Below are 243,028 nucleotides of genomic sequence, written 5' to 3' on the forward strand. Positions count from 1 at the left end.
CTTTAATGAAACGCGATTATGACGTATGGCAAAACTACTGCAATTTTTGTTTTCTTTTTTGCCTTTCCTCCGTTCGTTGGCATTTTGGATCATATCAATTTTATAAACTCTTAGATCTCCTGTATTTAAGATTCTAATTATAATTGGTCTGTATATGTAAAGTATAAACGAAAAACCGAATTCGACGACCATATAGAATAAAATAATTTGAAGGTAGATGTTTTCCAAGCACTTCAGCGTTAGTGAACCGTACAATGTGCCCAAGAAAAGACAGGTACCCAAACAAATTAACATAAAACGCGATTACCCGAATTTTTGGGCTGCAAACTCTAGTGATTATGACATTATACCTAACATAGATCAAAGAGGATAGGATTGATATACATATACCTACATTTATACATTTTTTTTTCTTTTCTCTTCATTCATACAATAATTAAGTGGGCCGAAAATTGGATTTGAAAAAAATAGCAGTGCCTCTAAATTAGTATAAAATTTTATGAAATTTCATAATATTCTTTATAGAAAAATGTATTAATGAAGGATATGAACCCCGTCAAAGGTACTAATTTTAATTATATCAAGAACCAACCAGAGAAACTCATAGTACCTATTTAGATAGGTTGCTCCTCCAGAAGGACAAGCTGGTTCATCCAATGCAAAGAAAAACAAAATCCAACAAACTAGCGAAAAAGCCCTGCTTTCACTAACTAATCAAACTTTGTCAAAAAAAAAGTAAAAGGTTCAGTTGACAAACATGTATTATTATCAATGCTTTTCCAATGGCGAAAGATCAGTCAATCATTTTTGGCCGAAGAACTAAAAAATATTCGGAATGAAACTCCTTCACAGTCGGCCACAGTAGTTTTATACATGAATCAATTTAATCATTTCTGCCCTCCGAATCGAGATTTAATCATGTTCAAAATTGGATCCTTTTTCTTTCTTTCTAGAACAAATAATACACGTTACACAATGAATCGACAAATTTTTCTTTACACAATAATACTTTGCTTTATGAAGATAGAAGGTATATGTTTTACATTTTAATTCTTATGTATCCGTTTATAAATAAGCTGTACAGAATGTACAAGTAATACTCTTCTCCGATTTTTATTCAATTCTACCTGTAACATAGGCAATATTAATGTTAATGATATTTCGTTTTCCTTCGCTTTGGGGTTTATGTGCAAGATGGCGTATACGTTACGTTAGGACTGATAAGGAGGATTGAAAAAAAAAGATAATAATAAAACTAATTTCCTCATTAGAAATACAACTAGATGTAAATTTACTCCATTCCGTTTCTTCTTTTTCATTTTCATTTTTTTTTTTTTGCAGCTCAAAAATTCTTACGCCTTAATATTGCTAACGATTACAATATAGGTATATCATTATTTTATACATCCTAATAACATGATTCATTTTCCTTCACTTATATTTCTCTTTCTCTCAAATATAAAGTTAGCATCGCATTCTCACTGTGTATACGAATTATAACCAGAAGAATCGAAATATCAATCTATCTTCAATGTAACACCTTCCAAACGCAGGTCTATAAATTAATGCAATTAAAAAACCAGTATAACGGTTTGCAAATATCGTTCTATGAGTCTTGTAGCGTCCTTGAAATTATTCATGTGGTTGCCACTTTTGCATAACAGTCCATAATGTTATTTCCAACTGACTCCACGATTTCTGTAACCGAATCAGCATTATACACTCCATGCGAATAGATTCGCCCTAATTATCGTTAACATTCAACTATCATTGAATAAAATAAATTATTACCGTAAACCACATATCGTGATAAAACAATCCTTTGTTCTTAGTTTAGCAAAGTATCATCTAGTTCCTTATAATAAGAAAAAAAAAACATTCTATGCACGGATAGGAAATTGAGGCTTTCAAAAACCAATACTCAAGAATTGTCAGTTTAGCAGTTGAGTACCTATTTACCTACATTGAACTGTCGCAACAAGTTATTGCAAGAATGAATTCCAGAGTCGACTGCCAAAAATTTTCATATGCCCATAAATCTGTATTTCCAATTGATTAATGATTGTTATTTCTTAGTTATTGTTGCTGCAGTCTCTACCAACTATTCTCTCCATGCATCGAACAATATACGTACTATTGGATTAAAAAAATTAACCTTGCTAATCACATAATAAAACTCTGAATCGTCGAACCAATCGTTTCGAATCTTTCATCATGGAGTGCCAAGAAAAGTCTTAAAAAAGTGTCCTTATGCGTGAAAAAACATCAATGCATTTCCAACTCTTCTGCAAAGTTTTTGTGATAGTTAACATAGAGGACCATATAGGAATAGCTTTTACATTCAAAGTTTAGTAGATGGGCCGTAAACCAAACCAAGTCAACATCAAGAGTATACCGAATTCCTTGGTCTGACCGAAAAAGACCTTTATATTATGGGCATATCACTGTCAAAAATCAATCTTTTCGGTAAGGATTTAAGAACCTGTGATTATTTGACCAGTGATTGAAGTCTGAATACATTTGACTGTGAAATCGACATCATAGGGATTATGTATTAAAAACCAACAAAATTTTGTGTATGGTCAACGTCAAGTTTGAGAGTTTAACATATTAGGTTTAAGTAGCTTAAACTCAGTTTCCTCATTTCTGAAAGCAAACTGAATTTAATGCCAAAATCTTTCATTCACTATTTTCTTGAGTGTATCGAGATTTAGAGAACAATCTGTACGTATGACTAATTTATTTCAAGTGTGTATAAATTTTTGTAAAATACACTGCGGGTTGATGTATAATCCTGTCTAATTAAGTTCGTAAATATTTTTATGATAAATTGTGCAACCAAGTCGTATTAACTTAAAACTCATCAGTTTTTTTTTTTGTAAATTCTGTCTGCATCTTACTGGTAATTTTCTTATTTACTGGGTAGTAGAGTCTGAAATGCTTTGCCGCCAAGTTGCGTGGAAAGGAATCTTCAAAATTTTGACACGTGTTTTTGGTAATGCAGTCAGAAGCAACTTTTGTAATTGCGGAAGAGGCAAGATATCCACCTGCGGATTCGTTAAATTTGGCTGCTGTTTATCATCACCTGTAATTAAAATTATCAATAGTCGATTGATGATCATTTGGAATTCAATTATAAGATATAAAACTTTAGTTTGAAATAACATATAAGAAAGTTAAATGATAACACTGCACTATAAATTTATATAGAATATATAAGACGATGCAACGAAAAAATTTTTGTGTAATAAAAGACTCATTATTTCAAAATATCTCAAATACAAATTTTCCTCTGCATTTTGTGTAATTTTCATATTAGCAACAACTTTTTCATACATCTTTGTACCAAAGAAACAATAGTACAATGTAAAAAAAAAAACAGTTGAGATTACCTTTTAGTGCGTCACTATTTTCATCTTCGATATCTTCAATTAGCTTCAAACATGGAACAGGCTTCAAAACAGGTATGGAATCTCCTGTAACTTGTTTACTCATCTGATTACACTGATCAACGAAAAGTTCGGTCACTCTCAATAGTTCAAGTGTCACTCCCCACACAAAGTGTGTCAAATTATTTGAGAGCTCAGTAACTCCTCCAAGGACCATGTTGTTTGACGTTGCAGATTGGGATATATACGTTGGTATGATCAGTAATCTTTTGATGTTTTTACAATTCGCTAAATACTTGTCAAATCCATTTTTCACATCAAAATTAACCAATTCTAATTGATTCAGAATTTCAAGCTTTGAGACACCCTCAAGAATGTCAAAAGTACAACAGGAACCTTGTCCTTTTTCTAATCTGAGACGTTCCAATTTCTTTAGCTTTTGAAGAACTACTGTACCAAATTTATCTGGGAAATCTGAGCATTCGCCAAGCTCCAATGTTTCCAGATTCGTCAACGACTCTATAACATCAATTTTCTTTTTGCCAAGTTCTTTGACAGACGTCAAGCTCTGTAAATGGTCAAAAAATGGTCATCCATAATTTAACAACACAGAAGTACGTTACAAACTAAAATAATGTGAATTTCATAGTTCTAGACATTTTCCCCTTGTACAATCAAATATTTCTTCTGCTAGTAATTGGTTTGTGAAAATAGTGAAACAAAAAGCTGAAGATATGTTCAGGACAATATTATGGTATGCGCTTCTCTATCCTAGACACAAGAATGTCTATTCTAAAAAACTTTTCAAGTAACGTAAAATGTGAAATCACTAACTGGTGACTTACCAGATGTGTCAGTTGCGTCAGTTCTTTGAGTGGTGTAAGATCTCCGCTCAAGGACATTCCACTTATCGCTTTCAACTTGAGTTCTAAGCAATGTTTCAGGTTTCCAACCGACCCCAAATTAAGAGAGTCACATTTTATCGTCATAGCACTCAGTACTTCAAGTTGCGGACAGGTCTTGATTACATCTTCAACAACGGATACTGGACACCGGCATAACTCGAGCCTAACTAGGCTTGTGACACGTGGAATGACGTTTACAAATTTTCTCCAAATATCGTCAGACTCTCCTGCCACCAGCATTTTTCTCAGATCCAAATGTTGAGTTCCATGTCTTTTCAGCGATTCTGCTAGACCATCCCAATCGGTCACCTGACTGTTTTTCATACGAACTGTTTTCCATAATGCAGGATGTGCAGCTAGATCTCGCCACATTTTACACACCCGAGCTGCCCTAAGAAGCTCCTGTACTTTAAGATATTGGAATACTCGAGACAAGGCATGATAACCAGCGCAAACAGATACCATGAAGTGCTGCCTTTGTTCACTTTCGACCTGCAGCTGCCTTTTCCTGAAATTTAAAAGAACAATGTTGCTTCTTTAGATTTATCTCTGTGGAAACCTGACATCTCATTAAAGATGGTCTCTTTGATGTCCTCGGGTAATCTACAGGAAAACGTGACAACATCATACCATTTCAAATGCAGTATTTAAAAACTTATTGATAAGCCATAGATACTGAACTAGATATAAGTAACCATTCCGAATTGACACTTTATATTCAAGTATTGATTGGTGCGATGTGGAATAAAACCATATTGGTAATAAAAACAGAAAACAGTTTCTTTACATATTAAATACCCAATTCACGAATAATATCAGGATACCTAAGACGTGACCACTATACTGTACATTACTTACAAAAACGAAAATAGTCGATATCAATTCATAATCAAATAGAAGCATAATCACAACTTGTGCAGCTTCATAACATGAGAAAGTACAAACGGACCTAAACACAAATTTTACATACTGGCACCCAGACGAAATTAAGATAATATGTAAAGCAAAGATATTATATACAAATTAGTAATGCTTGATTTGGTCACAAAATGAATTCAATAATGCCGAGTATTAATAATAAAAGATATCGAAATGGCAGACAAGGAAAAAAAAAATCAAAGACAAAAATATTGGCACAAAGTTAGGAAAACAACGTGTTTGGATAGGATCTTTAGGAATATTTTGTGGGAGAACGCACTAAGTGTTTTTGTGTTTCGGCTCGCACATGTCTTTATATCTGTAAATATAAAAAGTAAAAATGAATTAGATTTTTTTCACTGAAGCACCATACAGGGTTCATTATGATATCTCCATAATTGTAGCATCAACGTAATGTTTAATTTAGACATGGTTCTGAAAAGAATAAGATTTCCTGCAAAGGTGGTTTTTTTTTTCTTTTGCCATAAATACCACTTGTAAATATTTTACCTTGATACTACAATTACCATTTAAAGAATTTTCAACGATTTATCATTTTTTTTTATGTTTGAACAGAAATTGGCCACGTTTCGAAGCTAAGGCAGTGTGCTTCGATCATAAATCAAAATCAAATTCATTTTTAATGTTGCTTCTTGTTCTTTTATCTTTATTGTCTTTTTTATATTTCCAAATATAATAAACGTCAGTATATATTGCATTTACAATCCATAATAAATGATGAAATGAAAATGGCATTACACTTGAAAAATATTCGTTTCTGGTTATCAGGGTAGTCTGAAAACACTGGAAACTCATCGGTTCAACGATAAGAAACAAAAATTTTACCAGTTATTTGTTAATTTAATCGAGACCAGATACTCATCAAAAGCTTAACAGCTTAACGGTAGAATGAAAACAATCATGCGAACGCCAAGGAAAGATTTTTAAACTTTGTTTAATACAATTACATATGGATTTTCAAAGTAAATTTAGAGGAATAACTGCAAAAAAAAAAAAAAAAATGATCTCAAATAATTATAATTCCATGAGGCAATATCGTGAGTTTGTCAGAAGTAATTACAACTACCTCTGGGTACCATTAATCTATTTAATGAAATTTTAACTGTAAAATATAGATATACTTTGGTGTTCAAGTACAGTAAGAAAATCATATATATACGTCTATATATATATATATATTTTTTTTTTATATATATATATACAATATAGCGTTAAATGTGTGTATATATATATATATATATATATATATATATATATATATATATATATATATATATATATACACAATATACACACATATATATATATATATATATATATATGTGTGTGTGTGTGTGTGAATGAATTAATCATTGAAATTTAAATTCAGTGTTATTAATTATACGATGAACATAGCAATACGATCTTGTAAATACAATATGTACAAAGCAACTGCCAAAACCTCAGAAGGGAATAAAACCTGACCCAATAAATAACTGAACTCAAAAAAAAAATTATATAATTTTTTATTTTTTTTGTAAACAAAAACAAATATTTTCAGAATCACACTTACTTGTTGTGTGTCCTCGAGAATTCCGGCCCTTTCGAATTAACATGGCTTTGTGAACTTTTCAACTCTTTGTCCCCAAGTTCCAAATTTTCGGAATTATCTGATTTAGACGTTTGCGTTACAAGTGTAGTTTTCAAATTTCTGTGATTTTCTACATCGACGACCATTGTCATTTCTTTATGTGTAGACATTAGATTCGACGGGTTCAATTCTACCGAATCAGTTCTTAGGGTTGAATTTTTCGAAACATCGTTTGACAAATTATCGTTAATATTCTTTAACTGTGACTGACTATCGTCTCTGTTTACCAAGTCGATTTCGGTACAAGATTCATTGGAGGTAGAGGTCGTTACGTCCGAAACATTTCGTGCAAAGTATCCTATGTCGAAATTAGATTTGTCTTGTTCAGTTTTCATAAGTTTTGTTGTCAAACCTCTGGTAAGAGTCGAGCAAGAAAATGAGTTCTCTGTTGAGTTAGAAACTTCGGTGGGCAAACTCTCTTTAAGTATGGGTGGCTTATCACCAATCTTGTCTTGTTTAGCTGTAACGGCAGGTTGCACAGCCATAGAGTTATTTTTGGGCACAACAATGTACTTTTTACCAGCCATTAACGCAATATTTTGCGCTGGTTTTGGTAACATACCATCGCAACTATGTAAAAGTTCATTCCTTGAATGTGTAAACCAGCTACCTTCATTCTTTTCGACAATGGGTGACTTCTTATTCATTATAGATCTCGAACTTTTCAAAGTATTTCTGATTTGCATATCTGGATTTTCAGATTTTGGTATTCGTTGCAATTTTGGAGGTGTCGAATTCAACGGATGTTTCGATTTAGAATTTTGGGCTCCTAGCATACTTATTGGTATCAATGGTGGCGGAGTCAACGGTTGACTTATTTGCTGACGCTGCTGATACGAATCTTCATTTTCCTGCTGGCAATTCTGAAAATAAAAGGCAAGGTTTCCTAAGCTTATACGAAAATTACATCCTACTAATATATAGGGAGTCTACTAAATTGGAAGAAATCTTCAAACATCACCAGTAGGTATCAATTTTCAAATTACGGCTACAAAATGATATAAATAAATTTTATAAAAGTAAATTAAGAATAAGAAGAATGAGAAGAAAAACAATCAAATCAAATTTGGTAAACGGATATGAGCTAAGTCTTGTAAAATAAGCAAACGCACCTTGCACACATATTCGTTGCCGCCAGTAAATTCAACTCCATCCACACATTCGGGATGATAAAGACAGAGGCAGACGCGACACTGAAGACTGGGAATTAACCCCATACTCGAAGAACAACGTATACTGCAGGGCTCCTGGACTTTGGCCCTGTAAGATGTGCGCCGGTAGGAGGATATGGATGGAGGAGAAAGAGATAATAAAAAAAAAGGTTGACAGGACAAATAGTGTAATAGGAATTTGGAAGCGTTGAGGAAGGCAGGTTTTTCAATTGTGAATTCAAGGTAATCGAACAGGTTACATATATCTATCTGACCTTTCAACAATTATAAACTGTTTCTATGTTCTAACAAGACAAATATCTATATAAAACAAAATAAAAAATGTATTAAAACCTGAGATTAAGTTAAGTTAAATTAATATCACACGTATATGTAAATAAAAGTGAGCTTTGGCATGTTTGTTTAGTAATAGGGCATAGTAATTGCTATAATACAGCCTCTGTGAAAGCAAATTTTTTTTGTACTACTTGATCTTGAATTTTTAGGAACATTTTTCGAAGCAGATGATCTAGTTCCGTATTATTGTACTAATTTGTGAATCAATTATAAAAATCGAAACAATAAATCCTTTTTAAATAAGACTTGAAGCAATAAGATGTTTAAAATTTAAACATATTGTATAATTCTACTCCAAAAAATGTTCTTCAACATCTATATCAAGCAAATCATAAAGGTTGCTAAAATCATAAAGAAAAAAATTCAATCAAACGAGAAATAATCTAACAATTGATGTACATCACCGAATGTTAATAAGTTTCATGCAACAAAGATATATTTTTTACAATAAAACAATTGTGCAGTGTAAAATAAAATAGTCAACATCAGCAAGGCAGTAGCACAAGAAGATGACAAAAGTTATATGAACAACTAACATGCGTGTAAGATATTTAACGCAGTCATGTGTGAAATATTAATGAATTAGTGTTCACAGAAGCCCAATGAATATATCATCCTGGAAATGATGAGGTAGTGCATGATACAGCAATGCGAATAACACGTCCAAAAAAACCAAGACTTGTAATAGATAGATTGTAGTTCATAATTTTGGAACAAAAATTCATGCAACAGCGCACTCGGATTCACTTATTTTTCATTGAAATGTACGTCTGTAAAATTAACTTTAAAAGAAATCTGCATCTTGGACTTTTGAATTGTAACTTGTATGTTCATATTATGGACATCAGATATGTGAAATGATAATGATATTCAACTTTACTAAGCAAAAATTTCAATACCTGTACAACAGTATAGTTCAAGAACAAAAAATCATTTTGGACAGAGGCATCGACCTGTGCAAAAGTAACTCTAACATCGACTAAATATATAATGAAAGAAAATATTCCATTCGTGAGAAAAGAGTTCTGTGAGATTTAGAAATACATTTAGGATTGAAACTGAATATTACAACACATCATCATCAAAAAATTTTACTAAAACTTTGAGCCGTTATTTTTTTCCAACCTACGTTTTTACAAACAGCGTAAGTTGTGATTCTCGATCCCTAGTCTCTGGCAGACTGAAATTTAGAAAATTATTTATAGAACCTTCAGATTGTGAGAAACGAAGTAGATTAATTTGAAAAATTGTTCCTGCAAATAACAGAAAACTTCAACAAATGTCGACAAAAATTAGTAGCTACATATTTGAACTAAATATCTGCAAAGTGGGACTTTACAAAGACTTTTGTTTGTCATTTTTCACGTATATATCTCTTTTTTGTTGATCCATTTTTTCCCAAAAATTTATATCTAATCATACAAAAGAATTGATACATTTTATTCTCCTTAATTTGAATGTGAATTAACGTTATTTGAACTAGGATAATTCTTTGAAATTTAAAAGGTAATTAGTCCCTGTGAAATATTATCAATGTTTGCAGAAACTTCCGATGGTTCCAAAAAATACTGATAGCACTACCCCCATAGATAATTAGTTTTATGATACAGCATAAAGCGTAAGCTACCGTGGTTAAAAGATGTAATGGCTTATTTATACCAAACGCTACGGCATTAGTGTCAAATTAATTAGCTCTCAAAATCGTTTTTGCAATGTTTTAAACGTATTTGATTGTATATCACAAAATTAGTTACCCCACCTAAACATAGTTCTGCTAGTCATGAAAACTAGCAAGCGGTTAAAGTACCAAAGGTAAAGGTAACATGAAGTGTTTAAGAATGAAAGTGAAATTTACTTACTTCAAGGCCCTTTTAGTTTTTACTGGTGGTGTCTTCTCGGGTGCAGGTTGCGTACGCCTCGCAGGTGGAGAACTCCACTGTGGTGGAAGCATTTCACTTTCTTCAACCGGAGGTTTTACCTCAGCTATAAAAAAAATGAACACAAAAATATTTGATATTCATTACTCACATCATTCTCAACTCTAAATATCGCAGTTAAGAATGTCATGAACAAAAACAGTAACACAAACTTACATAGGTTTGATTAAAGTAAACAGACTTTTATACCATTATATTCTAGAAAACAAAAAATCATTGGCACATATTCAGTCTACACCTGATGTAAGAAATAAAGGATAAAGAGTAGGCATATTATACAAACTAAATATTTTTTTTTCCACTTCAGCAACAATTAAGGAAAAATTTATGTAAGAAGTTTGTACTAAAACAAACTAGTACCTTTTGGGGTTGCCTTCTTTGTTGGCAATTTAACTTTAAGTGAACTTGCTGCTACTTTTGTAGATTTGCCAGCTGCTTTTGATGGAGTCTCTTCAATAACTTTTTTTGCCGGTGCTGCTTTCTTGCCTGGACCTTTTCTTGCAGGGGAAGGTGTCGCTGGACCAGAATCCTGACAAATAAAAATGATAAAACGCAAATAAGAAGTCTGCAGCGGTAAAAAAAAAAAAAGCGAATCTTCCCATAACATTAAGTGAAATAATAATAATGACGTACTTTCTTATGGAGCTATTCACTGTGTGCGGTGTTTGATATGAAATAGAAATTTCCTGTTTCTGAGACACAAATCTTTCGAACAATTTCAATCAAATAAAAGTGATCAAATCGCAGTTTAAAAATTAACTGTAGAAGAAACTTCAAATTTAAAGATTATTTTAAATCATCGTAATTAAACAAACATTTCAGTGTGTATACTATGTATACTATGTACACAGTGTATACTATGGGACAGTGACCGTAAAAAATAAGCTCTAAATACCCTCAAGTTTTCCGATTTTCTGGAGTAAATACTGTAGGGCGATATATTCATATTCACATCTAATGTTGAAATCAATCTTCAATGCTACATAGATTAGTAACAGTTAAATGAAAAGATTTCTCTTTAAACCGGTCATAGATGACCTGAACAATGCTAACAACTATACATAAGAAGTATAAGGTTTTGTTGCAAGTGTATTAATCAAAATTTTTGTTGCAAGTGTATAGATCAAAATTTTTGTGACGAATGTAATTTTTGACCTGTGTCGATTTAGTATTAAAGCCCACTTCACTGGAAATGTAGCTTCAAAATGGTTGAGCATTCTGTAACCATAACAATATGATTTGCATTTATCACATCATAAGTACGCAATAATATGTTATTTTTCGTTAACTTGTGAAATCATTCCAACATATCAGCTAATTTTCCTTGTTGGGTGAAAGTCTAATGTTCATGAAAAACCTATGTGCATTTTTCGGAAGGGTATTTAGCATTTGAAAGTATGTGTTGCTATGCATATGAAAAGGAATGATTCGATCATTGAATACACAAGTAGTATACAATGCAATTTCGATAACAAGTAAGTGGAAAACTTACAACCTTTATGTCACATTTGTAATTCACCACTGTTTGTTTAAGTTGTCGATTGTATACGTTCAGTCAATATTTCGATTGATGTAAGAACATTATGAGACGCTGAAAAAGATTTTGATCAGCTGCATAATGATCAACCAGGGATTAGAATTGTAAGTATAAAATATTAGACTGTGTTATATTCTGACTATAAAATTTTTATTGGTTAACGTTGTAATACATACAACTATTTATTTACATTTCGTCTTAATACTCGTATTATCTGTTATATTCATAACACGTATAATTATTTCTGTACCATCGTTTGTAATTCTAATTCAGCTTGCTTTACTCTGGCCTCCGCAAATCGCAGTTCCAAGGTATGAATTTCTTCCAAATGCTTCTTTTTCATATTATTCAATTCTTCTTCATACTTTTTCCTGATTTCACCCACTTCTGTTTCGTAACTACAACGAAGTTTTGCTAGTTCTTTATCATGTACAATTAACCGCTTCACTCGTTTGACTTTCAAGCTCGCTTCTTGAATAGCGGCATCAGTCTGCGTTGTGAGTTGCTGTGACCCACAAATTAAACTTGAAAGATTGGTTCCTGGTTGAATCATGTAGTTCACTGCAATATTTGAGCATAATACATGAAGATGATCTTTTCAGCTACAAGATATGCAACGGAGTGAGTAAACAAATAAAAAAAACATTTCTCTAGTAAAGCTAAAAATAATCACTACGTACTGTGTGATAAGGCAAACTGTGTTGAGGTTGATGGAGTGCTCTCTTCCATGACGTCACTGACGTCAGATTGCTGCTCTTCATTTTCTTGTGCCACGTCTAAAATGAATTACACATGAATTTGACAAACATGAATAGCCGCATTGTCAGATAATAGTGCTTGAATAAATTCCATGTAAATATTAAATTGCAAAACCGCAAGTAGTGATGGTTAAATACTCAAACTGGTGAAAATTACTGTTTCAAACTCCACCTCTAAACTATCTTTAAATTTAATAAGTTTCTGAGTGTAAAGACAGTATCGCAACTGTCTACAGGAACGAAAATTTCAATGTGAAATAAATGAGGCACTGTTTGTCGAATAAAAATTTTCAATCGATAATACTTACTACCTAATTGAGCCTCTGACATATGTGAAGCGCACAAACGAATTGCATCGAAATTCCCATTTAGCTCCATTTCTGACTCTTCAAGCCCTCCTTGCGAAGTTATTAGTGTTTGATATTCTATAGTAGGCGGATCTTGCTCTGCTCGTTTTTTACTGGACCGCAGTCTTTTCAACTGATTTAAGTTTCCCTACAATAAAACACGTATTTTAGGCAATTTACCAAAACATATTAATTTTCAATAGTAAATATTAGTTTATAAAGTATCAATTAAATACATATGAAGAAATTTCAATAACCAACACCACATATTAATACTTTGTCCATCGATTAACAGATTTATTGGTACCACAACTTTAGGCTAAGTATGTTGTGTTACAATTTGATACCAACAATTGGGTAAAAACAATTATATAGGAAAAATGAATTACTCACTTACCTCTTGAGTAATTTGTCGGCGGCTGTCATACTCAGCTGCAACTTTGGTACGGGTGCTATTTCTAGTCTTTACCGTCAACTTGTCACTTTTCATGGTTTCAATTATTTGTATCGTTTAGATGTAAGATATTTTGTTTTAGTTCATATTTTAACTAACCTCAAGAAGTTTTTTCAACGCTCAACATTTTCTCAAGTGTTTCTATTTCAATTTTAAAACAAATGTACATAATACATAAAACTTTGCTGTGCATATACCGATGCCGTGATTTCAATATGAATTTAACCAAGGACAAAGAACAACCCTGAAATGTCCGAAAGTCATACAAATATAGAAAGCACGAATCGAGCATTTTAATGAGCTGACCCAACGTGAAAATGATGGAAGTACACGAAAAATAAATTCTTATTAAAACAGTCTTCAAGAAAAGAAGACTACCGGCAGTAAGAACTTCGTGATAGATTGTCTTAAAATAAGACGACGAAACATCCGTTTGTTCGAATAAGATAGTCTTCATGTAGAACATTGTTGTGAGTTGAGATCTGGTTATGAATACCACCCTAAATATGTCCAATAAATAGTTATCGTATACTCACTTTAACTCGTTTAGCATCTCTAATTATTTCTTTTTCTGGATCATCAATGCCGATTGGCTCTTTGAAGAATGTGAAGTTATCGATAGTGAGCTCCTTTGTGTTGACTGCAAAAAGTAATTATAAGAGAAATATTTATAAAGAAATAAACCTCTTAGGGTGTAAGGTAGAACTCAATTAAGCCAGGCTGACGAATTCTACAATTTAGTCCGCTAATCATTATCAATATAATGATCTCAAAACTTACGAAACTCAGCGACTTCTCTGAAGCTTCTGACTTTTTTGCCTTTGGGTGTGTAATAGTAAACGTCTGCCATCCTTTTCAAATTATTCTCCGTTCCCGCTCTAAAAACGAGTTCCCGTTTCCACCCATACTTGAAAGGTTCCTTGTAAGCGGGATTTGATAAGTCAACGGCAATCTTTTGTTTAATTGCACTACCTGGACTCGCGCCACGAGATACTCTACTGGCTTTTGACTTCTGGGATATTGCAGACGGACTGCTGTTTGTAGAGGAGGAGTTCACAGACTTTGCCGATGATTCCTCTGTTTTTTGTGGTTCAATCTCAGATTCTAAACTATGTGGACCACCAATTGAATCAGTTTCTGACTTTTCCTCTACCTCTTTTTTAATTCTTTGTTCGTGGCTTTGTTCAATGCCATCGTCAATTAGCATATTGTTATCTTCCGAATCGGTATCGTTATCTTTTTCTGCCAAACTTTTTGTTTCATTACTTTTTTCAGATAACTTAGAGGAATTTTTTGATATAGAACGTTTCGGACGTTTACTTCTTGGCACATCTGCTGATTCAGCTTCGGCTGAAATTTGGACAAACATTTAATAGGTATATTAAATGTTGAATAAGACTAAATAAAAATATATAATTAAAAGACTTTTAATGCACTGCTATATGTTAAAAAACTAACTCCGCTTCAGTTAATATATACCAGTACAGCAGCAATCGTAAAAAAATAAATACACGATTCGTAAAATGCAGCATCCTAGTAAATTTATAAGAGCTGCCTTAAACAATTGCTCCTTATCAAAATGTTGTCAGCGTGGTAATTTAAAATCACTGGATGTGGAGAAATAGAGATTCTTTTGCTGTTTTTCTCCAACTAACTTGCATTTATATTCAGTATTTAATTATACAATAGCATTATGCATCATGCGTATGTAAATGCAACGGACTGTCAGATGAGATAGGATCACAGAAGAGACATAGAATAGTTATTGATTATTTTAGCAATAGTGTTCTGAAGCATTCGGAACAAATACCAGTGAAACAATTGCTTGATTGAAACAGGATTTGATTTCCACGGTCAAAATTGTATGAATAAATAAACTATCAAGTTTGAAAATCAATTTTATTCTTCTGATTTTTGGTAGAGCAAAGAAATTTATATAATCATTAATAAAATTGTACTTAGAATTAGAAAAGTGATATGATACGATAAACATTTGAAAAAAATTTGAAATATATCCTAATATCGTACTGTCGGGGATCTTTTTCAATAATAATGAAATTGTGCTATTATCTTATCACAGATCATAAAAAAGAATTTGTTGTAAACTGGGGTCTTAATATACTCTAGTGGAAAACAATTTTCAAGAACCAGAAAAATTACGAACATTCATGCACAAACAATGAGCGAACAATCCATGCTAAAAGCAATTTCAATACCAAAAATGGGAGGATGGATGGTAGATGGAACAATTTCAAAAATAAGCTGTTATTAAAAAAAATGCATGGTTCAATTTACCATTGTAGAAAATATTGCACGCAATACAACTTTTTACCTACGATAAAAATCAATTTCAGATTAAAAAAGATAAATCGATATCCCAGACATAACACTTTGGCATGGGGAAAGTAAAATGTAAAATTATTTCCGAACAGATGAAACTGTGAATAAATTCTACCTAAGTCAGAAATATTTTGCACAATATAAAACTAATTATGGATAACTGTTACACTAGTCCGAGTAACTGAGTTTCAGATTTTTTTACTATATCGTGTATCATTATATAGTAAAGAGAATCTTCTTCCAAGTAGAAAGTTTTCAGGAAGGCTTTAGCGTTTACGTCACAAATAAACTAAACTCGGAATTAAGCGATGATTCACAGCGCGCTACCTAATCACAGTAAGAAAAATTCTGTACTTGAATTTGTAGTATTACGTGCGAAATTCCCACTCATCGCATGGTTTTGAAAAAAATAGCGACGACTCAAGGTATATTTGAAATACAAAATCAACCTTATAACCTCCTCGCTTACATTTCTAAATATATAAAGAAAAATGTCGCTGAAAAGCTTTGCCGAGCAACTCATGCAATATTGATCATAACACTCACCGATAAGCTTCTTGAGCACATGACTACCAGGTTCCTCGTTCCCAGCACCTTGAACGTCGAACCCATTGAACTCAGTTGACTCTTCGGAGCTGACATTTTCTCTCTCAGAAAGTTTTCTCTTTCTACCTCTCGTCTTTGGCTTGGAACCACTCTCGATGATGCTGGTGGAGTTGGCCTTGGATTTGCGCATTTTTCTCTTACCGAGGGTGCCCTTCTTGGGCGTTATTTTCAGGTCTCCATTGACCTCGGCGTCTTCTTCCTTACTGATATCAATCGCGTCCCCGAGTTCCGTCGACTCGTTCGCCTTTGAGTTTGCAACTTTTTCGAGGTTAGGCACTACCTCGGCGTTCCCGCCATTTACGTCCGCCGCATCCATATTTCTCACTCGTGCCCGAAAACTTCAGCAGAGGCAAAAAAAGAGGTCCGAAGAATAAATAAATATTTACGATAGAAATATTGGAGGTGTATTTAATTGCTTTATTTCGTTCAAAGCTACGTCTTATTATTACACCCTGACGTTTGTTAAACGCGTTATGTCCACTCTTCTATTATGGTACACTCCGCATTCATTTGTCCGCTAATTCACTGCCACGCTATTTACACAGCTCTGCCGATATACACTCTCCGAGAGCAGTAAATATAACCGAAAAACATCACGCCATAAACACTTGTCACTGTTTTTTAATCACGCTTGACTCGCTAACCGAACTTTCGCATAACTTTTGCACAAACCTCGCGGCTAAAATCGGTAACGAGCAAAACTTTTAGCTCTTTCCAACCTATATGATGTGATCTGTGAACCGAGCTGCTCTGTTCAGCGTCTGTAAAATGTTAAGCCGGAAGTCCCCGTACAGCAAGCCACCACTGCCACACAGGCGTCCACAATAGTTTTGAATTTCCACAGGTTTCTGCCTTATAATCATCGAGACAAGCCACCGGTGTAGAAGACGTAATATGTACGTGCTTTTACTAATTGCATCGCATTAGAATAAAACAATAACTAAACTTAAATACTAAACGAATGGCGAAGCGATGATTTTAAACTCCGCCCACTGACTGCAGTGCAACGTAGTAGAGAAGATTAAAATTATACGGAACAAGACCCTTCGATGAGATGATCGTTCAATATGTTTTAGGGTTTATTAATTAAGGGAAGAGACTTGACGATGACAAAGAAAGTTTATACTCAGGAAGCGCATGAGCGACTGTATAACTTGAATAAATACACGTTGATCTTGTCATGTTTACAGATTGTGACTCTACTCCCATCTACAGTTTTTTTCCTCTCGATTGTCAATTGATAATTACTACGAGATTCATTATGAAATGTCTGCGCATTCTCAAATCGCATTTCCTCTGATATTTCTGTGACGTTAAAATTTAGAAATAAATATTTACAGATATTGTGCGTAAAAATACTCGCAAAAGAAAATCTTAATCAAAGGTAAATGATTAACGTTGTGGCGCGACAGTCGCGCATAGCTTGTACATGCATGGACGTACGAACCAGCGTCCCTGTAGTTCCTTCCATTAATGGATCGTCATTGGTCGAACGATCGTTCCTAGCCAATAACATTCCGTCTTTTCATGGGAATAAGAGACTTGAAAATTAATTTGCTTTGATTTCAGGGTATGTATGCACACACACGCTTACACGCATGTTAGGCAACACATTCTGATCGGCCGTCAAATCATTTGTTACATACATAACAACAATCTCCGAAGATGATCAAAAATTTGCTACCGCTTGCAACTGTTTCGTAAAGATGGTCGCACCGATATAATAGAATCGCGTGGCTACTCGGCACGCATTTGATACAATAATAACAACACATTCGTACATACAAACAAAATTACAATACGCAAGGTGCGTGCGATCAGCAGCTATGAGCTACCTATATACGCCGTGTGCTGCGTATCTGTGTTGCACGATTTTGAGCTCAATTATTTTTTACCTCATGAATAACTAGGTGACAGGAACCCTTCTGTCCACACTCGTCAGAACTATATTTATATATGTAATTGGTGAATAATAATAATAAAATTAGTAACGAAACTAAATAAACATGTGCAATATACAAAGAATGCGGTTCATATGTGATACGACTTACATCTTGGGGGGGGATGGTTCCGATAATTGGTACTCAATCTCGAGTTACGTTTCTTCGAACTCTGTTCGCGAACGAGTTATAATTTGCTCGTCCATCGAGTTCTGAAATTTGGAAGTGTGGATGATTCCACAATTGATTTCCGATTCCGTGATCGAAAATCTGGTTCACGTTCTGAAGCCATGGTTGTGGTATGGCTTGAGCTGCGAATCGATAACATATAGAATCAATTTTATGATTCGTTCGTCTCTGGATTCGGTATCGCATAATTGCGGATGAAGACGCTATTCTTGACACAGCTTGAGTGTAGCTGTTAGTTCTCCCTAGCTTTGCTGCTATGTTACGGAGTGGTTCAGGTTCTGAATCGTCTGGTGAACGTGATATAAAGGATACTTGGGCTAAGGATCCTGTAGTTGAAGTTGGGAAGGTTGCGATCACTTTACATTTTGAATTTTCAATATGATCTTACACAGATTTTAGTAAATCCTGGAAAATTGGGATATTTGCGATGTTCCTTGGAAACACATCGTTAGCTGTAATCCCACCTGCTTCTAAGGTCACACGCTGATCTTCTGACAGCCTCTCTTTTCTACGCCAACCTAAAAGGTTTTCTGTAGGCAATTGAGCGGCCTCTAGATTAGGACGAAGAGCTTCTGGAAGATCCCAGTCAATAGGGCTAACAGGCATAAGATCTGCCTGCATCTTCAGAACGGAAATGATTGGCGCGGGTATCGTTTCATATAATATATGAGTATTGGCATCAATGATACCATAGCTTCCGACCATTCCGTTAACCCGGTGATCAGTCAGTGTGGCTTGGAGTTGCAAATGGAATTCTCGTCCAGATGCATACCTAATATCTCCTATCCCTTGCAGATACATTTAGATATCTATCGGTAATGGAAAGTCAAAATTTAGGGCCTGAGATAACTGTAGATGTTCAAGAGTGAGATGACCTCTTGAGCTTGAGATATCAAACAGTCTTTTCCAAAGTGCCATTGTGCAATGATATTGATAGGCACTAAAAGGAACATACTTCCTCGTAGATCTATCGAAAGCCCTCTGGGCACCATATGATGTTTGGATGACTTGAGTGTACCTGCTAAAGTCCAGTTGGACTGTGCACTCTCGAGCTACCTCAACGAAACCGTTGATTCCCTCGATAGTGAGCAAATCATTAATGAGTGAATCATTCTTCTCCATTGATGCGACTGAACTTTTGGCTTTGGGAGCCAAATCCAGCACGATATCCCTGGACTTGAAATCCTTCTTGGGATTAGTGCGAATTGTCTTAACCTTGGGGGTTTCTTCGACAGGGTGGGTCCCGGTTGGGTTAGTGTCGGCTGGGAGCGATGCTCCCCCACGACCCCGTCCGTTTCCTCTGTCTCAGAAAGTTTCGCGGAAGGTTCGACTCTGTTGCGGTTTGTGTTCTGATATGTTAATGGTGTTTTGTTTCGTCTACTAGATTATTCACGCAAAATCACTAGAATTTTGGTTAGTATATACGTACATATCTACGTTTGAAGTTTGCACGTCTTTCTATCGTGATACGAGTTTTCAATGAGTCGTAGCTGCATGTAACATTCAAATTAAATTTTTAAACCTTACACAATACTTGTTTTAATCTCTAAATTGTTATTACAAATGAATATTTTTGTTATTGTTACATCGTATCCAGGCGAATAGGCATATTTTTCTCTATTTTGTTCCTTCCCGTTACTGACCTGATATAATCTATGAGATTTTACATGTCGTGTATCGAATGATCGAAGCAAAGTAACATTTTATAAACCACCTCACTTGTGACGATTTTTCATGATACGGTTATGTGAGTTTTTCACTTACTCCAAACGTTTGCTGTACTTGTAAGCTTTTGTTCAAATTTTATTCTGTGCAATTTACATATTCATTTTCCACTTAGATTTATGAGACTGTCTAATAACTCATTTTAAACTTTCAATATTATTTTGTTATAACTAAATGTTGAAATTGTAAACACAGCTTTATATAACTGGAATGAATTTATAAATTTCTTGTACCATTTAATTACAAAGCTGTGGAAAAATATTCAATTTTTGTTCGCACAGTTAACAGGGTGGCCACCCGTCTGGAAAACCGGGACAACCGGGAAATGTCAGGGAATTCCGTGAGCGGAATTGAGTGGCCACCCTGGTTAAAAAATTGAGAACAAGTTTCACTAGGCGAATATGATGTGCAAAACATTTTGTGAACTTCTTTCGAAAGTATCAAGAAAATAGCTATAAAACCTGAACCATATCAAATTAATTTCAATTTAAAAAGTTATCAAAACTTTATAAAGTTATACACAAATACAGTCATTGTAACTTTGTAACAATAACGTAACAACTGAAATTAGTGGCAATTTTTTTCTTCAATCACTCAATCTATGGATTTCATGTTTCAATCTTTTGCATGACTGCAAAGAAACGTCTAGGTTGGTTTTGCATACATGAAACTATCTTTAGCTACACGAACTTCTCAGCTTCTTGATATTCATGAACGTTCTGCTGTGACATAATTGGGAAATTTTTGAATTTACACAAACATGCAGTTGGAAAGAAAACAATTAATGTAACATTTGAGTTTACCAAGAGTGAAAAAAAATACTTTATATTTAGGAGTCCGTTTACAATCTAAAATTGGATAATGACCTGTTAAATTGTAAGAAAAAGTGGGTGTAACGGGATTAGAACTGTTAATATATGAACGTCTGCATAATCATATCATTAGTTTAGCCAATGCAGTTTAGCTTGTACAAGGACTAATAGGTTCGGTATTGACATATCACGATATACCAAATGCAATGTTTTTTTAAAAAAAATCAAAACTATACTTTTGCACATCCTACCAATGTCACTGCAGTTCACCCTTGTATTTATTGTCAGTTTTGATATTCAGAGCAGTCGTGAGAAAGGCTCTCTACCAATGAAGCCGTGCCTGAAGCTTTTTTTAAACATAAGAATTCACTATAAATACAAGGCTGTTCAATTTTACAAAATAAGGCCTTCCAGATTGCTTAGTCAATGTATCATTTGAAAGAAAACATTGGAGTGATGGAATTAGACAGCTTAAGATACCTTATTTACAATGTAGCTTTTATTCGACGTTGTAATAATTGATAAACGACTAAAAAAATGTTTAAAAATCCTGTATTGCTTATCACAAACACAAGATTTGTGGGGTGAAGAGTAGAGAAAATTTGAATTAATTCAGTTGTTTCCAATTGTGTTCACGAATCATTAAATTTCAAGGAAAAAGCGTATTCTTCAAATGGAGCGTGCCCTAAAAACAGCGTCTGTGGATTTAAGAGTTATAATGGAGGCTCTTGTTCACGACTTGACCCTTGCGTTAGAAGAAAGTAGCAACAGCGCCAATGTGAGGCGTAGATGGGGTATCAGGAGAAGAGCAAGGTCAACAGGGAATATTCGTGAGTATAAGTGGCAGAGGAATAGATTATATACTAAACCAAATGATTTTTATTTACGAACAGAGTTTAGTGGCAATTGCATACTATAATAATAATAATACCGATACTGAATAATGTTTTATGATTAATTTTTTAGCTTCTCTGAGTGCAAATAAGCATTCAGATGATAGTTCGTCCTCTATATGCGATGTACGCATCCCAAAAAGTGCGACAGTCTCAAAATATCAGTCGGACAGCGATGACAATAACCAGACAAAAAGATTCGCTCGCTTTTCAAACTTGAAAAATATCAATAACATCGAAAGTGATTCAGTAAATGAAAATTTTGCACCTGGAGCTAACACTAGACGGAAAAGAAAATTCAAGCGAATGGCTATCGACTCTGATTCTAATCCATCAACTTCACAGACTGTCACGATGATCCCGAGTTTGTCAGGCAAAAAGAAAAAGGGATTTCGGAACGATTGCAGACTTAGACATGAAACATGGTGAGTAGACAGTTTCGCAATCTTATTCACTTCAGTTTGTTCACTTAAGATAAAAATGTTTCAAATCAGTGGAGCAGACAATTACATATCATGTTGATTTTAGGTGTGGCAAAAGGAAGAGGTCATGTCGCGAGCGTTCAATTGACTGTGAAATGCGATCTCCCAAACCAAACCGTAATTCAAAAATAAAAAACCGTGGTAAGATGCAAGCTGAGGATGTGATGGACTGCTCACGCATTTCTAACTCTAGTATTTCGTCGAGTGATTCTGAAACTGGAATAATTACCAACGATGAAGACCGCGAAGGTGAGTTTATATTTTAAATATAACATGTGTTTATTTAAGTTATATAGATACTGTATTCCATTAAGATACTTTGAAATACTGCTGTGCCGATCTACCACTTCATGAAACTATAGTCGATAACGTAATATTGAACGTCATAAAAAGAAAATGCTCTGTTTTTTTTTTTCATTTTTTTATGATTAAAACGTGAGATATCCAATTCTGATGTTTCGATGGAGATAATAATTTCTTTATACAAGAAATGGAATTTTCTATGGTACATTTATATACTATATATCATATACTATACGTTTCACAACTTATTTAGTTTTCTTCAAATTGGCGTGTTACAGAAAAGTTTAAGCAGTACGATTTCTGAGATATTCAACATTACGTAAACATAGTCCTTCACCCTTTCGAAAAATCTGTACAGTGACAAATTTTACTACGCGCCGATTTGAAGAAAACTAAATAAATACTCAAACTCTATCATAGAAAGTTCCGTTCTTTGTATAGAAAAATTATTATCAACTAAACGTCAGAATTGGATTTCTTACGTGTTAATCAAATCAAATGGCATCTACAAAATCTCGATGTGGTACAGCTTGAAAAAATTGCTCTGCATTTTCCATTCACAAAGTTCAATATTTTGTTATGAACTATAGTATCATGAAGTGGGAGATGAAAAAAAAAAACAAAGTTATTTCTGAAGGCATTCTATTAAACACGCATATTTTTTTTAAGTGATGTGTTCATTACAATTACGAAATTTTGGCTTTCAGGCGATGATGAGCAATCCGATTGGATTGGAGATTCAGGATGGTGGGACGACGGGGACAGCACAAATGAAGAAAAGGTCAGTTCAGATCCGGCTTTGCAAGTAATACTACACGGTAGCTTTGAGCATTTAACCGATGAGGCGAAAAAAAATTATCGTCAAAGAATGCAATGGATTCGAGATGGACTCAGTGGCAGAGAAATTCGAGCTGGGCGACGCCGTGTGGATAATAAGCCTGGTTATTCTATAATAACTTCGGCAAACGAAAAAGTTTCAAGGTTTCTACAGGACCCTAGCCAAAGTGAACTAAAGCTGCATCCAATGCGACAGCCTGAGCGTGAAAAACTACGAAGGCTTGCCAATTTGTACAGCTTAAGTTTGAAGGGTGATTTGAGTTGTCCGATTTTATACAAAACTCGCCATACGACCCAAGCCATTTGCGTCGATCAAGTTTCTCTGAATAGAATATCCGATTACAAAAGGCTACGAAAGACTCCGCCAAATTCGCCAAATCCTGATTCGGAAATGCAGGAGAATGAGCTACCTATTTCAAGTGTGAATTTTGGTACACAAATTACAAACCAAATACAGGGTATTGGCTCTGTCGAGAGCCTGACACAAACTGTAAACTTTGGCTGGGATATACCAAGTACAGACCTGCAAATAAAACCAAAGTTTCATAGCTTTGGTCACTCCAAATCTAGCTAAATGTTATAGAGATTTTATTACGAATCTACACATATGTTCTTGCATAATGACAATTCTCTGAAAACGCCGATTTTTACAGTCATAAACCAGTTTATGTAAGTATAATTCAAACTTAAATCAAGCTCCATCGCATCTTGATAGCATGGTTGAATATAATCAAAGGCAAAAATCAAAGACATTGCGAAAAGAAATGTAGCCGATTTTATTTTTCCGTCCCCTTCTTGTGAATTCATTAAATTTCGCTATTATTTGCTGACGTTCTGTGCAGTTTTTTCCGGAATTTCGTAATTTTTCTCATTCTATCAGAAAATTCCGTTCGCTTCACCGGTATTTAGTTGTATAAAAAGAGAAACTTACAATCCTGTCTTGTGTTTGAATTATACTTTAAAACATTTGTAAGAGTGCCTGTAAAGAACAGTTACATAATGAAATATTATTTACAAGCATTTGATATACTAAGGTTTACCAGGACAACAGTTACATGTCTCATGAACTATACTTCTGTACATTTTTGTGCCTAAACCAGATCTTGATGAAACATGCCCAAGAATTCCTCGAAGATGTATATCAGTTTTTTTGGAGGTGTAAGTAGATCTCCGGTCATTTATTTTTGGAATATCACTTGAAATAATGATCATAATAATTTATAACTATAGTGTTAAGTTGTTACCTACAGTACAGTCTGGAATACTGTATATGTTAATTATTATCATCTTCTATTAGGGTTTTTGAAAACTCGTTCATGAAAGATGGGCCAATGGTGGAAGTTATGTTTAAAAACATAATATAACAATAAATACACTACTACTTCTATAAAATTCATGCGTTAGTTTATTCATATAGTAAGACGTTTTTGATATAACTAATAGCATATAACATAGAACGAGGAGCACTTGTTGATAAAATTCTAAATGACCAAAAATAAATGTAGTATTATTAGCGTAATTGACCTAATTTTTTAGCTGCTGCCATTGCATTTTCATTAGCTATCATCTGAAATTCTTGAAAGCGTTGGGAGACCCTCTGATTCATCTTCATATATTTCTCCATACAATTCAGCGCACATTTCTCCTCTTTGGTTCTCACTTCTCGTGTTGTAAAATCGGTTATACAGTCAATGAAGCAGATTTCCGATAGCTTATTGTATGATGTCAAGAAGTCTCTAAACTGAAAAGTTATAAAATTATTCCAATAATAAATATGTTTTATTAAATATTTTACTATGTCAAATTTAAACGATTAATTATATCGTTACACTTCGAATTTTTACCAGACTGTAGGACAAGACGAAAGTACGTTTAAATTACTTTTGCTGAAAGTTGTAATAGATCAACATTCGTAATTTTACTTCAACCGTACAAGATATTGGTAACTCTATTATACATAATCTAAATTGGCCTTCATATGAACAAGTGTTACATAGAATGACAACTTTCTTGAACTCAATTTGGGAATACGTTCGAATATTTGGGTTACGTTAGAGTTGTTAAGGAATTATTAGTCCTTTAAAACAAGCTAGTGAATTCAAAACTTAGCAACGTGGACAAACGATAACCTAAAAATATTATGACTGCAGATGATGTCTACCGTAATAGCAAATCAAAGCGTAATATAACAGATATAAGACTTGACATGGAATTCGGTTCCCATAGAGGATTTTCTTATATTTTTGATATTCAAATTTGAGATCCTTGAGAAGTTCAGAATTGAAGTGGTCCTCACTCAGTCGCATGTATTTTGACACATAAAACGAATACTTGCCGACTTGATTTGCTCCGCATCAACTTCAGTCGGCATTTCCATTTTTAGTATTCAAGTTTTGATTGACTAGAATGTTAAGTAAGGATTCGCAAATCCAACAAGATATTTCATTAGTAGTACGTCCCAATAAAACTGTGGCAATGTAACTATACACGTGGAAGTTGCGAATTTTACTGGTCAATAAGAAACTCCGAATTTATCTAATCAATCTTTGGATTTAGAATATTTCTACAGCTGATGTAAAGAGTTGGCAAATACAAATTATGTGTAAAATCGGTATTCTTGCACGTTAGGATCAGAGATGGTTCAATTTACTGCGTTTCCATGTCTGAAGTTAGTTAAAAGTACTGCCCTCCAAACGTTTATTCGTATGGTATGAATCGTGGTTTGGACTGCCCCCACCCCTTATAGCATAAAAATAAATCGACTTCAGTTAGGCACTAGTTCCGGGAGTTTGTCCAATCCCGGCGGACTTAACTTACGGCAGCTCCTCAGTAACTGTAAATTGCATTGAAATTCAATGTCCCGAATAGAAAACCTCTTGTTGGTAGTTTTCGGTTGTTTATCATAGCAGACTATTCGAGAATTTCAGAATTCCATGACATTTCCAGGTGTTCCAGAATTCCCTGACGAGTGGTCACACTGGCTAAGTATATGGAGCGCACGGTAACATTAGTTATTGTTGTTCTTGTTGTCTTTCCTATGAATAGTACCGTTTACTGACTTGAGTTGCGCGACGCAGAATATAGAGATCAGGTGATACAACTTCAGTCAACGTATCAGTGGTTATACCGGTTATACCATAGAAATTAGTGATGATGCTACCTCCACGGTTATAAGCCTTATGTAGAGTGGTGCAGCCAGTGTACCCATGCTATAGATCGTAAAACATTTACAGCAGCGAACATAACACGGTGGTAAAAATTGGAACTATTCTAGACGACACTTTTTGGAGTTCAGCTTACGCCACAAATGCATTAGAGTTCGGTCTCCTTCCCTCCAGTCTTCCTGGACGGGGCTATCAAATTAAACATGGCGCCTGCTAGGTTATTGTCGTGAGTGATAATTTATTTTCTGGTGTTAATGTGAAAATTTCACAGGTTTTCCGGGCCGATGCGGAACGCGGCGCGTACGGGAAGGCGTCCCGGCCTCGTTCGCCCCGGTTTAAACGTAACTCTGTTATCAGAACGCCAATAAAACATATAAATTGACTTGCATAAACAGTGGGTTGTGGGTATACACACCCTGACGCGAGATCCCTCGAGTATATCCTCAGCTTTATGGGTTTCTCCTATATTTGTGACGTAGTTAGTAGTTTCTTATTGACTGTTGTTCACCCTCGCAAACAAATACTCTGGCTGATTGGTGATAATTGTATATTAAAACCCGAAAATGTCGAGGTTTTGTACAGTGTTTTCTTCAGTGGGATAAGAGCCACCTTCGGCTGCTTGAAGATCACTTTGGTAAATATATGGATTTTGTTTCTCTGCCACTTTATTTCACAGTCTAATCTATAAACTTTCATATCTGTCACGTGATGACATTAACGGATGATAAGTTTTTTTTTTCGTTTATTTTATTTATTTTTTAATGCATCTCAAATATGGCAGTGAATGAACCTCGACATTAAAACAAGTCAATTAGTATGCACATCATCACACTAACCTGTATCATGCATTATTTTACAGTAATCTAATTAATTAGATTTTATGCGAAATTTTATTCACCAATTTCGACATATTTATTAACCTGAGAAATATACAGTCAATTATCAATTCAATTATATCCATACTAGTAGTTAAAGAATATTTCATTTCATCTTTGACTATGTTTACAGAAAATCAATAAAAAAAAAAAATCAATAATACTGAATTTCCACTTCCAAACATCTTCGAACTCTAATCAAATTTATAAATAGGCCTGATTTGGCCTTCATTATCAATAGATTTAACAGGTTATTGCGTCAATATGCCTGCTGTTATTTTTTTTTTTGTTAATTTCTATTGAATAAATTATAAAAGTATTGGCTCCATTTCTATATTCGAAAAATATTAACTAAGTAATATGAAATAAGACTTTTGACTTGAATTATATTCATTTTGGTTAGATGCCGTAAAGAAATGAAACCCACATCCAATTTTTGAATACTATGATTTGTAGCAAAAACCATATGTACCCGATATCTATCTCTCTTGAGGTTTGTGAACATGGTTGTAATGTTTTTTGTTTTTTTCTATTCTCAAGTTTTAGCTCTTTTAAGTAAATCTGATTGCATTTTGCAAAACTAGATATGTTAACGCTCTCTGCTGCTCATCAGCTCTTTTCTAAATTTTAATTCAACATTGCATACTCCTACATTCCTTAAAAGCAAGGAAATGCACCATTCATAATTCATACTTACATGAACCTGCTTTTAAATATGAATCTTTGGTTTTGATAATTTTTCAACATTGTTAATTAACTAGTGATAAACTAGTTAGAGAAATGACACATCAGCTGCAGATATTGTTCAGTGGCTGAAATTTTTCTTTCCTTGTAAGCTGCTTACAGCCTAAAGATTGTACTCGTGAGCTATCATTAATTCTTAAATAGCTTAAAAATTTCGTTTAAAAAATTATTCTTGTCTATTAGCAAATAATGAAATGTAAAAATGGAAACCAGCTGTATCAACAACAGCTGAAAAATATGTAGAGATCAATTTTGTTAAAAAGGATAACAGCGGAAAGGCTTGGGCCTTATGCCGCCTGCCGGGCTATCGGCACGAGGTTTGTCTACTTTGATGGACCACGGACATCCGGACGCTCGTCATCAGAGCGAGCGATTTTTACATTATCCGGAGAATGGCTCCACACGCTATCAGACTCAAAGCAATACCAATTCACCGAGATATCAGCCGAGCAACAGAGGCACCCACCATTGGACGAGGTAATCAGATACGCTACGGTTGCATAAATGGGAGTGAAATAAGCTTAATAACCATTTTTTGAAACTATAAAAAGATTACGTTGATAAAGTAAAAATTGAAAATCCTTGTTCTTTCACAAATATCTGAACCTAAGCTTATGTTTTTTTCACTTAGCTACTTTATTTTTACCTTGTTGCACCATCGATTTGTGTTGGTATTAAACGACACAGTTTCCATTATTACATGAAAATGATAATGATAGTTATTATCAATATAAAATTTGTTGAGTAAGAAAAAAATTGTTATGGACTAGCCACGGATATTCAGAGGCACGTGCTTCGAACAATAACATGTCGGACAGCAGCGTTTCTGACACACATAGTGGTGGCACGGCTAAAACCGTATCCCAACAAACCAGCCCATCTCATGGAACGTATTCCTCGTCACAATCGCAAAATGACAATAGCTCCATTATTTTCACCGCTCTATTTGATTACGTTGCTCAGGGTGAAGATGAGCTAACGCTTCAAAGAGGTGAAACTGTTGAGGTAATTCAATTAGATATCAATATTTCTTTTCAAATGTGTGTGCATATATATATTCTTGCCTAACATAAAATATCAAGAAACTCTTAAGTATATACTTGTTGTATCAATATATTTATTTTACATTATTAAAAAGTAAGTTCCAAGTTTAAGTAAAACATCAGATGTATTATTTGTATTCTACTAGGTTCTGTCGAAAGATTCAAAAATTTCCGGCGATGAAGGATGGTGGACGGGTAAAATTCATGGAAAGGTGGGAATATTTCCTGCCAATTTTGTTGCTAAAGCTGATAGTATCGACAAGGTCTCTTCAGTTATTGACAAAGTTCAACCAGTAGAAATCGATTTTGATGAATTACAATTAGAGGAGGTCATCGGTGTTGGAGGTTTTGGAAAAGTCTATAGGTGAGTGTGGGGCAACTTCATCTAATATATGATTTGTAACGAGGAACTTATTTCACTGTTGAATAATTTCTTTAGCAAATCTTATTATCAGATCCAGGAATTGTACCTGGATCTATAACTGTTTGATTGGTTTCTTACTACCATGATTATGCTAGATTGCCTGGTAATTTGAACATCTTATTGGCTATCAAGTTGACAAGTGCCTAATCCTATGAAGGAATCACATGAACTTATTGTGCTTATTTTGAATAATTGTTAATCAAAGAATTTCCTACCAAGAGAATTTGGTTGAAGAGATACATTACTTTTATTGAATGTATTAGTATTCCAGGTAGTAGTAGTATAATACATCATCAGTTTTCCTTGAAATCTCGCAAAATTCGTGCACATAGCTAATGATAAATCGAAGTCCGAAGTTACGCTCTAATGGAAAACTTACACCAGATCACGTTTGTAATATAAAAATCAATTTATAAGAACTTGAGGGTCTACTAATGAATTGTTGTTGCAGTTAAAAAGTACGTATTTAAGATCTCTTGCAAAGAAATGGGTGATAAATAAAATTTTTATCTAATTATCTGAATTAACGAGTACCGTAGCACATAGTGCAGCTAACAGAGCAGACCGATAATGTTCACGAGCAGTTTCTTTTCTTCTTTCCAAGCCTAAAGTTGATGAACCCCTGTAATGGATTAGTTAATATTCAGTGAAGTGGTAAATTTGATATTAACACCGTTACATTTAAAGAAAAAAAACGTACGCAGTACCTTATAAAATGTATTGTATTACAAAATACTATCCGAGACAGATTAGAATTAACTTCATGTAATCCTCCAGTTCTTAGATCGTTTTCAAAATTTCCTAATTTTTTTTTTTTTTTTTTTTTATTTATTTTTTCATTTTTTACTGCCAGTTCCCGCCATACCCATTAGAGAATGTCCCCAGAGATCTACCATAGACCTGTGCGGGGCAAGGGAAGAGATGGATTAGTGACCATCATTACGCGGCCTATCATTATTATCATTATTCATAATTCAAGTGGTTAATTGGTGCAATTGATTTTACTTAGTAATTAAGATTTCCTGATGAGATTTTAATCCATTTGCTGCAACATAAATGATTAATTTCCTTTTAATTCCCACAGGGGCTATTGGCAAAAGCATGAAGTAGCTGTTAAAGCAGCTCGCCAAGACCCCGACGAAGAGCCTAGCGTAACGTTAGAAAATGTACGACAGGAGGCAAAGTTATTTTGGCTTCTAAAGCATGAAAATATAGTCTCGATCGAAGGAGTTTGCTTAAAAATGCCAAACATGTGTTTGGTGATGGAATATGCAAGGGGCGGCAGTCTCAATAGGGTTCTTAGTGGTAGAAAAATTCGACCTGATGTTTTGGTAGATTGGGCTATACAAATTGCTCGTGGAATGGATTACCTCCATAACAAAGCTCCAATCAGCTTAATTCACAGAGACTTAAAAAGTTCAAATGGTAATAAGTGTTCATTTAGAATTTAATGCTCTTTGTGAATTATTAAAAGTTGCCAAATAATTTTATTTTCTACTCTTAATGTAGTACTGTTGAGCGAGCCGATAGAAAATGATGATCTCCAGTACAAAACACTGAAGATTACTGACTTTGGCTTGGCACGAGAAGTCTATAAGACTACACGCATGTCAGCAGCTGGTACTTATGCCTGGATGGCACCAGAAGTTATCAGAAAGAGCATTTTCAGCAAAGCGAGCGATGTGTGGAGGTGAGTACTTCTACAGCTTAATGTTCCGGGTCGAAATATGAAAGTCGTAACAATCGTAGCAGGAGGAAAAAACTATAAATTGATTCTTACAACAGTGAGTTGAAATGACGCTACCATTGTAATTGTGTTCATAGCTATGGTGTTTTGTTGTGGGAGCTTCTTACTGGAGAAACACCCTACAAAGGCATTGATGCTTTAGCAATTGCTTATGGCGTTGCTATTAATAAGTTGACCTTACCTATTGCTTCAACATGTCCACAACCTTGGCGATTTCTTATGGAAGGTAAGTAACAATTTTATTGCGGTGCAATTTTATGTGAATAAAGAAAACGTGACAGAGAGTCAATAAGAATATATGAATCTGAACTTGCAGCATGCTGGGCGGCAGATAGCCACGGAAGGCCTGGCTTTGCAGATATTTTAGAAGCTCTAGATGAGGTGCGCAGTGCTTTCGCAGAAACACCACACGAGTCTTTTCACACAATGCAAGAGAACTGGCGTGTTGAAATAGAAGAGGTGCTTCATGGCCTGCGCATGAAGGAAAAGGTAACATTTACCTATTTTTTTTTTTAATAGAAAAGTGCTAGCCATTCATAAGTCAATTAATTATATATGCAGAAAAGGGCATAGATCTAATTCGGTAATTGAGATAAGTTCCATTTTTCAATAACCATTGACAAATGTCATATTTATTATTGAGAAAATGTTCATTACGAACAGAGAGAGATAAAAATACTAATACCAGTTATGCATGTCATATCACGAGAAGTTTCTTTTACTATTTTTCGCAGCCGCTACATGTAATTAATTTATGCGATTTTCGTTAAATGCTACATGAAGGCATGTCGGTCTTTAGAGGAGGTAAGAGTAACAAATCTATCAAATAATACAACATGTAAACAATGTTTTATACACATTCTTTAAACATATTTTCACTTCTTTGAGTGAATATTTTGATTTTTTGTCTTTCTTGAAATATATCTAAAATCTTTCTTGAAAAAAAAAAAAAAACTAATAGATTGTGCATCAAGGAGGCAAAGTAGGTGTATTCCATGCCAAGTGTAACTTTACAGTATGAGCTGTGAACGACTCCAGTGCGAACCAATGACGAATATTACAAATACACGAGGCGACAAAGACTTTGCCTCCATGGTGCACACGTTGCTTCAGGTAACAAAAGTATGGTTTACAATTTTTTTTAAATTTGTTTTCTTACGGAGTACAAAAATAGACCACTGTTTGGTGCTAGGATGTAACGGTGTAGTTTTTTGTACTCTGATGTCTTCTTTTTTATACTGTTGCGGAAACACCTACTTGACGTAGGAAACGTAGGCAAAAAAAGACATACAAAATCATTTTACTATTTTCAGGAATTGCGCTGTAGAGAAGAAGAGTTAACAAAAGCACAAGTGCAACAAAAACAGCATGAGGAGAATTTACGACAAAGAGAACAGGAATTGGCAGCTCGTGAGATAGACTTACTGGAACGTGAATTGACTGTTATGATCATACAGCAACAAAATACACCCACGCCAAACAAAAGGCTTGGTAAATTTAAGAAATCAAGACTAAAGTTGTATAAGAAGGAACCTGGTAGTAACATCAGTTTCCCTTCTGGTGAGCACTTTTCTTTATCACAACATCGAGATTACTCTTATCATTTAAAAGTGAAGTTGAATTTCATTATCACTAATCACTCTAAAATTTAATTTTATGTGACGCGTTATATGAAGGCAATAATCCATTGAAACTAGTCTAACTAACAAAATTTCCGATATCTTTGAATTGAGTATTATTTATTTTTTTTTTTCATGTTTTAAACTGTAAATGGGAAATAATAGATAGAATTTACCAGCTTCAAGTAAGCACTTATATGTAAATAATACAAGCTTCTGTTTACTAGACTTTCGACATACAATCACCGTTCAGCACACGGCTTTAGATCGAGGTAAAAACCGCAACCCTTCAAGACCTAACAGTCCACCTGGATCACCAAGTATTCCGAGACTTAGAGCGATTGCCTGTAAGTTGATATAAAATCTAAGCAGATAGAGAAAGAGTGCTTAATCCTAGCAAGAATAAGAAATGAAATTGGAAAGGTCGAATGTCTTTGATAATTATAAAGTCCACCAACTCGTAATGTTTTATTGCCTTAGTCACATTCATTTCTTTCAAGTGTCCCATGTGTATTTCTTGTTTGCAATCTATAGCAGCAAAAAAATCAGTCTTTTTTGTCCGTCTGCTGATTTGAAATTTTTCAATTTATATAATACCAGATAATACCAGAGATGAAATAATACTCAACGTTAGTTATAATTCTATCAAATTGTAACTGACATAATTTAATTAGCGAATTAATAAGTGAGTAAGAATTTCGATAGTATATAATTGAATTTTCACTGGATCAGGAGCCCTTTAATTCTCGAATGAATTTTTCCACAACATAACTGTATAGTGTACCTTATTCTGCGTAAAATAAATAAAGTGACAAAAACTATATTAAACGGAAATGTATTTGAGTTAGTCAAACTTTAAATAATTTATTTAAATTTCTGTGAGGACAGATTAATATGCATTTTTACATTTTCCATTTCAATTCACTGCTGAGTGTAAATTACTATTCAAATGAAACATTTTTGTGTGAGTCATGAAATGGGATTTTTGATGTTCGGCCATTTTTTCACGATTAAGTTACTATTCAAATAATTTGATATTTTGGACGTCCCTTCCCATTTATCAAATAAGGTAGGATGACTTGTTGAACATTACATTATGTAAATTTTATTATTCTCACATTCTGTTCAACATATTAATTTTTTTGTTTTGGTGTTTGGCACTCTTTACTCTATTATAGTCATAGCATGGTTCAAAATACGCGATTTATGTGAATATATGAATCACCTTAAGTATTATTATCATTGAGGAGCAATTATTATTTTTTTTTTTTTTTTTGAAATTACTGAGCAGAATAGAGAACAGATTGAAGTGTTCTGATGCGTCATTCAAAATATTATTCAATTTTAGCGTATTTTGAAATCTAAATCTTTATAAGTTCAATATCGTATGTTTTGTTTTAATGCAAAACAATATTCTAATCATATATTTTTTTTACGGTATTCTAATATGGTGAAGAAAATGCTACATCCAATTGTGCAATGCCTATAATGTGATGAAATCCTTATTGGTCGATAATGTCTCAGAGTCAAAAAACTATAAAATTCTTTGTTGAATCGACTTATATGAAAGTAATTATTTTAAGTTAAATTACCTTCTATCACCTTTTTTTGGCATTAAAAATTAGCGTATATATTTGTTTGCAAAATATTGCATGACTCTTTGTTCGCTTTCTTGAAATATCCTTTTGTATTGCAATTTAGTCATTTCTTTCATTGCGCATCAAGTTACTTTACGTATTAATTTGAAATATGATTTTAATCAAATTTCGAAAGTGTGAAAATCTAAAATATATTAATGTACATTTGTGCAGTGAGTAGTTAGTACAGTAGCCAGTAGTCCTTTGTGTTTTTTGTTCCTCCTATGTAGTACCAGCAGACGGTATCAAAGGCAAAACTTGGGGCCCGTCTACATTGCACCAGCGTGAGCGTGGAGCGATAATAACGCAGCCCCCAAATCCTGCTTCACCTGATAACAAACGATGGTCTCGGTCTGCACCTGATCTTGAAAAAACTCCACTTCGTACCGCTCTGTTGGCAAGTACGCAGCTGTCGCCTCTTCTTCAAGAAATAGGTAACGACACATCCCGAAAATTGTACTCGTCAGCCAATAATCTGATCGATACACAGTCAGGGAATAGTGCAAGCGGTAATCCAGAAAGTTCAGACGAATTTGTAACAAAACTTGATCATTCTAATGAGGATTCAAATTTTTCTCCAGACATTCACGGAAATACTAAAGTATCTTTTAACTTTTGCAATAATGAAAACGACTGTAATTGTGATGAACAGACTGACAATTCTATAAACTTAGTACATATATCTAAACTTAATCAAAGAACCCAATTTGCTGAAGAATATCCACCATTCTCAAATGCACATTGTAATGTTTTTAATAAGAATTCTGATGATAAATGTAAAAGGTCTAAAAATCCACAACATTCAACAATTGACTCTAGTTACTCGGTACACTCTTCAAAGTTTGTGCACAGTGTAGCTTCATCACTAGTAGGGACTGCTAAAAGGGTGAAAAACAAAAAACGAGATAGAAGTAAGTCAAAAGAAAAGCGTCGTGATAGCTCAGAATCTCGATTACCTTCGCTAGCTGATTTTTTCAAGTCCCCTTCAGGATCCAGAAAGAGCTCACTCAATTCACCTCTATCTTCTGAGAGGAAAGCGTCGGTTGCAATTAAAGTTAGCGATTTAGATGGTTTCGAATCAAGTCCTGAAAATTCAATCGGAAAACCACTTAAGCATAAGTCAAGAAGTTCCAAGAGTCCTTTGAGAGTTCTTAGTAAAATTAAAGCTTGGGGCAGTCGTGATGCATTGGATGATCAGTCTCCTGCAAAAGTTGAATACAATGTACTAGAAAACGCCATCCACATTCCCGGTTTTGATTATTCAGATCAGGAACGAGATCAATATTTACCCAAATTTTTAGCCGCAAATTCACGCGAAGGTATCGATTTTGAAAATCTTGAATCCGATTTGTGTAATCTGGATTCAGAACACTCCAACGATAGTTCAAAATCCAAAAATTCTGTCCAGTTTCTTGAAGAATTCGAACGCAATGAACCAAGATCCTCAATAGACAGTTCAAAAAGCAAAAGTAGTTTAACCTCTAAATATAGCGGTCAATATTCCGATCGTGATGTTGACAATGATTCATTAAAAAGGGATTCAGAATCAAAAAGTAACGAGTTTTTACTAAATTTCGGTGAGAACTCTACAAATATGATTTCAAAAAAAACTATGATTCTTCAAGAGTTTGGCCAGCAAGCTTCAGATTCCAATTATTGCCTAAATGAAAGTTCTGCCGGTTCGTATAAAATTATGAGTATTTCGAGACGCAGTTCTGACAGCACAAGCTCCATTAATTCAGTGACGTCCAATACTTTGGCGACGCAAAAGTTCTTCCGAAAACACAAATAATACTATATAAATCATAGTCTATGGAATAGGTTTCTTTATATTGTATGAAAATTAAGAATATGAAAGATTATTCGATGAAATTGTTTTTTTTTTCTTCTATTTATAAATATATAACATTACCTAACTTAAATTAAGAACCCACGAAATACACTATACAATACACACTCTAAGTTATAATCAATTTAAATGGTGTGGGTAATATGAGAAACAATGTTATTTTTTAATATTAAATTGCGTACTCAGCACGATCGATATCGTGTATGAGATTCATTCCGAAATTTAGATGTCGAAGGTATGGAAACATTAATGCGATATCGAAAAATTTCCCAATCAGAAACAGTAATCATAATATGGCAAAGCTTCAAAAAACTTGTCTGAATTTAAACTGATTTACACTCTTTCTGAATGTACAATATACAATATTAAAACGTAGAGAGAAATTTTTTAACTTTTCAAGTCTTTTTGTACAGATTAAAATGCATTTCTCTGCGAAAACGACGATCATCAAGGATCTAAAGTGATCTAGTGGTCTATAAACACTTCGTAGAAAAAAAGTTATTTCTTATAGTTTACTGTCATATGATAGCAACTATTAATATTTATCCACAGCATTTTCTTAATTGATATCAGTATAATATCTTGAGACAGATTTTGCAATATTACTTAGCATTTAGTTCAAATATGCTGGCTGTTACAGCTACATACTATCAATGCTCAGAGGGTTCATGTGATCATACATTTTAATAGTGTTGAAAGTAACAAATATTTTTACAGTATGTAATGGAATACTGGGGGCTCAGGTTTGAATGATCAATCAATCCGTTTATGATTACTTGGGTCCGTAGACTTACGTGATACATATAGTTATGTATCAGATTTATTAAACAATTATTTAATAATGAAAATAATGTTCCATGCAACAAACTTCTGGGGATCGAAATATTCTATACCGAAACTAATACTAGTTTCATAAATTATAGCAATACAGCAAAAACATTCCTATATTACACCCATCATTTGTATAAGTTAAAAAGTATATTCAAAAAATTGGACATCAATTCTTCATACACAGCATTTAGTTCAATACTGAAGATATATAAACAAAGCATAAATAGAAAGCTTAGTTTCAAAAAACTATGAATGTGTCATTTGTTTTAGTAAGGCAGTCTATTTGTAAATATATCTTGTTTTATCTGAACCGAATATGATTTATCTTCATTTTAAGACTTATATTTTAATCAAGTATTCATACGAGTTGATAGATTAATACTCTCAAATAAATTATACACGTAGATGTATATGGTGTTCTTCTTTCCAGCGGTAGTGCATGCCTGTAATGATCACTCTGTTTGTAGTTTACACTCGAATTCTCGCGTTCAATTATGGAATTGAAAACAATCTATTTAAAAAATCAACAATTACAAGATTGAAGTGTATACTTATATTGTTAAGTAGTGAGTTGCTAATTTTATTTATGTATCACAATTGTTAGTAGTCTTTAGTCTATTGTAGTTTATTTTATTCAAATTAGATCTTGAAGTATAATTATGAGTTATTGATTAGTTTGTAATTTTGTATAATTTTTTTTTCCTTTTTTTTCTTCTGACTTTTTATGCACTGACGTAAAAGCCTTGGTGTGGGACCATATTAAAGTTTAAGATTATTTTAAGTATTCTTAGACTGGCTAGACCGAACGCTCGTTAAAATCACATCACAGCATATTTATCTTAAAAAAACAACAGAATTTCTTTGGGTCCAATCACGTTTTAGCTTTTGCAAGTTTATGTTCATTGTTCAGATAAAACTGTGTCTTCATATAATTTGGCAACTGGTCTTGTACTTTCAGATATGTAAAGGTACACAATTCCATAAACAGAAATCAGAAAATACTAAACAAAATTTCAATGATGAACTAAATTTAATAATCACTGTAAAACGAAGGATATATATATCTACAGTTTGTTGCTCTGGGACGATGTCTTACAGTATTTCTATGCATAATTTTTTTAAACTTGACAACATATTTAGCCCGTAATATACGGAATAGTTGTTTAGTATTTTAGTTTTTAGTAACCAATATTTGATGCATTCTCAAGTACATTCTCTATGTGCTTTCACAGATTATCACGTACGTTTTGATCACATTCTTGAAGATATAAAATGATGCAGTTATCAAACTAATTATGGAAACAAACCCCTTAATCTGTAAAGCTGCCTGAAAATCTGAAATGCAATATTTACTCCTTAGCTTTGGAAATAGTTTCGTCTTTCATGACTGTTTTCTTATTTACAGGCAATAATTAGATTTTATTTTACAATGTCACACTTCTAATCGCACCTCGCATTGAAGTTATAAAGTCAACATTTCGTCTTCTATTTCTCTCAGCCTATATATATAATTTTTTAAAATTATTCAAAACTTTTTTCTTTTTCATAAATTATTAAGCATTTAATGTTCTGTGAGTATGTTCTTACTGTTAATTTGTTCTCTGCACATAAATTTTACTTTCCTTATAATGTGCCTGTTTTATTGCTAATTTCCGATTCACAAGTCTAGTAAAGTATCAGGTACTGCAAAAGCACTTCGATATTCTGATATGCATTGTGTGAACTTTTACGCGAATGTAATAGACGAATTGGGATGATCAATTGTTTTTAACTGGCGTTCAATATTGGGTTCAATTAAAGGTTCTGAATAAAGGAAAAACGAATCCTTTCTGGTGTTGGCTTTTCTCAATTACAGTAATTTAGAGTACATAACACTCTTAACAAATGTATCTAACAGATCGCTGTAATTTGGATGTGTAATTATTTAGTTTGAGATTTCACATTCGATATTTGAATATCTGCGCCTGAGAACTGTAATTAATATTTCAATTTATATGATTTCTTCAAATGAACAGTTAGTTTTGCTTATTTCTTTTATCGCTATTCGACGTACTTTACTTCGGATCAATTTTTTTTTATCAAACTATGTCAATGAAACAATATTTAAAATTTCAGATTAGCAACTTTCGTTGTCATTTCAAATATCGGTAATATAATTCCAGATAATTTACAATCCAAGAACTGCTATTGCCAAGAAAATCAAAACTTGTTACAAAATAAATGTTCAGAATAAACATGATAATGGCTCTCAGGTGCAGGATTAACACACATTTGTACTTTCCCACAGAAGCGTTCACATCTTTTCCTATCGCAAATTTGTCCTAGATGAAACAGGTATTCGTATTGGCACATCATATTTCCATTTGACATGCACTGTATGAACTGTCGAACACTTCGCACACAATACAATAGGCACTTACATGCAAAAGACACATCTGTATTTACCTATTAAATTTTTTCAATAAAATCTTTTCAGTTGTACAGATTTTGTTTAGTTTTCATTAATTTTTTTTTTTTTTACGCTCAGTATACCGCAAACTCATGAGTTTTGCTGTTCAAATGAATAGTCATTTGCCAATTATGTTATAAAACTACGAAGATGTTGCTCTTGTAACTTGATCTATATCAATTATAATCTTATTTTGATTCTCAGTATCGTATCTACTAGAAATGCGTAACATCATATGCAATGATTTAAATGTGATACTTCTGATAATCCTTATCACGGATTACAGTATGTTTCAAAATTTGTATACCATTCTAGATTCCTAATCCTTGACTTGTTATTGCAAGTAAGGATATTGTTTACTGAAGATACTTCACAGCAATATAACAATGAAATTGTAGCTTGATACATATATATTCCATTAGGTAGGTCAGCCATAATGCTGTTACTCTATGAAACACAAATACAGCAAAACTCGAGTGTTAAGAAGAGGCACAAAGATAACTCCGCATAACTGAGCGTAAAGAAAAAATACATCCTGCATGTACCCCATGGGATCCTAACTTTTAACTTCACTTGGTTTTGGTCCTATCCCTCCTTGAACATCCCGTTATTTACCCAACTCGCAGCCTATTTAATAAAACACATTTAAACAAAATATTGTTAGAAATATTTTAAATTGGTCAGAGTATTGATGTTGTATTTGTTTGCATAAATCCATTGTAATTTTGGCTGTGCAATTACACTAAGTATAGTAATTTATGTGAACAAAGATTCAGTCATTGTATTTCCAAAATTTTTGGCAAAAACTGAACATGACTGATCGAAATTTGTACTTCCAGAAATCGCAGACATACTTTGAAGAGTGAAATTAGTAAAGCAATATATCGTATACTTATCCTGGATTACTATGAATTTTTTATCTCATTCATAAAAACTGAGGCATTATTATTATACACAGTTGTAAGCGCTACGATCAATACAGTTTGTAATTCAAGTTATAATCAGTCATGTAGATTCAAAACCCACGCTGCTTTGAGTAGATTAAGTGCCGTCACAAGGTGTTTTCCATTCAGAATCAAAATGACCCAGGCTCAATTGTGTGACCAATAAAAAATTCTGTGTTATCTTCCTACAATGATCTCATATTGGCTGCGCAAGTGAGCCTCATCATTTTGATCTAAGAAGGAAAGTGAGTCTGGCATTTGGTTTGTATAGCATGTTTTGACATTCTAATGTTGTATTGCTCGCTTGGAAACTCACCACGTTACTAGCTTTGTATTGTAATTCAATTACCGCCTCATATAGTTGATTGTATTCAACTACTAGTTGATGAAACGAAGGATTGTATGTTGCAGATAGCAAAATTGTTTCACCTACCAATCATTACCTGTAGTCTGTATAGCTGTAATTATTTACAAAATCCAATGACTAATGAATGACTCATCGATACATGTATTCAACCATAATATAGATTTTCAGCACATTACTATTTTTTTACCCGCTCAGTACTTGCACAACCATCAGCTTTACAATTCAATATCCAAACTATGTAATGCTTTAATCTGCGCATAGTCAACTTGTGCTTCTGTTCTAAATATGTCTCAATCTACACCATGTAATTGATCTATACACATGCATATATAAATGTATATATTCTTGTACTCGAAAAGTCTTTCATGTTGAACTTTAATAAGTTATAAAACTAATTGTAGGCTTCTGTAATAAATATTCTTTAAATGATCCATAATAAGGCATCAGTAGCTACTTGAGAAAATTGGAAAATCTAAATTTTATTTTGAATTTTACTAGTAATAACAGTAATAGTAGCAAAAATCATATTAATAATGATAATAATGAAGCCGTTATAATTGCATATATCCTGAGGCCCATTATAATCTGTAAATTCAAGTGGAGTGGACTTAATTATTCGAGTATGAGAAAACAGGTGTAGATTTATTCATTGGAACATGAAGTAAAAATTGTTATGTAACAGAATTAATATCAATCAACATCAATTGAGAAAAATATGCTGGAGCCAAATATGTGTGCAAGAAATTACTAATCAACAAGAATTTATTTTTTATAAGATTTGTCAAACCTACCAATACGGTCGTTTTATACCTTACTACAAATCCACTAGTGTTTACAGTTATAACAGATGTATCACAAGTATCTTCAAGCTAACTTCTTTACGATTTACTAAAATTTATTGAGCTTTAACGAAAAATTTGGCTGATCTGCTTCGTTAAATGATGGACAGACTGAACTTTGGTGTTTCCTTACATGCCAAGAATTTGATACTTGATTGAAATACCAAGCATTAAATAAATAATATATATATACATAACAAATATGTATATGTATATATTTATTATTGATGGTAGCCTAAATTGGTACATCTCAATTGCTGAATGTATTTTTTTCACTATGTGTATACTGAATTAATTATTTTTGAATGCTGTCTTTCAATACAGTACTGACGCAGGAACTTTCTTGTTCCATATCCCAAAGTATTTAATTTTTTCTGCCTGGTACTAGAGACAAATAGTAGAAAGTGTTAATATGTTGTTATTAACATACTTGGTTACATTGTTCAAAATACCCATAGTTACAAAATATTATCTAGGTTATATTAATTTTATTTTCCATACCAATAGAAAATTTACATGATAATACTAACATTGAGTGTTAGTCTGTTCGAATTTTCATTAAAAGCTGCTAAGTAGCAAAATATGAGTGGCATGATTTATCGTTAGAAGGTATGATTATTATTTGATATTGATTGAAAAATTTCTTTCTACTGACGAGACCCACGTTATTCTTTTAATTCTCTCTAAAACTGCGTCTAAAACTAACGTAGCGTGCTTTTTGAGTTTGTTTTTGAATTTCTGTCGCTAAGATATCAAATAATAAAGTGTTCAATGACTACTATTAATGTATACATATTTATAAAGAAAAGTGGATGCAAAAACACACATCGTTTTTTATCGTGTATGAAGATGATGTTTTTAATATGCTTATCACAAGACAAAATGTGTGCTTCCCACTTACGTATACTTCGGTTGCCTGATTGTAACTATTACTCAAATGAGAGAGTCGAAGTTAAGACATTAAGAAACATGATATTCAAGTATATTTGAGTAAATCATCTCTGTAAATCGATAAATGAGTCCCGATAGTGTGTAACTGTTAAGGCAGCTTATGGACAGCAGTATTTTTAATACAAATAATTTTCCCCTGTCAGTCTCAATATTCTGAGGCATCACCACAAGCATTAATATTTTTTGCAACCAGTCTGAAGTATAATTTACAAAAAAATTGTATATTTTTATGGCGATATTGAATAGAATCGGATAATGATTTATCAAAAATTCACGACATTTTCTCCAGCTGCCAATCATTGGATAATTCAGCAAGCAAACTTTATTCCGCATTGTTCATTGAATGAAAAATACACCGTACTTATAATAAATGGTCCATAGTCCCTCAGACTACAAGTATATACACTATAAGAATAGATATACTACAAGAATATGGGGCATTCCATGACATCTGGATCAAAATTCTAAATCAATATCTCATATTAGTTTTATAATTTTTTGTATGAAAGTACATCACGAAAAACGAAATCCCGATTATTTCAGAATTTTTCGACCCAGTGTATCTCAAGTATAATTAAAAAACTTGAAACAAAAACCCGTACATTTAAAAATCTGAAAAATTTCAGAAAAATCTTATAAAATGTAACAAAATTTTGGACGCCCATTAGAAGGTGGAAATTTCATAACTTCAAAAGATAAGTAAGAAAAATCTTCTAATAGGTGTTAAAAATTTTGATATATTTCATAAGATTTTGTTGAATTTTTTCAGGTTTTAGAAAGTAGGAATTTTTGTTTCAAGTTTTTAAATTATACTTGAGATACACTGGGTCGAAAAATTCTGGAAAAAATTGGGCTGCGTTTTTTGTCATGTACTTTTATACCAAAAATTATAAAGGTAATCTGAGATATTAACGTAGAATCTTAATCGAGATGTCATGGAATGCCCCATTTACGCTATACTATACAGATCATACAACAAGAAGGTATAATATTGGCATTAATCAATGTCATATACCAAATTTAATGCAATGTTTATGATTACATGCTAAGAAACCAATTTTTTTTATAGACTACTCAGCATTGTCGCCAGAACTTCCGACTGATTGGATGACCTCGGATTATCCTATCAAACCTGGCCTTACTGGGCCCTACATTATGCCAATGCCAGTTCCCATGCCCACGCTGTACAATGGGGAAGTCAAGAAACCCAAACTGAGCATAATCGAACTGGTTCTGTACAACATCGCTGCCATGTTAGCTGGTGTGGCAACGGGATATGACGTTCGAATGTCAAATGTGTCACCAATTCATCCAAGGTTGCAGCCAAAGCCAAGTAACTGCGAAGATGACCAATCCAGATGGTGGTTTCAAGCTGAGACTGGTTCCAACAGGAATTCTGCTTACTTAGGTCCAGATTATGAATTCAGCTCATCCAGTGGCTATCCCCATAATACATACCATGGACCGGCAAGACACTACAGGTTCGTACTGTACAGTTTTATGTATGTACATCAGATAGCCGATATGGATATTTAAGTCAATCTTGAAAGGCCGTGTTTACGCGATGCATACTAAATTATTCATAAATATGAGAACACTTTCATGATAACTAATGCGTTACTATAATAAATTAATGTTGTATGAATATTCAAGTACAATCAACACATGCACAATTGAATTTTAGGCCGTTTCTAAGTAACATGGGAGGTATACCACCTGGTCTCCCATCAAATGTAATGCCAGACAAACCATTACGGTTTACGGACTCACCCCAACACTATGTAACATCGGCCAACTCTAATGCGCCAACACCTAGTCCACGTAGAAAAAGCTCTAGTACAAACAACGACGATACTTACTCACCTGATATTGGAAGGATCGATAGGATTGATAGAATCGATCGAATTGACCGTGTGCCAACAATATTCATGGGGAACATTGCGGCAATACCGGATTATGGACCACCTGTCTATGCAGTCGTTCCAACAGAATACTATAGACCTCCCGAATCTACATATTTTGTGCCCTCAGATTATCAGTGAGTATCCAATTCAATGAACCAAGAAATGATTAAAGACTAGTTTACCTCACTTGACGGGAGTTCATCGATGTCTTGTGTGTATATTTGGTATGGTTATATTTTGTATAATAATTTTTGCGCTTTTGTCCATCATATGCACAGTTCAACAAATGCACTATTAATCTTTGTATGCTTTTTTAGTCTAAAGGTATTACTATTTGAGATAATAGTCATTTTATGCAAAATCATCATGGAGACTATGGCAACAAAACTATGGGACTTTAGCATACGCTATCTAGTCACCAACAGGTACGGCTGTTCGCAGTACTGGTTGATTGCTCATGCTAAAGTCCTACAAATATTTACTGTCGCTTCCTGTCTATATATACAATACAAACGTTTTATCTTTGTGTTTCCGCTATTACACAGTTCTTTCGGTTATGAAAATCAAAAGGTATTATGTAGTAGATTCTATGTTCAATACATATTTAACGTCTTCTAGTGACAGAATGCTGGAATGTCCAGAATTCCCACACGCCTATGATAATCCGAGCAGCATAAATAGTCCTGCACGTCCTATGCCAAGACTTCCACCTTATACTCATCACCGGACTTCGTCCAACGTTTCAAATGCAAGTACGTCTAGCCAAAGTAATGTTAATCCAACGTTTCGACTTGAAGATGAAGCTGATTACTCAATGTATTCACCAAGCCATTATTATCAACGATCGTCTAACGCTATATCCAGTGTTTCTAGTTATAATTCGAATATTTTAAATCATGACTACAATTCTCTGTATTTGACACGACAAAATTCACATGAATCAAACCCGAATTCAAGTGAGAGACCAAGTAACTTGGAGGTTGTCACGAGGCTTCGATCGAGTCTGAAAAGATCGAACTACTCTTATAACTCGCCGAATAAGAATCCAAGTAAAAATAATTCAGGCTCTGGTACGCCAACTAATCCTACGCCACCAGACTCTCTAACTTCTGAAGATTCAAGTTATGTTTCAGCAAAAGATAGCCAAATTTCAATTAGTAGAGTCAGATTCTCACCAGTTACATTTGAGAGAGATAACACTACTCGAGATCATCGAGAAACGCTCTTAGATATACCAGTTCATGGGCAAACCCAAGATATCACGGTACCATTGCAAGCCAATCGAAGGCTTAGTAGAAGCCGAAAACCAAGCATTTCAGAATTAGAAAGAGAATTTTTATCATAGCATTGGCTTATTTAAAGCTAAACATGAAAATATCAAAGAGAACACAGTTGTGGATTGTTTGAAATTGGTGACCTGAGGATCGTTTATTAAATTGAAAAGGCGCAAGTAAAATACAATCATGCGGCTTAGTCATACTTCGATCTCTTGGTCTTCAATTTAAGTTTAATTTGATATATTTGTGGACCAGTAACTTGTATATCAACTATAAGGAAAACAACGGGTCGAACTAGAATGTTAATAAGAAACAATGATGCTCGTATAAATTACAGTTTGATATTTTCAAATTATGGAGTCGTGATATGACCAAAAATACATCGTATAACCATTAAAGTAATTATGAACTGGAACCTGCATTAAACACTGCCCTTTGTAAGCAAATATTCATGAAAATCTTTGTTATACAGTGTCTTTCTATCATAAAGAATTCATTCCAAATATGTGCAAGGCAATACTTGCTTGGTGTTCAATATTGAGGTTGATCAATACTGAGAAGCGCAACATTCCATTGCATGATTAGAATTAAAGGTCATGTTATAGTTCTACCTTTACTGATCAACTCATTTCATTAAAATTTTTCGTTTATTCAATTGAAAAATGAATAGTGCATTTGCATTTTGATAGCAAAATTTGGGAAAGTCATTTATATTTTGATAACTCTCTGTCAGTCTTGTTAATTCATTGATTGTATAAGCAAAAAAGTAACAATGAGGTGACTTGATCAGTGAAGCTAGAGCTGTTTCATGGCCCATGTCAGTATTTCTTTGGCAGTTAGTACGAAGATTAGACAATAGTAAGCTCAAATTTTTTTTTATATGTAATGAACTTGGTGAGAACTAAAGTCATTTATCAAATAATTTTGATTCAATATTGTAAAAATATTTATGCAAACAGTGATAGAAATGTCACAGTTTTATCAGGGTCAATGTGATTTTGTTCTTTCATCTTTAGACTGCTTTATTCCGTGTTTCCCACAATTGTTTATTACTGTACCTTGTGGTCTTACTGTCACAAATATCCCTGTTTTTGGAAGCTAAGGACCAGAAGAGCACGACCCTCAAAAAGCATTGGATACTGCCATAATGAGGGCGTATCTCCGATTGTAACATGTATATCCCATAAGTCAAGGCCTCATTCATAAAGGGATAAGCCACAAATGTTTCAACCTTACTACTACTGGAAGGATGGATCACTAAAATTTAAAGAAGAAGATAAAATGTTAGTGTTTTACGTCCCTCTCGCAGTGAGGTGTCTTCTAAGATTGTAAAAGATTCAACTGCAATACTGCCACAGAGCGTATTCTCTTTTTTTAATTCTCTTAAGATGCGTGCTTCTGATAGTATCAAAGCAAAAATGAGGTGGCTCATGCCTTTCTTGCTGGAACTTGTATTATGAAATTTACGAGTTGGTAAGAGATACGCTTTTCTGGTCCTTAGCCCTTGATATATTTCTTATTCGACAGCATTCACAATTTTGAAATATTTTGTCTGCTGTGTCTTTTTAGTATGTTCAACCGTATGGATAAACTGCACATTTTATTTTTCGTGTACGGATGTTTTAATAGTATACATATTGTTCTAAAATGCGCAAATTCGGGCCTGTATACTCATATGCAAATTGTGAGTTATTATTTTACTGGTGTGGTTGAAATACTCTTGAGTTGTAATTGGAATGAAGAATTCGACCAATTCCGCTATAAAATGTTATTTTGGTTACGAATAGCATATCATTCCTTTTGAAATTCCAATGAAACCCTGCATTTATTCCTATTATGCATTCTTAGATAACTCTGCATTGACTATTCCAGTATTTTTTACAGATCAATATTAACAACGGGAATGATAGATACTTATAACAACAAATAGTCACTTTTACACCGTGTCGTTTTTTCTATCTTTCAAAGCGGATAGTTTCATAATTTTATTATGTGTGTACACATTTGTTCACGCACGTGCCTCCGTGTATGCAAATATATCTAGATATATGTACTTGATAGATGTATATGCTTTGTGATGGTCTGCCATAAATATGTGCATATATTGTCGTTACATATAATTATTTATCGACATAGCATAATGTGAAAAATTCAGTGATTGGTATGGCTTGGTTTCTGTATAAATAACTTTTTCACCGTTATATGTACAAATATGTGTACAGTATAGTAATATTGCCAAAACAAGTGGTGTGATGAAAAAAATAAGAACTCTTTGCCATCTTTCCCGTGACACACATTGTATATTATCAACATAATAATGTTCATGTTAGGAGTATATACAGTACATTGTTTCAGTTGTACAGCCTGTTTGTACAGTAACATAATTCAAAATAGGCTAAATTTATTAATTGTTAATATCACAAACTATCTAAAGCAGTAAAACTTTGATTAGCATTAAATTATATTTTGGCACATCTTTCCAATGACCCTGGTTCAAGAAGGTCTAAACCTTTTATAGATTATGAACGTGAAAGGTTTAGAATTACTGGTATTATAGAACTCACTATAATTAATGTAATTACAGTGTTACTTTAAAAACAGGCTAAATATTGTATATTCTTATCACAGTTCGTATTTTTTACGGGATTTTTTTGAAATTCGTAATAATATAAAGTATATCTAATTTTATCAATGTACCAATCATGTTTTTTTTTAATTAGCACTTCATGTAACGCATGCTGTAAATAATTAATAGTATGGAAGTTGTATATATACATATTATAATATACTAAATATAGTTGGAAATAAATTTAACATCTGTACGTACCTACTACAAGCGAAGGAAGTACGGCGAGTTGAAAGAGAAATCCTCAGTAATTAGTTAATACATACTTTCTAAAAATAATTTAATATTCGATCAATCATTATTGTTGATTTAAATGTACAGAACTGCAATCAAAAGCCGTCTTCATTTCTGGCAATATTTTGCGTTGCATTTTATTGAAATCAAAATCTATTTTATTTTATGTTTCATTTATGTTTAGTGCTGAAAACGCGTGGAATATTAAATTGTATGATTTTGTTATAAATTTTGTAATGAAACTATATTATTTAATCGTGGTTATATTTCAACGACTTGAAGTTTGATAGAAGGTGAACATCAGTATTGTTATAGGATACGCCGCAATGTACATAGCTTCTAAAATTACGATAACAAAATCAGTTCCATAGTCTTCGAGAAGGGTGCACCATCACAGGTTACTGAATTAGATTACTCTGAGCGTTTTGTAAGAAAACATGGTTTTTTCATATTTTCACAGTAGACATTATTGTAAATGAATCAACTCATTTCAAATGTATGCAAGAAATGTATGAAGAAATAATTCTAACTAAGTACTGATAAATTTGTTACTTTATTTCTTGATTATACCAATTTATCTGAAGGTATATATTTTAATGTTACATAACAAAATTTTATTACGGAAACGTTTCATTGGAACAAATTAAAAGTTTCTCAGTAATACATATTGTGTAAAAATTGTTGCTTCAGCATAAATATTTCCTAACATGTTACAAGCCATGTTACTTACAGTGATACTGGTTGATTAATTTTCTTATGTGAATTAGCTTCACAATCAGTAATGGATTACAAATTAACAGAGTAACACATTTTTGATTAGTAAAATATGATACAACAGTAAACATACGAGTGTATATCAGAATGATCTGGATGTTTTTAGAATTATTCAACATCAATGTGGGTACATTTGTTCTTTTGTTGTTACACTGATGTCAAAGGTAAAAAATATAATGAAACACCACTTCTTGAAGATCGGCTTGTCTGTAATGCATAAAAAATTTGCGGTGCTAGAAATGGCGTACTTAATTATTATAAGTATTTAAAAAAAATTCAACATGCTTCCAAGAAACACTTGAATTATAGAAAAAATATTAGATCATTAATCGCTAATAATAATAATAATTAAAATGACACAATAATTATTATTATCATAGTAATAATTTGATCACAAATAATACTCGGCAGCTATAAACGTATTGATTGTGTAATGGCGCTTGTTCGCCGACAGTGCTAGTCTAAGCTATATTTATTTTTTATATTACAAACTTGTTTAGTATATAAGTAATTAATTCAATTGCGCATTTAATTCAATTCCATTGTAATAGCTTAGGTGTTAAGTATTCTAGAAATGTATGGTCGTAGAGTGCTGAGTAGTAGTGCTGTAGTGGTAAGAATCTGTGCATATCCACTTGCAGCATATGTTGGTATATATTATACCAATTAGATTATTGATTCATAAAATTTAGATTGATTATAAATATAAATAAATCCACAGTTGTTAAAGATTTCAGTAAATCATTGCGAAATAGCTACGACAAATGAATTATACCAAGTTCTAGTAGTAGCATTTCCACAGGGAACCAAGCATCATGTATCGTGTGATACTTTATTGTAATATTCAGCACTCTTGACTCTGCTGTACTTATACTCTACTATGTAGATATTTTTAGGATTAACTTATTTTCGAACTACATTCCTTTTGCTATTGTAAACGTTGCAATATTGAAATGGAAGAATACATGCTGACTGCTGAGTGTCTGCAAAATTTCATAAGGCTCCCTCTTGTTTGCTCCTATGTACGTACGTGTGGATAAGTTATGTAAACATACTTTATATAAAATAGGAATCAAAAATATTACACTTATTAGAGTTTGGAAGAAATTGTGCAAACAAATGTGAGGTATACAGTTTTTCAGACATTCTGCTCAGTCTTTGAATATTACAGCAATTCGATGATGATGTTAGCGCATTGTGTATCGGAGGTAATCTTCACAATGTCTGATAGCTAGTGATTGGCAGATGAAAAAATGCAATATTCATATATCTTATACATATAATACAACAGATGGCAATCAGTAATATACCTATTAAATTTTTTTCCCTGCACCATTAAAGATAATCCACAAAGAAAAGAAAATTGAAAGTTACTGGTCTTGCAGTATCGATACACTAGTGATAATCATTTTTCTGAATTACTTGAAAAGTTCTAACATTTTAGCTGAGTCACTTTGAATAAAGTTGTTTGAAGTGTATCAGAGAACGACAAAACTAAGGTAAAATGTTGAGGGAAATGAGGATTTCTCTACAAAAAAATTAAAAATCTTTCCAACGAATTTTCGGTTAAAAATGTTCACCAGGATACTAAAGCAAATTCTAATTCTCTGAAAAAAGTGAAGATGTAGCTCCACAGTTACGATAAATAATAAAAAATTACATTCATATGTAAACTGTACAGAAGCTTACTTAATAGGGCTATTGCTATAGGGACGTAGCTATTCTTACAGTTGTGGTAATTTTATTAGAACTCATTGCTATAATATATTGCAATTCGGCAATCCACCTTCCTGTTATAGTTGTAGCTATCTCACAATGATATCCAGCTAAATGACTGTAATGACAACTATCTTACCGTATTTCCATCAGTACCTTTCATCCTCTATCACTCAATAGGTATTTCGATTGTCCTGAAAGTGAAATCCCAATTCGAGGTATTGTGAATGAATAAAAGTCATACCTTAATAGTACAACTGGTGCCTCCATGATTTCTTATAAACTACTTCACAGAGAAACTAAATATATAAAGCTTCGTAATTGAAACCATACCTATACTGGCAGTAACAGTTAATTTGAAAAATCAATCCTATCAACTTTTACTGTAGAATTTCAATTTTTTATTAATATCAAGGAGTGTCATTAACCAATTTTCTCCATATTGCTGGCATCACTGATAGTCCATGCTTATTTTCTAAAATTCAAAAAAATGTAAAAATATAATCAAGTTAATGTTATTTTCTGTAGACAGGTATATTTTAAAAACACATCATTTTGAACTAAGTAATGTCTTTTATTTTTCTCAAATGACAGATCATACATCCCATTACAAAATGCATGCATATGCAGCGCTTGTATGTTAAATATCCACCGATGTAATTTCAGCTCGAATGTATGAAATGTATAAATATGATATGGTTATTGTTAAAATAACGGAGCATATCTTAACTGATTAACATCAAGAACTTTGAATCACTCATATCCTCAACCTTTTACAATAGACAAACGTAAGTAATAAAATCATTTTATAGTTAAGAGAAGTATTCCTAAAGATTAAAAGTTATTTGAACATGTTTTTTTATTTACTGGTAGAATACATATTACTGAAATGCACTTTTAGTATAAAAAAATGTAGAAATTACATCTATTATCTGTTGAAATTGGAAATGATTCAACAAGCGCCTTATTATGAATTATGTAAAAATTGGCTCACAATTTAAACCATCAGAGATCATTTGCTCTTGATGTGTTCATTCTAGGTATATTATAGTAAAGTAAAAAAAAAATTAAAATATACAATATCAACCTTCATAGTTCATTCAAATTCGTACTAAACGAACCTCATGCGGACTTTGAACTTATACAAAACTTGGAGTTATCAGAAAATCTTCGTTGATCGAGTTTCAAAATTTGAGGCTACCGAAATTATGAGATTATACAATATATTGTATGAGAAATTGATATACCATACATCGCAATTTCATAATAATGAGAGTGCATTGAAGTGAAATCGACTTGCATGCTATATTCCTCAGTACATACTAATACTGTGATCCAAGACATTGAGTCGCGAGATATCGGTCAAATAGTCTTCTTCAATTTAAATGCATTTCACAGAATTTGTAATTCTACGTTTTTTCCGATTTAATACCATCACAGACCGAAGAACATAAGCTCAACTCTTTTATTTGCACTAAAAATGTATTTTTCCAAGTATTGTATGTATGTATGTACATTGTATTATAAATATCTAATTATAAAGAATTTTAAGTAGCAACTTGAATCTATTATAATTATTATACTAATAATAATACATGGCCATATCCTGTAGGTAACATGCATTATTAATAAACAATTTGAAATCATTTACAGAGATTGATGTTAATTGCACAGACGCCGCAAACACGATATTCCTATGTTTTGTAAAATAATCAGTATGTAGATTTCGAAATATGTAATCAGTTTGGAAATACCGCGAAGTAGATAAGAACGTCCGTTTCATACTTCTACGTTCATCAACACATCCAGAAATGTCAAGATCAGGAATGTGTTCTAAAACTCGGTAGAACCTCTACGGAGAGCCTGGTAAACGTAACTTCATAATGCAGCAAAGTAGTGTGTATTCTAAAGGGAGAAGCGGTTATGTATCAATGTATGTAAAGCGTTTACTTGAAGGTACATACGTAATAAACAAGTACCAACACCGTGTCAGCCATTCGGTAGTTTCTTTACCAGTGGAAGCCGTTTAGCATGCAATCGCATAAGCACACAAAACCCCATTAGGGTATTCGTCTTTGAGAGCATCCAGTCAACGGTGTATACGTGCCACTGAAATATCTACGCGCTTGCCAGACTCTACCCTGGCATACTCATAGGGTCTACCTGGGCCAAGGATTTGAGTGGCTCATCTTACTAAATTAGCGTATTTCACGACAGTCATCGATAGTCCAAAATGGCGATGAGTCAGTTAGACGTAAGATTAGACTGTACTATAAAATAAACTTGTGGTAGGCGTAAGAGCGGGAGTAAAAATGTCATTTACCACGTTACTGCAGTTCTGATTTTAGTGAATGTGAAAAATGCTAAGTGACACGTAGTTTATAAGGAAATGAGAAAATGGTGAAAAGGAATTGTTATTACTGGGATGGGTTCACAAACGTTAGAAATCCTTCGACAGGGAGTCTGGGCGAGCCTGACAGGCGGTTGGTTCTATGACCCACATCTTGACGTATTTTCCAATACCTTCCACCTTTATATTTGGTTACTGCTTCTCTGCTTACCATTTACCATATATTTAGTAAGTTGGTGCAGTTATTTATCAATCAATTATCATAACAAAACATCTCGGAGAATCCGAACCTCCATCTACAACCCATATCAAAACAATAATATCAGATTATGCGTCAGCATGGAACTCAATCGTTTGAATCTATAGTAATTAGTTTACCATAAATATTTATGTGAACATTCGAAGATTGCAGATAGTAGTCGACGAGATGTTGAAACTATTTGATATCATAAGTAAACAAGCTTGTTTAATCAGTAAGGTTATGTTAGGTTAAACTATTCTAAGTGTCTAATCGCACTACACAGTGAACCTCCACGGGACACTCCAGACACGCCAAATGTTTGGTTGCTTCGAATTTTTGGCAAAAAATTGGAATGTCAGAACGGTTATTCAAGGCTAAAGTTGAGTGACACAGGTTAGGTTGAGTTTAGCCTTTGTTACACCTTTGCTAGAGTTTTGCTAAATAATCGTATTCTATCACTACCGAAAGCATAACACACACAAGAGGTATGAACTAATTGTAAGCTTCCGGTGTCTGTCACCCTCAGAGATTGTTTTTTTGAAAAATTCTATGCACATAAAAATTAGCGTGTATCGAAAACATGTGTGGACACTTCAATTTTTTCTGGAAAATTCTTTACTCACGAACATTTGGCATATTTATAATGTCCCATATAAGTTCATTCTATAATGAGAATAGACACGGTGAAACTATTACAGCTTTCTACTACTATGCCGCCTTTTACATTTATCATGAATCTTCAGAATGTCAATGAAAGTAGAAAAGTTAAACAACCAATAATTAAAAAATCAATTTTCCAAACTGGCATCATTATTTCCGTGCAAGCAAAATTCAACATCAAAGAATAAACTAGCCTGGCAAAATGAATCTCAGTTCTTACATTTTGGTTTCATTATATTCCTTTCCAACTTTTGGCAATTTAAAAGAACGAGTTATTTTTACTTCTTGATATAAATCACTATGCCATGACCCATGTGATACTTAATAAATTTTTCTAGAGTCAATCTCCAATTTTTAAAATATATGAGGTATCGACCTAATAAATTACCACTTATCCATATCGAATTTCACATGGGGAAAATACGTATGCTTGCATTCTGTTACATACAGTTGAAACATGTTACGACATTTGTTTGGTTTTGTTTGTAGCTCAATTCATTTATTGAACAACTTTAAAGTAACAAATAATTGTGAATCTTATTTTCTAACACTATAATTTTCATGCAATCGCAACAGTTTGCCACGGCTAGTATAATTAAGTTTTAGTAGATTATTTACATTGTTCACATTATTATAGTGCATTATAAGTTTATGCAAATGTCTGGCAATTTTTCAGTATTTTCCACCAACGTTATATGTATGGCTGGCATATTCTTCATCTATAGTGGCTTTGTTTGGTACAATAAAATGTGTAAATCATGCACTACACTGTGTCTACGATACCACCGAATGCTTAGAAGAGCCAGGTCAAAGTGTGAGTCAAGTGAAGGCAGAGAGTGAAAAAAAACGAGTGCCAAGAAATAAACGTCGTGAAACACCTCAGGATCAAGTTGATTTGGGTATAGAGCTTCAGGTTTTGAATGGTAAAGACACACTACAATTGTGTGAATTTGGGTTGGTCTACTAACTTGGCAATCACTGAATTAACACTGAAAACTTACTTCAACAGGTAAAACTGATACCCCACCAGTCGAATGCTCGTCACGAAATTCTTACATTGAGCCAAATGCTCAAAATGCAGATGCTGATAGCATAACATCTGAATATAATCGAGATAAACCGAGTTCTACTATAGATCTGAAAGTTGAGATACATAGAAAGAATAGCTCAGAAAGCTCTGAAGAGGCTCAGCAGCTCGGTAAGGCCACTGTTACAAGTATCAATGTGCACAAGGCGGAACTATTTTCTACTCAAGATCATGATCGGCTCAGAAAAAGGTTCAATGGTAAGTGAATTAATAAAAATTTGATAATCGTGGCGAGTTGAAGCATGAGATGAATAACTTATTCACGTTTTTGTATAAATAACGCAAAACAACTGGTGTGTCAATTACTTGTAATTTAGGCCATTCCTATACTTACAGATTGTCGACTGATGCGACAGAAGTGTGTTGTAATTGCAGAAGAAGATCAAACAGGATCCCGAATGCTTTCACGCTATTCTTCTAAAGACTCGCGCAGTCGTCACTCAAAGCAAGGAAGTTTGGGTAAAACTGGTTCTGAAAGCCAAATCAAGCAAACTAGTTCTCTTGAATTAGAGCAGCATGGGGATGACTTTCCCTATTGGAAATCAAATCAGAGCGTCCGGCGATTAGATTCCAATTCCATTCCATTGGAAACACACTTAAATGCTGATCATCCTCAGAGTTTAGAAATTATTTCTAAAAAAGAAGACAATGAAAAAAATGAGATTCCATCTCATCCGCAGTCGCTGGAGGTATATATGTGGTTATTTCAGAAGAGTTGAAGCTTCATATATATATTTGGATGTTTACTTATCAATGCAATTTTAAATCCTAAGTGGCATTTATAATTTAAAATTGGGTACTACTCTTCATCATCTCTTGAATGGTAGAATACTCTGAAATACTCTCTCATCAGTATGTAAATTTTTCTTAATGCACTCAGGTTATTCCTAAAAAGCCACATCAGCCTCTTATGCATCCACAAAGTTTGGAAGTTATTGGTGCAACCAGTAAAAATGCAAGTTCCAATGACGACAACAACCTTCCACTTCACCCACAGAGCCTTGAAACTATAAATACAAAAAAGGTTTGCATGTTACTCTTATTACATGTAAAAGCAAACGAGTATTATAATTCAGTCTGAAAATATGATTCTGCTATTACTTGTTAATGGAGCTAACCTGTTTTGAATGCTCATACATGCTGTTTAAAATAATGGCGAATTAGTAATCTTGAATCTTGTACAATCACTGAGAGGTATTTTTTATCGAATCACCTATTCGTGTATGGATTGTGAATGATATCCAAAAGCAATTTAAAGTTTGATATACACTGATAATCCTTGTAAAATTAAATCATGTGGAATTTTGGAAAGGTTTTACCACAAAACACGTTGAAAAGGAACCAACTGCAGCTGTTACCATACCTCAGTTATGGTTCAGAAATAGTCTACCCAATCGCGGAGCAAAGCGATGAACAATTCCCTATGGAAAGTTCAGGAGGTTTTAGCCGACGAGATTCATACAGTCCCCTACTTGTACGACAAATGAATGAAAATGGGGCCGGAGGAGTTAATAGGGATAGAAGTCTCAGCACCAGTGGATTTGAAGAACGATTCACAAGGTTCAAACGATTTGAATTCATATCCGTATTGTATTTCACGTCCTCTTTTTCGGTGTACAATAAAAATCGCAGTTTTCTTCTACAGACTCTTAATATTATTTAGTTTTCAAGAAAATCTGACTAGTAAAAAATTTACTTCGTCTTAATTGAACGAAATCTTTAATGTTTGTAACTCTTATTTAACGTTTCCAAATAGGTTCAATGGAGATACAGTAATTGATAACGACTCTGCGAACTCACGAGATGCTCTGCTGGACGATACTAAGACTAACGATAAACGTAGATTTAGTAACACCAGTCAGAGTAGCCATGAATTATCTGACGGTGAAAGACACAAAGAGAAACAGCAAGGAAAGTGCAAAAATGTTGAGGACCCCTTGTACTCTGCTAGTTCTGGTTTTGATTGGCTTTTCGAACATACCGACTCTGAAGTAGAACCATCACAGAGTCAAAGTGGTAAGTCTTTTTGGTAAATTCTACTCAGGTAAGATCTCTAAAACTGACAAGCTGAACTACCAAAAAATTAGAATCGGCCTCTCACTGCAGTTCATTGAACACTGTTCTGCTTTAATTACGCAAATTTGAGGTTTATTTTTAAACTTGGATGTGCCAATGTCATGACTTCTGAAAGTCGCAAAACGCATGTGCGGTTTATACTTAATGATTTGGAAACACATTAACTTCAATATTCAGAATGCAACTTTGAATTACAACTAAACAAAGGATAGTAATATTTGTGTCAACTATCTATGGTGTATATTAAAAAATTATAATGTTCTCGTCCGAAACTATAAAAACATCATTAGTACACGTCGTCAAGTCCTTTTATAATACTTTTAGTATTATATCACTTTTTCTAATATACGCTGCCAGCGTTTTGGATGTTTACTCGATCCGATGATACGGACACTTCAGAGAGCCTACAGACGGCTAGCACTGATTGTAAGTTTTAATTCGCGTTTCCGCAGTAGTACTTAGTAATTTTCATCCACTTTACATATGTAGTAGTATCTAGAGTATTATTTAGAAATAAGCCTTGAACAATACAGTTGCTCCAATGCGCCTACTTATTATGTAGTAGTAGCTGTGTTCTTTTCATTCAAATATTACTAATTAACCAAGATCTTTACACTTGTTTCGTACTGTAAAATAGCTGAAAATCTGTATCGCTCAAACAACCTGAAGTGAAACGAACACATCTAATATAGTACACACCTAAACAGTGGTGGTGCAAGTTTTACCTGAAGTACAAAATATCCGTTGCACATGTGATTCCTTTATTTCAAATTATGCTGGTAATTTCGATTGATAGTAGATTTTCAAACAAATGTCAATCTCGTAAAGTTCATTGCTTTTGGATGAATGTTTTCGTAGTGTTTTGCATAAGCATTTAATCAGTATAATATAGTAGAAATAATATCAGTGTGAAATAAGCATATGATGCCAAACCTTATTGTACCTGTATATTTGGAAACTGTTACGAATTGTACACACTTTTAGTTATATGAATCGGTATACTTACTGCTGCACCCATTTGAATTTAAGTTTTGAATCTAAAGTTTTAATTTTTAAGAATCTAGAATGAATTTACTAGATATTGGAAATGATAAATCTTTTCGGTTTCAAATTGAAATTGTGAGGATTTCTCTACTACAAAATACTTATTACAGATCTTCATGGAAAAGAGTTGGACTCCGGATCGTCTAGCACAACAACATTGAGTATCGAAAATGAGGTGAAAAAAAAATTACTATCCCAGGTTGAAGTGGACTGTAAGCGTCATCAAGGAGCCATTCCAAAACAATGTCGTGCAAAGATACCTGTGGAATCTAATGTCGAGCATTTACCAGATACAGCGCCTACTCTTATTAAACCTAAACGAACTCTAGAAGTTCGTAGGGAAAGGGAAAGAAAGTTTGAACAAACTAGTGGTTCGAATAACGAACTGAGTACTCTATTACCTACTCCAGCCCCACCATTACTGGCGGCTCTGCTTAGTACCGGTAGGGACTTACCTGGCCAATCTGGTACACTCTCGGATTTGAGATTGACTCGAAATACAGAATCCCGGAATTCGCGATCTAAACACAAACGCCTAAAACGATCAAACAGAACGCATAGAGGCCCCAGAAGTAACTTACGTGAAGACAATTCAGTGCCCTTAACTGCCTTGGCCAGTGTGATTTCAAATAATAATTGTCACTTGGCCACGAGCCACAATGACACCACCGAAGGTGCTGTGCATTGTTTTCGTGACGAGAATGGCCGCTGGTTAACGTATACGTTTGACGAAAAAGGAACGGGGATAGCAAATACTTCTCAAATTGCATCAAGTGGGAATGGCAAATTATTAAATACTTTATTACGTCAACAAGTGTATCAAAGCTTACATTGTGACGAAACTTGGGATCTAACTAATTCGTTAGCCAAGAGTTACAGCACCTTATCCCTAAACTCAGCCGCGCTCACAGTGATAATTGATACCCCACCAGTGTTATCAAGTCCTGTGACAAACCAAACAAAGACACAGAATGTAGTGCCCTCTAATTTAGTTTCGTCAAGTGCAGCAGGATCCAGTCAATATGTACTGGATAGTTCTGAAAGAGATCCATTTCGGCATGTACCATTGGAAGACCGAAATCGAAGACTAAATCTGCGTAACAATTTGAATCTATTTCCTGCTGAAAATGGAACTTCCATACCAGGTTTATCACTACTACCTGCGCATCAAGAAGCCGAAACAAATACGAGTTTATCATGGAATCGTTTTATTGATGGCTTGGATATACCCAATGATGCTAAAGCCAAACAATCAAAACATTATTATAAGTGGAAAATCGGAAAGCTACCTCATATCAAAGTCCATTTTGATCGTTTGGCTTTATTAGCTTTGTTGGACAGAAATTTAACAATATTCGAAACTGTGGTGTCTACAATTTTGGCAGTAGCTGTTGCTAGTTTAGGAATTTTACTTTTGCAACGCGAATATTATCGTGACATTTTTGCATTTATATTTTGTATTGTTATAGCCAGTTGTCAGTATTCGTTATTAAAATCAGTTCAACCCGACGCTGCCTCGCCAACACATGGATTTAATCGTATTGTTGCATTTTCAAGGCCTGTATATTTCATCATTTGTACAGGATTAGTTCTAATACTCAACGAATCTCTTGACAATTTTCAAAGTTCCGATTTTCGTGTTTATGGAATACTCGTTTCTGATCGGGCAGTTGTTGTACAAATAAGAAACGTCTTGCTTATTTTCCTTTTGTGCTTTCCCATTGTATTTTCATTGGGACTTTTTCCACAAATAAACACATTCCTAATGTATCTTTGCGAGCATGCTGATATCCATATTTTCGGCGGGAATGCAACGACTGGCCTCATTTCTTCTGTTTATTGCCTTTGTCGCAGTGTACTGACAGTTCTTATCCTATATGGTTTCGCTTATGGTGCTTTAACTGAGTCTAAATCATCTCAGCACATTTTGTTTTCCATATTTATTGGTTTACTTGTAGCTGCTTCGTATCACTTGAGCAGATCTTCTTCAGATCCTAGTGTAGTTTGGGATATAGTTAAGCGAAATTTATGGCCTCCGGAATTATATCTGGAAGAAAGAGAAGTGAAGATTATAGAAAATACATCTCACAAAGATGATCTAACTTCTAAATACAGAGACGTTAAAATTCGATCTCTGGGAACAAAAAAAGACGTTAAAATAAAAGTTAGCGAACAAATTTCAGATTCAGAACTGATCGATCCTCTACCTGAAAAACTACGTTCGACTGTAAATATCAGACTCAAGAACGATTTAATAGTATGTACTGTATTAGGAATTCTATCATTTGCAATTCATTGCTCAACAGTGTTCACCGCATTGCAACCAGAATTAAATCCGGTTCTATGGAGAATCGCAAGTTGTTTGGGATTCTTGCTTCACTATATTATGCCACAACTCAGGAAACAGTTGCCATGGCTGTGCTTAGCAAAACCTGTATTGAGGAGTCACGAACATACTCAGTTTGAAGTGAAAGAACCTGCTAAAATAATGTGGTTTGAAAAGGCTTCCGTCTGTCTTTGTTTTGTCGAGAGAAATATTTTATATCCAGTTCTATTTTTAGGTGCTTTGACAGAATGTTCCCCAGATATTGTCAAAAAATTTGGAGAAGGTATAGGTTCTCTTATTGTCGTTATTTGCGGGATGAAAGCACTGCGTTCAGCATATTCCGATCCTTCCACACGCTATCTTATCCTCGTCTTTACTGTTTTACTTTTTAAATTTGATTTTCGAGATATTGGAGAAACATTTTTAGTCGACTATTTCGTAATGGGAATTGTATTCTCCAAAGTCTATGAGCTTTTGTTAAAAATACGATTTGTTGTCACTTATATAGCACCATGGCAGATAACGTGGGGCAGCGCATTTCATGCATTTGCACAGCCTTTTTCTGTCCCACATTCTGCAATGTTATTTTTACAAGCTGGAATATCTGCCATTTTAAGTACTCCATTGAATCCTCTGCTGGGTAGTGCTATATTCATTTCTTCCTATGTACGACCGGTGAAATTCTGGGAACGAGACTACAAAACGAGAAGAGTTGATCATTCAAACACTAGAATGTCGTCCCACTTGGAGCGCAATTTGGGTGCCGATGACAATAACTTGAATTCCATATTCTACGAACAACTTACAAGATCGCTCCAGCACAGTCTATACGGAGATTTGGCACTTGGACGTTGGGGTGGAGTTACTCAAGGCGACTGTTTTTTACTTGCATCTGACTACCTGAACTGTTTAGTTCACATTGTGCAATTAGGAAATGGCTTAGTCACATTTCAATTGAGAGGGCTTGAGTTCCGAGGAACCTATTGTCAACAGAGAGAGGTAAACATTCATTTTTTTTCCCTCATATTTGCTTTATAAAACATATTATCTTCAACTGACCAGGTTCATTTCACTATTGCATTTATGCATATTGGTTATTGATAGGTTGAGGCCATATCAGAGGGCATTGAGGCCAATAACAACTGTTGCTGCTGTGAGATGGGCCATTTTTCCAATGTGTTGAGCGTAAACGCCGCGTTTAGTCAGCGCTGGCTTGCTTGGGAAGTAGCTAGTAGCAAGTATGTCCTGGAGGGTTATTCAATCTCTGATAATTCTGCAGTCTCTATGCTACAAGTATTTGACTTCCGGAAAGTTCTCGTCACGTATTACGTCAAGAGTATTATTTTCTACGCAATTAAATCTAGTAAGCTAATGCAGTGGCTTGAAAATCCTGATATCATTGAGGCGTTGAAACCGACATTGGAAAAGAACTTTGTAGACCTTGATCCTGTTTTCAACATGAACATTGACGAAGATTTCGATTTTCGTGCAAGCGGCATCACCAGAAGTAGTTTTTGCAATGTTTTTTTGGACTGGATACAATTCTGCACTGCGAAACGTGACAAGGTATGGCTGCAACTCGCACTTTAAATCCTATGTCAAGCATAATAGTACTCAATGCCAAAGATCTGTGTCAATATAGTGTAACTCATATCTGTGTTATTTCGTTTTCTAGTTATTGGAGAGATCGAGAGATTCATGTCTAGTATCGCTGTGTTTTGCATTAAGTCTCTTAGGGCGCCGTGCATTAGGTGCAGCATCTCACAACACTGTGTCTAGTGTTGAATTTTTCCTGTACGGATTACATGCTCTATTCAAAGGTAAATACTGAGTTCTTGTTAAAATAGTAAAATTGAAAGTAATGATAGGAATAAAATAATCACATTAGTATGACGACGTCACATAGATTAACATAATACAAAATAAAACTCCTGTCTCCAAATGTAAAAGCAGGCTGTTCTTTCTTTCCGAAAATGCCTGTTTTCAATAAATTACACTTGAATTATTGTCGCATTTATCTGCAAATATTATACTTCAAAGAGTTCACGTAGAAATATTTGCTTGATGGTCACTTGTGTTGTAGGAGATTTTCGTATAACGTCAGCACGTGACGAATGGGTACTTAGAGATGTAGAGCTGTTGCGTGGAGTAGTAGCAAAAGGAGTTAGAATGGCTCTAAAGTTACATCAAGATCACTTTATGAGCTCTGAAGAGTACGAGGAGACAGCAGCCTTGTATGATGCAATTGAGGGTCACGATCGAGGACTTGTGATTAGCCACGAAGCAGATCCACTGTGGAGAAATGCAGTACTGGGTGGAGCACCAAGTCTTCTCGCTCTTAGGTACATTACAATTGTTTAGGCATAATTCATGATCAATTATAGTTCTAATGAAGTTAAAACAACATTTACAGGCATGTGCTAGATGACGGAATAGATGAATATAAAGTGATAATGCTGAATAAACGTTATCTCAGTTTTCGAGTAATCAAAATGAATCGTGAATGTGTCCGTGGACTTTGGGCTGGTCAACAGCAGGAACTTGTATACTTGCGCAATCGAAATCCTGAACGTGGTTCGATACAAAATGCCAAGCAAGCTTTACGTAACATAATTAATAGTTCTTGCGATCAGCCAATTGGTTATCCAATTTATGTGTCACCACTGATGACTAGTTATGCTGAAACAAATGAGCAACTGTGTTCGATAATAGGAGGGCCGTTGAGTCTAGGCTCGATTAAAAACAACGTACTCAAATTGTGGCGAAGGTACGACATTCAAAGTTATAATACAACAAACAATTTTAATCATTAACTCTACATTGCTCTAGGGTGAGACGGCGATGCGGGCAGGGTTGTTCGTCCGGCGGTACTGGTTCACAGGATGATGGTGGATTTGGTACTGAAGGAGTTCACGCTATGACCACATATAATATACATTCCGGTAAGTGTTTCAAACATACACTGTGTTCATGAAGTCTTCAATATAATAAGCCTGATTCACATTCGATTAACAATTTAATCGATCAATTAATTTTCTTTCCGGTATGATTATTAGGTTACAATCAATCTGGTCACAATACATCGGGTTCACAATCCATGGATTCAAGTTGTCAAATTGGAGGCTCCGCAGGGCGAGGTTCACTTGGTCGAGCAAATACAGGCTCTCTCGGAGGCAACCGTGGTTCCTTGGCATCAGTTGGAAAGCCCACAAGTGCAACATTGGCTAGTTTGGCCGGATTGCTGAGCAGTGGAGATATAAAAGCTGAATCTAAAAGCGAAACTAGTTTCACAAATAAACAAGAAAAAGACGAAGTCTTCCAAAGGGTTCGAGTATGTATTATTAAATTAGTTACATGACGTAAAACTAATGGTCGTCCATAATGTAGATTAAAAGGAATTCCAAGAACTTAGAATAAAATTCTTACGAAACAGCTAAAAAGTCATATACACCCAAACAGTTATTTGCACGTGTCTTAATTCTAAAGAGTTTATTTACAAACCTAGAAATCAGTATTGTTGAAATCCCTTAATTTCTGGTTGATTTTTTTTAAATTCAATATAGAATTTACAAATTGAGATATCTGTGTTGCAAAGTTCAAAGAAATTGGTGTATTTTTTGATTTATTAAACAGATAGGTAGACGAACAATATACAACATTTTTACGTGTCCTAATCCAGTCTTTTTACCATCCTGAAATGTTGCAAAATTCCTCTTTGGATACCACGTATCGATCGATAATAACCACACGCTGAAATGTATATAGATCGTGGATCCAAACCAAGTGTATGATGCAATAAATTTGGGAAGAAGGATTGATGTTACATGGCCAGATGAACGAATGAGACAGCAAGGCGGTCGTTCTGGATGGCAGCACTGGGTTCCTGAGAAAGGCATGGAAGGTTGTATAGTACATCGTTGGTCACCAAATCACCGTGACCCCAATAGACGATCACACGTTGATAAAGTTATATTACTTGTCAAAATTGATGAGAAATATGTCCCTGTGGCAGAACAGGGTGTACAAGACTTGGGTGCCGAAGTGTAACTAGAATTTTTAAGGTTTTCGGTAACTCTTGATAACCTACAAGGAATTATTGTAAAGTTTCCTATAACAATAATCTATAAACTTGTCACATTCATTGCCATTGCCTAATAAGTTTTGCAAGACTTGTGTGCAAATGATTAGCTATGTTACTTAGAGTAAGATTTATTGAACTAGAGCAAGTTTGAGAGATTAAATAGAGTTGATATATTTCTTGTTTAATATTATTCAGTCATTCAAAAACTCCGTCTTAGCTCTGATTTTGTAATCAAAATTATATCATTTCATATTTCTTTAATTATCGTTGTCGTTTCATTGCCCATGAGTGCATTTTTCCTGTAAAACTGTAATTGTATAATTTATATTCAATCGTTTTCGTAAGACAGTCTTACGTTTTTAGCTTCGCGGAGTTGCTATTCATTACATTGCACTATCGATTGAATACTTTCATGAATAATTTCGTTAGTATCCATACGTAAGTACTTCTTTACAACATTTACTTGAAGATCAATATAAAATTCTTAAGTTATCAATGATTTAAAGTAGTTGCATTTTGACTTTTGTTTAATTATTATGAATGATGTTAACTTTACTGTTTGAATTTTTGGAATGAACAACCCATCACTTGCTTTGATTTGTCAAAAAATAAAACGTTTTAAATAGATGGAATTCCAAATAATCGAGTAATTAGAAACTTTCAATTTTAGGCAAACATTTTCAAACCAATATTAAATGAATAATAAATTTTTTTAATTTAACATTTTACATTGTATGATATGAATGATGCCTCTTAAATTCAGAACTTATCCAATATCGCAGATGTAATTTGAAACTGAAAAATGAAATATTTTATTCAATTATTAATCTTTTAAAGAAACTAAATAGTTTGTAAAATACCAATTCTTTTCGCACTTTTATCAAAGCATATTTCTTTTATATTTCTCTTCACCACATTAAAAACAACACAGTGTCCCACTTTGATATACTGTCACATATTTTTTCTTTCGATTTTTAACATCTTTAAAAGTTGATGAAATAACGTTCGTAGAAAGTCTATCACTAGGCAATAATTGACAACTTTCATTTTCAAATAATTACTACTTTGAAATTAGAGCTTGTGATCTGTGAATAAACCGAAGTAAATTAATATAGTATAAAATAAGAAAATTTGTTACGTTTTCTAGTTTTGTTGTTTGATTTGGTATTTGAGCCCTTTCATTTCAGTGTTGTTCTATATGAATACTGCTCATATAAATCATAAAAGTGTAAAACGTATACCAAATTATTGTACCATATTTATAATATAGTTAGTTATTCTAATTAACTTTCTCGTATATGAGAGAAATGGGTATTGCTTGTAGTCGGAATAAAAGCTAGATACAATGTTAGGTTTAATTTTAAATTTTTATTAAATTATTATCACTATTATTATTTTGAATTGACTTTTATATAAGAGCAATGATGACTTATTCTTTTCAAACTTATATGTCAGACTAATCGCGGGCAACAGACTATTGGTTTTATTCTGTACAACAAGCGATTAAATCCATTTCAAAATTATGCATCAAATCTGTCATGTTTTTCTACATTTTGTTACCTTTTTGTTTAAGTGATAAATAATAATTGGAAGATAATTAATGTAAATAGCTAAAATTGTGTGATTGTCTCTTTTTGTGGACATATTTTTATTAAAAGTTTACAAAATATTCAAAAGAGATGTGATGTATAATATAATGCAAATACTTTGTGTTTCAGTAGAACCTTCTCCAAATTGTTAATAAATTGTTTACGCTGATATGAAATCGACGCATTGAATTATTCTCATCTAATGCACACTCGTAGTACATTTTAATAACGCTCGAACGAAAAATCTAATTCCCAAGAGAACGAGAAAGGTAAATAGAGTAAGTTTTTGGACAGAACAAAACGTAATTGATATTTAACACACATTTATATTTATTAATCATTCAGTTTTTACAAAAATTTATTTGAAGTTATGTTCTGAAAATAGGAACATACGTATACATATATAATGTATATATATGTATAAGATTTATGTGCAAATGATTACATTCTAGATAGTCAAGTCCAAATGTAAAATCGCCAGCATATATGAAGCTTTTGGAAAGCTAATTCAAATTATCAGTTTAATTCAACTAGTTTTACAAACCACATTATTCCATCTATTTCAGAAAATTGCATGCTAATTGAAAATTCATTAGAAAGAAGAGTTTGTATTAAGTACATCCATATCCTAATCTATGAAAAGCAGAGTACAAATACAGAGTACAAGTTATTACTGCAGGACTCAAGATTTAAAAGTCGATTTTAAGATGAATAACCAATTCCTCAACTCTTTCAGCATTCCTAATTTGCGGTGGAATGTAATTCTCGCAGATGGTATAAATTTAAAACTTGCAAAAAAAATGCTGTGCAAAGGACACGTTCACATATTAGGTCAAGTTTATCGCACCATAAAAATAATATATTTACGAAGTACTAGATAAAGGTAATAAAAGAAAGAATTGGTCATTAATTACTCTTATTAGGTGGGGCAATCTCAGCGCCAGTCTTCAGTTTTTGAATTAAATTTTCTATAGAATCTGCCTCCATGAGGCCAATAAATTTATGCACAACTAAGCCATTTGATACGGCAATTACTGCAGGTACAGCTTTTACTTCAAAAGTATGAACTAGCTCAGGGTTTGACTCTACGTCTACGACAGCTAGATTTAAATCCTCCATTGGTCCTACTAGCTGTTCTAGTTTTGGAGTTAAAATTTTACATGGGTCGCACCACTCTGCGTGGAAATTAACTATCACAGGGACCGTACTGTTCATTACCTTTTCTATAAACTCTCTGTTGTCCTTAATCTCAAATTTCTTATTGCTACGGCTCAATAAGGAGATCCCACGCATCGACAGCTGCATAGTGTGTTTCAAACAACGCAACATTTTGTCTCTGCTTTATATCTAATTAAATACAATAGTATAACTGTACGTATATATTACTTTAAATTATCTGCATTTATATAACTTATGTGAAAAATTGTTTGAAATAATATTTCAATATAATTATTTATACAGATATATTTAATTATGTAACTAGTATTGAGATTAGTTATATTTCGAATAGGTAATATATATTATCTCAACAATGAAGAAGCACGTAAGAATTTTATGTGTAAGGATATGGTTTCTGAAGAACTCAATCAAGAACCATTGCAAGTTAAAAATATTTAATTCGTAGCTTTCTTATCCGGGAAAACTGTACTTTCTTAAATAACCCAGCTCTTTATTCGTACAGCTTTTACTGGTGTGATGACTTCAAATTTGACGTAAGCGAAGAATGCCACCAAAGATGAACCAGCCAATAAAACTAGGAGTAACGTGCGCCAAATGAATAACTGATCATATGACTGTAAATTGAAAAATATTTTGTTACCTTTTTTTAATATGATACCATGTGTTTTTATTTCTCAGCACAAAAGAAAGGCAATGTATGTAGAGTAAAGTATCCAATAGGTAACGAAACTTGATACAAAACATCGATTGTAACAAATGAAAAAGAATTACCTTTGCTATCGCCTCGTTACTGACGTCAGAGTTTTCTGAAGCTCTTGGAATACTGAGTAGTGCAATCGTAATTAGTCCCGTAACACTTAGTGCTGTCAGACCAAATTTTTTTTGAGTCCGCAAGGATATCAGACAAATCAAGCCTGCTGTTAACCAGAGAGTGAGTATAATAAATGTGCCAAACCCAACTCCCAAAATCAGAGTTGTCATTCCCTGAAAATTTATTCAATTAAAATGCTTTGCAGAATAGTTATGTATGGTTGTTTCTTATTGTGTGCTCTTTAAAATAGAATTTCTTTAAAATGATTCGCAAATTACTAGCAAACTTATAGAAATTTATCGCTTTTTACTTTATAATCGATAATCACTCCGTGCGTAATTCTCATATATGTCTGTCTGTATCTACTATTCCCAAGTCGATCGTTGTATAATCTGTCGGAATTTTACTAATGCACACGTATTTTACTTACCTATTGATAACGTTGTTGCATTATTTCGTAATTTTTCCGAAAATGAAATACAATACACACTTACTTTTTTATATATGACACAAATAATTTACGAAGAAAATGTAATATTTTACAACCGCATGTTTTAAAATATTCAATCATTTATCACTACGAAAACTAACCTATCCATCTTTTGCCTGAAATATTTTATCGGATTTTTTCCTTTGCTCTGCTGGTTGGAATTGCCGGCAGATGGCTGCTTTCTCGACATTCAACGTTTTCGTTCAATGGACTCAATAAAACGCTTGTAAAATGGTAAATATCACATATTCATGAACTGCAAGGTACATTTTCAGTTGTGCAAAACCAAAAAACTGTTCATACGTATTATTGTCACGCCATCATTTGCTAATTACATGAAAGTCTGTAACGCAACCGGCAACTTTTACGGAAACAGTGAGGTTAGATTTCGTCAGACAAACTTTTCTGATTCCTAAAAGTTTAACCGTAGGTCCTATTTGTCGATATTGGAATTGACCACGCCATCCGGATAGTCTCAAAGAACATATTATGGTCCACCTTGCACCCAAATTTATCTAATTCATCCGTTATCAAATAGCGGGCGTTTAATTCCACTGCTGAAGTTTGACAATAAACACGTTTTGCAGGTATCTTTTTCATTCTCCATGTTAAAAATTTGGCAACCCGTTTTTTACCTCAACTTATTGATTCCAGAACTGTATCGCTGGTAAATCAAATTTTATTGGAATTGTTCGTGCCGCACGATTCCCCTACAGATATTCAAATGGCTATAGAGATATATCTCAGATATGGAGCGTCAATCAAATGCTGCGTCAAATCGAGGAGAGTAGTTCAACAAGTATACACGTAAGTTAAATCACGCAACAAAGCAGAACTGATAGACTATTGATTAGTTTTACCATATGTTCTCATACAGTTAATGCGTGCTGTTGAATATGCCAAACTACTTTTAAATGGAATAATGCAATAAAATTTAATATCTATAATTTTATAGAAGTATCAGTTTTTCACATTATTAGAGATAGCCGATATGCTTTGCCTTAAAAACCTTATTTTGATCTACGTTAGCACATACATTCTCTAATTTTAACTGCTAGTCTCCTGTAATATTTTTCATTTTGATTAATACCAATGTGTTTATTGTTGAATGATTTTATACCAATTTAGTTTGAACAAAATATAATAATTGTTACATTTTACAGCTTATTTCACAGTGAATATTAATAGTTTTGATTTCAGATGCGATTGTATTCAAGTCCAGCACGCCGACCAAATTTCTTTTCACAATTTGTTGAGAATATTAGACAAGAAATGCAAAAAAATAAGGAGATGAAAGAATCACTGAAAAAATTTCGTGAAGAAGCTGAGAAGCTTGAGCAATCGGATGCCTTAAAATCTGCTAGACAAAAATTTCAGACCGTTGAATCTGAAGCTAATAAAAGTTCGGAAGTAATCAAGGAAAGGTTGGATCATCTCAAAGAAAAGGTGATAATTTGAAAGAGGTTCAGTTAATTCTTTAGAATTTTCATTTTTCCTAGCAATATAAATCATATGTGGATATTTCTGAAGATTAATGTGTACGTATTTTGCAGTTACCACTTGATTTAAGGGTAGACTTCTATGAAGTTGTTAACATTCTTTGATTTTATTTTTATTTCCATACCAAGGTTTCGTACCAATTTATTTTATTCTAATCAGTAATTCCTTGCATCCTAATTTTTGGATTATGGTATGAAATATGATAGTATAGAAGCCGTCATTGAAGAAGTTTTCTGAAACATTCCTTGTGTGTACACTTTTATCCCAAAAGTTGAGATTTTTTTGGGGATGATGCACAACCACGATCAAAACATATAATGAATCTTTGACGGTATTTTCACAGGTGTGGAAAATCAAAGATAAAATAAAAAAATTGGCAAACTCGACAAAGTCTTCCCTTAAAAATTTACTATTAGTCATTTCAAATATCGTACTTGCTCAGTTAAAATAATTCGTTCAGTGCTTTATTTTTCCAGGTTCAAGGTGTCTTGGAGGAGGCCAGTAAATCGGAAATAGGTAAAAAGGCCGGTCAACTCGGTGAGGAAATAACCAAGTCAGCTAAAGATGCAGCTGAAACTATTTCTGAAAAAAGTCAAGCTATAGGAAAGACTGGGGCCTTTCAAACGATATCACAAACTGCTGAGGCTGTCCGGAAAGAGTTTGATCAGCAAGGAATACAAGGTTTTTAAATACATAAAGTTTATTGTCATAATTTTTTATGCCTTATTTACAGAAGTTTGTTACTATATTTTCAACAGCTCGCGTTTACGTTCCTCCAAAAAAATTACGAAAACGGAAAGAAGTACCCGATATAGTGGACGAAAAGCAAGTGGAAGCAAATGAGGAAGCTACTGGAGTCGAACTTCACAAAGATTCCAAATTTTATCAATCATGGCAAAATTTTAAGGTACAGTTCACGTATTTGTTTCTAAAGTAACAGTACAGTTTCGTACAATATGGTATGACATATTGAGTAGTTTCTTACTAAGTTCACCTATTGACGGAATCTACGATGATTTTAGAAGCCATGTAGAATTTCATTATCTAAGCCTAATTTATCTTCATAACTGTCTGGTGTAGATTAATCAATACAGTCATTAAAGTATTTAGGTATGTAATTTAAAATACAATTTTTTTGAGAAATTTCAGAAGGTACCACATCCTTACAACATTCAAACAAAAATTGATTTAATCAATTTTGTTTCTCCCGCTTTTTCAGGACAACAATCCATATGTTAATAAAGTCTGGGACTGGAAAATGAAATATGAAGAATCCGATAATCCTATGATACGAGCTTCTAGGCTACTCACAGACAAAGTGACGGATATAATGGGAGGTCTATTTCAAAAAACGGAACTTTCAGAAACACTAACTGCAATTTGTAAATTAGATCCAAATTTTGACAAGGTATGGGTCTTTTTATTTTTCTCTTTTATTTAATTTCAAGCAATGGTTATATCCTTTGAGTATGTGGGATGCATTTATTTACTTGCAATCTAGAAATCTAGAATCTAATATTTATTGTATAATATTCCTTTAGCTTTATCCACTCATTGTTAACTTGGAATCGTCCTAAGTTTGCGACTTTAAAACGAGGTCAATTAACGTTTGTATTCCCAGAAAATCACTGAGATGGTTTCCAATGAGCATTATTCTGTATGTCTATGCAATATAAATTTCATATCCAAGAACTAATCTCCATTCAACACATAGTGGTCAAGAACTAAGTTAATGAATAAAAGTAACACTTACGGTAACTGATATTGACTGTGCTTCAATTAGGTCAAGTTTCTGAGAGATTGTGAAACAGATATAATTCCTAACATTCTTGAAGCGATGGTGAGAGGTGATTTGGATACGTTAAAGGACTGGTGTCACGAAGCACCATACAATCTTATATCACAGCCCTTAACACAGGCAAAAAAATTAGGATACTATTTAGACAGTAAAATTTTGGGTAGGTTACATACATACATATTGAATTAAATGCACAGATACAATTTTGTATAATACAATTTTATATAATTGCAGATATCGACAACGTAGATCTTGTGATGGGGAAAGTTATGGAGCAAGGTCCCGTACTAATAATAACTTTCCAATCACAGCAAATTATGTGTGTAAGGAACGCGAAAAATGAAGTAATTGAAGGTGATCCAGAAAAAGTGATGCGAGTGAATTACGTTTGGGTCTTATGTCGAGATCCTACTGAATTGAATCCAAGAGCAGCATGGCGACTCTTGGATCTGAGTGCCAATAGTGCGGAACAATTTTTGTAGTTTAGATTCTATTGAAGAAAATTCGTCAGGATTCCTTGGAAATTTCGTTATCAAGTAGACAATGATTTCATAGTTCACATTGCACTGGATCGACTTTATCGAAAAATGAAACAAAAAAATTAATACCGTAAGCTCCAATTTTATGGTACATTTTGCGAGATTTGGTCCTCTGTTACTTGCTAACAGTCTGCGACTATTCATTTTTATTTGAATCCAGAGCAACCTCATATCCTGTAATTATTCTATATCAAAGCCAGAATTTGTTGCGAATTTGACAAATTTCACTCTGTATGGATATGTTACATGATATCTCATTTTCATTTTATTCGTGAAACCCTGTTTCTGTAGTTTAAAATACAATTGAGCGTACTACATTTTATTATCACAGGCACATTCTCGTCTCAAAACCACGGTTATATCTCTGTAAATAATTGACTTGTTCGTTTAGAGAGTGTTATCTCCTGACAAGTCTTGTAAAATACAAATATAAAGAAATATCGTGTCATATTTATTAATTAATTACTTTGGTGTTGTACTTGTTACTGTAATGTAGGCCTACGATATTCAACTTATAGAGATTACAAATTACCTATCGAAAATCGGAATTCCGAATATTACTTTAAACAGATCTAGTACTTAATAAATGAGACCACCTGATTACACCCTTTTGGAACGTGTACTAAATTCTTCAATGTTAAATTTTGAACCTCTTTTACACATGTTATAAAAATAAAGCCGCAAACATAAATTCATACTTTATTACGTTCCTTTACGAATAATTTTGAGTCTTATGACTGAAAGATTTGAAGAGAGTTTTCTATTTCAAGTGCTGTGGTCATAATGCACCTGCAAGAAAGTGTATCCATTCAATCTCTTCCTGTATCACCCTACCAGTAATCTAGTGATATTGCGGGCACACATGCGGGCCGTGACGTCATTCTCTCGCGAGTATGGCGCCATTTTGACGACAATGCGTTGAACTAAAATCGTGACTCTGGACATGGAGAGCACGTCTTATCACGCAACTTACATGATCAATGCCGTAGTGATCATCAAGATTTGCGTTTGACATTTCCAGTAATTTTCTTGCCATATAAAGACGGGAATAGCTAATTAATCATGGTAAATATAAACAAATAGTAATCCCTCAATGTTTTCATATCGAATAATTATTCAAATGTGTTAAATTTCCTTCTATTTTTACATTCGCATGAATATCAATACGGATTCTTGCTGTGGCTGTCTGCTTCTGCTATTTTCAGCTTCTTCCAGGGAATACGTTATTAAGATTTAATATGCATTTTTTCAGGGTAATGAAAGTTCGCTGCCAATGGAGTTATGCTCGAACTGTACGTATATATTTGAATGCTATTCATGGATTGACTAAATAAATCTATTATATACCAATTCACGATTTATTCAGCAAACATGTCAACACTATATCTGTTACTTTACCTCATAAATTACTATTCTATTCTATTCATTCCAAATTCTTGTGTCCTACACTAATTTACTACCGGTTTACTTTAAAAAAAGTTAACATCATTGTATACTGTAAAATAATTTGACATGGTTAATAACTGGTATGTTTAATAATAGAGTAGGGTTTTTATTTCCTCAACTTTGATTATCAGTTACTAATCTTGCAATCCACCTCATTGATACATCTTACAAAGTATGTACGGAGAACTTTTATTCATGCAAAATAATACTCACCAAACAAAACCAGCAATAATTTATATTTTAATAATTTTTTTTTGTAAATTATTGATTAATAAAACGACTTCTATGTATTGGAATAAAACATTTTTAATATTCTAGTGGATTAGTTACATTTATTTTACATTTTTGTTTTTTTGGTTTTTTCTTTTTAACCACATTTATTTCTCAAATCTGAATAACAGTTGATGCCGATGAACTAAGGAGGCTTGGTAAACGTTTTCGGAAATTGGATCTTGACAATAGCGGTGCATTGAGCATAGATGAATTTATGACGCTACCAGAACTGCAACAAAATCCTTTGGTCCAACGTGTAATTGAAATATTTGATGCCGATGGTAATGGCGAAGTAGATTTCAAGGAATTCATACAAGGCGTCTCGCAGTTTAGCGTCAAGGTATGTAAAGTTTATTATTATAACCCACAGATAGGTTCAATCGATCAATTTTATTACGATACCTCCAAGCACATGTACATGAAGTGTAAACATTTATTTCTTTACTATATGGATATTAGTCAACACAAGTGTTCACATACAATGCATATCTTTTTTATTTTAGGGTGACAAAGAGAGTAAATTAAGATTCGCATTTCGAATCTATGACATGGACAATGATGGGTACATAAGCAACGGTGAGTTGTTCCAAGTTTTAAAGATGATGGTTGGAAATAATTTGAAGGATACACAGCTCCAGCAAATTGTAGATAAGACAATTTTGTTCGCCGACAAAGATGAAGATGGAAAAATCAGCTTCGAGGAGTTTTGTTCGGTATGAATAACATTTTTCTTTTTGATATTGTACAAATATCAAAAATTTATTCAATCTATGCATAAAGGACCAAGTGATGAGAAACATTTAACAATAATGAAAACTGTGTCTTCTAATATAATTAGCAAGTACAAATTAATTGTTTACAAATGTAAATCTGACACAGATACTTTTTTCGGGTTCTTCGTAAACAAATTGACATTTTATGCAATTAAAGATTGCCATCATATAATAAATCACGTATTGTGCATCTGGTACTCATAACCCCGATTGAACCCCATATCTGGTTTTTTGTATGCAACCTACACTTACTTTTTGTTTCTTTCAAAAAATTACCCACTATGGGGCCGTCCATTAATCACGTGAGGCTTGAAAGGGGGGGGGGTTGACAAAAATCACGAAATGTCACAAGGGGGGGGGTATAATAAGATATCACGTGTATTTATTTTTTCATTATTACCTTTACCTTATATACCTTATATACCTTTCTATCTAGACATTTTTATCATGGTCCTTAACACTTTACCGACCGCTAGCGTTTCAACAGTATACGCACGTCCGACCGGCCGCTCAAGCCTATTAATAGGCTACCGGTCGTTAATGTGTTAATATCAGAATAAGATAAGATTATATTTTATATTTGTACTTAGGATAATATTCTAAGATATTCTGAAAAATTTTAGATTTTTTTTAGATACTAAAAATACACGTGATGTTGGGTGGGGGGGGGGGGGGTAGTCTTAAACCTCACCACGTATCACCAAGGGGGAGGGGGAGTTGAAAAATGCTTAAAAAAAGATCACGTGATTAATGGACGGCCCCTATCTTGGAATGATTTATAATGCAAATATCGCTCACCAAGTCACATCACCCTATAAAAGCTGATACTTGACTCCCTAAATGAACTCTAGACTATCGCCTTAAATGATGCCATTCATTCTCGCTTATACAATTATTAAAAGAAAATGCCTCTGCTAATTAAAACGTTTTTCAGGTTGTTGGTAATACGGACATTCACAAGAAGATGGTTGTCGATGTCTAATGAATCAAAAATTCATATAAATAAGAAAAAGGAAGAGCATATTTAAAGCGTAAGAAATTTCATCTTTATTTGAAGAAAGAATGAAAAGAATAAGATAAATAATAAATTCGTCATAAATTATATAGGTGAACAGAAGACCATGCGGGTCCATCTTGCAACACTGCGCGATCTTGTAGCTCATCGACACAGTGTATAAGAGAATTATTTACGAGTCACATGACTATAAGAGTCTACTAATAGATTATTTATCTCTTACCTCTATTTAAATTGACAAGCTTTATTGAGGCAGGATCTCTTATTGCTATGCTCGTTCTGCGCAACTCATAAGTCGAATTAACTGAAAAATTTATTTGAATCACGTTAATATTATCGATCTTATCTATTTCTTTTCAACGTTTATATAAATGAATAAGCTGGATTTCCACGAAACTCATCAAACTATTCACATATTGAATTAAACCCCATTATTTTTTGCATATGAAAACGTTTTTACTGCGTTTAAAGTGTTGTTTTATAAATTAGCTAAGACAAAATTAGATTAATGGGTAGTTATTGTAGTTTTTGTGTCTGAATGAATCTGAAAAAGAGATAACAAATATTTACAAGTTGTCAGTCAACGCTTACATTGGATGTCTACCAATATCATATTGACGATAAAGGCATATTTGACAGCTTCATTTCTGAAAGTTGTACTAAATTTGTATAAGCATATGAGTCAATCCAGATCGAATCACACACCTTTTAGACATTCATATTTTGACCTAAATATTTTTTTTATATATTCTGTGAATTTAAAAATTAACACACACATTTTTGTGAAAAAATTTGTGTATCATACTTGAATTTTTGTGGTCAACAAATTTTTCTTATGTTCTGAGTACGCACTCTCACTTACATGATTATATTTCGAAATGTAAAAGAATTCATTAACTCTCTAAAATATCAAATACCACTTCCAAATTTTTTCAACAAATCTAAGTGCTTCATTTTTTATCCACAGAATACATGAGAGAAAATTCAGCCAGTTGAAATTTTCAATGTCAATTTTACCTCAATGTGTTCGATTTAACCTCGATTAACTCATGCAATTTTATAATAATTCGTTCTGGTGTATAGAAAAGTTCATATTATTTCAGTTGTGTTATCAGGAATTATTCTTATTGTAATACTTGCTACAGACGTTATATTAAATCTTTAAGAGTTTTATTTATTAATTATCTTTTAGTCAAGTGCCATTCATCTTAATATTATAATTGTATAGCTGGCGTTGGACTTGACATAAGCCGGCTGAAACAGTAATCCAAACCACTATAAATCTTTAATTTGTTACCATTTCTCCCTTGTTAACGTATGTTACTGCAGGGGTTACGATTTCTTTATATTACAGAAATTGATATGCGTAAAACTATTTTTAACAATATCACAATACCACTTAATTCAAATTACACTTTTCGCTGTTACATAAATAAAGATTATAAAAACGTTAAAAAAATCGAATTTTCGGCTTGCTGAAGACAAGTTATCAGTGTTAGTTACTTATAGAAAATCAATTTAAGATTCTCACTAGCCATTTAAGTGTTCGAATTCACCGAATTCTTCTCAGAAATAAATATAACTCTGTTACATATTTGAATTACGTTGATTAAATATCGTTCATTGTCAAAAATTCTAACGTTTTTAGAAAGATAATTAATTCACTATGAAACGTGCAATAATACTATATCTTATTGTTTCTTACCCTCAGCACGCACACAATATAAAACGAATATCGCCTGTTTGGTATGCAATGCTACGTAATAGTTTATCAATTTTCTTCTTACCCTCCATGAGAAAATAGGTAAATATGTATAGTTCTCGCTAGAAATCAGAAATAACGAATGCCAAAAATAAGCTAAATTAACATCACTTGAAATTTGTAGGTTGAAATTAAGCCAAGTCGTACTTAAATCGTTCAAGATATTTTAGCAAGTAATTGATGATTGTCTTTTTTACGAATAATGAACTCAGTGCAAGAAAAAAAAATAATTAAAAACATCAATTGTAGCAAATTCATAATTTCTTCAGCATCAAAAATGATCATGCCATTTTTATATTGTAATATAAATAATCTGGCTTATCTAAAATTAAGATGACATGCCCCTTTCAATGTCCACCAATATTCAAAAATCTTCGTCATTCATTAATTAATCAGAAATTCTATGCCTAGGAGTATCTGTTTTTTTGTAAATGCTAAGCAGTCATACAATATGATTCTGTTTAATAATTACAAGTTTATCTCTTATTACCCTCACAGATAAAAACAACCATCAACTTTGGTGTAAATTCGTACTCTCAACGTTTTTCTTATGGAAATTTAACATTATCTATGAGTTGCGAGTACAAATTTACACCCAAGTTGACCATCTTTTTCAGCACCATCGTAAAATTCTAGTCTCTTGAATACCTAATAACACTGAATATCTCGCTAGGCGTAGAATCATCCAATATACATATAATTACATCATATTTTAAGTTCTCTCTCTCTCTCTCTTTTTTTTTGAACCCTTTAAGTCCTTGTCTTATCAATGAAATTCACTCTGTCTCTCTCTCTCTCTCTCATACAAACACACATACACACGCGCGCGCGCATATGTAATATATATATACATATATATGAAGTAATATATTATAAAGTAAATGTTATTCTGGCTATTTAACTATTTCCGTATCAAGTAATCATGTCAGATCATGTCTATCGATATCTCACTGAATAAATTATAATTAATGCATGTAAAAGAATCTCTCACAAATAGTACCAATCAAGTACTGTATATTAGTATCTGAAGTTTTTATCTCATTATGTCTTCACTAAAACATTTCTACACTGTGATTGAATCATTAATTTAACTCCACGTTTTAATATAATGAAATTGTTCAAAAATAAAAATCAATCTCATATTGTACATCATATGTGAGTTTTATATTTCAACTAAATCACTTGCTTCGATAACTGAATTAATTGTTCAGTTACAATGGGTAAGGTGATGCAATTGATGAATAATGCAATAAATGAAGAACCGTTACTTCTGAATTACGTATTTTTAATAAAATAAATGTCTCAACTAGATACTGAAATGTCCAGTGATACCTTCATAAGGACTGCTATTATCCTAATTGCAAGATATCTATTATATATATATATATTATTTCATATCCACATACATTTATGTATAATTTCGGAAAATAATACATGGCAAAGGAAACAATAAAAAAGACAAACGTGGAATGGTCGACAAATATAAGTTGTTTTTTATTTTCTATTTTGACATTTTTTATAAGAAATACTTGGAACGGCTTGCTATACCAAATTTTAGTTTTTGCTCGAATTTTATGTCAGAATATTGTATCCAAAATGACTACGACCTGCAGCTGCCGTGATGCTCAAATTGTCGAAGGAATATTTGGTGAAATTTACCCAGGTGAATTAACAATTAGTAATTTAAGGTTACAAATATGCATGATCAACACACTTGAAATGGTCAATTAAAAGATTTTCTTTAACAAACTTGAAATTTAACTACTGATTTCACCAGCATCAATATTATTCAAGTATTACTCAAAAGTGTATTTAACAAGATTAAGATGCGTAGTTCTTTATTTACAAGGTTATTGAAGGTACGTTAAGCTCAAAGCATAAAAGTATGTTAATTAATCACGTGGATGATATTATTATAAAATATTGAATAATTCTTCCAGATTTGTTAGATCATTACAGAAATATATTTCTAAATCTTTAGGGTCCTTTCAGTCGGCGTCAGGAGATGCTGAATATGGTTCAATAAGTAAAGATGTTGGGAGTTTAGCGCCAGTGAAAATCAAGTCGTACACATTGACCAATAATAATCGCATGCAAGTTGTCCTTATTACTTGGGGAGCTACAATTGTGTCGCTAACGTGTCCAGACAAGTTTGGATCATCAGCAGACGTAGTGATGGGCTTTGATGATTTGGACAGTAAAATCAGAAGAATAAAATATTTTCCGAACATAATGATCATTAACTATAAATATTCTTCTTATATGTTTTTTGTAACGTAATTTTCCTCATAATTTAGGCTACATGGATCCTAATTTGAATCTATTTTTTGGATCTGTGCTTGGTAGATGTGCCAATCGCATAAAAGATGGCATGTTTTCCATCAAGGACAGAGATTTTCAGTTATCAAAGAATGATAACAATGTGCACCATTTGCATGGAGGTGTAAGTTAATCATTGAAAATTTTCGTACAATGACTTTGTAATTGACAAGCCCTGCTAGATCATCAAGAATCGCATCATTTTTAGTGCATACATCAAACTAATTCTCTATATAATAAATTTAACATACGTACCTTTGCCTAGCTAAACGGATTTGGTCGACAAGTATGGGATGGACATATCGATGGTTGTACTGTTGTAATGACGTACCTCAGCAAAGATGGGGAGGAAGGATATCCAGGGGATGTGCTCGCAACTGTACGGTTCAAGCTGACACCTGACAATAGATTGGAAATTAGTATGCGGGCTATCACGTCCAAGTCTACAATCGTCAATATGTCACACGGATCCTACTTCAACTTGGCTGGACACGTAAGTATCATTGAGGTTTCATGATGTCTGCAAATTATTCTTCCACTTCATTCAATATCAGGCTGCTGGTGTCAAGGAGTTGAACAAGCACAGAATATCCTTAAATTGCGATCGATGGACTTTTGCTGATTATACAGACCCAGTCCCAACAGGTGCTATACGTGGAGTAGGTGGGACTGTGATGGACCTCAGGATCCCTCAAATTTTAGGAGACTGTCTGAGCAAGGTAAAATCTTCAACGTAACAAGGATTTTGTAAAATTAATTGCTCGATGAATGTAATACATCTGATTAGACTATAATTAGTTCAATTACCAAACCATTATATACGCATTCCTTTGCAGAGTAAAATAATCGAATTATTTATAAATTCTGCTTAAATTTGGGTTGTCACATGTTAGGTATAGACCATGTCTACCATAAACATGAATTTCACCTCCTATACTTTTGCATTAGTATAATCAGAATTTCACAAATTTTCTATGTACAAATTGCATAAATCATTTGACAAATATTATTTGTTACTTCGTGCACAGGTACCACCCGGAGATGGTTACGATCATAACTTTTGTGTATTACGAAGCTGGCAACCTGGAACTTTATTTGTTGCACGGGCTCTCCACCCACCATCTGGGAGGTAACAGCATCTCTAAACGTCGCATAAGAGTAAACATCTAGGGAATTCATTAAGAAAATACCATAACTAAGTGTAACAATAATTATCGACATCATTGTATAACTGTATTTAGAATACTAGAAGTATACTCTGATCAACCTGGGGTACAGTTTTATACGGGAGGCCGCCTGCCACCTCAGACGCCATCCGATATCCAATTATCGTACGATATTTGCCCACAAAAACAGGTAAGTGATAAACAAATAATGAAACAAAACTTTCACCAAAAGAACAAAAATACTTAATTAGGAACAGATTGAGAAATCTGTGGAAGCAGAGCAACTAGAGGATTGTTACGACGAAATTATTGGAGAGGGAGATGAAGATGGGGATGAAGAGACATTTAAAGATTATGAATCCCAACCACCTCCAATACTTGAGTTTATTCCTGGAAAAAAACATGCTGAGTATAGAAAGCATGGAGCATTTTGCATACAGCCACAAAACTATCCCAACGCTATAAACCATGTAATTATTAATCCATAGGCCTGAATGTTTTAACTTCACGACACTTATTTAAAGAAAAAAAAAATGTTTGTCGTGGTTATTTCAGTCATACCACTTTGCACTACGTGAAACTCAAAAAAAAACATAGTTTTCGAGACATAGTAGGATTGTATTGGAAGTTTTCATTCTAGTACAGCTATCGGATCATTCTAATTGTAACATTCCAAACATTTTTTTTGCAGAAACACTTTCCATGTTCAATTCTTCGTCCAGGCCAAGTATACTATCATGATTTAATTTACAAATTTGGAGTTCAACTAGGAAACTACATGTAGATAGAAGCAGGTAATGTATACAACAAATAAGTTTAAAGTTAAATAAAAATGGTTAATATTTACCAGCAGATATCTCGATATCTGGAGAATGAAACGTTTATTCTAATATGTACAAACTCGGCGTGTCAATGATATAATAGCTCTCTATAACAAGAAATTAATCCTATACAATTGTCAACATTATATGTACCTGAATTAATGAATACTATTTTTTAGAATTACTAGTGTGAATGTTATATAACTATACATATGTACAAGTTCGCTCTAATCCACTATCACGAAAGATACTTCAGCAATGAATATTATATATAATAGTAACGGTTTTTTCCAATAGGCAGAAACAGATTCAAGAATGAATTGAATTATGCATTATTACAACATTCAACTCAAATTTGTATATATCTGAAACTACTCGAAATTTTATTGCATTCCTCACAAACATTCTAATCGTTTTTCTACATATCTAATCAGGGCGGGACATATTTTGTTATGGTAGTCCGATAATTATACTCTAATGCCAATGTATTAAATATATTCAAAAGTAATTGAACATTATGTGGGTTAAAAGGTTTATCTCATCAAGTTCTATAATTTACTTTTCACAGTCTATCAATGAAGTTTTTTATTCATCCAAGTATGTTATATATGATACAATATAAATATGAAATAACTTCATTCGATTGAATATCATATTTCTACGGAACTTTCACAGTAACAATCATTTGCTTGACAAAATGTGCAAATACCAATAAATCACTATTTTTTCAGAAAATCACAACTACCCGTACATGGAGTTTTTTCTGGGTAAAGATAGTGGCATAATATACATATTTTCCAGTGGCTCATGAATATACCTGACCACGCAGATCCGAATTACAATTTTAAATACTGTCATCTTACGTTAAAAAGTAAACATCAATAAGTACAATATACAATATTCTGAATTCATATTTTAAAACAGAAAAAAGGCTGATGGAAATATCTGGGCAAAATATTAGGTATTAAGATTTGAAATAGTTTAAAACATTTTAATCGTTTATTTTTAGCCAGTGAGGATTGGTAATTTGTTTTTTGCACCATTATAGTCAATTGATGTAATTTTCAAGTTGTAAGGGAGTAAATAGAGACTTATTAAAATCCGCACAGCTCTGTGATCGATTATTCAATTTAATGTAATGCAGCAATTTGAAAGAATTACCCTATAAATAACTTATTCGTGTTTACGCCATGTGAACTTAGCTCTGTGAGTAATACCTTCAACATGCTGTATTTGAGGCAACGGATGTGTATAGGTGCACGCAGGATTCGTGCAATACGGATGATATTTGCATTGTCGCGGTGGATGAGTGTAGACGCATCCTAATTTTGTACAAGACAATCCAAACTTGCATTTTGGATGCTTGTACAAACATTTATCGCCAAATTTGCAAGCAGGAAATGCACTGCAAAGTGAATAACATATTACAGCGTAATCCTTATTTCACAAAGGAAGCATCGAAGTATTCGTTAAATATAAATAACAATCTTGCCAAGAATTTATATTTAAAAAAAAAGGTTGGACAAAAATTATAAGTATATCTACCTGCATAGAATAGTTGGATGGTAATATATGCATTTGATCCCCAAAGTGCAATTTGGCCAATACCGACACTTTTCTTTAGATTTGTCGATTGTATTTGATTTCGAAGGGTCAGCAGCTACGTGTTTGTTCAGAGCTGAAATTCAAGTATTATCAATAATTGTTTATTGTTCTTAAAAGTCGAAACTGTGCTTTCAGCCACTGCACTCAATACCTGATAATAACTATGGAATCTGTGACCCTTATTTTATCTACAAGCTAATCACATAATGATAATCGATGTACAAATGAATGAAAAGGTTTTTAGTAATCAATAATCTGAGTATCAAACTAAATACAAATTGCTGACAACTGCACTCGTTTTATCATAAATATACGTACACTTGACAGGTACTTGTAGAGCACTACTGGATTTTGCATCAAGAGGACTAGAAGATCTCGATCTTGTGTACACAATAGGACTCAACTTTCTTTTTTTCCTTGATAAACTCTCTTCAAGTTCAGCATTATTATCGTTATGATTTTCACCGATTTTTTCAGTTTGTGTCTTGTCTTTATCACTATAAACAGATTCCACGTATGTTGATTGAAGACCATTTGCAGCTGTTTTGCTTTCTGTATATTCTTCGGGACTCTCATTGGTAAGTATAAAATCATCGTCTTCATCAAGCTTAAAAAGAATGAGAAGAGAATGAGAGAATAGGGTTTCAGTTGTTTTGATTGCCTAATAGTTACTCAACTACATTCAATTAATTGATTACTTGTAATTAGACGTATTTCATTAATTCATAGGCGTTTCTGTTCCACTTCCGATGGAACCAATTACCTCCATCTCCAGACGTTCATCCTCATCTGAAGCACCCTTTTCTTTTGACACATTGTTGTTGTACCCATTTAACGTGACCAAGAATTTTTGAGAATCATTGCTTCTTTGGAACAAAGACATGACTACGCCCATGTGTTCATCCGTCACTGGCTGTGGCACATCTAATTATGTATGGTAAAGTGAACATGTTATATTATCCATGTAACTTTAGTAATATTTCATTATAGTTGATTTCCTAATTCTGGAGAAAAATGTATAGTTGATTGTTTGATTAATTTACTTACAAGGTTCTGGGTTGTCGATATCAGATTCACCGGTAGTTAATTCAACTTGAATTTTTTCCATGACAAGTCTTTTGCTAGAGTTCAAGCGCACAGACAAATTTTGGCCCTCTCGCATTCCACTTGCTATCGGACGTTTTGCTGCCGTTATTTTCTCCTGTTAAGACATAATTATTTTTTGTAACTTTATTTATCGGAACCTCAAAGCACACTATAGTGTTAATGTCATTAGGTTTGATAAGCATGAAATTGTCAAAATTTGCATCATAAATTCTGATTGAAATAATTAGACATACAATGAAAAACTTGAAGAGTTTTACAGATTTTATTGCTACATGCGATCTAAAGATTAGGAAGAGATGGAGTTTTTTTCGTTGGAGTGTCGTTAGACTTTATAATGTGTCACGTTGTTTCAAAACATAAAATATGGGCAGTGCAATGTTATTTACCTATAAGATTCTGTGTGAACGTTGCGTTGATCTTTCGAGATAAATACATATTTTATGATAGTAACTAGTCAGTGTTTATTCGAATTACCATATTAACTCTTACAAGGACTATGATAAGTGAGAAAAACAACAACTTTGGCTTACATTATTTATTTTTAAGTTACAATTATTAGTTTTATAAGTGATTAAATAATTTAGATCCGTTCCATACAAATAGATTTGGAATTCGTTTAACTTCTACCAGTTTATCTAATTCTACAAAGTACATAACAAAATCGTAAAATTTATAAATAATGATAACACATAAAATGAGTGCAATTTTTTCATTGAGATTACAACTCATTAAATATGCGGAGTGCTTGTAAAAATAATGTCAGATTATTTAAAATTTCCTTGGGTCATTTAAATCACTGATGATCGCTCAGTCAACAATCTATTTTCTATTATTAATACTTACCATTAAAACTGGTTCGGGATTCTTTCGTGTAACAACTGACTGGTTGGCCTCCGCAACAGCTCTTAGTAACAAAGATTGCGTTGCCCGCCTTTGAAGCGGTGGTAGTGGCTTCAATGGTCTGGGTGTGACAATCACTTTACTTGCAATTTTACCATCCTCTATATCTCTTTCATCATCATCGTCATCACTCTTAAGTTCTTTACCAGCTGTTCCAACTGTTTGACCATCTTTCATTATTTTAGGTCGTTTTCTATCACTGTTTTCAATCGCAGTCCTCTTGACGGCTATTATTCTTGATTTTATTGGCCCAACAGGGGCCACTGATTCAGTATCATCATCTGTATCATCATCAGTGCGTAAATTCAGGCAATCCTCATCCTCGCTGCTCGGCAATACTTTGTTTGATAGATTGAAGCGTCTTTTCACATCAGGTAACTTGAAAATACTTCTCACTGGACCAAGACGGTTTTTTACACTCAGATTTGAGTTTGAAACTAATCTCTCCTTTTCTCCAAACTTGGCATTTCTCTGTTCATCTAATAAATCTTTTCTCCTGTTCAATGAACTCTCTCGAATCTTGATGCTGTTTCCAGATCCTAGTCTATCTTTGATTGAATTTGACAACTTGTCGACATTCTTTACTCCCCGATTTAAACAAGATTTATCCTTCAATTCTAAACTCTTGCTCGACCTATCATCCCTGACATTTCCCAGACGGCTTTTGATATCAACAATTTTATCAGAATCATGATTTCTGGATTCAAAGTCATGGTTTTTACCAATATTTCTTCGAAGGTAATCTTCACTTCTGGTATTTCTACCACTGGAAAAGTCACTTCTTCTGCTTCCTTCAAATTCGTGCCTATCAGCACCTCTCACAGGTTGCCTATACCGACTCTCAAAGCTTGGTCTATTCTTATGATTTTCAAATTTATTTTTCGACATTGGAAATTCAAGTCGATTTTTCACAGTAACTACCGAAGTTATTCTTGGCTTATTCACACTAGACTTCACTTTCTTTCGACTATCATCATCGGACGCTTTGTCATTTTCATCTTTTTCTAAAGGTTTTGCAGCTACACTACTGGTCAGTTCAAGTTTGTTAGTTACACTGTCAACAGAATTTTTTCTAAAATTTTTTGACGATATTTCAGATATTTTGACATCGATTTGCGCCTCAATCGAGGACTTTGAGACATGCTCTACCGGAGTGAATGGTTTAAAAAGTTGAATACTTTTATCATGATTCACTCTTGTTGTTCCTTTTATTAAAGTAGGCGAATCACCGTCTTTTTGTTCATGAGAAGAATCGATAATTTGTACGTTTAATGAGCTTCCCAATTTACTTTCTGAAGCAATTTTTTTGAGTGAGTTTGGCGAATCTTGTGTGACGTCTGAGTGCAAGGTTTGATCAATGACACTAGGTTTCATAGATTTCTCAACTTTTTTTTGCAACTTTGTCACTTTAGATATTTTATCTATGGTGTCCGTAGTTTGATCTTCCAAAAATGATGTGGGGCATGATTTCTTCTTTTTTCGCTCTTCTTCCTGCTTGACGATTACAGTTGGTACCAAATCTCGTGAGGATTTTTTTTTTGCAACTGTTACTTTTTGCAGCTTTTTCAATACTTGATCATGAAGCCAGTCTACAAACGGTAAGGTATTTTCTTCCAAGAATAGACATAGGTCCTCGTACATCTGTTGGCGGGTCTTCTTGTTCACGACCATAACTAAGATATAATCAGGTAGTTCCTCATCATATCGTACCCCAAGTTCCAGAAGCTTGGCACGAATAGCGCTCTAAACATCGGTAATTGTCTTATTAATTTATGAACGTAAATGTGAAATATTTTCATACAATATAATACATTACAATATAAAACAATACAATACAATACAATATAATACGAGTTTTTAAACGAAAGAACGTAAGTTATAGGGCTGTAATACACATATTTGAAAGTGTAGAAATTTTTTGAGGGATAATCATAGTGTGTTTATCAATAATAAATCATTTTTTAGACAGTATTAATTGTCTTCAATATTGAATGTTTACTATTGTAATATAGTATAGTATTGTAATGATAAACAAATTACATATAGTCGTGTATATTTGGTTCACAATTTTAGGTAAGAAAGGTAATTTCACTTACTCTCAATTGATTCGTGACTTCGATTCCGCGTATGTCCATACTTGAATACTTTCGTCCGATAGCCGGCACAGAGATTGTATAAAATCAGCAATTACTGTTTCAACATTTGTTCCAGACAAATGATACATAAAATAACATCGTCTCTGACATATTGGTTGGGTTAAACCATGGGTTTAACACATTACATAGACCGATTTTTCGGTAGACGATATCTGACCCTGACGTCATGCAGCCAATCACGTAAGAGCTAGAGCATATGCTACTGGAGGTAGCCTCGCGTCTACAGAAAGGGTGGCGGAGGAGTGAGATGGAGCAATTATGCCGTGCAACCTGGTCGGCCGATACGTTTCCTCTCAGCCAATCAAATGCAGAGTGAGAGAGACGGAGAATCCAGCGTAAGGACAACCACTCGGCCAAACCTAATCGATGCATCGATTGTCTTGTAATTGTTTAAAAGAGTGTATGTGAAAATAAGGTTCGATAATTTCCGTATGTAATCTTAATAGTGAAAAAGTTTTATGATAATCTATATTAAATCAAAATATCTTTCAAAGTTAGATAAAAATATTAATTTATTTTTCATTAATTACATTAAGTAATAATTCAAACGTTAGACACATAAATCGATATTGCTTTTTTATATGACATTCGAAAATGACTTGTCAGTGAATCCAAGAATTCCATCATATCTGTGAGTGCTGAAGTCCCTGGTACCTGGTCTACACGCCAGGCTTAACTCTGTCGTCTAAACAACAAGCTTACTTTGTTGCGTCTACACGCTGTACTTAAATATCGATGATATCGGAATAATCGACTCCGAGAAGGAAAGGGTTTAATTATTATCGAAAACCTTCCTTTTCTTTCAGCCGTCGTTCATTATTGTAGATTTAAAAATTGATTTAAAGTGATACATAGAAGCATAACACCGCACCATGCATCCATTTCTTATACATCATGAGTGATCGAATAAAAGCTAAATGAAATAAAGTTATAATACGATTACATTTATATGAAATCATGTATTTGAACTGAATGGCAATTTTTTTTATCACTTACCTTTCTATGAATCAAAATTTACACAATGTTTTTATCACCTTCTTACCTTGGTAAATAATTATGATCGACCAATACTATTGATATCTATCGATATTACCAAGCACATCGGGGGCTTAATCGGGCTCTGAAATGAGTTTAACCTCCGCGCGGCTGAACCATGAGTGCGCAGGTCTACACGATAACTTCAGCTTGCACTTGTCTGAACTTACCGAGTTAAGGTAGAAAAATGTGTCGACTGCTAGGTGTTGCATACCGTTGAAAGTTTCACGCCGAATGTAATTCGAATTGAATACAATTTGCATCAGATTGAAACTTATAATTGCCTGGCAATGATTTACAATTCTCACATTTTTTTCCCGTAACGTAAAGTCGGTGAAAAACAAACCGCTTCAGAAATTTTTAGGTTATCAGTGACTAGCACGATACTGAGCTACTGCCGAAGAAGAAAGCAAATATCATAGACAAAAATGATTCTATTGAACAAGATAATTTGCAATCGAAACGTACTGAGAAAATCCAACTATCTGTATCTGAATTGGTATCGAAAATGTTGCTTTCACAGCCATCTACAAACAAAGTTATTACAGAAGAAAAAATGCATTCTCACAATATTTAAACGAGAAACTGCAAATGCTCTTGGAACAGGTACTGTCAGATCTCAAATGAAAACAGCGACGAAGAAAAATTTAAGAAAGTCCGAATTAAAGAGGCTCTTGAATTTGGCCGAACCAGAGAAATTCAGACTTTTGGGAGCAATCGGTTTACTAATTGTGTCATCGACGGTAACAATGGCTGTACCGTTTTGCTTAGGAAAAATAATTGACTTGATGTATGCAGCTGATAAAAAGAAAATGAAAGAGAATTTGAACAAACTCAGCTTGACTTTATTGGGTGTATTTCTAATTGGAGGAGTTTGTAACTTTGGGAGAGTTTATCTGATGTCCACTACTGGGCACAGGATAACCCAATCTCTGAGGAAAAAGGTTTTCACAGCAATAGTTAGTCAAGAAACAGCTATGTTCGACAAACGAAGCACTGGCGAACTTGTTGGGCGATTGAGCGGTAATTTGACTTTCATAATTAGTGAAGATTACTTACACAGATTCGTTTCGAGGCACATCACAGATTTATATCTGAGCTCTGCGAAAGTACTCTGATTTTGAATTCCAAAATACAATAAAATAACAGTCGAGATAATTCGTATCATCTTTTTTCGATGTGACTTTTGCATTTCCATATTTGTTACTCCTTTTGACAAACTTACATATTGTTAGGCGATGCGCAGCTCGTTAGCTCAGCAGTTACAACGAACATCTCAGATGGGCTTCGATCGAGTATAATGACCATTGCTGGCGTATCCATGATGGTCTACATGTCTCCAGAATTGGCGCTAGTTGGTTTATCGACAGTTCCCCCAGTCGTTGGTTTGGCTATAATGTATGGACGATTTGTAAAGAAGATATCAAGACAGGTGCAGGACAGCCTGGCTAGTTTAAACGTGATCGCTGAAGAGAGAATTAGTAACATACGGACAGTCAAAGCGTTTGCTCAGGAGGTGAATGAGATTAAAAAATACAGTATCAAATTGGATGATCTGTTGAAGTTGTGCTACAAAGAAAGTTTTTATAAAGGTGTATTTTTCGGAATGACCGGTCTCTCTGGTAACGCCATAATACTTTCAGTCTTGTACTATGGTGGAGGAATGGTATCCGATTCATCATTAACCGTTGGCAATCTGAGTGCATTTTTGCTTTACGCAGCCTACATTGGTTTGTCTTTGGGAGGCTTATCAAACTTTTATTCTGAGCTGAATAAAGCCCTCGGAGCAAGCACCAGATTGTTTGAATTGATCGAGCGTGAGCCAAAAATTTCAATTCATGGCGGAAGAGTGTTGCCTCAAAAACTAAGTGGCAATGTTATCTTCGACAATGTCACTTTTTCTTATCCTACAAGATTGGAATCCCAAATATTGAGTGATTTAACCCTGGAAGTCGAAAAATGTTCCATAACTGCCATTGTTGGGCCGTCAGGTTCTGGAAAATCAACAATAGCTGCTTTACTACTGCGATTGTATGATCCAAATAGGGGTAAAATACTTTTGGATGGAGAGGATCTAAAAGAACTAGATCCAACCTGGGTGAAATCTCAAATTGGATACGTGTCTCAAGAGCCAACGTTATTCAGTTCCAGTATACGAGAAAATATTACATACGGGGCTGCAAATTCGACTGAAACAGAAGTTATGGATGCTGCGAGCCAGGCAAATATACTGGAATTCACACAAGGAATGAAAGATGGATTAGATACCATTGTTGGTGAACGAGGAGTGACGTTGAGTGGCGGACAACGTCAAAGGATTGCGATTGCACGAGCGCTAATCAAGGTATATACCTATGCTTGTAGATTACATACCTTTCATGTTAACTTTGTTGTCATCGAAATCTTAATTATTCGTAAAAATGTCACATGCATAAGGGTCTAAGTATATTATTTTTCACTTTTAGAAGAAACAGCATTCACTAACTTCATTTACTTTTTTTTAACTCTGCTGATCAATGACTAGGTCGTATATCGTACAAAAAGAACCTAAAAATATAAACCATAAAATAATTATCATTTACAGAACCCAAAAATTTTGATTCTGGATGAAGCCACTAGCGCATTGGACGCTCAAAATGAACGCTTGGTTCAGGAAGCATTAGAACGTGCTACACAGGGTAGAACAGTCTTGACAATAGCTCATCGATTGAGTACCATAAAAAATTCTGACAAAATAGCAGTCCTTGACCATGGCCGAGTTGTTGAGATAGGCAATTACGATCACCTAATGACTATTGAGAATGGATTATTCAGAAACTTAGTGAAGCATCAAACATTCACTTAAGATGATGAAGGAACAAAATTTTCATGCCGCTGAATTTCATGAAATCTAACTGTAAAATTCAATCTGTAGGTAATATCTATTGACATGGCTTTAGAAAAATTAATTTAGTTATATTTATACAAGTTTGTTAATTAGTCGGTGATGTAAATTTTATTAGCTTGTTTGAATTATATTATGAATTGTAATAAGAAAAAAAAATGTAAATAATCCGAAAAGCACACAATTCGCACCTGTGTATTCATGAGGCAAAAAAAATGTGCAATATACTATATTTTATTTAATACTGTTTTGTCAGCAATTACTTTCTTACTACTTTACCATTTTCCATGATTGTGTCGCAGGCATTTTGACAACCATGCAATTGACTCCACATTGATCAGATGAAATTGTCCTACTATGATTGTGTTCCCGTTTTATGAAGCCCCACAAAGGCACCTTACGAAGTAGGTGGTTACATTACCAAGAGAACATTGACAATATTATAAACAAGTTCCTTGTTCTTCTATTTAGAGCATTGCGCGTACATAAAAATGTACATTTCAATTCTCTTTATGTAAATTATATTTGCAGTTTTCTCGTATTAGGTTTTCTTAATTATAATGAGAATAAGAAATACATTTGGACTCGCTACATACACAACTTGAAAATAAAACTGCTGCAAAACTATTCGAAAAGAACTTCAGTGTGCACTATTTAAAACAAAAGTCACATAATCTTCTACTTTACTTGTATAATATTTGCGTTCGATGTGTTTAGCTATATTTATGACCTTTTCTTTGAATAAGTTTAGTTGATTGTCCTAATCATTACAACATTCCACAAATGATACTTTGGACTTGTGTGTCTGTATTGAAGTGCCAAAGATCTTAGACTTGTGATACCCATACGGAGAGATTTTTAATATTTTATATGATTCTTTGACCCTACATATGCCTATAGATGTAAAGGAAATTTTCTTCAGTGAAGTCCAAACTAGCAGTCTGTCAATGAATATTCAACTCGTCTTAATATCGTTCTAATTACAGTCCTAAGACATTTTCTGAATTGTAATTGTGTTTCATTCTATAATTCAATACTTTACGGGAGTGCATTTATCGCATCGATTATTATTAAACAAGATAAATTCACTATATACCAATAAAGTTAACACTGATTTTTTTTTTTAATTTATAACAAATCGGAATTTTTTATTTATTTTGAATTACTGAACAAATAATTATGTGTAATAATTAGAACCAAACTTATATCACTATTTTTCACAATAACTCTTCACGTATCTGATTGCACGCATAAATTTTACATTACAACTTAATTTTGAAATGTCTCTATTACGTGTGACGCCTTACCGGAATCTAAGTACATTAAATCACATAATTAAGAACATTTTTACAACCCATAATGTTCCAAAAAATAAGAATTATGGGACAGCGTCTAGTGTTGTGAAGAGTACTTATGAGGATATAAGTATACCGAATCAAAGTGTCACTAGTTTAGTCTTATCGCAAAAAGATCACCGTGCAGAGTCACCAGCAGTGGTATGAGTTTATTATTAATAATATCTTACTACTAACTTCAACACAATTTTACAAAATTAATGCAATTTTCACAGCACGGTGGCTAATGTGCTTTACTGTCCAAGTCCTATTTTCTGATATGATTCAACTTCAATACAATTTAGGATTTTCAAACTGGTGCAAAATAGAACCAGTTGAAGTTCGTAGACATATTTGTCCATAAACAGCTTGCAAACGGTTTAAATAGCTAATTAGCTGGCCCAATTTAGCATTCAACAGAGATAAGTGATACGCTAGAGATAAGGTTCATGAATGTCAAAGTTCACAACGTGATACATACAATAATATAAATCCTTCAATCTTTTCTTAATACATATCCATTTTCAACACAGCGTGTTATGTCAAATCGAAGGAAAAGATTGCAACATCGACTTAATAGGTTTATTACTATTATTTGTTGAATAGACATGTGGAGTCTCAGGACGATCGTATACATTTGGTATGACAAGAATGCTAATAGAACGAGGAGCAGCAGCACTCATAGGACAAGTCGGTTTAAAACCCGGTGACCGAATTGGTTTGATCCTACCTAATATCCCAGAATATGTAATTGCCATTCATTCAGCAATGTCAGCTGGATTAACAGTAACGTTTGCGAATCCATTGTACACGGAAGAAGAAATTACACGACAATTTCAAAGTGTAGGAGTGAAATCTATTGTAACGATACCGCTTCTCCTTGAGACTGCTTTGCAGATATCAAAAAAATTGCCAAATTATACGCAAACTATAAATATTGGCGGAGAGCCTGATCCTGGTAAAAAGTATGTGCATTATAGTGATGTGGTACTGTCATCTCTGAATCGATCCTGTTATACCACCCACTTTGATTACAAATTGCAGTGTTCTGAGCATGCAGGCTCTCTTAATGGATAACGATGAAGTTGATCTTCCAAAAGTAAACCCATCGGACATAGCTGTCCTGCCATACAGCTCTGGCACAACTGGACCACCGAAAGGGGTGATGCTGACACATCAGAACCTTGTGGCAAACATTGTGCAATGCAGTCACCATGATTTCAATGACTTGCCAGCATTTGAAGGACCGCAGAAAACCGTTTTCACAGTCTTACCATTCTTCCATATTTATGGTTTCAATACTATCATGAACATATCACTGTACAGAGGGGAGCATCTTATAACTATACCTCGATTTACTCCTGAAGATTACTTAAGCTGTCTGATCAAGTATAAGCCAGACACACTGTTCGTTGTTCCGTCGTTGTTGCTGTTCTTGGCATCTCATCCAGAAATTACAGCGGATCATTTGTCAAGTGTGAAAAGAGTACTATCTGGTGCTGCGCCCGCAACGAAAAATTTGATAGACAAGTTTACTGAAAAATTGAATCGCGATGACTGTGTGATCAATCAAGGTTGATACAACTGAAGTGTTTATAACTACCAAACATATTCGTGCATGCATATGTGTTAAATATTCACATACGATAATTATTTATGATGTTTCATATATCTGTCGTAGGATACGGGATGACAGAAACCAGTCCCGTCACTATGCTCACACCATTTCGGATAGAGCAGAGCAAAGCTGGTAGTTGCGGTCGCCTGTTACCATCAACATCCGCAAGGCTTGTAGATCAAACTAATGGTCAAGATATCACAGTACCTTACAAGTCAGGCGAACTCCTAATTAAGGGTCCGCAACTTATGAAAGGATACTTCAATAATCCTAAAGCAACAGACGAAACTATCGACGAAGAGGGATGGCTACACACAGGAGATGTTGCTTACTATGATGATGCTGAATATTTTTTTATTGTTGACAGAACTAAAGAGCTCATCAAGGTGAAGGGAAACCAGGTAAGAACTAAAAAATTCAGTAAAATAGTTTTTAGTAATTATTGTGACTCAAAGATCAAATTGAATATTCTTTTGAAATATTGTGCCAACGATTTAAAAGAAGCTTTGAAATACACTGAAGTAGTTTTTAAAAAGTAATAATCTTTTACCCATGAAAATAAAAAATTAGGCATAAACACTCCAAATTGATATTCTATTCAGAAAGGTGAGTTCATACAGGGATATCTTTTGTCAGGAGTCGCTGAATCCCGAGATTTTATTTATTATAAAAATAGATTATTCTTGCAAGGTGGTTGAATTAAACCGGAGAATGATTTTCTCACAATAATCTTTATGTATTTTATAAAATAATGTACACGCTATATTAAGTTATTCATGTGACATAACCATTTGTTACGATTACATAAGTTAAGAAATGATTTACTCTCAGACAATCCATTTTGATAGCCTTGCGTCTACAGTTAAAAAGTTACTTTAAATACTAGCTTATAAATATGCTAAACGACCTTATGCTTTCAAAAATTGGACTCATTTTTTTCACTGATTAATTATCAATGCAGTTCACAATATCATTCTTACGATATTGCTCACTAGCATTAGAATACATGATATACAAACCTTAGCTTTGATATCAAAGATTATAAAATTGACGAACACCTTAGAACCTTTGAAGTAAGTATTTATATTTCAAGGTTTTTCCTGCTACCCAAAAGATTTTTAATTTTCGAAAAAAAGCTTCTTACCACATTTTCTGTAAAAAGCTGAGATCTTAAAGGTCATTCTGAGTAAATTCCAAGGAATAAGCATTTTTCAGTATGTAAACGAGTCAGAAGAAGGAGCAAAGGAATGCATTATTCCCCCAGGAGTTTCCCAAATGTATTAAGTTTGATCAAATACAATGTGTTTTAAAGGCTCCCTTCTCCCAGTTGTTTAGAATCAAAATGATATTTCCACGTGAACATTCCTTAAATAGTGAAAGATTTTGATTCATATTGTTCAATCATTTGTGTGTTTATGAGTTTTTCGTGACGAGGCAATATTTAGTTTTATAAAAAATTACTAATTAAAAAAAAACGTCCTGCTTTCTAGTAAATTAAATTGTGATATTTTTTCTCAACAAAATCAGAGTAATCCTATAGAATAATACAAATGTTTTACTCTACTTTTCATTAACTTTTATCCAAATCACTGACTTCTTGCTCCATTGGCTCATCTTGCTGAACAGTCTGGTTGCCTTCGGCAATGTCGACTTCCATCGACTCAACTGGTGCAACACCTTGAACTAAAGCTGAATTAGTGACGACTGATGAGGGCTTCTCTATTAAGAATGCTTGACCTGATTGAGCATCTGTAGCGTCTGGATTCGCCTTTAAAGCATCTTCTGTTTTGAAAGTATCGATCAATTCTTTCTCTTTTTCACCTGGTGACGAAGCTGTATTCACTGCAGTGTTGTGTTCTTCATTAGTAACGTCGACTATCAGTTGTTTAGTTTCTAAGTCTGGAACAGATACTTCCTCTTTGGGCTCTTCTACTATTGGCAATGGATCAGGAACAATAGATTTTGTGATTTTTGTATCATTCTCGTCGCTAGTTTCTTTAATTGTGGTCAATGTTTGCGGCTGTAGTACACAGTCAGATATTTTTTCCTTTTCTGCTAGGCATTCTGTACTCTCCTCAAATTCATCGGTTCGTTTACTGCCTTCTGTAGTAGGTAGGGTTTCTTCCATAATTTGTTCAGTTTCCTTGGCCAATACGTTTAATTCCTTAGAATCCGTTGTAATTTCCGTTTCTTTGGATATTGTGATATTCTGTGTAACATTTTCTCTAGTTTCAACGGTACAGGGGATTATAGGTTCTGGTGTTACTGGTGGTAACGTAACTTCAGCTTCTTTCTCGCTCAGACTTATTTTGGCACAACTAACGCTGTCTTTTTCAATATTTATATCTAGTAAAGCACTTTCAGTTTCGCTTTTAAGCTGCACATTGTTATCATTATCTGACGTAACACATTCTTTTACTCGCATCTGATCATCGCCACTGATATTCCTTTGAATCATATCATTACTTTCTTTGATTTTCTCTGTGGTTTTATCGATTGTTTCAGCATTAGTTGCTTCATCGATATTTTCAGTCATTTCAATTGAATCGGCAGTGATTACTGTTGCTGGTATAGCTGGCTCCCCGTTTTCTCCAGAAGATACAATTTCTGGAGTGACTTTAGCAACATCTGTATTATCTTCCGCAGGTTTTTGAGTTAGCTCTATCAATGGTTCTAGATCATTTCTTATGGATTCAGCTTGGACGATAGTTTTTTCAACTGATTTAGCTTCTTCAGAATAAAATTTCTGCGGTTTGATGCCGTGAGAGATGAAGTCGCTGGACTGGAATGTAGTCTGCAGTGTTTTAGTTGACTCAAACGCCTCGTTTTCATTATTCTCCATATCGAGGCTAGGCTGAGAGTTGGTATCTTCGTTCATAATTGCTTCCGGTACATCTCCAACTATATTAGAAGGTTCGGGGACCATATTGGATAAATTTTGGATCCCTGATGTGGAATTGAGGTCTTGCGGTTGAATCTGTGATGTCAAATTTGCAATGTTAGCAATTTCGGATGTCGATGGGGTGAAAGTTGAAGGTAGATCCTGGCCTTTTGCAGTTATCTCAGAATCGCATAGCTCAGAATCGGCTCCGTACGGTGTGAAGGCTTCGACAGAAACTGGGCTACTTTTTACAATAGTTAATTCAGTCGCGGGTATAATGTTTGTTGGAAGGTGATGTATATTGACTATCGTCGAATGCGTTTCTACTGTTTGAACGGTGACTGTGGTCGCCAAGGTACAAGCCCGTGCCCACAGGTCCATATCGTAAGGTGACCTACTTCCGTTGTCCTCCGTAGACCCATTTACCATACCATCGCCATTCTCGCTTCGTCTGGCCGCTGGCCCTGGTTCTCTTGTCGATACAACTAATATGTTCTTTTCAATAGCTCGCATGAATTTATCTACCCTGTTGTACTCTTTGCGTGGGGCAGTTAGGAGCTCACAAATTCTTTGCACTGTAAAGGGAGCATTGGAGAATGATTCAAGTCGATCGAGGAGAGCACTTTTCATCATATCGTAGTTGAACTGCTCAACGTTTGGACAGGGTGCCAGTTCTAAGGTCGGGCAACTCTCATAGAACTCAGTCATTACTCGTAGGAGCTTTTCTCGGAAGAGAGCTTTTATCAGAGGCCACTGATAGACAGGGTCTCCTGTTTTCGCTACCCAAGACAGATACTCTTCAAGTTCCTTTGGAATGTCAGCAGGTCGTAGCTTTTGAAATTCATCTAGTGCTTGCAGCACCTCCTCCGGGTTCTCCATGTCCCTTTTACGCCGGATTTCGAGTCTGAGACACTCGAAATTCAGTTAGTTTTTTTTTTTTTCCTTGGATATTTTCCAACGTGAGGACAATATTCACCGAAAAATATCACCAACAACGAAAAACGCAAACACCGGGGACCAAACACAGAGACAGAATATCCAGGGCAGCCAACTCCTCGGTGTGAAATGATGAAAATTGCATTGTCGCCACTTTCACCTTCGTACTTATGAAATCACCGGCTGGATTGTTTTTTCTTTCAGATTCACGTCGGATATTGAATAACTTTAATATTTAAAGAACTTACATACGTATTCATTGAGGTACTGCTTCATCGTTAAAATCAATCTTACCGTAACCTCTGACTTTGATTTCGCAACTGGATTTCTACGCATGCGTCGTGTTACGTGACACGAAACAGCGAACCATTTAAAATTCAAATAGGTCACCAAATAATATAACACTCAAAATTTTATGTAATCTCCTTGAAAGGATATGTCACCTGTGTGAATAATACAAAAATATTTTCTGAAAATTATCAATATAATTACAACAATTGCGAAATTCTTCAATTTTTATTCCAACAATCACTCATCTTCACACTTTTCAGGGAATATACTTCCTGACACTTTTCTTTGCCTCTTACATCGAGTAGCTCATTAAATGTATCAAGTGTGGTTTTTATTGCTTATTTTCTTTTTAATTCTACATTTGAGACCGTGATTCAAACTATGTTAATCAGAAATTTTCATTTAGTTTTGCCGTGATTTCATCTAAAACTAATCTCATTTTATTTTGTCTTTTAAGGTGTCGCCGACGGAACTAGAGTCTATAATCTTAGAAATGCCTGGAGTAGTAGATGTAGCAGTCATTGGTATTCCAGACACACTTGCGGGAGAATTACCCAGAGCTTTTGTGGTAAAACAGCCAAATGCGGACTTGACCGAAGAATCTATCTCTAACTACCTAAAGCCTAAGGTTAAGAATAGAGCATATTGTTGCATCATAGGATCTCGCTATATTTCTCATTTTTGTATGCGATCACAAAGTAACAGCTGCAGCCTTGTGTTATTTGATCGTTCATGTAAAACAGTCATGTTGAAGAAATTATATCAATTTTCTCTTTTCAATTGAAAAAATTATCAGATGGTATTAATTTCCTATTCAAGATCGTTTCACGATGTCGAAAAAAATCGGGTGTTACACATTTGAGAAACATAATATAATCTGTTGAATATAAATTGATACCAATAATTTACAACAATTTTATTATTTCTCAGGTTGTTGCTTACAAGAACTTAGCAGGTGGTGTGATATTCATAAATGCGATACCGCGAAACGCAGCTGGCAAGATCATGCGTCAGGAATTGAAAGTATTTGGTAAATAAGAAATTACGTTTAAGTGAATTTTAGTATGGTTTAATAAATAAATACAAGCATCAAAGATCTGTGAAGCAAATAATATTGCGTTCGCAGATCTACATCTTCTGTTATAGGAATCAGTTGTGTCAATTTCGTTATAGTTACTCTAAAATTTTATTAACAATATGAAATTTAAAAAAAATAAGTAAAGCATAATATAAGTATATACTTTTTTATAACATTAATTGAAATTATTTTCTACAAGTGTGTTAACGACCTTCTTTTGATCGCAATAACTATTTTCTTTAAAAAAACTTAACAATAATTCGAATTTCTGCATCGCTATGTAATTATAGGTATAGGTATGTATAGCTAATATATGTATACACATGTTACACATGGGGTAAAATAAATCATATTTATTGTTGCATATTATTATCAATGAATTGTTGTATATTAGTTTTGTGAAAATCGAGTGAATTTATATTTTACGTATCTACGAAAACTATTATTTGATCCTCACTTAATATAAATTAAATGATTACGTGAAAACCGAATTAGCTTACTTATACCAGCCAGTCAAATTGCTTCTATATAAGTATAGTTTCATATCCAAGATAACCCATGTCACATTTGTCATCATGTTTATAACAACACACCCCGCAGTCGAAATTGCGTGTCGTTGTGAACGGGTCTCTCGGTTCAGTTCGCTGCGGCAAAACGTATTTTTGACGTTGTTTTGGGACGGTAAATCATGCAAGTTCTGCATTACAGCATGTATACAAAATCTGTATACGTCCTGCGATCAGCTGGTACATGCATCGTGCTCGTAGGGTATGGATGATCGTTTTTTTTGCACAGTATTGTAGGTTATGTATACACCGACATGCAACGTCGTTATCAACGTATTTTTACACAGGGGATGTTGGTTTTGCTACCAGCTACGTCAAACTTCGCAAATCCTCAGCTCGGTTGTGCCCACCAAAGTCTTGGACCTTGAGCATACACAGGCTGAATATATTTACGTAGATGATCCTCGTCTCCAAGGTAGGTTGTGAACCGATATACCTATTTGCTATTTTGCGGTGAAATTTCGTAAGTTAAGTCACGTGGATCTCTCTTTTTTATTTATTTTCTTTGGATGCATCATTGTCAGTAATTTTGGTATGATCTATGGAATACAGATGTGCTTTTGCATCGGAGCAACAACGATCTCAATTCAACAATTGTACAAGAAAAGCCTGGTATTACTGATACTGTGATAACATGGTGGAAATCCCTAAATAGAAGTTTGGCATACAGATTTCTTCGCATTGCTCAAAATGGTTCATTAATGGACCGACAGAAAGCTGTATATAGCTTGAGTTATCTTAAACATTTAAAAGGTATCATGTTATTCAATTTTTCTATTTTACTGAATGCTCTTACGACAGTCAATTTAATTATAAAACTAGTTCTTCTGTGAGATAATCTTTGAAATTATTCATGAAATTGGGTCAATTTCATTATTAGATTGGGACTATTGGCAAATTGCACAGATGTTAGATGCAAGAACTGCGGTTGCACTTGCACGAATGCCAAATGTAGATCTTCGATTTTTTCTGAGACCACCTTTCTGGCGCATGCAACATGCTCCATATGTATGTATGCACATGATGTATGTATGGTTTTCTTTTTTATACCACTGCATGATTCAAACCACATGTAGAAGCTCTGTTTAAAATATCCACTTACAGAAATCTTGTCAGAGATTACATTCGCTATTGCGATACACACATGGAGTATTTTGTAAAAATGGGGAAATATATTCAATTTCTGAAATTCAAACTAACAACCTTGAACTCATTTTAGGAAATAATCGAGAATCTAAGACTATTATTATCTGAACTGGATAAAGTATGTGCTAATTGTCACCCTTGCCTATCACAATTTCTTGAGAAAAATTTTGGAAATACACAGCGTGTGAGTATAACATGTGAGACTTAGTTTTAATGGATTGTCATTATGGCTGATACATATGTTTAAAATTTCGTAGGGTCGATTATTGTTCGATCACGATCTAACAGCTGGTGGTCTACCTGGACCACCAAATTTAAAATGGGATCACGTACTGCTTGAATCCTGTGTCCAAACTTTGCATCATCATTCTTCACTCGGTGAACACAGTAAAGGTAATAATTTCGAAGACATACAAAATAGATATTTTGTTATTATATTATTATGACTTCTTTGCATATCATATGAAGTGAATTTCTTGTAAGTAGTGGCAGTAGTATTCTTTTTATCGGTCCCCAGTTTAGGCATTATAATTTGCCTCAATTCTACACCCTATGCCCATTATTTTACAAAAGTATTCTTTATTCTGCAGATATTGCCAATGCAGGTGGTCTGAAAGTATTGATGGAAGTTCAAAAATACTGTGAAAATGATGTAAACATATCTATTATGCTGGCTAAAATATTCTCAAACCTTAGTCTCTACAACGAATACTTGAGAGACATTTATTCATTGGGTAAATTCGTTTCACCATAAGTCACGCACACTTTGTACCTGATTTTCTGTTATTATTCACTGATCGAGATTCCATAATTAAATTCTCAACCACTCGAAAATAAATTGATGTATAATGAATTTAATATCAAAAATTGGTCTAATCTGTTAGGATGGATTGGCATATTAGCTAGATGGGCCCAGCATACAGATATAAGATTATCCGCACCTGCCGGACGAGCATTAGCAAATCTTGATGCTGATGAAAATGTGAACCAAAAATATCCACGGCGAATTTATCTTCTTCACCCCTTGCATAGAACTCGTTCATCTACTAAGTTAGATGTGGTTTTCATTCACGGCCTCTTAGGAGGGGTGTTTGTGACATGGAGACAGCGAGATTCTGACTCATTAACTTCAGGTCAACCCGGTAAGGCGTGTTGTGAAATTTGGAACAGGATATAAAACAAATCACCGAAATGTGATGCTGTCTCACGATTTTATTTACCCATTTTTGTTATAGAATCTTCATCATTACCTTCTAGATTAGAGTCAATGGTCAGCATGAGTGGTGAACAACCTCAAGAATTCCTGAGGGATTTAGCTCACGATTTGGAAATCAGCGAATGGAAACGCGTTGGGCACGATTTTGAGGTTATATTAGACGATTTTCCAAAAAATACAAAACGTCAAGCGCATGGTCCATTCACATGCAAAGGGTAGGTATAACAAACATTAGTCTAGGATGATGCATATTTTATTCATTTTAGGGCTGTAAAGATATCAAATAACGCATCTAAAGTAAGATGAATATGACATTGTAACATGTAATTTTATATATGGTTCGTCTAAAATTTCAGGGATGATGTTTGTATGGCCCAAGAGGAACAGGATCGAATACACCGGACACAGTGTTGGCCCTGTGATTGGTTACCAAGCGATGTACCTTCTCTTCGTGTGCTAGGTGTGAATTATAATACCAATTTGTCAATGTGGCTGCCGCTCTGTCCAATTGAAGGAATTAAGTGAGTTGATTGAACTAACACAGAACTAAACACTGTGTAAGAAATTATCTACATAGTATGTGTCTGCGGAAATCTATTATTAAGTTTGAAAATATCAAAAATCGACCTAATTTAGGGCCACGCTTAATGAACGAAGCAATGAACTTACAACAAAGCTGGCAACGGCAGGAGTTGGAAGGCGGCCAGTTATATGGGTTTGCCACTCTATGGGTGGACTGCTTGTTAAAAAAATATTGGTTCAAGGTATGTTTATCCTTTATAAATCTTATTGCAAGTAAAGAGTAGTATACTAAGGGTAGAGTATAATACAAATATATTCCGGTAACTATTGTCGTGCATAATATAAGGCAAATAGATGAATCTTGAGAATTTACTTCTATTTATAAACGTTCTTGTCTTTTTGTCAAAAATCTATTTGTCTTCTTACTATTCTTAATGCTATTAGTATTTTTTTTTTTTAATTTTTCTGCAGAATGGAAAAATAATGACCGAAACCATATATGCAAAAACACACGTGGTATTATATTCTATAGTACACCACATCGAGGTTCCCATGTTGCGGCACTGAAACAAACCACTCAAATGTTTGTGTGGCCATCAGTTGAAGTTCAAGAACTTCGAGAAGGTAACAGATGTGTATAAAAGAAAATTTCAAAGATTTAAATTAATAAAAAATAAATTTGAAATTAAACTAAGCATCTTGTAAGTGACAAAATAAAAATGTGATCAATAATACTATTAACAATACAACATACCTATAGACACTTACTGTATAATTTTATAATTCATGTTTTGCAGGATCAAAGCAACTTCTCGAATTGCACAACGATTTTTTAAAAATGCTGGATGAATATCCAATTGATATTATCAGCTTCAGCGAAACTAAATCCACGCTCGTCACACCGTTGAAGTTTCCGCTGCAATTTGTCAATCCCACTTCATCAGGTATAGATATGAAATTGGCATAACGTCATCAAGTAGAGTAATTATGTATTTGTTATCAATTAAATTGATAGCAATCCGCTATCATTGTAACATCATATGAAAATAAAATAAAAATGTATTTTTTATTTTCTTTCAGATCCTGGTGTTGGTGAATTTTATGAAATACCTCAAGATCACTTGTCCATATGCAAACCAGCCAACAGGTGAGTGAGTTTCGGGAATTATATTTAAAAGTGAAAGTATTCAAGATAGGGTGAGGAAAAATTTAGATGCAGCATAAGAAAAATTATAATATAAATAATTTGCACGTAAAACTTGTTCCTGAAATGAATACAATAACACAGTCTTCAAAATTTGCGTAGGAAAATGATCTTTTCCCTTGAATTTTTTAAATCAATTGTGGTGTAGAAGTATCGAAGTTTTGATATTAGGTTTCCTTAATTTTCATCATCAACAAAATATCGCTGTTTGCAATTGCACAGCTGTCTGCTTCTAGAGCTAAAACTTATCCGTTAAGATCGGTTTTAATTATTATGATGGAAATGACATGGCATTGCCACAGTAGTAAAAATAATATATGTTTGCTATCAAGTAAAGCCCTTCATTACGAGTATTTTGAACAGAAATTCGATGGTTATGCAAGAAAGAAGCATGGATAATAAGAGGTTTTGAATTTTTTATGAATTCTATATTTCGGTTTTCTCTCGAAATAACTGCATCATAGAATTTTTATTGTTTCCTTGGATAAAAACTGTAATCTTTCAATACACGGATTTTGAAAATGTCCTAGAAATTTTCCTGTTAAAAATTGTTTTTGCTACGATTTTTTATCCCTACAAAACCTAAAATGATTGCCATATATGTATTTTTGAAATAGTTAAATATAAGTATATTTTTTATTTTACAGACGGTCATTCCTATATCAGAAAGTCGTCAATGTCATAAAACGTCATTTACAACCTTCAAAAACGATTAACAACATTGAAAATTTATACACTTGAAAAGTATAGATCCTGTGATATAGTGTTGAATCTCAAGGGTGGGAAGTATTTAAATTTAGCTATCATAAATTTGTTTGGGTTTAATTTTTCTGATAACAGAAGCGTTCAAGACTGGATTGGCAGTGGTTTGAAATTGTCTTATTCACATTGACAATGATTGTGATCCTCGGATAATTAGGTACATAAGAAGCATGTATATATCTAGCCGGTACTATTTGAAACTATTTACATTTATTTATTTTAATCTATTAGATTTTCTATCACTATAGTTTGAATTGTGCGTTTTCATCTGTACAGATTTTTGAGTAACACCTATTTTTCTAATCACAATCAGTGATATATGTAGTTCTGGGATATTTAAAAAATATATGACCAAGTGTGACGAGTTTGCAGAAGTCGAGTTGCATAGGACGAAAACAAATTTTTTATGTTTCTTCATGTTATGTCAGTGAAGGGGGTTTACTCCTGAGCAGTAGGAATAAACTGGTTCGGTTTCGCCTTTACGTACAAAGACACCTGGAAGTTAGGAACAAGGTTGACTAACCTTGGGTTTGTTTGGAATATCAATTATATGTTTATTGCAAAGAAGTTGAGATAATGGTAGGACCGAAGTGTGCTGTGCGAAAGGTATATAAGAAGTCTAGATGTGACGTTAAGAGTTAGAATAGGAGTATCCCTAGAGACAAAGCGTATGGGTGCAGGAAAAGTGTGAGAATACAGAAGGAAGAGAATGGAATCAGCTGAGTAAAGGCGACAGTAAGTAGTGTGAGGCTGGATAGAGATAAGAGGACATAACAGAAACTATGGTATTAATATAAGAAATTCATACAAAATAATATATTGTACAAACCAAAATGACAATGACATGTTTTTTAAAACACCAATGAACAACGGTCGTCATAATTGTAATTCATTTTCAAAAAGATACAGTTTCGAAAACAGTTAAAGAAATATGTTTATCACATATCATTCATAACAGTAATGTCATGTCTCACATTTTTGACTTGTAATTTGTTACTTCAATATTGTGATGGTAATTCCCATTTTGTAACTCATTACTCCTTTGTTGTTAACAATTCTTTAAATACAAATGGGTGTGACCTCATCCATTTGTGGGATCGTTTTATTCAACTACTCCTGGAATTCTGAGTGATTGTATCAACGTGACGTAAAAACTGTCTGCAGGAAATTCAATGATTGATTGAACGTCAAGTTTTCATTGCTTGTAATTAGGTGAGTTACAGCTTACACAGAAGTATAATCTTTTTTACAGTAAATATAATCATACTTACAATCTTGAGATTTCGGAGGCGAAGCACCCGCTCCATCAATGTGTCACTCACACGACAATGGATCAAATACCGTGATAAATCTAATCCGTTACTGCCAGTGATTTATATCGTAATTTATAACAATAAGATATCTTATAAAAGGTGTTCTTGCCAAGTTTGTATGACATTCAACATCAGCATGCAGGCTGTTGCGTGTCTTCTTATTTTTGCGACGTCTATCATCGCGATTCAAGGTTTGTCCTATCGATATTCAAATCGAAAGGTTTCTAAAATAACCAGATATTTTCATAATAAAATTAAATGGAAAAATGAGTAAGTTGCTATAATAATTTCAATTAGTTAAGAGAATACCAAATGTTGATTAATGTCGATTCGCTATGTGACAACTGATATAAGAGTGGGTGCCAACAGAGTGATTACAATCTACTTTTTTTATTCCAAAGTGAAAAATCTCCACTTACAATCCACCATGTAATATTTTTCTCCCTATTCGCTAGTTTTCACTCACCATTATATTGAAAGTCCTCTATATTTGAATTACATTCTTTTCTCCTAGATATGTATTAGATAAGAGAACAATTTCGAAATTTTCAGGTGAGTTGAAAAATTAACGACGGAGCCAGGAATCGAACCTGGTATCTAGAGATGCTTTACCGGAGACTAACTCCACTAGACCACCTAGCCGCCCTGACTACAGTGTCGTTAATTTCTCTCATCACCTGTATTTCGAAGATTGTTGTTTTCGTGTGCCATTGAATATGTTTACATATTAGAGATTTGAGATTTGTCGTGAGGAGACACAATGATGTGTATTGTTATGTCAGTACTAATTACAAGTTATTAAGTTTGCTCTCATTCTATTATTACAGCGCAGTGCTCAGTTTCCATAAATGGAGACTTACCTGCCCCACAGCCCCTGGTCTTAAATGTGGGTGAAGGAGCAGGATTTCGACATCCAGTAGACACTTCTGGAACACTCAGTTTTGCTGCTGGAGAGAATGTCCGGTTGGTGTGCACTGGGACAAATAACAAATTTGTAAATCTCGATAGCACTGAAAGCGATGTACTGGCAACCTGCGTTAGCGGAAGCAAATTCACTGTTGATGGTGTATCGATAGAATTCAGTGACTTGGCATGCAGCTTCCTACCATGGCACTGGCAGCGCAAAAGTGGGAACACGTGTCTTGGCTCATACACCGATGTTGAAATAGGATTCGACCTGGGCACTGAATGGATAACAACTATAAATGCATGTCACGACGAAACGCGACTTGAAACGCTCTACACAACTTTTAAATTAGTTAAAGAAATTGGTGGTTTCCAGACAGGATTTCCAAGGCCTAGTTGGGTCCAGGGTATTTTTTACCCTGGTTATACATTGGCCACTCAATATAATCGAGCTACTCAAATCGCAACGATGGGAACGCTTTTAGGATCTGCCGATCTTGGCACTCAATACATTCACGCAACTAATGACTACTTCTTGGCACGTGGACATACGACCGCGAAAGCAGACTTTGTCTATGGCTCTCAGCACCGCGCTACATTCTATTATGTAAACCAGTCGCCTCAATGGCAAACTTTCAATGGTGGTAATTGGAATTCACTTGAAAATGACGTACGTAATTACGCCAGTAACACTTACCAAGATTTGACAGTTTATACTGGGGTTTATGGCATTGCTCAGTTACCGAACGTTGATGGAGTCTTGACTGATCTTTATCTCTATGCTGATGAGGCTGGAAATCGTGCTATTCCTGTTCCAAAGTTCTTTTGGAAAATCCTTTACAATGAAACAACACAACTTGGCACAGCATTCATTGGCGTCAATAACCCATATCTGACTACAGTCACCAGTGATTATTATATCTGTTCTGACATAAGTTCACAGATTCAATGGCTTACATGGTCAGCTAATTCGGTGCCTCTTGGTATATCTTATGCTTGCACAGTCGATAGTCTCAGAAATGTTGTTGAAACTATTCCCTCATTTACAGTCAAAGGCATTCTTTCTTAAGTACTTCAGTCTTTATTACCAATCAATCGCAAGTGTCGTTGGTCCGAAAAGTGTAATACAAGACAATTTTTCTTACCATTTGTGCTGGAAAGATTTTGTGATATCATAAAAAGATGAATTTTGATCTACTTTATTTCTCCATGATACAGTACTTTTTCGGTATAAGCGGGCTCGCCATCAGCGAATTGACCCTCTGTTCAGCATAAGCGCTTCCCTGACTAAGTTCAATTTATTGGATGTAAACAACTTTGTCGCAGATGCTTCATTATGAGCGAACAAGGGATTGTATGAAATTACATACTTCGTCTTAAACGTGTTGCAACAAACATCCCGATTTCAGTACGAAATTTGCAATTCATTTATAATGAAACCAGGCAAAATTTCTCGGAGTTTTATCATCTTGACTGCCCCAACGTTTGCTTATAGTAGGAAAAAAGTATTTTGAAATGAAAAATGGAATCGTATTCTCCTGCTATGATTAGTGCTATTTGTGTCAGTAAATTATCTGCGCTTCATCAGTTGGCTGACAGGTTAAATTAATGGATATTTTGGAAAGTTAAATCGAATGCTGTTCAGCTTAGCAATTATCAATAATTGTTTGGAGAACCAAGAACAAATCATTATGCGATAATACAGCTAATGAAAAGACCTTTGATATTTGTAACTTTAATCTGATTAAATTTCTAGACACTCACAAAAAATGTTTATCACATATTTTAAATACCCTAGCTATGGAGAACTTACGTAGGATTATTCGCAGTATTTGGTACTCGCAAAATTTTTTGAATTGTTCTAGTTGAATTTGTCATCGTTAATCGAGTTGAATCTTAAGTAAATAAACAAAAAATTGAGAATTCAACAGAAGTGCACTCAATGCGGACTGGTAGTTTCCTCCTTCCTGTCGACTGAATCTAGATTTTCCCTGATCAGGCCTAATGAAGAAGCACGGTACAATTCACAGTAATCCAATTACTGTCAACATTAGGTTATACTGAAATTCTGAAAGAGAGTTAGTGCATGATATATGAAAGTGTTTTTACAAACTTACTTACTGGATTAAATCCATAACCAATATCGATATTTCCAGGATTTTAAAATTTACCTTGTTCTATACAGTCACAGATAGATATAAAAAAAATACAAGCTCCAAGGCGTGATAATGTGGTTTAACGTATATGCAAGATTTGAAAAGTTTGTAATTTTGGTCGTACAAATATACTATGGTTCAATATTAGCAAATTGTACAAAACATTGTGTGATAAAACAAAACACAAGACGGTTTTCGGCAAAATACGACCTCCGACGTTTGGAAGCTATGGTAGAAATAAGCACAGTTTCAAACGTTGAAGAATCTTCTACTGTGATGTTTTGTAAAATATATGTGTTATGTATATATGTATAAAAAACTAGATTAAGCAATTTAGTTACATCAGTTTGTTTTTACAGATTTTTATTGGAGCCATACATTACTCTTAGCTTTACTTGGTGCTGTTTATTTGGTGAGCTTAGTTTTGGCTCATAAGGTAGTCAGAAGGGTGAGCTTCTCGTTCAGCTGTAGTTGAGTTTTGATTAACTGGGAAAGAGCAACAACCATGAGGAGGTCCTTGACATTGCTGTTAAACATTTGGTCGAACTGATCAGCTGACATTTTAGGTACCGAATGTACCATATCTAACAGGGCTCGCCCAACCTGTAATTTTATGTTATTTTATTGAATTGTTTATTTTCAATACTTGATTGTACAGTACTTGCGAACATGTACAAAGGTCATCCAAATTTCTTGTTATAGAAAGTGAAATATTGCCCAGTACATTTTGAATTATTTTCATTCCTACTGCTATCTACGTCAATTTATTACCTGATTATCAGCAATTTGTTTGCCTGCCAAAACATCATCTACGTAATTGAGGACTTGGTCTACCAAAGTCAGTAGTTTAGTGCTAGCTTCTGCTATTTGTGCGAGGTCTAACATTGGTTCTACTCCCCCCTGCTTTGAAAGTGCTTGACCCGGAGGTAAAGTTTGTGTTTTAGCGCATAGTTGTAGCCCTACGATCTCAGGTTCATAAGAAGTGACCTGTTGAAAGTAAAAGTACAAGTTATTACCACTCCAAATAGAGCAACTGCCAGTAGCTGTACCTGAAAAAGGTGAGATAAGAATTTTTTCGACACCTACTTGGCAGGTTAAATTTTTGAAGCCTATGGGGTATACGTAAAGTGTCCCAATTTTGAACAGTGTGGTGAAACAATTTTTGCGCAAATACTAGGGATTTCTTGGGCACACGTGTACTTTCGACCAACACAATCGTTGCTCAATGCACTGTCTTGCATTAAGCGTATGTTCTATAATCACAATTTGATATGCTATGAGTGGCTCATTTGGTGCTTCTTAAATCGAACTTCCTTTACAGGTATTGGAAAAATTTGCTTAATCATATTATTACAGTGCTCGCCTTGGCTCATGCTGCATTTGCACTAGTATTCCTGCAACTGCAGCACTCGCCTCTGTGGTTCGGGGTGCAAACTTCACAATTACTCACTTCTAACACAATATAGTATTATAGACTCCGCGAGATGAATAATGAAAATTAGTTTTTTCACAGAAACATAGTACAAGTAAAAATTCATAAAACCTTGACCTATTATTGCTAAATTATTAGTTGCATAAATTTTTTTTTTACCTGAACTCTGACAGGTGTAAACATACAACCCTGCTTGCCATTTGGCACACCCAATTGGACGCATACGTATGCCTTGATACCCATTCTAGTAGTGTTGGCCATTGTTGTGTCCAGAGTTAAATGAACTGGGTTGTTACACTCTCTGGCATAATACTCATGGATGACAGATGAGTGATTGGTAACCTGGATCACAAGGAAAAAAATAATTGATGAATAAACATATGTTGCTAAAATCAAGAGCATACTTTTCAAGTCTGATTAAATTAGCCAACACATTCACTGTTTGGATATTATTATCATCTTGTAAATATATTTGAGATGGGAAGCAAGGTACCACAACTCTTGACATCTGTACCTCTTTTCCAGTAGCCCACCAACCCACTATGCTTTCTTGGGCATTTACTCGGTGATTTAAGTCGTACAGATCCATTGCGTAGTTCAGCTCGGCTTCGACCTGATCTGCATATTCCTTGTGAGGTACGCAGAAGCAATTTGTTACTTCAACAATGCCCTTCTCCACCGTCCCTATGAAAAATCATGATAAATACGTTCTGTCGAGACAATACCTGAACTTACATGACAATTTGAGTACTAATTGCAAGGAAAAAGTATAGAAATTTTCAGGGAATTCAATTCTTTTTAGATTTCGCTGAAATTTCACATTTGCAGTAGACGTGACGTTAATAAATTATAATGTTTAAAAGGATTGATAATATGGAAACATGTGACATGTAGAAGGTGACGTCCGACGTTCATTCGTCTATCCGCTATCACAATTTCTGAGAAACCGTACGAGTAGTCGAAAGTTTATTCTGTGTTTCTTAGTTACCAAGCAGGGTCCCGATGACACGGTGAGTATCCGCATTACGTCGCTCGTAGGCATCGACTATTTGAAATAAAACAACTGGGTGCACCTTGACAATGAGGTTAAGCGCCATTTTTGGTGCGTCAAAGTTGGTCAAAAGAGACGTTGGCTATAATTACAATAACGCTGTTAGATCGTAAACCTAAACACTGAATCCTGCTACCTCTAGTCAATTACAGTTGTGAACTGTTGTGTCTCACTTTTCTCGTTCTCATTTACGTCCGGTGATTAATGTTGTTTTGCCCGCAAAATAGCTGCCCTCATTTGAAACAATACTGAAGTTGTGATGTGAAAATTGCCAAAAAAATGTTTCATCAGCATGGTCAATATTTCTGTATATTGTAAAATAAGTTTTGTTGATCATTACAGATGAAAAAACTGGATTTGGTTTTCATTTCATCAGGGTATCGTTGGTACTGCCTCTCGAGGAATCAACATGAACTCATCGTACAAGATGAAAAAAATGATGACCAATTCCTATCTAGTCTCTTCAATCGTTCATGGCCTGTTCCTTTACCGCCGGTTCAATCACATCTTGGCGCGAGTAGGATCTAACTCCGAGCACCGGGAAACCGTTGATCAACTGTGCATGCTTTTCTTTTATTTTCGGTGATATATTATTGAAGTAGTGAAAACGATTGTTGATTCATTAAATTTATTGCAACGTTTATTGTAGGTCAAAATAGCCAATATGTTTTGGGGTAAGTACCAACAAGTGCCATGTGTTACCCCTGATCTGAGCAGATCTGAGTTGCCGGTTATTTCAAGAATGGCGTCGCCATGTGATCTCCAATAAAGATTATCACAGCGTGCGGGCTAAGAGCTCCATACGCGAGGATGAAATTCCTCGTCTAACGTCATTCCGAATTAAAAAATGACCAATAAATATAACCACCTAAAAGTATGTTAATGTTTGTTTCAGGCTTAATTATAGAGCCGAATAAACGGTACACGCAAACCGTAGAACGGTCGTTTCACGTGTCCATGGCGAGCTTGGACACAAATACTGGAGGTAGAAATCTTCTATTTTTCGTTTTGATACCGAATCCAATATGAATTTTTCAAATTATTATAATCATGCGGTTCTTATTCAAGGCTCGTATACTGGGGTTGTTCAAGTAATGCTTCATTACGAGAATCGGACTTTTCTTTTATGCACACTGAACAAAGGAGCTGCGCTGCAGGTTCCGTTGGATCTCAATTTCCAAGAAGGAACCGAAATAGCCTTTAGTTCCAATGGTAGCGGTCTTGTACATTTGACAGGATATCTAGTACCAGAAGAAGATGACCTAGATGATGAACTAGAAGAAGAAGAAGAAGAGGAGGACATTCCACAGCTCATTGGTAAACCAAGTAAACGCAAGGCCACAGATTCCATTAAACAATCTCAGAATCATTTGAAACGTCTGAAGGAGGAGGGAGAACAACAGTCTTCTGACGAAGGTGATGACGATGATGAACTAGATGAAGAAGATGATGGGAGTGATTCAGATGAACTGCAAAGTGCGCTACTGGACGCGGAAGAGGAGGAGGATGAAGATGATGATGATGATGATGATGACGACGAGGGGGATGAAGAGGAGGAAGAGGAGGAAGTAGTCAAACCCTCATCAACCACAAAGAAACAAAAACAACAAAAGCAGCAGCAGCAACAACAACAACCAGCACAAAAACAACAGAATAAAAAGCAAGAAAAGCAGAAATTACTGAACGGCAAAGATGTCAAACAAGATCAGAAACAGCAAGCTAAACAACAAAAGAAAAACAAACTTGAACAGCAAGTCCAAGCTTCAAAGCAGGAACAAAAAAAAAGAGTAATTGAAGGTGGTGTACAAATAGAGGATTTAACACTTGGGTCTGGCCCTCCGGCAAAGGCTGGAAAATTTGTTTCAGTTTATTATGTAGGACGGTTTAAAAATGGGAAAAAATTTGATTCATGCAGTCAGGGAGATGGATTCAAGTTCCGTCTAGGGAAAAATGAAGTCATTCAAGGATGGGATATCGGTATTGTAGGAATGAAGACTGGCGGGAAAAGACGCATTACAATCCCACCAGCTTTGGCGTAAGTAACAATTTGGGATTTTTCTGTTCATTGAAACTTGAATGACTTATATTTTACAATATGTGTTAGTTCTTGCATTATTCGTGATTTATCTGAACTAAATTGTTCCTGAAATCTTTGAAGACCTTTTAGTGAGCAAATCTCTTACGTCTTACGAGCACAATATTTACGACTGATGACTATTTCCATAACATTAAAACTGATGAGCAATCAAATTATTTATCTTGTTCTAGATATGGAGCAAAAGGTTCCCCACCAGCTATTCCACCCAACAGTGTACTTGTGTTTGAAGTTGACCTTAGGAATGTCCACTAGAACTTAGGTATACTCAAGAAAAATGTGGATAAACATTTCAAAAACAATTACTCTTACTATCTCCATGGTGTACCTCATACATTTCCGACATGTCTGGTGATACTTCGTAAACTTTTCAGATATAAAACTTGCATGTATGTTTTATTTTTAATACAATAGTTTTTATTAAATAACTACCATTGTTACACTCGTATTCTGAATCTATTCAAACACGAACGTGATGACAGATTTGATAATATTCAAAACAGTGTAACTTATGACATTACCAATGTAGTTTTCCAAAAATGTGTGAAATCGTATAGCAAATACGTAGATTGATCGATTTTTATTGGCAGTTTTAGGTAGCATAATCGGGTCAAACTTACAATTGGGTTATACTTTTTGTTTTAGTTTATAATATCAACTGGTTCGTAAGAATCAGTGTTTGTTACATGCGTATAGAACAAACGACGCATTCATCACAAGTTACAAGCCCAAACTTTTTCTCGTATACATATATTGAAACCTTGGATCAACGTGATGCAACCATATATGAGTAATGTTATTGTAGAGCCGATAGGATTAACTTACTAATTATCCAACTAGCGAACTACAATTATTGATTTTTATGAGAAAATTGGAATCTAACGTTTATAAATAAACTAAATTATATTAAGGAAGGTCAAGATGTTATTTACAGTGTGATTCCTGAAAAGTTGAGACTTGATTAAACATGAAATAAGTTACATTTTAGTTAACAACTTTATTTTCCGTCAGTTTTGTGCCAACACTATAGCCGGATTAGATACAAACTTGAAATTTTGAAGTATTCTATTAACATTAAGAAGAGTTCAAATTAGGTATAATAAACTACATCTGCTGCATTCGAATAGTCTTAGCTGTAAAACCTGATGTTTAGTATAATCAACACGTCTTACAAGCTGATCCAAAAATTGAATCAGTTTGATCCGCGACTCATTTAATCTAAATATACACACCTAAAATGATTGCTAGAAATTTCCTATTGTATAGTAACAAATATTAGTACCCTTTAAAGTAAAGTGGATTCTTACAAACAATGGTGCAGAAATTGTATCAGCAGCAATAATAAATGAAAATTACCACCCTAATTTACATTTGGCTACGGGGTACGAGACTGAATCAAAATCACTTGTTAAAAAGAAACTGTAGAAGAGTTACAGTATGGAAATGGAAATAATTTCATTTGCTTGGTGAAATCTATTTTCCCAATCAAAATAATACATCACATAAAACCTATCAATCGACTTTTGTTGACTTTTGACTTCTTGACCACGAAAGTGTACATCCCCCATCATTGCACTCTTTGACTAGCTGAGGTAGTCCTTCCGATTGTTTTTCATCTTCATTCTTTATCTTATGTCGAAAGTTCCAAAACTTTATTAGTAATGGTTGTACTAAGTAGCGCCACAGGAGTAGGACTACTGGTGCTATCACACATGGAATGCACACCATTTTTAATGTGTGACTTAAACTGTTCGATGAAAGGTTTGATCAATCGAAATCTGTAATAGCAATCAACACAACTTTCTAAATTGATTAAAAAGCTTAGCCTATACTTACGATAGAACAAGGGAGACCAGAAATATTGACGAATTGACTTTAACGGACAGGTTCAGAGCATTGTATTTGATTAGGGGAATGTAGAACAAATTTAGAGGTTAGAATTTGGAATCAGTATCCAGTGTACAGATGAATTTATTTTGTCAAGTTGAAGAGTATTAATGGCCTTGAGAATTTTACTATCTAGAACATGTTGTTATTTCTTGGTATATATTAATAAGCTTGCGATGTGAATCGTTGAGGCATTTTGTAATTATCAATTTGAACATACCATGTGAAAAAAAAATTCTGTTGGATAGTCTGGCATGTGAAGGAAACAGGACACAATAAATGTGGTTAAAACCTGTCAAAATCAAAACTATCCGAGTCCCACGACGGTTATTCAGTCACTTGACTAAACAAACGTCATTTATCGAGCCAGTCACCTACCGCTGAAATAGGTGCGAGGGGGCTGCTCGCGTCAAAAGGATCGGATCACGTTCGTAAGGTATCTGTTCTAAGGGTCGCTAATCACTAGTGTACAAGTTTTTTTTTCGAAAGACTGTTACAGTCATGGTGAAAGCATGGTGGAAGGATTACACTTGTCTACACTATTTATACTAGGAGCTTTTCATCTACGAAATCAGTGGACACAGTGCGGCATAGTCGAAGAGGATTAGATAGAGAAAACGGTGCCATAAGGCCGCAACGTATTTTTGCATACACGGCGTTCCCTACTCATTTCTGCAGCGCCTGTCTCAAGTGGGAGCGTAAACAACAGCCCTCCTCACCCAACTAGACAGATGAATTGGAGGAGTGTGGGTTGAAGAATGAAACCAACGATGAAGCCAAAATATTTGGTTATCGTAAAATTAATTTTTATTCCAAACAGGTAAAAAATATTTCTATGGCATTCGACACATCGTTATCCAATCATAAGATATACTTATCATTCGATAGTCAATACTTAATGTAAAATTAAATTTGTATTGTGAATTAATTAGTAAATCGTTTCATTTTTGAATTGTGCTCAGACTTTCTTAATGCTACAAAAACGCGGTCTGATGATTCGACTCGGCCAATGGCGTCTTATTCTTAAAAACGTTTTTAAAAAAGTTGTCACTTATGTGCAGCATAGTTCAATCGATGTACATACAAGTTGAATTAATATTTATCAAAACTGCTGTTACATTTTGAACATGTATACAAGAATCTATAACAAGTTTGAATTGGCGTTTCCAATGCTGCAGAATTTAAAAAACTGTTTTCTTGCGCATGTACTAATTTGTTGGTCTCTGCATACTGTTTCATATTGATAAATAACTGTAATCCTCAAAGGAAGTATCGGATTGAATCATCAAAATTTGCTAGCACTTTTCACAGGTATGTTGCAAAAGATACCTTTCACAGAGAAACCCATCAATATAATAAATGGAATTATTTTCAGTAAATTGTTCAATGTGAGATTCTACGTATTCATGTGATTCATGAGCAATTGGTACTTCAATAATAATAGAAGAAAGAAGTTTAGTCGATCACATAATTTATCCATATCCGAAAGAAACTATCCTGTCGAGTCATTTTCCAAGCATTTACAGTTGAGTCCACAATTTTATTCATTCAGACAAAACTTTCGAGGAAACATGTTAGTGTATACTGCAAACATCGACTTTGACAATAATTGAGCAGCAAACTTTAGTCTCATTTTTGAATAATAATCTGATAATGTTTGTGTGAAATTTTTGGATTGATTCAAGTTGGTTTGCCCACTGCTTCGTATATTTCTTTAGCCAACTTCAATGAACCATTCCCCCTTTGTACTGTAATAGGTATTCTTTCTAATTGTGTCTCATTTACTTAAAAAGGTGCAGTGGATCAAATATGATGCAGACGTTGTGACCATTCGATGTAAATAAATGATTAATCTGCGACTATTTACTTTTTTTTTTAAATCTACAATATTTAAGACCTTGATAAAAAAATTATGGCTTTCACTATCAGTGCTATTAACTTCAGGACTGCATCCAACATATCAGAGGTTTTGTTAGAAATACCTTTAGTACGTAAAAACCAGTACCCAACAACCTCTTTTACATTTATATTCATAAATGTAATCATACAATCTGAGGAAGTTTTTGCTGTATTTAACGTACGATTATTACAATCATCGTCTACTTCAATGAATTTATCAATGTTTTCATCTTAAATACTTCTGACGTCAAGAGAATTTTGTTGAAAAGAAGAGATCCAACCGGATAAACTGAAAATTGTCATTGATATTTGCATATTACCTTTATGGAAGGTAGAGTGAACATTTTTCGGAGAAACCTACAAACCTTTGAAGTGATAAATAATTGAGAACACGATATTATTGAATGTTTTGTCGTATCAATTGTGATACTTGCTACTCTTAGCTTAATGTAGCTGCGTTGCTAACAACATATGAGCCTAGATGATTTTTTCCTTTTTTTTTTAGATCTGGTTTTTTTTTGTTGTACCTAGTTTTAGTCTGTGAATTCTGCTAAACAATGCAGTTATCATTCTTCTTTGAGCATTGAGGCGCATTGTCTCTAGTGTTGTCATTATCTGTCTTTTGATATTCTTACGACTAGGTGTACTATTATATTTAATTGGCATCTTGTCAAGTGGTGGTGTCGTGTCACTAATATATGATGGTCTGTTGTCGCTAATTGAAGCATTACACAAGAGTGGTTGTTCATCCTCTGTTGCAATATTGAAACAAAGTGCAGATGCACGAACAGCCACTGTAGATAATGCAGAAACAGCGGCAACATCCAGAATATCATCTTCGATCAAATATAAATACATTTTTCACCACCGTGAATACAATTTTCTTAATAACTATGCACAGTTGAATAATATAAACTTATAAAATTAAGACACATATGATCAAACATGTTCTATCGAAATTCGTGTATAATTATTTGGAGTGATATCACTAGCATAATCAAACGCTTGCTTTGTAGCTAAGGTTCGATTTTATTTACATATGTTCTAATATGTAACTATTGGGTTTTTTGGATCATTGATAATATTTACAATTATTTTCCTGTTTTCATCGGAGATTATTATCTGACCTATGTTATTGGCGTGCATATTGATTATTTGTGTTCGTGAGGGTGATACTTTGCCCTGTTCTGTTGTTTCTGACAAATGCGACTCTGTATGATTATCTGTAATTCGGAATTCCATCTGCGTCCGTGGGGGTGCTACTCTGTTCTGTTCTGTTGTTTCCAGAAAATGCGATTCTGTATGATTATCTGTAATTTGGAATTCCATCTGTGTTCGTGGGGGTGATACTCTGTTCTGTTCTGCTTCTTCTGGCAAATGCGATGCTGTATGATTATCTGTAATTCGGAAGTCCATCTGTGTTCGTGGGGGCGATACTCTGTTCTGTTTTGCAGTTTCTGGCAAATGCGACTCTGTATGTTTGCCTATAATTCGGTATTCCATATCATCACATATAATAACGAAAAATGCATTGATCAAAGTAGATAATACAAAATTTACACACCTTCAACAGATTTCTGACTATGTGATTTTTCGGGCGATTTTTCGTTTGGTTTAATGGTTGGTACAGCGTTTTGGACTAACAAAGGCCTTGGAAATTTCTTTCTAATCTGGTTATTGTCAAAATGGTCTGTACAGATTCGAATGCTACCATAGCAATTCTTTGGTCCAAGGAATTTCAACCATTTTTCACGCCTGTAAACAAAAAAATGTATATGACAGAGATATAGTGCGCACTGATTACACGATAAGGTGTAATTGGATAAGTGCCGCAAAAAATGAATCTCAACTTCATGAGTAAATATATAATTACAAACTAGTTATATCGTTTTTATTTTATCCTCACCACAGAAATGGTTATAGAGTAGTTTTCGACGATTAATCAGAGATTAAGATTGCTATGGAATATTACTTTCTTTCAGTAAAGAACTTACGTTTCGGGATCCTTCGGTAATCGAAAGAAGGAATGTTCTTTATCGGTGCTTGACATGCTTCGGCATCCTTTGACGTTGCACCGTAACACCATTTTCCAATTTTGGTATTTACAAATATCATTAATTTCAAGCCTGTTGGGTATCCCCGGTATTCACCCTGCATTCATACTACTATTTGCGTCCGTACCTAACATGATCGCACTGATGAACCAAGTGATAACTCACGGAGCTGCCACAGCGTGGCGCTGCGGTAGCATTTTGCTGCCGTAAAAATTCAACCTGAGAACGCTCAGAGTAGTTCCTGAGATCGTCGGAGTGACTTCAACAGTTGGAACAAGTTTGAGCGAAGCATCGGCCGGCGTGATTCGCATCATTCGTGTATAAGAAACGTGCGCGGTAAGACGCGGTCGAATGTCGTGTATTCAATGCGCGTACTCTATTAATCGAACTGTTTTGTCACTGTGAGTGGACACGATTATTTATAAATAAGTTATGTGGTATAACACGTTCATCCAGTTATTTGCGATGCTTTCAATCATTTCGTATTTGTTTTATTCTCAATGTTTCGTTACGTTGACGTTACTAACTTCAACCTCGTGCGCTGTGCCGTACAGTTTGTGTTCAAAGTGACACCGACGATGAGCTGACATTCTGACAGCCGGTAAACAACTTGGGTAAGCCTCGGCATACGATTTACTACATTCAGTCCCTGACATATTGAAGTTCTTGCAACTGTTTAGCACTTTTAGACGTCTTCTTTCAAATAATGTGTGTCCAATATGTATTAAAGTAGTTCACCATAAAAAAAAAATTTGTCCAGATGAATCCGCACTGAAAAAAGTAAGTTTTTTTTTGGTTAACCACCCTAGTACATATGTAATATTTACATAATGTGGCAACCTGCAATCACGCCATTTGATGATATTGCAGTCTTCCCAATTAAAGTCGGAAAATTCTAGCAATTCCTAAAGTGTCAGAAAGCTATCCTGAAATGTCCTAAATTATACGAGTTACCCTAAAAATTCCGGGAATATCGACAGTTTTTTTCTTTTCCCATTTTCTTTAAGTTTTCAGTACAAAATCGATACTATAGATACATTACCTTTACTGACACCAAGTCTTGAATCTAATTGGCATCAGTAGACTGAAATATTTCACCAAATTGTTGCAACTTTGTGCTGTCAGATCTCAAATTTGATCAACGGTCAGTATTTGTTGTCAATTGAGTAATAATAGTGCAATTAGTGATTGAATGAAAGACAATCGTTATTTACTTCGTTAAATGAGATTTTTATTACTAGTGAATAAGAGAGTGGGTAGGTGAAAATTGGTTCATTTGTACAAGTCTAATAAAACAGATCAGTATTAAATGATAATACTGATTACGATAACAATCGACATGAATCATTTGTCAAATCAGCAGAAAGAAATTTAAGTACTTGTATAGTCTTCAGTGTCAACCCTGCCTTGATTCAAGAATTGATGAATGGATCAACATTTTTCTTCACCATAATCAACTATTAGGGACACTTAATGAAAGGGATTAATGATGATTTTAAAGTACAGACATCAGCATTAGTAACTGCGAACCATATTTTTTCAAGTAGTCGCAAATTGGTATTTTGCCACCAATGATGTAGTGAAGCTTGCACCAGCATGTGAAGCTATTCATCAGAATCCTTGTACATCTACCTTAGTCTTCGTCTCTCTGGTCGCTATGTCTGCTCTAAAATTCCTAGAGCTTGATCACCCAGCGATGAAAGGAATGAAAGTTGTTTGGGTTCTTACGATTTAGAAGTTACGGTTACTTAATAAAAATGTGGGCTGCTTTTCTACACTTGGTATTAATGTCACATGCCTGTTAATATTTGTCACTGGTGTCTTTTATTGAGCTTGTTATTCCAGCAAACTCATTATCATTTTGAATCTACTTTTATTTATTATACTTATATAATAATGAGAAGATGTTACTATATTCAGAAAATTAGGAATAATTTTTGTTCAATTTAATTGCTTTTTTTAATAAGCATCAATTTTTGTTAAATGATAAAATTGCTATTCAATTTTTTCGACATTGTATGGATTTACTAAATTTAAAAAAAGAATTTCTTCCTTTTTTGAACAGTTTATACCCCAGTTAAATTAATTAGTGAGCCTCCATCAACAATGAAAATGATTTATTTGCCTTACATGCATCTGAGTGTAATATAATTCGTGATTTTCAATAAATCATATTATATCAATATTAAAGGTACGTGGACTCATAGGTATATGGATCATAATTTTTTTACCTGTAAAAAAATGATCACATTTTAGGAAATAGCATTCAGTAGCATTCATTTCAATGCAAAGCATTGGGGCATCTTGACTAGCATCTTGGGGTCTAGCCAGCTAACCAAGTTAATTACATACTGCGGTTTGCCTCTTTGTGGTATTCTCACCTGACCACCATTCACCAGACATTGATAAAACCAATTGCATTGTTGCCGAGTTTTATGAACAGATTCTACCTGGTTCACAAGTCATTCGATTTCATGTATAAATTAATTTAATTTATTTGTTCGTTGGGAATTAACGTTCAAATCTCCAATGAAATTTGAAGCATTCACTGAAATAACAATGGAGCAACGCGCTATTTTAATGATGATGCTAAAGCTAGCTGTGGATTCACAAAAATTTCATACATGCAGTGATTATCATGGATAAAAGCACTCGAATCAATGATGTTTTAACATTTCTAATACTTATCTACTGATTCAAATAATTTGATCATGAAAAATAATCTGTATAAGAACTTTCAGTGAATTGACGGCTTGCTATCGGCAACTAACATCAGCTTCAGATTTCAATGTAGTGTATTTCCACAAAATAAACAAATGGTCAGCCATTGGTGCTGGTTTATAATGTCCAGATAGAGATCATTTAGTATGATTTATACTGTATGTGTCCATCCTTTAATCTGCTGGCGGTCGGGGTTTTTTTTCGTTGATACATGCCTAGTTTGGTGGGATACGTCCATATAATCATCCTCCAATGTTCCCCGGATATGTTCGAATCATGGCAACACCACTATAGTGGTGTTGCCGGCCGTCTAGAGGTTAAGGAAATAGAATGCGATATTGTACATAATTTTATTCACGCTTTAAAAGTGGTTCTCGAAAGTAGCTAGTTATTTGTATTATTAGTGTTCGTTATGCATCTAAGATTTTTTTCTTCATTAGAATCTTCAGTGTTCCCAGTGAACTGTAGAGAAGCACATCGCCGTGCACATAGACACATAATGGGTTTCAATGTCAGATAATTTGCAAACCGAACAAAATCTATTCTTAGAACTCGACAGTTTGTTTTGTCTATGTTCCATAATGGCTCCAGAATTTTTTCAGAATTCTCAGTGTCTTAGAAGATTGGAAAATTCAACTAAATGTTGGTGGAGTGCAAAATGCTATGCATTGTGTACTTCAGCCAGGTTTCTCCCAGAAACTGAAAAGAAAAAAAAATCAATGGGCCAAAACTGAATTCAGTTTAATCAAAACTAAAATTTTAGCAGTCGTAACGTAATATATAATTTTAGTTTTTATCAAGTTCTCAGCTCTTTTGTAATTGAACGTGGAATCCTCCTTCAATATAGAAATGGGAGCTTTAGTGCACAGAATTCCGGGCTGTTCGTACCGATTTTTTCAAATGAAAATAATTTTCACATTTTCTTTCGAGTAAGACAACACTTTTCGTGCGTGGACTTGATACTCCCCGGTTTTCAGGCATGGTTGATTCCGTTAAAGCTTACCTTTACACCTCTCCGCCATCTAGTAAAAACAGGTGGGAAAACAGTCTACGTTTGTCCATACAAGTCCCTGTGATATTTATGCGAAGTTTTCGATGAAATCCGTCAGGTGGCGCTGCCACAGAGGTATTCCAAATGCAGCATATTTGAATGTCATAACAACCATTTCAGTGTTCGTACAGAAAATCTCATGCCCTGACTGAATTCTGCAGTTATTGAACTGTTCAGTTCCTCAGATCTTCTCGTTCAACTCCCCTACAATTCTAAGAGTTTGTTAGGTAAGGCTCGTGCCAACCATCACTACGCGTGATTGAAATAATTATTTATAACAACACTTGGGTTAACTTCACATTTATTAACGATCTCCTTCTAGTTCTCAATGGTAGGTTTACAATTGTCGTACAAACTGATGTTAATCACTATCGCAGTCACAAACTGTTAATAAGTCTCGGAGGTTCTGAATTACTTATAATGTGATTTGATTCTAGGATTTCGGTAAGGTTCTGATCTGTTGTCTATGATGTCTGAAGTTCTTCTGTTCTATTCTGTTCTCTGAAAGGGTTGAATTGGAGGGAAAGTAGGAGGAGTTCAAAAAGAGTCGCGGTTTCTCACGGGTCTCGGATGATGGGTTAAGGATGATGAAATAATTGGGGGTAAGGTTTTTGATTGGGACATGAGATCTCGGTGGGGGATTAGCGCGAGGTGGTTGGTTTAGGAAAGCAAACGGCGAAGCGCTAATTGGTCTTATCGTCAGTAAAATGAAGGTGCTATTGTGTCGCTATTTCTGGTGGAACCGGCCAATCTGGGCAAAGAAATACACCAGAAATAGCGACACAAGTCGACTTGAGTCAGTAAATGTAAAGCACCCACTGAGAGTCCCCATGGTTGGGGTCTTAGACCATACATTTAGGGTATTCACAAACCATGCATGTACACTACGAACAGAGACGAGTGATTTTCGCCCCTTGCATTCTCCATAATTGAAAACTTCGAGCATTCATTGGGTGGAATGGTACCTGGGATGCAATTGTTGTCGATGAAGTAGCTTTGGTTAACCAAAAATGAGCCTGAAGTTAGGATAAAATATTAATAAAATAGCCTCAGAACAGCTGACACGATGCGCTACTGGCACAATAAACGTGGTCTCCGCCCGAAACTAGTAGAATCATCTTTTGCTTATCTACTAATGTTGTGAATTGTGCAGACACTAAGCAACTATTTCACTCACAATAATTTTTTAGTAAAAATGGTTGAATCGCAATCCCAATTTGTAAATTAGTCTAAATTCTGCGAATTTATGCAACGCAAATCAGTTGTAGGTGTGTTATACATACACTGACACAGGGATAGCATGTGAATTTCCCCACCATGGTTACCTCTCACAGCCGTGCTTGACTGATATACTTATATTAGTATATAGGTAGATGAGTGCCGTGCTCAAAGCACGTAAAAAGCCGGACATCCCGTGTCTGCTTTTAGGTTAGTAGTAGAGATCGGTTAATTTGAATCGAGGTTGTTTATGACCGTCATTGAAAGAATAATTGATTACAGAATAATATTACTTATTGTGAAAAAGTAAGTGCGAAATATTTCTTATTTCTATAATCATTTTTGTCAATTTTATAGATAACTATATGTCGTTAAGAGGGTGCTCTGGTTGATTTCGACGTTGGTATCTCGAAATATCGAAGTCCACGTATCTCAAACTCGAAAAAGAGCGAATTTTATATGCAGTTCTGAACATAAACGCTCCAATACATTTTCCATAGATGCAGAAATTAAGAATAAAAAATAAAGAAATTCAATTCAACTTGTAATTATTTCAGCGTATCGATAACAACGCAATCTTTTCGGTTTGTTTTCCAGATGATTTCGACCCAAGGGTTAATAAAAATATGTGGGTATGGAACATTTGGTATGGTCGGTGTTGTGTTAATACTTCATAATGAGGTTCAGACACGTATTCGCAAATCCGTATGCTACACTGAGGCTTTTAAATATCTTCATGAGAATGAAAAAGCTGTTGATTATTTTGGGCAACCTATAAAAGCTGGCTATGCCAATAACTATACTGAATCTGATGATCAACCAGACACAGTCCTTTGGTATAAAGTTCCGCTGAAAGGTCCAAAAGGCAATGGAACATTGCTTTACAAAGCTATTAAGGACGAGAAATGGTCGTTGTCTAAGGTGGAAGTTGAGTTAGAAAAACTTCCAGGGAAAAGATTTCTAATAATAGACAATTTTGAAAAGAGTCTAGAGTCTAGTGAATAATGTGTCATTTATACAGTAAGTTATTTAGAGGAGAAGTTTTGAAATAAAACAATAAAACTTTATTTCGGAAGATTGGTTTTCCCTGGAAATTTTGCATGGGTCTTTGTTTCGTGCAACATTTCTCTTGCTGTTGTTTATACGTATTTGTCACGTAAATAAATCGTGATGACTTTGTTGAGGAATAGTTTTCACGTTTCCTAATTTTTGAATCCTTACTTTCTCAATATCATATTGTGGAATCACAAAAGTTGATGCTTATGTTTATATATTTCAGTTAGATACAGATAAATCTTCATCAAACAACTTTTTCAGAATTATTGGTTGTAAAAGTTCTCCGTGTCAAAGTTTTCTAGTCATATGTAGTTAATTCGATAGTTGTTAGCTCATGCCAGAATCAAATGAAGTATTATATATATTTATGTATATATTTACATAACAGCAGTTATTCATATAATCAATTTTAAATAAACCAATGACAAATTTGCAAAGATTTATCATTCTGGAGGAAAATTTTTATTAATCGCCATCTTGTCTTGAACGATTTCTTTTAATTATCATTATCATGTAGATTATTTCGTATTTTGATTTTTTACAATTTTCAAATTACTTCAATCTGTCTGATCGATAAGTAATTATCACACTTTTACCATATAATTGTTATTGTATTTTTCAGTTTGTTAATTCTATTTATCACTTGTTTACCTTATGTATTCAAGGCAGTTGTAAACAATAAATAGTATTTATATATTTCATAGACAATATACGTAAATCTTACCAGATGGATGAAATTAATTTGTGGCACAAACCAGTTTTTTGGCCAATGGTTTTAATGCCCATTAATTGGATAATTTTTAGTATTCGACGGAATATAGTAGCTCTCTATATGAGAGTTTGAGAATCAGAACTGTTAAAAATAGTTTACATCAAAAATCAAAATTGTTTCCTTAAATTTATACTTGAAATGAAACTGGCAAAAGTAGTAGAAATTTGTTATTTATACAAATTTTCGACGTTTCAATCTTCGTCCCGTTCTACCAATACTTGACAATTGAATGACCATAAGGAAGAGGATGTGCCCAATGAGGTCCTACAACAACTGGTCCGTGAATGAGAGGTGCTGGAGCAACGAGTGGTACCGAAACTACAGCGGGTCCAGGGCTGATAAGAAGATGCCTCTTATCACGGGCCTCATTATCCAACGGGGCACTTGTGACAAATACCCCGCAGAATAGCGCAGCGAAGAGAGTTAGCTGCAACGTAAAAATATCCCAACAGTATAGATTAGACACTTATTACCCAAAGAACGATTCCTTCTTACTAACAAAATCATTTTGGAATTTATCGGTTGTATTTATTCTAGTTGAATAAAAAAATTAAATCAATTCTAAACGCGATCGCAATACTGACGATGGGTGTAAAATAAATTACCCGATGAAAGATTAGTCTTGACTTTGTCATTTCTTTTTTCTATTTGCAATAGAGAATGGAAATCATTTACATAAGGACTAGAAGTTGAATTTTGATATGCATCCTCATTTTTGTTTTTTTCCAGAAAATTGTACTGTATGAGGCATCTAAACTTTTTTATGACAATACCGCGGTTTAGTCCTGAGGCTAATTATTGATTAGGTGTATGAAAACGGATCTTACCAACAGCTTCATGTTTCAAATTGTAATTGTGTAGACTACTTCGAAGATCAAGTCGTACTGTACTCTCTTCGATCCGTTGCCACAGTTTATATATGCTACGGAAAGCCAATAAACAGCATCATGGTCAATACCTTTGTGTTAACATATTCGTGATATCTTATTGTTTGATTTATAAATTTATACGGTAAAAATGTAGGCGTATATATTATGCTTAGGTGCACTCATTGACCACCTTGTATTGATTTGTCCTTAACTGGGATCAATACAAGTATCACTGCTTCAATTAGCATGAATAATGAGTTTTACTCTTCTGTGTAACGGGATGTCTTGAATTTACATTCAATCTATAAAGAGATAATCATGAAATATTATCACTACCGCAATCATATATATCTCACGAGTGCTTAAATACGTATTATTGTTTTCCTAAAGAGACCCTGTACAAAAACTATGCTCGAATTTTGGTATGAGTTTTTTTCGAAAATTGAGATCCTCAGTTGATTGAACAATATGTACGTGATTTACAGTGCCAATTGTTATGCAGTCAAAGTCGTTATTTTTTTTTTGTTTTTAATATGACATAATACTTTATTCATTTCGTAATTACATTTTGTAATTTATAAATTTTCGTCATAAGAAAAGCTTATGTTGCCTATACGCAATAGTATCTCATTATTCATAGATCGAATGATCTTGGAAACTGATATCTATTAGCAATACCGTTTCCAGGACCTTGAACTAGAAAAAAAAGTAGTAATTATACTACGCTCACCACACCCTTTTCATACCATAATCTGATACTAGACAAGGATGTATCCAGGAAGAAATAGCTTGCTGCATCGGCTGTTTGTATATATTTAATCTTATCATGTAAGCAGTCACTTGTAAGACATTCACTTTAGATTTATGGATCTATTGTGTATCCATTTCTAATTCCAGATGACTCATTATAGGCACAGCATTGAATGGCTACATTAATTCGCTAATTAAATTGAAATTTTTTTTCCATAAACCGTTCACAGTTGAATCATAGGTCTTGAAAACTTTCTAAAATAAATATTGGCATTAAACATTTCTATTTTTTTAATGTAGGGAACAATGATATGCGGTCAAGTTATTCAATCATTTCATCAAATATAATAGATTGTACCGGAAAAATAAACTTAAAAAAGGGAATAAAGTTGGTAAAGAATTTGATGGGCCCTTGTAAGACTTTGAAGTTTTGTCATATACATGTATCTTACCTGCTTATGGTGATGTCAATGTAGGGTTGAATGTTTCACACGCTTATCGAATTAGTTTCTTGCACAACAAATTACCAATTGAGTAAATTTGCAAGAGATCCAGTTTACAGTGAAATGTATCCTATGCAATAATGTAACGAGCACATTCAAATTTTTACCAATCTGAAAAAGTTTTACATGCGATTCACGTTTTTGTTATAATTTATTTGTTTTCCAGTATGAGACGTATTATAATATTATTATAATTTATGATTAAAAGTTTAAACTGGATCTGTCGCAGTGATACGAAAAGTTGGATGATCCATATTTTGTAACGAAAAATGAGCGAATAATTTATTAGACTGATTTTGTTTATTATACAATGTTACAAGGCTAGCCTACGTTCCTTTACATCCTAGCTTTGCTGTTTTTCTTATGATTGTTGATCATGATGGAAAATGCATCACTGCTCCAATGTGGAGGAGATGTTTTGATTAGGAGTAATACAGAAGACTAACTTGTTTATAGGTGGAGAATAGAAAATATGCATACACGTGGGACATTTAACAAGAACCCACCTAAACTTTAGCATCTAATATTTTTTATTGTCTAAAGAAATTGAATTGGCATAGTAAGGCCAAAATAAGATTTAATATTTTGAAGTAAATCCAAATTGTGATGCATGAAAAGTAGTAGAATTTGCCCAAAATGTTCCATATACTTTTATATGTGGAAGAAATGATAGATTGCACACAATCTTGATTTACGTGTTTACTTTTAGTACATGTTCATTAATTGTCCACGTATACATCAGTAGGTGATGTTGGAGAATTCTTCAAATTCGTAAGTTAGATCCGCGATGCAAAAATCGTATCAATTAACGGTGAAAACAATTGACGCAACAAAAATTTCTGTTAGAAGAAACGAGATCTATTTTGAACTTGTTCGTAATGTGAAGTTGCCAGAGGAAGATTTTTGAAATCTGATTATACATTTTATAAAACCAAGTAATTTTTTTAATGTGTAAACTCTATTTGGCACGTAAGAGATGTTTACATTTGATAAAAGTTTTTAAGCAGACTACTGCATGATGCAATTGATACTCTAAAACGCAACACTGGATTTTCAAATCAGCAAATTAATGTATCTTGAAACCTACACTATAAACAGTTACGTTGGTCAACCGTATTAACCCGTGGCACCAAAATTGGTTTGTGCTCTTTTCTTCTACGAAGCTTGTATATATACCTATATAAAGCCTAACTGTCCATATATATATATATATATGGAATATTATATATACATATATATATATTATATTATATGTACATATATATATATATATATATTAAATACCGCTAATGCATGACACTTAACTGTTAATATTCATATTTGTTGTTTTTCAAGTATAAAAATCGGTCATCTTTAAAATATGAACCGTTGGATTCATGGTACTTAGGATGAGCAAGTTGTATAATCTTAGTGGAAAGTTCTAATTGTTAATCAGCATTCATATGTATCTCACTACATTGTTTTGCGTCAAAAAGTGTCATACATTATTGAGTACTGTTATGTTTTTTTTTTCCTTTTTTTCTTCTGCAATATACATTATTCACCCGTCGCATATAATAATATATTTTTTGTGTTCTAGTTATCCAAATATATATGTGTGTGTGTGTGCGTGTGCGTGTGTGTGTGTGCGCGCGCGCGCGGTGTGTGTGTGTGTGTGTGTGTTATAGGTATATATATATGTATATATTATTCATGTATACATTTATCCTAATTCTTGTGTAGAAATAACTCTTTTTATTGTATCTGTATATTTTATGCGGCACTGCTATTTGGTTGGCTGTCTGTCAAAATATGTATAATACGCTATGAAAGAAAAAAGGTTATTCAAATGCTTAACATTCATGAAAAGTGCCCGCTTTACTCAACGAGTCGCTCAATAGATAGGAATTTTGCGATACGGACATTCAACTTTTGACGTGATTGTAGAACATTTGTGTTGCACATCTTCGAGATTCAAACACAACAGACACATCAATAACACTTCACTAGCCGAGACTAGCGTGATTAACTATATGAATAGTACATGCAATTACAGGTGTTGTATACATATGTTTACGGTCAGTTTTGGAAATATTTGGAAACTGATGTAGTAAAAACAATTACGTCCGCTAGAGTATAGACTTTAGCTTTTCACTAAAAAATTTGGTGGGGAGTAAACAGTTATGTACCTGTAGAGTAAAATTACAAAAATTAGATTCCTATTTACACGAAGGTCTTGTCAATCACAAGTTTCATTTATACTATTTAAATGAATTATCTAAGAATTGCTACTTTGGTATTTTGTTGTTACGTATTACAGTATAGAAGAACCACCAGTATAACAGAAAAAAAACATATTTATACATATATACCTGTATAGCATATTTCGAGATATTTACTGTGTTTATTTTAAATCTTTGTTGTTTGATTTATTATACAATTTTTTTTTAAGTTCCAGTTAATTTGATAAGCTGAATTTCTTTTGTCAGAATTTACTTTTATAATTTAGTTTGATATATATTATATATTACTAATAGTTTAATAACACACAACGTAGACTGTGGAGCGAACATGTCATTCTGAATTCAGACTGTCGTAATTTCTTCTGTGACTCCACAAGGGTATTATAGAGCTCAGTGAAAAATTTTGGATACTAATGAATACAGAGAATTATTAGTACATATTCGATCGGAACAAGCAAATGTTTTCCATAGCAAAAGTCTACAGCGATATTTTTTAAACAAAGTCTATACAAATATTATTCAGATGAGGAAGGTAATATATTGTCAACATAACTCAACTAGACTGCTTATTTGATAAATGCAGGGACATAGTACTTTCAATACCACTGTCTCACACCTAATATTACTTATTGGTTCGAAAAATTCATCAAATTCATAAGATGAAATGAATCATAAGCAGTCGACGAGTCATACCGTGTTTGAGCCCATTAGTTGTGACATGTGTTAAAGGATACGTGCAATATAAATAGGAAGAATGAAAATAAAACAAATGTATGCCAACAGCAACTTGGATTTTTGACATATTAGTTTATCGATTAACATAAACACACATGTTTCGGCTAGTAAAAATGACAATTACAATATTTCATGAAATAGTTAAACTAATATTTTTCAACAGCGAACCATCAAGCGCCGTACAATGGAATTTATTAAGTTTTATTTCAAAAACTGATTTTTTTTTTTTTTTTGATTAAAGCAAATGCAACAGCCAGCATCATGGCTTTTCGTTTTACTTCTAGGCTTAAGAATAAATTATGGATACAGTATTGTTTTTTTTCATTTTCTTTTTCACTTTGTTTTTAGATCCATCCCTATATAAATGAACAGAGGATATGCTTTTTTGTGCAATGTTCCCATGTTAACCATTCTAGGAATTAATTTTTGATACATTAAATTATTCATCTCTCTGCGCTCGGCGATCTTTGACATGGCTGCACGTCTTTTATTATTTCATTGATATATTGTTATCAAAAATTACACTTTCCGATTTCCTTACACGATAAAAAGGAATATAAAATTAATTACTAACACGCTGTTTGTTATTAGGTGTTTCTAAATAGTAACAAATTATAAATTAATAAAATATATTAAATCATGATCAAATGATTTTTGAAAATGAAAGAATGTTTTGGTATGACGGTCTTTCAAATGGTTTTTTTGCTATTTTCTTTTTTTTTAAGCTTTTTGTTTTTTCTTTTCTTGGGTTGGATTGGAAATAACTTACAACCTAGGTCCAATATATTAGATATTAAATAATCATCATCAATAATATATTAATTTTAAATAATATAATTTTTAACAAAACACCTACTGCTAACAACGTAAATGATTAATTAATGTTCATGATTTTCCATTTGGAATTTATTGTTTATCGCAATAATTGTTCTATATCACTGCTTAGCTGATATTTTAATTACTGAAGAATTCCGAACGCTCAATTCAATTCTTAGGTATGTGAACACCGATGCCAAAGAAATATTACAATGCAATTAGAAAAGTACTGTCTCAGGTTATATGCAATATCATTTTATTTTTAATCGTTAGTAAGATCTAATTACGATGCAAACTTTGTCCATAAATTGTGGTGTTTCGACACTTTCTAGATCCAGATGTAATATTTGCTGGTAAGAGTAAGATTATATATTTTTGAAATTACCATGCATTCATTTTAAAGTACTTTTACATTTGTTATATGTACACAATTTAAATTCACGCAGAATCGTTTTCTAAAGCTTCGTTTAAGGGGAAAGTTGTTCTCAGTGAACGAAAAAAAAAAGGAAAACATTTGCTATTTTGCTTTCTTACCGCTTTTCGGTAAAATGAAATTATCTTTGCATCACATTAGCATCTAGATCTGAAGGCATCCACTGTGATTGAAATAACATTTTGAAATATTTTTATACTTCTCACGTATACTATTTCGCTAACGCAGAATAATTTCAAGCCTTAAACCAATGAAAACATATACTTAGAGAATGGAAGTCTCTTGTAACTTGTTAGGGCTAAACTATTAGATATCCTTAGCTTACCTGGGTAGAGGCTTATTTCTATTTTCGCTAAATGGTCGTATTTGCGTTTGATTCCCATCTGAAACTGCTCGAAGGTTTATAAAAGTTCTTTTACCGTAAATAATGGAATCATTCGCCTCTTTCAAAAATATATTGTAAACGTGTAAATACTATTTCGCAAAAAATATAAATATTCTCTCTATAAAATTATGAAATTTTCTAAAAATGTCTATTACAGTAATTGATACAGAGCGACATCAGTGATGAAATAATAGACATTTAAGGTACCAAAAACAGAAAATATCATTCGAAGAAAGAATATTACGTAATCATCCTGCAATCTCAATAATATTGTATTGTTCGTATGCCAATAGCGGCAGATTAATTCAATGTGTGTCCTCTGGCAGAATTATAATCATATTTACAAATTGGAAAGCTGGATTTGAGACACTGACGTAATTGTTGAAGCTTAGGTATTTATTTAGTTGAAGAATAGGCGGGGTTGTGTAATGGAATTTTTCATAATGAATTTTCCAAAATTATTATCGCGTCGACATGTCCTTTGATTCTAGCTTACGTAGAAGATGTATTAAAAAAATACAATTTCACTCCTTCAGAAAGAGAGAAAGATGAAACGATTGTGGACGTTATGTGACTGCACTTACAATTTGCAAATGTGTATACATATAAATATATCACAATACGTTGATTAACCTTAATGATGTAATTATTTCATCATTGCAGACTCTCTGGCCTTAAAAAATGCCTATAACAATAAGTGATAAGAGACCTGCGTGCAGTTTTACACGGTTCACAAATTTTTTCCTCTTTATGTTTCTTTTGTGCATCTCATTTGTTCCTAATCATTTTGTTCCACAAAAATTCGAATCATCCAGGATTCTTGACCAATTTTTTACCGCGATAGTCGTAAACGCGTCGACAAAATAACACAATATCTGCGGGCACTGGTAATGGCGGTAACCGGCTAACTCTTGGATACAACTGATCTCCGCGTGGTACAATCAGACCAGGTGATTCCAGCCCTTCTTGTAATCTTCGTAAATCTTTGCGGTATCTGAGCATAAGAAATAATTATATGTTAATTATTAGGGTACAAATTTTCCTTGTTGACATACTATAAAGCTGTAAAAATGTATTTGTATCATATGCTTATACGTTTCATGACATTGTTTCGTGGCTAAATCTGTTTTCTTATTTCTCTTACCGGCAATATTCATTGAATGTTAGGACATAGCACTTGTCTTCTATGCAAGCAACGCTGTTTGCATCTCTATGTCGCGATGCGAATACTTCATCCTCTGTATCACATTGTGTACACCCCTGTTCCGTGTGCTCGGGTCGATAGTACCACAGTAAGGAAAACATCATTTCCCCTGTGCATAAAATGTATCGTGTAAGATATTTGCATATTCAAACTGGTGAAATCACATCAGAGTCAATCGTATGCACTTTATTTTATAATGTAGAGAGTGTAAGTAGTTGAGGCTTTGATAAATTGATGTATTCATTTATTTTCTTTACCATCGTGTGGATTCTCCCAGAGCGCGGCAATCTTTGCCACATATGGTAGATCTGCTTTTCGTACGCCGCTCTTAAGCAGGACACAATCTCGAGGCTTCAGGACATCGCCGCTTACGTGTTTCATGCTCGCGTAGCAGCGTCGAAATGCTAATTCCTCATTCTAAAACAATTTCATGTACAAACTTACGATATTCGTCGTTAAAATTATGTATAAAAATTTCTAGACAAAAAGTAAACAGAAATTGTCATAATAGTACAGCCAACGACTGTAACAAACTAGTGAATTTATTAGCTAGTATTTTATAAATGAGAAAAGTAATAACACCTGCAGTGAAACTTTACGCTTACCGTCAAATAAACCTTAGCCTCATATGATTCTCCTTCCCAACTCCAACCATTGCTCCATTTGGGTTTTAAACTCGGTCTTCTAATCAGTGCTAAATTCTCTTCGACTGCTAGGCTTTCCTCAGACTTGATGCATGCCTTTCTGTTAATAGACTTCTTTGTGCTCTTACGTCTGTTTTTCATTAGCGTTGGTTTCCTAATATCGGTATGAGTCGATACACTGTCGTTGGTCAATTCGCTTACTTTGGCTTTAGAAATAGTTTCACTTTGTTTTAATATTTCTGATGTCAATTTTGTATCCTCTGCTAATTTACTATTTTCAATTTTGGATTTAGTGTTGAGAATTTTCGTTTTGACTTTAGTTTTAGGCTTAGCATTTTGTAACTTGAGTTTTGATTCTCGAGACCGTCCATTTGTTGCTTTACATTGGATCTTGGATTGACTGTTCTTTATTTCCGATATCTCGGCCAAATTGATTTTACTCGGCACTGTTTTAGGCAAACTTGTTTTTTTCCCAACCTTTTTCAGCGTTGATAACAAGTTTGAAATTTTCTTCCTCTCAGCAGGTTCACTCATTTTGAGAGTCTTTTCATTTTTCTTGGTTATTTTTAAACCTTCTTCAATTACGCTGTTTATCGTCTCCATTATTGAAGTTTCACTTGCATTTTGCTTAATGCTAGGAATGCCGAGATCGTTCAGCAGTTTTAAAGTTTTGTTTTTTTTTACTGCAGGTTCGCACTGACTTACCAATTCGGATTTTCGTTTTCGATGAATCGGTTCTTTCCTCGTGTACTTTTTCTTTTGAACATTTTCTGTCGACTGAATTGTCTCATTGCTTAATAGTGATAATTTTGAATTTGGTAATGAAGCACTATTAGCCAAATCTCTAACTGAACCAACTGACAAAGTCCTTTTATTAATTTTACGCTTCTTCTTATTGTCAGACAGACTATCAAGGGATAACTTACGTTTTGTTATTTTTTGACACTTTGGTTGTTCTTGAACATGAACAAGTTTATCAGAAATTTCTTTTTCGTCTACTGTTTCTTGAACCGTCGATTCATAATCTGGTTTTTTCCAATTTTCATTTTCAATCAAAACAACTTCATTTAATTCCTCTTTAACATTATCACTTTCCAATTTGTCATCAATTAACATGATTCCAGAATCTTTATCCATATTCAAAACGGCCAACTGTCCCTTAACGCACTGTTCGCATTTTATTTCACATTTATAACCAGATTCGCATTTGACGTTGCAATTTGCTTCACAAGGTATATCGTCACTCACCTTTTCACTACAAGATTCACATTTAACATTGTTATTCTCCAATTTAAAGTTTGGTAATTTATTATTGGTACATTGCACGGTTGTTGGCAACTTTTCATTAGGTGATAAAGTTTCAGTCTTCACTTCGCATGTCGTCGATGTGCAGGCATGTTTTTGGCAGTTGCATTGTGACATCTTGTTGTTCTGACAACTCTTCTCATCCTGTAACATGAAAATGGAATGCATTTAATTAACTCAAAGCATAATTATTTCAAATATCGCTGCACTGATATATTTATAACAAGAAAAATAAAAGGATCACGCCGAAATTTACCTTTGCTCTACAATCCTGATTTTGTGTGCGGTTGTGACCACTGTTTTGATTGTGCTGTGGAGGGGGTGGCGGTTGATTCAGCGTGAGATTACAATGATTGTTGATTTGGACGCGATCTGTGTCCCAGGCATTGGCACCGTGGGGGGGCGCCAGTCCAGCTAGGCCCCTAGCAGGTGACGGGGGCCCTACCAAAGCACTGGGCGGCAATGACAGACCGGGCCCTGAGCCCACTGGCGCCCCCTTACCATTACCAATAAGGGGCCCAGTATCCACGTTTTTTGGACATGACTGCATCGGGCACGGGCAACTTTGAAAGGCTGCGTCTGTGAAAATTTGATTATCAGAATATTGGACGGGTCCTTTGAGTTTATGATACCTAAAAGCTTAAGGGGAGAGAAATTTTTTTTTTTGATAATTACTTAACCATATCTAAAAATCAAACCCCATTCTTCAAGATTTACTTTGTAGTAGTATGTGAACTCAAGAAAAGTTTTGATCTTCTACGATGCAAGTGTATAATGCACGAAGAAGCATTCACGGCAGACTTTCTCTGCGTTGTGGTAAAATATTCCTTGTGCACACACTTTCGTTGCAGAGAATTGAAAGTTTTTGTAATTTTGCCGGAAGGTACACATTAGGGCGAAGTGAAAAAGATGTCATTTATAGGTTGATCAAGTTGTACGCTGAAATCCTGAAAACCTATTCCAAAAAAATTACCAAGTCTTTGGGTTCCTCGACGACCATTAAATCTAATCACTTTTCAGTTATTTCGGGTGCGTTTACTAATTGCAACTCCCAGGTCACCTATACTTGTCATATATTATACATTGTATTAAATGTATCATAATATATTATATTACGAACATACCTGACTAATAATAATAAAAAATAAATAATAAAAATAATATTTCGACTGACCTAATGTCTTATAAGAGTAGAGTTGCATTTAACATATGTGACTCTCGATCGTTGAAGATTTGGAACTTAACGTTCATGAAGGGACCAATGACGCGTTTAAGTGAAAAAATTCTATCGGGTGGATTTTGCAGAATTTTGGAATTAAACTTCACAGAATATGATTTCTGATTTCGAAAATGACTTTTTTTGCTGTAGCTTAGTCCTTCTACTAGCAAAATCCAAATTTTGGAGGAAAACAATTTTGAGTAAACTTCTTCTGTAATTTTGAAAATAAAAAAATAAAACAAGAAATGAAGTCCATCCTTGAGGTCGTAATGATGTAAGACGTAGATCGAAAAAGGGTGATCAGTCGAAAAATACAGTTTTCCGAAAATTGGGAAAAACGTAGAAAGTGGTTTCGACTTTTTCAATATGGCAAGATTCCTTCTATTCGTGAATTAGGTATTCAAAGATATAATAGTTAAAAGTGAGATGCGGGTCAAAAATTCCAAATGGTCAAAACACCGACCTTTATCGACCTTCACGTAAGCCTTGAAGCGTTTACCACATATGAGTCATTCCATGTCAAATCGAACACTTTGCGGTTAAAATATCGAACGAAAACTTTTATTTGCCCAAAATTTTTTTTGATGTCTTTTACGAACAAAAAAAAAAAAAGAGATACTTGTGTGACGAAAAAAATTTAATATCTATACTTTCGATTTTAGAATATAATTTCAAATTTGGCACACGCGAACCTTATACCTTGGTGCGTAGCGTCACAAGGCAGAAAGATCGAATTTTTTCAAAAAGATCTCACCATAGATCTGATTTAAAAATTGGTGTTTTAACGTACAACTAGAAAAAGAATACTATCGATACTAGATTTTTTTTTGTCAAACATGTATCACTCCTTTTTTGATGTAGAATATATGAAATAAATATCAGGCAAATTTAAAATGGCAGTGTTACAAGAGTGTTCGGTTTGAGGTGGCACATGAGGATTGGTAACGTTCGAAGTTTTGACCATTCGGTGTGATGGTCAGTCTGACCATTGACCTGCAGTCGAAAAGTGAATTTCTTCTGGAGGGGAACAAAACGTAATTTGATTAATCCTTTTTTTCCACTAATTGTCTCAATTGTGCAACAGATAGTTATCTTTTTTTATTTATTGGAATACTATATTTCGAATATCGATACTTACGATCTACGAAAGGTCTTCCTTGCGGGTGCATGTATGCCGGATTTCCAGGGGGTGGAGGGGGCGGTGGTGGCGGCGGATAGCCGCCGTAATATGGAGGTGGAGGATATTCTGCAGGTGGTGGTGGAGGTGGTTGATACTCGACCACTCCTGGTCCACCTCCGCCACCAGAACCTCCGCCTCCAGGGCCACCTGATTCTTGGTACCCATAGTACTGGCTGAAAAATAAATGATAAATTACATTTATCTTTGCATTTGAATCCTTATGGGTGCAATGAATCTAATACTAATTCACTATTTGTACACTTGCGATGATATTCTATGTTAATATTCGAACAAGTGTGATTTGCCTTTTAACTAAATCTTTTTTTCCAACGAGTCTCTAAGTTTGTGATAATTACTGTTATAGCTACTTGTTTATTGTGTTGAGGAATCGAGAAGTGACCGAAAAGTATAACTTCCGACGAAAATATAAATCTTCTCCTCAGTAACTTATGTTTACGGATTTTTGGTTATTCATTTTATAATCCAAAACAAAACGTAATTGTGAATCTTCCGTGTGGAAGTGATTTCGACATTTTCAATTGATTAGTTCGTGAGAACAAAATTAATATTGAAAAAAATAACTGAAATATAAATAAAATATGAATGGAAATTTGGAGGATAAAAAAGGCCCACCTATTTTCATATTTCATTCATCTATAGATTATAGGGTTTCATCCAAGTTTTTGCAGATAAAAACAAACTACCGACTGATAGATATGAAGCTTCGGAAAAATATTGTGTCAGAATTTGAAAGCAAATCGGCTGCATTTGGAATATATGCAAAGGGGGTTGGATAACAACACTTATACTATGTGAAGAAGAGTGTAAAAGCTAACGGAACGAGAGGTCCCAGTCGACAAACACGGACGAATAGACTAGCGCAGAGCGTAGGTACAGTGCTGCATAATGTAATGTAAATTGTATTGAATTTTAGATAGCCAGTGGCGAGTAGGTATGTATGTATCCATATAGTTATAAGCATCAACCGTTCATATTTTTACTGTATATGCGTACTAGATTTCGTGAGTGATTAACGTTGCCTCATTAGCCGTTTGATAGTCTTACAATCTGTATTGTTTTTCATTTCGCCCGATTTCTCCTATTAATTAATCGTGGAACACGAATTGTGGAATTGTTTTTACTCTGAATCCATGGATCGAAAATCCGTCGTATGTATTTTCAAATTTTCCTTGACTATAAAATAAACGCGTCGAATATGTATCTCATATCACATGAAGTTAAAGTTTGTAACGGTAGATTTTTGAGCAAACTCGTAATTTCGAAACTTAATTAGAATTGTCTGAAATTCAGTATACCGTAATGCATCATTAGCGCATACTTATATGTTGCAAACTCTACTGCCTCAAAGTTGTTCCAGAGTTGCAATACGGCAATTTTTCTTTCAACGTTTTGTTAAGGATCAAATCATCTCTGCACATTTTTGTATTTATCGTGTATTTATTATGTCGAAATTTACTGAAAAATTAATTTAAGCACTCGGATAACTGACGCGAATTGATTTTCATTCTACTTATTCGGGAGATGTGATTCAGAAATCGAATAAATCTCACTTAAAAATCAAGTTCAAATGAATATTCGACATTTTTAGGAAAGATTTTGTAATTAAACAACCGGATTTTAAACAAGCCCCAAACTTCCCGTTTAGACACTGCAGATTCCAAGTTCTGGAAAAAATATTATCAATATCCAATTCGAATTTCGAACTACAAATTCAGATTCATGATTAACCATTTACGAGCCCCAAGGTATCGCTTTACATGAAAATATGACGATATTTTTACTTTGAAGCACTATAATGGATCCAACATCACAATTTTGGAAGTCTGATCTTGGATTCTTTATCGTTGATCCAAAAAACCTTTGCCTGCTAATTTCTACCAAAATCAGAAATTTTTAAGTTTTTTTCCACCATATTGCATTCGCCATTTCGGATTTCGAAAATCTTACCTCAAATTCGTGATCAGTCACCCATAAAACTATAGAGTATCAATTTTCATCAAAATCCAAATGTTTTTATTTTTTTTCAGCATATCAAATACGTGAGAATTAGATTTTGCAAATCTGACTTTAGATTCGTGATCAGCGGCCCAGAAAATCTGACGGTACCAATTTTCGTTCAAACTCATTCATCGATTCCTTTGTTGTTATATAAAAAAGTACTAAACCGATCGAGGCCAAAATCTAATCAGTTCTAAGTTTAGAAAAACCGCGGGTCGGAGGTGATTCTCTTGATCTTGAAGCGTCGAGATACCTATATTGATTGAGTTGATTAGAATAACTTCCTTTTATCCTCTGAAAACACAGAAACGGTAAGTTGAAAATATCGTTATACAGATAGCTGAACGATTTTGGAGTACCTTTGTGTTCTGCTCCACGATACGCGCGCTCTTAACTGCATACGCTCAAACTATACGTATGTATTGTACAGTAACGTTCATTAATACCTTGGGCCTCGGGTTAACTCGTTTTCGGTAGGAAATAAAATGCGAGTTCGATTCTATTCTCTCACGTCGGTTTCATCGCCACTCATTGTCACATATTCGTATAGAATCGTGCTCGCATTTCGTTTAGTACCGACAACAAGTTAGCCGTAAGCCCAAGGCATTAATGTGTTCAATACGAGAACTTATCTGTAAAATAGAAAAACAACCCTGTTACTCACCGTCTGTAAGTTGGGGGGTACTTGTAATAAGGCGGCGGATGCGAATGCGGATGCGAGTACGTTGGCTGGTAACAAAGTTCTTGGTATTGCGGTGGTGTTCCGTAGTACTGAGGACAATATGTTCTGTAGAAGCTTCCACCACCTATAAGAGTAGGTTTGAAATTCAGTTTTTTCCACCGTTTTCGCGACTGCTCGTCAAAAGTTATCGTATTATCCCATAATACACTTCTCTCAGATTATACATATACGGATAGGTATGATGTATTTAAATACCTGCGCCACCGCTCGTCGTGCCGCCGGAAGTAGTTGAAGTCGCTACCAGGTCATCGGAACCCTCGGAGTTCTGTGGGGGTGTAGGGGTTGGTTCTGGTGGAGGACCCTTGACCGGAGGCAGCGTTGGGGGATGCTGTATCAGTGGTCCAGCCGGCTGATAATACCCTGTAACGCACAAACGATATCGTTAGATGTAATAATAACGCCACATTTTTTGGCCAGAAGAAAATTTGCGGGAATATTTTATAACTGCTGGACAGATGGGAATTTAATGGGATTTTCTAAATAGTTACTCAGAAATCATAGTAAAATGGGCATCTTCGCGATGACGTTTCGACGTTGTTAAAATTGCAGGAAATTGTGCGACACGTAACTCTGCAGTGTTTTTACAGCAGTCAATACTTGCGCATTTTCTCTAGGCAATCGTGTGACACTAATCTGTTTGGATAGTTTAGTATACACACGTTTTCAGTTGATTACAGTCTTATGGTTGCATCAACTTTGTCGCAAGAATCGAATGAAGATATAGTACAAATTACTTATATTTCAAAAAGTGCAGGAATACACGTATAGTCGGTTTTCTGGTTGCATCTATAACAACTCGTTTTCATTTTCTACCCAGAAGCAAATTTTTTTTTTTTGTTATGACGGTAAAAAATTGAAATAGTTAACCACAACTAGAGATGTTTTTCGGCTTTTACTGCAGGAATAACGCGATTCCAAGTTGTACGCGAATTATTTCCGAACGGTTTTAGTTGAGAACAACTAAATGTCTATATTTAGTATTAAAAATTGTCAATTAAAGTTTCTCTGGCGATTGAAAACTATCGCTATATTATATTTTCATGACAGGACATCTGGTCACGATATCAACCATTGCTTATAAAAAAAAAACGCACTGTATGATTGATTATTACTAGGTACTGTGGGAGTGATAAACCGAACGCTTATGGAGGTATAAGATACACAGTATTTCAATAGAAATCCTTTTAGCTATCATTCTTTTTCGAGGAATATGTTTATTGTTGTTACTATTTTTTTCGCAAACCTGCACTTAACAATAATCCACGTAATCTGGGAAACGTTTGAATGCGGCAATCTTTCACATTTTCATTATCTAGACACCTGGAATATACACCTCGAGATCGGAAATCTCTCCCTTTTACGAGTCTTACTCGATCAACTATAAAGAAGTTGAAGTATGTAACATTGAAAAACTTGGCCACTGCAACAATACAATATTCGCAGGGTGTGAAAAAATTGTGATGTGAAAAAAATTTGATACAAATTATATACAATTTGTCGCTTAAGTAGTAATTTCATATGTTGACGTTACGAAATTTAACCTCATCAATTATACGGAATTCATATGCTGCATGTGTATAAACCCTTGTAAGCGCAAAATTCTCCAATAAATTTACGCGTGTAGATAAAAATTTGATATCATTAAAACGGATATTTTTTTTCTTCATCTTAAACTTTTACCCCAAAATATCGAGTTTTCGACTTTTATCATTTCCAAAAATCAATCTGTATATTACACGTATATATTTTACCTTGTAGTTTATAAAAGACCTTTCCAGTTTACATTCATTCATAAACTGCACTGGAATATTGCATAATACGCCAATCAATGGATATACGTATGTGTATAATAGTGTGTGCATATATATATATATGAAAGTGAGAAAGTAATTTTTTACAATGTGATAGCGTTGAAATATCGCTCTGTACATGAAATGATGATTTATTATTTCCGAAAAAAAAACCCAACTCGTTTGCAATGTGTGCTGCAGGTATGTAAATATACATATATTGTAAATTACGTACATAACGTATGGCCACGTTTGTAAATAATGCCTCGAGATGTAGGCATTATATTACTGCAGTGTATTCCGTTAACTGGTTATGCATATACAATATAGGTATTCACATGCAATGTATGTATGTATGTATGTATGTATGTATAACAGATAATCAATCAGATCCTAGTATACAAACTGGACTTTTACTTTTTCGACGGCATCCCACGCATGCGATCCACGGGAAGGTGGGGGAATGGAGTGCGGTGCATTGCAATAAAAAAAAAAAAAAATTAATAACGATAATACAAAAAATCATCAATCTTCTACCTCTGTGTAACGAAGCTGTGAGTTCGACAAAGAGATCGTTAATATTCAGCGGTAACATCGCGTCGTGCGGCAGCAGAGGTGATTGTCCCCGTTTTGATCTCGCCCCGCTATCGTAGCGGAATTATAAACCGTATTGAAGAGCCAGTGAGTTAGTGCAAACTGACGACGACGATATGGATAGAAAAAAATAAAAATACACTTAAAACCATCGTGCCTGTTTAATAATTCAGGGTGTATGTTATGGTTTTCAAAACAAATTGGAAAACTGCATAAAATTGTTAGGGAATTTTCCATTTCGTGGAATTTTTATTTAAATTTGAAATTTAAGCAATTCGAGATTGAAACGAAAAATAATCGTGCTTTTTGTTTCAAGCATTATTTAATCCTCCTGTTGTATATGAAACGGATCTGCACGAGTAATTTCTAACTTTTAACAGCAGTTGTTTTAGAGCTTTTGTAACGTGTACTAGTGTTTCATTTTATTCTCATCTGACTCTTGAAAAAAAAAAAAAAAATGATTGTCTTCACGTTCGGTAATATTGTAGAAAACGATCAATACTATCGAGAATGAGAAAATAATATCTCCGACGTAAGCTCGTAAAAATGTTTAATCAGCCCGGAAAAATCTTCAATTACCCTGCACAATCCGTGTACCGTTGTATCATATATGACACCTATATCCTTCCGCAGATTCGGAGATCTCACAGTTTCGCTTGTCTCAGTTCAACGGTTTCTCTCTGCAATAGAGATTTTTGGCAATGATTCGACCCCCCCCCAATTTCGATTCAACGCGTGTGCTGTTCAACTGTGACTGCATTGTGCGGGGAATGAGAGAGAAGATATAGTTTTGCGAACAATATCGCGAGAGACGAGATCGGAGGGAGCTTAAAGAATTTGCGATGGATTCGCGGTCACGTTCGCGGTTCTTATACCGTGTATACGCGCCTCTGTTCCAGGGTTGATTCGATCAGTGTTAGATATTCGACACGGGAGCCGAGTCGCGGAAAAGTCAAGGAACCGTAAGAAGTCAAGGAACCCGGTCCTTTCAGGCATATACCGAAGTTGGGACGATGGCGAGGCTTGCACCATGCGGATATTACATCGCTGATGGCCGGTCGGTTCGCGGTCTAGAGTGTTAGTTCCTGTTTTCGGTCTGTGACCTGGTCAAGTCCCGCTCCGCACTGCTTGGACGGATGACGTCAGGCACAGTCGGCCCGAGGTGAACGCACCGTTTTTGTGTACGGCTTGTTTACGCTTCTTAAGCGAAGCTAGCACGTAGCATCGTTGCGTCTTGATAAAAGCACCACAGAATAATTGACAATTACTAGTTTCTAGACGCTATTCGCTACCGAGTTCTCATACAGCTTCTAATTCCGTTACACTTTTGCCGAGTCCCTCATCTTTTCGTACTTGTTAAAATGAAGGTAGCAACAAGAGCTAGCAACCGACATGTCAAGTTTTTGAAGTTATACTTCTTTAGGCGCGTTATGAAAAACTGATGAGAGTGAAATTTCAAGATGCGCGCGCTTCACTGTAACACAAAATTGTAACACAAAATTAACAGGATGAAGTTGCCCATTCAACCGAATTCAATTTCAAGATGCGCGCGCATCACTGTAACACAAAATTAACAGGATGAAGTTGCCCACTCAACCGAATTCATTAAGTCTCGAAAAATTTGTGAATATAAGTGAAAAAATTGTGCTAAAATACTTTTTCAAGTGCTCCAATATAATTGAGGTTAGTTATCCGTATGTATTATTTAAGTTGCCCACTCAACCGAATTCATTAAGTCTCAAAAAATTTGTGAATATTAGTGAAAAAATTGTGCTAAAATACTTTTTCAAGTGCTCCAATATAATTGAGGTTAGTTATCCGTATGTATTATTTATTGATATAAATTAAAATATCATTATTTAATATAATTAATACTAAATATTATTAAATTATCAATCTTGAATATTTATTATTGGTTCTTTAATATTTACAAAATAAAGAAATAAATTTAATAGAACATTTAATAAAAAGTTCGTGACAAAAATTTAATAGATTATTTAAATATAATGTAAGACATCCGTTATTTGTTTTATTGTTTTTTAATGATGCCAAAGAAGTATAACTTCTCACGCGCGTACATAAGTACACGCACCCATTTTTTTGCTTCAGACCCGACGCAATTACCCCGACACGGATTTATATTTCAGGGGTGAATTAATTGCAAAGGATATTTGACGTAAAAAGAAAAATGTTCGGAGACGATGGAAAATTTTCGAAGATCTTTCGAGACAATTTACAAGACATTGAAAGAATATTCGAGAAATTTTATTCGACGCTGCGTGAAATGTCTTCCGAAAACGAAAGCTTGCGACATTAACCCTGACTTTGAATCGCGTCACTTAAGTGCAGTGCACTTAGGCGTGGAGTGTGTAGATTGGAGAGAAAACTTGATTGATTAATTCCCTTGGCGCGAGGTGCTGCTGCAACCTTCGGCACATACACACTTACACTCCAGCACAGTCAATCGATAATTGGCAAAGTTGTAGGTGCAGATATACGCGTTTGCCGTATAGGTTCAAGTTTCCGGATTCTTTGAACCGTAAATTGAACGGTTGTAGCTGACGTGCATAGTATACAGAGTGATCTTTTTTAATTGCCCCAGGCGAATATCTCGAAAACTAGAAGATGCACGAGAAAAAGTTTATGTCAATAATCGTTGATTTGTGGATTGTGCCACTTTCGTGATTTTGGACAGGGTACACATATATTTTGACTATAATGACCAGGTGATAGTGGGTTTGAAGATGAATACACGAACGTAAAAAAATATTCAATTTTCCGAAATTGTAGGAAATTTACAGAAATCAAAAAGTGAAATATTCGATCACTTTCCGTCGAAATAGTGCATCGATCCTCATGGTTTGAAAGAACTACGAATCGTGTTTTCGACATGATCAAGCGTCTCCTACAGCACCTTGAGCGCAAAAAAGTAATGAAACTTTGAGAATTAATGCCTTTATAAAATCAGCGAAAAATGACCGAGTATTTCACTTTTTGAAAATGTTGAATAATTTATGTTTTTTTTTTTTGCTAGATTTTCCGACGTGGTTCCGACGTGGTTCCTATCGAAAATCACTGTGTAGTAAAAAACAAATTTCGAAAGTGGTGCAATTCACAAATCAACTCAAATCAACATTATTTCTCTCCCTTGAAACCCTTCACGTTTTGTATCAAACTTTTTCTTGTATTTCTTCTAGTTTTCTAGATATTCGCCTGAGAAAATCAACAAAAAGACCACGCTGTATAACACGGTTTTTTTCAAAGGCTGTTTTCGCAACAATTGAAAGGAAGATCGATTTACCGGGATAACTACACCGGAGCTCGGAACGAACTTTATGTGCATTGCATCGGTCAAAAACGGTCGACTACTGGACTTTTGCCGTTACTCATTATATGAAGGTATGCAGACAAATGCGGGTTTGCTAATCGTAAGCGTGACGTTACTTTGCATATAACATGTAGTTTGGTTTGTTACATCTCGTTCGTTTCGAGGTTCGCATCAATCGGCGACATTTGCACTACGTTCGCAAATCTGTAATCGCATTACGGTTATGTTATGTGCAACTTGAGATTACGACGATGCATACCGAACACTGGTATTAAGTATACGCAGACATAATTGTAAAAGGAATAACACACGGATAAATGAATTATGATTCAATGCGGTTGGAATTAAGGGACATATTTTGGGAAAATACAAATCGGTTGATACCTGACGAGGAAGTGCGATTGCAACGAAGAGTTGAACTTTTATGATACGTGTACAATGTGCAAAAAGTATGGTTGTGTTCGATAACGATTACGACGTTGGAGAAAATTTTATTCGGACTTATTCTCAGTTGAAAATGCTATTTCCACGGCTGGCTAACATTTGCGTTCCTCCTTGACCTTCCTGCTCCGAACGGGAATAGAAAAGGTATTTTTAGATCTCGTTCAAAAGTCGCTTTTCAACAGAGTACGCGCCGTATCACATCTTAAGTCTTGATCCCAGGATTCGAAGGGAATTCCGAGCGTCCTACCCGACGCTTTTTTAAAACTTCAAACGATACGTCCAGAATTATGTTATTACCCTTTACAAAATCGGCAATAAGATGTAAGTGTAACCGCGATGATATCTGACGAGAAATAGTTAGACACAGAAATAGAATTAGAAATGCGTACAATTATTGTGCCAGATTTTTCTGTCTCCACCAATATATGACATAATAGGTGAATATCATCAGCCCGATTCTGAACTATCGTCACGCTTTCGAGATCGTATCAAAATGCAAAGTTCATATTACCATGCACGAGGTTCCAGTCGGTCTGTGTTAGCTATATCAAGAGAAATCGGATTTTGGTTACCCGAACGAAATGAAACTAAACACGCGTTTGGCCTAGACCGTCGTCGGCTCTCATTCCTAGACAGTTTTAGAGACGCGAGACACGTGCAGGCTTATCGGCACTCCGTTGTTCAATCGAAAAACATCAGCACATAGCGAAATCCGACGTAGTTAATGGAACACTGATTTAGCAAAAAAAATTATATATCTACATTTTCTTGGAGTTTTGAATTGCGGATTGAAACTTTGAGCCTTGGAATAAATTCACGTATTACGGGATCAGAATTTGAAAAACGCTTGATGGTATTAGGTGGAACCAAAATGGCTTTTCACGGGCAGTCAAAAGCGAGCTGTAATCGAATTTTATTCCACCTTACAGGTAAAGACCCTTCCAGAATCTAGTCTGTGAATTCTATACGCGACCTCCGCTCAATAAAGTCTGCGAAACCCGATTATGTACGTACAATGTACACGCACACACGTAATTTTGCAAAGGGCATAAAAATCCTGGTCTAGATTATACGTAAACGCCACGTTTCAGAAACATAGTTGCATTGTAAAAGTTGAGACGGACGATGACTAACAAGAATCACTCGTTTATGTGTGTGAATTAATTCAAAAAACAAACAATGATGCGTGTACTCGTATAAAACTCAAATAAATTTATTCGTCACAGTTTCAGTACTAGACGGTATTTGAATGAAAAAGAATCAACAAGTCTCGAACGTTCATTTCGAAAAAAGTATAATCATTCTGAAACTTAATCACAATCGTAATACGAAGGCAACTGATGTTCGGTAAAATAAAATGGATGAAATGTGAGATAAATCTTCGTTAAGCGGTGAATATTTGTAGATCACAAGGTGATCAGCATCATGGAAGTCGCGGGCGGATCTTTTCTGGAGAAGTAAATCGCATCTCTTACACGGCGCGGCGTCGCGGTCGAAATCTAGCGCACGATACCGTCAGGCCTTCCCCGTTATTATCCAGGTTGCAGGCTGCTGATGCGGAGTCGGCACACCATGCATAAGTTGGTAGTGCGATGTACAGGCAACAGGATAGGGACGGCCAACGGCAACAAGGCGGTAAGAATAATATTGCGACCTGGTTTTCGCCATTGGCGTCACCTCCCAGCCGACTAACCTTAATAGCCAATGCTCGTCGGTGCCCAATAATCCACGCCTACACGTTAGTTACACCAGCTCGTCGTCACCGGGCCAGTCTTCCCTTTTTCCCAATTCCCAGAGTACGGAGCGCAATATACACTGTGTAATGTTCAATAACGTCTTCACCTTGCGGCTAACTTGTCTGCGTTCCGAAACAAAACGCGAGTTCGATTCTACACGAATTATGTGACAATGACTGGCGATGCAGCTGATGACGTGAGAACATACGTGAGAAAATGGATGCATTGTCACGTAATTCGTATAAAATCGAAACTCGCCGTTTGTTTCGGATCGCAAACAAGTTAGCCGTAACGCGTTTTGCTGAACTAACAATTAATACGCGCAACTTCAGAGGGCGAAAACATAAATGTTGGGCGTCCCAACGAGGCGGTAGAAATTTTGAGGTTAAAGGTTACTCGACGTCTTTTCTCCTTTCGTTTTGCTCGTTCCCTTCAACTTTTTTTTCCCACGCAGACGTACGAAGCGTACTGAGAGTTTTATAAAGGGGGAAAGATTACATTCTCTCGCGCCATGTTGGCGTTTTTGAGGTTCGTTGGATCTCTCCTGCCAACTCCTAATATAGGCCGACCCTAATTAATGTGTCTCCTTTTTACTCGATCCTCTTATCTGTTAATCGCAACTTATTCGCACTCCGCTATTCACTCAAGATTATTTTCTGCACGTATACATGCACGCACTTAATTGATTAGCGATGTGGTTGATACAATCTGCTAATTGCGATTAATGTAACTGTAAATAACGGATGATTAACTTTTTGCCGTAGGTATGTAATCGGATTACGAGGGGTCGTGATTCGATCTGGAAAAGCGCATCTTGTTTCTATTCGGTGAAAAGCTCAATCGAAAGCACAGTTTTTTCTTCGACGCATACGGCACCCAATCAATTCAATCCCAACCTCTCGAGAGTTGACGTGAATAGTGGTGGAGCATTTCAGACTTGCAAAGCTTTGCAGTTTTCGATGGTAAAAGCTTTCATCAAAGATTGGCTTTTCTTAAAAGAATTATACCATTATCAGATTGCAGCTAATGGCAGACGGTTCTGGATATTTGTAAAAAATATTACCACAGACTTTTTATGGGTAAGCGAATATATGATGTAAATTCCTCAAAAAATTTCTGATCGACGAAGTGCAAAACTCGACATTTTTTCATATCAATTTGAGTCCGTTACGCATATATATGCACCAAATCGCCGTGGAATTATAAACTCACGAATATTGTACGAAGAGAAAAATGTCGAATCTTTTTTGGAATTTGGAAAAATTTTCAAGCTTTGGAAATCCAAGTGAAATTCACGCAATGAAATTAGTATAACCAGCTAGCTGCTGAAGATGTTTCTCGTTCAAGGTGTAATTATCGCGTTTCATCTTTATCGCGGTAATTGAAGTCCGATACTTTCCAAATCATGCCACATAATCAATACATCGTCCACCGTACAGTACGAAAGAAAATTGAATTGCTCGCAGATCTCTTGCCTGTAGCAGCAGCACTCATTACACCGCATAGATCACGTATAAGAGGCACTGCGTGACATACGAAATTACATCGTAATTGGTCTATTGCTCACGTTCGTATAAAATATAGTTAGGTAGGTACTTGCAGACGTATAATTCGACCTCGCGATTCAGGAAGGATGCACGCGGCTTCTTCTCGCCTGTATTATACCACAGGGAGGGAAATCCTCGAATCTTTATCTTGGTTTGTCTACTTGATTGATTCTCAACCAACGTGCAATGGTGTAATGGTATAACGATGGTGGTGGTGGTGGTGGTGGTGTAGTGTCGGGGTAGATTTATTCCTGAAAGGTTCACTCGTCGTTTACGTGAGCGCAATGATTAAAGAGTTGCTTGCATACACACATCGCCGTACATGCACGTCGTGTATAAAGACTGCGAAGTGTCCCGTGTACGATGCAGGGTTTACCACTTTCCCCGGTGAAATGCCAACAGGTTGAGCAGTACGTGAGAGGAAATTATCGCGGTAGTGCACAGCGTGCGTATAGCACCACAGAGATCGCTGTTACATACGTAATATATACATGTATACACGAGTGTACGTCTACGTCTACTCGCAAGTTCCCGACGATGTAACGTCTGTGTACCCCTACGTAGTATGTGCTTACATACGCGATCGGAGTACGTCGACGACCACGACTCGCGATCGCCCAATTGAGCGGAGGCCAACTTTGGACCACAATGTTATGTATATGCTCGATTTTGGCGAGGTGAAATTGGTTCTCGTGCCGTTTGAGATCCGTCCGCAAGGTCGGTATCGATTAATTCGTTTTATTCCGTAACTTTTGTACGAGGCGCTGGTAAAATGTTTATTCGTTACACAGATTTAGCGATGCGAAAAAAAAAAATAATAACCAAATAAACAGCAACAAATTATATACTTAGCCGGTACCCTAAAAGTTTGCGACGATTTGCACCATGGTTAATTTCCAAATCAAAATTACACTGCATACGTGTATATTTGCGTAGGGTAGGTACTCAAACTTTTTTTTATACTGCTAATCGGTGTTCACTGAGGGTACTGTTTATAATAATCTATAAGTGCGTAAACACGCGCGAGACTTGGCGGGTGTTATTGTCTGACAATAAGAAAGAGAGAAGTTGATGCCACTAGAGTTAACCGATCTTACGCACGTGGTCATTTTCCCGCACATCATTTATACAGACTTCGATGTCAGGTTATCATTTTGCATATCTCTAATTTCTCGCATTGAGTGCAAGGTCTATGATACGGATTGAGTAAAATTACATCATCTCTCACTCGTCAACATTTTTCGTCGCACGTCGAGGTTGAAGAGGAGTAGAAGAAATAGAAGCGTAATTGATCAGTTCCAATTGCATTCTTCAGATGCAACTATGAATTGACACGTACGGACCAAAGACGAAATGGATTTCAATTTTGTCTGAGAAGTGCATTTTACAGTAAAAATTAAATTCAATGTAGAGTTCAAGAAAATTCACGAACATTTCGACTCTGTTAATGAAACCAGCATTAAAAACTGTTAGTAGAATGTTCGAATTACGTTTTTTTATAATCCATGCAATTGATGAAAAACGAATAACCTATTGCACAAAAGGAAATAACAAAAGCCGAGGCTGAATTGTAATCATGGGCACGTGTATCAGTTGTATTACATACTTTCTGCAGTATTAATTATTTAGATTAAGATTATCTTTACCCGGTTGCGATACGGGTTATCTATATATAAACTTCGCAAGGAGTATAAATGAGACAATGAAATTTCCCAAGATATTATTATGTATGTATACGCGATTGCTGCAAGCCGACATCAGACGTTTATAATGTACTTATACCTTTTACATTTAGGTTCTCTCAATTAATGTGATATCGTTTCGTTCTGAGTCTGGGTTAAGGTATGATTAAAACCAACCGTAATTAATTACTTGGTAATATTCGAAGGGCTACGCTATGCATCGCGGTGAAGGTGCTAACAAGTGTTTTTCTACATCCACGTACCTTATAGTCTCGAGTGTTACTGGGGCAATTAAACTAATTTTGCTTTCTAAACCGTGTTAGTAGGATAATTTATTATTTTTTCCGACAATAACGCCTTTGACGATCCCTACGACGTACCATAAATCCTTTCTTTTTTCACAAGTATAATCGTATAATCGTATAATTGCGCAAATATTATCGTCGTTAAAGATATGCTGTAATTAATAACACAATCAAAATTTTACAATTATATTCTACGTGGTTTAAACCAACCGATGGAGGTGTCGATAGTACGATATTCTTATCTAACGACCAACAAAGTACATCATAGGAGATGTTGTTTTATCGCGAAAATTATTGCGTCAACTTATATGCAAACATAGTAGATATGTTTCACCACGTTCGTTCGTCGGTACAAGATAAATTCCGTTTTCACATTATATTTGAAATAAATTTTACGTAATCAGCGTTGGAGGAATGATAAAATTAAACGATGAATAACCAAGGATTGGACAAGACTTGAAGTAAACGGGGGGAGGGAAGAGAAAAAATCGGCACACATCCTCCCTACGCGTCTCATCGGCAGACGAATCGAACGTGTTCGAATCGGATCTTCGAAAGTTGGAAGCGGGTCGTAGGAGGCCACGGCTGATTGTGAGCCAAGGCTGCATGGCAGCCAGCCGGCGTCGTGCAAACCAACTGCCAAAATATCAGTTGATCTTTTGCTCGGTGGCGGCCTTCTGTCGATCCGGTAAGTAATGATTCTTTATTCGGGATCGATGAAGCGTGCACAGGCCGAACGGCAAAGACTACTTGCGCGATTCAGCCGTTGCAGCGGTGTGCCTATAATACTAAACCGTGTACGTACATACATACATACATACATACATACATACATACATACATACATACATGTACACGCCCCAGGCTATGCGGTGCAAAGTAAAGGTATACAGGTACACAATATCCCGTGATACTTGCGGTGTTGGAGATTTGATTTTTCAAATCATTTAATGTATGGGTATATTCATACATACGTAGATCGACTCGTGTGTGCAATGGTACGGAGTATATTTTTTATACTTGTTACGCGAACCATCGCCGGCTGCACAATTATCTAGCAGTATATCAAACGTTCAATTGAACTTTCAACCATAATTCGCCAATCCCTAACTCCCGTCAATTACACGTGTATATAGTCGCTGTACCGTCTGTCCGTGTCTCTGTATTGAGGAAACGAAAAGATCGCGCCGTTTACATCATCTCCGTCCATAATATGTACATTTTGTATTTAGGCATAGAGATGCGTGTGTGTGTACATATGTATATTTATATATATATATGTACAATACATGTACGTACTACTTACATCGTATTGATATTTGCAACGATGTGCCAATTTTGTTGAAATTTTTTATTTTTTTTTTTCTCCCCTCTGCAAATTAGAAACTTTCGAACCAATGCGGCAAATCTCACGCGGCGAGGATTTCAACTACTCGGTATAATAACTAAGCGGTGTATAGAGTTTCGCCTCATTGTCAGTCGTGTCGATGAACTGGCACCGTTTATATCCACGTTCACCGTACTTCCCGGTACGCAACTCATCGTCTTTTACTTTAATGTATCCCCTATTAAGGCGCACGCTTGCGTGTAACCCGATGCATGTGTAGATCCACCTCCCTACCTGTTAGAGTGAACGGAGGAAAGCTAAAGAAAAATGGGAAACGGAAGAACAGAGATTTTCAATTTTCATTATCGCGATGTATTGTACGTGTATATACATGTATACGATGTTAGGAGGAGCACCTTTCTTCTTGCAATCTTAAATAATTCTTTCACCATGTTTTCTACGATTCCTAGGATCATGGTGATTCGATTCAAAAGGTGATTCGCGAGGTGAATTTAGTCGAGGTTGCAAAACTGCAGTTTTCAAATCAAGAAAAGAAAGAAATTTTACAACACAAACGCGAAGTAGCGAAGAGTCGCAATTTCGTACATGTTTATCTTAAAAATCTACGTGGAATAATTATGAATTTACCAGACACCTTTTCGTTTCACTACGACGCGAAAATTTTTGATCCATGATATACTACACGGTGTTTAACCGTTTTCAACCTAATATTACTCATTGTGTGTGTACGTCGATAAATATTCTACGATGTATAATTTTGGATTCTTTTTTCTTTCATTCTTCATATTTCGCTCTACTACAATGTCTGTAATATATCGTTCAGTTGTAATTGCCGAGTTTTATACACGGTAAATCACTTTAGCCCCGACAGACAAGTTGATGTGACCCGTGTAGCCCAAACAGAAAACGAAGCGACTTGTTATTTTGGTTATACAGAATGGACATAACATCCACGATAAGAAATACTTTGAATACATAAACATCCGATAAAATTGTCGTCAAATTTGATTTAAAATCAGTTTTAGAAATCTGAATTCATTCATCTCGCAATCCGACGAACACATGACACATCGTATCGTATTTTTTTGAATCCTTCCTAACGTTCCGTCATCTCTTTCTCCGACATTCAAATATACATACGTCAGGCATTCGAGTTTTCACAGCGATTTATAATTAACTTTTTGTGGTTTGTCGGTGTGTAGGTCAATTTGTATAAACGATTTCGCGAGTGTCTTCTAATAAATTGTAGTTGAAACAAAGAAGGGGAGCAAAAGAGAGAGAAAGAAGAGAGTAAAAATAAAACATAATACAAGTTAATAACGTGTATCTATAGTTGACACTAGAGTAACAGCAGAGATAAGATAAGGACAAATCTGGTGTGCGCAGCTATACATACAGATATATAATTATCATGCATGCGGAAAAGGGAGTAAGCCGCAATAATTGCCGCAAGTTCGAACATACATGTATTAGACAGGCCTTTTTAGATAAGGGAGGAAGAAAATTTTCACAAGCTTTCAACTTGAGATTATCAAATTTATTTGAACAGAGGACAGGGTATTTCTAGTATATAACAACGACACATCGAGTTTACCATTTCCATACGAAACTGACATATGTGTAGGTATACTTTAATTAACTATCCTGCAACAACGTGTAACGCGTCAATTATAGAATAAAGGCAGTGCAAGGTGTGCGTGTCTTCCAAATGAAATTCTCACAATCAATCGGCCATTTTCCTCTCATATCCAAAGGAGACTCAACCCTCGTACCTCGCCATAGGATATTTAATAATTTTGACAATTCGTCGAGATCATTCAATTTATAATTTAAAAAAACTTGAAATATTTCAAACTTGCGTATGGATTATACTGCGATTTTGAACATTATTTACAAAGTTAAAAGTTTGGGGGGGGGGGGGATCTGGTGTACAGTAATTATTGGTCCATGGAGAAAATACCATACAAGTTATTTCGTGAGAAGTGTGACGTGGGCATTTATACAACGTATTGTAAACATGTTTTTAGCGTTCGACATTTGTGTCGTGGTTCACGATTGGAGAGATTGTGGAATCGGTTGGTCAAAAGTAAACAATGAAACAAATGACAATCAGTGAAACGAACTTTCGGTTGCCGAAAATAACTGGATATCGGTCAAAGGTATCCAGAATTGTTGTGTAATAAAAACAGGCGGATTTTCACTTTGTGTTAAATTGTCCGTGCGTATAAACATCCGGTATACTTATATCTGTCCTGAAAAGAAAGTCCAGTTTACACATTGTCGAGTGAGTTTACATGCTCGAGGTAGAAATTGATATTACGGAAGATTAGCTTGACTCTTAATATTAAGTCTGTCATTGTCGTTATATGCTCGTCCCACCACAAAGCATCCATTTCCCTTAGAGCAGGTTGTAGCTCTTGGTGCTGCTTTACGGTGTCTCGTCAAGATTAGCGAAGCGCAAAACCCATAATTTCTCATAAATAAATCGTACGTATGCATACTAGGGTGATCGTTAATTTCCGACGCATACTTTTCACCCCCCGGAATCGATGGGTAATGACGCAAAAACGGTGAGTGAATTATATCAGATTTTTATCTTAATTGCAAAGGGTGCCGAAATCGATTTGAAATTGTGGGAAAAAAACAAAAAACAACTTATTTTTCGAGTAAAAAAGAAGTGAGCTATTGTATAATTCACTTTATTCGGTCAGAAAAACGAATTAAACAAATACAGTTTTCCCTTCTTTACTCGAAAATTGAGACTTGTTTTTTCTAGTTTGAAAATTTTTAGACCATGTAAAACGAATTGAACGATGTTTTGTTTATTTTTTGTATTTATTTTCAAATTCAAATCGATATCGGCAGGCTTTCCAATCAAGCTAAAAATTCTGAAATAATTCACACACTGTTTTTCCGTAATTTTCGATCGACTCCAGGGACGGAAGGTGCCCGTACGTCTTGAAATTGCTACGACCACCCTGATACATATTTATGTACATCTTTGTCACAGACGGCTGTGCGCCTGGATCGCACTCGGGTCTGGGTCTGGTTTGTATCGTCAAAGGAGAGCCCGGTTGCCCGTAAGCTCTGCTACGACGACCTGAGCCGTACACGTCCAGCAAGCAAGACCAGAATCCTGAACCCTTTTTTCGAACACTGTTTACCGCTCGGAACCACTGGCTAGTTCTCGCGGGGCTTATTTACCGGCATGCATATATGTATATATGCAGATACGCACGTAGGCCACGGCACGATATAAGTGCGCACACACGCGTACGGAAGATGGATATCACAGTTTACGTCACCTCGTTCGCCAATAAAGCTACTGCTCGAATCCAGTATCAACATACGAGATCCGAGAAATGTAGATTTATCGTCGTCGCCGTCCATTTCTCTGCATATACATTTCATAAGTCCTTCTAGCCATATCCGCGAATGCTCGGCCGTGTGTTTCGCTACTCGGTATTTTGCAGAAAACAAAATGCGCGGATAGAAGCGTAAAACTCTGGACAACGTTCGGACTCTACCTAATTGCGTCTTCGTTCTGGGTATACATTTTCTGTATTGGACGTCGGATCGCGCATACCGTTGAAGAAAATCAGTGTGTGTGTGCACTGGAAATCAGTCGGATATCGGTGAAAAGTCACTGTATATGCACTGTTTTTTTTACAGTGGTATACTTGTAACCGGGGATTCGAATTTAGAGAGTACCTACATATTACAGTAATCGTCGGTTTTTGATATTTTAGAATTGACGGTAAGTAACTTTCTGGCACTATGTATTTGATTCGTGAAAAATTGAGTGCGGTGTATTCAGATATTCGTATTCAGTACATTTCGCATTTTTAGATAACATCTCGTTATGACTAACGAGATTGTTTTACTTTATCTCAAATATCGGTAGGTACGTCGATGAGGTTTGAAAATTTACAGCGTTAATTTTTTTTTCTTTGTTTTTTTTTTTTTTTTAAAGACTATGACGATGCATATTTTCGCATTTTTCTACTCGTCGTTGTTATGCAATGAAGAAAATGTCATTCGCCAGGAAAAACGGAAATCATGTTTGTTAAAACAGAAACGTATGCTAGACTTTATTCACGAGATGATAAAATGTATTTTCATAGAACAATTAGATCTGGCCATCTTCGTATCGTTCAATGATAAAATTTCGTAAACTCGTTTGAGAAAAAGTCAGTGTACAAAGGCTAATTCTAGCAATTTATAAGGTCATCTCGTTATCAAGTTAATACCAATATTTATAACGCGTCGTGCAACACTTTCATAACGTAATTAATTTCGCGAATAGAATTAACATGCGAATAAAGTAATTGCGCATCAACAGTAGTCGGTTACGTTACAAATAACCGTACGTAAGATGAAATAAGCGATGACTTGTTTACATAATTGCAATATACGTCCAGTGTTAATCCAATGACTCTCTTTGCCAATTGGAGAAAACTCATCATATTCTCGATATAAGTTCCTTACCAAGAATAATATGGCCAAGTATTTTCACCATACAAATTACTACGTACAGTACGAAAAATAGGCGAGAAGCGTCAAACCTCAAGTTACAAACAACGTTTTATCCGATCATTCCCTGGCTGCGCGGTATTAATATTGCAAATTTAGATCCCGATCGTTTCGTACTGATTAGTTGCTCCCGTTTCAGAGCGCAGTTTTATAGGAGACAAGTGTAATGCGCACAACCTGCTTGCGTCATCTCGCGTTCGCCAATATATAATATATATATATATATACATATATATATATATATATGTATATACACGCACACACACCTATGCAGGTATGCGTGTTTCTTTCCACGTACGAACGAATTTGCGGTACACGTTTGTATATCATGTAAGAGCTCGGTTGATATCCTCGTCTAAGATCTGCGTTCGCGTATATTTCTTAACGTACCTACCCCGCGTGGAGTGTGTTAGAATCCGTGATGCTGGATCTGTCCCACAACCTACTCCCAAACGAGTGCCACGATGCCGATGTGAAAGTTTGCACGAGGAATCGTTCTTGGACTGTTGGTACTTTCTTTTACGAACAACCGTCGACGGCCGTGTATATTCTCGCGAATAAACGCGCGCTATGATCGGGTGAAAAAAAAAAAAATAACCCCGACATCAATTGGTAGCCGCATTCCTTGCGTTTGCGCAAATTACAGTCAAGACTACCGAAACAACATCTATGTTATTATGAAATAGCAATGAATCTGAGAAAATTTGAATAATGAAAGCTGTGATAGCAACAATTTGCGAATGGGTTTTATCACGGATAGAAAGTTCCAAGCGATCAAGCTCTGCTGTCTTTTATCCGATTCTAATGTTTTTAAACTCATTTCGCCTACCGAACAAATTTCCACAAATTATTTGTTCTCCGTCACCGTATCGAAGTTAGCAACGTCATGGAATAAATCGTTGTACAATTTTAGAACGACTTTCAAGGTGTCGGCTTTTCGAAATATGAACGTGGTTTCTTTGTTATAACTTACTAGCTGAATTTCAGACAATCCTAAGGTTGCGAACTGACAATTTTCTTAAACATACATCGTTAAAGTAACGTTACCAACTTCAACCTCATTAATTGTCGACGAACATCTTGTCCTGCCGTAGGTAGGTACTTACCTCAAATCTATTTTCATCCATTCTGGCGATAACAATTAATTTGTACAATTCCCTCAGGTGATCTCGAAAGATATTCACGGTGAACAAAACAAGTCTAAAAATCATATAGAATCGGGTCAAATAAACATCGGAGCTTAATCATTTCGAACGTTCCAACTATCTTGTTTCAAATTCTTGATATCTTAGCTTGGGTTATTCGAATATGCTCGGATTTATTTCCATCACACTGCAGGGATGTTGTTTCATTCGTGTTAAATTTTGTTACACAGTTTTCTCTCTTTTCCTAATTTCTGATTCGGACCGTGGATCCCATTCATCCTCAATATACAGCTGTTTTTGAGGGTGGAACCAGATCATGCAGGAGCCATGCGTTTTTTACTTAAAAGACAATCCGTCAGGATGAAAAAAATCCGCGCACGTCACACGCCACACTTTTTTAATATCTGTGAAAATTATACAAATATACACACTTTCTGGCGAATGTAGGTAAACGGTAGTCAGGTTAGAGATAAACATAGATAGGTGTGGAGAAAGTTTTCTCCATAGCTCATCCGACGGAAATTCTTTACGATTGAAATTTTGGAATTGAAATTTCTTGTTCGATTATGCTGAGAGGGTGCGTTTTGAGCGCAACCTTGCGCTATTATTATTATTATTATTATTATTATTATTATTTCTATTATTATTCGTACTCGTTTCTCATCACGCGGCATGATGTGTGCTTAACTTAATCATCTCGCGCAATCATTTTTACGAGTTTTGCATGCAGACGGTCGTTCGTATGATGCAATTTCATTTGTGTATTATATTTTTACGAGTATTTTCACCCCGTGTATAATACACAACGATCGCGCATACTTGAGGTTAATTCTGCACGCTTATGCAGCTCTCTCGGAGGGATCTTTTTAGGACAGTAGGTATAACCGAGCACGCTTTGGAAACATAGGAGATCACCTTTTGCCCAGAGGCAAAGGTAACGAGAAATTTATATTCTCATCGCCTGATGCCTGTACGGGCTATTGCAATTGTTTATTACGTACTCGTGGTTCTGTGAGAAATACAGATCACTCGGTGATGACCAACGATAAGACCGATGAACTATATTCATGACGATGACGTAAGTAACGTTACTGTAACGATGCGTGTTTAGGAAAAAATCGTTGCATCGCACCTTTAGGAATGTCGGAAATTCAGCAAACCATGACAAACGAAACGTACTCATATATTTCGAAAAGTCATTTTTAAACTGCGCAATAATGGTTTTTTCCCTGATGTCTCGTTGCGTTGACGTTACTGACTTGAGCGACATCGATATTTTCATGATTCACGGATGTATCCTGTGAATTGTACGCAACCTCGGAAGGCGCGGTGTTGAAATTCCGAAAGGATACAATGTCGAAAGGGCGTAATTCCGACGAGTCGAAATTCCCAAGGTGCGAAAATGAATAAACTACGCTGTGCGAGTATATTTTAATTTTGGAAATTCCATTCAATTTAAAATTTATTTTTCGGAATTTTGTTTTATCCCAACTTTACTCTTCTGAAATTTGCTCTATCGTAACTTGAATCTTTGGAACTTTGAGCCGTCGGGTTTTCGATCATTCGAAACTTTGTTGTTTCGCAAAAGTTTGTTTTCTCTGTTTCAAGTATCGCCACCGAATAAATTCGGAATTTGGCGTTTTCGGAACTTTTCAAATTCGGAACTTCAACTCCGCCCTCCGGAGAATCGATGAGACAATCGTCATCGTCGGGCATCCATCTTCGGCGACACTTGGACATGGTCGTTTCGACCGACTAGATGGTTTCCCCTCATCATCGGCGTATAACGCTCATTGTCAGTGACAATTGAATCGCCAGTCTGGTGACCGTTTGCGACCCTGAATACAAATCGCCACATCTAACGAAGTAGCTTATTCGCGCCGCGACGTTTCGTTCGCGAATGTTGTTAGCATTCTCAGACGAACAATCATTGCTTCTTTTCCTTTCTCTCTTTCTTCTTTTACATTTTCATTCTATTTTTCCGTTAGTACACGGGAGATCCAAGAGGCTCCTCACCGTCGCTTTGGCTTACAGATTCAACGCGACATGTTCCATCACGAGTTAACGTTAGCCGCAAACTAACGAGTCAAGATCACCGAGCATGATACATTAATAACTTTACCGTACGTGTCAGCGAATCAACCACAGATATGGCATAATATACATACCTACCTATAACGGTCAGACTCGCCAATTCTGCTTATTTCGCTTGCGAGTTAGCGATATCGACGAATGAAAAAGCTTGCGAACGAGTTGAATACAAAGTCATTTCGAATGCAAGGAAAAGTGGTTGGCGATCGACGACGCAGCGGAAGAAACTGAAAATTCCTTAAATAGTGACAAGGAAACTTTGATTAGAGTTACCTCGGAGCAAGTAGGCGGCTAGCATCATGTCCTTGAGTTGTGGCAAATACAATCCATTCAACAAACCATGGTTCATGTAGTTCATGTTAGGTATCGCACTGTAGTTCAGACCTGGGTTAAGGTGGTTTAAGTGGTGAAGATTAGACAGGTGACACGGGTGATTAAGACCGTGATTAAGCACTTGGTTTTCGCCCAATAGTTCGCATATTTTGCACCTGTTTTTCGTCATTTTAAGTTCCCGTTTTTTTTTTTTTTTTTTTTTTTTAGTTTCACCTTTCGGATCGGAATTTGTGTTGCTCGATGTTTTATTTCTCTGTATAAAATATTTCCGTCGAAAAATATTTACATATTACATATGCGCACACACTGTACATGTATAGTTTCAGAAAAAATATATTAGATATATATGTATATTTATGGATGAGAATTATCACGTTTCATTAAATTGTACTTGTACACGTGTATGAAAACTTTTCACCGTATTTCAAGTTTTATAGTTTTACACAAACACACACTGGAGTCCATCGTCGTTATCAGTTTTTCGGTGTGTTGCGATAACGTTCGTAATTGCAAAATTTTTTACTCCCGTTCGATTTGTCCTTGTCACTTTAATTTTTATCCTCTTTCTTGGTTTCGCCTTTACCCTCAGAGCTCGTTTCCTTGTCTCAACATTTCAACTTCCTTTACGACGCGGAGCTTTTATTCCCATGTGGAAATAAGTATACCTGTATCAAGTATAAGTATGCATGTACAAAGAATCCGGTTTATGCCGCCAGGAAAAAACGCCGTCAGCGAATACAAGAATCACATAAATATGCTATATTAGCGACCCCGAATTATTATAAATCCGCGTGTATGTGGAAGTAGATACAACCACCCTTAAGCCATCTCTCTTCAGTTACACGAGCAAATTGATCGACCAATTATAAAAACACAGCTCTCGTGGTCGGTTGAGGAATAAAAAAAAAAAAAAAATTATAATGAAATTCGTTGCGTTTCGAACTTCCGGGGTGGGGTGGAAAGGGGGGGAAATTTTGACAACGTAACACGCGTAACGAGTTGACGCTCCGGGTGATCGATAATGGAGTAATCGTCATACGGTTGTTTGATCGTGAGAATGGATTGTACCGATGGATTTTCCCCGGGGCGATAAATATATGTAACGCACTTCGAACTACGACCATTTTTTTTATTTTCCACGTTCTTGCGAGATTTTTGATTGTGAAATTTTCAAGTCAAGCCGGAGAAATGATCGTGAAATCTTTTATAATACGGTTGTAAAATAGCGAGACGAATTTACTGTGTACGTAATATTACACTTACTTCGGGGATTTGCGTGCATATTTATAACGTAGGTACATGCATACAATTGCACATGCCGTGAATGCCGACAACGCGAAAGTTTCGTAAAATGAAGCAAGTTTGTATGCACACTGGCTGCACTTACGGACACGTGTCGCGTAATTCGCGCCCCTCTGGTATATCTTCGAAGTACGAATATATTTTTCAAGACTTCTTCACAGTGATTTCAACATCTTTTCGCACGTATTATTTCGATCGGTTTTACGCGCTATAAACACAAGTTACAGAGTTGCAAAAAAATTCATTCGTTTAACGACAACTCATTATTAACAGACATTTATCTATTTTAAGACTAAATTTACATCTCGAATTTTAACACAAATATTTCGACGAAATTTCTTTATTTCCAACTTAATCTAGTAGCTAAGCAGCGGGTTTAGTTTATAAATTTACTAACCCACGCTTGACCAAATCATTGCAAACATTTTCTGCAAGTGTACAACAATATCGTACGATTATAACGATCGCTGTTTAAATTCGCTTATAAATTCATTCAACAATGCCGACGGAATAAAAAAAAAAAAAAGAAGAAAAAAGAGTTCGCACACTATTAAACATGATTGTAACGACGAGGAGGTGAAAGGACTTTCTGACAATGAGAATATAAATCTGACACATTTTTTCTCCGACATGGCTAACGGCATTTTATGTACACTTTACTGCAATGCTTGTGTGTACGATACGTATGATAGTGCAACACCGGGCGAAAGCTTTAGCTATTCTTTCGCCGCCATATGTCGAAAGCGTATAGGATATTTTTATTACTGATTTCTGTTTTTTACGATAAATCATATGCTCGCGGATTATATGATTTAATTGTACACCGATGCGTTCCCGCGGGAATTCCGTACGCCAAGAACGGCCATGTACATACATACATATGTGTGTGTGTGTGTATATATATATATACATCTGCGCAGGGACTTATCCGCGTAACGTATCGCAGCCACGGATGCAGATAACGAGTTTAATTGATAACCAAAGTGAGACGACGTAATTGTTCCTACTTTGTTAACTTCATTATTCAGCGCCGTTTCACCCGTCTTATGTATATCTATACATGTTCCGCGGGGTGTCTGTGCGTATCCGTAATTACTGACGAATTCTAACGAGCCGGGTTAAATTGCCGAGGGAAATATACGTACTTACATATTCTCTTTGAATCGTTATTAAATCTCTAATGTATAATGTATGAAAATAATTCTCTCGCGAATGACAGATTGACAGTTTTGCGGATGGATAAAAAAAAACAAAAAAAAAAGAAAGAATATTTGATAAGAATAGAAAAAAATTAAGGTAAAAACGACGAAAAATGTAAAGAATTAATTAAGACACGTCGTCAAAAATAGATTCGAAAAATACGCAGCGATCGAACGATCTTCGAAGTTGAACTTTACACCGTCACCGTCATCGGCAGAGTACCTTTGGAATAACGTTTAAACCCCGCATACACCGTACGTGTGCGTTATGCATAGAACATGTAGGAGGAGAAGGCGCGAAGATCGGTTCGAAGTCAACGGGCGTTGGCACCGTCTGTCTGGGAGGCGGAGGTATAGCCGTAAACCGAGTCAACTCGAATCCTCAGGCACCTCACTGTCAGGAGTGTCTGTGACTTCGTAACGTGCCGTATGCGTATATAGGTATTTAATACGTGAGCAACAACAACACCGAGCAACAGTTGCGCGTACTTGGTTCTACGAGTGACGCATCGATCGCTGCACGTTTCGCAGCTGTCCCAGCGCGGATATGAAGATCAGCGATACGTGTAACGCACTTGTCGGTTAATCGTCCGCCAATAATTAATAGTAAATAAGTAAAAAAAAAAATAAAAAAAAAATGTCTCGCTAGCCGACGATGACCGGTCGGAAAGAACGCTAGAGAATTCGTACAAGCGTCGAGTTCTTTCTTATCGCGCGGTTCTTCTTATCTTGTATAATTTCTATACCATGAGGTTATTTCTCTTCTACATCAACGTCGAGGAGGGTGCTTTGCGCTAATTTCATTGACGTCAGATTCTTAGTTATCACAACATGCCGATGTACAAGAGACCTGCCTTACTACTAATTTTGAGCAAGGTACTCGGCCTATACAACAATGATGAAAAAAAAGTCACTCAAACCCCGTCGGTTTTTGAGTTTGGATGAAAATGAGAAGAAGAAGGGTTACGTATACAAGTACGGGCGTACCTGTATTTAGATGGAAATACCACTTCGAGTTACATGCTGGGGTGTAAAAAGCCGAGGTTATTACAGGATGGGTATAAGCATAAAGGAAGTAAGTACCTTGCAGTGTAAAAGCAGCGTGCTGATGACAGAGCGATGGGAGGAAATTTTTCACGACACGCAGGCTTCGTATCTTGCATAGGTATGTATATCCGCGTAATAATTCGCGTGCGATAGATGTAGGCAGGTATACGCCTAATTCGTTTTACAACTATAATCCTTACAACGATTCCCCCGTATCTTATTCCCTATTAATTCGACACGTTTGAATAAATTATAGCCGATTATGCGCTGGTCGCGAGGCACACACGATACCTCCGTATACCCACATCCACGTCTATCTATCTATCTATCTATCTGTCTATCTATCTGCCTATGTTTTTAAGTATAATACTACCGTGTCTATGTGTCTTATACTTTGTGTACGCCTTGTACCGTATGCCGACAGCCTCGTTAAGAAACTGCCGCTGTAATGATTGCTGATCAACCGATCATTAGAGAAACCCTGCGATATCTTACTTCGTTCTCATTAGCAATTTCGCTTGAAAAATTATCGACCTTTGGGAATAAAAACAAGACAGACGGACAAAAAAAATTAATTAAAAACAAGCACCCCGTCTGTGACCATGCCCCCCTCCCCCCTCATCGTTTATATGTGCCAAAATTTCAATTTTACACACACACATACATACATATACACGTGTACATACTCGCGGTTATCATGTATGTACATTAACGCATATAAAACACGACGTGATCCACACTGCGTAGAAACGTCTTCAAGCATATGTGTGTGTGCGTATATATATATATATATATGAAAAAAACACGTACTCGTCGCGGAATTGCTGCAGTGTATAAGGTATACGGGCGTAAATATAGATAAGCCAGGCTATTGTTAGACCGTAAATAAATCGCGGTCCTTTATTTTCTGATCAAGTAATTCTCTCCGCTCAACCGTACGGGGTGCTGATGTGCCTGCACATGTGTATTGCACATAGGTGCCCCACCCCCCTCCCCACCCCCGCACGATAACGTCAGGTGGTTTTGCCGTTTCAAGTGTTACAGGCATAACACATATCCACATGTATTTATACCTCGTACCCTATATATCGTATGGATTTATCGCGTAACGCGTATTTACACGAATCCAAGTACATATTACGGTGAAAGAGGGAAAAAGAAAATTGGATGCAGTATAATGTGGACGGCATATAACGTAAACACGAGGGAAGTAAGGCTATAATAGTGTAGGCTTTTCGTAACGTACATGTATTATACATGTATACATATATGTAATACGTTACATATAAATACATACGTCGGTAAATGCGATATATCAGATGTTACGTCAGTATTATAAATAGATTTGGTTAATACGTTTGTTGTTTACGATGTACGTATATATATGTATATAAATATACCCACATATACGCGCCCGGAAAATTTAACCAGTGTTCATTCTTTGATTTTTCCGGGTTTCGTTATATCGCGTTAGGATCCCACTGCCGGGCCTGTTGTACTTGCAACGATTTTATTTATTTTATACACATCTCCCAGAACGTCCGGACAACAATTCAACGTTATTGTTTTAAAAAGAAAAACAGAAAAAAAAAGAAAATAAAATGAAAAAGTCGTCGATATTATTCAACCGATGTGCACCAAAATCGATCTTCATATGTTACCGGAAAAATTTACTCCCCACCGATGCACAAGCATATACTATTATTATAAAATTGTGACGAATGAGTGTAACTCTGTTTCAAACTTCTTTACATCGACGAATATCGTGTCGTATTGAGTAAAGTATATAAATGGAGTTGAAGTTATTCGTATTCCAACAACAACAAAAACAAGATAAAAAGAGAAAAAGAAAAGGTAACGTCGCAGGGAGAACTTTGATTATACAAGTAAAATTTTCACCAGCACCAACCGATGAATGCAAGCGTACAGCGAAAAGTGACGAATCAATGAGATGTATATTATAGATTGTTAAAATCAGCGAGAGAATCGTATGATCGAGTAATGCGATTAATCGCTGCATTTTCCGGCTCTGCGCGTGCGTATTTAAAAATGACTGCGATGGCGGCCGTGAAAATCATTTTTTATTTTTTTTTCCTCTTTTTTCACGACGCGTGAAGTAACGGCGTAACGGTGCGGTTCTGCGAGGATATAATATAATCGTTGTACAAAAGTCGTAGTTTAGCAGCTCGTACGTCGCGACGATGATGGTCTGTATGCTGTATAGGAGAGGAGGACACGTGGCGATAAGTGGTTCTCGCTCGTTCGTTCATCGGGTTGTGTGCAACACGTAATCGTGATGGTAAACTACCGCGAATTACCGCGCGTTCATTTGTTTATGGTTTTTTTTTTTTTGTCAACTTCAAATTGTACGTACGTGTGTTACGTTGCATAATACTGCAGTACTCGACAACGAGTGTGAAGTTAATAATGTTACTTTATCATGTAAAAATTGTTACTTGGCAACTTTGGGATTTTCATTGTAATTTAGGTAAATCGTGATGCACAAAACGAGTTATCGTATCGAAGTTAGTAACGTTACCGCAACAATCAGTGCTGAGGAAAAATCGTTGTTTCGCGATTTGGGAATTTTATTGTCTGAAATTCATGAAACCGTAGTAAAACAAAACACGCTCATATCTCGAAATCTTACGTTGTTTCAAAATCGTTGTAAAATTGTGAAACTAGCGGTTTGTTTTGTCAATATTTCCGTCTCGTTACGATAACGTTACGAATTTCATCCTCGGAACATGGTATGCTCGTATTTTGAAAAGTCAACTTCCTAATTACGGATTAACGATTTTTCTTCCTCATATTTTGTTACGCTACGTAAAACGTTGCTAACTTCAGCCTCGTTACACGATACGCCGCGAGATCCTTCTATACGTAGAGGTACGTGTAAAAAAACGTTTTAAAATTTAATATGAAAGATATAATAATTGAACATTTTCCGGAATTGCGTAAATTCTCTAGTTCCTCCGGCTATCCTGCCTCGAATGTCGTAGAGGCGATAATATGACTTGCGACGATGCTGGATGATGGATGAGCATCGCGTGATTCTCCGATCTCTCGCAGTTACAAGCCATTCGGCTCGACGACTTCATAGAGCGTGGTTAGATCGTTGGTACCTAGCCAAATTAGCACGTGACGAAGCTAAGTGTCTTTTAACGCTGCTGATAATTTCCGTGTACGAGATATCGACTCGTGTAATTCAAAGACCGAAAATATTGAACGCGAATTTCACTCCAGATAAGAAATTTCGCACGGAATTGCAAGCACTGCGTGTACATGTAACGGGGACTCGGATTGAGTAATGAAAATCGCAAAGTATTTTTCACCAACGACACGTGAAAGTTTAACCATTGAATACAAATCGTAAAATTGTATAAATAAAAAAAAAAAAACGATTACACAGAGTCGATATTATCATTGCACGAATCGTCGTGACACAAGTTATTTATCGAAAATATGTATAACGATAATTATTCGGAACATGTGATTCTTGTATTCTTTGATTTCGTATTTTCTTCCTTATTTCTTACACGATGTAAACACGTCTAATCGTTATCACTTGTCAATTTCTCTAAAAGTTTTTCTTAGAATAAGAAAAAAGGAAAAAAAGACTTTAAATACCGTGTACACCATAATCCCGTACATCTGCAATGGATTCTTTTTGTCAGTTCGGGACTGACTTCTTCCTTTGGGAAACTATGCGATAAATACGCGAATGACAAGAAGGGGATGAAGTGAAACGAGAGCGGCGCCCCGGTTCGCTCGAAATTGCTCGTTGACGGCGGAGAAGAAGCGGCTTGATGGTCAGGAGGAGGGGGAGGAGAGCGAGAGAGGGAGAGAGAGAGAGATAAAAATATATATATGTAGAGAGAGAGAGAGCCAAGCGCCCGGGCGTTTCGACCGCGATCCGTCGCCGACACTCGCGAACTAACTGGCACTAACTGGCCAGCCGACTGCCGTCAAGGCGGGTTTAAGGTAGAGAGGCTCGTCCAGCCCGATCTCTCTGTGCGTACTGTGTTTTGCCCGACGTATAATGCACGTTTTACCCGGCGACTTTCCCACCACCGAACCCGAACCTCCAACACAGCTACGCCGTGCGCCGAGAGACCACCACCACCTACCAACCAAGGACGTGGAAATAAATCCCGGTACCTCCGTCTGCTGCCACGTTACATGTAAAGACGACGCCTCCTCCCACGTATCCACCTATAATCGCTACCAACTCGCGGGGTGGAGGATAGACGCGGAGATTTTCACTTTATCATTCCGCAAACTCGAAGAAGAAGCAGCGTTTTTTTACATTCTGGTTTTTAGGGATAAATTTTGAGTTGCTGCAATCTCACCCCGGATATGAAAAGTTTTGTTTTTACCGGATCTTCACGTTTTGAAGTTTAGAGAATCATCTCCAATCATTTTCGTATCGATGTCTGTGGGTTTGTGTATGTATCTCTATCGTACGTGATGAATTTTTTTGTTTGTCGATATCTCGAGGACGAGCTAACGGATTTAAGTGATTTTGATACCGATCGACGCGGCTTTAACAGATTTAGAATTGATTAGATTTTGGCTTTGATTGGTTCGGTACTTTTTCAAATACTTAAATAACGAGATTCTGAAAAATCAAATAAAAATGTAATGCTGGATCCATTGTAGTGGTTTAATATACAAAAAATCGTCATATTTTCATGTAATATGATATCCGAGAGCTCTAAACTCGTTAATCACGAATCTGAATTTGTAGTCCGAAATTTGCATTAAGTATTATTCTTTTTTTTTCCAATGAACTAGGAACACGCAGTGCAAGAACGGGAAATTCGAGGGGTGGTTTATGGCCAGTTTGAAACCGCTTGTTTTTTGCAGTTTTATAATCTCATCTATTTATTATAATACGCAACGTCGTCGCGTTTGGATGAATAACGTCAATTCATTCAATGTTTTACCCCTCTATTGCGATTGTTACCGGTCAAATAGGATAGATTAAGTTTGTCTCGATTGGCAGATCGCACGCAAAAATAAACATTTTTAAATATTGATTCTTTCGCTCGGATTTCTGATTTTTCCAGTTAAACCATAATCACCTGCCTGATTGGGGTAAGTGAGAAGTCATCGTGATTGTTTCTGTTGCAACGAGTGCAACTAATTGTACGTACTCATCTAAGATCGAAAAAAAAAAGAAAGAAAGTTTTGTAATACCGAGTGAGATTTTTACTTATTCTTACGCAATAAAATACGTGCAGGATTTGATTGATAGTGTAATAATTTATCCGTCAACTCGATCATTTGTAAAATCGTAAAAAGATTAAAACAGTCAAACTAATAAAGTTTCTAGTTTTTTCCACGCGCGTTATAGAAAAAGAAAAATCACTACATCGATAATTCGTCGGGTAAATAATTCGGTTTCCGTGTAAGTTTTCAATTTAGAAACTTTGTTTTTTATTAACACATTTGACAAGAAATTTATAATTGTCCACGAAAGGAGCTTGTTTGCAGACTTCCATCGCGGATGGCTGCACGTCTTTTTTCGTTATTTTTTCAAACTATTCGACTAACAATAAATCGAACAGTGAAACATGTTTCCGAGACGAATCGTTCCATCTTTGACGCTTGCAACCGTACAATCATCCACCTTTTAAGTAACTTGAAAGTACTCGTCAACATTGATTCATTTTAACATCGAAAAATTATAATGCGTCGATTTTTACTGTAAAATCGCTAAATTCGAATAAGGTTGAATTTCCAGTGGTAACAGGTCGCATATTTATGGTACCAGTGGTACTTTTATAACAAGATGGAATTTTGTGGTTTTTGGGGTGGCTGATTACGAATCTGAAAACAGATTTTGAGAATTAAAGATTGCGGATCCAATATCATGGACGAAAATATCAAATTTTATCCAATAAGTTCAAAAAAACTCAATGCAGGGGTTTTCAGGGTCGTTAGTTGGACTCACCATACTGAATTTTCGAAATCTGATTTCAGATTTGTAATCAGCGACCCCAAAAACTTGTGGAATTGTGTGAACTAAATATAAAAAAACTGGATATAAAATAGGCGGTAAGAATTCTTACGACTATGACTCAAAGGGTTAAGCGAATTGCAGGCGAATAACGAGGACGAGAAGAAGGACGTATTAAACCAGGGACGGGTGACCCTGATGGCGAAAAGCGAACGAACGCGAGAGAGTCGGCGGTGAGTTACCGATTGCGAGTGAGTTACTCAGTCAGTGAGTAAGTTGGGCGAGTGTGTGAAGGAAGGAAGGAGTGAGCGAGCGAGTGAGCGAGTGAGTGAGGCACCACTCGATACGTAAGGTGACACTTGAATGCCCGACGTGCGACGCCGACTATGTGGAAGTCGTTGATCTTATCTTGGTGAAGATTATATAACGATAAACAAAATAACTCTAGCCGATCGGGGTTATAAAGACTCGCCGACGTGTGAAATTTTCAAGAACTTTGTACGATTACTGCATCTATAAATTATCTGGTCATTTTTAAATAACGTGATCAATGATTAGGGACAGTTGTTTCATTGCTAATTATATTATTCGTTCGTTTTACTAGTTTGAGAAATCATCTTGATTCGAGGATCGAATCTGTTAGGTATATATATACATGTAAATATGTCCGTGCTTTTCGCTTGTAGTAAAACTGCTGCAGCGTTACAGTTTTTTTTTTTTTTTGTTCATATATATAATATACAATTATCACATCTAATATGCTGTGTCGACTTTGCGCGCAATTATCCTCTTCAATTGTGCCCTGCATGAGGAATCAAGTGTGCTACACGGCTCGTATGAGTATAATATACGTATACGGTACAGAGGCGAAGAAACGTGCGTTAAATGAATAATGAGTATACAGTCGGGAGGAAAAAACAAGCTCCCATGACTTTTAGCTTGCGAGAAGAAAAAGATTACGACATAATACGTCGTTATTTCAACATGATCGAACGTATGCGCTGGTTAACTAATCCGCTATTCGGAGTTCGGAATGATGATACACTTTTTCGATAAGATCTTAAACACGAACATTTGTTTCTCGTTTGTTGAGTTTTACGTAAAATCACTGCACGCAATGGCATTGCGGCAATTTATGCAATTGTGATTGATTTTTCACCCGACTTTCGAAAAGATTGAAGAACTTGGGTTTTCGAATTTCGCGAATGCTGCGGTAAGCTGTTCTGAATATCAGCGGCTCACATGTCCGCGAGGCTCGAGAAAGTCGAGAATTTTTTAAGAAATCAGGTGGACTTGGGATGACGTTTTAAAATCGATTTAAATAACGTGCCGGACTATAAATCGTTGAGAGAGATGACGATTTCGCTCACTATGTTTTAACAATGGGAAATCTTTTGTAACGAGACACTTCGGGGTCTTTGATCATGTGATTTGCCTCCCGTAAGATATCACATACTCTTATCCATGATAGATCATCGTGTCCACTTTACTCTCAAATAGATCTACGATCCTTGCAATGTCGTACAAGATGATCTTTAACGTTACTTTATACATTTCCCGCCCCATCCCTGTATCATTTTGCCTCTCGATCCATCCAGGTGAGGTGTGTCGCACGTGATAGATCTACGTATAATTTGCGATAAATACATTCGTACGGAGAAAATTTAGCAACCTTGCATCGTCGCTGAAATACCGCGTGATGCGTACAACGTGACACGTGATCTTGGACCGCTGTTTGCGTGACCGTATCTAAGCATACGAGAAGTTTGATATTTTTATCAAAATGGCTTCCGCATTTGTACTTTGCGCCGGTTGAAAGACTAGTAAATTTACGTTTCGATAATGCGGTCGAGAAAATTTAATATGTCCAGTTATTACTATAGTCTGGGAAATTGCGTTTTGGCTGGAAATAATTCCGGTGTAAGAATTTCCTTCTTTACTCCGCATCGGTAAATCCACTGTTCAATGTCACTGTTAAAAACTACACTTATACGAATGTTGTACGTTGTGTACGAAGTCTCTTTTACACACGCGTTCGACGTATACCGAGCAATGCGGCGGATGAGATGTTCGGTTGTAAATCAACGAGTAGAAAAAACGTAATGTAGAGTCGCACACACAGTTGCGCGAAAATTTTGCGCGATTAGATACGGAGAATGCGGTCGAATGACCGGACGACTAAACTTTTACCTACATTCGTAGCATCAGTTAAACGTATAAAATGCGATCATCGACTTTGGTTAAAATTCAACTCATCCAGGTGTACATGTTAATTACAGTAAATTTTTTTGCAACGTACGGCGGTCGCTTCACCCCCCGGAAATTAATTGTTGCATATATATTTCGGTTGTTGTTACACGCGTATATATGTTAAAGTTTTCCTGCCGCTTGACGATTGTAATAAAGACGAGTTAAGTTCGTCGAATGAGTCCACCTACGCACCCAGGCACTGGTAGCAGTCGCGTCAACGATAAGACAGGAAAAAGATTGCCTCCTTGTGATGAGTCATGCTAAAATTCCGATTCGAAATCTCGAAATTTTTCCGCATTCCTCCCCTACTTTAACCGCCCGCACTCGCGTTCAATCATACGAATTCAACCGCGAAGCGTCGCATCAACAACAAATGATTTTACGCTCTCACGTTATTCGTCAATTCGACCGCGCGGAAGTGTGACTAAGGGTTCGATGCGTGACGTCACGATTGGGAAAATACCGTTACACCGAAGTGTATTACATCCGTATATTGGTACTTAGTGGCTCTCTCTCTTTGTTTGTGTCAACGCGACGAAACGTTGCGGTTATCATCGTCATGTACATGATTCTTCAAGCCGGGAATACACCGAAACGTATGTAATGTGTACATGTATTAGAACCGTCCTACGCAACTGTAATGTATAGGTTATACGTAACTACGACATGCGTTATGGGTGCGATATGTTGCATGTGTGAAGTAAAACTTGGGAAGCGTTCGAAACTCGGTCGTAAAATTTAGTCGAACAAAATGGCCGCGTTCTATTATCAGCGGAGTTGTTTTTCCCCGTAGGATTTGGTCGAACGTGAATTCGTGTAGCTGCGTTTGTGTTCCACTTGCCTTGTTTAACCTTTAGAGTGCCGGGATTTTTTCCTTGATATTAGATATTTTTTAGAGGTATGATTTATGTATATAAATAGTCAACACGTCCGGTGTAGTTTCCGAGTTATCTGTTGATTCCTAAAAGAGACAGGCCGGCCCTCTAAAGGTCAATACGTTATTCTTTGTAAACTGGCGGATGGTGCCATTTTTTTAGACCAAAATTTAGTCGATCCTCCGCTTGACTTATTCGTATGGAATTATCGAGAATGTGCAATGTGCGCGGAGCAACGAGATCTACAAGTCATGTTAAAAACTAAAATTCGAAAGACATTACGGTCAAGCATTTTGTTGGGCGCGAAATTATGGGGCGGGTCGAAGTTCCGAACTTGAAAAGTTTCGAATTATTTTGGGTGCGAAATTTCAAATAAAAAAATAAAACTTTTACGAAACAACAATGTTTCCAATGGTCGGAAACCTGACGGCGCAAAGTTCCGTAAAATTCAAGTTACAACAGAGCAAAGTTCCGATGGAGCAAAATTCCGAAACATAAAGTTGCGATAGAGTCAAATTTCAAGAATTAAAATATACCTACGCAGCGTAGTTTAGTCAACGAGTTGGTGTCAAAAATTGGAAAAATTTTTCAATTTTCTTATATTCGCACTTTCAAAACTTTGACTTGTCGGAGTTATGCCCTTTCGCCATTTTGTCCTTTCGGAATTTTGAACTTTTGAAATTTTATGTGACGGGTTTCGGACCATTCGAAACTTTGATGTTTCATTAAAGTTTCATTTTTTCCTTCATTACGAGTAAGTTGGCACTGTCGTCAACTCATTACGGTCATTTCGATTCACATTTCACACTACCCAAAGTAGCGTTGCAGCTATTTTCAAGAGGGTTTTTTTTCGGATGCAATTGAAGGTGAATGTAATACGAAAATCATTCAATGTAATTGTACAGTAAAATCTCAACTTTTGACTAATTTCTTTTCCAAGCGGTAGAATTTTTGAATCGAATGGTAATTTACGCGAGTTTCTATTACCGTCCGTTCGATTTTTGCACAGGGTTCAATTGAACTCGGGTTTCCGATTCGGCAGCCATTAATGATTTCGCTACATACACGTCAAAGGTGACGTGGTTTAATTGCTTTGCCAATTTTTTTTTCCTGAACAAATCACACGCTTTGTATGTTATTATTGTACTTCGATCGGAACAAAGGTTGTAGTTATAGCGATGCGTAGGCATAGTGTTTGTATTACGTGGTCTACATTCAGCTAAGTTCAGAGACAAAGAAGTATAAAAGACAAAGAGAAATCAGAAAGAGAGAGTAATCGCACGTGTATGTATAATAAATTTTGTATTCGAAAGGAAATCGAAGACTCTGATTTTGTCTTCACTGCAAAACGTGAGACTCTGAACATATCTATTAAAGGCTTGGAATTTCTATTTATGGTTAGACCTTCGACTCTTTTAGTATATTGCGCTGTTTGATACATTACCTTTCATTTCATTTTGAAACTTCGTACGTATACATTTTTCTTCATCCTTCTTTGCTATTACTTATAATTAAGCGTCTGCATGATTGATAATTACAAGCTTGAGGAGTACTGAGAATTCAGAAGTCTTTAATAAAGGACGATCGAGATGAAAAAGAAAATTATCAATAATTCTTCCTCTTTTTTTGTTACACTTATACGAATGTAAGTGTCTATTCTAAAAATTGACAGAGATATTTTCACACTTGAATTTTGTAATTAAAAAATGAATGAATAAGAAATATCGAAGAACCTCAAGCGATTTGAGGATTGCGACGCCATTGTGTGAACACACTCGTTCCAAAACAATGCTTACGCCATCGGGCGTATATGCCCAGGTATAATAAAAATATAAAAATAATATTTAACCTCAAGCGGTGCTTTGCAATTAAATCGGGATATAACGATCTTGGGAAATGTTTTATCGAAGAAAGAATGGGAAAAAAACAAAAAAAACGCAGACAACTCAATCGCGGTTATGTCCATTGCGTGGCTTTAATGGAAGAAGTAGCAACGAACCGAAGCGTTAATCAACTCGAAATACTTTCAGGATGCCATGGTAGGTACCAAGCCTGACAATCACGGGGGTCCGGCGTGTTTCTTCGAAGAGTATATAAATGGACGGATAGACCTGCCAGAGGTACGGCTATCTCATCGGTCTCATCGGTCGGGAGAAGTGCAAGATGGGTAACTGCAGGGTGTAGGGAGGATTACCGTGTCGGGCACTTTGCACAATGTACAGCTGGTTCGACCCGGACGGATGTGCAACTGCCGCGAATATACAGAGAGAGCTGGATCAATAGGAACCACCAGTACCACGAGTAACCTGGTTCAAAACTAATCAGGTAACCATTTCTCCTCGCCATTTCCGCAGGTAGTATAACTATCGTTTCGCGACTTGACCTTCCGCATGAGAGGGCATTTCGCACAACACGTTTCGTCGAACGATTTGTTTCTCCGTCGTTTCGACCGTCCTCTACCTCTACGACAAGCAAGTCTTCGATTCTAACTCACTGCGGAGTTAGAACACTTAACAGCGGAGTATCTGACCCTTTTGGCGGCTATTTGGCGATTTTTTTTCTCCTCGGTCACCTATGCACGATACGCGCGTGCACTGGTATAGCAGTGATCGTGAAATCGCACTACCGTCGTATCAAACGAGTGTGCAGACACGAATGCGCGGATGGGACGAGGTATGCCGCCCCACTTCACTTCTGCACTTTACGCCACTCCATTCCGTTCCATACGACGGAGTTTCAAATCCGACACCTTTCAATTATGTTCACCGGTTGATAGACGCTTCCGTGAAATTTCTTTTCACACAATTTTTTTTTTTTTTTAACTTTTTCTTTTTTTTTTTTTTTTAACTATAATCCTGTCGCACGTCTGGACGTACACTTTGCAGTGCATTAGTTTCGTGTTTCAAACTGGAATATTATATATAATATGGATACAAAGACCTGTACATTCATAATTTATCTCCTAGGACTTGAAAGAGCTATTTTCCGTACTGCGCGCATGCGCTGTCACAAACAGATCTGACGTCACGCGACCCTAACCTTAACTCGTGCTTCGCGAAAAACCGCTTAACATACTCTTGTTATACAAAGAATCGTCTGCAACAAGGAGGCTACGGTCATTTCGCCTCGTGTATTTGCGATATTCGTCTTCGGCTTCACCTACGACTCATATTACAAACTTACGCTCGGCCCGAACAGACCGAGTTTGCCTCCTTGTTACGGAATATACTATTACAAGCAGGAAACAGGATTTAGCAAGCGGTGTGAGTAAATTTTTTTCAATCGATCATCGTGTCTTGTATACAATATCGATTAGGCTGCAACGTAAAAAGCTCTTCGTATATCTTTGCCAATCGGGGTCTCATTTACCCAGTGCCTATGTAATAGATATGTACGTTCATACCGTACATAACCTATATATCGTTTCTTTCGCAGTGATCCTCGTTTTACGTACCCTTTGTGCATCGCGTGCCTGCTGGCAAAACGCCGAAAGAAAATTCGGGACATGCCGGAAATCAGACATTTTTGTTTTTCGTTGAAGAAATGAGAGAGAAAAAAAAAATAAATTACCCGTAAGTACCGCGCATGTGCCTCTTTCTGCGGTTGTATGTATAGGTATACGTACAACTCGCTGTAATTCCTCTCTAAAAGTTGCAGGAACTCGCTTTTGTACGAATCGAGAGCTCATTTGGCCTCGAATTATAAGAACTTTCAGCACCGTTTTTTAAATCCATTGCATCCAAAGTTATCCGTTACTTTGCCCGCATGGTGAAAATCGATAAATTTCTACCATTGACGAAACACGGATGTCAACGGTGGTGAAAACCGGTAGGGAACGACAATTTAGAAAAATGAGAAAATAGAAAAATCGAGATGTTGAAAAAAAGGTAAAGTATCACAGAAAATCAAAGCATTGAACAGTCGCATGACTTCTTGCATATTTTTCTTCATTCTTACGATTTTATACTCGGACTTTTTACATTACGAAATTCCAGAAAATAGATTTTCGTAAGCTTGAAAATTCGATGTTTTCATTCTGCTTCCTCATCTTTCTACGTTCCTTACCCGCCACCCGATGAAAACTGTCTCCTTCCACTTTACAGATTGAACCAGACGTACACCTATGCATACGCTTGTTAGTCTCAACATCCTCGGTAGTTTATCTTTATATTCCGTCCCTCTCGTCTCCTTCCATCCTCGATACTCCTCGCTTCTTCTTTTCACGTCGCGCGGTAGCTGCTGTCTAGGTTTTGCCCCCCTCGTGGTCCCTTTCGTCTTTTTTCTCTCTCGGACAGACCTGACGAGTTTAAGTCGTAGTAAGGCGGCAAAGGCGCAGTAGGTAGAAAGTGGAGGAGGGTATGTTATAGGTTTTGCGCAGTTGTTGCGGTCCGGTCTCCAGTCGGTTCGCCATGTCGCATGCAGTATGGTTCAACCGCGCACGCAGGGATGCACGGTTAAACAACAACCCGGGCGGCGGTTTAAATCCCTCGGAACCTTCGGGGCGGAAGTTGCACGTCTCGAGAGCCGAAGCCTTAGGGCTAAGCTGTCCCCCTCACTTCCTCCTATTGCTTATTCCAGCCTTTTCTCGACCTATTCCCGTCCCACTCGACCCGCCATCTCCTGCACCTCCTCAACTTTGGGCCTTGTTTTGCTTATCGCGTCGAACATCTGTCGCATCTGGCTTCTTTGGGCTACTACCTTTAATTCGTAGGTTCGTGTAACTACCTTTATGCGCTTAATGGTAGTGGTGGAACCCTGCTATGTAATCTTTTCCTCTCTCTCGCTCCCTCCCTTCCTATCTACTTTGCACACCTTGCAGCCATGCCAGCTTGTGTAATATATAATATCTCCCCACGCACGTCGCGAGGGGCAAACAAAAGTGTATTATAACCCCTATTTCATTCGTTCTAACCAATTTTTTCTTCAAAAGAAAGTCATCAAGACTACCCCATAATTATACATACAATGAAAGCAGTATCGAAACGTCAGAATGATCTGATCCATCTGACAAACGAATACGAATCATCGTGAAATTGAATTATCCGGCTTTTTTAGTTTCTTCGGTAACCAAAAATTCAATCCATTCATTCGGCAATATTTAAACGCATTTTTCTTACTACAGCAAAAGAAACATCGCAGTGACGATCATTGTGTACTAGAATATTGTTTACCCATCACATGTATGGGAAGTTTGATTTTCCCGTGATGTTGTATCATTTCCGCACACTTCCATCAAATATTGAGGCACGAGCCGTGCCGCACGGCTTTTGTCCGGTTGGGGAATTTTCCATTTTACGCACCCTCTTATACAGCGTGAGAAATGGAACTTTCCATCGTGTACGCTTTCTAAACAAAAATAGAATTTGTAACTCGTGCCGCAAATTTTCCACTATAGTCTACAGGATCGCCGACTCTTCGTACTTGTTGGAAAATATACTATTGATGCGATTTTACGATACAGCAAAGTTAATCTGGGTAATAAAAAGAAAGTTGCGGAAACTGTGACGTTTGACTGTTTCCGAGAACAAACTTTACCCAAATCCATGGTTTTATAGGTACCAATTTAGGTAAATGGTGGAAGTACTGAAATAATCTCGACTTGGACCAGCATATCGTTACATTGACACACAGGTGTGGAAAAATTGCAGATCCTCGAAGCCCCGTGCGTACCGAGAGAAGAAGAGAAAAGAGATAAAGGTAAAGGTAGAGCTGGTTAAACGCGGTAAGAAACATCCAGCCCAAGTGTATAAAGCTGCTCTATAGCTACGTATAGTTTATGTTCCAGGGTTTTAAGTGGCCTGCAGTGGTGCGTCCTGCCCGCCTGGGGGTGACGTCATCCGTGCAACTGAGCGTAAACATCGTCGAAGGTTGCAGAGATCCCCTTATAGGAAAAAGGATAAAAGGAGAAAAAGAGGAAGGAAGAAAGAAACAGAGACATAGAGAGAGAGAGATAGAGAGAGAGAGAGAAAGAGAAAAATAGGATGATTTCACCGCGAGGGTTGTTCCCTCCGTATTTCGAGGGTCTTCCCATGACGCGGCCGCCGCGGCTGTTGTTCGTGGCATGGACTGCACCCCGTATTTCGCGGTGCACGCATGAGTCGAATACATACACGCATCGACGTACAAGCGTATGCGTGCGCGGACTTGCCCCCCGGCTTCTTCCTGCCGCCCCACGGACGCAGGACTGAGGACTCAGGATTTGGATGCACCCTTCGCAAGACTCGACTCCTGCAAACCCTGCAGTTGTCTCTTACGGTTGAAGTTGGTCGGCGTAAGGCTCCGTGTCGTAACGGGGATGGGTTCGGGGGCTCTCGGAAGACCTGAGAAACGGCTGACGGTAAGGGACTAATAAAGTCGCACCGGTATATATACGTAGACCTACGTCGGCTGGCCTGTCTATATACCTGAAGGTGACTGTAGACCCGTGAACCGAACCCTGCAAGAATAAGCTGTTCCGCTCTGCATGGGCGCATTAGGCGTCGGGCCCGGTGCCCTGTAAAGACGACAGGGCCTCTCGACGAAGCATCTGCCTGATGCCACACAGCTGCGAAATAACCGATCTACGTCCTTCCTTCCTTCTTTCTTTCTTTCGTTTTTTTCCTTTTCCTTTTACTTTTCTTCCCGCTATACCTTGTTCTTAACTCTCGCGACCATCTCATTTCCTTAGGGTTATGCGTAAGTGCAGGGATGGAAATGGGGGTGGGGGATCCGCCGGGGTGAAATAGGAGAAAAGCTAGAGAGGGGGGCAATTTAGAAAATAGGTATAGTGAATTTACGAGAGCTTATACCGGTTAAATACTTGCTAGTGTGAACATGTTTCATTTAGGAAGGATATGAAATATCGGAGAAACCGGCTTAGTCCGAAAAATTAAAGTAAATTGTAAAATTGTATAGCCATACTTGCAAAGGTTGTCATTTACAACAACTATTGACACTTGTGAAAAATCAATATCTTTACGAGCGCGTGTTGTTGAAAAAGGCGGATATTTCAAAAGGCGAATAGTCGGGAAAATTTTAAAGTCGAGATGGTGAAAGTACCGGCATGCAGTAAATTTTTCAAATATAGAAAGTTTCAAGTGGTATACCTATATAATTGATGTATAGAAAGGTCGGGTTCTCGGAACGTGTTTCGACGGTTATGCGCGCGAAAAATACAAAACGGTGTACAAAACCGTCTTCATAAATCACTGTCCATACCGCATCAGTTCGGGTACAGGATAACCTTTATTAATAATGGGTCGTAAATCCTTCGAAAATTTCGTTACTTCCGTGTTCAAGGTCAACTGCGCACCTAGTCTGAACCAGCATTTTCCCAGGCACGAGTTTCATTTTCAACAGATTTCTACTTCCAAACTGTCGTATTTTAATGTTGGCTTCGTAAACTTAGCTTGCCGCGACAAGGTCATTTGGTAAATTTTTTTCATTCTGGTAAATTTTCGATTCCAGTTGAATAATTTTGAAATTTGGATACATTTGTATCAGATTTTCAGATTTTCTTTGCTGGATGAAGCTCCATATGTTAGTTTCTGCTCAACTGAAAATCTCCTCGAAGCATAGGATGTTTATCTCAAGTCTAAGAGATGCCTTATTCCATGTGACCCTTTTCTATCTGAATAACGTGTGAATAAATTATACTCATTTTCGGTTCCTTCGTGAAATTTTTTTGAAATAATCATATAGCACGGCTCAACATTTGGACTGGCTTCACTGTAATGCAAATGTGTGCTTGTTTTTATCGACCTTGGAAGGTCGGTTTTGATTCGAACAAAAATTACAAGAAGTTCTGGTTTTGCTAGCATCTGGTTTCTGGCTCCTCAGACCTAAGAAAAAGCTATTATCATCTTTGAAGATCTTTCAATTATCTACACGATTATATCTATCTAATACCATGCTCATAATTATCAAGTACATGTTTTTTACGTCTTATTTGAATGAAAAAGAGTCACGTGGTACAAGGCACCTTTTAAGACATGATCTAAAAATCCTGTAATACTTTCGAAGGATTTTCTTTCACGATTAAAACTAATGTTCAGACCTTGATACAATATGAAAAAATATTCTCGTAATTTGAAACAGTCTACCTGATATATATATACATATATGTCATACAGTAGGGTGTTTCTGAAAAAAATAATTTGCGATTTTCCACCGTGGCACCCCCTAAAAAGGTTGTTTGGGTCAAAAGAAATGTTCTGTAAAAAGATGAACGTTCCACGTTATGTGGACAATCGCGCTCGTTTGATTTTTCAATTTTTTTTCACATTGTTCGTAATTCGCGAAGAAACACGTTTTAGCACTTAAATTATTATTTTATTCCCGACATTTCTATTCAACCCAAAGATCACGATCCATAACGCAACAATATATCAACCGGGTTTTATTCTCCTAAATTAAAAGTTCATATTAAACTATAACTATTTTATGACATCGAATTAATAATGAAAAGATCGCCAGATACACTTCTCAAACATCAACTGAAGACTTAGTATTACAAGTATGGATCTTCTCAGTGACGTAAATTGATATTATGATTGATGTAAGCTACAAAAGAATTATTTTATCCACCGTTGTTCGTAAATTTGAAAAAAATGTAGAAAAGTGTAAAAGTAACGTAGAACGCTCATCGTTTGCCGTAACCTTTGTTCTATTGTTAGCATAAACAAATTGTTTAGGGGGTGCTATGGTGGAAAATCGGCAATTATTGCATTATGAATCACCCTAGTACATACACCGATCATTCGGGAAATTTGAGGAATTTTCGCCCCCCGCCGCCCTTCGATACTCCAGGTACACGTACACCCTCATTTAGTTTTCCTGGAATCGTTTCTCATCCCCCTCCTTAAAAGGGATTTCTTTGTTCCGCGTACGCCGTAACCCGTATCACGTGTTACTCGCCGTACCAGCAGCTTTCGCGTTCGTGCCCCATGGCTTTGCAAGCAGGCCGTGGAAGCCCCGCGTTTCCCCTATCCCAAGCCCCCAGGGTGGATCATTGAGGACTCGTGATCCGATCCTTGGCTTCAAGGTTAACCGCGCGTACGCGCTAGATCGCCGCTTCTTCTTCCGCTTTACGACGCCTTCGCTTATACGCACGAGGGAAGGCGGCTTCCTCTCCCTCGACTTGACCTTGGTCACGAATTTCTAGTACCTGCGTGCCCTCTAATTTACTTGTATATACTTTGTACAGGAGCTTCCAATCTCGTTAACGATTATCCCTTTTCACTACATTCCTCCAAATCATCGTTGCTAAGGTGTACGTGACGAATAGTTCACTGAGAAAAAAGTTCAGTCCAATTAAACAGATTCTTTCTTTATCTACTTTGCAAGCAATCAAATATTCATTTACTCCGAGCTCGTTGTTTGTTTTCAACCGATGCGTTTGTCGATTCACAGATGTAATATTAGATTCCCAATTTTAACCTGGCAATTATTAAGCTGATTTGGATCTGTTATTAGCTTGAATGAAAAAAAAAAGGAATCCAATATACCGAACTTATTTTCCGAGCGTTCAAATTTGCCCAGGACTCGCCTGAACGAGTTATATTCCTGCGGATTTGTCATGTATAAATGCAGAGTGACTGGGTCGTCGAGTAGCCTCTTTCAAGAAATGTTACGGTGCGGGTACAGATACGTATAACGCATATAATTTCCATGATATAATTAAAAAACTTTCCGTTCGCGTGAATTATACATCGAGCCACTTATTATTATATATATTGTAGAGACGAGTTAACCGACGGATGCAAAAGAGGTTCGTGAGGTGGGTCATTTTATCCTTATATACGTATAACCTATAGGTATAATTATAACACAATATATGGGGAGAGAGGGGGAGAGAGAGAGAGAGAGAGAGAGAGAGAGAAAGAGAGACGTTGACAATGGTTTGCATTTGACGTGGACATCTGTCCGGGCGAGACAACATTTGTAGCAGCGTTCTGAATACCAGCTATCCACACCCAACACACATCTGCAGGTATATACCTACCAACCAACCTATAGGACACTGCAGGCTGCAGTTCCGAACGGAAAGAATTAACGCCCTAGGAAATTAGAAGAATGCTCTCTATACGTAAGACCGCGGGGGGATGAGACATCCGAAGCAAGGAACGAAAACGAGAAAATACTCAACGTTTTCGTCTCTGCGTTGCAGGATCCAAGCCGAGGTGCTTTTGTGATATATCCTGATCATTGCTGCTTAGTCGACAGGCGAAATACAGAGCGAGGGAATTTCACGCTGTTGTAACTTGCTCCGTTATGTGCATAATACGTATACGTGTACAGCTGGCCCAATTTTTCCCCCTTTCTTACTTCAGGCGCGACTTTGAGCCCGATGAACCAGACCGCGAATGGTCCCCTAATAATTTGAAATAACCATAGGTGCCTATAGCCTTCCAGGCCGGGTGTGTCCTTTTAATTTGACGTACCGCGGTTGAAATACCGCTTCAACGTCATTTCACTCGTACGGACTGAGAAAAGTTTCGTTGAACTCAATTGTTCTAATTACTAAAAAATTATAATAAAATAGAAAATTGTTTCAGTAACGGTAAGAACGTCATTTAGATCGCGAGAAAATTAACTGATAAAACCGTAGTGGAAAAGAATCTTGCGTAAAAAAATGAAATTAGTTAAAGAATGTGTAGTAACTTCAATTAGAAATTTCTCTCAGTGTATCTACGATATACACATCAAACGATCAAAGCCTCAAAATCGAAAATGGAGAAGAAAGAAGTTTTACCGACAGATTCAGCAAATCGTATTTTATGCATGTAATAAATTCAAGCTTTCGGAAGCCACAGAGTTTGCAATCGCGATTGTGCGGTAACCATGAAAAGTTCGTGAAGTTGACGGGAAAGTATAACAAAAATGTTGTATTTCGCTTGCAGTAACGTACCGTAACCTCGAAGCGAGCGAAAATCGGTTGCAAGTTCAGATTTACAGGGCTTTCATCAATTTTCCAAACTTTTCTCAATCACCACTGAAGCACAATTGCATTAACTCTATCGTTTCCCAAAGTTAGAAATGTTTCCATTACTCAGGAGAGAGAGAAAAGCGTAAAATACTGTTTTCTTACTCGGTCGGTACTCCGACATAACCTAAAACGAAATTGCACAAGGTGCAGACACGGTGCAGCTTGCGCTAGTGTTAAGATAATGCCCCACTAACCCCACATGTTGTAGACTCTACAGGAATCACCTGCAGTACGAGGCGCATTCGAGAGGGGAACAGTAACACAATTTTTACGGTGATACGAACGAACGTAACGGAATCAGTGAATTTCCTCTTAACGCGCGCTTGTGCAAACCTAACTCTGAAACTATAGATACTGCAGAGAATTGCGCAGTTCGGTTAGCCGGTATCCGTATCGGCCACACCACGACACATTTCATACATTTGCAAATATTTCACTTCACGGAGGATTGAAGAATATCTTTATTACTAATTAACAAACGTAAAGTACAGGAAATTCCGTTCAACGTCGGTCTATTTCACGCTTGCAGTCCGCACGCGAGCTTGCAATATTCATTGAAACGTTCCGCCTAGTTTTTTTTTTTTTTTTTTTTTTGCAGTACAGTTACAGATGAAACGATCGAACCGTTTGCACCAAGGATCATTTCGCAGCGAGCCTGCAACAACATCAGAAATTTATGGCACCCTTGGTATAAGGTTACACCCACAATTGTCCGGGCAATGTACACTAAGCCTACACTACCGTGTACCCATAACAAGCCTGACACTATCAAGCATAGACCGTTTCTGCTGCATCGATCGATCTCAGTCCGGGTTAATTAAATATGCAGAGCATCACCTGCACCGGACTCAGTCGACCTGGGGCTTTCGGTATTTCCGAGGCTGACCTTGAGCTCTGCCTTTACACCCTATGGGAACGATGGTCAAGTTTGGTGGGTGCGGGTAGATATCAGCTAGATAATCGGCGCGGACAGACAGGCAGGGTGAGTTTTCCCCGGGGGAATGCGTGGGTGGAAAACGTGCTTCGATATACCTTCCAGCTTGCATGTAATCTGCTATATTAACCGCAGCGACTGCAGCTTGATCGTTAGAAATACACCGACGAGGGAAAATCGTGGGCGAATCGCTCGCGTGGGTTTGACTTAACCAGTGTAGCGGTGTCAAAAGGTTACGCGCTGTGATATTGCACAGGTAAACAGAGACGAAGGTGAACTTATACGCGTACGTGGGCGCCGATCGTGACCTACGGCTGAGCCACGTGCCGAATGACTTAATTATCCGTGTTAGAAGGGTTGGTATAAGGTCACAACGTCGACGTATGAGGTGCGCAACGAGTGTTTGTTTGTTGTATTTTTTTTCTTTCTTCCAAAATTAAAATCACGAAAGTTGTATGTAAACCAGAATTATCGTACTGTCGAAATAGAAACATAGTTGTTTCAGCGTCTCTAACAGCCAACAAGAATAACATGCGAAATGATAAATACTTGGTCACTGTTGACACTCGGATCATCAAGTTTGTTAAAAGCGTAATAAAGCTACATATCTGAATGTATATACTATGAAGATTGGAGGTAATTTATAACAGGTAATAACTTCTTATTGCCCGTGTTACGTATTCGTTTTTACTTGTATTATTCACGCGGTGTGATGTTACCGAATGATTTTAGCTGCACTGCAAAGGTTGAAGAAAAAACAACAAAGGAAAAAAAGAAAAATAAAACAACAAGCGACCGTTACATAAAAACCAGTTTTGAAACAATGTACGTATTATATGTGTGGGAACAGAGTACTGCAATGCAGTGCAAACGTGGATCTCTGTGAATAAATCACGTTTTTCTTTAAGTTTCTTCAAACCTGATTCAGGCACTTTTGAAGATGTCCGCGATTTTTTTTACGCCATTTTTTTTTTAAAGCCGAAGTAACGGACAAAGATGAACGCAATTCCAAGAACATCTCCGAGTTGTAATACTTATAATTTTAGTTAAAAATTAAAATTTTCCGCCTGACAACTGTCAAATTTTAACTTTGGTATGCATACCGGTAGTCGGAAAGAAAAAATAACAATAAAGTAAAAAGCAATTGCATACAGATTATAATGAATGCACAAACCATTTGGCATTCACAATGAGCAGAGGCTACCGTTTTCCTCGCACATTATATACACCACGTACTCTACTCGTACATATTTATGATATATGGGTGGGCATAGAGTACCTTGTAGGCCTATTGCCGACGCTGTAACCAGTTGCAAAATACCACGTGCTTCCAAATCACGTTCTCTGTATTATACATACATATATGTATATTCAAAATTATGTCCTTGCCTCGCTTCGCAGGTGTTCAGATATGTATCTGCTCGTGTACAACTAAGAACGGTTAAGTGTTTTACAGTCTTTCGGGGCTATCAGAATGTTGGAAGCCAAAGTGACTCCTTTGCTGATTGGATACCCGCAGAATTGAATTAGGCATAATCGATAAGACACTTCTGCATCGAATTACAAGTACCGGGATAGGTAATTACAATCAGTATTCAACGGTAAAAGGAATGACTTTTGTACTTTTATTACAAATTTAGTTTGAAAGGTTCAAATGTGCTTCAAGTTATATGTATCTAAACGACGTCCTGCAGGCGGCAAAGTGCGAAAGTATACCAAGTACTCGGAGTCATATTCACGTTTAATGAATATTTCAACACAGTTGACCGAAGACGGCCCCTCTTTCTCCGGAATGTTCAGCCACTGGATAATTACAGACTGGCTGAAGGTTGTCGGCATTAAACCAGGAAGACAAATCTAGTACATCATTCAGGGAAAACTATGTGCATATATATACAATATGTATTGATTTCGAAGTCAATCGCTACACCATATATGTATATGTATGCACAGTGTTGTGAGGTCATTATGGAAGTGGATGAATGTATTCCTGCGCGATACGTATTTGGTTTTTTTTATGTGTAAATCGGTGAGTGGCCCATCAGCTAATTGCACACACGATCCTAGATTTCAGGACAACTGCCAGGACATATATACCCTCGGCCACCTGTAACGTGGATGTGTGCGTAAACGTGTAGGAGCAGGTGAAGAGAGTAGAAATATACGTATAACCCAGCCATAAACCACCGTGAAGGCACTATCTCTCCGTCGTGTCATAACCTTTATTTTCACTTGGCTTACGCTCCATAGAAACATGTACCGTATGTACGTACATAGGTATGTACGCGTATACAGACGTTGTAACCGCAAATTCGCGAGCTTTTACTGGTTTCAACCGGGATTACAGGCGCCTGTGTACGTCGTGTGTACGTGTCGCGTATGCATGAATGTATTTGAATTACTCCGTTAAGTCGGTTGGCTTTTTTTTGCTCTCTTTCTTGCTTTCCTAAAAACGTTCTTTATTTTGATATTCGGACTTGACACGCAGAGGTAAAATTTCTTAAATTGCCGAGAAGAAATCCGGGAATGTGTAGCAGAGCGTGAATTGTGTAATACATGAATGTGTACTGTACACATGCGTATATTTTACCAAATCGATTGGCACTGAGCACAGGGAAAATATAAGGAATAAAGATCTAAAGTTATTAAAGAAAAAAAAAAAAAAAAAGTTAAACAGTTTTTGCCCAACAAGGTTTTGTGCGATGAAAGCAGAGAAGGATCTTGGGACCGCCTGTCGTGTGTATAATGTACGGTACAAAATCGAAGGTATACGTAACATAATTATTCGTGGTTATATTTTATGAAATGAACTTTGAAGACAGCATTCCAAATAATATGATACGAAAGTAGATAGGTATGGTTATAGAGGTAGAAGCTAGATGTAAGATATAGATGAAGAAAGAACGACCAGAGATTGCCGGTGGATTTCATTACTACGGCATTGGAACACGAACCGGATCGGTTGCTTGATTAAATTAATTACTAGAGTCGCTTGTTATTAAGCGAGATGTGTATGAATTTAAATTACTCAATATACCGACGTCGGACAAACTCCGGCGTTTAACTTGAGCAAAGTTTATTCTGCTATAATTTGACAAGAGTCAAATGAGCCACGATCCGTACAGTAATTACCCAGTTTCTTGATAAATTAACGTCAGAATCACTGTACTAACTCATCGCACACACACACACGTTGATATAATATTCCGATCTCAAATATGTGTACCAATTTGCCGATTAATCGCATTTACACTACAGTGCGTACCTCATTATTACGCCTATTACATGTTCAGCTAATCGGAGTGTCCAAGTTCATTTCTCTCCGTGTCACAGGTACACTTGGGGACAATGAATCTGAAACGGCTAATTTTGTACACTGGACAGTTACGTTGGCAACACAGAGAAACCTACAGCGCCTTAGTCGGCCAAACGCGAAACTAACTCAATCTCAATAAACACAACATAACCCATGACCGTCGAATCTAACCTTAGAATACTAAGGATGATGACTCATTAGATTGACACGTATTCTAAGGTTAGATTCGACGGTCATGGGTTATGTTGTGTTTATTGAGATTGAATTAGTATCGCGCTCAGCCGACTACGGCGCTGTTGGTTTCTCTGTGTTGCCAACATAACCTCTGGTGTAAAAAATTAGCCTTCTCAGATTAATTGTCCCCAAGTGTACATACATAAACTGCAGTTCGCACGGCATATACCTTGTACAAATCCGTGAGCTACTACATCGTCGCGGTATGGTGTAATAATAGAATAACCAGAGCGTTGCGACGGACCACCTCCACCTCCTCCTCCTCCTCTCGTCCTCTCGAAGGTTCGAAAACGTCGCAAAGCCGTTATTCTCGGGTCGCCAGGAATGCTCGGCGTGTATGTAAGGCGTATTTTCGCGTCGGTGCGACAGACGTGTGTATTGGTGGGCGCGAAACGGCGCTGAACACGAGCGGTAAAGTTGAGGTTTTCATTGAGCCCCGAGAGTCCTTCCTCTTGTTCGTCTCAACGGTTTTTTAGCCGCGCTTATACATAACCGCCTTTTACGCCGGGTTCTGCTAATCTGCATTTTAATGTTACACGGTGTAGGTTATGCCCGCTGCCCGAGCACGTAGGCATAAGTACGCCGCGGCGCACAAGCGTAAGTATTGCACCTCTCGCATGTCAGCAAGGTGAAGCAAGGCCAGGTAAGGCGAGACCGAGTCTTTCTGGTCAAGCTCGTCTCGCTTTATGCCGCTTTGCAGGGAAACGGTTCGACGGGATTATACGTCAAGCGAACCCTTCGGTATGTCTATTTTTTAAACTCAACCCCTGAGTTGTGAGGATTAATCGGCTCCATCGCCTCAGCCGAAAGTTATGGGAAAATAGAAAGAACCCTTGGAGTAATCTTCGGAAATGTTCTATTACACCGATGATCACGTTGGACAGTGAAAGCAGATATACCGAACAACGTCGCTACAACTGTGTAATAGAAATGAACGACAAGACCATGTCGACAATTTTAGACATGGTTTTATGAATGGAATGGTCAAAATTATGCTCAAACTCTCGTAGTTTTCATCCAATTCTGAGGAATATATATTAGGCTCGTGTTGCTCGCTGACAAGATTCTCTCTAATTTTGTATAAAACCTATTAGAATATGGAGCATTTTATAACTCCGAAAGATAAATAAGAAGAATGAAGAAAAAAACAATTATTATTACTAGATTGCATTTTTGATATAAGAATGAACATTTTAAAAACCGTTTCTCAAATTGTTGATATCTTGGCTTGTGCTGATCGAATTTGCTTAAAATCATTGTTATTACATAACAGAGACGGTCTTTTATTCGTGTTCACTATAATTGGGATAAATATTTATACAGCTGGAGATATTTTAGACCGTCATTTTTTCTTCAACGCAGATATGTCCTTGAAGGAATACACTGTGGAACTAAGACCATGAACCTTGTGAGAAATCCTATCGATATGGAATTCATAAATAACATGTGAAGCTCTGATCATACAGAGTTAATTGCTGTAGAGATCGAATGATTTGATGCGCATGCGCGAAAATTCGAGAACAAGAGCAACATTTTTGTGGTTACATACATCGCGGCGATCTGTCATCTGAATATATAAAACGTTGGTTGCCCTGACAAAACAACTTCACTTGTTTTCGAATTTTAGCACATATGCGCATTAAACCATTCGGTAGTCAGCAATTCACTTTGTATATAGAAATAAAATAATGAAAATTATGCGGAAGGACTGACTCAAGTTGTTCGGCTCTCGCAATGCTGCGTAAATGATGCGTCATTTTTGAAATACGTACGTAATAAATTAATTTCCTGCATAAAATTCGAACGCAGGGATTCGGAAAAAAATATCGAGAAACGAAATATGACTTTGAAAAAGTCGTGAAAAATTGCTCAATTCGAAATTTGTATCCACTTTTGCACGGACCATGAACGTTAACCTTACACTGAATACCTGTCTGTAGTGTACCTTGTAAATTTAACACTGCAATATATAATACACAATGTAACAGCGCGTACAACTACAGGCACATCGGAGAAATGGACCAGGACAAGTTCTTGGGTAGGTGTATTTAATGGCGAGAGCAATTTTCGAAAGGTTATAAATCTCTGGGAAATTTCTTCAAGCCCGTAAATCGTTAGGAGCTTCAACAAGTGCGACGCAATACGCAGCTAAGCGGTTCTCAACCTGCCTCGGTGAGTGAAAGTGCGCGCGCCTGCAGATGCTGGGAAGTAGATTCGATTCAAAGTCAGCTATAGCAAGCTTTCAGCGGTACCTAAAAGTACCTTCAACCTCGTGCAAACAGTTCATCTGTGTTCAACGCGATATACTTGGAAAACTTTTTTTTTTCATCATTTTCTCGTAGGTAGGACGTATGGGTGCGAAAATATTCACACTACCATAAAATGTATAATACATATATGTACGTTGTATTATATGTGCGAGACTCTCCTCCAGTCAGATTGTATTTATGAGCTACGTTTTTATGATACACTTTTTGGATATTCTTTAATAATTTGTGCGAGTCGCGAAAATCTCCTGTGAATAATTTCAATGTTACCGAGTCTCGCCGTTTGGAAAGTTTATTTTTAGGAAAAAAAAAACAAGCCCTTTCCATATTTTATGTACTTTGAACTCGAAAAATTTTCACCGCGATCCTATCCAACTGTAAATGTCATTGACGATATTCATTAACTTATATTTTAACAAAAAACAAAAATAACAAGACTTTTTTTTCGTCCAAGCCGATACGTTCAATTTTATTTAAGTTTCGACTGGAGTTTGGAAGAAATACGTAGGAGGAACCAAAAAAAAAAAAATAGCAATAAATATGTATAGAGTGGCAGCTCTAGAAAAAAAATTGTTTCATTCTATTTTTCACTGAAAGCGGTTTTTTTAACAAATAATCAGCTGAATACGAGTAACAGAACATAATTGCAAAGGAGAGTTCAAAGCTGAGAACTGATTTGTTTTTTGTCGAAACTTTTTTTTTTTTTGTACAATCTTTAAAACTACATTTGGAGTTGATTTTGAATACAGTAAAAATAATGGCGCAGGGTGTCCTCTCGCATATACACTCCAAGTTGCGTATAAAATCGCGCAAGTTGTGTGTTACAGAATACATCCAAGCTCGACGGAAAGAGTCGCCCAGTTGACAAGGAAATCCTCATCTATGCGCGCGCGTGTGTTTGTGTGTGTGTGTGTGTGTAAATAGCCACCTTTCACGGACACGATTTTGGCCTTCAAATTTTTATACTCGCAAATATTTTGCATCTAACAGTTATACAACGGCTGATATCTATGTATACTCAAGTGCGCAAATAAGTTTCGCGAGTATAACGCGTGTACCTAATAATAGATATGCATATATATTATAATTTTAAACTTCACATCGGCACACGTATATTGCAGTCATCGCAATGGCTATAATCTGATAAATTAGCTATATATGATAGTTATTATACAATCATACCTAATCGTAAGTATCATTTACGTATTACCAATTATTTGAAACACATTCGAACAATTTTGGATTATACATGCAACAAAGCTTTATGACGATAAAATGTTTTCAAACAATGCACTATTTTACAATTTCAAATAACCGTCAAATGTAGCTAAGCAGGATTTTTTTAATCGTGAAAAATTCGTCATTGGAAATCTGTGCATAATAGCTATAAAGTTACAACCTGAGTTTGTGATCAAGCTCGATGGATCGTAACAATAATTCAAGTAGCAAAGTGATAATTGTCGAGCATTAATTTGGCCCATATAATATGTATAAATGTAGTAGCTGCGGAGAGTCTGCATAAATATAGTCCGAATGCTCGTACCGCGGTCATACTTACAAACGTCTATGGGTTGGTAATGCGCTGTCGCCTAATTACCGCATTACCGACTGCAGTCACGTCCGTACAAGGTGCAGCGGCATTATATACGCATATACTTAACAATCAATAACCGTAATTATGCCACTCCAATCTTTCGCAGTGCTCTATTTAGAGATCTGGCTTCACGTGATATTCGTCAGATCAACGCGTAAACGCATATATAATATATAACGTTACGACCGTATCCCCGCAGCACGGCTATGGAATGCACGTCGCATGCAGATATATCGACACAGATATATTTAACAGACATAATATCAACGCGTGTATTCAGGCATGTGGTTACACTTTGCGCCTTGACGTAATGGGTAAATCGAAAAGAAATTATCGCGGTAAGATTTTATAGGTACTAACAACGTGAAGTTGAAGAGGGGATTTGAAAAAGGCTGCAGATGTCGTTTATTTTATTTTATTTTATTTTAATAAATAACCGCACTTGCAGCCTTTTATAATTGCACTTTTCAATTTTTCCCACACGCGATATCTAATGAGCACATTATACATTCGAAGCCGATCACCTGCGCATTCAATTTAATAATACTCGATGGAGACGTGTAACATGTATATAATGTTGAGGTATAAGGTAGAACCGGAAGTATCAAGTACAACGAAATGGTTTTGGTTTCGAGCCTCCGCGAGAATGTGTACAGTTTATGCCTAAGCGAAAAAACGAGGTTCACACTGCAACAAGACCTTCGCTTGATTTGCCCTTGATTCGCAAAATTCCCCACTCATCTGTTCCTATTGTGCGAATTCACGCGAAGAAATCGCGGAGTCGATACGACGACGATGATGTAGCTGTACGTGTGCTTACTCGGAGCAACACAATTCTCCGTCGCTTGCACAAGTACGTAGCTGATACGTGTAGACCACCCACACCGGTACCGACCTGTAACGCTTAGAGATACAGCTACGTGCTTTATCTAACTCGGTATGCAATGTATGTGGGTGTGTGTGCGAGTGTACTTTAACAGGCAGGAAAGCCGGAAAGTTCAACAGTTTTGGCATGCTCAAACCGTGGGCAGCAGGAGCTCAGCGAACCGAGCATAGTGCCACTTCCATATATCGTCTGATAGGCATGTGTGTTCAGGCATATTGCGGTATCGACACATTAGCAGCCTTGATCCGTCCGACTTTTTTCATTTTTCCATTTATTTTCGTTTCCGTTGTTTTCATCATTATTTTGTTCGACAATTGTGTGCCAGATATCGACTACCGCGGTCTCTCGATATATCACCACTTGGTATATCACAGTTATGTATTACTGTAGTGTATAGGTTGTATATGTAGTTGCCCGAGTCGGATGGATTGTCCAGCGACCTGGAAATTCTGGAAATCTCAGGGTTTTCTGCATATAATGTGTTACGTGACGATAGCTGGGAAATAGGTCGCGGAAATTTCGAAGGGTATTTATCGTCGGGGTGTACACGTTACTTTAGATACAGGATTCATGAAATTTTTGTAAGTCGTCTGAGACGCGAGGATAGTATGATACGGAGAATAAACGCATCGTAGATGACATTTTTCGTGTTCCATTTCCTTGCGCCTCGAAGAGATTTGCTCCCGCGAATAATCTTCATCATTAATCGGGACCATGTAAGTCGAAGGACAATAATTTCTGACTCTTTCCCGTTCTTTGAATCCACTTATACATCGTGTATGCGAATATCTCCGGACATACAAAAAGGTTGAGCTATATCGTGAGTGGATGATTGGAAAACTTCTTGTGATTGGACAGTGATTTTATCAACCGAACAAACTCTCGAGTGGAAGTGTATACCGCATGTGTATATGATTGCAGAGTGTGGATGAATTCGGTTTGTCGGTAAAGAGAAGTAGAGCAAAGATGATTGATTTCACTTGGATTGATCGACTTGACCGAGAGAAACGAAAGAACTCGGTATCCGATTGTCTTTACTTAGCAAAACGTGACGTTGTTCGTTTGAAAAATCTCAAGTTCCGGAAATTCCCCGTCCACTTGACTAAGCACTAATAGAACTCTGCGTACTTATATACTTTATACCTACTCGGATGCTGTTATTTTGCTAGTAAAAGACAAGCTCCTTACCGTTTCCTTTCCCCACCCTTCGTTCTCTCCTTTGCTATTTCTCTCCCCCTGTTTTCCTCTACACCACAGGTTTTTCCTTCTCCGCCTCCTTTTTCTACTTCTCCGTTTCTCTCTCTCCCTAACGCGGAACTCTCACAAGCTTCTTACCGGAAGTTGAGAAGGAGAACGTTCTCGCCCCAGTCCCGGTGGCCTGATGCTAGCTTCCGAAGATAACGTTCGTACAACGTGTAGCATACAGCCGTACCCGAGTGATATTTTACAGCTTTTTTTTGTTTTTTTTTTTTGTTTTAATACACGGCATGTGCATGCAGCAGTGCCCACTTGTCATATCCCCATTTAGCCTTTCAAAACATCGCTGAAATGGTCACTGTATACAATTATACGGTAATTGTGTACACGTGAGAAGCTATGGATGGAATAATTAGCAACAACTAATTACGAAGCAACGAGTGATTGATTGATCATTTGTCTCAGCGTAGATCAACTTTTTATTATAACCGAAGAAATCGACGATGATAGATTCACGTGATTCGATACTTTGTTGCAACTACCAAAGAACTGACTATAGTCGAGTTAATATATCAATTCGCACAACGAAAAAATTTGCGATCGTTATCACGGATCGAGGTATATTATTTTCATAATTGTAAATTAATCCTGGAAATTTGTTCCAATTGTGAGGAGAATCGATGGATATTAATTAATGAAAATTCATTCAACCGAATTAATTCAACTTATATATGAAAGATTTAATCGAACTTTATTTTTGGAGATAATATTCAAGTATGAAACGAGTTTCGCGCATTGATATGCAATTAATTAATTGTAAAAAAAACCTGTTCGCGTTGCTGATATATCTATATTAATGAAAGGCACCTGATATGCGTAAGGATATATTTCCACGAATCGTGCGAAAGTGGCGTATCATGGGGAGTAGATAGTAGTGTTATGGTATATATTACACTTACGTGTATATAAATATACATGTGCCTATACATATATATATATATATGTATATAATATATATATATATTGTACGACAGATTAAATCCACTCGATAAATAAGTAAGGGTTAATAGAGGGTTGACCATGTGATATATATGTATATGTGTGTTATATACTCACCAGCTAAAAGCATGTTGAATTGGTATTTTAACAGGCAATCCGAAAATACGTTTAACGCATACTATACACATATGTATGTATATATTATACGCATAGGCGAGTGTTTTTTACGTATATGCTGTTGAATATACAGCAATATCATGTAAGTGCAAAGGTCCTTTGTTTTAACACTGATCAAGACATCCGTTTCATTTCTACGCGAAATTGTTCAAAAAATATATTTATGTATACATATACTGTATTTATTTTATTATTTATATCTCTGGATTGTTTTTTTTTCTACATCCTTTATTCTGCGTTCTTCTTTCTTTTCGTGCTTTTTATGTATAACGTTTAACAATTGTAGGGTAAATAATCGTCACCACGTCTTCGGGCAGATCATGCGTGAAACTTGTAATTTTTTTTTTTCTCGTTATTTTCCTGTCCTTAATCGTCTTGTCTAAGTTTGCGACACGGACGTGTTATCATCGTTATTATTATTATTATTATTATTATTATTATTATTATTATTATTATTATTATTATTATTATTAATAATAATACTTAATGCACCCAAGGTTTATTTCTTTCAATCGTTTTCCTCAACGACCGATCGTCACTTCTCCCTGATTTTTGATATGTGCGAGTTCGGCCATAAGGTAATCCGAACAGGAAACCACCCCTTATCTCCTAGTTTTTATCATTTATTTTTACTCTGCTTTTTCTTTATCTCTCTCGATTTGAACGGTACAGCGTTATAACGTGTAATAGACTAGTCTCTTTCTGTAATCGGCTTCTCTCGCCTTTTACTTAACAATTCTCTTTAGATTTCCTTGCAAAGGGATTAAAATTGCCCCTACGCGCGGATTCTGCGATATATACAATATACGGATGTTAATCACATCACAAGACACAGGCATGTCTGCAAATGTACGTAACGGTTATTTTCAATTAAAATTCACTTATTATCAGGTACAGTATAACTCGACGTCCAGGCCAGGAAATTTCAATTGCTTATTAACGCCCGTATTATATGTACATAAATATATATTTTGTCTCTTTTGTTATTGGTCAGGAAAAATTAACAAGGTTCTCGTTAACATTATTATCATAACACCGTGAAATTGGTCGTTTTTTATAATAAAATATTATTCATCGCGTTCGTTCGATGCACCGGCTGCTTCGGCTACCGCACATTGAATTTACGCGCATATTACAATATCTCCCGTGTAACGATTTATTTTTTATAAATAGAACTGCAAGCATGTACCAATGATTAATAGCATTATACACGCGTCGATGTTGTTGCACGATCTGTCAACATTACAAGGTATATAAATTCGTATTCACGTAATCGTTTATAGTTTTTTCGAATTCAATTCACAAGCAGTTACAGACACACGTGTGGCATGATATTAATGAATAAGAATTGGAAAAAACGATATACGCTCGAGAAATAAACGCGTAAAAGTCCGCAATGTATATAACGCTTGATTTTCTATCACACAAAGTTCACCACCACATCAATCGTCATTCATTATTACATCACTGTCAATTAATGACCGTTGCTGTTTTGTTTCGTACAATTGATTATATCTTGTCACAGTTTTCGTTCGTTTATGCAGAGCGTGAAAATCGCAGGATAAGCAGCTCCTTGCGTGCATCAGGTTTCAACAATAATAACAGAACGGGTATAAAAACAGACGTGTTATCGCAATGCAGAAAAATTTGATAAAAAATAGCGTCAACGGAAGAAAAATAACGAATAACAGCTCCGAAAACCCGTTGAAAACAAAGTTAACGATCAAGTTTAGTTTCTTTTCACGTTTTATATTACGATCAACGTTCTCTTCTTCCGTATAAATTTGCAGCAGGAGGAACGACGCGCCGACACCGTCGACATGCTCTCGAACGTCACGCGCGTAGAAGTGACGTCAATGATAAAGGGTGGAAGAGGGAGCTAGGAAAAGGGTAGGGGTGCCGCCCGGAGTGGGGGTAGATGGTAGTGGAGGGGCGGAGGAGCGGGAAATTTGAAAAACAGAAACACCCCCGGAGGCGGGACGACCGTTTTCCTCGAACCGGGGTGTCCGGGAGCATATACGAGTATCTCGTATACACGTACAGTCCATAATCCGTACGTGTATACAAATAATAAATTGACACAATAATTGACGTAAAATTATAACAATCATCCCCCCTTCCGTACACGTGAAGTTAATTTTGAACTACAAGGCACGAAACGATACGCCTCCATATAACAGTTGTACCTGATCGACTATCGATCCGCGATTCGTAAAGCCTGAAATGTCAATTATACATACATGAATATAGAGCAATTTGTACAGCCGGATCAGAGAGATTCCCGGTAAACTTATAATACATCGTTGTGGCGTTGTACTTGTGAAACACTGCGTAGTAGAGAAACCAGCCACGGTTTACATAAGAGTGGCGATGCTAGCCTTGCATACGTACCTAAGTTTATACATGTATGTGTTTAATGTATACGTGTGTGTCAGCGCCCAATATATATATATATGCATCTTCGCGTCACGGGGAAGTGCTTAAATCCGTATAAAAGAGACTCTCGCGCACGGTCAAACACACACATTTACCCGCCTACCAACCTACGTGATTTTAGACCCGTAGCCGAGATGCGCGCGCATCATATTCAGGGACGTATGTTTCGGAAACGGCGGGGGGCGAAAGGGAGGGTGATATTCAGTAGCGTCGTTTAGGTAAGGGTGCACGGGCTAAAAATTACCCCTCGTAACGCAGCGGCGAAGGAATGTTTTCCTTTTTTCTTCGTTTTCGCAAATTTTTTTTATTTTTTCAAATTCGCGCAGCCTCCGCGTTGTGGAACAGTTGGTCGTTGAAAAAGGATCGCGCGTGTTATTCTCTTTGTAGAACAGAATCGTTGCTTTTTATTGACAGGTTATTTGATTTCCGTTTGAAGAGATTGAAGTTCCAACTGCAGTAACTGCTACTAGTATTGTATCGGATTTTTTTTGCTACTCAGGTTTAGTTTGCACATTATACTGTTGAACATTTCGTGTTGAATTTCACACACGTTCGGTGAAATATACGCTATTTCTTTTTATGCCAACTCGTATCCGTAAGCATTTGTGCAGTAGAATTTGCATCGATCTTGGTGTAGAGTTCGTGAAAAATGTCGCTTGCTTCGAGTATCATTTCTAATACACTACGAATATTCTCGAACGTTCTCGGTAGGTATAGATAAGCACATACCAGTATCATTCTGCTTTTATTTTTCTTCTTATAAGAATTACAAAGTGTCTTTTAATCTCACTTGCAATGAGTAATTTTTCTATCAACGTAGTTCTACTGTAGAATTATCGCGCTGTTGAAAAAAAAAATATATTATTTTCACGCGAAATACCGCGTAGAAAATGTCGGGTAAATCTGTGAAATCTCGCCAATCGAAGTGAGAGCAACTTTTACAGCGAGAAACAGAACAGACTAGAGATTGTCTGGAGTTATTTTTGAAATTATTACAGAACGAATCTTCCTTCGATGCATCAGGTGATTTTCAAACTCAGGTGATAATTTCTTATGCATTTGAACGAGTGCAGGAAGTTGAAATGAACGTTTGTCTTTCATTGCAGATGAATTAATCCACTAGATTATTCGATAAAAACTTTTGACTCGGCTCGGAATATCGTGAAAAAATCAAATTCAAAGTAACAATTCAGAAGTAAACGACATCAGTAAGTATCCGAGGGTTTCTTCATCCTCGTATATTATTATCAGGCAAGGTAATAATAATCCGACGATACGTAATATGTATAACATGAAAAGCCCGCAGTCAACGTCACGATTTCCGCGACTCTCACGGGCTTGTTCGCAAACTTTACAACGCCTTGTCACGTGCAAAGATTACGGTACGCATGTAACGAATATACATACGTGTGTGTTTGCGCATAGACGGCTGCCAAACTGTGGAAACATGGATATAACAATTGTCGTGAGCGAGGGTTGGTGGGTGGCTGAAACGCCGGGTGTTTTGTGAGCCACGAGGGCGAGAAGAAAATTAACGCCATGTCGTTTGCATGCGAATTTGTGTTGTGCCACTGGATTGGGGGTCTTAACCATCAGACTCAAACAGGTGTTTGTGGCCGATGGGTAAATATACTCATCGTATAAAATCCTACCGACATATGCGCATACGATATACATAAGGGGAATTCCATGCGAACCCGACCAACGTCCGACCCTCACCATTTCCGATTTGCTTAAAAAAAAAATTTCGCAATTGTCACGAATCTGAAGCATTACCCTGAATTTTATCGGATTTGTAATTCACCTGTTCAATTGTTTATATGAATATTTGAAGAGATTTTGAATAGGCGCTTTTTTAAAATTCTCAGAAACTCTATCTTTCTTTTCAAAAAATTTCTGAATGGGCCGGTTTTTGTCAATTTTTTTCTGCACTTTCAATGTTTTTGTTCAACTAAATTCTCTGAACGGTGTGAAAATTTCGGGAAAATTCGCGAAACTTCTATTTGTCACCTAGAACATTTCTAGACGTGTTCTATTTTGGAGCGATTTTTCCCTATTTTTTTGACACATTCAATTTTTTTTTTTTTTTATCAACTTCGTAATGAAACCGGTCTAGAAATGTTCTAAGTGAAAAATAGAAGTTTCGAGAATTTCCGGGGAATTTACAGACTGCTTCAATAATGTTTTAGTTGATCAGAAAATTGAAAGTGGTAAAAAATGGTCCGATCTTGAAATGTTTGGAAAGTAAAATACAGTTATTGAGAACTTTGGAAAAGATCCTTCTCAAAATCATTCTAATTATCTATAAATAATTAACGAGTTGAATAAAACTCGGGAAAAAATTCAGGGTACCGTTTCAGATTCGGACCAATTGCAGAAAAAAATTTGAACAAAATCCGAAATGGTGCGGATCAGAAGTTGGTTGCGATCGCATGGAATTCCCGATATTTGGGACTCTAGCACTCGGATACGCTATTTGGTGGCGATATTTAACATCTGAGCGAGTAGACTATCTACTTGTTTATATGCAAATTTACAAATTTTTTGCGATGAAAGTTTCATGTTTTATTTAAAAATTACAAAACAAAATGTACTTTTGTAAAAATACACTTGTCGACATTTGTTTGAGTGCATAATTTCACCGTTGGGTGAAATTTCTTAAGCCACCCCTCTGCCAGAGACCCCAATATGCTTGTATATATACACGCATGAGTAATGGCAGAAACTGCGGTTATATTATTGAGGATGCAGTTCCTGCCACCTGCAGCGAGACTTGCCTTGTCAATGTTGAGGAACGTTACTTGTCCAATAAGAAAAAAAAAAAGAAGTAAATTATAGTTTGAAATATGATTACAGGTCTTTTCTTTCTATTGCAACTTACAATTTAATCATGTACTATACGCATGTAATTAATTTTTTGATCTATCAATTGTTTATCTTTAGATATTTACTACTTATTGCTCACGGTATAAAAACATAATCTTCATACATTTCTTTTGTGAAAAATTCTGGCCTCTACAAATGTGAAATCCATTTTTGGATAAACTTACAGAAACAGTAGGAAGAAGTTGCTATTTTCAAAGCTTCTCCGAGCAAAAACATTATTTCAATGTTCCTATCGAGAAGATGAGAATTTTTCAATGGAGTCACATCCGCCTAAATTTTTCGTCCGATATTAAATGAAAATCTGGGGTCCGTAAGAAAATGTTCCCAGATTTTGTGACGGAATTACCAAAATAGTTATTTTGTCTTGGGAAATCTGCAAAAAAAAAGAAAAAACTGTGTTCTCTTGTTGGAAATCTGTGCGAAAATGACGAACCTCAAATTTCTAAACGTCAGAGCTCTTCACATAAAAAAAACCATCACAGGTTAACGATAACATATTTTTTTTTTCAACGAATGTACGTACTCGAAATCTGAGAGGCAAAAATTTTATGAAAAAAATGAATCGAACGTACTTCTTGTGATTGGTCAAACCTGGAGGTCTGAAATTTGTGTGATATTCATATCTCGGTAGACGTGTTAACCACACGTCTCAAATTGCAGCTAATTCTAAATTTTGGCAACCTGATCGCTAACCTATAATTGGCCGAATCGCCCCTACGTATTTCGATCCTCGAATATGAATTCTGTTAAAAAATTTCATACGTTCGAATATCAGGTCGAACCGTGAAAGCAGGTTTTTCTATTGCCCACGTAACTCGACGCGCGACGCTGAAAGCAGACCGTCGAAGTCCAAAAGCTATGCACACACACACACTCTACGTTTGCGAAGTATGGCGTCGCGACGCGTGCTTACGTGTTACGTGCGTGCGTCATCGCCAAATCTCGGTACAGGCACGTTAGCAATCTGCCGCCTCGACGATTCTTGCACGCTGATATAATTATACGCTGCCTGAGTCCTCGAAAAATTTTCCCGAGGATACATCGTACACTGACAATGAGAGAAATTTTTAGTTTCGATCATTTTTTACCACAACCTAATAATATAGTTCCAGGTAGAAAATGAAAATTAGTTTTCTAGCTGTTACCGGAAAGTCTGGTATCCGTTACTATTCTTTCTCGTTACAATCACTGTTACTATATTCTCTTGCAACTGTTGCGAAAATTTAATGCTTGCGCGACGATAAATTGACGTTAAAGCCTTGTTTGACTAAAAAAGTAGAGCAAACCGAAGAAACTGATTTTGCGTTACAATTAACAAAAAATAATCTACAATAGCGCAAAATAATTGCATGTACCTCATTTTTCGTAATTCCAACAATATTCAAACAGTTTTTTTAACGATACCTGTTTCACTGAATTTTTCTGGTTACTGTAACAAATGAAATTTTTCTCTGTTTTCATTTTGAGTCTTCGGATTTCTTCTCGACTCTTCGTCCAATTGCAATGTAATGCAAAAAACATCAGTTTGATACTTTGAAATCGATATGGTGAGAGAAAAACTTAATCCTGCAAACATTTTTCTTTTACTAACCCTTGAGGGAATGTCAAATCGTATCATTTAACAATTTTTTCAACTCCCGAGTAACGAGATCGTTTCAAGTTTTGGGAAATGATACACCGAGTAAGAGTATAATTCTTATAGTTACTCTTATAGCAAAATTTTTACAGGTAACTATTTAGTATAATTATACTACGTTTTCTGATTATTGCAACAATAAATCTCTGTTTTAATCTTTTACTGTTTTCAGACCAGTAAGGTATTAACATAACTTTGTCGCAGCAGTTACAAAGAAAATATAGTACAAGTGACCGTAATGAAACAAAATAGTAACACATATCTACTAGATATTCTGGTATGATAGCAATGACATCTATTTTCATTTTGTATATCCGGACCTCTGTATCTTTCGGTTATAGTAAAAAATTGAATTAGCAGGACCGCATGTTAAGAACAACTAAGAATTTCTATCGCTGTATAGTTTAAAATTGTGTTTCCGTGGTCATTAAGATAAGTTCGAAAACACTATAAATAGACTTGCTGCTGGTTCTCACTCGGTTCGAGATTACGACAAATGCATTGCCTGTCCGAATCCCGTATATTTTTCTAATATGCATTTGTTATCTATTTTCCGAACTTTTCGCATCACAATGTCAAGTCAAGCGCGATCGTAAATCCTACATCATTTCCCGAAGTTGAAAAGTTATCTTATCGTCGTGAAAAAGAAGAGAGTGCAAAATACGCATCGCTGAATTAGTTGGTACGTAAAACCTGAAGCTTCGACATATCCTTAATCTTACAGATATATTTTCCATACAATACATCTACATTTCACCTTTTTACGCGTATGTTTACCAAATCGTGAATGTCTTCTTTGTGGACAAAGTTTTGCACGTTACTTGGGAACTTCTAAATCAGTATACAGGCATAGCAATTTTAAACCAGGGTTTACGATTAGATGCAAAGATTGAACCCTTTAGTAGGTATGGATGTGGCCCTGCAGAATTGTCAATGTCAGCTACAAAGTTTAGCCGACTCGCACATTCTAAGTTGATAACACGTGAAAAAGGCGGACGTATTGTGTTACAGTATAACAGCGATAACAGGTTTCTATAAAAGTATTATTGCATTACAATGCGACGTCGTGTAGTTATCGTTACCAGTTATTGCTCAATGGGATTGTTTCTACTTTTCCTTTATTTTTATTTTTTTGCCACTCCTTATCGCTAGTTATGAGGTTTAGCTGTTGCGTTATAAAATATGGATATCATATACGAATTCTGCGAACTAACGCAGTTTCTACTGGACAAAGAACAGCTGCTAGAAGGAGACAGAGAGGCAAAGAGAAGGAGAGAGAGAGAGACGTACAATGTGTATTTTGAAATATACGAGCATACCGCGATAAAATAATGAGATTTCGCAAAAAACCGCCAAAATTAAAGTGCCAAATGCTAAATGGACATTAATTTTTAATTACGTTATTTTAATACGTGATCAGCGTGAATAACAACTGATGGACCATTTTAACATGTATCGATCACGATCAGAAGTTCAGATATTACATTTACACCGGTTTTTTTTTTTAAGTAAAAGTATTGATCGAAAAGCGGAATCCCCGATTCAAAAAAAAAAAAATTAACCACCCCTAATTCGGTTACTACTCAATTTGCTATTTTCGAAGCCCCCATTTTATAAGATCTAAAAAAATGTCGTAAGGCTTAGTGAATTTATGTTAAAAATTTTAAGCTCTTGACGAAAATGGAATTTCCATTACGGCAAGATGTGTAATTTTTGAAAATAATAATGAGAAGAAAAATTAATGTTGGGAATGATTTTTGACGTAGGAATGAAGAAAAAAACATTTTAAGTAACGTGGGTTGAAAAAGAGCATATTTAAGGAATTACAAAGTAAAGAATACGTTGTGACATCAAATATTGATCAAAGTGAGGTTTGTCATGTTGCTGTAATGATACATTTTAAGAAAAAGGTGTTATTTGGCAACTTTACGGTTAGCTGAAATTTAATGTGCCGTTGATACAGCATCGACAAATACAGATTTTGTAAATTCAACTTTTGATTTGTGGATTGTGTCTAAAATACAAAAATTCTGGAGAAAATATATATTTTCGACTTTCGATCATGGTGAAATCCTCGTTGAATGCCCCTGATATAATTTCCATGAATTTGAATACATTACACCCACTTTTTTGTTTTACCCTCGGACAGATTATAAGGGTATCTGCGGTTAATTATTTCCAGCAATTAGTTAGCGACCATTCGACCACAGGGCACAAATCGCCATAAATTACTTTGGACGTAGGTTAATCGTGTATTTTTCCAGTCAATTCGGTTACAGAGAACGTGCAGAAAAGTAGGTGAAAAAAATTGCATTATAATTCAAAATTCACGTTAATCGGACGTATCTTATCGTCTCGTTTATTATAAGGACGGATTTATAGATATGAGTATTTATAAAGTAAATAAACAATTTGATGAATATTTGCCAGTTGCTGAAAAAAAAGAAAAGCAAAAGAAAAAAGAAAAAATAATAGAATGTTTCAGACATTCATCGGCAGCTCTGCACTGTTTATTTTTTCCTGTCCGATCCATCTATTATCAATCAATCGACCCCTTTATTGATATAAATACAATAATAAGACGATGTGAATAGAGAGCGCTCTTTTCTCGCACTTTGAGGAACAAAGCTTGTTTGTTGTCGAATCTGGCATTGACCCATATATTGCGGATCGTACCAGTATATAAAATAAAAATCGGTCATGGAAATTGATTATTCAATTTATGGGGAATTATGCGATTACTTTGGATGAAAGATATTCACCGCACGAGGACAAAATTTATCGTTACTGTGAAACGACTCGGTAATTTCACATCACTACATTTTTTTTGCTTTAAAAATTGACAAATTTTGAAAATTTATGTGAAAACAGCTCGAATACGAAAAAGTTTTGATAGGTATTATAAAATTGTAGAATTTTCGGAATAGCTGAAGAACATGAATCATCCAGTTTCAAGCAATTACTATAGTTTATTTTTCCGGCATAAACGAATTTTCTGCAAATCACAGCCTGGAAACAAAATATGTTAAGCGCATTCATGACCCAAGTTATGAATACTAAACTTGGATCGCCGTTATACATTATTTATAAAAGATTTGCAAAGGATTTGTTTACAAGGAAGATCAAAAGTAGCTATCCAATCTACTGGAACCGCAGGCCAAAAAAATATTGTGGACACTTTTGGAGTTTATCAAAGAATCGCACCACATCGCGATTGAATTACAGACTTGCCAATTATCAAACTTTCTTTAACTGAAAATTGATACCGTTCCCAATCAATTCACCTCGATAACTTTAGTTTTTGGGTATGATTCCATTGTTCCGAGGCTATTTCGAACATCGTTACACATTTGGTAAATCGTTAAGCTACCAGATCGATGCGATAGACTCGGATCGATGATAGAGAGCGGTTGCCTCTTTCCCAGCAATCGTCATTGTCCTTTTATTATCGCGGCAATTATTCTCCGCGCATTGAAGGCAACCGGAGCGCGTATTATGACGTAGGTACAAGCAGAACTGTATATACCCAATGGTAATGATACAAAGAGTTCAACGGTGCTCAAATTGCGAAAACAAAGACCAAAGCAGAGCTAAAGCCGATCACGAAAGCGGACGGGGTTCGTTCGTTTGCCTCGGGTCGGCTTTGCGCGGGGCTTCTTTTAGTCCGTTTAATTTATTTATTTTTTTCATTGACTCACCGTGCTGATGGGGGGCTGAAAACGCGGAGTGTCTTCTCGGCGACATTGGCGGATGGGGTGGACCTTGACTTCCCGGTGGTTGCATCGACGACAGGGCTCCCAGGGGAGTGTAAGATTTGCACGGTTGTTCGGGCTTCGGCTGAAAACGAACGGGGTGGAGGGATTCACCGCGGAATCAATTATATTACCCTCGAAATAACATTAAACAGTGCATCGTATCGTCAAGGTGAATATTGACTTAACCCTTTGAGTCACACGTTATTGTGCCGAGCTATACAAGATAGTATTCTGTGGTGTTTGAGGTCATTTATTACGAATCTGAATTAAGTTTTTAAAAATTCAAAAAAGCGGGTCGAATATGGCGGACAAAAATTGCAAATTCAATCGAATCTGGTCAAATATCTCTGTGCAGTGGTTTTCGGGGTCTTTGATGACAAATTTGAAAGCAAATGTCAAAGATTCAAGATGCTAGATCCAATATGGCAGACAAAAATTTCGAATCCGAAGAAAAAAGTGTGCCCAGGGGCTTTTGGGGTCGCTGATTGGATTCGACGTACTCAGTTTTCAAAATTTAATTTCAGATTCGTAATAAGCAGCCCCAAAAACTTGTAACTTACGTAAAGCTTGTATATCTGTAGAAGGGTAACTGTCTCGGAACTGAATTATTCCTTCAATTTTTACCAATTTTTTCCGAACAATTTTTTCTTAATAGTAATAATAATTTACATTACATCGCAATAATTATTCTCGAGTATTGAAAACCTATGAGTATGCTATCAGAGATAGCAAAAAACCGGAAAGAAATATGTCGAAAAGTTCTCTAAATATACAAAAAATGTATACAAAATAAGAGGTAAGAATACTTATCACTATGACTCAAAGGGTTAAATTATTCTTTACATTGTAAATACACTTGACAAACAATCATTGTACTTCGAAAATTGAGGATCGATGTTCAACTGAAAGCTTTCGTCTGGAATTACTGTACTTTCTGTTTTTGTATTTTCAAAGAGATCGACTTAGCTTAGGAATATAATATAATAATTAAGAGGAGTCCCTGATCCTACAGAAACCAATTCTACGGAGTGAATGTTCTACTGAAAATATCCAACAGAAATATTCTACAGAATCCAGTCCTCTAGAAATAAATTTTGGCGGGAGAAGACCGTTTCTAAAGAAACCATTTCTACGGAGTAAATTTCTGCAGAAGTTGAAGCCTAACTTATTCTAGTGTTCAGGGAGTGATACGGATGACGCTGAAGCAAGCAGCCAAACTTAGCAGCCAAAGGTGTTAAATTTTGTGGAGATAGAAAAATGCAGTTCAGTTTTATACTCATAATTCTATAAAAGTATTGGGGGTTCAAAGTATTTAAAAAATTTTAAATTTCGGATTTCATTACCTTATTCGAATGAACATTGGAACGTTTGATTGCTAATTCTCGCTGCTAGTTTCAGTATCGTGTGTCACAGTTATCTTTCGCGTTTTTATCCAAGGATTGTTTGTTCTGGTTTTACATACACCTGACTTATTCTAACCTTTAAAGTGCCACAAATGACTTAAAAACAGTTTCTGGAGGAATAGTTCTGAACTTGTTGAATAATTTTGCCGTAGAAACGCACTCTGTAGAAACTGTCCTTTCCCGCGCCATTTCATTCATTACTGTAGGACTGGATTCTGTGTGATTTCAGTAGAAAAGAAATTGTAGTATATTTTCTATAGAGAACTGGTTTCTGTAGGATTGGTTCTTTCCCACTGAAGAAGCAGGTGTAATATAATAAAAAGAACGACGGTGACACACGATATGCGTTTACTTGCGTCTTTTCGATTCAGATCACAACACAATTTAGATCATTTTGCTATTTCTACCATTAAACAGGAATCTATGTGACTGGTAACAAATTTAATGAAATTCAGGGTTTTATTGTTTCTTTTTTTCGCAGACCACTGAAAAAACGCTGATTTTATACTCACATGCTCATGAATCTCTGTTGCGACCGCGGTTGCCGCGGTCTGCGTATGACTCGTCGAACTAATGCGGTATTGCATACCGGCGATGCTGCAGAATTCTTCGCGGTGTGTGGACCTTGTCTGGTTAACGTAGACGCCTTGAAAATCCGGAGAAATAAATATTTCCACATGTTAACGAATGCAGTTCGCGCGGTGAAATTTGAGAGGCATTTTTTCGTAAGTACGAATGGAGGCCTCGTTGTAATCTGGTATTTTTGATTTATTGATATACTGGAGTTTCCAAAACAGCGACACAATCCAATTGACGGGATTATTGAAAAATGTTCGAAAAGGGGTAGGAGAAAAACTCTGATAGTCAAGTTTCACAAAACCCTTAATTTCTTGGGAAATATTTACATTTTTTAAAGACTGCCACGAAGTCTGTGGAACCACGTATATGGTATCCGATAAAAAAAAGTCAATATACAAAAAAAAACAGTGGATTTCGAAAAAACCGAGAGGGAAGATTGGTATATAATACATGCCATGCTGTGCTTTACCGTTAATCGATTCTTTCGAATTTTGGAAGGCGTATAAAAAACAAGCAGAATAATGTTTGAAATAATTTGAATCTGAAAGAGGAAATATTTCTCAATACTCTGTTCTTGATTCTTAATTAATCAATGGGATTAGGAAGTCCAATTCACACGTTGAAACGGAGATTTTCGTTCACAGCGGTGGTGGCAAACGCGAATATACCTAATCAGCAGTACAGGTATGCACCGAATCCGAAATACAGCGTGTAAAAATGTAAGCGACGATGTTAATCGGGTGGAAAAGTATGTATCGCTGGTAATCAAAAGTGCGTGACGCTCTGATTACCAGATAATTATTCCTTTACCTGTGATGGTAACGTCGGTGTCCTGGTTAACGATGACGACTTTTTTCGGCTGCTTGATAACGTCTTCCGTGTCTGATTGCGAGCCCTGGCGTGACTTTTGTTTCTCCGCCTCCGAGTCGCTCTGCTTCCGCCTCCTGACCACCTCGACTTCCGAATCGCTCGAAGAGTCGCTCGTCGTCGAATCCCTGCAGTGATACTTCTCGTCGGAATAAGACGCGGCAAGTATCGCCGAGGCGTTCAGGCTGGCCATACGTTTGCAGACGACCATGTCCTTAAGGTCCATCACTTCCTCGTTCTTCTTTCGTCTTTTCGTCACCTTCTTCTTACTCGACTCCAAGTTCTTCCGCTCGTCCGTGGCGCGTTGGTGCTCATCGTCGGATGACGAGGACGACGAAGAACTTTCCATCATGTCCCAGTGTTTGCCGCGTAATCCGGGTACGTTCCTCAGCTTCCGCTTCGGGGATATTTCTTCGACCCTCGCTGGCTTTGTTTCAATCTTTTTCGCCGGAGTTGAATCCTTCTCCGTTCCTTCCTCCTTGTCCTTATCTTCCTTCGCTTTTTTCGGCTGTTTCTCCTTATCCGGTTTAGGCTTGCAGTATCCACCTAGATAAACACCCCCCGTTTCGTTCTCGTACAGACAATGAACTTTCGCCAAGGCATTCAGCGACGCCACTCGGTGACGCTTCGGTCCTGTCCAAAATCCGAACAATCTCATTCTCCGCACGCGTTCCGAGGAGGCGTCTGACGAAGGGCTCTTTCGGTCTCGGTCCTTCTTCGAATTGCGGTTTTTGCTCTTCGCGTTGCCCGCCTGACCCTTCGCCTGGTTTTCGTCTTCCTCCTCCTCTTCGTCATCGTCGTCGTCATCCCCATCGTGATCGTCGTTCTCTTCGCCACCGGATGACGCGGATATGGATGACTCGTCCCTGTCGTCGGTTTCGAGTTTCAAATCGACTCTGAGCGACTGCACATCGTCGCAGTTGTTCTCCTCTTTTGACTGGCTCAGAATGAACTTTTCTGAACCGTTTTGTTCGACTGCTTTTGACTGTTTCAAGAGATCCTCCAGCGTTACTTCTTCCGAAGTGTCAGATTTCCGGTCCGAGTTGTCCGATAAGCGTAAGTTCTCAACCTTTGCGCACTTCTTCGATACTTTCGGCTTGGCCACTTTCGTTTTGCAGCTTATACTTTTCCCAGCCTTTTTATTACCCTCCAAAGTTTTGTTCCAAGATTTGTAATCTCCGACCTCGTTGGTGTCGACCACCTCTCTTTTTATATCTTTCGAGTCGAGTTCAACTTCCGGCGTATTTTCGAACTGCGAATCATCCTTGTTGACAGGGCAGTGCTGCAACAAGTTCTTCACGTTATCCGACAGCGTAGCTGAATTGGCGCTCTTCTTCTTACCGACCATTTTTTCCGCCATCTTTATCATTTTCTCTTCCTTTTTCGTCGAAGAAGTTACGTTTGCTTTTATGTACTTTCGCGGTGCCACCTTTGATTTCATCTGTTTAGCCAACTGCGGCCCCTTTTTGTTTACTTTAGTCTTCGTCGCAGCTGATAGTGGAGGTGGTGACTTTTTCTTCGACTTTTTCGCCACCTTGGCGACTTCCGGTTCACGCAGATCCACATTTTTTGAGTCTTCCATACTCAAACTTTTGACTAGCTTCAATTTAGTTTGTATCAATTTTTTCGATACCGGTGCCCGAGACGCTATTTTTTTAACAAGAATTGTTTTCTTCACCGCGGGCTTTTTGCGCGGTTGTTTCACCTTTGCTTCTTTCTTTCCTTTCGCATTCGGGGATGATTTTTTACCCCCGTTTTCTTTTTCGGGCGATTTCTTCTTCTCACTTTTTTTACCCACCTTGGAATCTCTCGTCTTTTTCTCATCCGCCTTGCTCATTTTCTTTTTCGTCGCCACGAAAGGTTCGCAAATCTCTAAATTCTCTTCTGCTTCAGCAGTTTCCTCCACGCGTTGAACAGTCTTCCCCGATTCTTCGGCTGGCGGTTTCTTTTTTTCCGTAGATCCAACCTTGATAATCGTCTCATCCTTTTCCTCGTCAGTTTTCTCCTCGATTTTTTCCAATTTTTCGTGCCTCTTCTCGTGGTCTTTGCTCTGCTTTTTCTTATCCTCGTTCTTCTCCAATTTCTTCTTACTTAATTCTTCAGGCTTTTTGCTCACCTCTTCGATGATCTTGTCCACCGTACAGTTACGCCTATCTAATTCCAACTTATCGTTGGTTATCCTCTTCCGCTGATCATCGACCTTATCCATCTTCTTTCTATCGTCAAATTTCTCCGCCTTGTTTTTCCTATCCTCGATTTTTTCCGACTTCCTCTTATCGTCCGGCGACTTCTCCACCACCTTTTTCTTCAGATCGTCAGACTTATCGGACTTCTTCGTCGAAGCCTGGAGCATCGCCGTCGCCTCGGCGCGTTTCCCCTTTTTTTCATCCGTCTTCTTGTCCCTTTTCGGTGGGTCGGAGGTCAGTTTCTCCGGGGATGCTCGTCGTTTTTTAGCGGCAGCAGGCGTCGCGGCGCCCTTGCGCGCTGTTACCGCCTTCTTCTGTGGCTTCATCGTACCAATTTTTGATTTCTTCTTCACATTTTAACCGCCACCCCTAGGGTTAAACCTTCCACGAAGTATTTACTCGATCGTGCATCATTCTCGATCAGTGAATCATCATATTCGGCTTACGTTCGATATTCCTATGTTCCAAGTCCTGATCGATAGGGAATACGAAATATCTGCAACAGTAACAGAACAGCGCATCCGCGGTCTTTTATTTGTTTCAATTACTTAGGCATTCTTGTACCGCAACCGCGGTTTTATTTTAGCCTAGGTAACGTGATTACCTCCGAAATCTATTCTGATCAAATATAGAAACTGACGGGTACGTTGTGCATCGATGTTTCTTTGTTTCTTCTACGCGTGCTTAATGCTTTATGTATACATATGCATATTTTCGCCTCGTAATAACACTGCGGACTGGACTGTGGATAGTAATATAACTGACAGTTAATTGCTGCTTGCAATCATCAGACATAATAGCAATTGTCGGACGTCCCGTTTCAGAATTTATTTACGTTTTTATGGATTACTAAATTATTCCGTCGTTAAAGAGGAAAAAATATTTTTTTTTTTTTATACCGCAAAAACGACTTAAAACTCAGTGGGCAAAAAAGGAATTGTTAGAAACAATTTCTACGTGCAGTTCCAGCTGAAGACTTTGACTGTAGCAATGCGATATTACCAAACAATTTTTTTTTCTGTTCAAGTTCGTCAACTATGCGTACAAATATTTTCTCCAAATAGATTTTAAAATTTTGTTACGTATTACGTTAAAAAAACCGTTGCATCGTGTTGAATGTAATCGTATAGGCACGTATCGCATTTCAGACAGATGGTTCAGCACGTTGCGCGCAAGATATTTTGAATCACATCGAACCTTGGTGCGGATGCGTGCGAGATTTAACCTTGTACACGAGGTTTTATCCTTGTTACATGCATGTAAATTTAATAAAATAGCGGGTTACATATACAGCAAAAGATCGAAAGTGAGAGAACATTGAGTGGTGAGAATTTTGTCCCCAGATATTTTTTACATTTAAATAGACATTTTAAAACTCCGTTATGTCACGTAGGCCGATTAGAGGCAACTAATAGGTAGGCATGTATACATCCCATTTTCGATTGACCTTAGGTCTTTTTTATCCTTGAGTATTTCAGTCGGAAGGTGGTGCCGGTATTTTTAACATTTCTTTATATCATTTCTTTTTTATTCGTGATGATTTTGATGAAAAGGTACGCAATAAAGCACTTTGACAATGAGGGAAACTACGAAGTCGTGAAGTGGCGGCGGGAGGGGGGAGCGGGGAGGGATGATGAAAATGAAGCGAGGATTGTGGGTAATAACAGTAGTAAGTTTAATAACAATGATAATAACAACAAACAAAACCCTTCTCGGGGTGTCCGTAAATGGCTACAAGTGGCCGAAGGGGAGAGAAGAGAACACCACCACTGCAATCGATGATATTTTTCACACCTGGTACTCCATACGTTAAATGGGTAAAATAAAACTGGTAAACGTGATTCAATTATATCGTTCGTATATGCCTTACGTATGCTTTAGCTTTGTTACATTCATTCTCTAACACTCCCTTCGTGTTATATGTACATTTACAGGAAAACAGGGAAACTCGGCCTACATAACGCAGGCCAACGATGTTTGACAGAAAAATGAGATTGTTTACCTCTGGCAAGAAGGCCCTGAGCTGCCACTTGCCCTGCGAATAGGTTTCTTTCTTTTCTTTGTTTTTTTTTTTTTTTGTCTTTTTTTGGTCGTTTGTTTTTGTTTCTTTCGTTATTTAAATGTGTGTATATATTTACTTGAATTTGTTTTTTTTTTTTTTTTTTTAAACTAATTTCTTTTGGTTTATTTTATTTTTTTTTTTTAAATCACGATTCTTCCGAGGACGAGCACGCGTTTGATCCTATTTTAATGTTATAAATATGCACGCGATCACTAAACGTATTATTTATCGATAATTTGAACCGTCAATTTTGAGGGCATTACGTGAATATCTCATATTCAATATACCGATCCTCGAATCACTCGACGTCCCTGCCCTTTTCCCGTAGCCTCGTCGGCCATCTTATTCCTGGTGCATCTCGTTCGGCCCTCTAACCGACGTAGCGAGTTTCATCAAACTCGACGGCCCCTGCTCAACCGATAACGTCCGTGTGGATAGCTTGGACGCAATTGAATTAGCCACTTAATATATTTGAGGATCGCTTTTGCGCTAGCTGTTGTTTATTTTTATACTCTGCCCTGACTTTGCCGTTTATCTCAAGAATAAGTTGAGGAAGAAGGAGATAGAGAAAGAAAAAAATAATACATTGTAATTACGCAACAAGGCTCGCTTGAAAAATATTCGGAATGTTTGAAACACCTTATTCTCATCGTTCGTGAAATTTAACTTCTTGATCATTATATCTTATTGCTAGTTCATTAGCACAGATATCTTTCGGAATGAGTTTTGATAATTCGAAACAATCGCAATCTGAAAAGACGTTCAGACTTGTTGAGTGCGAAATTCCGTAACATGAACGGTAATATTACAGTAATTTTTACAGTGGTTGTAAAACGATACACATTCGTACGCCAGATACGATTCTGAATTGTAATTTATTTTTACATATAATGATTAAGTATAAAAATAATCTTTCTAGGTACATTTCATGCGGAATTCTGATTGAATCCCATCAGTCGTGCATTAACTAAATCCCCTTCTTTCAATTGCGGTCTCTCCTTTGTCCATCCAGGCAGCATCAACAACGCATTCGCATTTTTACAACTAAGTAGCTTACTGCTAATTTGATTTCCCGTACTTTGCGCTTTTGGAATTGGATCCTCTTCCTCCCATATTAAAATAGCTCTAGCATATTCCGGTCGTGGGTCTAGCTTGTAGGAAGTGGTCAACTGGAACATAAATTCAGTTTAGAATTATATATCATTGGTCATTAGCACTGTTGCTGTCCCACATGTTCGTTCAAGTCATAAGCAGCTAATTATCTTCATACCTTAGCAGTTACGACAACTGGTTTTGATGAATCTCCGCTGAGGCATTTGAGTAATGGCAATGCAAACAAATGTCCTGTTACCATTGCAGATACAGGATTACCGGGCAAACACAATATATATTTTGTTTTGCCATTATGCTCGCAAGTGGCATACGTTGTCGGTTTTCCTGGCTTCATATTGACTCGTCCTATAATTTGAAAAGATGTATATAGGCGCAGAAAAAGTTCTTAACTTGTCACATAGAAGTAGTACACAGAAGCTTGTTTTATGATAAATACAATATTTCTGATTCCCAACTTCTATGTGCTTCTGCTCATATATACGCTGTATGTAGTATGCATACCGAAATGTATAGTGGCTTTAAAAACGTTTTCTAAAATCGGTTTCAGCATGTCTTTGTCACCCATCGAAACAGATCCAGAGGTTAGCAGGACGTCAACTTCTTCAAGTGCTTCTTTCAACGCGTTGATCATTGCATTCTCGCTGCAATCAAGCGAAATACACCGATATACAATAATTTGAAGAAATGTTTAGTTTGTATAAACTTACTCATCCTTAGCAATCCCACAGTCTTTTGGACTGTACCCATTTTCCCTAAGCATCATCATCAGTGTTATTTTATTGCTGTCATAAACGTGACCAGGTTTAAGTGGTTCTCCGGCCTGCTGTAATTCGTTGCCTGTAGATAAAACTCCAACTGATGACAATTGCGTTACTCTAACTTTAGTGCAACCGCACGCAGCTAAAATTCCCATTTCAGCAGCTCCTATTTTGGTATGTGCTTTTAAAATCAAACTGTCATTTTGAATGTCGCTACCAATGGGTCTGCAATGGGAATGTAAAGAAAGCAAGTAAGTCACTCAGTATTTAGTTATATTCGACGTATTCTAAAGATTACTTTTTAATGCGCTATATACCTTACCTGATGTCCAGCCCTTCTTTTGGTTCAATTAATATGTCGATTTCTCCTTCCTCTAGACCGTCATTACTAGTTTTAATGAGCTTAGTGTCTTCAACTTGCACAACTGCGGTCGCCTCTAAATGGATGATAAATCACCATACAGATTAGGGAACAACATCAAATAATTAACAACTCTTCTTCTGCTACATACCATTGGGAATGGGGGCTCCTGTGTTTACCCTGACACATGTTCCACGAACAAGCTTTACCGTACCTGGCTGAAAATTTCCAATTTTGTTAAAAACATCTGAAACTAAATAATCCAAGATGGCAATTACTATCTGATCTGAACCATAAAAACAGCAATACAAAAGTGATCACATTGATAGCAGTAAATTTTTTAGTAAGCCATTTGTAACCATCCATTCGACTAATTTTTATGACTCTACACTCACTGTTTGCCCTGCTTCTGTGCCACCTAACACTTGTCGCAGACCTTTACCGTCCGAGGCAATAACGGCGTATCCGTCTTTAATAGATGCTCTGAATGGAGGTAAATCGCAGTAGGCGTAAATATCATCTGTGATTACTCTACCGTAGGAGTCCCAAACATTTATAATCTCTGCATCTAAAATGTGCAGTGATTTACTTATGATCCCTAGTGCTGCGTCCACTGAGATCATAGTGTACGGTGACTCTCTAAGTCTATCTGCAACACTTGCCATACGAGCCTGCAAAAATAGTAATGTGACAATTGTTGTAAGTAATTATATATCAAATTCACTACTGGGTTGTATTCACATGATATCTTACAGAAGAAATGGTTGATTGATGGTGAGAACAATGATGCTCTTGGCGATTTTGCATCTGAGTGTGAGTATTAGTAACTTTTGTGCGCTCTGCTAAAATTAAGTCAACTGCATGGGGAATCACCCTGGCGATAGCTTCAAAGCATTCCTTCACAGCCTTTGTTGATCCAGGTAGATTAACAATGAGAGTCTTCTTACGAATTCCACAAACTGCTCTGAAATTTTGTTTAATACCAAAACATTAAATTTACATTGAATGGAAAGATTTCGAGCAAGCAATGAAATCTCACCTTGACAACATTCCCATTGGTGTTGCTTTCAGACTTGCCATAAGCATAGCCGCGGACAGTCCTGGTGCCTCCTTTTCAAGAATCTTTTTTGTAGCCTCTGGGGTAACATCTCGTTCTGAAAATCCAGTTCCTCCGGTGGTCAAAATTACATTTACTTTGAAAATGTCAGACCATCGAGTCAGCGTTGCCTTTAGTAGATGAAAAATAAATAAATATATCAAACAATCAGGAATGATGCATGCAAATAGACTTTACATCAAAATTCCTTGCCGATGCCTACCATAATTTGATACTCATCGTCAGGAACAACGGTTCTACATGTGACCTGCCCCTTGATCAGTCGCCCAGTTTCTGTTAGATCACTGCTAATTAATCGCTCCAATTCGGGACCACTATTGTCGGTCTTATTACCACTGGCACAGGTGTCGCTTACTAAGTAATAATTTTAATATTTATAGTGATTAAATTACCAGTTGTCACTACATTGTTGTGGTGAATACCTTTTTTATAACAACTGTTAATAATTCCAATTTTCATTCCAACAATAACAATTTCGAACTCATAATAACTCCAATGTAAAAAATTGACCATACATGAAAACTGTTAGTTTAAAAAAATAGTTTCGAGCCACTTAGGTCCAATGATATACAATGTCTAATATTTTTAACCTTAAAGCAGACTTGCATCACAGGTTAAATGGCTCATTTTTTTAAGTTTTCACATTGCTAACGAGCATACATTTTTTGGACTATGTGCAAATGTGAAAAATGTTACTTGATAGATAAAAGTAGCTACAGATTATAAATTTCTCCACTCACTGGTCAATATGCCAAATGTTACAGATGCCATGTTGCTAGCAACTGCTCTATCTTTTTTTAGGCAAATCGAAAACATAATAGCAGTGTTATTTACTCCCGGATGCTGATAATTGCTGCTTGTTACGAAATACTCCTATTCACTGATCGTAGAAAGTTAGCGTTATGAGAGCAATAAATGCTTCAAAACTTTTACCTGTACTAACGCTATCTATTTTATATAATTTCTTATCAAAAAATCTTAACTGTCAACGCCGTAATTAGTTATGTTTGCTTATGAGACATACGTGTACTTACCGAGATAAATGTTAATTGATTGGGAGAGTGCATGTAACAGGCTGCTCATCAATAATCAATTGTTGGCAAAAAAATTGGGAAAAAACTCCATTGGAAGTATTCTGAATATTGAGAAGTTACTGTTACCTTCTATTTTATTGTAACCTTTGCAAAGAAGTTTAAGTGTGAATTGAACTAAAAAAAGTTAATCATTTAACCGATTACAAATATTTGTGACCGTTAAACTTAGTGATCTTCCAGTGGTGATAATGCAAATGTACAGATTTAGAATATTGCCATATTTTGCAGTTGATCAGAGGAAAAAAAAACATGAGTATATTATTATGTATGCAAAGAATGTACAATTCATTTATTGCAGTGAATAATGAATCAAAATTTACAAATACTGTCAACAAAGCTTTGAAGTAGTACATGCTCATTTTAAACATACTTTCATTTATTGAAGACATTGATCGCATCTTACAGAATTGAAAATAACTGATTATTTCGTAATAAAGATATTGCATTGTTCGTGAAATTTTAAGAATTCCTAGCAATGTTCATCCAAGAAAAATCGTAAACAATTCAAATTGAATAATTAATTTTATAAATATTTTCGACGTGGCAGAATGAAGTTTTTTCATTCTATTGAAAACATCAATAGTCAACTAGACCCCTGGAAAAAATGAAACAATATACGGAAATTAGAGGAATAGTTCAATCTGTTCGCTAATGATATTGTTCTTAGTTCTCAAAACGAATTTCGTTTGTTGCGTTGATTGACATCAAAAAATTAAATGTAAAAATAATGATCAGTATGAATTTAGATTTTACCGATTATTCCTAGGACTGGAAGTTGGCCTTGGAGATTCCCTGTGCCTTCTTCGCGAATCATGCCTGTCTTTGTTCCTATCATCACGTCTGTCTCTTTCCCTTTCCCGTTCCCTGTCCCTCTCTCTCTCTCTTTCCCGGTCTCTATCCCTATCCCTATCCCTCTCCCTCTCCCTTTCTCTCTCCCTCTCTCTCTCCCGCTCCCTCTCCCTGTCCCTGTCCCTGTCCCTATCCCGGTCACTTCCAATATCAATATCTCTAATGTCTCTGTCTCTTCTTTCTCTCCGGATCACTTGGAGTCTGGGGCTACGATTTGGACTCGGACTGCACGAATTTGAGGAATTACTGTCAGAAGTATGCCCTTCATATTTATGCCTCAACTCTCTTTGCCTAAAAATAAAAATATAATTTAATGTTATTAATGAGTAGCCATAATTGTTTCAGAAGAAATTTGACATAAGGACCTTCGACGTAGCTTTAAGGACATCTCTCGAATCTCATCTTCACGATCCTGCCTTTGCTGCTCCATTTTCTCAATTCGTAGCTGCTCAGCTTTTTTATCTGCTTTATCTGTAAGTAAAAATGTCAACATACTTCCAGTACATTTACGATATTAAACTGGCTTAGGTTTGGTAATTATTATTATTTACATTGCCTGTTAAGCAGTGCTTGCATTTTCTTCTTAAGCCGCTCTTGAGGTGTGGTTTTTGAAGACTGCAATATTAATTTCTTAAAAAATAGTCGATTATGAAATCAGTGATATATAAATGTTCTAAAATTACTTTAGTCAGATACACTGTGTCATTGAAGGAAAATGATTTTAACCTAAGCATCGTCGTCGTACGGCGTCACGTAGGCCGATTAGAGGCAACTAATAGGTAGGCATGTATACATCCCATTTTCGATTGACCTTAGGTCTTTTTTATCCTTGAGTATTTCAGTCGGAAGGTGGTGCCGGTATTTTTAACATTTCTTTATATCATTTCTTTTTTATTCGTGATGATTTTGATGAAAAGGTACGCAATAAAGCACTTTGACAATGAGGGAAACTACGAAGTCGTGAAGTGGCGGCGGGAGGGGGGAGCGGGGAGGGATGATGAAAATGAAGCGAGGATTGTGGGTAATAACAGTAGTAAGTTTAATAACAATGATAATAACAACAAACAAAACCCTTCTCGGGGTGTCCGTAAATGGCTACAAGTGGCCGAAGGGGAGAGAAGAGAACACCACCACTGCAATCGATGATATTTTTCACACCTGGTACTCCATACGTTAAATGGGTAAAATAAAACTGGTAAACGTGATTCAATTATATCGTTCGTATATGCCTTACGTATGCTTTAGCTTTGTTACATTCATTCTCTAACACTCCCTTCGTGTTATATGTACATTTACAGGAAAACAGGGAAACTCGGCCTACATAACGCAGGCCAACGATGTTTGACAGAAAAATGAGATTGTTTACCTCTGGCAAGAAGGCCCTGAGCTGCCACTTGCCCTGCGAATAGGTTTCTTTCTTTTCTTTGTTTTTTTTTTTTTTTGTCTTTTTTTGGTCGTTTGTTTTTGTTTCTTTCGTTATTTAAATGTGTGTATATATTTACTTGAATTTGTTTTTTTTTTTTTTTTTTTAAACTAATTTCTTTTGGTTTATTTTATTTTTTTTTTTTAAATCACGATTCTTCCGAGGACGAGCACGCGTTTGATCCTATTTTAATGTTATAAATATGCACGCGATCACTAAACGTATTATTTATCGATAATTTGAACCGTCAATTTTGAGGGCATTACGTGAATATCTCATATTCAATATACCGATCCTCGAATCACTCGACGTCCCTGCCCTTTTCCCGTAGCCTCGTCGGCCATCTTATTCCTGGTGCATCTCGTTCGGCCCTCTAACCGACGTAGCGAGTTTCATCAAACTCGACGGCCCCTGCTCAACCGATAACGTCCGTGTGGATAGCTTGGACGCAATTGAATTAGCCACTTAATATATTTGAGGATCGCTTTTGCGCTAGCTGTTGTTTATTTTTATACTCTGCCCTGACTTTGCCGTTTATCTCAAGAATAAGTTGAGGAAGAAGGAGATAGAGAAAGAAAAAAATAATACATTGTAATTACGCAACAAGGCTCGCTTGAAAAATATTCGGAATGTTTGAAACACCTTATTCTCATCGTTCGTGAAATTTAACTTCTTGATCATTATATCTTATTGCTAGTTCATTAGCACAGATATCTTTCGGAATGAGTTTTGATAATTCGAAACAATCGCAATCTGAAAAGACGTTCAGACTTGTTGAGTGCGAAATTCCGTAACATGAACGGTAATATTACAGTAATTTTTACAGTGGTTGTAAAACGATACACATTCGTACGCCAGATACGATTCTGAATTGTAATTTATTTTTACATATAATGATTAAGTATAAAAATAATCTTTCTAGGTACATTTCATGCGGAATTCTGATTGAATCCCATCAGTCGTGCATTAACTAAATCCCCTTCTTTCAATTGCGGTCTCTCCTTTGTCCATCCAGGCAGCATCAACAACGCATTCGCATTTTTACAACTAAGTAGCTTACTGCTAATTTGATTTCCCGTACTTTGCGCTTTTGGAATTGGATCCTCTTCCTCCCATATTAAAATAGCTCTAGCATATTCCGGTCGTGGGTCTAGCTTGTAGGAAGTGGTCAACTGGAACATAAATTCAGTTTAGAATTATATATCATTGGTCATTAGCACTGTTGCTGTCCCACATGTTCGTTCAAGTCATAAGCAGCTAATTATCTTCATACCTTAGCAGTTACGACAACTGGTTTTGATGAATCTCCGCTGAGGCATTTGAGTAATGGCAATGCAAACAAATGTCCTGTTACCATTGCAGATACAGGATTACCGGGCAAACACAATATATATTTTGTTTTGCCATTATGCTCGCAAGTGGCATACGTTGTCGGTTTTCCTGGCTTCATATTGACTCGTCCTATAATTTGAAAAGATGTATATAGGCGCAGAAAAAGTTCTTAACTTGTCACATAGAAGTAGTACACAGAAGCTTGTTTTATGATAAATACAATATTTCTGATTCCCAACTTCTATGTGCTTCTGCTCATATATACGCTGTATGTAGTATGCATACCGAAATGTATAGTGGCTTTAAAAACGTTTTCTAAAATCGGTTTCAGCATGTCTTTGTCACCCATCGAAACAGATCCAGAGGTTAGCAGGACGTCAACTTCTTCAAGTGCTTCTTTCAACGCGTTGATCATTGCATTCTCGCTGCAATCAAGCGAAATACACCGATATACAATAATTTGAAGAAATGTTTAGTTTGTATAAACTTACTCATCCTTAGCAATCCCACAGTCTTTTGGACTGTACCCATTTTCCCTAAGCATCATCATCAGTGTTATTTTATTGCTGTCATAAACGTGACCAGGTTTAAGTGGTTCTCCGGCCTGCTGTAATTCGTTGCCTGTAGATAAAACTCCAACTGATGACAATTGCGTTACTCTAACTTTAGTGCAACCGCACGCAGCTAAAATTCCCATTTCAGCAGCTCCTATTTTGGTATGTGCTTTTAAAATCAAACTGTCATTTTGAATGTCGCTACCAATGGGTCTGCAATGGGAATGTAAAGAAAGCAAGTAAGTCACTCAGTATTTAGTTATATTCGACGTATTCTAAAGATTACTTTTTAATGCGCTATATACCTTACCTGATGTCCAGCCCTTCTTTTGGTTCAATTAATATGTCGATTTCTCCTTCCTCTAGACCGTCATTACTAGTTTTAATGAGCTTAGTGTCTTCAACTTGCACAACTGCGGTCGCCTCTAAATGGATGATAAATCACCATACAGATTAGGGAACAACATCAAATAATTAACAACTCTTCTTCTGCTACATACCATTGGGAATGGGGGCTCCTGTGTTTACCCTGACACATGTTCCACGAACAAGCTTTACCGTACCTGGCTGAAAATTTCCAATTTTGTTAAAAACATCTGAAACTAAATAATCCAAGATGGCAATTACTATCTGATCTGAACCATAAAAACAGCAATACAAAAGTGATCACATTGATAGCAGTAAATTTTTTAGTAAGCCATTTGTAACCATCCATTCGACTAATTTTTATGACTCTACACTCACTGTTTGCCCTGCTTCTGTGCCACCTAACACTTGTCGCAGACCTTTACCGTCCGAGGCAATAACGGCGTATCCGTCTTTAATAGATGCTCTGAATGGAGGTAAATCGCAGTAGGCGTAAATATCATCTGTGATTACTCTACCGTAGGAGTCCCAAACATTTATAATCTCTGCATCTAAAATGTGCAGTGATTTACTTATGATCCCTAGTGCTGCGTCCACTGAGATCATAGTGTACGGTGACTCTCTAAGTCTATCTGCAACACTTGCCATACGAGCCTGCAAAAATAGTAATGTGACAATTGTTGTAAGTAATTATATATCAAATTCACTACTGGGTTGTATTCACATGATATCTTACAGAAGAAATGGTTGATTGATGGTGAGAACAATGATGCTCTTGGCGATTTTGCATCTGAGTGTGAGTATTAGTAACTTTTGTGCGCTCTGCTAAAATTAAGTCAACTGCATGGGGAATCACCCTGGCGATAGCTTCAAAGCATTCCTTCACAGCCTTTGTTGATCCAGGTAGATTAACAATGAGAGTCTTCTTACGAATTCCACAAACTGCTCTGAAATTTTGTTTAATACCAAAACATTAAATTTACATTGAATGGAAAGATTTCGAGCAAGCAATGAAATCTCACCTTGACAACATTCCCATTGGTGTTGCTTTCAGACTTGCCATAAGCATAGCCGCGGACAGTCCTGGTGCCTCCTTTTCAAGAATCTTTTTTGTAGCCTCTGGGGTAACATCTCGTTCTGAAAATCCAGTTCCTCCGGTGGTCAAAATTACATTTACTTTGAAAATGTCAGACCATCGAGTCAGCGTTGCCTTTAGTAGATGAAAAATAAATAAATATATCAAACAATCAGGAATGATGCATGCAAATAGACTTTACATCAAAATTCCTTGCCGATGCCTACCATAATTTGATACTCATCGTCAGGAACAACGGTTCTACATGTGACCTGCCCCTTGATCAGTCGCCCAGTTTCTGTTAGATCACTGCTAATTAATCGCTCCAATTCGGGACCACTATTGTCGGTCTTATTACCACTGGCACAGGTGTCGCTTACTAAGTAATAATTTTAATATTTATAGTGATTAAATTACCAGTTGTCACTACATTGTTGTGGTGAATACCTTTTTTATAACAACTGTTAATAATTCCAATTTTCATTCCAACAATAACAATTTCGAACTCATAATAACTCCAATGTAAAAAATTGACCATACATGAAAACTGTTAGTTTAAAAAAATAGTTTCGAGCCACTTAGGTCCAATGATATACAATGTCTAATATTTTTAACCTTAAAGCAGACTTGCATCACAGGTTAAATGGCTCATTTTTTTAAGTTTTCACATTGCTAACGAGCATACATTTTTTGGACTATGTGCAAATGTGAAAAATGTTACTTGATAGATAAAAGTAGCTACAGATTATAAATTTCTCCACTCACTGGTCAATATGCCAAATGTTACAGATGCCATGTTGCTAGCAACTGCTCTATCTTTTTTTAGGCAAATCGAAAACATAATAGCAGTGTTATTTACTCCCGGATGCTGATAATTGCTGCTTGTTACGAAATACTCCTATTCACTGATCGTAGAAAGTTAGCGTTATGAGAGCAATAAATGCTTCAAAACTTTTACCTGTACTAACGCTATCTATTTTATATAATTTCTTATCAAAAAATCTTAACTGTCAACGCCGTAATTAGTTATGTTTGCTTATGAGACATACGTGTACTTACCGAGATAAATGTTAATTGATTGGGAGAGTGCATGTAACAGGCTGCTCATCAATAATCAATTGTTGGCAAAAAAATTGGGAAAAAACTCCATTGGAAGTATTCTGAATATTGAGAAGTTACTGTTACCTTCTATTTTATTGTAACCTTTGCAAAGAAGTTTAAGTGTGAATTGAACTAAAAAAAGTTAATCATTTAACCGATTACAAATATTTGTGACCGTTAAACTTAGTGATCTTCCAGTGGTGATAATGCAAATGTACAGATTTAGAATATTGCCATATTTTGCAGTTGATCAGAGGAAAAAAAAACATGAGTATATTATTATGTATGCAAAGAATGTACAATTCATTTATTGCAGTGAATAATGAATCAAAATTTACAAATACTGTCAACAAAGCTTTGAAGTAGTACATGCTCATTTTAAACATACTTTCATTTATTGAAGACATTGATCGCATCTTACAGAATTGAAAATAACTGATTATTTCGTAATAAAGATATTGCATTGTTCGTGAAATTTTAAGAATTCCTAGCAATGTTCATCCAAGAAAAATCGTAAACAATTCAAATTGAATAATTAATTTTATAAATATTTTCGACGTGGCAGAATGAAGTTTTTTCATTCTATTGAAAACATCAATAGTCAACTAGACCCCTGGAAAAAATGAAACAATATACGGAAATTAGAGGAATAGTTCAATCTGTTCGCTAATGATATTGTTCTTAGTTCTCAAAACGAATTTCGTTTGTTGCGTTGATTGACATCAAAAAATTAAATGTAAAAATAATGATCAGTATGAATTTAGATTTTACCGATTATTCCTAGGACTGGAAGTTGGCCTTGGAGATTCCCTGTGCCTTCTTCGCGAATCATGCCTGTCTTTGTTCCTATCATCACGTCTGTCTCTTTCCCTTTCCCGTTCCCTGTCCCTCTCTCTCTCTCTTTCCCGGTCTCTATCCCTATCCCTATCCCTCTCCCTCTCCCTTTCTCTCTCCCTCTCTCTCTCCCGCTCCCTCTCCCTGTCCCTGTCCCTGTCCCTATCCCGGTCACTTCCAATATCAATATCTCTAATGTCTCTGTCTCTTCTTTCTCTCCGGATCACTTGGAGTCTGGGGCTACGATTTGGACTCGGACTGCACGAATTTGAGGAATTACTGTCAGAAGTATGCCCTTCATATTTATGCCTCAACTCTCTTTGCCTAAAAATAAAAATATAATTTAATGTTATTAATGAGTAGCCATAATTGTTTCAGAAGAAATTTGACATAAGGACCTTCGACGTAGCTTTAAGGACATCTCTCGAATCTCATCTTCACGATCCTGCCTTTGCTGCTCCATTTTCTCAATTCGTAGCTGCTCAGCTTTTTTATCTGCTTTATCTGTAAGTAAAAATGTCAACATACTTCCAGTACATTTACGATATTAAACTGGCTTAGGTTTGGTAATTATTATTATTTACATTGCCTGTTAAGCAGTGCTTGCATTTTCTTCTTAAGCCGCTCTTGAGGTGTGGTTTTTGAAGACTGCAATATTAATTTCTTAAAAAATAGTCGATTATGAAATCAGTGATATATAAATGTTCTAAAATTACTTTAGTCAGATACACTGTGTCATTGAAGGAAAATGATTTTAACCTAAGCATAAACTCAATGACGATAACTACTAAAGGATCAAACATGGAAAATGTCACTGTTACCAAGAATCTGGACAAAATAAAATTGAAGGTCGTTAGTTCTTCAATGTTCACCAATGAAAAAGTGTTGATTTGTTAACATTTCTGGAGTGTGTAGTTGCGCAAAGCGTATAGGCTACCAATTACCATTTCACCTAAAAATTCTTCAATTGAAATATGCCGCAAAGTAGTTTAACAGAGCCGTAACGAAACTTATCGAAATTTCTTATTTATATTATTGACGCGATAGTTAGCAATTGTGTAGGGAATATTTTATTGATTTTCTACAACTTGAGATTCCTTCTGCTGAAATTCTTTCTGAACCCTCCTTTTGATAGTTTAATGTACTTGAGAAGTTACCTTACATGTGCGAGGTGCTTGTACTTAGCTCCACACAAACACACTTCCGAATTCTGATTTATTCCAAAGGTTTCATCAACTTGGAACAAATTAGAAATTTAATAAACTAAAGATTCTAAAAAACATTGAACTATTGAATGAGGGAGCGGAGAGAAAATAAAATTGTCCGTTATCAAAAACCTGAAGCAACCGTGAACATTTATCTAGAACGTAAATGCAAATACGGGCAAACGATAGAATTGGTAATATTACGAACTATTCAATTCTTTGGTGCAAATATTAAATAATTAGTCTAATCATGCCGTTCTGATTGATATTTAGCAAAAGAAAAATGTAAATAAAATTCTAAAACTAAATTCATTCGTCTGACACACAGACTTGAATTGAATTGTAATCAATTCAATTATCTTCATGTGTGAACGTATTGTTAGTAAACTTGACGTTAAAAATATCTGTAAGTTTGGATCTGTCATTAGAGAGACAAGTATCTATAATTATCTTATTAAGCCGCGCGTAACGAGAAAATTAGTAGTAAGATGTCGCCTTGGTCAAAGAACATGATCGTGTTGTATTTGTGTGTACGGGTACTGTCTCCAGCATGTCTTCAACTCAATTATCACAGCAACTCAAAGATTTGTTCAAGCTGAATAATTACTCTATTGAATTGCAAAAATCGTTTTCTATTATTTGCAACTCCATAGAACAAATTCATAAAGTTTAAAACGTCTGGTTAGGCGATAGTAGAAACCGAATAAATATATTTATTCTTTTTGTTTTGTGTATTAAGTGACTAAGGAAGCGTTATGGTTCTTACTGACTTTGTATCCGCCACCAGAATATGTACTTAACCCTGCTTTTGGCTTGTTCCTGAAACAAGAGAGAATTTTGTTAAAAACTTTGTTCGCCTTACCTTGGTATAAATTTTACAAAATCTATAAGAAAATCATGTTTTGTTCAATTTTATACAATGATTAAGCCTTCGAAGTTAGAAATCGAACAGATATACTCAATTAAGACCAAAGTATTAATTATTTGAGAACAGTACGCGATTAATGATTTAGTTAGGTGTTCTTACACGCTTGCGCTGATTATCGGAGGCTTAGGCGCCGGTGGAATACTTTTTTCATCGTTATCAGACAATTCCAACTCTAAACTGGAAGACTTGCCTCTCCGACCATAATATCTATAAGCAATACACAATTTAAAACATATGGAATGAGCCTCATAAATTAGTAAGAACAGTAATTTGGTTTTTGCACCTAGGTAAAGCAGGTGTTTTGTTGTCAACACTTTTGGATCGCCTTGTGTTGGAACGACTTCTTGATCTTGATTGAGAATAACGTCTTCTGCGATAACTCTCTTTGGACCGACTCCTGTTTCGTGATCTGGATCGCGACTTTGATTTCGAAATTGAAGAACTACTGCGCGAGGAAGACCGTAACCTTCTTTGACGTGACCGTGATCTAGATCTAGATCTAGACCTCGAACGCGACCTAGACCTTGATTTTGAACTTGATCTTGATACACTTCGGGTACGTGAGCGTTGTTGTAATCTACTTCCTGAATGTCTGTGTCTCGAGCGACTTCGGGTTCTAGATTTTGCATGTCTGGTTGATCTGGAACCTGTGCTTCTCAATCTAAGAGATACACATGTAATTAAACGCGTTTACGCATACGACTTTATTCAGATACAAGTTAATAAAGGATAATATGTTGGTAAGGACTTGTCGGTCAAGCCTCAACTTACCTAGAATGTGAGTTACTTCTTCTCCTGTCACGCGACCTGTATGATTTTGATCTAGTTAACGATCTGGAAGTACTTCGTGATCTGGATTTCGAAATTCTTCGGGAAATCGTTCTGTCCGTGAAGACGGGACTTTCTGATCGCCTTCTCTTCAAATGAGAATAAGTAACTTTTTTTATATTTGTTGTAGTAATCTGGGACGAACTACCAGGTGCTTCTTCTTCTCCACCAAAGCTTGTGATGTAGGTAATTTGTCCAGCATTGATTGGAGAAGCAGATCTTGAGCGGGACTTCGAAGATGATTTTCTATAAGGATTGTATTCCGGGCTCTCTCTGGCTGCGTAACTAGGACATTTTTTGTTATTATGGTATTGAACTTGTCATAAGAATTTCACTGGTAAATCAATTGAAGTAAAATGCTTAAACTCTAGTCAAGTTGCCGCACACCGTTATGTATTTAGCAATAAAAACTTTACTTGTGCTAATTCATTTTTCAAGGTAGAACTCACAAAAATTGCTATAGTAATGCATTCATTGTTCGCAAAATAATTTTAATCGATATTCTGACTTTGTCATGCATTATTGAACTACGAATCATAGATTGTTTTAAATGGTTACGAGAAAGATCTTAACCACGCGACATTTAAAATAATGATGGTCAACCTCTTTTTATCAAGTTTTATTGACAAATATTGTAACTATACAAAATGTAGAGTGTATAAAAAATTATTTATACATTTAAAACGATTTCAAGCTGTTCTGTAGCCTCAATTATTCAGACTAGTGGCAATTTTTCTGAAATGAAGACAAAGTATCAAGACAATACAGTTTCAATGCTGTAGGTCTTCCCTTGGTTTTAATTAGTATCTGACAGAACAATTTTCTGAGTTGATAGAAAATTACCACAAGAAAAAGAGGGGGTTAAATTAATGTATGGCCCAATGACCAAATCTTACAATACGTTAGATGTGAAATAAATCTTGGTAATTACCTTGGTGGACTCATGACTCGACCAATCATTTTCTTTTCCCGAAACGCCCGTCTTTCTCTCCTCGATCGTCGACCCTGGTAACATATAAATTACGAAATTCAAACAAGGTGTTGGCAAGGTTTGCGGACAGTATCTATTGCTTTTCGAATAATTTTCCAAATAAATACCCGTTAATCATATAGTTCTAACAATAAGTAAGCCACTGAAACAAACCGAATACATGGCCTTCTCTTCCTCTTGCTTGCGAGCCTGCCGTAGTGTTTCTGCTTCTTCGACATCTTGTGTCAAGAAACTGAAGTAGTCAGCACCAAGCAGGCCATACTTTTGAGCTACCTGATTCATTTCATGGGCTTGCGACGGTTCTATTTGCGATACATCCACACAAATGTCTAAAGGTACATCAAATCCAATTAATTCACACATTCTGCATAAAATAATCGGTCCTTGATATTTATTAATTAATTTATTTCCAAGTCAACAGTGAGCTGATGAAGTTCGTCAACTTATGGGTTATGCAACTTACCTAAATCAATATCACTATCTTCGTCTTCTGGTTTATCCTCTACACCGATGGTTTCTACTGGCTTGATTGGATCTGAAATGGGTTCTTCTGTCTCATAGTTATATCCGATAGCAGCATTGGCATTTGATTTCTTTTTATCTTTAGCTGCATCGGGCTTGGTGGCAGAACCAAACTGTTCCTCTATGTGAATTTGATGTAGAAATTTTTCCTCTGTTACTATAAACAAAATGAAGAGCATGTTATTCTCAGACAGTCAACCAGTACTTAGCTTTGTAGCAGAATTCAAATAAATGTTAGAATCGATGAATCCAAACCTCCAAGAAATTCGTTTTGAACGATTATACGATAACGTTCATAATTGATATGCCTATCTTCACTGGTTAGCGCAATGTCAACATCTATAGTATCAGGGGCTTCTGGAATCCAATCTAGATGCGCTCTGACATCAAAACGGTCAATTAGATTTTCGTCATTCCCTTGCCACGGCATCCTGTGAATTAATCAATATACAACGAATTTCAGATAAATGTGAGATGAGGACTCTCACATTCAAGTGCCATTCAACGATAAATTTCTTAAAACATGCTAAACTTAGAAAAATGGATGGAAAATAAACAATTATGTTTCACTTACATGTTAGCAGGGCTAGCACCGGCAGCTGCCACAGCTGGATCAAGGTGAATCTTGCATGGCCTACCATGTAATTGCAGAAACTGAGTGGGATCTGATTTCTGAGAGTAAAAAATGTTGCGTTAATCGTTGCAAGTCAGAAAAATAACAGTGTGGATCTACTGTATGTCACAAACGAATGGCTTTTCTTATGACATAAAACCCAAAAGTAAGAAATTACATTATTCGAAACTAACAAGCTGATAATAATTTTTGGTTCGTATGAATCAAGAGAGTATTTTGTCAGAAATCTGTCAAGACTTAATGCAAGAGACAATGTCTGTAAATTTCCATTAGATAAATCGAAATTGGAAAGCTCAGGTCAAGCCGCATGACAAGGAAGAATCTATCATATTCTTTGATATAATCAAATTGTGAATAAAATTGTTTACAATCTGTGAATAGGCCATACGATTATGCGAAGCGATGAAAAAATTGCAGACTGCTACAAAACTGCGAGAATTAATTCAGAAATACTTGGAAATATGTTTACATAGGTTGAAAAAGTGGTGGTTTCACCTGTGAGTAAAATATCTTACAATTTTTTCATAATAATCCCGGCGACGTTCCGCCCGTCGACGGTAGTCAACCAACATTCCACGAATCTTCTTCTCCTGCTTCCGTGCCTCGTGCCACATCCGTCCGCCAGTTTTTTTCACGGAAAAACTCATTTTGGATGCGATGAGTAGCCTTTGTCACTCGGGATACCACAATACTTTCATTTACTCAAACATTTCACGAAATAATTGAAAGTCTGCAACTCGCTCACTCACTTCTTGCGCTTCCCCGCCATGATGGTTTACTTACCAGAATCCACCGGAATCCATGGCTGATGAAGCACGATCATTGGCGGTCTCTTTCGGCTCCTCCATTTGTCGATGTCCTGGGTAAAGTAGATTTTCTCATTACCGTCTGATTATCCCTCGAGCGTAGATCATGGGATCGATTCTGTAATTTCACTTTTCACATTTCCCACCATTCAAGCATTCTGATTAGATGACTATACTTCGCAAACTAATCAGAATGCTCAAATGGATAAAATTCTTTGTTTTTCGGCTTTACCTTTTTGTGCGTTGCTCACAGCGTGTTGGGACTGCGCTTAATACGTGATGCATACTATTAATTTTATAATTTTCCGGAGACAAACTAGATTATCTACAATAATATGGCTATAATGTGAAAGAAGAAAAATTATTCATTTCAAAATGGGATTCTATTCGACACGCGCTCGATGTATCCCATAACATTAATATTCACAATTATCCCAACAACTTTTCATTTGCTCTCTCGATCATGAATTTTCGTAGGAATATAATCGAAACGCTGTTCTAGCTAGTCGAGAGTAAAGTATCTACGTTAGGTAGAGAAGCAGAATTGTTTTTCGGAAAGTAAGTACTCAGATGGAAAAAAATTCAGAGTAAGTGTAATACATCACGGGTGCGCTAATTTTGAAGGAGATGAAATGGAGTCACCGTATATGAGACAGTAGTTAACGCAGTGTCGTGATTTAGGGGGCTAAAAAGATGATAGAGAGAGAATGAACGAAGCTTCTTAGAACTTCGAGCGTATTTTAACACACATTTGAAAGGTAGGAGTAAAATTTTTCATCATTCAACTGTCGCAGAACGGCAGCGTTATCAGCTGACCCGTTAACTGAAGGATATATCTTCAGTCAACGGCTGACCATCGAAGGGCCTGGCCGCTTGAGTCTGGAATCGGCAGGAGAGATAAAGTGCGTATTTCTTGTATGAAATGTGAAAACTAAGACCATTACACATCATATCATATCATCATACATCATACATCATACATCGTACATCATACATCATCATACATAGTATTAAAGTTCGAAACCAAAGTTTGGATGTCGGATGTCACCCAAAATTTTTTTTCTCTTGACGTAATCGATTTGAAATCGGCTAGCAGAATTCCTCAGTCTGGAAACAGCCGCGCAGTAGAGCGGACGGATGAGAATCGCGCTCCGCAGATTTCGAGTACCGGGTTCTCTACTTCCTCGATCCTGCGCTCCGGGTCCGCTACTTGGTGGAACTTGACTTCCAGGACAAGCGCTCCGTAGTTTCTGCGCTCCAGGTCCGCTACCTAGTGAAACTCGACTTCCAGGACAAGCGCTCCGTAGTTTTTGCGCTCTGGGTCCACTACCTCGTGGAATTAGACTTCCAGGACAAGCGCTCGGTAGTTCTGGCTGTCCAGGTCTTTGACTAGTAATTGTAATTATATTTGATCTAAGATTTTTTAAACTTGTCACGTTAAAACAAAGTATTTCAATTCATTTTTCGCACAAGGACAAATTCAGTAGCTATGAATGCGCTAATAGAATTCATGATGTTATAAAGTAATTAATTAATTATATTAATCCTTACACAATATTTTTGATGTGTTCTTATACTGAAAATATTTATTACTATTGCAGGCATACCCGAGGTGGTTATCGGTGGTTGTTGGAGGTGGTCGCCGATGGTTGAAGGTGGTCGGAGGTCGGCGCGGAGGAGGACGAGGAAGACTAGGAGAAGAAGGTGGCTGAGGATTTGTGCTCGGTGAGTAAAACACTTTTATAATATTTGATGGCAATTGTAATTATATTTTATCTCAAATATTTCAAACTTGTCATGTTTACATTAAATTATTTAAATTCATTTTTCGCGCAAGCACAAATTCAGTAGATATAAATGCGCTAATGAAATTTATTATATTATTAATTGATTAATTAATTATATTAATCCTTACACAATATTTGTAATGTGTTTCTATACTGAGAATATTTATTACTATTCCAGGTATAGCCCGAGGTGGTTGGCGGTGGTTGGAAGGGGTCGAGCTGGACGAGGTGGAGGACGAGGATTCGTGCTCGGTGAGTTTGACATTTTTACAATATCTGATGAAGTAGAATCAGCATCAGGAGTAGGATCAGGGGAAGATGTAGAAATAGGAATAGAAGTAGGAGTAGTGGTAGGAATAGGACTCGGAGTAGAAATAGGAGTAGAAGTAGGTAGGGCGGGGTGGGTCGTGAGGGGGGAGGGGAGGGGGGCGGGAGGGGATATTATCATATCAAGTTATCAGTTAGGAGCAATTGCGGGTAAAATATTAGCTTACTTTTGTAAGTATTTATGAATATAGCCTCTATGAATATTCATTGTTGGTATATAAGTTTTGGCAACGTACCTACTTTCTGTAAGAGATGTTGAAGATTTTCAACATAATTATGTTTCAGTTCTGTGCCCCACCTAGTGATCCACTAGTGCATATCCTCCGACGTGACATCGCTGTGCTACGTATAAAGAAGAAAAGATTTATTAAGATGCAGATTGCTCCTCACTTCTTGCCATTGTGCTTTCAGCCATTGTTGTGCTGTGTGTTTAAAATTTAGGACAGTATATAATATAGAATAACAGGTACAGCTACGAATATAGCACTACAATAAATCTTATAGAAATGAGCTCTCATTGAGATTTCTCTGTATTTATAACTCGACACGAGAAGGCAAAAATCAATGTAATGCCATCTGTAAGGTAATTGGACTCGTATTTGCACTACGAGAACTCGTTGGGCATTTTGCGGTGAAGTTTGAAAAATTGTTGTACAAGAAATTAAATAACTATAAAAATGGATAAAAAATATTATCTCTAATAGTGAATGTAGCTAATACAGCTTTGACCGTATATTGATTATGTTAATGATCTATTGTGACAAGATCGGAATTAGATAAGCTCTCTAAATACTCTTTTCTAGTCTATTAATTTATATCATGTATATGTAAATGTATATTTCTTCAGTTTATACAATCACTGCACTAGGATTACCCTTGCCACGTTTTATGGTGCGCTTGTGTAATTTGTATATTATTAACCTTACGTTTTACTCTATTTGCGACAAGTTGTGAGTGTTTCTAATTTCTTGGCAATTATTTATGTACATGTATGTGTATATATGTATGTGTATACTTATGCATGTGTATATAAATATATACATATACATATATATATACATATACATGTGTATATAGATATATACACATGTTTAAAACTAGATTTTTACAATAAACACAGAGGTTTTAGTATATTCGCATACGGATTTCTGTGTATAGGTATACTTGAACTAAAATATCCTTCTCCCTAATACGGAGTTGTTCGTAATTCGCATTTGTTCTTGTAACCCAATGTCCTACATACGATGGCAAAAATCTAGATCCAACTTAACTGAGTCTCAAAGCCCTGTTGACATAAGAGCAGCTATTCGATAGAAATTATAGTTTATAGTTTACACAGCCCATTGCATGATATTTCATTATAAATACATATGTTTCAATGTATTTAGGAATAATTTATCAAATATATACAGGTCATGTGCAAATAATAAATGAATTCGGCCGCAGTTTAATGTATTCATTAAAGCTTCAACAATAAATTTTCAGCTTTGTTACTTCTTTTATTTTATTATGGATAATCAAAAACATTTCCAACTGTTCGTACTGTGGAAGAATGGGAATTAAACCAAATGTAGCAAAAGATTAGAAACAGTGTATGTAGAGTACGGGTATTTTTCTAATAATGCAAACACGTGCCGCTAGCTTAGTTTTGACATATCTAGAATACCACGCCTTGCGAATTAGCTTTCCAGACGGAGATGAATGATGAATTTTAAGGACTGCATTATCGTTGTTGAATATTCTATGCCTCATGGGAGAAGAAAATCTGTAACGATAAAATTGATGCACCGGATCATCGTCGACTTCAACTTTTGAAATGTTCTACCATTTCCAAACACCTCCAACCATCCTATTTACTTATATTACTAGATTAGCTATGATATGAAAAGAAAAGAATTATTCACTTCGAAATGGGATTCTATTCGACACGCGCTCGATGTATTCCATAACATTAGTATTCATAATTATTCCAACAACTTTTTATTTGCTCTCTCGATCTTGAATTTCCGTAGGCATATAATCGAAACGCTGTTCTAGCTAGTCGAGAGTGAAGTATCTACGTTGGGTAGAGAAGCAGAATTGTTTTTCGAAAAGTATTCGGATGGAAAAAAATTCAGAGTAACTGTAATACATCACGGATGCACTAATTTTGAACGAGATAAAATGGATTCTCCGTATATGAGACAGTATTTAAAGCAGCCTAGTGATTTAAAGACCTAAAAAGGTGATAGGGAGAGAAAGAACGAAGCTTCTTAACACTTCGAGTGTATTTTAACACACATTTGAAAGATACGAGCAAAATTTTTCATCATCCAACTATCGCAGAACGGCAGCGTTATCAGCTGACCCGTTAACCGAAGGATATATCTTCAGTCAACGGCTGACCATCGAAGGGCCTGGCCGCTTGTGTCTGGTATCGGCAGGAGAGATAAAGTGCGTATTTCTTGTATGAAATGTGGAAACTAAAATCATTATACATCATATCATATCATCATACATCATACATCATACATCATACATCATACATCATACATCATCATACCTAGTATTACAGTTCGAAACCAAAGTTTGAATTTTCGGATGTTCGGAAAGTGACGTCACCAATCTAAAATCGGCCAGCCGAGTTCCTCAGTCTGGTAACAACCGCGCAGTAGAGCGGACGGTTGAGAGTCGCGCTCCGCAAACTTCGAGTACCGGGTTCTCAACATCTCGGATTCCGCGCTACGGGTCCACTACGTATTTCGAGCACCGGGTTCTCAACCTCCCGGATACCGCGCTTCGGGTCCGCTACGCGGTGAAACTCGACTTCCAGGATAAGCGCTCCGTGGTTCCTGGTTCATGTTTACAATAAATTATTTCAATTCGTTTTTCGCGCAACCCCAAATTCGGTACCTGTCAGTCCGCTAATAAAATTTCTCGACTTCCAGGATAAGCGCTCCGTGGTTCCTGGTTCATGTTTACAATAAATTATTTCAATTCGTTTTTCGCGCAACCCCAAATTCGGTACCTGTCAGTCCGCTAATAAAATTTCTCGACTTCCAGGATAAGCGCTCCGTGGTTCCTGGTTCATGTTTACAATAAATTATTTCAATTCGTTTTTCGCGCAACCCCAAATTCGGTAGCTGTCAGTCCGCTAATAAAATTTCTCGACTTCCAGGATAAGCGCTCCGTGGTTCCTGGTTCATGTTTACAATAAATTATTTCAATTCGTTTTTCGCGCAACCCCAAATTCGGTAGCTGTCAGTCCGCTAATAAAATTTCTCGACTTCCAGGATAAGCGCTCCGTGGTTCCTGGTTCATGTTTACAATAAATTATTTCAATTCGTTTTTCGCGCAACCCCAAATTCGGTAGCTGTCAGTCCGCTAATAAAATTTCTCGACTTCCAGGATAAGCGCTCCGTGGTTCCTGGTTCATGTTTACAATAAATTATTTCAATTCGTTTTTCGCGCAACCCCAAATTCGGTACCTGTCAGTCCGCTAATAAAATTTCTCGACTTCCAGGATAAGCGCTCCGTGGTTCCTGGTTCATGTTTACAATAAATTATTTCAATTCGTTTTTCGCGCAACCCCAAATTCGGTACCTGTCAGTCCGCTAATAAAATTTCTCGACTTCCAGGATAAGCGCTCCGTGGTTCCTGGTTCATGTTTACAATAAATTATTTCAATTCGTTTTTCGCGCAACCCCAAATTCGGTACCTGTCAGTCCGCTAATAAAATTTCTCGACTTCCAGGATAAGCGCTCCGTGGTTCCTGGTTCATGTTTACAATAAATTATTTCAATTCGTTTTTCGCGCAACCCCAAATTCGGTAGCTGTCAGTCCGCTAATAAAATTTCTCGACTTCCAGGATAAGCGCTCCGTGGTTCCTGGTTCATGTTTACAATAAATTATTTCAATTCGTTTTTCGCGCAACCCCAAATTCGGTAGCTGTCAGTCCGCTAATAAAATTTCTCGACTTCCAGGATAAGCGCTCCGTGGTTCCTGGTTCATGTTTACAATAAATTATTTCAATTCGTTTTTCGCGCAACCCCAAATTCGGTAGCTGTCAGTCCGCTAATAAAATTTCTCGACTTCCAGGATAAGCGCTCCGTGGTTCCTGGTTCATGTTTACAATAAATTATTTCAATTCGTTTTTCGCGCAACCCCAAATTCGGTACCTGTCAGTCCGCTAATAAAATTTCTCGACTTCCAGGATAAGCGCTCCGTGGTTCCTGATTCACGTTTACAATAGATTATTTCAATTCGTTTTTCGCGCAACCCCCAAATTCGGTACCTGTCAGTCCGCTAATAAAATTTCTCGACTTCCAGGATAAGCGCTCCGTGGTTCCTGGTTCATGTTTACAATAAATTATTTCAATTCGTTTTTCGCGCAACCCCAAATTCGGTACCTGTCAGTCCGCTAATAAAATTTCTCGACTTCCAGGATAAGCGCTCCGTGGTTCCTGGTTCATGTTTACAATAAATTATTTCAATTCGTTTTTCGCGCAACCCCAAATTCGGTACCTGTCAGTCCGCTAATAAAATTTCTATAACTTTACAATCTTCTCATAATCTTTTTGGTAAAATATATCGATAAAAAAATTATATTAAACCTTACACGGTATTTTTGATTTGTTCTCACGCTGAAAATATTTATTAGCATTCGAGGTATAACCTGAGGTGGTTGAAGGTGGTCGGAGGTGGACGAGGAGGAGGACGAGGAGGACGAGGATTTGTGCTGGGTGAGTAAAACACTTTGATAATATTTGATGGCAATTGTAATTATATTTCATCTGAAATATTACAAACTTGTCACGTTTACAATAAATTATTTCAATTCATTTTTCGTGCAAGCACATATTCAGTGGCTATGAATAATCTTATACAATTTATCATATTAATAATTAATTAATTATTATTCTTATGATATTTAATGGCAATTGTAATTATATTTCATCTGAAATATTACAAACTTGTCACGTTTACAATAAATTATTTCAATTCATTTTTCGTGCAAGCACATATTCAGTAGCTATGAATAATCTAGTACAATTTATTATATTATTAATTAATTGATTAATTACAATAATCCTTACTCAATATTTTTGATGTGTTCCTATACTAAAAATATTCATTACTATTCCAGGTATCACCCGAGGTGGTCGGAGGTGGACGAGCTGGACGAGGAGGAGGACCAGGTGGACGAGGAGGAGGACGAGGTGGACGAGGAGGAGGCGGGGTGGGTCGTGGGAGAGGACCTCTCCTCTCCTCAGAGGAGGGGAGGGGGGGGGGGGGGGGGGGCAGGGAAGGGGGAGAGGTGGGCGGGGAGGGGGAAGGGAAGGGGAGGGAAGGGATGGGGAGGGGGGGAAGGGGCGGGAAGGGGCGGGAAGGGGAGGGGGAGGGGGAGGGCGGGCGGGCGGGCGGGAGGGAGGGAGGGAGGGAGGGAGGGAGGGCGGGAGGGAGGGAGGGAGGGAGGGAGGGAGGGAGAGAGTGGAGGACGGATGTCGATGTGAGCCCGTTAGAGTTAATAAAGCAGTACACCCCCCCCCTCTTGCGCCCACCCGCCCGCCCGCCCGCCCTCCCTCCCTCCCGCCCTCCCTCCCGCCCGCCCTCCCGCCCTCCCTCCCTCCCTCCCCCTCCCCCTCCCCTTCCCGCCCTCCCCGCCCCTTCCCCCCCTTCCCATCCCTTCCCTCCCCTTCCCTTCCCTTCCCGTCCCTTCCCCCTCCCCGCCCACCTCTCCCCCTTCCCTGCCCCCCCCCCCCCCCCCCCCCCCCCCCTCCTCTGAGGAGAGGAGAGGTCCTCTCCCACGACCCACCCCGCCTCCTCCTCGTCCACCTCGTCCTCCTCCTCGTCCAGCTCGTCCTCCTCCTCGTCCACCTCCGACCACCTCGGGTGATACCTGGAATAGTAATGAATATTTTTAGTATAGGAACACATCAAAAATATTGTGTAAGGATTAATGTAATTAATCAATTAATTAATAATATAATAAATTGTACGAGGTTATTCATAGCTACTGAATATGTGCTTGCACGAAAAATGAATTGAAATAATTTATTGTAAACGTGACAAGTTTGTAATATTTCAGATGAAATATAATCACAATTGCCATTAAATATCATAAGAATATTAATTAATTAATTATTAATATGATAAATTGTATAAGATTATTCATAGCCACTGAATATGTGCTTGCACGAAAAATGAATTGAAATAATTTATTGTAAACGTGACAAGTTTGTAATATTTCAGATGAAATATAATTACAATTGCCATCAAATATTATCAAAGTGTTTTACTCACCCAGCACAAATCCTCGTCCTCCTCGTCCTCCTCCTCGTCCACCTCCGACCACCTTCAACCACCTTAGGTTATACCTCG

General features: G+C 36.0%; 22 protein-coding genes and 4 long non-coding RNA genes across 44 annotated transcripts; 13 read left to right on the forward strand and 13 right to left on the reverse strand.

Annotated features, from left to right (window-relative positions):
- Nucleotides 1–2,799: 2,799 nt before the first annotated feature.
- On the reverse strand, nucleotides 2,800–17,849 carry LOC124184351. 2 transcript variants are annotated; one of them, XM_046573942.1, is made up of 11 exons: nucleotides 16,291–17,849; nucleotides 14,185–14,754; nucleotides 13,941–14,044; nucleotides 10,669–10,837; nucleotides 10,231–10,354; nucleotides 9,501–9,551; nucleotides 7,976–8,123; nucleotides 6,786–7,726; nucleotides 4,235–4,802; nucleotides 3,393–3,957; nucleotides 2,800–3,085 (listed from the first exon to the last, which is right to left on the reverse strand). In XM_046573942.1, exons 1-11 carry the CDS (start codon nucleotides 16,664–16,666, stop codon nucleotides 2,916–2,918), a joined length of 3,786 nt encoding a protein of 1,261 aa, XP_046429898.1. In that variant the 5' UTR covers nucleotides 16,667–17,849; the 3' UTR covers nucleotides 2,800–2,915. The 2 variants fall into 2 exon arrangements, with proteins under 2 accessions (XP_046429898.1, XP_046429899.1); XM_046573943.1 differs by lacking the exon at nucleotides 9,501–9,551.
- Nucleotides 17,850–18,997: 1,148 nt separating this feature from the next.
- On the reverse strand, nucleotides 18,998–19,555 carry LOC124184363. Its single transcript, XR_006871175.1, has 2 exons — nucleotides 19,435–19,555; nucleotides 18,998–19,288 (listed from the first exon to the last, which is right to left on the reverse strand). It is a non-coding gene; the product is annotated as an uncharacterized LOC124184363 (long non-coding RNA).
- Nucleotides 19,556–19,609: 54 nt separating this feature from the next.
- LOC124184355 (G patch domain-containing protein 2) lies at nucleotides 19,610–24,923 on the forward strand. The gene is made up of 5 exons (XM_046573959.1): nucleotides 19,610–19,803; nucleotides 21,671–21,846; nucleotides 21,983–22,334; nucleotides 22,438–22,640; nucleotides 23,402–24,923. The coding sequence occupies exons 1-5, from the start codon at nucleotides 19,751–19,753 to the stop codon at nucleotides 24,103–24,105; spliced, it is 1,488 nt and encodes a 495-aa protein (XP_046429915.1). The 5' UTR covers nucleotides 19,610–19,750; the 3' UTR covers nucleotides 24,106–24,923.
- Nucleotides 24,103–26,256, reverse strand: LOC124184362 (mitochondrial import inner membrane translocase subunit Tim9). The gene is made up of 2 exons (XM_046573977.1): nucleotides 25,867–26,256; nucleotides 24,103–25,272 (listed from the first exon to the last, which is right to left on the reverse strand). Exons 1-2 carry the CDS (start codon nucleotides 25,906–25,908, stop codon nucleotides 25,042–25,044), a joined length of 273 nt encoding a protein of 90 aa, XP_046429933.1. The 5' UTR covers nucleotides 25,909–26,256; the 3' UTR covers nucleotides 24,103–25,041.
- A 635-nt stretch (nucleotides 26,257–26,891) lies between these two features.
- On the forward strand, nucleotides 26,892–51,799 carry LOC124184352 (mitogen-activated protein kinase kinase kinase 11-like). Of its 4 annotated transcripts, none has more exons than XM_046573945.1 (15): nucleotides 26,892–27,329; nucleotides 28,578–28,791; nucleotides 29,085–29,319; nucleotides 29,504–29,721; nucleotides 30,866–31,206; nucleotides 31,291–31,471; nucleotides 31,606–31,754; nucleotides 31,845–32,017; nucleotides 32,312–32,332; nucleotides 32,842–33,088; nucleotides 33,375–33,494; nucleotides 35,015–35,218; nucleotides 44,084–44,495; nucleotides 44,699–45,052; nucleotides 45,537–51,799. In XM_046573945.1, the coding sequence occupies exons 2-15, from the start codon at nucleotides 28,604–28,606 to the stop codon at nucleotides 46,261–46,263; spliced, it is 3,570 nt and encodes a 1,189-aa protein (XP_046429901.1). In that variant the 5' UTR covers nucleotides 26,892–27,329; nucleotides 28,578–28,603; the 3' UTR covers nucleotides 46,264–51,799. The 4 variants fall into 4 exon arrangements, with proteins under 4 accessions (XP_046429901.1, XP_046429902.1, XP_046429903.1 ...); XM_046573946.1 differs by having other exon boundaries at nucleotides 45,543–51,799; XM_046573947.1 differs by lacking the exon at nucleotides 32,312–32,332 and having other exon boundaries at nucleotides 26,893–27,329.
- Nucleotides 51,800–53,623: 1,824 nt separating this feature from the next.
- On the forward strand, nucleotides 53,624–67,175 carry LOC124184350 (pecanex-like protein 1). Of its 2 annotated transcripts, XM_046573940.1 has the most exons (16): nucleotides 53,624–54,123; nucleotides 55,473–55,719; nucleotides 55,806–56,081; nucleotides 56,220–56,572; nucleotides 56,764–56,907; nucleotides 57,196–57,443; nucleotides 57,640–57,899; nucleotides 58,317–58,385; nucleotides 59,114–62,328; nucleotides 62,434–62,895; nucleotides 63,005–63,149; nucleotides 63,413–63,671; nucleotides 63,743–64,096; nucleotides 64,159–64,271; nucleotides 64,386–64,660; nucleotides 65,095–67,175. In XM_046573940.1, exons 1-16 carry the CDS (start codon nucleotides 53,971–53,973, stop codon nucleotides 65,374–65,376), a joined length of 6,855 nt encoding a protein of 2,284 aa, XP_046429896.1. In that variant the 5' UTR covers nucleotides 53,624–53,970; the 3' UTR covers nucleotides 65,377–67,175. The 2 variants fall into 2 exon arrangements, with proteins under 2 accessions (XP_046429896.1, XP_046429897.1); XM_046573941.1 differs by lacking the exon at nucleotides 58,317–58,385 and having other exon boundaries at nucleotides 53,625–54,123.
- LOC124184361 (thioredoxin, mitochondrial) lies at nucleotides 66,862–69,660 on the reverse strand. 4 transcript variants are annotated; one of them, XM_046573976.1, is made up of 3 exons: nucleotides 69,581–69,660; nucleotides 68,950–69,162; nucleotides 66,862–68,792 (listed from the first exon to the last, which is right to left on the reverse strand). In XM_046573976.1, exon 3 carries the CDS (start codon nucleotides 68,326–68,328, stop codon nucleotides 67,906–67,908), a length of 423 nt encoding a protein of 140 aa, XP_046429932.1. In that variant the 5' UTR covers nucleotides 68,329–68,792; nucleotides 68,950–69,162; nucleotides 69,581–69,660; the 3' UTR covers nucleotides 66,862–67,905. The 4 variants fall into 4 exon arrangements, with proteins under 4 accessions (XP_046429932.1, XP_046429930.1, XP_046429929.1 ...); XM_046573974.1 differs by lacking the exon at nucleotides 69,581–69,660 and adding an exon at nucleotides 69,420–69,559 and having other exon boundaries at nucleotides 66,862–68,752; XM_046573973.1 differs by lacking the exon at nucleotides 69,581–69,660 and adding an exon at nucleotides 69,420–69,559.
- Nucleotides 69,579–74,007, forward strand: LOC124184357 (mitochondrial import inner membrane translocase subunit TIM44). 4 transcript variants are annotated; one of them, XM_046573964.1, is made up of 9 exons: nucleotides 69,598–69,713; nucleotides 69,910–70,066; nucleotides 70,134–70,286; nucleotides 70,680–70,925; nucleotides 71,456–71,660; nucleotides 71,738–71,886; nucleotides 72,199–72,387; nucleotides 72,763–72,937; nucleotides 73,012–74,007. In XM_046573964.1, the coding sequence occupies exons 3-9, from the start codon at nucleotides 70,245–70,247 to the stop codon at nucleotides 73,257–73,259; spliced, it is 1,254 nt and encodes a 417-aa protein (XP_046429920.1). In that variant the 5' UTR covers nucleotides 69,598–69,713; nucleotides 69,910–70,066; nucleotides 70,134–70,244; the 3' UTR covers nucleotides 73,260–74,007. The 4 variants fall into 4 exon arrangements, with proteins under 4 accessions (XP_046429918.1, XP_046429920.1, XP_046429917.1 ...); XM_046573962.1 differs by lacking the exon at nucleotides 69,910–70,066 and having other exon boundaries at nucleotides 69,579–69,713; XM_046573961.1 differs by lacking the exon at nucleotides 69,910–70,066 and having other exon boundaries at nucleotides 69,655–69,742.
- A 226-nt stretch (nucleotides 74,008–74,233) lies between these two features.
- On the forward strand, nucleotides 74,234–79,860 carry LOC124184446 (calcineurin subunit B type 2). Of its 2 annotated transcripts, XM_046574147.1 has the most exons (6): nucleotides 74,234–74,381; nucleotides 74,569–74,608; nucleotides 75,164–75,375; nucleotides 75,539–75,748; nucleotides 76,743–76,839; nucleotides 76,916–79,860. In XM_046574147.1, the coding sequence occupies exons 1-5, from the start codon at nucleotides 74,379–74,381 to the stop codon at nucleotides 76,788–76,790; spliced, it is 513 nt and encodes a 170-aa protein (XP_046430103.1). In that variant the 5' UTR covers nucleotides 74,234–74,378; the 3' UTR covers nucleotides 76,791–76,839; nucleotides 76,916–79,860. The 2 variants fall into 2 exon arrangements, with proteins under 2 accessions (XP_046430103.1, XP_046430102.1); XM_046574146.1 differs by having other exon boundaries at nucleotides 76,743–79,860.
- A 159-nt stretch (nucleotides 79,861–80,019) lies between these two features.
- On the forward strand, nucleotides 80,020–82,859 carry LOC124184441 (galactose mutarotase-like). The gene is made up of 9 exons (XM_046574140.1): nucleotides 80,020–80,248; nucleotides 80,567–80,782; nucleotides 80,883–81,028; nucleotides 81,170–81,397; nucleotides 81,459–81,623; nucleotides 81,933–82,033; nucleotides 82,146–82,260; nucleotides 82,322–82,540; nucleotides 82,762–82,859. Exons 1-9 carry the CDS (start codon nucleotides 80,020–80,022, stop codon nucleotides 82,852–82,854), a joined length of 1,512 nt encoding a protein of 503 aa, XP_046430096.1. The 3' UTR covers nucleotides 82,855–82,859.
- A 586-nt stretch (nucleotides 82,860–83,445) lies between these two features.
- Nucleotides 83,446–88,786, reverse strand: LOC124184433 (zinc finger CCCH domain-containing protein 14). The gene is made up of 7 exons (XM_046574126.1): nucleotides 88,600–88,786; nucleotides 86,447–88,246; nucleotides 85,544–85,697; nucleotides 85,260–85,420; nucleotides 84,815–85,103; nucleotides 84,437–84,569; nucleotides 83,446–84,296 (listed from the first exon to the last, which is right to left on the reverse strand). The coding sequence occupies exons 1-7, from the start codon at nucleotides 88,636–88,638 to the stop codon at nucleotides 84,065–84,067; spliced, it is 2,808 nt and encodes a 935-aa protein (XP_046430082.1). The 5' UTR covers nucleotides 88,639–88,786; the 3' UTR covers nucleotides 83,446–84,064.
- Nucleotides 88,787–89,681: 895 nt separating this feature from the next.
- Nucleotides 89,682–93,373, forward strand: LOC124184437 (ATP-binding cassette sub-family B member 10, mitochondrial). Its single transcript, XM_046574131.1, has 3 exons — nucleotides 89,682–90,717; nucleotides 90,930–92,038; nucleotides 92,279–93,373. Exons 1-3 carry the CDS (start codon nucleotides 90,123–90,125, stop codon nucleotides 92,537–92,539), a joined length of 1,965 nt encoding a protein of 654 aa, XP_046430087.1. The 5' UTR covers nucleotides 89,682–90,122; the 3' UTR covers nucleotides 92,540–93,373.
- Nucleotides 93,374–93,714: 341 nt separating this feature from the next.
- LOC124184440 (4-coumarate--CoA ligase 2-like) lies at nucleotides 93,715–100,700 on the forward strand. The gene is made up of 6 exons (XM_046574139.1): nucleotides 93,715–94,074; nucleotides 94,519–94,877; nucleotides 94,957–95,486; nucleotides 95,594–95,931; nucleotides 100,096–100,266; nucleotides 100,569–100,700. The coding sequence occupies exons 1-6, from the start codon at nucleotides 93,859–93,861 to the stop codon at nucleotides 100,674–100,676; spliced, it is 1,722 nt and encodes a 573-aa protein (XP_046430095.1). The 5' UTR covers nucleotides 93,715–93,858; the 3' UTR covers nucleotides 100,677–100,700.
- On the reverse strand, nucleotides 96,252–99,425 carry LOC124184435 (serine/threonine-protein phosphatase 4 regulatory subunit 2). Its single transcript, XM_046574128.1, has one exon. The coding sequence runs from the start codon at nucleotides 99,288–99,290 to the stop codon at nucleotides 97,101–97,103; it is 2,190 nt and encodes a 729-aa protein (XP_046430084.1). The 5' UTR covers nucleotides 99,291–99,425; the 3' UTR covers nucleotides 96,252–97,100.
- Nucleotides 100,701–101,494: 794 nt separating the features above from the next.
- On the forward strand, nucleotides 101,495–106,522 carry LOC124184436 (protein SERAC1-like). Of its 2 annotated transcripts, XM_046574129.1 has the most exons (14): nucleotides 101,495–101,697; nucleotides 101,835–102,035; nucleotides 102,163–102,290; nucleotides 102,502–102,612; nucleotides 102,686–102,821; nucleotides 103,019–103,162; nucleotides 103,313–103,570; nucleotides 103,664–103,859; nucleotides 104,001–104,165; nucleotides 104,281–104,408; nucleotides 104,638–104,790; nucleotides 104,964–105,110; nucleotides 105,247–105,313; nucleotides 106,018–106,522. In XM_046574129.1, the coding sequence occupies exons 1-14, from the start codon at nucleotides 101,523–101,525 to the stop codon at nucleotides 106,109–106,111; spliced, it is 2,103 nt and encodes a 700-aa protein (XP_046430085.1). In that variant the 5' UTR covers nucleotides 101,495–101,522; the 3' UTR covers nucleotides 106,112–106,522. The 2 variants fall into 2 exon arrangements, with proteins under 2 accessions (XP_046430085.1, XP_046430086.1); XM_046574130.1 differs by lacking the exon at nucleotides 101,835–102,035.
- Nucleotides 106,523–106,654: 132 nt separating this feature from the next.
- LOC124184442 lies at nucleotides 106,655–110,279 on the forward strand. The gene is made up of 2 exons (XM_046574141.1): nucleotides 106,655–107,636; nucleotides 108,273–110,279. Exons 1-2 carry the CDS (start codon nucleotides 107,564–107,566, stop codon nucleotides 109,418–109,420), a joined length of 1,221 nt encoding a protein of 406 aa, XP_046430097.1. The 5' UTR covers nucleotides 106,655–107,563; the 3' UTR covers nucleotides 109,421–110,279.
- A 574-nt stretch (nucleotides 110,280–110,853) lies between these two features.
- Nucleotides 110,854–113,088, reverse strand: LOC124184444 (eukaryotic translation initiation factor 3 subunit F). The gene is made up of 5 exons (XM_046574144.1): nucleotides 112,928–113,088; nucleotides 112,454–112,623; nucleotides 112,099–112,281; nucleotides 111,279–111,494; nucleotides 110,854–111,110 (listed from the first exon to the last, which is right to left on the reverse strand). Exons 1-5 carry the CDS (start codon nucleotides 113,034–113,036, stop codon nucleotides 110,937–110,939), a joined length of 852 nt encoding a protein of 283 aa, XP_046430100.1. The 5' UTR covers nucleotides 113,037–113,088; the 3' UTR covers nucleotides 110,854–110,936.
- Nucleotides 113,089–113,476: 388 nt separating this feature from the next.
- Nucleotides 113,477–116,562, forward strand: LOC124184443 (46 kDa FK506-binding nuclear protein-like). The gene is made up of 4 exons (XM_046574143.1): nucleotides 113,477–113,664; nucleotides 113,886–113,975; nucleotides 114,059–115,025; nucleotides 115,259–116,562. Exons 1-4 carry the CDS (start codon nucleotides 113,655–113,657, stop codon nucleotides 115,338–115,340), a joined length of 1,149 nt encoding a protein of 382 aa, XP_046430099.1. The 5' UTR covers nucleotides 113,477–113,654; the 3' UTR covers nucleotides 115,341–116,562.
- A 588-nt stretch (nucleotides 116,563–117,150) lies between these two features.
- LOC124184449 lies at nucleotides 117,151–120,750 on the forward strand. The gene is made up of 2 exons (XR_006871201.1): nucleotides 117,151–117,792; nucleotides 118,766–120,750. It is a non-coding gene; the product is annotated as an uncharacterized LOC124184449 (long non-coding RNA).
- On the reverse strand, nucleotides 118,656–121,301 carry LOC124184445. Its single transcript, XM_046574145.1, has 3 exons — nucleotides 120,866–121,301; nucleotides 120,436–120,626; nucleotides 118,656–120,355 (listed from the first exon to the last, which is right to left on the reverse strand). The coding sequence occupies exons 1-3, from the start codon at nucleotides 120,955–120,957 to the stop codon at nucleotides 119,916–119,918; spliced, it is 723 nt and encodes a 240-aa protein (XP_046430101.1). The 5' UTR covers nucleotides 120,958–121,301; the 3' UTR covers nucleotides 118,656–119,915.
- A 4,835-nt stretch (nucleotides 121,302–126,136) lies between these two features.
- On the forward strand, nucleotides 126,137–130,686 carry LOC124184448. The gene is made up of 2 exons (XR_006871200.1): nucleotides 126,137–126,221; nucleotides 126,513–130,686. It is a non-coding gene; the product is annotated as an uncharacterized LOC124184448 (long non-coding RNA).
- On the reverse strand, nucleotides 127,169–129,097 carry LOC124184447. The gene is made up of 2 exons (XR_006871199.1): nucleotides 128,571–129,097; nucleotides 127,169–128,170 (listed from the first exon to the last, which is right to left on the reverse strand). It is a non-coding gene; the product is annotated as an uncharacterized LOC124184447 (long non-coding RNA).
- A 1,867-nt stretch (nucleotides 130,687–132,553) lies between the features above and the next one.
- On the reverse strand, nucleotides 132,554–217,020 carry LOC124184432. Of its 2 annotated transcripts, XM_046574124.1 has the most exons (13): nucleotides 216,604–217,020; nucleotides 215,206–215,343; nucleotides 212,359–215,097; nucleotides 211,482–211,615; nucleotides 209,510–209,648; nucleotides 142,965–143,129; nucleotides 142,692–142,833; nucleotides 139,967–140,181; nucleotides 137,866–138,188; nucleotides 136,266–137,753; nucleotides 135,918–136,077; nucleotides 135,601–135,769; nucleotides 132,554–135,450 (listed from the first exon to the last, which is right to left on the reverse strand). In XM_046574124.1, exons 3-13 carry the CDS (start codon nucleotides 214,925–214,927, stop codon nucleotides 135,264–135,266), a joined length of 5,691 nt encoding a protein of 1,896 aa, XP_046430080.1. In that variant the 5' UTR covers nucleotides 214,928–215,097; nucleotides 215,206–215,343; nucleotides 216,604–217,020; the 3' UTR covers nucleotides 132,554–135,263. The 2 variants fall into 2 exon arrangements, with proteins under 2 accessions (XP_046430080.1, XP_046430079.1); XM_046574123.1 differs by lacking the exon at nucleotides 215,206–215,343.
- Nucleotides 217,021–217,519: 499 nt separating this feature from the next.
- On the reverse strand, nucleotides 217,520–221,975 carry LOC124184438 (gephyrin-like). Of its 4 annotated transcripts, none has more exons than XM_046574134.1 (11): nucleotides 221,860–221,975; nucleotides 220,215–220,366; nucleotides 219,935–220,122; nucleotides 219,649–219,859; nucleotides 219,291–219,566; nucleotides 219,047–219,113; nucleotides 218,857–218,971; nucleotides 218,484–218,759; nucleotides 218,278–218,417; nucleotides 217,934–218,121; nucleotides 217,520–217,832 (listed from the first exon to the last, which is right to left on the reverse strand). In XM_046574134.1, exons 1-11 carry the CDS (start codon nucleotides 221,939–221,941, stop codon nucleotides 217,590–217,592), a joined length of 1,938 nt encoding a protein of 645 aa, XP_046430090.1. In that variant the 5' UTR covers nucleotides 221,942–221,975; the 3' UTR covers nucleotides 217,520–217,589. The 4 variants fall into 4 exon arrangements, with proteins under 4 accessions (XP_046430090.1, XP_046430091.1, XP_046430092.1 ...); XM_046574135.1 differs by lacking the exon at nucleotides 221,860–221,975 and adding an exon at nucleotides 220,753–220,950; XM_046574136.1 differs by lacking the exon at nucleotides 221,860–221,975 and adding an exon at nucleotides 220,603–220,727.
- Nucleotides 221,976–224,237: 2,262 nt separating this feature from the next.
- LOC124184439 (gephyrin-like) lies at nucleotides 224,238–227,668 on the reverse strand. Of its 2 annotated transcripts, none has more exons than XM_046574138.1 (11): nucleotides 227,471–227,668; nucleotides 226,933–227,084; nucleotides 226,653–226,840; nucleotides 226,367–226,577; nucleotides 226,009–226,284; nucleotides 225,765–225,831; nucleotides 225,575–225,689; nucleotides 225,202–225,477; nucleotides 224,996–225,135; nucleotides 224,652–224,839; nucleotides 224,238–224,550 (listed from the first exon to the last, which is right to left on the reverse strand). In XM_046574138.1, exons 1-11 carry the CDS (start codon nucleotides 227,544–227,546, stop codon nucleotides 224,308–224,310), a joined length of 1,932 nt encoding a protein of 643 aa, XP_046430094.1. In that variant the 5' UTR covers nucleotides 227,547–227,668; the 3' UTR covers nucleotides 224,238–224,307. The 2 variants fall into 2 exon arrangements, with proteins under 2 accessions (XP_046430094.1, XP_046430093.1); XM_046574137.1 differs by lacking the exon at nucleotides 227,471–227,668 and adding an exon at nucleotides 227,153–227,300.
- A 609-nt stretch (nucleotides 227,669–228,277) lies between these two features.
- Nucleotides 228,278–234,538, reverse strand: LOC124184434 (CLK4-associating serine/arginine rich protein). The gene is made up of 14 exons (XM_046574127.1): nucleotides 234,264–234,538; nucleotides 233,689–233,786; nucleotides 233,370–233,545; nucleotides 233,056–233,271; nucleotides 232,746–232,921; nucleotides 232,533–232,606; nucleotides 231,545–231,886; nucleotides 231,057–231,434; nucleotides 230,873–230,980; nucleotides 230,616–230,664; nucleotides 229,225–229,288; nucleotides 229,039–229,144; nucleotides 228,578–228,964; nucleotides 228,278–228,419 (listed from the first exon to the last, which is right to left on the reverse strand). Exons 1-14 carry the CDS (start codon nucleotides 234,393–234,395, stop codon nucleotides 228,401–228,403), a joined length of 2,325 nt encoding a protein of 774 aa, XP_046430083.1. The 5' UTR covers nucleotides 234,396–234,538; the 3' UTR covers nucleotides 228,278–228,400.
- Between the last annotated feature and the right edge of the window lie 8,490 nt (nucleotides 234,539–243,028).

This window comes from Neodiprion fabricii, chromosome 6 (genome assembly GCF_021155785.1).
Source record: "Neodiprion fabricii isolate iyNeoFabr1 chromosome 6, iyNeoFabr1.1, whole genome shotgun sequence".
Lineage (NCBI taxonomy): Eukaryota > Metazoa > Arthropoda > Insecta > Hymenoptera > Diprionidae > Neodiprion > Neodiprion fabricii.

Bases quoted from the DNA above. Each gene is read 5' to 3' on its own strand.
- LOC124184351 (XM_046573942.1), bottom strand. From the start codon at position 16,666: ATGGATGCGGCGGACGTAAATGGCGGGAACGCCGAGGTAGTGCCTAAC. The intron at 10,838-13,940 runs GTGAGTATACGA...TTTATTTGTCAG, and splicing joins GAGATGCTAAACGAGTTAAA to GATTCTGGTCCAGCGACACC. The intron at 10,355-10,668 runs GTACTAGTTTGT...TTTTTTTTATAG, and splicing joins AAAGAAGGCAACCCCAAAAG to CTGAGGTAAAACCTCCGGTT.
- LOC124184355 (XM_046573959.1), top strand. From the start codon at position 19,751: ATGCTCCCCCACGACCCCGTCCGTTTCCTCTGTCTCAGAAAGTTTCGC. The intron at 19,804-21,670 runs GTTCGACTCTGT...TTAAATTTCAAG, and splicing joins CTCAGAAAGTTTCGCGGAAG to GAAAAAGCGTATTCTTCAAA. The intron at 22,335-22,437 runs GTGAGTAGACAG...TGTTGATTTTAG, and splicing joins AGACTTAGACATGAAACATG to GTGTGGCAAAAGGAAGAGGT.
- LOC124184362 (XM_046573977.1), bottom strand. From the start codon at position 25,908: ATGGAAATGCCGACTGAAGTTGATGCGGAGCAAATCAAGTCG. The intron at 25,273-25,866 runs GCAAGTATTCGT...ATAACTTTTCAG, and splicing joins ATGCGGAGCAAATCAAGTCG to TTTAGAGACTTCTTGACATC.
- LOC124184352 (XM_046573945.1), top strand. From the start codon at position 28,604: ATGCCGCCTGCCGGGCTATCGGCACGAGGTTTGTCTACTTTGATGGAC. The intron at 32,018-32,311 runs GTAACATTTACC...TGCTACATGAAG, and splicing joins GCCTGCGCATGAAGGAAAAG to GCATGTCGGTCTTTAGAGGA. The intron at 35,219-44,083 runs GTAACGACACAT...TTTTTTTTATAG, and splicing joins GCCTCTTCTTCAAGAAATAG to ACTACTCAGCATTGTCGCCA.
- LOC124184350 (XM_046573940.1), top strand. From the start codon at position 53,971: ATGGGTTCACAAACGTTAGAAATCCTTCGACAGGGAGTCTGGGCGAGC. The intron at 64,272-64,385 runs GTAAGTGTTTCA...TATGATTATTAG, and splicing joins CACATATAATATACATTCCG to GTTACAATCAATCTGGTCAC. The intron at 64,661-65,094 runs GTATGTATTATT...AAATGTATATAG, and splicing joins AAGTCTTCCAAAGGGTTCGA to ATCGTGGATCCAAACCAAGT.
- LOC124184361 (XM_046573976.1), bottom strand. From the start codon at position 68,328: ATGTTGCGTTGTTTGAAACACACTATGCAGCTGTCGATGCGTGGGATC.
- LOC124184357 (XM_046573961.1), top strand. The intron at 70,287-70,679 runs GTAAGTTAAATC...TTTTGATTTCAG, and splicing joins GTAGTTCAACAAGTATACAC to ATGCGATTGTATTCAAGTCC. The intron at 70,926-71,455 runs GTGATAATTTGA...TTATTTTTCCAG, and splicing joins TGGATCATCTCAAAGAAAAG to GTTCAAGGTGTCTTGGAGGA.
- LOC124184446 (XM_046574146.1), top strand. The intron at 74,609-75,163 runs GTACGTATATAT...TCTGAATAACAG, and splicing joins AATGGAGTTATGCTCGAACT to TTGATGCCGATGAACTAAGG. The intron at 75,749-76,742 runs GTATGAATAACA...AACGTTTTTCAG, and splicing joins GCTTCGAGGAGTTTTGTTCG to GTTGTTGGTAATACGGACAT.
- LOC124184441 (XM_046574140.1), top strand. From the start codon at position 80,020: ATGGCAAAGGAAACAATAAAAAAGACAAACGTGGAATGGTCGACAAAT. The intron at 81,029-81,169 runs GTAAGTTAATCA...ACCTTTGCCTAG, and splicing joins TGCACCATTTGCATGGAGGT to CTAAACGGATTTGGTCGACA. The intron at 81,398-81,458 runs GTAAGTATCATT...ATTCAATATCAG, and splicing joins ACTTCAACTTGGCTGGACAC to GCTGCTGGTGTCAAGGAGTT.
- LOC124184433 (XM_046574126.1), bottom strand. From the start codon at position 88,638: ATGGACATACGCGGAATCGAAGTCACGAATCAATTGAGA. The intron at 85,421-85,543 runs GTAAGTAAATTA...ATACATAATTAG, and splicing joins TATCGACAACCCAGAACCTT to ATGTGCCACAGCCAGTGACG. The intron at 85,104-85,259 runs GTAATTGGTTCC...ATTCTTTTTAAG, and splicing joins ATGAACGTCTGGAGATGGAG to CTTGATGAAGACGATGATTT.
- LOC124184437 (XM_046574131.1), top strand. From the start codon at position 90,123: ATGATTCTATTGAACAAGATAATTTGCAATCGAAACGTACTGAGAAAA. The intron at 90,718-90,929 runs GTAATTTGACTT...ACATATTGTTAG, and splicing joins ACTTGTTGGGCGATTGAGCG to GCGATGCGCAGCTCGTTAGC. The intron at 92,039-92,278 runs GTATATACCTAT...TATCATTTACAG, and splicing joins TTGCACGAGCGCTAATCAAG to AACCCAAAAATTTTGATTCT.
- LOC124184440 (XM_046574139.1), top strand. From the start codon at position 93,859: ATGTCTCTATTACGTGTGACGCCTTACCGGAATCTAAGTACATTAAAT. The intron at 94,075-94,518 runs GTATGAGTTTAT...TTTGTTGAATAG, and splicing joins GTGCAGAGTCACCAGCAGTG to ACATGTGGAGTCTCAGGACG. The intron at 95,487-95,593 runs GTTGATACAACT...TATCTGTCGTAG, and splicing joins TGACTGTGTGATCAATCAAG to GATACGGGATGACAGAAACC.
- LOC124184435 (XM_046574128.1), bottom strand. From the start codon at position 99,290: ATGGAGAACCCGGAGGAGGTGCTGCAAGCACTAGATGAATTTCAAAAG.
- LOC124184436 (XM_046574129.1), top strand. From the start codon at position 101,523: ATGTATACACCGACATGCAACGTCGTTATCAACGTATTTTTACACAGG. The intron at 101,698-101,834 runs GTAGGTTGTGAA...TATGGAATACAG, and splicing joins AGATGATCCTCGTCTCCAAG to ATGTGCTTTTGCATCGGAGC. The intron at 103,860-104,000 runs GTAGGTATAACA...CTAAAATTTCAG, and splicing joins GGTCCATTCACATGCAAAGG to GGATGATGTTTGTATGGCCC.
- LOC124184442 (XM_046574141.1), top strand. From the start codon at position 107,564: ATGACATTCAACATCAGCATGCAGGCTGTTGCGTGTCTTCTTATTTTT. The intron at 107,637-108,272 runs GTTTGTCCTATC...CTATTATTACAG, and splicing joins GTCTATCATCGCGATTCAAG to CGCAGTGCTCAGTTTCCATA.
- LOC124184444 (XM_046574144.1), bottom strand. From the start codon at position 113,036: ATGGCGCTTAACCTCATTGTCAAGGTGCACCCAGTTGTTTTATTTCAA. The intron at 112,624-112,927 runs GTAACTAAGAAA...GATTTTTCATAG, and splicing joins TGTCATCGGGACCCTGCTTG to GGACGGTGGAGAAGGGCATT. The intron at 111,495-112,098 runs GTAAAAAAAAAA...TACTTTCAACAG, and splicing joins TTACACCTGTCAGAGTTCAG to GTCACTTCTTATGAACCTGA.
- LOC124184443 (XM_046574143.1), top strand. The intron at 113,976-114,058 runs GTAGAAATCTTC...TTCTTATTCAAG, and splicing joins CTTGGACACAAATACTGGAG to GCTCGTATACTGGGGTTGTT. The intron at 115,026-115,258 runs GTAAGTAACAAT...ATCTTGTTCTAG, and splicing joins ACAATCCCACCAGCTTTGGC to ATATGGAGCAAAAGGTTCCC.
- LOC124184445 (XM_046574145.1), bottom strand. From the start codon at position 120,957: ATGGTGTTACGGTGCAACGTCAAAGGATGCCGAAGCATGTCAAGCACC. The intron at 120,627-120,865 runs GTAAGTTCTTTA...TTTTGTTTACAG, and splicing joins TTACCGAAGGATCCCGAAAC to GCGTGAAAAATGGTTGAAAT. The intron at 120,356-120,435 runs GTGTGTAAATTT...ACCGAATTATAG, and splicing joins TAGTCAGAAATCTGTTGAAG to GCAAACATACAGAGTCGCAT.
- LOC124184432 (XM_046574123.1), bottom strand. From the start codon at position 214,927: ATGAAGCCACAGAAGAAGGCGGTAACAGCGCGCAAGGGCGCCGCGACG. The intron at 140,182-142,691 runs GTGAGTAACAGG...TTTATTTTTCAG, and splicing joins TACCCCCCAACTTACAGACG to CCAGTACTATGGGTACCAAG. The intron at 138,189-139,966 runs GTAAGTATCGAT...AAATTTTCACAG, and splicing joins AGGAAGACCTTTCGTAGATC to ACGCAGCCTTTCAAAGTTGC.
- LOC124184438 (XM_046574132.1), bottom strand. From the start codon at position 220,525: ATGGTCAATTTTTTACATTGGAGTTATTATGAGTTCGAAATTGTTATT. The intron at 219,567-219,648 runs GTAAGATATCAT...CTATTTTTGCAG, and splicing joins ATCAATCAACCATTTCTTCT to GCTCGTATGGCAAGTGTTGC. The intron at 219,114-219,290 runs GTGAGTGTAGAG...GGAAATTTTCAG, and splicing joins GCACAGAAGCAGGGCAAACA to CCAGGTACGGTAAAGCTTGT.
- LOC124184439 (XM_046574137.1), bottom strand. From the start codon at position 227,243: ATGGTCAATTTTTTACATTGGAGTTATTATGAGTTCGAAATTGTTATT. The intron at 227,085-227,152 runs GTATTCACCACA...ATTATTACTTAG, and splicing joins TAACAGTTGTTATAAAAAAG to TAAGCGACACCTGTGCCAGT. The intron at 226,841-226,932 runs GTAGGCATCGGC...CATCTACTAAAG, and splicing joins ACGATGAGTATCAAATTATG to GCAACGCTGACTCGATGGTC.
- LOC124184434 (XM_046574127.1), bottom strand. From the start codon at position 234,395: ATGAGTTTTTCCGTGAAAAAAACTGGCGGACGGATGTGGCACGAGGCA. The intron at 231,435-231,544 runs GTAAGTTGAGGC...TGTATCTCTTAG, and splicing joins AGAAGTAACTCACATTCTAG to ATTGAGAAGCACAGGTTCCA. The intron at 229,289-230,615 runs GTCAGTAAGAAC...TTAATATTGCAG, and splicing joins ATTCTGGTGGCGGATACAAA to TCTTCAAAAACCACACCTCA.